Source organism: Drosophila erecta, unplaced genomic scaffold, assembly GCF_003286155.1.
Source record: "Drosophila erecta strain 14021-0224.00,06,07 unplaced genomic scaffold, DereRS2 tig00000356-arrow-arrow-pilon, whole genome shotgun sequence".
Lineage (NCBI taxonomy): Eukaryota > Metazoa > Arthropoda > Insecta > Diptera > Drosophilidae > Drosophila > Drosophila erecta.
This window is the reverse complement of record NW_020825228.1, coordinates 308071-596428: the sequence shown is the minus strand read 5'-3', so window position 1 is coordinate 596428 and position 288358 is coordinate 308071. Positions and strand designations below refer to the sequence as shown.

The following is a 288358-nucleotide window of genomic DNA, read 5'->3' as shown; positions in this document are numbered from 1 at the left end:
GCTTATCCTTTACCTCATATAGACGGCATCTTAATCCGGTTACCACCAGCTAAATTCATAATTGGTATCGACATGAAGCATGCATATCGGCAGATACCGCTCGACGAAAATTCTAAGCAATACACTGCGTTTACAATACCGAATAGACCGCTATATCAGTATAAAATGATGCCCTTTGTGGTCTCTGTAACGCGGCCCAAACTCTTTCTTTATGGATCGAGTCATTCCAGCTCATCTTAGGAATAGAGTATTTGTTTATCTTGACGACTTATTAGTTTTGTCTGAGGATTTTGAATCCCATATGCTTTTACTACAGGAGATAGCATTATGCTTATATAAAGCAAATCTCACAATCAATGTCAGCAAATCTAAATTTTGTATGAAGGAGATCATATATCTCGGTTTTATAATTGGGAATGGACAAATAAGAACCAATCCAGATAAGGTTAAAGCGATAGCAGAATTTCAACAGCCAACTATTAGTTTTCCTTTGACGGAACTTCTTAAAAAGAAGAATACGCTTGAATGGAAACAAGAGGCTCAAACCACTTTTGAAAACTTGAAATCATGTCTTATTCAGTTTCCGAATTAGAATGTCTTGCCGTTATAAAAGGAATTAAAAAATTATATTGTATATTGTATTGTATAAGTGTATTGTATATTGTAAGTATATTGAAGGCCAGGATTTCCTAGTCATAACAGACCATGCAGCAATTCAATGGCTGAAGCGGCAGAAGGATTTATCAGGAAGGTTAGCTCGATGGTCAATGAAGTTGAGAGCGTTTACATTCACTATAAAACATCGTAGCGGTTCTCAGAACGTCGTTGCAGACACCTTATCCAGACAGAACTATCCAGACATCGATGAATTTTGTCAAAATGGACCCATAGTTGACGTAGATTCCCCACATTTCAAATCCACGGAATACTTTGACTTAATAAAGACAATATCTAACAATCAATCAAGATTTCCCGATCCACAAATCAGGGATGGATATATGAGGTTGTCAAATATCTCCCTTCCGCCATTTTGATTTTCGCTATGTACAAAGCGCTACAGAGCTCGTATCTGGCAATAATTTGAAAGGTCTTGACATAACCTACAAAACGACGATATGCATGATTAGTTTGGATAATGCGTTCAACAGTTATAGACGTGTAAACATGGAGTTCACTAACGCCGAAATTCGCGCTATTTTAAAGTTTTCCTTCGTTAAAGGCAAATCCGCCAGAGAAACATTCCGTGAGATTAATGGTGTTTTGGGGGATGGTACTCTATCACTTCGAACCGCGTAGGAATGGTTTCGACGATTCAGAGCCGGTGAAAACGACACCATGGATAAGCCAGCCGTCGGAAGACCTGTGACGACAAATACCGATCAAATCATGGAATACATCGAGTTAGACCGGCATGTGGCATCTCGTGACATCGCCCAGGAGATGGGAGTTAGTCACCAAACCATTTTAAACCATCTGCAGAAGGCTGGATACAAAAAAAAGCTTCATGTTTGGGTGCCGCATGATTTGACGCAAAAAAACCTTCTGGACCGAATCAACGCCTGTGATATGCTGCTGAAACGGAACGAACTCGACCCATTCTTGAAGCGGATGGTGACTGGCGACGAAAAATGGATCACATACGACAATATCAAGCGAAAACGGTCGTGGTCGAAGGCAGGTGAATCGTCCCAAACAGTGGCCAAGCCGGGATTGACGGCCAGGAAGGTTTTGCTGTGTGTTTGGTGGGATTGAAAGGGAATCATCCACTATAAGCTGCCCCCATATGGCCAGACGCTTAATTCTACCATCTACTGCGAGCAACTGGACCGCTTGAAGCAGGCGATCGACCAGAAGCGTCCAGAATTGGCCAACAGGAAGGGTGTAGTATTCCACCAGGACAACGCCAGACCACACACTTCGTTGATGACTCGTCAGAAGCTACGGGAGCTCGGATGGGAGGTTTTATCGCATCCAATATATAGCCCGGACATAGCACCAAGTGATTACCACCTGTTCCTGTCCATGGCGAATGCCCTTGGTGGTGTAAAGTTGAACTCAAAAGAGGCTTGTGAAAAGTGGCTGTCCGAGTTCTTCGCAAATAAGGAGGGGGGCTTCTACGAGGGAGGTATTATGAAGTTGCCGTCTAGATGGAAACAGATTATCGAACAAAACGGCGCATATTTTAACTAAATCCAATCACTGTAAAACTTTTTATAAAGCATTGAATAAAGAGCAAAAAAGGGAGGAAAAAGGGGGAAGGGAGATATTTGACAACCTATTATTTACAAAAGAACTACTTTTGTATCAGACGATATAAAGCAAGAAAATCCATTGATACTATGATACCTTCGGCTTTAGTACCCGATATATAGTTGGAGGTCATGATCCACCAAGTTGATCTCATTGTATCATGAGTAAAACTGTAGAAAAACTAAAAAGATATTTGTTTTGGCCTTGTATGGTTACTCAAATACGCAACTATATATCCAATTGTGTAAATTGTCGTACCACGAAAAGTCCAAACAGGGTTCTAAAACCGTTAATGGGTAAACCGTTAACCTCAGACAGGCCATTCCAAAAATTATATATATCTTAGGCTCATACCCTCGCACAAAAATAGGTCACATTGGTTTGCTGATCGTCGTTGACGATAACACCCGTTTCCACTTTTTGTTACCTCTTAAGAAGTTCACCGCTCCTAAAATCTGTGATTACCTAAAGAGGGCTATATTCTATACGTTTGGCGTCCCAGAAGTAATACTTTCTGATAATGGCAGTCAGTTTAAGTCAAGCTATTTCCAAGCTTTCCTTACTAGTTTTGGCGTACAGCAAAAACTTACAGCCATATATTCTCCACAGGCAAACGCGAGTGAAAGACTTATCAGATCGGTGTTAGCCGCTGTAAGAACTTATATAGGGAAAGATCACACAAATTGGGATGACAACTTAGACGCTATTAGCGGATCTTTAAGAACGTCGTTACATAGAAGCACAGGTTCGTCACCTTACTTTCTGACATTTGGACAAAATATGATCCTTAACGGCAAGGACTATAACCTCCTGCGTACTTTAAATATGTTAGCGGACGACACTCGGTTATCTAAACCGGAGGCTTTAGAACAACCGAACCCAGAAGGAAAACGCGAATAGATAGAACCTACGCACTCGGCAGATAGAATTTAAAAACGGCGATTTCGTTGAAATAGTCTCGTTACCCTTATCTGTGGTGTAGTGACCAACTTAACTTCACACTGTAATAACTCTTCAAGACACCCTCGCCCTAAATTATAGCAGCTTTTGTGTAAAATAAAAAGCGAGAGAATTGTCTTAGACCAATCGGGACAGAATATGATCGTACGATTGTACAGTTAGGGAAAGAAAAGCTATAACAGCGATCACCAGCATGCAGCTCCCCAGAGCTTGATTCATTATCGGATAAAACCTCGTGGCTTACAATTTTTGACGCTGCTCAATTAAACTTCACATACACGTGGAGATATAATTTATATGTATCCAATCCAATAAAAACAAGAGTGGGATATTTCAATAAATTTCCGTGTGCGATTTGTCTGAAAGTGGCAAAGAGATTCGACTCCTAGGCGTAAGGAAGGCCAAGGCCTATAAAAGGGCATTTGTTTGCTCAACAGCCAACTACAAGCAGAAAGCACAAAGAAGTCACAGTGATTGTTTTCCCAAGACGTTGTCGGAAAGATCTGTGAAATTGATGCAAGACCAAGGAGAGCTGCAGAACAAAATACTGCAAGCCATCAAGGAAAAGGCATCTATACCAGCAATATAAGCATTGGTAGTCTGATTTACTACTAACAACAATGCGCTGGTAAAATTGGAAGTTGGCGATCATCAATATTTTAATGATAAGATATTTATTAAAACTATGGATGCTGTCAAGGCCTACAAGGAGTTGCAATTAAAGGTAGAAACACTTGAAGAAATAAATATACCAAAGTGGACCTTCCAACGTTCAATGGAAATGCGAAGGAATGGCCAACATTTTACGAGCATATTCATCATAAAGCAAAAAGGAAAAATAGGAAGCTCTGCTGACGCAATTTTAGCAGAAATTGTGCTGCGGAAATTTTCGCCAGAAGCCTTGCAGCTGTATGAACAGCATGTAAAAAAGGCAAGAGCTATACAGTCCTTACAAGATGTACTGGAGTTTATTGAGCAACAATACAACTCAGTAAATGCCATTACCAAAAAAAACGCTCAGCTTGCTACAAGAAAAGTGCAAGTTAGATCGTGTGCTTTTTGCTCTAAGGATGGCCACGATATGATAAAGTGATAAAGTGTCTCATAAAGTGTCAAATTCAGAGCACAATCAATCGAAAAAAGAAAAGAATTCGTTCAAAAGAACAGCATGTGCTTTAGATGCTTTGGAAAGCTTAATGCTATCGACTGCAGAAAGGAAATTACATGCAATCGATGCTCCAAAAGACACAACAGCCTTTTGCATGAAGACACAAAACGCAGTATCAACAGCAAGAGCCTTAAGCAAGGCCAAGACACACTATTGGCTACAGCTGTTGTTTTAGTGAAAAACAAAGCTGGAGGTTACAACGAGTTGAGGGCGCTTATTGACGGTGGATCCCAGAAGACGCTGAATTCAGAGGAAGCAGCACAAATATTAAGGATTCCCAGAGTAAGGAGTACTATAGAGGTCGAAGGTATCTCCCAGACTACTCAATTATCAAAAAATTGTGTCCACCTGACGATCAAACCAAAAATTCCAAGCAGCTTCAAAGCATCAACGGAAGCATTGGTTTTACCAACACTCCATAGAGCCCTTCCAGCAAAAAGTTTGATATTGATATCAACAAAGAGTGGAAGAGCTACAAGCTAGCAGATCCACGATTTAACGAGCCAAGCAGAATTGACATGGTGATAGGTGTGGATCTATTTCCCCTGATTATGATGGAGAACTCCAGCAGCAAAGCAAAAAATTATAAGTGCCACTACAACAATAAATCTAAAGGACCTGGAACGCTTTTGGGAATTGAATAGATGGAAGCTTATTCAACGCATCAGAGGTGATTTTTGGAAGAAATGGAAAGAGGAGTATCTGGTGTCATTGCAACAGCGAACCAAATGGCGCCAAGAAAAGCCAAATCTGAAGGAGGGACAGCTGGTTCTTATAAAACATGAGAACACTCACCCTGCAAGATGGCCAATGGGAAGAATCATTAGTACGACTACGGTTAAAACTACGGTCACGGTTAAAACAAACGAGGGGGAAGTAAAAAGATCGCTAAACAAGAATTGTCAACTTCCTGTTAGCGAAGCAAAACCAGCTGGAGCTGCAACGCATAAATGAGAGACGACTACTGGCCGTACATTTTTCCTTCCCGGAGAATGTCTAAACATGTGTTTAGACATGATAAGTAGACAAACTATAAATATGTTCTATTTAAGGGCTGCAATAAACATGTCACGGGACAGCATAAGTGGCAACTACAGATAAGTACGATTGCACTGATCTATTGCCGAAGTGTCAAGAGATATGATATCGCGGTCATAGGCCACAAACATAGATTTAAGATAAATCTCAGCTGCATTGACCAACGCAGACTGCAGCGTCTTACAAGCGCTGCAATATATAATTAGATGATAAGAACCTATGTAAGAATGAATAAAAGGCGAAGCCCTCGCAGTAGCGAGTCAGTTAGATTCAAACACCCGAATTGAACTCATTAAGTGTAACTCATTAGTTTATAGTGTGAACAGTATCCATTCTTGGCACTGAGTGGGTTTACTTCTATATTACTGGATTGGACCATGGTGATAAAGGGTAAAGGGTATCACACAAATAAGTAATATGGGAAGTATGGCATAGCTTAACTCTCTTCGGGTTGTCTGGAATTATCGTATTTACTATTATTAATTTTCTTCTGCTCTTTGAATTTTGACTTTTATCATCCATGATTTTATTTGTTTGGGCGCCAGAGGTAATGGGAAATTTGTGATTGCATTTGTTTTATTTGGATTAGGTTTTATGCCGTCTATTGTGACGATGTGACCCAGGAATTTAGTTTCTTTTTTCATGAATTCACATTTGTCTAGCTGCAGTTTCAAATTGGCGTCTCTCAATTTCTCAAAGACTTTCTTTAGAGATAAAATGTGTTCCTCCAATGAAGTGGAGTAAATAATTATATCATCCAAATAAACTAAAGAATCCTTGTAGATCAAGTCTTCCAAGAGATTATTCATACAACTTTGAAATGTTGCGGGGGCATTTTTCAACCAAAAGGGCATACGTGTGTATTCATATAGCCCATGTTTAGTAGAAAAAGCTATTTTTGCAATAGACTTCTCGTCCATTTGAATTTGATGGAATCCTTTAGCTAAGTCAATGGTCGTAAAGTATTGGCATCTTCCTGGTTTATCCAATATTTCATCCATTCGAGGAATGGGAAATTTGTCATTAACAACTATCTCATTGAGATTGCTGTAATCGACTACCAACCTAAACTTTTTCATCCCAGAGGCGTCTGCCTTCTTGGGGACCACCCATACAGGAGAACAATAGGGAGATTTTGATTTTCGTACAATCCCTTGCTCTATCATTTCTTTAATTTGGAAGTTGACTTTAACGCTTTGGGGGTAATTATAGGGTTACCGTAAACCATATAATCTGGATCCTCATGCTGAGTCTGTATGACATGTTTAATGGTACTTGTGAATGTCTCTATAATCGTATAGGACCTTCTTTAAACACTCAACTTCCTCTGCATCATTATCCACTGTGTCATTAACAACTTTTGAACTGAGGCATTTTTGAAATGCGGTCTCTTTTTTTTTGTTGTTTAACTTGAAGTATTGGATTAAGGCACTTAGGTGCCTTTTGCTTCTTTGATTTCATCCACTGGAGAAAAATCAATTTTTGGTTTTGGGTCGAGTAATTTTAATGCGGTATCGCCCTCCTTCTCTTCATAGAAAAACCTAAAGGCTTTTGAACCTAGGGTTACTGTCTCGTTTTCGTAATCTATTTTTGCTTTAGTATCTTCTAGATACTTTCGACCTAACAGGAAATCATAATTGTCGGAAAATTTTGGATATAGAATTTTTGAACGGACGGACATACTGTGGTAGGCATTATCATTATAATTTTCTTTAGTTTTGTTATTTAATAGTATATACTGTTAGATCTTCTTCTTGTTCTTCTATATTTTCAAAATTTTCTCTTATGATATTGATTGAAGATCCTGTCATTATCATTGTCATTGATCCTGATCATTCCTTTATAAATTTTGTTATGGTACCCTATTCGCACATGGGGACTGGTTCGTCCTCTTGTGGTATTTGAGTCTCCGAGGCAATTTGATGAAAATTTACATGCATTCTACTTTGCCCGCTCTCTCTCTCGCGTTGTCTCTTAATAGGTCCCTGATTATTTGAAATCGAAGGTTGAGAATTTAAGAGATTACTAAGAGGATTATTCTGTTGACCTTGTGCTAGATCTCTTCTAAATGTATAATAGTTTTCCCTTCGGCTGTTTGGTATCGGAAGGGGGACATACTGATTTTGGTTCATGCTAGGCTGGTTTGGATTAGTGAGTCGTGTATTATACTGATATGTTCCAGAATAATATTTGTTGAAATTATGAGTTTTGTCATTGTGATAGTTATGATATCTTTAATTGTTATTATGGCTATGATTTCCCCTTATTTCCTTCTGATTTGTTAGAACGTTTATTTTCTGGACATCGTAGAGTCCTAGATTCATTGTGACTTGTTTTAGTTTACGTATAGTGTCAATATCTTCGCGTGCCAGTGACATATAAATTCTATCCGGCAAATTTCGACTTATTACTGTTTTAACAGTTCTTCTTAATATTTCGGTATAATTAATTTTGTCAATGGGGTCACTTTCTAATTCTAACTTATCATACATAATCCAATATTGTACTTCGAGTTTCTCGATGAACTTACTGATGCTTCCAGGGTATGTTGTATCTTCAAGTTGTCTTATCAGTGATATGTAGGGTCTGTGGTTCTTGAATGTCATTCTGCTTTCATTTCCATCCATGTATTTGCTCGTTCCTGGATGACGACTTCTTGCGCTGCGTCCACCAATAGGCGTTTTATGGATCCGTAGATGACATGAATTTGTCGAGCATCTTGTGCAGGGTATAAACTGAGTAGCTGCTGGATTTGGTTGACAAACCCAGATAGTTTGCCAGGTGTACCATCGTAGAAGTTTAGTTTTTCTATTTAATGAAAGAATTGATTCAAATGAATCTCGGAGAGTTGTGCAGGATTTGCCATTTTTAGTTTTCACAGAGTTCTTGTTGCACTAAATTTTAATTGTAGTTTTTAGGTCTTGATAAAACTGCGGAATTACAAAATTTTAAGTTAAATCTTATTTCCGACTGCCCGGGTTTTTGTTTTAATACAGATTGTTTCTGACCACTCGGGTTTTTATTTTTAGAATGCTACTTGCACGTAGATTCTTTTGCGGATCACAATTAGTTTTTGAATCACTATTTTAATTCGCCAGGCTAGGATAGCTAGTTGTATAGCTTATCCTTTCAATTGCCCAGTACCTTATTAAAGGACTCTTTTTAACTATTGCATCCTACCGACTTGACCGAAATATTACAAAGGTTTTATTGAAGAACACTGACCGATTAGTATTTGGTCTCAAACTGAACTCAACTTATTGATCTAGTTTGATTGACGTTCAAGCCTCGGGTTCGAGCTTTTCGAATATGGACTTTGGATTCTAGGATTTTAGAAAGAGCCTTGGAGTTATCTACATTTCGACTTCATTGTCGTAAGCTTGGGGGTATTTATAAGGATTCCCATAGATTGGGTCTTCATGTTTAGTTTTGATGAAATGCTTTACAGTACGCGTGAATGGCCAATTTTTAGCTTCTCTGTATAGTATGTCTCTAATTTCGTGAAGAATTTTAGTAACGGCATTGGACTCTTCTTTATTTTGATGGTCGAACCTGAATTCATTTGAATCCCTTATTTCATTTCCTATTGCATAATTTGTGGCTTCAAACCACTCAAACAGTCGAGGTTGTCTTTTAGGCTACCTTCTCGTTCTGGTATTCCATTAAGAAATTGTTGTTAAATCTACTTTTTCTTTCGCCAAAATTTATTTGAGCGTTGGCGGCTTCTAGGAAGCCTGCACCTGATATCATATCATATTTTTCAGAAAAATTATGAATATAATAACATGTTTAGTGTGGCAAAGCTTACTTGGTTTGAAAATTATGATTTATTTTATGGTGTTTGCACCGTTAATAGTGTGAACCTGTAAACTAGTGGTTTTAACTGTGATTTTTTCGCCAAAATTTATTTGGGCGTTGCCGTCTTCTAGGAAGCCTGCACCTAATATCATATCCCAACCGACAAATAAACCAACAGCAAATACACAAACATTAATCAAAATTCAAAGCCAACAAACCACAATGGCAGTAGCAGCGCCAACACAAATAGAACTGTCTGACTCGAATATGATTCAAGTCGAAAGACAAATACACGCAATCGAGGTTTTCAACGGAGATCCTAACACCTTGTACACTTTCATCAGTCGCATCGACTTCATCTTGGCTCTTTATCAGACTACAGATGAAAGGCAGAAGTTAATAATCTTTGGACACATCGAACGGAACATCAGTGGCGATGTTATCCGCGCCCTCTGAGTGACCAACCTCAGCAACTGGAGTGAACTCAGGACTCAACTTATACTTAACTACAAGCCCCAAGCACCGAACCACCAACTTCTAGAGGAATTCAGGAACACACAATATCGAGGTAACATTCGTCATTTCCTTGAAGAAGCCGAAAGAAAACGGCAGATACTTATAAGTAAATTAGAACTAGAAAACAATATTACTGAAACCACTCTATATACTAGATTAATACAAACCAGCATCGAAAATCTAATTCAAAAACTTCCAAGCCACATTTATCTCAGAATAATTAACTGTAATATTCCAAACCTGAGATCATTAATAAACATATTACAAGAAAAAGGTCTTTACGAGGCACCAACCTCAAGTAAAGATAATATAAAGCCAACTTCAATTCCAAACAAAGTAACAAACACTCCCCAAAACAGGCAAATGAGCAATCAAACCAGACCCCTTGCACCCTTCCAACCATTCTATAACAACGTCTATCAACGTCTATTCTCATGTACCCAGGTTTAACACAAATCCGATACCTCAATATCAAAATAGACCTATCTACCCACAACCTAACATACCTCTGACACAAGCACCCAGACCAAACACAGCTTTTAACCGACAAAATATTTTTGACCAAAATCGCTTTGGACCTAGCCACACTCACATGCCTACAACATATCCACAAACCGGAAACGTACGGACTAATAACCCAATAAAAAGACAGAGACCATCAGACAGCGGACAGTCTAAAATGAGCACAGAAGAGATAAGATACCAAGAAGTATCGTCTAATCAACCCGAATATCCTTATAACTATAATTACTATTATCCCTACTATCCAGAATATTTTCAACCTCAGCCTTATCCCTATCAATCGAACTATACCCCAGAATTAATTCAATGTCTCCCTGAACAGAACTATGACAATTCAGAAACAACAGAAAATGAGACACCGACAACAAATGACAACGAACCAGACGACCCCGAACAAGCAGAAAATTTTCGGCTAGTAGCCCCGGATCAAGCCAATATATAACGATCAAACATAATAATACCGAATTGAAATGTCTAATTGATACAGGATCTACGATAAATATGCTCACGCGAAATATTTTTCAAACACCAACACAAGAAACCAATTACCTAATCCACACCAGTAATGGCCCGTTAATAATTAATGAACTTACGAATATACCACCTAACAACTACTTCCCTATTGCCCAAGAGTTCTTGATCCACCAGTTCTCAGATCATTATGACATGCTGATTGGACGCAAATTGTTGTCCGAAGCCAAAGCAATAATCGACTATAAAAAGAAAACTGCCACTCTATTTAACAAAATATACAAGATAAAAGACGGTAACAACATTACAGAACAGAACCATATTCAAATGGACACTTCATTTCCACAAGACCCCACTTACTTAGAAACCTCCACACTTCAGGAGAACTTGTTCCGATTAGAACACCTTAACGTAGAAGAAAAACTGAAACTAACCAATCTACTGACAAAATACCAAGACATCCAATTTCGCGAAGGTGACAAGCTCACGTTCACAAACCAAGAAAAACATATTATTAACACCACACACAATATCCCCGTCTACTCTAAAGTTTATAGTTACCAACAGACATATGAAAAGGAAGTAGAAAAACAGATCCAGGATATGTTAGAACAGGACATTATCCGAGAAAGTAATTCACCATACTGTAGCCCCATTTGGGTCGTACCTAAAAAACTAGATGCTTCTGGACAGCAGAAGCTTCGTATCGTAATAGATTATAGGAAATTGAACGAAATAACAATAAACGACAGATACCCCATACCAAACATAGATTAAATATTAGGGAAACTAGGGAAGTCAAATTATTTCACAACAATAGATCTTGCAAAGGGCTTTCATCAAATAGAAATGGACTCAGAGTCAATAGCCAAAACTGCCTTCTCTACAAAATATGGACACTACGAGTACACACGAATGCCATTTGGGCTTAAAAATGCCCCCGCTACATTTCAAAGATGCATGAACAATTTACTCCGTCCACTTTTAAATAAATGCTGTCTAGTATACCTAGACGACATCATAGTTTTCTCCACATCTTTAGAAGAACATCTTCAAGCCTTACAAGCTGTTTTCGAAAAATTATCACAGGCAAACTTAAAATTACAACTAGATAAATGCGAGTTCTTAAAACAAGAGACAACTTTCTTAGGACATGTTATTACTAAAGACGGGATTAAACCAAACCCGGATAAAATCAAAGCTATAGTTAAATATCCGTTACCAAGAAAAACTAAAGAAATTAAAGCCTTTTTAGGACTTACAGGATATTATAGGAAATTTATACCTAACTTTTCAGACATTGCCAAACCCGTGACCAAGTGCCTAAAGAAAGGAGCAACAATAGATATAAACAGTTTAGAATACTTAGAAGCATTCCAAAAGTTAAAATTATTAATCTCTGAAGATCCGATCCTAAAAATACCGAATTTCGAGAGGAAATTTACATTGACAACAGATGCCAGCAATGTAGCTTTAGGAGCTGTTTTATCACAAGACGGACACCCTATTAGTTACATCAGCAGAACACTAAATGAACATGAAATCAATTACAGCGCTATAGAAAAGGAATTATTAGCAATAGTTTGGGCAACCAAAACTTTCAGACATTATCTATTAGGGCGACACTTCGAAGTAGCTTCTGACCATCAACCATTGTGCTGGCTACACAAACTAAAAGAGCCTAACTCCAAGTTGACTAGATGGAAGATTAGACTATCGGAGTACGACTTCGACATAAGGTACATCAAAGGGAAAGAAAACCATGTCGCGGACGCACTGTCTAGAACCAAAATAGAACAGACATTTTTCGGAGAATCCACGCAACATAGCGCGGAAGAAGATAGTAGCGGACTAATAGGCCTATCTGAAAAAGCAATAAACTACCATAAAAGACAAATCATTTTTTCGAAAGGTCCCAATAATAATACAGAATATGAAACCTATTTCAAGAAACAAATAGTACGTATTTCCTAGGCAGAAATGACCTTCGAAACAGCCAAACAATACTTACTCAACCACTTTTGTTTGAAGAATAGAGCCCTTTACATCGAAAGCGATGCAGACTTTGAAGTGATTCAAAGCGCGTACACAGAAACCATGAATCCAAAGTGTACAAAGATTTTCCGAAGTCTCGTCTTATTAAAAAACATTCCTACTTATGCAAAATTCAAAGAATTAATCCTAAACACACACGAAAAGTTATTACACCCAGGAATTCAAAAAACTGTAAAACTCTTTAGCGAAACTTACTACTTTCCTAATAGCCAACTCCTTATTCAAAATATAATCAATGAATGTCAAGTTTGTAACTTAGCCAAGACAGAACACCGCAATACAAAAATGCCAATGAAAATTACCCCTAAACCCGAACATTGCCGCGATAAGTTTGTAATAGATATCTATTCTTCTGAAGGGAATCACTATTTGAGCTGTATCGATGTTTACTCCAAATTCGCCACTCTCGAACAGATAAAGACAAAGGACTGGATAGAATGTAAAAACGCCTTAATGCGTATATTTAATCAGTTGGGGAAACCTAGACTTCTTAAAGCAGACAGAGACGGCGCATTCTCCAGCCTAGCCCTTAAACGTTGGCTCGAAACCGAAGACGTAGAATTACAACTTAACACTACGAAAACAGGTGTCGCTGACATAGAGAGGCTACACAAGACTATAAATGAAAAAATTCGCATCATAAAAAATTCTGACGACAACGAGACCAAGTTAAGTAAAATAGAAACAATCTTTTACATCTACAATCACAAGACCAAACACGACACTACTGGACAAACCCCCGCTCACATATTCATTTATGCCGGACAACCAATTCTAGATACACAACACGATAAGGAAGTTAGAATTAACGAAATAAACAAAAACAGAACCGAATACAATGTTGACACTAGATACAGAAAGGGACCATTACAAAAAGGAAAATTAGAAAACCCTTTTAAATTAACAAAAAACGTCGAACAAACTTACGAAGACCATTATAAAATCACCAATAGGAATAGAGAGACACATTACTACAAAACTCAATTTAAAAAACAGAAAAAAATTAATGAACTTCCCATTCTGCAGGCCCCTGGTTCATCATAATACTCCTCCTCACGTCTACAAAATTATGCCAAACCCAACAACTTCAAATTAACAACATTGACACTAACCACGGATACCTTCTATTTTCCGATAAATCGATTCAAATCCCTTCAGAATACGAACATCATTGTCTTCGCGTAAACCTTTCCGATATAGATAACCTAACCCACTATTTTAACAATAAGATAACTAACTACACTAATATTCCCCAAATTGACCTTTTGTACAATAAAATGCGAAGAGAACTTAGCGGAATAACTTTACACCAGACAAATAGACAGAAACGAGGACTAATCAACATAGTAGGATCAGCGTTTAAATATTTATTTGGAACATTAGATAACAATGACCGAACAAAGATTGAAAAACAATTAGAATCAGTAGCAACAAGTTCAATAAATCTACATGAAATAAATGACATAATTCAACTCATTAACAGAAACATACAAAGAACAAAAGAATTCTTAGACGAACATAGTAACAGAGAACAGTTAATATACGAACTTATCCAATTTACCGAGTATATAGAAGACATTGCAATGGGAATGCAACTTTCACGACTAGGACTATTTAATCCCAAATTACTCAATTACGACAGACTAGAGAACGTTGACAACAGTAACATCTTACAAATTAAAACATCAACCTGGATTAGTACTAACCAAATACTTATCATAGCACATATCCCCATTAAGCAAAAAACTGTCCACACAATTAACATAATACCTTACCCAGATAATAACGGGTACCAACTCGATCACAACGAAAAAGATACTTATTTTGAAGAACATGGCAAAATTTATAATCAAAATAGTAAAGAAGTAACGAATGTATTAAGAACATTATAAAAAGAACTAAACCAATTTGCAATTTTGTCCCCACAACAGTTAACCAGATAATTAAATACGTTGAACCAAACAATATCCTTACTTGGAACATAAAGAATACTATTATAGAACAAGATTGCCAAGAAATAAATAAAAATGTAACAATTAACGGCAATAAAATAATAACAATAAAACAATGTAAAATTAAAATAGGAAAGATAACATTAAACGAAAACCAGCTAAATCCCGAAATAATAAAATAATCCCCATTGTACACACCCATTGAACTAATAAAAATAAAACCAATAGAACATAAGGACATTGTAAAACTAATATCAAATAATAATATTACAGTCTCTATTATTGTATCACTCATTAGCCTCACATTTTGTATAGTTTTTATCTATTTAAAACTAAAAACAACAAAAACAATTATGGAAACAGGATACAAACCCAACTGCATTACCAAGATTATATGCGTCAACCCCAATAGAAGCATAAGCTTCCTTTTAAGGGGAGGGAAGTAGCATAATATGCTTCTCATATTACGCTTACATAAACTTAAACCTAACAAAAACAACGCGCATACAATCTTGCGCGTGCATAAATACACAACATAACGTAACGAAACTTGAATCCACAAAAAAGTAAAGCGCATGATTGTTGTATAACTTCATCATTCTTTTTGCATGCACTTAAACACAAATAAATAAAAATGCTGACAAACACATTTCCGTTTCTCGCGACTCACTTCGAGCCGATCAAAACTCTGTACATTCAGTCTTAAGCTGACAGTTTTAAAATAAAGACGCTCACCGAAATCGTTCGTGTTTTAATTTATACTTGGCTTCAGCGTTGATCTTTGTCTTCGTTACAGACGGATCATTTATTTGACTCAAGAAAATAGTAACTACGTAAGTATATAAATATAACTGATATATAAAAAAAACATATATGTTATCAAAATACATAGACAAAAGTTATAGAGAAGATCACAAAAAACAATACAGTATACAAAAAACGGCATTAGCCGATATAAAAACATTGGACTTCACTGCAAATGTAAATAATAATGTAGAATCAACACACATATGTAGATTTACAGTTTACAAATATATTCTTAATAATAAATATTAATAGTTTTTTGTCAAATTTATAAAAATTAAAAAAAAATATAAAAAATAAAAAAATTTTACAATATTATTTAAGTGTGACCGTGACAGTTTTTTGCGGTTTGTGGGCCCATTGGTTAGAGTCGGCGTTCAGACATTTGGAAACAATCTTGCGCTGCGTATATGTCTCTGGAAGCGTGTAGTGTACGTAGTTCGATCGATTTTTAACTAGTGGGTCTTTTAATAGTGGGTGATAATTACTAATAAAGAGGACCTTGTACTTCCTTCGCTAGGGATGCGCACTCTTGCTATGCTCGGGTCTAGCTCGCCGTAGGTCGGGGTTCTTTTAGCTTAGGATAGTACGAACGCTACTACATTTTAATAAGTGCGTCTTACTCATAAACAATATTCAAAACTGGATTATCGATTAACAAAAAGAAATGGCTTTATATTGATACTAATGATACACGCCGACACGTGTGAAGATAAGCTACAGATTCTGATAAGTATTGGGAATTTTGGATGTTAATGATTCCCTAAGTCTTTACCCTCCCTACCATGACAATGCTACTTAAAATATTTACATTGTCCCTTGGTCAAGTTCATAATAACTCTACCACATATTTAAGAAAGTGTTCAACATAAGTACTCGACAAACCATTAAATCTATTTATTCACAATTCATTATTTTTCAATATATCTTCAATCATAATTCCATTTATATAGATTCAGTTTAGTAAACGGTTTCATTAAATCTCTTTTACAAACTAACAATATTTTTATCTACGCATAATTATCCTAGTCATTCTTTAACTCTTCATTTTTGTTTATATTGTTTATATTTTGTTTATATATAAAATAAAGTATATAAAAGTAAAGTATAAAGTAAATATATATATATAAGTAATTGAATATAAAATTAGCAAATATAGTTACATAATCTTTAGTCAAATGCAGATCCTATTTTATTTAGACGTTCGAGTGGCATTTTGTTAGAATTTTAATATAGGTAATTCATAATAAGGTATTTATCATTGTTGTTGTAGTACTCACGACCTTAAATATCCACTCCATGATGTGCGTAAAGTTGGGCCCAAGTTCACGTTGACATTGTCGAGCTGTAGGTCAAACTTTAAAGGTTCTAAGTTAAATTCCTATTCAAATGCCAAAAGTTCCGTCAATCTGCGAGTATTTAATTCATTATAAATCGCAATACAAAAGAAAATCAGAATCAAAACAAAACACGGAATATAACTGCAGTATTGCAGCGATAAGACCTTAGGAAACCGCTGGCTGCTACGCTGCGTTGCGATAAGACGAAATCACAAAGTTGGACCTCCGTTGGTCATAGGAGATGATCTTCACTGCGTGACGATGATGATGTTCAAATGTAATTAAATCTGCTCCGGTCGTCTAAACTTCTGCATAGTTGAATAATCTGGACGAGCTCTAGCCTTCCAATACATTTGGTTATCATTCGGCAGGTGGCTGGTTGCGTAACTTGTTGCTGAAGGTTATGTCGCCTCGTGGCCTCTTCTTGGAGCGACGGGGTTTAAACCATGAGCTGATGCGGGGGTCGACGAGACGGGGGGTAGTCGGCTGTAGAGCAATCAAATGCTCTTATATATAGGCCTGGTCTTCCTTACGCCTTGGGGTCGAATCTCGTTGCCACTTTCACACACAAATCGAACACGGAAATTTATTGAAATATACCAACTCTTGTTTTATGAGATTGGATATATATAACTAAATTATATTTCCACGTGTATGAAGTTTAAACGGGCAGCGTCAAAAATGTATGAGCGTTCGCCACGAAGATTTATCCGATAATGATCTAAGCTCTGGGGAAGCTGCATGCTGGTGGTCGCTGTTATAGCTTTTGTTTCCCTAACTGTATAATCGTACGATCATATTCTGTTCTGATTGGCCTAAGACAATTCTTTCGCTTTTTGTTTTGCACCAAAGCTGCTATAATTTAGGGCGAGGGTGTCTTGAAGAGTTTTTGCAGTGTAAAGTTAAGTTGGTCCCTACACCACAGATAAGGGTAACGAGACTATTTCAAGGAGGCCTTATCTGAAGAAACTCCTTGTTTTCTAGCTTGTATATCCTTCAAATGGAATACTCCTAATTTCTTTCCTCTCTCATCCTCTAATTCATAGTAGTACGAGCTACGTTTCTTATAAACTTTAGCTGGTATAAATACGGGTGCCAATTTACTACTGAATTTCTTTACTGCATTACTTTGTATAAGGGTATAAAAGAAAAATGAATATCAGGCTGACCCAAAGGTTTTATCTCCTGAAATTCACGGGCTTCAGTGGTTGATTTTGACTTAGCAACTTCTGAATCTATGGATGTATCTTGTTGCTCAGAGAAACATCCTTTTGTCGGTTTCCCGAATTACAGTTTGGACAAGTCGGTTTGTATTTTTCTTTAAGTCCGCAACCGTAACAAAATATAATTCTTTTAGCCATACAATCATCAAATCTGTGGCCTTGTTTGTCACAATTCCAACAAGTTGTGGTGTTCCGACGTTGAATTTGGTTTACTTCTTCACCTACTCTTACTAAACCTGTTTCCTCTTCTTCGGTGGTTAATTCTGCCACGCAGGAGCGATAAGGTTTCGGCTTAAACGTCCTGAGATTGTTATAAAACTGTTCATGCCTGCGCTATTCTTGGCTGCCATAATATTGTTGTTAAGATATGTTGTAATTATTTGGTTTGTCTTTCTTTATGTCGATCACTTCTATCAGAATCTTAGTTGTATCTCTATTTGTTAGTGGATTGTAGCTGGTCTATTGCCTCATGCTTTTATCGGACAATATACAGACTTATTGAAGTGTAAGTATAATGTATTCCAGAAAAATCAAATTGTAAATAAAGTTGAGTAAAGAAACGTATGGTGATGAGCTCCTGTGGATTCGAAACAGTTCCACTTGGTCGATCAATTCTCTTTCAAATTGAATCGCATGTTCCTAAGTTTTACTATCCCTTCCAAATAGATACTCTCAATCCAATATGTTAATTTATTGGAATTAGTTATATTGTGTTTTAACTGTGGATGGATTACTTTAGAGCTTAGTGTGCTATAACAAGTTACGGACTTTTCGAGCTTCACATCTGAGCCAAAAATGTATAGTACTTGTCGAGCTCCACTCGTTGGGCTTCAAAAAAAATGTGTAGTGTATTTTCTCGAGCCCCACGTTGGGCGCCAAAAATGTGTAGTGTACGTAGTTCGATCGATTTTTAACTAGTGGGTCTTTTAATAGTGGGTGATAATTACTAATAAAGAGGACCTTGTACTTCCTTCGCTAGGGATGCGCACTCTTGCTATGCTCGGGTCTAGCTCGCCGTAGGTCGGGGTTCTTTTAGCTTAGGATAGTACGAACGCTACTACATTTTAATAAGTGCGTCTTACTCATAAACAATATTCAAAACTGGATTATCGATTAACAAAAAGAAATGGCTTTATATTGATACTAATGATACACGCCGACACGTGTGAAGATAAGCTACAGATTCTGATAAGTATTGGGAATTTTGGATGTTAATGATTCCCTAAGTCTTTACCCTCCCTACCATGACAATGCTACTTAAAATATTTACATTGTCCCTTGGTCAAGTTCATAATAACTCTACCACATATTTAAGAAAGTGTTCAACATAAGTACTCGACAAACCATTAAATCTATTTATTCACAATTCATTATTTTTCAATATATCTTCAATCATAATTCCATTTATATAGATTCAGTTTAGTAAACGGTTTCATTAAATCTCTTTTACAAACTAACAATATTTTTATCTACGCATAATTATCCTAGTCATTCTCTAACTCTTCATTTTTGTTTATATTGTTTATATTTTGTTTATATATAAAATAAAGTATATAAAAGTAAAGTATAAAGTAAATATATATATAAGTAATTGAATATAAAATTAGCAAATATAGTTACATAATCTTTAGTCAAATGCAGATCCTATTTTATTTAGACGTTCGAGTGGCATTTTGTTAGAATTTTAATATAGGTAATTCATAATAAGGTATTTATCATTGTTGTTGTAGTACTCACGACCTTAAATATCCACTCCATGATGTGCGTAAAGTTGGGCCCAAGTTCACGTTGACATTGTCGAGCTGTAGGTCAAACTTTAAAGGTTCTAAGTTAAATTCCTATTCAAATGCCAAAAGTTCCGTCAATCTGCGAGTATTTAATTCATTATAAATCGCAATACAAAAGAAAATCAGAATCAAAACAAAACACGGAATATAACTGCAGTATTGCAGCGATAAGACCTTAGGAAACCGCTGGCTGCTACGCTGCGTTGCGATAAGACGAAATCACAAAGTTGGACCTCCGTTGGTCATAGGAGATGATCTTCACTGCGTGACGATGATGATGTTCAAATGTAATTAAATCTGCTCCGGTCGTCTAAACTTCTGCATAGTTGAATAATCTGGACGAGCTCTAGCCTTCCAATACATTTGGTTATCATTCGGCAGGTGGCTGGTTGCGTAACTTGTTGCTGAAGGTTATGTCGCCTCGTGGCCTCTTCTTGGAGCGACGGGGTTTAAACCATGAGCTGATGCGGGGGTCGACGAGACGGGGGGTAGTCGGCTGTAGAGCAATCAAATGCTCTTATATATAGGCCTGGTCTTCCTTACGCCTTGGGGTCGAATCTCGTTGCCACTTTCACACACAAATCGAACACGGAAATTTATTGAAATATACCAACTCTTGTTTTATGAGATTGGATATATATAACTAAATTATATTTCCACGTGTATGAAGTTTAAACGGGCAGCGTCAAAAATGTATGAGCGTTCGCCACGAAGATTTATCCGATAATGATCTAAGCTCTGGGGAAGCTGCATGCTGGTGGTCGCTGTTATAGCTTTTGTTTCCCTAACTGTATAATCGTACGATCATATTCTGTTCTGATTGGCCTAAGACAATTCTTTCGCTTTTTGTTTTTCACCAAAGCTGCTATAATTTAGGGCGAGGGTGTCTTGAAGAGTTTTTGCAGTGTAAAGTTAAGTTGGTCCCTACAAGCGGCATGCTTAATCTCAACAATCTAGCTTTTGTAGTTCCTGATTGAGTCAGTTTCGCACGTTTATAAGCTTGAATGAATTTGAAGGAATTCTACAGGTTCGATACACCGACAAGCCCTCTTTTCCAATGTTCAAAACAAGAAAAAAAATAAAGTGTTGTCAATATTACCTTACGTTACTATTAAAGAAATCACTAATATAATAGGTTGGAAAATATCTCCCTTCCGCTTTTTTGCTCTTTATTCAATGCCTTATAAAAAGTGTTACAGTGATCGGATTTAGTTCAAATATGCGCCGTTTTGTTCGATAATCTGTTTCCATCTAGATGGCAACTTCATAATACCTCCTTCGTAGAAGCCCCCCTCCTTAAGAACTCGGACAGCCACTTTTCACAAGCCTCTTTTGAGTTCAACTTTACACCACCAAGGGCATTCGCCATGGACAGGTAATCACTTGGCGCTATGTCCGGGCTATATGGTGGATGCGAGCTCCCATCCGAGCTCCCTTAGCTTCTGACGAGTCATCAACGAAGTGTGTGGTCTGGCGTTGTCCTGGTGGAACACTACACCCTTCCTGTTGGCCAATTCTGGACGCTTCTGGTCGATCGCCTGCTTCAAGCGGTCCAGTTGTTCGCAGTAGATGGTAAAATTAAGCGTCTGGCCATATGGGAGCAGCTCATAGTGGATGATTCCCTTCCAATCCCACCAAACACACAGCAAAACCTTCCTGGCCGTCAATCCCGGCTTGGCCACTGTTTGGGACGATTCACCGGCCTTTTCGCTTGATATTGTCGTATGTGATCCATTTTTCGTCGCCAGTCACCATCCGCTTCAAGAATGGGTCGAGTTCGTTCCGTTTCAGCAGCATATCGCAGGAGTCACCATCAGAGTGGGAGTCCTCTTGGTTCAGTCAATCGTGGCCCAGGTGACGTCGATGATGTATCGCTTCTCTAGTCAAATTTCCATTTGTGTTCTTCAGTAAATACAGCACTTTATTTCGTTTGTGATATTTATATTTTTAAGTATACAAAATATGTCTGGACAGTACACGTCCGTTCGTTAGCAACGTTGAATAAAGAGTAAATTGAGATTGAATTCTGAAAAATGTCTTTGCCTTATATATATCTTAGCTAGCTCAGTTTGTTTACATTATAATTTTGCAGCCGGCCAACTGTCCAATGCTTGACATACTATTCTTGCTGATGTAGCTTCTAAGCGGATGTGTCTGCAGTTGCGACATTCGCTTATTAGCTACAATGTTTCCCGGTTCAATAACATTGTTAGTGAATTTGGAACGATCGAGGGGGTTTCGGTGGAGAGTGTAGGCGTGGTACCGATGGGTCGGTAACTCCTCCCCCCCCAGATTGAAGCGATGGCCATAGTGACGGTATGTCCAGCGCGACCATGGGTACATGATGTTCTGGACTTGGTGTAAAGATTGTGACAGGCCTTCTTGCTTTCCAGACAATGATTGTTGCTATGGATAGTACTGCCACTATCATATAAAGGATGGACGTGTGCTGTGTTGTTGTGTTACTTGCGATGATTACCCTCTTATGTATGTCTATTGCTTCTAGATGTAATCTTTGCAGTGTCAGTGTTTCCACCGTGTTGTTTCTTGAAATCCCTCTTGTAGGTGGCATAATTATCTCTGGATGTTCTAATATACTTTCTATAGTGTTGTCATAGTCCAGTCCATTTACTTCTACTGTAGCATTTCCATAAGTTATTATCGCCGATCCGTTTATACAGGTCTCATTGCCTTCTGGTGTTTTTACTTTAGTTTCCTTCGCATTAAAGATGAAGATGTATCCCTTTTCTGGTTCAAATATATCTGTGACCATGCCAGTATTCTGCATGTCACAATTACTGTGATTATTCTTTAGTAAATTCTGGATACATAATTCGTTTGTTGGTCGTGTTTCAATGTTTTCTATATCGCAAATGGATTTGTTGGCAGTTTGTTGGCATTTGTTCGAAAGGTGTACAATTTTATAATCATTATATGCTATAAACTTAGGCGCTATTATAAAAAATGTTTTGTTGAGCGGTAATGGTATAATTCTAGCAATTTTATAATTTTGTTTTTTGAATATAGGTATCATAATTTCAAATATTATTTTATCTTGTGTATTATATGTATTTAATTTAATTAATTTGTATATCTCTTGTTTTGATTTGATAGTAATATTTTGTTTTCTTATGATCTCTTCAATTTTTGTGATCTCTTTTGGATCTAGTATTAGCTTAGGTATTATTTTTATTTTAGCCATTATTATACTTTCTGATAGATCATTTAAATGATTTACAAGCCGATCTATATTATATATTATTCTATTAATGTATTGTAATTTATTAATTTGGTCCTGTTCTTTCGATAGTTCTTTAAAAATTTTATTTTGAGATGTTTCTAAAAATCGACTTATCATAGCTTGCTCTTGGTTAATGCTTTTTGCTACATCTTGGAATCTTATTTGTATCTCATTGTTAAATGCTTCTTGATCTAGTAGCGCATTTGTTAAGTTTCTTTCTTTTTCTTTTAATGTGTCTATTTTTTCTTCTATCTCTTGGCCATCATTGGCGTCCATATTACCGGTTATTGATTTTACGATACTTCCTAATCCGTTCACTAAACCCCGTTTTTGTTTTCCCGAGGGTGTTAGTATTTCTATCTTTTCCCGCAATTGGGCTATCTTACCCTCTAGGATATAAGCTGCATCAATGAGCGTTTCATCTTGCTGTATCAAATTTAATTGTTCTACACAGCTTTCATATTCCTGTAGATCTATTATATGTTTAATATTTTTATAAGTTTGGATTATTAAGCATTCTCCTAGTTCTATTTTGGCGATGGGATTAGTGGACTCATTAATATCTTGGATCGATATGAATTGTGCCGAAACTAGCACGAATCTAAAAAAAAGAGAAAAGGCCGAGACATTTAGTTATCTTCTTGTTTCTTTGTAGTCTTTCTGATTTTAGACTTGTGTATCTTTTGGCCTCTGCTTGTTTTAAATGTAGGTCCATGTACCCTTAACACTTTATGGATTGTGAAACGAGGTGTAATCTTATTTCTTCTATTTTCTTTTCTAAAGATCTTGTCTCCTTCCTCTATTTCTATTTCATCCGTTCTATTCTCATTTAATTTCATAGTTCTCTTGTATACTATCTCTTCTAACTTACGTTTTACTTTTGGGTATAACTTTTCTCGAAATATATTTAACTGATTTAAATAATCATGCTCTCCATTAAATTTCACTGAGTTACTAAAAGTGTGGGTTTTACCATGGAAAAGTTCATAGGGTGTCAACTTGGTACTAGAGTGTATAGCGTTATTATATGTTATCATGGTTTCTGATAGTACTTCTTCATGTTCACATGGTAATTGTTCTGCTTTTCTGCTATCAGTGATTATTCTATAAATTTCTGTGAGTGTTGAATGTAATCTCTCTACAGGTGAGTTACTAGACGACTGTTGAAACGAGGTGACATGTAATTGGATATTGTATTGGCAACAAAACTTTTTGAATACTTCCCCCGCAAATTGCGGACCTTGGTCATATACCAGTTTTTTTTTGGAATTCCAAATAATTCCACAAAATTTTTAAAAGCTTTTATAATGCATATCGAATTTCTATTAGTTACTACATAGGCCCAAGCAAATTTTGAAAATTTATCTATTAGCGTTAAGTTATACTTCCCACTGATTGTATATATGTTTGATGTAGTATTATTTATAATTATAATGTCAAGATTTGCATCAGTCGTAAACAGTTTACGTTTACTTAGATCAATTTTTGCCTCTAACTGTGATAATATGTCCATACCAAAAAGACCATTAAAGAATGGGTGAAATTTAAATAATAGTAAGTTTATAATCCCTGTCCTGTTAAATTCTTGCGGCATCTTCCATGCCGTTCTTTCTGTTATTGTATGTTTGTCTAAGGCCGTTTTTATAGTAATTGGTGAACTTAGAGCCTGTATGTTTTTAGGTTGGACAAGTAACGGATCAACAAAAGAATTAGTAGAACCTGTATCCAACAAAAATCTTAATGGGGTGTGGTCATTTGTATGTAATAGTATGAAAGGTAAACCCGCCCCATGTGTTTGACCATTTATGAACCCGGTTGGTTTGGGGAGGCTCTTGCCTGAAAATTTGTCGTTGTCTGATTTCCTACCTCGCTTTGTTCCGTTTCTATATTATTCAAACTAGCTGAGGGAACGTTGCTGCTCTTAAAAGGGTTATTCCTCTGTTCAAAATTTTTGCCATTATTATTATATTGTTTCTGTCCGCTACTGAATCTATTGTTAATCTGTCTCTGATTTTGATTATTGTACGGATTCGTACGACTACCTTGATTGCCTCGCTCTGCATAACTTCTATCTCTCTTTCCTTGGTAATAAAAGGTTTGTTCTACCTGACAACATTCTGACTACTCGCTCTAGTAGTTGGGCCTGCGGATTTACTTGAGCCTAGTCCCTGTCTAGTTTTTTCTACAATCTTCTTTGACATCTAGACGCAAGCTATTTCCAAGTCGAATCCTAATATTCTCTTTTCTTTCAAATATTGTGTTCTTAGAATATTTATATAAGATAGATGTGCGTTACAAATTGTGTGCAATATTTTGTGTTGTTTTTAACAATGTTATATGTGTAATAATAATAATTTTTTGTTTATACTGTATATGTTAGTGAGTGTTTGTGGTGTTCTCTCTGTAATGTAAGATACTTTAGTATATGTTTGTTTATAGATATATGTATCTTTTGCTGTGCAGCAGTTTTTTGTAAATTAAAAGAAACTTTCTTAGTTTTGAATTTATGAGTATAGCTCTGTATGTCAGCGATCGTGCCACATTAACTTTGAATGCATGTATGTATGTATACTTCTATTGCGATCGAATCAGCATTCTTTGTAGTCTAATATCAGCGATAGATATTGCTACTTTTGAATACATAATACGTACTTGCCAATAGTTTATATATTTATTCTTGCCGTGCTATGTGACAACAACAGTAGTCTCAGCGTTTGATACCCTGTTGTCGTGAGTTTGTAAGTAAGTATCAGCGTTTGATCATTACTACACTTCACTCTTTCACTACGGCACTAATGTGTTTAAAATTGTGTGGTATTCTTTTGTGCAGCTATTTTACAACAACAGTGACATCATCGTTTGATGTCTTGTTGAAGCGAATGTATAAGTATAGCAATATCAGCGATTGATCTTTGCTATCCTCCACTCGACTATAGCAACTGAATTTTTCTTTGTCAGTACTTTTTTTTTTTTTTTTTTTTTTTTTTTTTTTGTTGCCATTAAATACATACAATGTAGTTTCGTCGTCAGCGTTTGACTTCGCCACCACGTCACTGTTTATATTTGCTACATGTTTCTTTTAATTTATTTTCCACTGCACTCTACTCACTGCATAATCTTAAATATAATCTTGTGTAAGTTCATTCCGTTTTCCGGCTGCGCCAGTCACCATCAGAGTGGGAGTCCTCTTGGTTCAGTCAATCGTGGCCCAGGTGACGTCGATGATGTATCGCTTCTCTAGTCAAATTTCCATTTGTGTTCAGTAAATACAGCACTTTATTTCGTTTGTGATATTTATATTTTTAAGTATACAAAATATGTCTGGACAGTACACGTCCGTTCGTTAGCAACGTTGAATAAAGAGTAAATTGAGATTGAATTCTGAAAAATGTCTTTGCCTTATATATATCTTAGCTAGCTCAGTTTGTTTACATTATAATTTTGCAGCCGGCCAACTGTCCAATGCTTGACATAGTATTCTTGCTGATGTAGCTTCTAAGCGGATGTGTCTGCAGTTGCGACATTCGCTTATTAGCTACAATGTTTCCCGGTTCAATAACATTGTTAGTGAATTTGGAACGATCGAGGGGGTTTCGGTGGAGAGTGTAGGCGTGGTACCGATGGGTCGGTAACTCAGGCGTTGATTCGGTCCAGAAGGTTTTTTTGCGGCATGCGGCACCCAAACATCAAGCTTTTTTTTGTATCCAGCCTTCTGCAGATGGTTTAAAATGGTTTGGTGACTAACTCCCATCTCCTGGGCGATGTCACGAGATGCCACATGCCGGTCTAACTCGATGTATTCCATGATTTGATCGGTATTTGTCGTCACAGGTCTTCCGACGGCTGGCTTATCCATGGTGTCGTTTTCACCGGCTCTGAATCGTCGAAACCATTCCTCCGCGGTTCGAAGTGATAGAGTACCAACACCATTCATCTCACGGAACGTTTCTCTGGAGGATTTGCCTTTAACGAAGGAAAACTTTAAAATAGCGCTAATTTCGGCGTTAGTGAACTCCATGTTTACACGTCTATGTTGAACGCAATATCCAAACTAATCATGCATAGCGTCGTTTTGTATGTTATGTCAAGACAAATTATGTATAGTATTGCCAGATACGAGCTCTGTAGCGCTTTGTACATAGCCGCGAAATTCAAAAGACAAAAAGGCGGAAGGGAGATATTTGCCAAACTAATATATAATATATATTGAAACGACTGTTTTCCTAAGTTCTGCTCGCTACGAATTGCAACAGCTAGCTCAGAGAGTTTGTTTGTTCGTCCCACCAAATTTATGATTTGTGTGATTGCCCGAGCAAAGAGAAGACAGAGTTTTAGTTTAGAACAGCTTTATTTGCAGACTTATTCAATGATAGATTTCTACTAGTTCACCGCTTGCCCGTTTGGGCTCAAATGGGGCTTAGGATGTTACGGTGGGGAGGTGTATCGCCGGTTAGGTCCAGCTGACGCTCTTCCCCGGACCACTGACTCCACTGACCTTTTTCTCACCGTGCCCAGTTTTCCACTTGAAGGGACCGACCTCCTGCGCCGATTGCGTACTCACACTGTCTGGCTTGCGGTAGGGCTCCTCGCGTATTCTCAATGACTGTCTGGCCTGAGGTAGGGCTCCTCGCGTAATCTCACGTATTCTCACTGACTGTCGGACCTGGGATATGGCTCCTCGCGTACTGCGCCCGTACTCTGCCCAATTATCCTCTTGCACGCATGACTTACGCATGTTTAGCTGACTGTCTCTCCCGGGGTACGGCTCTTCGCGTGTTTAGCTGACTGTCGGACCTGGGGTATGGCTGCTCGCGTATTCACTAACTGTCTGTCCCGCGGCCGCGTCGGGACTATATGTATGACTTACGCGTGTCTGACTATCCGTCTGGATACGAAGAATCGGAAATCAAGTTACACAGCGAGGAACAAGATCGGATAAAAGCCTTTATCCTTACGGGCCTTTCATAACCTGCTGGCCTAGAGATAAAATTAAGTATATATAAATAAATATTAATGTCAAGTAGAGTAGGGTATAGTAGAGTAGAGTTGCCTGGAGCTTATGAGGATGCATCTTAATGCTTTCTCTTGAAATCATATAGTTATAATCCAGACATCAACGCTAGTTATAGATACGGCAGGCTAATACAACATACCCGATTTTTTTAATTGTAATTTTCAGATGATATGTATAAATAAAAAAAATAAAAAATCACTAAAGATAAACAGACATGCCAGTAGTTAATATCCCTTAAAAAACTTCCTCTAAAGGTACTATGGAAATGCGGTACTATTAAAAGGAAAATGGCGCCTTTTTCAATGGATATAGAGAAAACCAATCCGTGTTATTATTTAGGGTGCAGGCACGTCGTTCACCAGTCCGGTCGCAACAATTGCCTCCGCCGACCGTGCCAGTTCAGCGTTGAGTAACTACTAAGAATTTAGCCCAAGCTAAATGAAGAAGCTTAACATACCGGAACCAGTCCCTTTAAACACAAGCGGTGCTCCTTCTTCTGTGTTGGATGATATTCAGAGTACCGAACCCCGTCAGGGTACTTCCAATAGGTAGGCACCGTTCAGGTAGACCAGCCAGAACCATTGACACGCGTCGAACTCAAAGAGTGGATTATAATAAAAATCAGGATATGATAGAGCAAACCATTACCAGGGTTATATCGTCTTTATCAATACAGAATCTTCCACCACCAAGCAATCTTCAAAGGCCTGACATAGATCGGATGCAAGACTCTTTCAGTTCGTCGTCAATACGTTCTCGGCAGACTGTTGATATCATGCATAAATGAGGCATACATGGATCTACTGACGGGTTAGGAGTTGAAGAATTTATTTATAAAATAAAAGCGCTCATATATGAAACCTTAGGGAGTGTCTTTTCATGCATGTATTGTTTCCCGGTAAAGTTAGATCCTGGCATTGGAGATACAAAAAACAAGTAAATGGAATAGGTTGGTCAAACATTTGTGCGCCACTCCGTCAGACTTTATCAGTACTATCGATCAGACTTTATGAGCATGGAGTTGATAAGAGCACGAAAGCAAAAACACGGTTTTTGATATTCCGTTTTCTTTAAGGAAGTGGCTTCCAATTGATAAGCCATCTATAAAAATTGAAGGAGGGTTTTTTTGAAATATTAAAGAACAATCTGCAACCCGACACTAGACAAAAGTTACTGTATAAGTCCGTGTATTCTGTGGGACAATTAAGTCAGCTAGTTCAGATGAGTAAAAACGTATCCCATAAAATCAGTTGCAGGACAGAACAAGTTAAGACAAATTCGATACCAAATCGACAGTTTTATGCTTTAGAAGACCATAGCTCGGATGCAGATCTGCAAAAAAGTTAATGTGCTGGAACTACGAAAAAATAGGTCATATCTAGAAGAACTGCTTAGCTGACCGTCGAGTTTTATGCCACGGCTATGATAGGCCAGACACCACAATGTCAAAACTGCTTTCAAAAGTAATCGGAAAACCGACGTACAGGTGCATTTACCAAGAACCGAATGACCCTAAAAATGTAACTCAAAAGACCACATCAAATAAGCCAACGACGGCTAACTTCAGTCCTATGCAAATACGAAGAACGGGTGAATAACAATGCTGAAGTAAGAAATCGTCTATTTCAGGATATAAAGCCGCCACGCCATAGGCGCACGAGAAATAAACAATTACAATTTTCCACTATTTTTAACAAGACAAGTGATTTGCGAAGCTATGCTGAAGTATCGTTCTGGAGGTGTACAGAACTTGGTCTGTTGGATACAGAAGCGAACATTAGTTGTATTGGTTTTAGTTGTATTTTTCAAATCTTTCTCTATATAAACCTATAAAATCGCGAGCAAAGACAGCAAGCGGGAAGAACCAAGACATAAACGAGTTACTGGACAGTTTTCCAAAGTCATCGATAAGCAGTAGTAAAGCAAGTAAAGTAGTATTAAAGTAGTAAGTAGTTAAACATAGGTTCTATCCAGTCAAATCCGCAGTAGAGAGATTACTTTATGCAGAAATAGATCGTGTGCTGCAATTAGATGTTATTCAGCCTTCCGAAAGCCCATGGAGTTCTCCAATGCGTCTGCTCGCCAACCCTAATAAAATAAGGGGATTTCTTAGAGTTTATGGTTGCCCAATCACATGCCCAATTACAGATGTGCGCTTCCAAAAAATTTAAAATTTGTTTGGCCTCCAGAAGCTCAGGTAGCGATGGATAGGCTACAAATCATTTTCGCATTAAAAACGAAAATATCATGTTGTTCCTGACGCCCTATCTAGACTATCTGAAAACGAAATAAATGCATTAGTTATGGTAGACCTTAACTCCGGAGCTTTTCACGAGGACACATACGTGTACACTATAAAGGTGTAATTTTCACTTAAAGAAATCGTGAATTACTAAACCTGTATTTATCCTGAATTGACATGGCAACTTTAAGAATCTTCGGATGCTAACGTTTAGTCTGGCCGCAGTCATTAAAATTTATCTGTTTTAATTTTCTGATTAATTTTTTTCAGTTCTTTTTCCTTTAGTACTGTATTTACAAGCGTAGTAACTTATTATTTTCAGCATTTGTGTGTGATGCATTACATTTATGGCTAAAGTCCGAAAATGTGAGCATTAACGTCACAACAAGTAAAAATGAATTTCAGACATTGAGAGATTTCATAAAATTGTCATCGATAATTTAAGAATTATAAATACTGAGTACTGAGAAAACCCTACTTTATGTTTATATCAATAAAATTAAACATAATTAATTAATTAAATGAAAATAGACATAGTTATGAAGTAGACACTAGATATAGACAAGCACCATTAGTAAAATCTAAGACAGCAAACCCATATAAAAATACAGCAGAAATTACCCAGATAGATGAATAACATTACGAAGAGAAAAACAGAGGCAGGAAAATAACCCATTATAAATCAAAATTTAAAAAGAAAAAGAAAATTAATGAAACTAAATATACCGATAATTCCAGCACAACCCCAAACGACCAAGGCAATCCAACATAATTACACATTTTTGAAGATCCTTTACTATTTTCTATTATGTTTTATCCAACATGTCCAAGGACAAAATTTGAAGTTAACCCAATTCAAGTCAAAAATGGCTACCTTATATTTAATACTGGATCAATAAGTTTACCAATCAATTACGAGTATCACTACTTATCTGTAAATATTACAAAAATAGAACAAACATATGATAACTTAATAAAACAATCAAAAGAATATGAAACTATATTCCAAGTTCAATATTTAGTAGAGAAATTAAAAAGAGAAATGAATGGCTTTAGATGACAGAGCGCAGCAAACGCGGCTTAGCTAATTTTATGGGCACAATTTATAAATACCTTTTTGGATCCTTAGATCAAGCAGATAAAGAGAGCTAGAATATAAGATTCATAATTTGTCCGAAATTAGCGTCCGTAATAATATTAAGTTTTTATTTTTATATATTTATAATTAATTAATTATTATTATTATTTTTTTTTGTTTATATTAATAATTGTAATATATATGAAATATGTATATTGGCATTTAAATATGAATTAACAAAGACACAAAAAAAATATATTTATTGGAATTTTATTTAAAATTTAAAAGTTTTTTATTTTAATGATTTTATTAGTTTTTATTTTTTGTTGGCCAACCAAACCAAATATATTAAAATATATTATAAGGAAATATATTATAAATATATATAAGGAATATATTATAAGGAATTAAAAATCTTTACCCTATCTTGGTGGCCTATCTATTTTTATTTTTATTTCCTACAATTGTAATGTTGTCATTATCTCCTATTTCTGAAACTAAATATGATCCTAAATAATTATTGACAAGTTCATAACCTGTTTCGTTTTTAAGTAATATTTTATCTCCTATTTTTAATTCAACATACTAACATTTCTATCATATTTTGTTTTTCTGTCGGCTTTTGCCTTTTCTAACATATTTTTAGCTCTTCTATATGCTGTTTCTAATCTTAGCTTAACTTCTTTTGAATAGTCATCCATGTTGTAAATAGGATCTATTCTGCCTATCCTGTTAAAATCTATGAACTGTCTTGGTAATCTTCCAAATACTAATTCATATGGACAATATTCATGACCTACTGATGGTGTTGTGTTGAAACAAAAATCAAAATATTATATCCATATGATATAAATATTATAGACACATATGTATGAGCGAACATTCTCGTTGAATGTTCTGTGACTTCGTTCTATTGTTCCCAATGTCTGATGATGGTGTGCCGCTGAAGTAATGTTTTTTATCTTCATATATTTGCACAGGTCGTCTATAATTTAATTTTTATATTCCATTCCCATGTCCGTGATGATTGTTTTCATGGGACCGTACTTGAGAATAAAATTTTCAAATATAGCCAGATCCTATAGATCAGATGCTATCTGATCTTGCACTTTTATTTGGTATGGGTACCGTTACCAAATATTTTGTTAAATCGCAAATGATAGTAACAGCATACTCATTTCCGTTTTCTGATCTTGGAGGTGGACCAATGGTATCTATCAAAACTATATCAAATGCTGGCCTTTCTGTTATTGTCAACGGTGTTTTGGTATGTTTTAATGTCGTCGCTTGTTGGCATTTTAAATATGTTTTAACATATCTACTTGTTGCCTTTGTCATTTGTGGCCAATAATAATAGTTTTTTTATTTTCTTCAGGGTTCTAGAAAATTCTGAATGGGCTCCTTCTGACGAAACGTCATGATATTTAGACAGTATTGCTTTTATTTGAACCTTATCATTTTTATCTATCTAAGTCACCTTGTTGAATACCGTTATTTTTAAATTTTATCATATTTTATTGCCCTTTTCTTTAAAATTCTTGGCGAACTCGAAGATTTGTTCACTTGGTGACAATTTATTATAAATAATTAAAATAATTATAACAAATAAATTATTTATTCTTGCTTCTTACTTAAGCCTTTCAAAGAATTGATGTAAATCGATTATTTCATTAGAATACAAATTAGTCATACAAAAAGAGTTTTTTATATTTTTTCCTCTTTTTAACAAGCACTTATGTTTGTCTATTTTGAGTATTACATATTTTTTGGCATCAATGTTATTGATTACCTGATAGATATTGGGCATTTTTATATTTTTTTCTTTCTTATTTGGTTCATGCAATTTTTCATCTGCGTAGGTATATTTTTGTCTTGTTGTGACCTTTAGTCATATTAAAACGAGTTATAATATTTTTTCCTCTTTACAACAAGCACATATGTTTGTCTATTTTGAGTATAACATATTTTTGGCATCACTGTTATTGATTACCCGATAGATATTGGGCATTTTTATATTTTCTTCCTTTCTACTGAAATCTGTGCACTGAAGAAGTGTTGGTTTCATTAATTCCCTTTTGAGTTATTCGAATGCTTCATTGCATTCGCTTGTAAATTCAAAAGGAACTTTCTTTTTACAAAGCCTCGTTAAGTGGCGTGATTTCTCAGAGAAGTTCTTAATAAATCTTCTGTAATAATTGCAAAATTCGACGAATCTTCTAGCTTCGTCTGCACTTACTGGTTGGGGGTAATTTTTTATCACCTCATATTTAGAGTCATCTGGCAATACACCTTTGTCAGTACACTTGTGACCTAAATAATGTAGTGTACGTAGTTCGACAGTTTTTTAACTTGTTGGTCTTTTAATAGTGGGTGGTAATTACTAATAAAGAGGACCTTGCACTTCCTTCGCTAGGGATGCGCACTCTTGCTATGCTCGGGTCTAGCTCGCCGTAGGTCGGGGTTCTTTTAGCTTAGGATAGTACGAAACGCTACTACATTTTAATAAGTGCGTCTTACTCAAAACAATATTCAAAACTTGACTATCGATTAATAAAAGAAATGGCTTTATATTGATACTACTGATACACGCCGACACGTGTGAAGATAAGCTACAGATTCTGATAAGTATTGGGAATTTTGGATGTTAATGATTCCCTAAGTCTTTACCCTCCCTACCATGACAATGCTACTTAAAATATTTACATTGTCCCTTGGCTAAGTTCAAAATAACTCTACCACATATTTAAGAAAGTGTTCAACATAAGTACTCGACAAACCATTAAATCTATTTATTCACAATTCATTCTTTCATCATAATTCTATTTATATAAATTCAGTTTAATAAGCGGTTCCATTAAATCTCTTTTACAAACTAACAATTTTTAATCTACGCATAATTATCCTAGTCATTCTCTAACTCTTCATTTTTGTTTATATTCAGTGGTTAAAATAAAGTATATAAAAGTAAAGTATAAAGCAAATATATATAAGTAATTGGATACAAAATTAGCAAATATAATTACATAATCCTTAGTCAAATGCAGATATTATTTTAATTAGACGTTCGAGTGGCATTTTGTTAGAATGTAATTATAGGTTTGTCATAATAATGTTTTTATCATTGTTGTTGTAGTACTCACGACCTTAAATATCCACTTCATGATGTGCGTAAAGTTGGGCCCAAGTTCACGTTGACATTGTCGAGCTGTAGGTCAAACTTTAAAGGTTCTAAGTTAAATTCCTATTCAAATGCCAAAAGTTCCGTTAATCTGCGAGTATTTAATTCATTATTAATCGCAATACAAAAGAAAATCAAGAATCAAAACGAAACACGAAATATAACTGCAGCACTGCAGCGATAAGACCTTAGGAAACCGCTGGTTGCTACACTGCGCTGCTATAAGATGTAGTGTACGTAGCTCGATAGATTTTTAACTAGTCGGTCTTTTAATAGTGGGTGGTAATTACTACTAAAGAGGACCTTGTACTTCCTTTGCTAGGGATGCGCACTCTTGCTATGCTCGGGTCTAGCTCGCCGTAGGTCGGGGTTCTTTTAGCTTAGGATAGTACGAAACGCTACTACATTTTAATAAGTGCGTCTTACTCAAAACAATATTCAAAACTTGACTATCGATTAATAAAAGAAATGGCTTTATATTGATACTACTGATACACGCCGACACGTGTGAAGATAAGCTACAGATTCTGATAAGTATTGGGAATTTTGGATGTTAATGATTCCCTAAGTCTTTACCCTCCCTACCATGACAATGCTACTTAAAATATTTACATTGTCCCTTGGCTAAGTTCAAAATAACTCTACCACATATTTAAGAAAGTGTTCAACATAAGTACTCGACAAACCATTAAATCTATTTATTCACAATTCATTCTTTCATCATAATTCTATTTATATAAATTCAGTTTAATAAGCGGTTCCATTAAATCTCTTTTACAAACTAACAATTTTTAATCTACGCATAATTATCCTAGTCATTCTCTAACTCTTCATTTTTGTTTATATTCAGTGGTTAAAATAAAGTATATAAAAGTAAAGTATAAAGCAAATATATATAAGTAATTGGATACAAAATTAGCAAATATAATTACATAATCCTTAGTCAAATGCAGATATTATTTTAATTAGACGTTCGAGTGGCATTTTGTTAGAATGTAATTATAGGTTTGTCATAATAATGTTTTTATCATTGTTGTTGTAGTACTCACGACCTTAAATATCCACTTCATGATGTGCGTAAAGTTGGGCCCAAGTTCACGTTGACATTGTCGAGCTGTAGGTCAAACTTTAAAGGTTCTAAGTTAAATTCCTATTCAAATGCCAAAAGTTCCGTTAATCTGCGAGTATTTAATTCATTATTAATCGCAATACAAAAGAAAATCAAGAATCAAAACGAAACACGAAATATAACTGCAGCACTGCAGCGATAAGACCTTAGGAAACCGCTGGTTGCTACACTGCGCTGCTATAAGATGTAGTGTACGTAGCTCGATAGATTTTTAACTAGTCGGTCTTTTAATAGTGGGTGGTAATTACTACTAAAGAGGACCTTGTACTTCCTTTGCTAGGGATGCGCACTCTTGCTATGCTCGGGTCTAGCTCGCCGTAGGTCGGGGTTCTTTTAGCTTAGGATAGTACGAAACGCTACTACATTTTAATTAGTGCGTCTTACTCATAAACAATATTCAAAACTGGACTACCGATTAATAAAAGAAATGGCTTTATATTGATACTAATGATACACGCCGACACGTGTGAAGATAAGCTATAGATTCTGATAAGTATTGGGAATTTTGGATGTTAATGATTCCCTAAGTCTTTACCCTCCCTACCATGACAATGCTACTTAAAATATTTACATTGTCCCTTGGCCAAGTTCAAAATAACTCTACCACATATTTAAGAAAGTGTTCAACATAAGTACTCGACAAACCATTAAATCTATTTATTCACAATTCATTATTTTTCAATATATCTTCAATCGTAATTCCATTTATATAAATTCAGTTTAATAAGCGGTTTCATTAAATCTCTTTTACAACTTAACAATATTTAATCTACGCATAATTATCCTAGTCATTCTCTAACTCTTCATTTTTGTTTAGATTCAATGGGTAAAATAAAGTATATAAAAGTAAAGTATAAAGCAAATATATATAAGTAATTGAATATAAAATTAGCAAATATAGTTACATAATCTTTAGTCAAATGCAGATATTATTTTATTTAGACGTTCGACTGGCATTTTGTTAGAATTTTAATATAGGTAATTCACAATAAGATTTATATCATTGTTGTTGTAGTACTCACGACCTTAAATATCCACTCCATGATGTGCGTAAAGTTGGGCCCAAGTTCACGTTGACATTGTCGAGCTGTAGGTCAAACTTTAAAGGTTCTAAGTTAAATTCCTATTCAAATGCCAAAATTTCCGTCAATCTGCGAGTATTTAATTCATTATAAATCGCAATACAAAAGAAAATCAAGAATCAAAACAAAACACGAAATATAACTGCAGTACTGCAGCGATAAGACCTTAGGAAACCGCTGGCTGCTACGCTGCGTTGCTATAAGACGAAATCACAAAGTTAGACCTCCGTTGGTCATAGGAGATGATCTTCACTGCGTGACGATGATGATGATTAATTAAATCTGCTCCGGTCGTCTAAACTCTTGCATAGCTGAATAATCTGGATTTTTCTTTTTTTTTGATTTTTTTTTTTTTTTTGTAGATTGTTTCTTGTTAATAATATATTTTTTGAATAGTGCCTGTCTATCTTATGTTTCTTCCACTGTTTTCTTAACTGTTTTCCTAATTTTTTGTTTGTGTAACTTTTGACCTTTAGTTGTTAGGAAAGTGATGCCTTTGTCTCTATCTACTTTGTGTAGTGAAAATCTCGGTGCTATCTTGTTTCTACGGCTTTATTTTCTAAATATTTTATCATTAGGCTCGACTTGGATTGGTGTCTCTGTCCTTTCGTGTATGGGTGATTCCTGTATGTTGGGCTGTCGCGTCGTCGGTTTTCTTGGTGTTTGTTCAGGCTTCTAGAGAAGTTTAATTCAATCTGTCCGTACTCGTATGCTTTCTCGATTGTCTCTGGCCTTTGATACCTAATGGCTGACCTAAGTGGGTCCTTTAATCCAACTAAAAATGCATTTAGGCAGAATCTGTCGTATTGGTCACGTTTGGCCGCGAGAGACTGTCCACAAGGGTCTGCTTCTCTGGCGAGTGACATTAGTTCGCTTCTTATTTTTGCGGTTGAGTAATATAATTTCCCCATAGTGAGTCCGTCCGGAAAATTGTGTAGCTCTCTAACAAGCATTTCTTCTGTTTTCTTGCTAGAGTATAGTCGCTTGAGGTTTGCTTTGATGTCATCCCAACTAAGGAGTACATCGCAGACATTCAGCGCTTCGTCTGCCCTACCTTTAATTTTGTCGCGGATAGTTCCAAGTAAGTTCTGTCCGCATGTTGCTTGGTCCACTGATGAGGCTAACAAAAGGAGCTGATCTACTCTGTCTATAAATCTATCAAGATTGTCAGGTGGGCCTTCGTAAGTTGGTAGTTGATGTACAAGGGTTAGTAGTTGTTGTAGATTAAGGTTTGTGTTTATTAAAGAATGGGACTTAGTGGCCCTGATGCGTTACCGGAATCCATAGCGTTGGTGGGATTATTGTTTTGGGATGGAACCGACTGGTCTTTCTCTTTTGTTCCTGTCGCTTCCCTTATCTCAGATAGACCTGATCCGCTCCTTAGCCCTAATCTGCCCCTAACTGTGTTACCGGTGTTGGCTTTTTTCCTTAACATTTACGTGTATTGTATTTTTGTTTGCAAGTAATGTGCATGTGTATATAAAATAGTAATAATATGTGAGGTGTAAATAGGTATATTAATAATATGTATGTGTTTTTTGTTCTCTCTTTTTTTTGTATAGGAAAAATTTTGGGTGTTTGCCGCGACGGCACTGCGCCAGTACTCTGCCCGATTATCCTCTTGCACGTATGACACACGCGTGTCTGACTATCCGTCTGGATACGAAGAATCGGAAATCAAGTTACACATCGAGGAACAAGATCGGATAAAAACCTTTATCCTTACGGGCCTTTCATAACCTGCTGGCCTAGAGATAAAAATAAATAGAGTAGAGTAGAGTAGAGTAGAGTAGAGTAGAGCTTGTGCTCTTTATTGTATACAACTTTAAAACGAAATGAACATAATATTCGTGCTTAAAGCTAACAAAAGTTGGGGACTCATAGCGTTTACGGGCTATGCAGGAGCATCCAGACCAATTCTGTATCTGCAATTTGGCTTTTGCTTCGGGTCATCATCTGGTGTCTGGTTGACACTAGATAACTACCCCACTAGATAACATTTCAACGATGGTTCAATATCGCAGTACATTACGTCGACATTTGGACAGGTATTCGTTTTTAAATCCTCCGCAGTTTTTGAGGGTACGTACTGTACGTTGGCGAATTTTGAGAACTTGTCAATGCAAGTTAGGAAATATTTTGTATCTCTGGAAAAAATGTCGATGTGTACCTTTTTTCCCACATGAGAGAATATTGGCGTCTCCCTGATCTCTTGTTTTTTAGGATGTCTTTCATATTTGGCTTTCACGCATGTCCTGCAATTCGTACCTGTAAATGTTTAATGTTTTCTTGGTCCGACCTGTGAGTCTTGTGAGTCTTGTGCTCGGCCGTGAGAATCTTCCTTAGTTCCTCAACAACAGATTCGTCTTTTTTTGCAGTGCCAGAATTTTGCAGCCGGGAAACTTTGAACTACTTCGTCCTGTATCATGGCTAGTGTAAGTCACAATGAAATGCATTTCTATGTCTGAGAAGCCGATTATATGCCATTTTTTATTTCAGCGGCCAAATTCTGTTTGTCAGTTTTATAGAAAACACGTGCACCGACTTCACACAGCAAAGGTCAGAGGCTGCTGGTCGGTAAAAATGTCTTTAACCGCATATAGGTAGTGCCGTAGTTTTGCCAATGCCCATACAATAGCTATTAGTTCCCGTTCATTCCCTGTCCTTGAATGACATTGAGATCAATGTAATCGGATGTTCTTCTTGGGAAAGCGTAAGCTGAGCCTTCCTTAGTTAGATCGAATGATTTTTTAAAGTTGGGATACCTGAGCAAAACGTCTTCAGACGCTAATATGTTCTGCAGTTTCTGGAAAGCAAGTCGGTGGTCCCCTCTAGCACATCATGGATCCCCATTTTATCGCTGTAAGGCCTTTTAACGTTGGAAGTGTACACATGAGAGTCCATAAAAGTAAATTAAAAAGTAAATAATTAAATTGCGTATTGTCGTAGCTTAGTCTACACATTCTTTCTCCTTAGATTAAACCAAATTATAAAGATTATTATAAGGGGTTTAATGAATGATTCCGTAGGAATCCTACGAATTAAAGTATGTGTGAATAGTTATGGGCCGAAAGTGCTAAAGCTCTAAGGAAAAGTAAAGAAGAGTAAGATCCCGAATCACCAGTGCTTAGGTACCGCGAGTGTCGAGAACTTCTCATTCCTAGTCAACTATGTGGGGCCAGCCACCCCAAGGCTGAACAGCGTTCAGTGGTATTTAGCGAATTTCCCAAAGACACTGAAGTGCAGGAGTAGTTAGACCTGCATGATCTTACTATCGCATTTCATTCATTCAAACTAAGCAATGAATTTAGAATAACATCAGCTATCCGGAAATCTAGTGTCCCTCACTATTAATGCTCTTTTGTTTGTAGCAGTTTGTTGCAGGGTACCTGTCGCTCTTGTGCAAGCGAAAAGAACGAGCAATTAGAGAATATTGATAATTTGACTCTGATCGGATATCAATACTAAATAATGGCAAATCCTCTGATACCTATGTGAATTGCGAGTTGCCCGTGGATTAGTATCTATTGCCTGCTTGTGTTTGGTTAGCATGGTTAACAGTGAAGTCTTATTTTTCGATTCACAGAAAAGATATTAAAGTAGTGGCTAGAAACTGTTCACCAGTCCGATCGCAACAATTGCCTCCGCCGACCGTGCCAGTTCAGCGTTGAGTAACTACCAAGAATTGAGCCGAAGCTAAATGAAGAAGCTTATAAAGATACCGGAACCAGTCCTTTTAAACACAAGTGGTGTTCCTTCTTCTGTGTTGGATGATAGTCAGAGTACCGAACCCCGCCAGGGTACTTCCAATAGACCCCTCGTGGTAAGCCCTGTTCAGGTAGACCAGCCAGAACCATTGACACGCGTCGAACTCAAAGAGTGGATTATAATACAATTCAGGATATGGTAGAGCAAACCATTACCAGGGCTATATCGCCTTTATCAATACGGAATCTTACACCACCAAGCAATCTTCAAAGGCCTGACATAGATCGGGAGCAAGACTCTTTCAGTTCGTCGTCAATATGTTCTCGGCAGACTGTTGATATCATGCAAAAATTGGGCGTACATTTTGATAGATCTACTGACGGGTTAGGAGTTGAAGAATTTATTTATAAAATAAAAGTGCTCACATACGAAACCTTAGGGAGTGACTTTTCATGCATGTATTGTTCGCCGGTAAAGTTAGATCCTGGTATTGGAGATACAACAAACAAGTAAATGGAATAGGTTGGTCAAAGATTTGTGCGTCACTCCGTCAACATTATAAGGACTATCGATCAGACTTTATGAGCATGGAGTTGATAAGAGCACGAAAGCAAAAACACGGATTTTGATATTCCGCTTTCTATAAGGCAGTGACTTCCTAATTGATAAGGCTTCTATAAAGATTGAAGAGGAGGGTTTTTTTGAAATATTAAAGAACAATCTGCAACCCGACACTAGACAAAAGTTGCTGTATCTGTGGGACACTTATGTCGGCTAGTTAAGATGAGTGAAAACGTATCCCATTAAATCAGTTGCAGGACAGAACAAGTTAAGACGAATTCGATACTAAATCGCCGACAGTTTTATGCTTCAGAAGACCATAGCTCGGATGCAGATCTGCAAAAAAGTTAATGTGCTGGAACTACGAAGAAATAGGTCACATCTAGAAGAACTGCTTAGCTGACCGTCGAGTTTTATGCCACGGCTGCGATAGGCCAGACAACACAATGTCAAAACTGCTTTCAAAAGCTACCGAAAAACCGACGTACAGGTGTATTTACCAAGAACCTAATTACCCGGAAAATGTAACTCAAAAGACCACATTAAATAAGCCAACGACGGCTAACTTCATTCTTATGCAATTACGCCCATATGAAGAACGCGAGCAAAGACAGCAAGCGGGAAGAACCAAGACATAACCGGGTTTCTGGACAGTTTCCCAAAGTCATCGATAAGCAGTAGTAAAGCAAGCAAAGTAGTATTAAAGTAGTAAGTAGTTAAACATAGGTTCTATCCAGTTAAATCCGCAGTAGAGAGATTACTTTATGCAGAAATAGATCGTATGCTGCAATTAGATGTTATTCAGCCTTCCGAAAGCCCATGGAGTTCTCCAATGCGTCTGCTCGCCAACCCTTATAAAATTCGACTTTTGGGTACCAAAAAGGATGCCTCAGGATCATATCCAAGGTCGATATGATTTAAAGGATTCCCTTTGGCAAATACAGCTTCGTACTGAACGTAAACCTTTAACTCCATTCACGGTGCCTTGGCCGACCGTTAACCAGTTTAATGTTATTCCGTTTGGACTATGTAATGCGCCGTCTACGATGTGTCGTTTAATGAATCAGATCATACCAAGAGATCTGCGTAATTGTGTCTTTGGATTTTGAGTACGTCATTGGTTACGTCATTTATACGGACCCAGGAAAAGTATCGTGTATAGTACAAATCTGAATCTCCCAAAAATCTGAAGCAAGTAAGGGGATTTCTTAGAGTTTATGGTTGGTACCGGTGGTTCATACCCAACATCGTGGATCTCACATGCCCAATTACAGATGTGCCTCCCTTAGCTCCGGAGCTTTTCAAGAGGACACATACGTGTATACTATAAAGGTGTAATTTAAACTCGAATAAATCATGAATTACTAAACCTGTATTTATCCTGAATTGACATGGCAACTTCAATAAGATCGGATGCTAACGTTTAGTCTGGCCGCAGTCTTTAAAATTTATCTGTTTAAATTTTCTGATTAATTTTTTTTCAGTTCTTTTTCCTTTAGTACTGAATTTACAAGCGTAGTAACTTATTAGTTTCCGTAGGACTCCTAAATGTTAAAGTATGTGTGAACAGTTATAGAAGGCAATCACACACCACCCAAAAGCCGAAAGAGCTAAAGGTCTTAGAAAGAGTAAAAAAGAGTGAGCATTTCAGAGGTAGAAGCGCGATCCATAATAAGGCCTACGACGTTGCTATTCGGACGCAGATATCAAACCAAGCAGTGAATTTAGCATAACATCAGCTATCCGGAAATCTAGTGTCCCTGACTATTAATGCTCTTTTGTTTGTGTCTTTACTTAGAATTTTTAATGAAATGGGAAAACCGTCCGAAATAAAAGCCTATTAAGATGTGTGATGGCTTAAGTCCGAAAATTTGAACATTAATGTCACAACAAATAAAAATCCAATTTCTGACATTGAGAGATTTCATAAAACTGTCATCAATAATTTAAGAATTATAAATACTGAGTACTGAGTAATCCCTACTTTATGTTTATAACAATAAAATTAAACATAATTAATTAATTAAATGAAAATAGACATAGTTATGAAGTAGACACTAGATATAGACAAGCACCATTAGTAAAATCTAACAACAAACCCATATAAAAACACAGGAGAAATTACCCAGATAGATAAAAAACATTAGGAAGAGAAAAACAGAGGCAGGAAAATAATCCATTATAAATCAAAATATATAGAGAAAATTAATGAAGCTTAATATAACGATAATTCCAGCACAACCCACAACGACCAAAGAAATTAAAAAAAAAAAAAAAACGTGAAAACGCCCGAACACTAATCCGATCCGGCTACCGATCCGAACACCAATCCAATCCGGCTAGAAGGAGTTACCCTGAATCAGCCGCTGCAAGCAACATATCTAGGTATCACCCTGGATAAACGCCTCACCTTTGGCCACATCTCAAAAACGCAGTAAAGAAATGTGGTCACAGATCATAACAGCTGAGATGGCTCATGAATAGAAGGAGCACTCTTTCGCTGAGGTGCAAAAGAGCTGTGTATGCGCACTGTATCGTACCGATGTGGTTATACGGGATCCAGACTTGGGGAATTGCAGCCAAATCTAATTATAAACGTATCCAGGTGATGCAAAATCGCACACTACGATAAATAACCAACTGTTCCTGGTATGTACGTAACTCCACACTCCATAAAGACCTCAATCTTGACACAGTTGAGGCACAAATTAGGAGACACACAAGTCGATACAGTGACAGATTTCTGAGTCATAGCTGTCTTCTTGCAAGACGTCTTATCCCCGGCTTTGCTAAGACAATTTTACAGTAACAACTTTTCACTTATGTTCCTACTTCACTTATTTTGATATAGTATTCGGTAATTCTTAAGAATATTTGTATGAGAATTATGTATTGAGAATGATGTACAGATTCTTCAATTAATAAATATATATATAAAAATAAAGTACAGCCCAAACTAAAACAACACCTCAGATAATCAAAAACTGCTATGCAGCTTGATGTTGAGTTTTCTTTTTTAAATCAGGTGTTATTTGGGTGGGTTAAGGATTTACTAATATATAATAAGTAAATAATAATAAGTTTGCGAATGTGGGGGGGTTTTGGGGGTAGATTCGTTGAGAAACAAAAAAGATCCTGGATTCCCTGCGGTACTACCGCGAAGCTATGCTTCGCAGGGCCAGGGTGCGTTCTGCGTTACTCAGCTGGTCCATTTGGTCACTTCCGGAATTATTCTATGGGTCCATCGCCCCTTTGTCGACTGCTGCCACCGTCTCTGCCACCTTTCCAAGCTATTAGTTCTGGCGTTGGCTTTTATGGCTCGCCTCTGAGCAGTGCTGCACTCTCCTCCGATCTGTTTTTTCCAGACCCCTAGTGTATGACCGCTTGCTGGTAGCTTCGGCCCATATGGGGGCTGCGTAAAGTGCTGTCGCCCTGCAGACAGCCTGTAGCAGCAGCCTGCGTCCCTGCCTTGGACCCATACAGTTGAACATTATTCGTGGTAGAGCCCTAGCGATGCTCGCCAGATCTAGACCGAACGATGAGAGCCACTCTAAATAGGTGCAAATAGATGCATTACCAAGGCCCTCGGCTTTTCGAACGGTTTCGAACGGTCCGCGAATATCACCTTGGTTCTTCTTGGCAGTGGTAACCTCAGCACCCCGTCGTACATTGCATTCCACAGCAGTGGCCCGTGTATCACTACTAGACAGTACTCCTTGCTGCCTCCTTGCCACCTGGTCCCTTGCACTGCCTTCGAGGCGATCTCCTTCACCGTAGCGATTGCGTCCACGGTAGATCTCGCCTTCCTAAGGCCAAACTTCATTGGCGAGAGGTCCTCTGCAGCGGAGATGTCTACGTGCAGTCTATTGCTAAGGCATCGCTCGAAAGCCTTGCCCAAGTGGTCAATCAGGCATATCGGCCTGTATGAGGATGGACTCTCGGGAGGCTTGCTTGGCTTGGGAAGCAGTACCAGCGATTCGGGAACAGGCCTTCCGTGAGGCACTGGTTAAAAACATTTGCGAATGCTTCCGGGTGCTCGTTCATGCATGCCCAGCTTAATGACGATGTCTGGGATTCCATCTGGCCCTGGTGCTTTTTCCGATAGCATATCACTGGCTACCTTGCGAATTTCATCCGGTGTGAATATCAATTATGATGCGTCTGCTAGAGCCGCGTTCGCATCTTGCGGAGCCAAGGTCACTACTGGGAACAGATGTTCCACGATGGCCGTCATCTGGGCGGCGTCTCCGGCTTTCAGGGCTCCAGCTCTGCTGAAGGTGTGTCCCGATCCCGTATTTAGGAGAGCTACTTCCAGCGACGCGAAAGCTTCCTGGAGGGTTCGTCCTCTTGCATTCGTGTGGACTGAGACCCATTCTTGTGCCCAGACTTTAAAGTGCCAAGCAATGACCACGTTCCGCTCTCCTCTTGCGTCGTTAGCCAGCTCGTGTAGGATTGCTGAAAACTCCTAAAGGTTAAGGCGTGGTGCTAGGTAACAACTGTACAGGCACAGGTCGCCAGCCACTCCCCGAACAAAGAATGAGCCGAAGCGCAGGTTCCTTGGTCGGCATACCCCGTTGGTCAGGATCGCAGCGCTCCTTTTCTCGTCCAGTATGTAATCCATCCCCGGGGTTTTCTTATACGGCTCGCAAATAAGCGCAACGTCAGCTTGAGTGTCGCGCATGGTTTGACTCAACAGATGGTGCGCAGCTTCGCAGTGGTTGAGATTAATTTGAATAATCTTCACTTTCTCTGTGTCTTGGTGCTCATAGGACATATTCTACTGCCCGCAATGTGCTTAGAGTCGGTTTCTTGGCACTGATGCATAGGAAGCATTTGGCCTCCAGTGTGCAGCTATCTTATGCCCGGTTTGTCCGCACTTGAGACAGCAGTCGCTGCGATTTGCAGGGCTCTTGCATCGCACCGCAATGTGGCCGAACTCCAGGCACTTGAAGCACCTAGGTCTATATTCGCTCTCTTTAACTCTGCAGACTGTCCATCCCACCTTCAGCTTTCCCTTGGCCAGGACCGCTTGCGCCTCCTACACGGCAGGCCTATTGTTGCCGTTTGGGTATCCCTAAAGGAACGTTGAAGGCTTCCCAGCTTTATTGAGCTTGGGTCAACATTGAACTGATCCACCAACACCTTTGAAAGGTTCTCTGCAACGATAGGAGCTGCATCCTCGAGTCCTTTGACAGTGCTTGCACAGAAGCAACCTCTTCATTAGCGATGCACTTCTGTCGCCATCCCTGTTGAGCTCGAGCAATAGGTTGCCACTCACTGTGCAGCGAACCTTGCAAACGCTCTTTCCCAGCCGCTGCTCGTCCATGTGTCTGGCTTGCCACAGCTCTGGATTTCAGTTTGCTCCGCTGTCTTCGCCTGCCGCTTTGGAGGGCTCGCTCGCTTCTCCCTCGGCTTCTTCCTCCGTGGAACTTGGACTGCCCCTGGGTAGTGCTTCGGGGCATTCGAGGGAAAGGGAACGTCCGTTTGTGCGAAGCTGTCTGTTTTTGGGCTGGGGTTGGTGTGTTGCAGTTTGTCCACGGTTTTTGCTTTTTTACCCCCGCACTTAGGGCATCCCGGGAGGGCATTTGTTGTTGCGTTGCCTTGTTCGTCCTCCATTTCCAGCTTCCTGCTGGCGTCCTCCTGGAGGGCCTTCATCTTGGCGAACATCGCTTTCATCTGGACGTTAATGTGACGAACCTGCTTGACATTGGTCAGGAGTATGAGCTGGTCCAGAACCATTTCAATGTCCGCCAGCCTATCGGCACACAATAGCTGCCTATCGACCTTCGTCGTTTTTGCGGGTGTTTTGCGGCTCGAGCCGGAGGAGCTGCTCGGGGTCCGTGCCCGCTTTGGCGTGTCCTGCCCATTTACCGTCTCGGCAAGGTTGGACCCGCCAGTCTGTAGTGAAGCAGGTGTCCTTGGCAAGATCGGCGAACGCAAGATTTTCCTGCTACTTAGGAAAGCCCCCGCCTTGTCCATTCCTTCCTCTAGTTGGCTTGTTGCTTTCACTGTCGAGGCGGCCAAGCTTGCCACCACCTCGCCAGGCTGGCTTAGAATGGGATTTGGGGCCTCCAGAATCCATACCCCTGCCGTGGAGTTTTCCACGGCCACGATTTTGTGTGTGTGTGTGGTCAACTGGTACTGTGGTGCATATATACAAAGTTTCTGTGTGTGTATGTATTTGTCAAGTGGTTCAATGCCACTATATATTATATATTATTTAATTTGGAAAAATAGTAGAAAACGATGAGCTCTATGTATTTGTCAGCTTTAAGCAAACGGATTATAATAATAAATAACGGCATATAACAAAAACATTCAACAAAATAATATTTGCATTTCAAATACTGAAAATTGGTCATTAACATAAGTATACATATTTGTACATACGCGTATTTGTACTAATAAATATACTAAATAGTTAAAAAACTTCATAAGCAGGCTGTTTATTGCAAAATTGAATTTTTGAGGCAGGACCAGCGCGCACCTAAGAATCACTAACATAATTTTTTTCCACGGCGCAAGCTGAATACTCTATCGACAAAGGTTCTAGTATAAAGTAATTTATGAAATTAATTAGGTATTAATTATGTAATTATTATATTATTATATTATGTAAATTTATTCACCCAAAACTATTATGATGATGTATTTAAATAATTATCATGCTAATTCAATTCAAATTTTACATGGTGGCAATCGATTACAAATAATAAAGATCGAAAGTCCATAAACTTCTGAAGTGAAGTACATATTATGTTAAATTTACAATACATGAGCATTCGTGCATCGACTGTATGCGTACAGAGAGCTGCTGGCTCCAGAGCGCTCTCTCTCTCTCTGGCTCTTGAACAAAAATTCGAGAGAGCCTGGAGCCAGCACAAAAAAACGTGTGCAAAAAAATCGTATGGCGTTACGCATCTTATTTGCGTATATCTGCAACGTAATTGCCAAAAAATATTTTTTTATGAAATATGCAACGGCAAGGGCAACCAGGTCGAACGGGAAATAATGGTCCTTGGACCCGAGCAAAGCGGAGAGACCGTGAACTAACGGTACCGCGCTGGACCTTGGACTCAAGCCGGCCAAGGGCACAGAGGTCGAACGGTAACGGTGCGGACTTTGGACAAGCACAAAGAGGTCGCACCGTGAACTAACGGGACCTGGGTTGGACCTTGCACCCGAGCGGGCCGTGCGCAAAAGGGGGAAATAACAGGATCCCAGCGGCCTATAAAAGGGACTGCGCAGGAGATACCAGTGTGCAAGGTACACCGGGTGTAGAAGAGGTTGCCCAAAAATATATCCAAGAAGAATCTCCAGAATAAAACTAATACTAATTCAAACTAAGCAATGAATTTAGAATAACATCAGCTATCCGGAAATCTAGTGTCCCTCACTATTAATGCTCTTTTGTTTGTAGCAGTTTGTTGCAGGGTACCTGTCGCTCTTGAAAAGAACGAGCAATTAGAGAATATTGATAATTTGACTCTGATCGGATATCAATACTAAATAATGGCAAATCCTCTGATAGCTATGTGAATTGCGAGTTGCCCGTGGATTAGTATCTATTAAAGAACGAGCAATTAGAGAATATTGATAATTTGACTCTGATCGGATATCAATACTAAATAATGGCAAATCCTCTGATAACTATGTGAATTGCGAGTTGCCCGTGGATTAGTATCTATTGCCTGCTTGTGTTTGGTTAGCATGGTTAACAGTGAAGTCTTATTTTTCGATTCACAGAAAAGATATTGAAGTAGTGGCTAGAAACTGTTCACCAGTCCGATCGCAACAATTGCCTCCGCCGACCGTGCCAGTTCAGCGTTGAGTAACTACCAAGAATTGAGCCGAAGCTAAATGAAGAAGCTTATAAAGATACCGGAACCAGTCCTTTTAAACACAAGTGGTGTTCCTTCTTCTGTGTTGGATGATAGTCAGAGTACCGAACCCAATAGAATACTTCCAATAGACCCCTCGTGGTAAGCCCTGTTCAGGTAGACCAGCCAGAACCATTGACACGCGTCGAACTCAAAGAGTGGATTATAATACAATTCAGGATATGGTAGAGCAAACCATTACCAGGGCTATATCGCCTTTATCAATACGGAATCTTACACCACCAAGCAATCTTCAAAGGCCTGACATAGATCGGGAGCAAGACTCTTTCAGTTCGTCGTCAATATATTCTCGGCAGACTGTTGATATCATGCAAAAATTGGGCGTACATTTTGATAGATCTACTGACGGGTTAGGAGTTGAAGAATTTATTTATAAAATAAAAGTGCTCACATACGAAACCTTAGGGAGTGACTTTTCATGCATGTATTGTTCGCCGGTAAAGTTAGATCCTGGTATTGGAGATACAACAAACAAGTAAATGGAATAGGTTGGTCAAAGATTTGTGCGTCACTCCGTCAACATTATAAGGACTATCGATCAGACTTTATGAGCATGGAGTTGATAAGAGCACGAAAGCAAAAACACGGATTTTGATATTCCGCTTTCTATAAGGCAGTGACTTCCTAATTGATAAGGCTTCTATAAAGATTGAAGAGGAGGGTTTTTTTGAAATATTAAAGAACAATCTGCAACCCGACACTAGACAAAAGTTGCTGTATCTGTGGGACACTTATGTCGGCTAGTTAAGATGAGTGAAAACGTATCCCATTAAATCAGTTGCAGGACAGAACAAGTTAAGACGAATTCGATACTAAATCGCCGACAGTTTTATGCTTCAGAAGACCATAGCTCGGATGCAGATCTGCAAAAAAGTTAATGTGCTGGAACTACGAAGAAATAGGTCACATCTAGAAGAACTGCTTAGCTGACCGTCGAGTTTTATGCCACGGCTGCGATAGGCCAGACAACACAATGTCAAAACTGCTTTCAAAAGCTACCGAAAAACCGACGTACAGGTGTATTTACCAAGAACCTAATTACCCGGAAAATGTAACTCAAAAGTCCACATTAAATAAGCCAACGACGGCTAACTTCATTCTTATGCAATTACGCCCATATGAAGAACGCGAGCAAAGACAGCAAGCGGGAAGAACCAAGACATAACCGGGTTTCTGGACAGTTTCCCAAAGTCATCGATAAGCAGTAGTAAAGCAAGCAAAGTAGTATTAAAGTAGTAAGTAGTTAAACATAGGTTCTATCCAGTTAAATCCGCAGTAGAGAGATTACTTTATGCAGAAATAGATCGTATGCTGCAATTAGATGTTATTCAGCCTTCCGAAAGCCCATGGAGTTCTCCAATGCGTCTGCTCGCCAACCCTTATAAAATTCGACTTTTGGGTACCAAAAAGGATGCCTCAGGATCATATCCAAGGTCGATATGATTTAAAGGATTCCCTTTGGCAAATACAGCTTCGTACTGAACGTAAACCTTTAACTGCATTCACGGTGCCTTGGCCGACCGTTAACCAGTTTAATGTTATTCCGTTTGGACTATGTAATGCGCCGTCTTCGATGTGTCGTTTAATGAATCAGATCATACCAAGAGATCTGCGTAATTGTGTCTTTGGATTTTGAGTACGTCATTGGTTACGTCATTTATACGGACCCAGGAAAAGTATCGTGTATAGTACAAATCTGAATCTCCCAAAAATCTGAAGCAAGTAAGGGGATTTCTTAGAGTTTATGGTTGTTACCGCTGGTTCATACCCAACATCGTAGATCTCACATGCCCAATTACAGATGTGCCTCCCTTAGCTCCGGAGCTTTTCAAGAGGACACATACGTGTACACTATAAAGGTGTAATTTAAACTCGAATAAATCATGAATTACTAAACCTGTATTTATCCTGAATTGACATGGCAACTTCAATAAGATCGGATGCTAACGTTTAGTCTGGCCGCAGTCTTTAAAATTTATCTGTTTAAATTTTCTGATTACTTTTTTTTCAGTTCTTTTTCCTTTAGTACTGAATTTACAAGCGTAGTAACTTATTAGTTTCCGTAGGACTCCTAAATATTAAAGTATGTGTGAACAGTTATAGAAGGCAATCACACACCACCCAAAAGCCGAAAGAGCTAAAGGTCTTAGAAAGAGTAAAAAAGAGTGAGCATTTCAGAGGTAGAAGCGCGATCCATAATAAGGCCTACGACGTTGCTATTCGGACGCAGATATCAAACCAAGCAGTGAATTTAGCATAACATCAGCTATCCGGAAATCTAGTGTCCCTGACTATTAATGCTCTTTTGTTTGTGTCTTTACTTAGAATTTTTAATGAAATGGGAAAACCGTCCGAAATAAAAGCCTATTAAGATGTGTGATGGCTAAAGTCCGAAAATTTGAACATTAATGTCACAACAAATAAAAATGCAATTTCTGACATTGAGAGATTTCATAAAACTGTCATCAATAATTTAAGAATTATAAATACTGAGTACTGAGTAATCCCTACTTTATGTTTATAACAATAAAATTAAACATAATTAATTAATTAAATGAAAATAGACATAGTTATGAAGTAGACACTAGATATAGACAAGCACCATTAGTAAAATCTAACAACAAACCCATATAAAAAGACAGGAGAAATTACCCAGATAGATAAAAAACATTAGGAAGAGAAAAACAGAGGCAGGAAAATAATCCATTATAAATCAAAATATATAAAGAAAATTAATGAAGCTAAATATAACGATAATTCCAGCACAACCCACAACGACCAAAGAAATTAAAAAAAAAAAAAAAACTTGAAAACGCCCGAACACTAATCCGATCCGGCTACCGATCCGAACACCAATCCAATCCGGCTAGAAGGAGTTACCCTGAATCAGCCGCTGCAAGCAACATATCTAGGTATCACCCTGGATAAACGCCTCACCTTTGGCCACATCTCAAAAACGCAGTAAAGAAATGTGGTCACAGATCATAACAGCTGAGATGGCTCATGAATAGAAGGAGCACTCTTTCGCTGAGGTGCAAAAGAGCTGTGTATGCGCACTGTATCGTACCGATGTGGTTATACGGGATCCAGACTTGGGGAATTGCAGCCAAATCTAATTATAAACGTATCCAGGTGATGCAAAATCGCACACTACGATAAATAACCAACTGTTCCTGGTATGTACGTAACTCCACACTCCATAAAGACCTCAATCTTGACACAGTTGAGGCACAAATTAGGAGACACACAAGTCGATACAGTGACAGATTTCTGAGTCATAGCTGTCTTCTTGCAAGACGTCTTATCCCCGGCTTTGCTAAGACAATTTTACAGTAACAACTTTTCACTTATGTTCCTACTTCACTTATTTTGATATAGTATTCGGTAATTCTTAAGAATATTTGTATGAGAATTATGTACTCAGAATGATGTACAGATTCTTCAATTAATAAATATATATAAAAATAAAGTACAGCCCAAACTAAAACAACACCTCAGATAATCAAAAACTGCTATGCAGCTTGATGTTGAGTTTTCTTTTTTAAATCAGGTGTTATTTGGGTGGGTTAAGGATTTACTAATATATAATAAGTAAATAATAATAAGTTTGCGAATGTGAGGGGGTTTTGGGGGTAGATTCGTTGAGAAACAAAAAAGATCCTGGATTCCCTGCGGTACTACCGCGAAGCTATGCTTCGCAGGGCCAGGGTGCGTTCTGCGTTACTCAGCTGGTCCATTTGGTCACTTCCGGAATTATTCTATGGGTCCATCGCCCCTTTGTCGACTGCTGCCACCGTCTCTGCCACCTTTCCAAGCTATTAGTTTTGGCGTTGGCTTTTATGGCTCGCCTCTGAGCAGTGCTGCACTCTCCTCCGATCTGTTTTTTCCAGACCCCTAGTGTATGACCGCTTGCTGGTAGCTTCGGCCCATATGGGGGCTGCGTAAAGTGCTGTCGCCCTGCAGACAGCCTGTAGCAGCAGCCTGCGTCCCTGCCTTGGACCCATACAGTTGAACATTATTCGTGGTAGAGCCCTAGCGATGCTCGCCAGATCTAGACCGAACGATGAGAGCCACTCTAAATAGGTGCAAATAGATGCATTACCAAGGCCCTCGGCTTTTCGAACGGTCCGCGAATATCACCTTGGTTCTTTTTGGCAGTGGTAGCCTCAGCACCCCGTCGTACATTGCATTCCACAGCAGTGGCCCGTGTATCACTACTAGACAGTACTCCTTGCTGCCTCCTTGCCACCTGGTCCCTTGCACTGCCTTCGAGGCGATCTCCTTCACCGTAGCGATTGCGTCCACGGTAGATCTCGCCTTCCTAAGGCCAAACTTCATTGGCGAGAGGTCCTCTGCAGCGGAGATGTCTACGTGCAGTCTATTGCTAAGCCATCGCTCGAAAGCCTTGCCCAAGTGGTCAATCAGGCATATCGGCCTGTATGAGGATGGACTCTCGGGAGGCTTGCTTGGCTTGGGAAGCAGTACCAGCGATTCGGGAACAGGCCTTCCGTGAGGCACTGGTTAAAAACATTTGCGAATGCTTCCGGGTGCTCGTTCATGCATGCCCAGCTTAATGACGATGTCTGGGATTCCATCTGACACCATCTGGATGCGCACTCTTGCTATGCTCGGGTCTAGCTCGCCGTAGGTCGGGGTTCTTTTAGCTTAGGATAGTACGAAACGCTACTACATTTTAATAAGTGCGTCTTACTCATAAACAATATTCAAAAGTGGACTACCGGTTAATAAAAGAAATGGCCTTATATTGATACTAATGATACACGCCGACACGTGTGAAGATAAGCTACAGATTCTGATAAGTATTGGGAATTTTGGATGTTAATGATTCCCTAAGTCTTTACCCTCCCTACCATGACAATGCTACTTAAAATATTTACATTGTCCCTTGGCCAAGTTCAAAATAACTCTACCACATATTTAAGAAAGTGTTCAACATAAGTACTCGACAAACCATTAAATCTATTTATTCACAATTCATTATCTTTCAATATATCTTCAATCATAATTCCATTTATATAAATTCAGTTTAATAAACGTTTCCATGAAATCTCTTTTACAAACTAACAATTTGTAATCTACGCATAATTATCCTAGTCATTCTCTAACTCTTCATTTTTGTTTATATTCAATGGGTAAAATAAAGTATATAAAAGTAAAGTATAAAGCAAATATATATAAGTAATTGAATATAAAATTAACAAATATAACTATATAATCCTTAGTCAAATGCAGATATTATTTTAATTAGACGTTCGAGTGGCATTTTGTTAGAATTTTAATATAGATAATTCATAATAAGGGGTTTAATCATTGTTGTTTTGTAGTACTCACGACCTTAAATATCCACTCCATGATGTGCGTAAAGTTGGGCCCAAGTTCACGTTGACATTGTCGAGCTGTAGGTCAAACTTTAAAGGTTCTAAGTTAAATTCCTATTCAAATGCCAAAAGTTCCGTCAATCTGCGAGTATTTAATTCATTATTAATCGCAATACAAAAGAAAATCAAGAATCAAAACAAAACACGAAATATAACTGCAGTGCTGCAGCGATAAGACCTTAGAAAACCGCTGGCTGCTACGCTGCGTTGCGATAAGACGAAATCACAAAGTTGGACCTCCGTTGGTCATAGGAGATGATCTTCACTGCGTGACGATGATGATGTTCAAATATAATTAAATCTGCTCCGGTCGTCTAAACTCTTGCATAGCTGAATAAACTGGATGAACTCTAGCCTTCCTACATATTTGCCCAGTTATTATTCGGCAGGTGGCCGGTTGCGTAACTTGTTGCTGAAGGTTATGTCGCCTCGTGGCCTCTTCTTGGAGCGAACGGGGTTTAACCCATTGGCTGATGCGGGGGTCGACGAAACGGGGGGTAGTCGGCTGTAGAGCAACCAAATGCTCTTATATAGGCCTGGCCTTCCTTCGCCTTGGGGTCGAATCTCGTTGCCACTTTCACACAAATCGCACACGGAAATTTATTGCAATATCCCAACTCTTGTTTTATGAGATTGGATATATATATAACTAAATTATATTTCCACGTGTATGTGAAGTTTAAATGGGCAGCGTCAAAAATTGTGAGCGTTCGCCACGAAGTTTTATCCGATAATGATCTAAGCTCTGGGAAGCTGCATGCTGGTGGTCGCTGTTATAGCTTTTCTTTCCCTAACTGTATAATCGTACGATCATATTCTGTCCTGATTGGTCTAAGACAATTCTCTCGCTTTTTGTTTTATACAAAAGCTGCTATAATTTAGGGCGAGGGTGTCTTGAAGAGTTATTGCAGTGTAAAATTAAGTTGGTCACTACAGGACTGAGACCCATTCTTGTGCCCAGACTTTAAAGTGCCAAGCAATGACCACGTTCCGCTCTCCTCTTGCGTCGTTAGCCAGCTCGTGTAGGATTGCTGAAAACTCCTAAAGGTTAAGGCGTGGTGCTAGGTAACAACTGTACAGGCACAGGTCGCCAGCCACTCCCCGAACAAAGAATGAGCCGATGCGCAGGTTCCTTGGTCGGCATACCCCGTTGGTCAGGATCGCGGCGCTCCTTTTCTCGTCCAGTATGTAATCCATCCCCGGGGTTTTCTTATACGGCTCGCAAATAAGCGCAACGTCAGCTTGAGTGTCGCGCATGGTTTGACTCAACAGATGGTGCGCAGCTTCGCAGTGGTTGAGATTAATTTGAATAATCTTCACTTTCTCTGTGGCTTGGTGCTCATAGGACATATTCTACTGCCCGCAATGTGCTTAGCGTCGGTTTCTTGGCACTGATGCATAGGAAGCATTTGGCCTCCAGTGTGCAGCTAGCTATCTTATGCCCGGTTTGTCCGCACTTGAGACAGCAGTCGCTGCGATTTGCAGGGCTCTTGCATCGCACCGCAATGTGGCCGAACTCCAGGCACTTGAAGCACCTAGGTCTATATTCGCTCTCTTTAACTCTGCAGACTGTCCATCCCACCTTCAGCTTTCCCTTGGCCAGGACCGCTTGCGCCTCCTACACGGCAGGCCTATTGTTGCCGTTTGGGTATCCCTAAAGGAACGTTGAAGGCTTCCCAGCTTTATTGAGCTTGGGTCAACATTGAACTGATCCACCAACACCTTTGAAAGGTTCTCTGCAACGATAGGAGCTGCATCCTCGAGTCCTTTGACAGTGCTTGCACAGAAGCAACCTCTTCATTAGCGATGCACTTCTGTCGCCATCCCTGTTGAGCTCGAGCAATAGGTTGCCACTCACTGTGCAGCGAACCTTGCAAACGCTCTTTCCCAGCCGCTGCTCGTCCATGTGTCTGGCTTGCCACAGCTCTGGATTTCAGTTTGCTCCGCTGTCTTCGCGTGCCGCTTTGGAGGGCTCGCTCGCTTCTCCCTCGGCTTCTTCCTCCGTGGAACTTGGACTGCCCCTGGGTAGTGCTTCGGGGCATTCGAGGGAAAGGGAACGTCCGTTTGTGCGAAGCTGTCTGTTTTTGGGCTGGGGTTGGTGTGTTGCAGTTTGTCCACGGTTTTTGCTTTTTTACCCCCGCACTTAGGGCATCCCGGGAGGGCATTTGTTGTTGCGTTGCCTTGTTCGTCCTCCATTTCCAGCTTCCTGCTGGCGTCCTCCTGGAGGGCCTTCATCTTGGCGAACATCGCTTTCATTAGGACGTTAATGTGACGAACCTGCTTGACATTGGTCAGGAGTATGAGCTGGTCCAGAGCCATTTCAATGTCCGCCAGCCTATCGGCACACAATAGCTGCCTATCGACCTTCGTCGTTTTTGCGGGTGTTTTGCGGCTCGAGCCGGAGGAGCTGCTCGGGGTCCGTGCCCGCTTTGCCGTGTCCTGCCCATCTACCGTCTCGGCAAGGTTGGACCCGCCAGTCTGTAGTGAAGCAGGTGTCCTTGGCAAGATCGGCGAACGCAAGATTTTCCTGCTACTTAGGAAAGCCCCCCGCCTTGTCCATTCCTTCCTCTAGTTGGCTTGTTGCTTTCACTGTCGAGGCGGCCAAGCTTGCCACCACCTCGCCAGGTTGGCTTAGAATGGGATTTGGGGCCTCCAGAATCCATACCCCTGCCGTGGAGTTTTCCACGGCCACGATTTTGTGTGTGTGTGTGGTCAACTGGTACTGTGGTGCATATATACAAAGTTTCTGTGTGTGTATGTATTTGTCAAGTGGTTCAATGCCACTATATATTATATATTATTCAATTTGGAAAAATAGTAGAAAACGATGAGCTCTATGTATTTGTCAGCTTTAAGCAAACGGATTATAATAATAAATAACGGAATATAACAAAAACATTCAACAAAATAATATTTGCATTTCAAATACTGAAAATTGGTCATTAACATAAGTATACATATTTGTACATACGCGTATTTGTACTAATAAATATACTAAATAGTTAAAAAACTTCATATGCAGGCTGTTTATTGCAAAATTGAATTCTTGAGGCAGGACCAGCGCGCACCTAAGAATCACTAACATAATTTTTTTCCACGGCGCAAGCTGAATACTCTATCGACAAAGGTTCTAGTATAAAGTAATTTATGAAATTAATTAGGTATTAATTATGTAATTATTATATTATTATATTATGTAAATTTATTCACCCAAAACTATTATGATGATGTATTTAAATAATTATCATGCTAATTCAATTCAAATTTTACATGGTGGCAATCGATTACAAATAATAAAGATCGAAAGTCCATAAACTTCTGAAGTGAAGTACATATTATGCCAAATTTACAATACATGAGCATTCGTGCATCGACTGTATGCGTACAGAGAGCTGCTGGCTCCAGAGCGCTCTCTCTCTCTGGCTCTTGAACAAAAATTCGAGAGAGCCTGGAGCCAGCACAAAAAAACGTGTGCAAAAAAATCGTATGGCGTTACGCATCTTATTTGCGTATATCTGCAACGTAATTGCCAAAAAATATTTTTTTATGAAATATGCAACGGCAAGGGCAACCAGGTCGAACGGGAAATAATGGTCCTTGGACCCGAGCAAAGCGGAGAGACCGTGAACTAACGGTACCGCGCTGGACCTTGGACTCAAGCCGGCCAAGGGCACAGAGGTCGAACGGTAACGGTGCGGACTTTGGACAAGCACAAAGAGGTCGCACCGTGAACTAACGGGACCTGGGTTGGACCTTGCACCCGAGCGGGCCGTGCGCAAAAGGGGGAAATAACAGGATCCCAGCGGCCTATAAAAGGGACTGCGCAGGAGATACCAGTGTGCAAGGTACACCGGGTGTAGAAGAGGTTGCCCAAAAATATATCCAAGAAGAATCTCCAGAATAAAACCAATCTCAGTTTTTTGTCGTCCAAAATGCAACTAACTGTCCTTTTATTTTCCAGACTTAAGCTAAGCTAAATGTTTACAAAAGATTTCTAGTGTTCGTTGGCAACATGTATATATCGAAGTGCTGGTGCGGCGGATCTTGTTTCTTAACCGAGAATTGTCGCAATCACATCCTGTCGAAGTGCTGTGTCTTGCATTTGTAGCAGTTTCGAATCAGCTTATAGGGGCAATGACTGTTTTGGCGGCTTGGCGGGTGGTACCGAATCGTGTATACTCTGAACTGCGATATCAGTAACTCCTCCCCTCCTGGAATTAAGTGACGGCCACATCGATGGAATGCCGAATCGTAATTTAACGGAATTTCCACAGGGGTGATAATGGTGCTTCTTCTTTTCAACATCAGGGTCAATATTGTGCATATGGTCAGGAATACGAATAATATATAAATTGTGAAGAGTTGACTTGTAGCCGAAGTCTTCATGGTGATGATGTCATCTTGGCTTGATAAGGCTTGTAAATGGAGTTTGTGTCTTCGTCTTTTTTATATTCATCTGCTCGAATGATTTTACGGAGATTTTTGTTTCTTGGTCGAATTCCATGACTGTATCGTCATATGTTAAGCCGTTGACCTTCACCGTGCAATTGTTGCATGTTAGTATTGCTGACCCATTGATTGTGAAGGGTTCCTGGCATGAGGACGTGATATGACGTGACGTTGTTCTATTTCCTTGATCATCTCTTGCTGACCAACGTCAACGACATCGCATGTTGCTGTTTGGTTTCGGAGTATGCCTTCGAGGCAGTTGATTAGCTTGGTCTGTGTCCGCGCACCTTCGCATATATATGTTCGATGAATTTTAGGGCATTTGTCCTCTACATATAAAATTAGCTTATCCTATGCTTATCGTATCGTATGCTTCAGTGACCTCTTCGAAGCGATTTGTGTTGCGTCCAGCATGTCGAAACAATGCTTGGCTCGCACAGCGGATTGGTTCGCGTCCAGCATGTCGATGGATCCGTTGCAGTTGGTTGTGTGCCAACCGTTGGCGTCGCTGCTTTTCGTATGCTACACTGAACATGTTGTTGCGAGCAGAAGGTTGCAGCGAACCTGTTGCTCGGTAGCAACAAACTTTTAGCGAAGCGTGGGTGTATGGCCTGATGCTAGATTGGCATGAACTGTACTTGTATATAATTTCCTATTGTATATATTTTCCTTTGTATTAATATTTTTTTTTTTATTTATTTATTTTTTTTTTCTTTTTTATATATTTGGAATTTTGTACCATATTAGCGTTAATATATTAATTTTATAAAAACCGGGGAGTTATTGCATTGAAAAAGTTTCGTCATTTTTTTTTTTTTTATTCCTTCTCATTCTTACACAACTTTCACATCACTATCACATCACTATTTGACTTAATAATTACTTACAATACTAGTATAATGATAAAATTCATCCTGAAGTCCTTGGGGTTGTAGAATTCTTAATCCGACTGCGCCAGATACCAGTGTGCAAGGTACACCGGGTGTAGAAGAGGTTGCCCAAAAATATATCCAAGAAGAATCTCCAGAATAAAACCAATCTCAGTTTTTTGTCGTCCAAGCTTAAGAACGGGACGACGGTCGAGGACACCGCAGGACAACGAAGGGCGACGGCAGCGCACAGGAACCTAGCACGGTCAGAACTGACCCTTCTGACATTGGAGTCATTGGTCGGTCAAGGTGGTCCGTACTCACGGACGAAAAAACTTCCACACCATAACATCCTTAGCCCCATTCGAGCCGACACGGTCGTGAAGCACAGGAAGGACAACGGGAGAGCGACATCGCACAGAAGAACGGCGAGAACCAGGAATCTGTCATTAAGGAAATCTGCTATAAAGCTGTTACAATCTAAACTCTGTCTTCTCTTTGGTCGGACAATCATACAAATAATAAATTTGGTGGGACGAACACACAAACTCTCTGAGCTAGCCGTTGTAACTCGTAGTGAGCAAAACTGAAGGGAAACAGTTCGTTACATCTGGCGCCCAACCGTGATTTTCCTGGCCAAAAGAACAGAGAATAAGATGGGGAAGTCGTGGCTTTACAGACTGGAAAAGGATGATTTTTCCGCCATAACGAGCGCTCTAGGGATCAAGCTGGAGGGCTTGGTCGTTGGTTGAGAACCTGGTGAGGAGACTCGATTTCACCAGCAAGATGGAGGCCAGCGGAGGCAGATCCGAAAGGCCGTTCGAGGAGAGAGAGTCGGGAGTCCAACCGGGATCGTCGGGTTACCACAAAAGCAGCCCCCCAAGATTACGCAAAGGTGGCGAAACAGGAGCGAGAGTGGAGTTTCCAGTACGATGGGCACGAAAAGCCGTTGGAATTCCTGGAGCAGGTGGAGTGGTCAGCAATGACGTATGGGCTGGACATCAACCAGATCCCACGAGCTACATGGTGGACATGCAGACTCTCATGTGACCCTTGGGGTTGTCGCAGAGAGAGACACTGGAGCGGGTAAAGGAAAACAGAACCCCAGCGGAATCCCGGAACCTGGACACCCTGATGACCCTGGCCGACGAGTTCGAGGAGGGAACGGTTCCGAAGGGAACGGTTCGAGTTGGAGCGGACTCACAGGGCTCGCAACCAGCGGGATTTCCCAAGAAGGCAGCAGAACGCGGTGTGCAGGAGGTGCCAAGAGGACACTACGGGTCCGTCGAGGTACGACACCAATGGGCGGGGGCCGGACTCGGTGCGGCGGGGGTTTGTATTAAACCCGGCGCAAGCCTGCCATAGGTGCGGGAGCCAAGATCACTGGACGCGGGAGGATCGGCCCGAGGACCGTGGAGTGCTGTCCGAGATCGGGAAACGCCATTCGAACCCAGCCTCAGAGGGGCAACCAGGGCTCGCAAGGTGACGCCCCTCGAAATGAATGGCCAAACTGAAAGCGGAGGAAAGGCAACTGTCTGCCATAGTGCTCATAGATGGAGTGGAAGTTAAGGCCACGATAGACACCGGAGCCACGGCTAGTTTCGTCAGCGAAGAGCTGGCAGACAGGTTGCGGGCGGCGGGAGAGGTCGTACCCACGAGGAGAGAAGTGCGGATGGCGGATGGACTGTATGAGGAGGTCACACCGCTGATCGAGGTGGATATAGGACTCGGAAAGAGAACCGTACGGATGCAGTTGCTGATCCTCCACAACATAATCGACGCTCCAATGCTGGGATGGGATTTCCTAACAAGAGTGGGAGCAAGGATGGAGTGCGCGGGACTGAGCGTCACGATACCAGCGGGTCCGGCGGTTAAAAGCAGGCCGCACGAGAGACTGTCAGTAGCGGTCGTGGAGAGGGTGGCGAAATTCGCGGAGAAGGATGTCGACGACTTCCTGAGGTCGGAGTTGGCCAGTTTAGCAGGAGTACAAAGGATATCAACGGTAGCGGTGCATAAATTAACAATGAAAGACGATCAACCGGTCAAGCAGCGGTACTACCCGAAGATGAGGTGGAAGAGGTGGAAATCAACGCCAAGGTCGAGGAATTGTTGCAAGAAGGATGCATCGAGCCGTCGCGGAGCCCATACAGCTGACAAATAGTGATGGTGAAAACAAAGACGGGTCAATGGAGGTTGTGTGTGGATTTTCGCCAGATAAACGCAAGGTCCGTGAAGGACGCGTACCCAATGCCAATGATACTGGACCAATTAAGGGAGGCGAAGTTCATAAGCAGCCTGGATTTGGAAGACGGGTACTGGCAGATTCCGTTGACAGAAGGGGTGAGATATCTGGGGCACTGGATGGGATGGATGGGCACTGGAACTTCAACAGTATGACTTCGAAATCTCGTATAGGAAGAGCCAGTCGAACGTCGTCGCGGACGCCCTGTCAAGACAACCGCTACAGGAAGCGTGCCGCATGCTAAGAAGGGAGGACGAAGGACACCCAAACGCGCAGCATGGATGCAGGTGGACGGAAGAGATGCGGAGGAAAGTGCAGCCGGCTGTACCGCCACATTCCGCATCGGGCAGGGAATGAGGACATGGCCTCATGGAAGCTGTGTGTACCGTCCCAGGAGAGGCAGCGCGTCATGGCCGAGAACCACGACATGCCAACGGCAGGACACCTGGGGAGTCGGAAGCCGATTGCGAGGGTGGCACGCCGTTACCACTGGCCAGGAATGCACCGGGACACACGGAAATATGTGCGGAGCTGCGAAAGCTGCATGAAGTATAAGCCGAACCAACTACAGGCAGCCGGGAAAATACAGACCTAGGTGCCGGAGGAGCCATGGGCCACCGTGTGTGCGGATTTCGTGGGACCATTGCCACGGACGAATTCGATGCTGCTGGTCCTGGTGGACAAGTTCTCCAAATGGACCGAAATCGTCCCGATGAGGAGAGCAACCCCCGAAACGTTACGAAAGGCTGTTCGCGAGCGAGTAGTGTCCAGATACGGGGTGCCCAAGGTCATGCTAACGGATAATGGAGTGCAGTTCACCAGGAGAGCATTCAAGAGGTTTCTGGAGGAGCTGGGGGTGCGACACCAGCTCACGGCTACATATACCCCGCAAGAAAGCCCCACGGAAAGGGCTAACGGGACCTTTAAAACAATGATCGCGCAGTTCACGGGGGCCGATCAAAGGAGATGGGTCGAGAGCTAGCCGGAGCTGCAGCTGGCAGTGAACATGAGTGCGGCGGAGTCCACCGGATACTCGCCAGCGTTTATCACATAGGGAAGGGAACCAAGGCTGCTGAACGTGTTGTTTGACGAGCATACGACTGGACAGGCCGGTGTACGCAGACGCCTGCAGAAAACGCGGAAAAGCTGAAGGAGATTTTCGAGTTGGTATGGAGGAATATGGAGAAGGCGGCGCAGGATCGGGCGCGCCACTATAATCTCCGGAGACGGCCGTGGAAACCCAAGGTGGGGGACAAAGTGTGGGCCATGGAACACCTTCTTTCGAAGGCAGGAATACGCGGCAACCAAGAAGGTGAAAACGGCACACATAAGCGACTTGAAGCCGGGAAGCGCTGGCGCCGGCGGGCCAAAGGACACCGAGTGCTAATGTAGCGGAACAGTAGCGGAACCCCTTTGGTGATGATGGGGGGAAGACGATACGGGGTATCGAAAAGCACCTATGAAAGTCACTCTACACATACACAGGCTGCAGGAGGAAAAGGAAGCGCTGTGGATACCACTAGCACCGCCGCCCCAGCCGCAGGCACCGCCACCACCGACGCAGCCACCGTCGCCGCCGACACGCACGCCCACACCGCCACCCCGGACGCCAACGACCCAGGCTGAGGAAGGGCCACGGTGCGAGCGCCAGCAGTACGTACTTGGAGGTGGACCATGCGCTGCAACACCGAAAACGCATGTTAAGGAAATCGTGATGGGGGCACTGCGATAGCGGCGGGCGATCGATAGTGAGATCGATAGGGAACAAAAATACTGGATACACATAGATTTTCGACACGCGGCCACACTATTGGCAACAATCGGCACAACATGGCAACCCCCGGAATATCGACGTAAACAGGAAGTGGCAACACGCCGGCCACCAATATCGATAACTCAATAATCGATCGCGGTGAGGTTCGGTGGAGTTGCCGGATACGAAGGGGTGTGGAATTCAAAAGCAGGCGGGAAGTTTTAATACAGAGCTGGTGACGAGGAGCAGACGGCGACAGAGGAAGGAAGCTGGAGAAGGGCGCGAGGATCAAGATGCCCAGTCAAGACGCTGAATGACGGGGTCTACTAGGCTGAGACTGCCGGGCTGAGATCAAGGAAGCGCAGGTCGACGAGAGGAGCCAGTAGCTATGTGGAGAATCAATATGCCACGTCAAGACGGTAAACGACAGGTCTACTAGGCTGAGACTGCCAGGCTGAGAACAAAAGGCGCAGGGTCGACGAGATGAGAGACGAGGAAACTGCCTATGCGAGGAGACACCGAAGCGGAGGACTGCCGGAGGCTCCATATTTTCAAAACTTGCGTAGGAAGTCTCTTCTTATTTTTCTTATTATTTCTCTTTCTTATTTCTTATTATTTAAAGCATATTTTAAAGACAATTTTTGGGCAAGCGCACGGAAATAAAAAAATAAATTTTTTTATGGTCTGGCTAATTTTTTCTCGAAATTTTTAAAATTTTTAGATCTTTAAATGTTATTTTTTATTGTATGCAACATCAAAACGAACTGAGCATAATATTCTTTATCGAAGCTAACATAAGTTGGGGACTCATACCCTTATACAAATCGACTATAGTATTATAAAATGCATTGCCTGGAAGACGATAACAATAAAATATCTTCTATACCTAATACTCTTTGGCTAACATTATTATTAGAAAAATATGTTGATCGTAAAAAGAAATGATGTTGGTAAGACCGATCGTCCGCTGACCAGCACCGGCCAAGCTGCTGACACAGCGTCTGGCCGGAAGCTCGTTCATAGCTGGCAAGTGCAGCATTTTGGCAGACGCTTCGGCCTATGGAATCGGTGCAGTATTGTCCCAAGAAGGGTTACCGATAGTCTGGGCGCTAACCAAGTTGCGCCTTTATCTTTACGCGGTCAAGGAAAAAATATCTTCGCGGACCATTAGGAATCCAATCGGATATCGGAATCCAATCCAAACGCAAAGGTCAAGAGATGGAAGGCACGCATTAATGAGTCCAGCGCTCGAATTTTTTACAAGCCTCGTTTCAGATTCCCTGTCAAGAAAAGAACTCTATGTACGCAGCCACACAGTGTAGTGTACGTAGTTCGATAGATTTTTAACTAGTGGGTCTTTTAATAGTGGGTGATAATTACTAATAAAGAGGACCTTGTACTTCCTTCGCTAGGGATGCGCACTCTTGCTATGCTCGGGTCTAGCTCGCCGTAGGTCGGGGTTCTTTTAGCTTAGGATAGTACGAACGCTACTACATTTTAATAAGTGCGTCTTACTCATAAACAATATTCAAAACTGGATTATCGATTAACAAAAGAAATGGCTTTATAATGATACTAATGATACACGCCGACACGTGTGAAGATAAGCTACAGATTCTGATAAGTATTGGGAATTTCGGATGTTAATGATTCCCTAAGTCTTTACCCTCCCTACCATGACAATGCTACTTAAAATATTTACATTGTCCCTTGGCCAAGTTCAAAATAACTCTACCACATATTCAAGAAAGTGTTCAACATAAGTACTCGACAAACCATTAAATCTATTTATTCACAATTCATTATTTTTCAATATATCTTCAATCATAATTCCATTTATATAAATTCAGTTTAATAAACGGTTTCATTAAATCTCTTTTACAAACTAACAATATTTTTATCTACGCATAATTACCCTAGTCATTCTCTAACTCTTCATTTTCGTTTATATTCAGTGGGTAAAATAAAGTATATAAAAGTAAAGTATAAAGCAAATATATATAAGTAATTGAATATAAAATTAACAAATATAATTATATAATCTTTAGTCAAATGCAGATATTATTTTAATTAGACGTTCGAGTGGCATTTTGTTAGAATTTTAATATAGGTAATTCATAATAAGGTATTTATCATTGTTGTTGTAGTACTCACGACCTTAAATATCCACTCCATGATGTGCGTAAAGTTGGGCCCAAGTTCACGTTGACATTGTCGAGCTGTAGGTCAAACTTTAAAGGTTCTAATTTAAATTCCTATTCAAATGCCAAAAGTTCCGTCAATCTGCGAGTATTTAATTCATTATAAATCGCAATACAAAAGAAAATCAAGAATCAAAACAAAACACGAAATATAACTGCAGTATTGCAGCGATAAGACCTTAGGAAACCGCTGGCTGCTACGCTGCGCTGCGATAAGACGAAATCACAAAGTTGGACCTCCGTTGGTCATAGGAGATGATCTTCACTGCGGGACGATGATGATGTTCAAATGTAATTAAATCTGCTCCGGTCGTCTAAACTTCTGCATAGTTGGATAATCTGGATGAGCTCTAGCCTTCCAATATATTTGGCTGGTTATCCTTCGGCAGGTGGCTGGTTGCGTAATTTGTTGCTGAAGGTTATGTCGCCTCGTGGCCTCTTCTTGGAGCGACGGGGTTTAAACCATGAGCTGATGCGGGGGTCGACGAGACGGGGGGGGTAGTCGGCTGTAGAGCAATCACATGCTCTTATATATAGGCCTGGTCTTCCTTACGCCTTGGGGTCGAATCTCGTTGCCACTTTCACACACAAATCGAACACGGAAATTTATTGAAATATACCAACTCTTGTTTTATGAGATTGGATATATATAACTAAATTATATTTCCACGTGTATGAAGTTTAAACGGGCAGCGTCAAAAATTGTGAGCGTTCGCCACGAAGATTTATCCGATAATGATCTAAGCTCTGGGGAAGCTGCATACTGGTGGTCGCTGTTACAGCTTTTGTTTCCCTAACTGTATAATCGTACGATCATATTCTGTTCTGATTGGTCTAAGACAATTCTCTCGCTTTTTGTTTTACACAAAAGCTGCTATAATTTAGGGCGAGGGTGTCTTGAAGAGTTTTTGCAGTGTAAAGTTAAGTTGGTCCCTACACCACAGATAAGGGTAACGAGACTATTTCAGGGAAGCCTTATCTGAAGAAACTCCTTGTTTTCTAGCTTGTATATCCTTCAAATGGAATACTCCTAATTTCTTTCCTCTCTCATCCTCTAATTCATAGTAGTACGAGCTACGTTTCTTAAAAACTTTAGCTGGGATAAATACGGGTGCCAATTTACAACTGAATTTCTTTACGGCATTACTTTGTGTAAAGTTTCTGGCATAAACGAAATCGCCGTTTTTAAATTCTATCTGCCGTGTGCGTAGGTTGTATCTATTCGCGTTTTCTTCATGTGATCGGTTTAGGTTCAGCTAATTTTAAATTCTTATGTGTATGGGTATAAAAGAAAAATGAATATCAGGCTGACCTAAAGGTTCTATCTCCTGAAATTCACGGGCTTCAGTGGTTGACTTTGACTTAGCAACTTCTGAATCTACGGATGTATCTTGTTGCTCAGAGAAACATCCTTTTGTCGGTTTCCCGGATTACAGTTTGGACAAGTCGGTTTGTATTTTTCTTTAAGTCCGCAATCGTAACAAAATATAATTCTTTTAGCCATACAATCATCGAATCTGTGGCCTTGTTTGTCACAATTCCAACAAGTTGTGGTGTTCCGACGTTGAATTTGGTTTACTTCTTCACCTACTCTTACTAAACCTGTTTCCTCTTCTTCGGTGGTTAATTCTGCCACGCAGGAGCGATAAGGTTTCGGCTTAAACGTCCTGTGATTGTTATAAAACTGTTCATGCCTGCGCACTTCGTATCGGAGTTGTGTTCTGTTTGGGATTTTAAGATGCAACAACTCATGATGTAAGCTAGGCTTCGAATTTCTAACCAATAACTCAACTAATTGTGTTTCGGAAACTCCATTTTGCAGTCTGTCAATCAACCGTTCCATGGTTTCCTGGAAATCTTCAAATGCTTCATTTTCTCCTTGCTTGCGTTTTCGGATTCCCTCCCAAATATCATAATCTGTCTCTATATCTTCGAATCTCTTCCTAAATTCGCCACAAAATGTGTTCCAATCGAAATTTGGATTGTTCCGATGAAACTTCCAATACCAATCGCTTGCTTTTCCGGCAAACAGAAGGTACAAATGGTCGCATAAAAGTCTATAATCATTACCTAGATTTTGTTTGGTGAGTGAGCATATCCTGTAAATGAATTCATCTATCCTGATGCTTGTTTTGCTACCGTCGAACTTTAATCCCCATTTTTGAATGATTCCTGATACTTTTTCCGGGCTAACATATGAGCTTGCATTGCTCCTGGTTCCGCCTCTTTCTTCTACATTATTGTCTAAATTCTGAGAATACCGATTTTGATTGGAATTGTTCCTGCTCAAATCTGTATTTGGTTGGACACTGTCAGGTGTGGAATTTGTATGTGTGGGCTGAGATAATTGTAAGTTGTCTAAATGACTTTTAATAGATGTCTCTATAGTCTTCCCTAAATAAGATGTAAGGTTATCCATGAGTTGAGCCTGTTGTTGGCTAACAGTAAACTGTATAAAGTTCATCAACTCTGGTTGAGTACTAAGAGCCATACTGGAATTCGTTGGAGGTTCTGTTAAGATCCTATCCAAATTTCCTCTGTAAGTATTTCTGGTAGACACTCCTCGTCTAGGAGGTGTACCTCGGATCCTGCCTGATCTGGTATTTCTCCTTAATGGGAAAATATCATTATTATCTTGACATTCGCTTACGCCGGATGTGCCAGCTGTTGCAGCATCTAATTCAGCGAACAAGGTGTTATTAGAGTAAGATAAATTCGATTCGTTGCAATCTGCATTGCAAATTGGACATGTTTTTGTACTTTTTAAGTGATTTATAATGCACTTTTTATGAAATGTGTGCTTGCACGATGTTGTTGCTGACAAAACGGTTGGTGCTAAGATTTCTTTACATATGGCACAGCTATTTTCAACGCCTTGTGAAACTTCAACTGCATTACCTGCACTGCCTGCACTATTCTTGGCTGCCATAATATTGTTGTTTAGGTATGTTGTAATTATTTGGTTTGTCTTTCTTTATGTCGATCACTTCTATCAGAATCTTAGTTGTATCTCTATTTGTTAGTGGATTGTAGCTGGTCTATTGCCTCATGCTTTTATTTACTTGAAAATCGGACAATATACAGACTTATTGAAGTGTAAGTATAATGTATTCCAGAAAAATCAAATTGTAAATAAAGTTGAGTAAAGAAACGTATGGTGATGAGCTTCTGTGGATTCGAAACAGTTCCACTTGGTCGATCAATTCTCTTTCAAATTGAATCGCATGTTCCTAAGTTTTACTATCCCTTCCAAATAGATACTCTCAATCCAATATGTTAATTTATTGGAATTAGTTATATTGTGTTTTAACTGTGGATGGATTACTTTAGAGCTTAGTGTGCTATAACAAGTTACGGACTTTTCGAGCTTCACGTCTGAGCCAAAAATGTGTAGTACTTGTCGTGCTCCACTCGTTGGGCTTCAAAAATGTGTAGTGTATTTTCTCGAGCCCCACGTTGGGCGCCAAAAATGTGTAGTGTACGTAGTTCGATAGATTTTTAACTAGTGGGTCTTTTAATAGTGGGTGATAATTACTAATAAAGAGGACCTTGTACTTCCTTCGCTAGGGATGCGCACTCTTGCTATGCTCGGGTCTAGCTCGCCGTAGGTCGGGGTTCTTTTAGCTTAGGATAGTACGAACGCTACTACATTTTAATTAGTGCGTCTTACTCATAAACAATATTCAAAACTGGATTATCGATTAACAAAAGAAATGGCTTTATAATGATACTAATGATACACGCCGACACGTGTGAAGATAAGCTACAGATTCTGATAAGTATTGGGAATTTCGGATGTTAATGATTCCCTAAGTCTTTACCCTCCCTACCATGACAATGCTACTTAAAATATTTACATTGTCCCTTGGCCAAGTTCAAAATAACTCTACCACATATTCAAGAAAGTGTTCAACATAAGTACTCGACAAACCATTAAATCTATTTATTCACAATTCATTATTTTTCAATATATCTTCAATCATAATTCCATTTATATAAATTCAGTTTAATAAACGGTTTCATTAAATCTCTTTTACAAACTAACAATATTTTTATCTACGCATAATTACCCTAGTCATTCTCTAACTCTTCATTTTCGTTTATATTCAGTGGGTAAAATAAAGTATATAAAAGTAAAGTATAAAGCAAATATATATAAGTAATTGAATATAAAATTAACAAATATAATTATATAATCTTTAGTCAAATGCAGATATTATTTTAATTAGACGTTCGAGTGGCATTTTGTTAGAATTTTAATATAGGTAATTCATAATAAGGTATTTATCATTGTTGTTGTAGTACTCACGACCTTAAATATCCACTCCATGATGTGCGTAAAGTTGGGCCCAAGTTCACGTTGACATTGTCGAGCTGTAGGTCAAACTTTAAAGGTTCTAATTTAAATTCCTATTCAAATGCCAAAAGTTCCGTCAATCTGCGAGTATTTAATTCATTATAAATCGCAATACAAAAGAAAATCAAGAATCAAAACAAAACACGAAATATAACTGCAGTATTGCAGCGATAAGACCTTAGGAAACCGCTGGCTGCTACGCTGCGCTGCGATAAGACGAAATCACAAAGTTGGACCTCCGTTGGTCATAGGAGATGATCTTCACTGCGGGACGATGATGATGTTCAAATGTAATTAAATCTGCTCCGGTCGTCTAAACTTCTGCATAGTTGGATAATCTGGATGAGCTCTAGCCTTCCAATATATTTGGCTGGGCTGGTTATCATTCGGCAGGTGGCTGGTTGCGTAATTTGTTGCTGAAGGTTATGTCGCCTCGTGGCCTCTTCTTGGAGCGACGGGGTTTAAACCATGAGCTGATGCGGGGGTCGACGAGACGGGGGGGGGGGGGGGGGGTAGTCGGCTGTAGAGCAATCACATGCTCTTATATATAGGCCTGGTCTTCCTTACGCCTTGGGGTCGAATCTCGTTGCCACTTTCACACACAAATCGAACACGGAAATTTATTGAAATATACCAACTCTTGTTTTATGAGATTGGATATATATAACTAAATTATATTTCCACGTGTATGAAGTTTAAACGGGCAGCGTCAAAAATTGTGAGCGTTCGCCACGAAGATTTATCCGATAATGATCTAAGCTCTGGGGAAGCTGCATACTGGTGGTCGCTGTTACAGCTTTTGTTTCCCTAACTGTATAATCGTACGATCATATTCTGTTCTGATTGGTCTAAGACAATTCTCTCGCTTTTTGTTTTACACAAAAGCTGCTATAATTTAGGGCGAGGGTGTCTTGAAGAGTTTTTGCAGTGTAAAGTTAAGTTGGTCCCTACAACAGCGAGCTTTCGTTCATGCACACTATCGACTCCACGGACAAAAAATGAAAAATGACCCGAAATCACCCACAGGTTACTCATCGGCGTTTTTGACACAAGGCCGCGAGCAAAGTGACCAACTTAACTTTACACTGCAATTACTTTTCAAGACACCCTCGCCATAAATTATAGCAGCTTTTGTGTAACCCAAAAAGTGAGAGAATTGTCATAGACCAATCAGGACAGAATATGATCGTACGATTGTACAGTTAGGAAAAGAAAAGCTATAGCAGTGACCACTGGCATGCAGCTTCCCAGAGCTTAATTCATTATCGGATTAAACCTCGTGGCGAACGCTCACAATTTTGGACACTGTCCAATTAAACTTCACATACACGTGGAAATATAATTTAATTATATATATCCAATCCAATAAAAACAAGAATGAGATATTTCAATAAATTTCCGTGTGCGATTTGTGTGAAAGTGGCAAAGAGATTCGACCCCAAGGCGTAAGGAAGGCCAAGGCCAGTGCTGCAGTTACATTTCGTGTTTTTTTTTTATTCTTGATTTTCTTTTGTATTTAATGAATTAAATATTCGCAGATCGACGGAACTTTTGGCATTTGAATAGGAATTTAAATTAGAACTTTTAAAATTTGACCAACAGCTCGACAATGTCAACGTGAACTTGGGACCAACTTTACGCACATCATGGAGTGAATATTTAAGGTCGTGAGTACTACATAACAACAATGATAAAAAACCTTATTATGAAATACCTGTATTAAAATTCTACCAAAATGCCACTCGAACGTCTAAATAAAATAAGATCTGCCTTTGGCTAAAGATTATATAACTATATTTGCTAATTTTATAATCAATTACTTATGACTATTTGCTTTATACTTTACTTTTATATACTTTATTTTACTTACTAAATATAAACGAAAATGAAGAGTTAGAGAATGACTAGGATAATTATGCGTAGGTTAAAATTTGTTAGTTTGTAAAAGAGATTTAATGGAATTGAATTAAATTTAATGGATTTAAACTGAATTTATATAAATGGAATTATGATTGAAGATATTTTGAAAAATAAGGAATTGTGAATAAATAGATTTAATGGTTTGTCGAGTACTTATGTTGAACACTTTCTTAAATATGTGGTAGAGTTATTTTGAACTTGGCCAAGGGACAATGTAAATATTTTAAGTAGCATTGTCATGGTAGGGAGGGTAAAGACTTAGGGAATTATTAACATCCAAAATCCCCAATACTTATCAGAATTTATTTATTATCTTCACACGTGTCGGCTTGTATCAGTAGTACCAATATAAAGCCATTTCTTTTATTAATCGATAGTCCAGTTTTGAATATTGTTTTTGAGTAAGACGCACTTTTTAAATGTAGTAGCGTTTTATACTATCCCAAGCTAAAAGAACACCGACCTCTTTATTAGTAATTACCACCCACTATTAAAAGACCAGCTAGTTAAAATCTGTCGAACTATGTACACTACACTATACGCGCTATAAAACTCAGAAACGCTAGGTAAAGGGTGGCAGACAGAATCTCCAAAAGGAAATGCCGAGAAGGTGTAGGAGATTTTCGAAATAGTACGTAGAAACCTGGAGAAAGTTTCCCAGGACAAGGAAAGGCATTACAATCTGTGGAGAAGGCAAGAAAGCCAAGGATAAGTGACTTGGTTTGGGCCAAAGAGCACCATTTATCGCGGTACACATCAGCGGTGGAGGATTGCGATAACGGGGATGCGGATCTGATGGGAGGAAACAGGGGGAATATGCAGTAGAAAACCAACAGTACCCGTGAATGGACGTAGCCAGTCTACTGTTTCGTAGCCACGGACGTAGGGGGACAAACGGGAATTCTGTTTCTTCCAAAAAGACATCGGAATCCCTGAGAAACTAAAAGAGAGGAACGACGTCGAAGAAGAATGGTTTAAGGAGGCCTATATAAGCATATAAGAGGACAGTCATGGAGAACGAGAATGCGAAGCAACGGAATTAGCAAGGAAACTACAGCCGTGAAAGTCAACAAGAAGCAAGTTCGAAACGATGCAAGTCTCTGAATGAAGACACAGGCAGCTAAGGTTCATTAGGACAAAGCACGGATAGGTTGAGACTCCTTGCTACACCGCGAATCGAGACCAGGTACTGGCGTTGGCCCGGAGTTTCCGCCAGCGTTTGAGTAGGCAGGCCCAATCCTGGCAAAGAGTGGTGAGGACCCGGTATACTGTGTCGGAAATTACGTATGTAAACCAGGCGGTTGCCTGGAGCATTCGTAAGAACCAAGCACAGCCTTTAGCTACCGTGACTCCGCATACAACAACAATCCCCAGCCCCAGCCAGAGCAGACCCTTTCGGGTCCGTCCGTCCTTTCACTAGGCGTTTTTTTTCACTTCAGGGTCTGCGGAGTATTGCACGGAGCGTTTGTAGGAACTGGACAGGCGTCTGGCGGGAGCGGCCGTGACAGAGAGCCTTGAAAGCCCAGCACCTGTTCACCCTAGTCTGGGCGACAACCGATCAGCACACTCTCTAACCTATCAGTTTAAAGGAAAATAACTCCTTACTCTGAATATGTTTCATGCGTATTTTATTTTTCCTATTATTCTGTATCATTTTGGCTCATTCTAAGTATAACTGTGAGCTTTGGAAGTGTACCGTTATATTGCTTTGCTTTTTTCTTTGAAGTGCGACAAAAATGCATGCATGTTTTTTGCGACAGCCGATTAGCACAGTTTCGATTTTTTCATGTAAGCAATAAAAGAAAGTTATAATGGGCAAAGGAAAAGCGTTGGACGAGTCTGAAAAAGGCAAAAGAAAGGCTTAAAGGGAGTGCGGGCACTCTATTCTTCAAATATCAAAAAATATTAGGCGCAGCCGTAAAGTTATTACCGCATATTTAAGCAATGAGGGTACATATGGGAAAAACATGAAAGATCGGCCATCATCAGTAGTAACACCAGCTGACAAGCGAATCATACTACGACCCGCAGCTAATTCCCACGACTCCGCCGCCAAAATAAAGGAAAAAACTGATGTTAAAGCGTGCGTTCGGACTGTGCAAAGAGTTATTTCGAATGCTGAACATATAAAGCATCTAAAATTAAAAAAAAAAAAACCACCTGTAAACCAACTTAGAAAGATGCAGCGACTCAATTTCTGTCGATCAAATATGACCTGGACCAAGGAGCGTGTAGTCTTTTCAGGTGAAAAAAGTTTAATTTGAAGGATCCTGACGGCTATGCCTCTCAAATAGTAGTACAAGTAGCTTTCAGAAAGGAAGAGCATACTTTAGATCGATTGCACAGCCGTGCGGGTGGTCTCATGGTGTGGGGAGCTATAACATACTTTGACACTATAGTACTGCAGTTTCTTACCAGCCGTATCAATGTCATTGCGTACAAAGGTGTACTGAATACGGATTTCCCTGCAATCAAGGATATTTTTGGACCCTTGAAATGCAGTTCCAGCAGGACAACGCACCTATCCACACAGCCAGGATTGTAAAGTCCTGGATTGATGGTTAAAGCGTGGAATTTCTGACATGGCCGCCATACTCTCCCTACCTAAACATTATAGAAAATGTTTGGGGACGGCTGGCACGAAAGATCCGGCAGGCTGTATTCAACTGAAGCAGAACTCATTGAAGGAATAAAAAGGTCCTGGGAGGCTGTTTCACTCAATTATATAAAAAAATTATTTGACTCCTTACCTCAGCGGATGTACGAAGTCATACTTAACCGTAGAAGCTCAACACGTTATTAATTTGTTTTCAAAATAGGTTAAAAATGTTTAAACTAATATTAAAAAATAATTAAAATGAAGTTTGAACCCATTTTCTTTTGTCGCAAAAATAATAGTGAACTTTGTATGTTATGTTTGTTTACATTAATTTAAAATGTTATTAATAAAGTTAGTATCCTATCTTCTATTAATTTTCGTGGGAAATTATATATTCTTTTAAGGGAACAAAAATTTATTTGAAAAGCTTTTTTAGTTTTCCTTATATTAAGTTTCTAGAACGAGCAGCATAGGGTGTGCAGTGTATTTCGTTTCAATGCATTTAATAAAAATAAGTTCGTTACAACCTTAAGAACAAATGTATAAGTCACAGCAAATTTAACTAAAACTAGCTTTAACAAGTTAAAAACTATCTAAAATACAGCAAAAAACAATAAATTTATAAAAAGTGCAACGAAAAATTAAACACCATAACAGCAGTCAAGCATGTACATTAAAAAAAACCTACATTGTACTATACTATATAAGAAAAAAAAGCTTAAACAGAAATAAAAGTTAACGAGCGGCTGGGGTCGATCTTTTCAATGTATTTTGTTATCCCTAGTTTTATTGGAATGCGAAAATCGTAACCGCTTATTTAAATGTTAATAAACCAAGGTTTTTTCAGAATATGTAGGAACATTAATACAAACCATATAAGTAAACAATTAAAATAAAAAGCATGTACAGAAAAAATTACCTTAACTGGGAATATATAATTTACGAAATTAAATCTTAAAAGAAAGTAACTCACTAAGATCTTACAATTTTATACCTATTGTTTTACCTTTTTCTTATGGAGTAAAACGGTATACTAGTATGTAACAGGCAGAACGAAACGTTTCGGACCATATAATGTATATATATTCTTAATCAGAATCAATAACCGTGTCATCTGGCCGTCATCTGGCCGTGTCCGTCTGTCTGTCAGTAACAAAAAAACCTACAAGGTCTGTTGAGATTAAGCAGGCTGTAGTATACACATATATAAAAATAATACAAATTATAAAATTACACATATACAACATAATAATAAGACAATTAATAAGTAAACTTAAGTCCACCCTGGAATCTTAAGTCCACCAAAGCTTAATATGCAAATTCAGCATGTACGCCTTTAGGGGTTGCGCTTTACTCCCATTGGTTATCGAGAAGTACGTTCATACATACATATTGCTGTTTTTGCTAGTCTCAGCACTTTGCTGTCACGAGCGATCGACATGCAGGCCGCGGTAAGCTTCAGTACATTAAGCGAAGAAAAGAGAGAAACTTTTGACCGTGAGCACAAATAAAGACAAAATTAGAGTCAGTGATCACCATACACCGATAAAAAATAAAATGAATAAGGGGACAAGTCTACATGGTGAACATGGAGAAGTTCACAAGGCAGCGATATATTTTTTTTATATATTTTGGAAATTTCTATAGATTTGACAAACAACATTTTTGCCACGTCCAATATTACGCCCACAAACAGTTACGCCCGCACTTTTGAAAAATGTTTTGAATTGTTTTAATTTTTTTTGTTCGTTTTGTAAATTTTTAACAATTTCATAAAAAACTTTATGAACCGCCCAAAACGGGCACGCCCTTTCTTATACAACATTTTTAATTTATTTCTCATTTTATTTTTTTTTCCCAATTTCTACCGATATCTCAGATAATAGTGAAATTTCTCGTTTGCAATTCCACTAGCTGAGTAAAGGGTATCTGATAGTCCGAGGAACTCGACTGTAGCATACTCCCTTGTTCTCATTATGAATTGTAATCTATAATATTACAATAATTTTTAACAAAAACTTCATACTAAAGATATGTGCTCAATTTATGGAGAACCGTAAAGAAACGGCATCCGGAATCAGTTGCTTTTAACCTTACCTTGGTAGTTCTCAATGCGTTCATGAAGGGTTTCCATTTCTTGAGCCATTTCATCCCTCTCTTTTTCTGCTTTGGATTTAAGAATGTAAGCTTCATCTAATTTTACATTTAGTTTGTTCATATCTAAGTTTAAGGAACTTATCATATTCGCCTTTAACATCATATCATGCTTTAAATCCGCCATGGTGTTATTTAATTTAATAATATCACTTCTAAGGCTATCACGTTCACGTTGCAATGTCTCTTTGATACGACGAATATCATCCGTTCGTCCATTTGCATTCAAGACATCCTTCTCCAGAGAATTAATGTTGTTTCTAGGAAACGAAATATTTGTATTTATGAATAGTCATAATATTTAAAGTAATATACTTAAGCCTTAATATTTCACTATTTAATATCATCACTTTTCTATTTAGTTTATACATTCTTGTTGTTGCATTATTTTGATCTTCAATCGATTTTTTAAGCCTGCTGGTTAATTGGGAAACGGCATTTGATTTTTCTTTTTCAATCAATCTTAACTGCTTTATCATTTCCTCATTATTTTTTTGATTTTTAGTTAGGTCGGCAATGTCATCTTCATTTTTGTGCATTGCCTTATTTAATGCGTTAACTTCACTTCTATATTTATCTAAATGGACCCTTTGTCTGTCATAGTCCGAAATTTTTTGACTGAGTTTACGAGTTGTCTCTGATAATTCTCTATTCGCAATATCTAGTTTCATCATAGTTTTTCCATGCGCCTCCTTTTGTTCTTCCATTGTCTTCATCAAGGCTCTTAGTTTAGATTCTACGTTTAGGCGTTCGCCCTCTGCAAATTTAGCTCGAGAAGCCATTTTGCTCATAGCATCTTCATTGTTTCTAATTATATATTCCAAGTTTTCCGAATAATATCGATTTGTGGTTAATCGTTTTTCTAAGTCCACAACTTCTCCAGCTAACCGATCCCGTTCCCTTAGTATTATATTCTTATACTTGGCCAGATGGCCAAATCTTAAAAAAATATATATTGCATAGTTTCAATTAGTACTTTCTAAGTGCACTCAAATAAAATAAAAAATAAAATGATGTAATAAATAAATTATGTAAGAATCATGTAAGGACAACAATACGCCACCCTTAGGGTTATAATTAATAGGAACATATTTCTTATTTTTAGATATAAACATCCGGAAACCCCAAATTTCCAATAAATCTGACCTAAAGTAGCTTTGGTAGAGGAATGGGCTAAAATAACCCCATAACTCTCCCAAAAATTAGTGGATTCGAGCCGAAAAGGCTTATAATGGTTGTTAACAAGGGAGGTCACACAAAACTAAAAAAAAATTGTTGTATTTTTAAGCATAGGAAAAAATTCCAATTTTACAAAATGGTTGAAATAAGCTTTTGCATTGATTTGAGGTACATTTTCATTATTAATTCTTAAAAAAATACTACAAAAATTATTAAAAATAAAATAAGTTGGTAAATAATATCTTAAAACATACAAGAAATATGTTGCGTTTAAATTTTTTTGATACAATTTTTAGTTCTGCTTTTACAGAAGTTGAAGTTGAAATAAGCTGTGAGCCACTGTATATGTATGCTCTGTTTTATTCGGAGATGGACACTGAAAGCTTGCATTTTGAAAGCTTAGCTTCAAAACATTAGCCTAATTATGTTTTATATAAAAATATATAAAAATATAAAACATAAGTTTATAAAGTAGTTTAGCTGAAAAGAAAGAAGGGTGAAAAGAGATAGAAGCGCTGCATTTACTGTGGAACACCTGTGCGTGCATGACTAGGCGCTGGCGATCTGCTCCGAGCATACTGCCTCCGTTGGAAGAGGTACGATTCCAACTACATCCGAATCGATGGGCAGCAGGGCTAGTTTGGCGACGGCTTTTCTGTATTAGATCCGTAGCTAGCTGTACGAAGAATAGCTACTCTGATGACGCCGTCCCCGCCGGATATGACTTCCTGGATGCGACCGAGCTGCCTTCTCAACGGTGGAATGTTGTCCTTCTTCAGCAAAACTTGGTTTCCAACCTTCTAAGATGTATCGACTCATCAAATTCTCCTTCGATTGCAAAGATGGAATCACCGACAACTCTGTAGAAGTAAAATTTAGCCGACTTAACAGCAGGCTCGGCAAGCTCGCTCTTTGCACCGACAAAGTTTACCTCGGAGGCTGATGAATCTTCTCAGTGCTGCGATTAAAGCATACGTCGTGAGATCCTGGACAACTTCCAAATGAGGTGCCTTAGTGGAAAAGCAAACGAAGACGGCGATATAGCACTTATGGGGAGCCTTGTTTCTGGTCTATGCCTTATGATAGAATAATAATCCGCTAATTCATACTAATGAAGTGCTGGATTAGGCTGCACTCGATTTGCTGGCAGGCTTCCCATTACGTGCTCCGAAGTCACAGGCTTCATACTAAAACATCGAACGCATTTATTGATGACACTATCAACGAACTTGCGGCCTTCATTCAGCCAGAACCTTTGTCCTAATGTAGCAAGATACGCCTACGGTCCAGCATGGAAATATTTCTCATGATAATAAGCTAAGATTGCCTTGGTGACTGGATGGTCCTTTGGTAAAAGTATCGGATGCCTCGTATCGTAGTCCAAGTTTGCGTTCTGAAGCCTTCCACCCATCGGAACCGAGTAAACCCCTAAGCGAAATTAGCTTCCTTTTCTGTGAAAACAGCTTGCCCTGGCTAAGAAATCCACTCTTTCTTAGATGCTCCTTAGAAGAAGTACAGTTCCCGAATTAATCTCGTCCACTGAAAGACGTCCTTTCAATGGCATAGATTTGGCTCTGCAATAGAAATAAAATAATGAATGTATGCAAATATGCGCTGCAACTTATTGAAAGAAGAGGAATTTGAAGTTCGATTAATTATCAATGCAAACGGATTAGAACTGAAGAGCGGCGCTCTGGCAAATCCTTTACTGTATCTAACAGGGACGGCCAATTCGACGAGCATTCCGAAATGGAAGGAGGCCCGTTAGTCCAAAGGGAATACTCAATTCCCTCGGGGTACATCCTCGCGACATGACGTCTGTCGGGTTAAAGTTCGTCGGAACGTGATGCCATGTCATGTCTTTCATCATCTCCTGAATTTTATCGATTCTGTTTGATACGAATAAGTTTAACTCCCTCGGAGGTTGCCGAATGCACGCCAACGCAATAGACGAGTCTAACCAGCAATGAAAGGCGGAATTGAAATCTATGGATTCCTTGACGCTTACGATTAATAATCCATAAGGTAATATGCTAGCATCGCAGAATACATGAATTTGGATATTGTTGACAATGCAATTCACTTGGTGGGTCGATGATTGGACGGTGTTTTAAAAAATTAAAAAGAAGTTGATTTGAAGCTGGATCCCAATGCTTTTGCGATATCCGATCCATCGTGAAATTTGATCAAGGTGCAATTAATCAGATGGATCGGATCGCAATCACACTATCCTTCCAGGGCTGCTGATTCATTGGAACACCATTTATTGATTGGAAAGTTACCTCACCTTCACCTGACGACGAATTTCTATCACCTCCTCAACTGAGCCCCCTCCTCTGGAATTCATTCCTTCTTATAATAGGAGAGCTGATGCATGGCTCTTATAGCGAAGAAGGCAGCTGGCTTGGTTCCGTAAGTCATAGCGTTCAATTTAAAGATACTGCAAAAAGTCATCCGGGTACAAATTGCAAAATTTAAAATACAAATACAAAATACAAATTTAAAAATCGAAAGCGAAACAGAATATTACGAATTTTTGGCCCTGTAAGAAGTAAGTTGTTTAGAGAGCTACCTGAAGTCGTTTTAGCAGATGCATCTAGTTTAGCTTCCAAACTCCTAAAACGACGACGAGACAGGCAATAAAGACCAGAGTATTGACCATTCCCAAGTCGAGTGCAATTATTGTTGCAACCAGATGATATCAAACCAAGTTTGGTGTTTGAAGAGTTGACAACGTCTGTCCAAATGAATTCGTCCCAGATAAATTATTTTGAAAAAACAGTTGTGCAACAATTATAAGGGTGATTCCTTGTGATTGATTTAAATAAGGATCAGCTAAAGAAATGTTTTGTGGTATCATGAATGATTTTATTGAAATGGGGTTGATACTCCGTGATACTGTGAGTCACAACAGCTGCGAATGAAGCACAATAGCTTGCCTCCCGTGATTACCCAACAATATCGACTGCCTTATCAGAAATCATGGAAGATTCTCCGATCCCAGAAATCGAGGTTATGAATCGGGTATGAATCGAGGTTAGCTAATCGAGAAGTTATAAAGTTTAGCTGAGAGACTGAATCTAAAATTGCTCGGCAAGACATAAGTGCTCCAATTCTATTTCTTACTTAGATAATATTTGAAGTTTTTGGTGGAGAGCTTGCTAACTGATGATCAGGTTGTGAAGAAAAATAAAAACATGATGCTAATGTTGATGAAGTAGATTGCAATGGCTGAGAGCTGAGGTTTGGGACACATGACGGAGTTGAAAATGAGGTGGGTCATGATTCATATGCAATAATGAGTGATGCTTCATGTGAATATATCTGCAGTGATTCTACATCTCAGATTCAGACTCAAATTTAAAAATCGAAAGCCCCTTAACTTATAAGCTAAATTATATTATAATCCCTTGCATAGCAAAATAAACATAACGGTTTATTTGATTTAATAGCAGAAGAAATAAGTGCGGTTTGTTATATTTGTTCAAGTTTTTTCCCACCTGCTGGCCTGGTGTTTGATTAATCAAGAGATGCAACGAAACTTTGTTGTTGCTATTGTTCTTGCCGGCAAATTGCCTGCCTAGCAACAGGTTGTTTCTATATGTACATATACTCGTATATGTATATATATACTATATATATACAACTTCGCGGTTTGTTGGTTTATAAAAAAAATATTTTTATTAATCAAAAACTTAAGCGAAAGTCGGAAACAAATTCACGTCTTACACAATTGAAGTATGAATAAAATCTAAATGAGCTTATTTACTTCTTCATATTGAGCGTACATAGGCTCTCATTTATGTTTACGTTAATTAGGCGCTCTCTTGAGTGGATTGCGCATGGATACAGATCAGCCGAGTTTGAGCTACGTGGAAAGTTTTGGCCCTTTAAGCTGTGTAAGCAGTTTTCACCCTTCTAGTGGGAATAACGAATAAGACTGCGGATGTTTGTGTTAAATTGTTTACATCGGCAAAATTTGTTATTGTCACCAAGAATTTGGGTTTTTTTGTGCTAAGGCATTCTTGGTTCTATGTTCTATTGTTGCTAGGTAAGAGAATATATAAAGTGGCTGGTATATGTTTTAGATATATGTTATGTGGTTGAGCATAGTATATAACACTTAGTACCATAGTATAACACTTTGTCACACACACACCACACACACACCACACACACACAGTACATATGTACCACTTGATCACACCCACCCAATCCATTTGCCCAGGAACACACTTAAACTTACAAACCCCAACACAAAAGTCAGATCCCAAGCTTGTGGCGACAATAACAATTTCGGCCGCGTTAACATAAACAATTAATTCATAGACATAAACATCCGCCGATGCCGAAATTCGTTATTTCCACTAAGCAACCAAATAGCTTACGCAGCACAAATCCTGGTAATTTTCTATGCGCAACTCTCTTAAAGAGCGCAACCCATTTGAATAAAGAGGAGAGCCTTCAAGTTCATATAAACAAAGTCGACCAAGGGTTTGCTAAGCGTTCAACTCACACTCTAGATTTTGTTCTAATTCATCCACTATACCATTAAGACGTGAATTGACTTCGATTCAAAGTTGTATTATTATCTTGAAATAAAAACATATATTTTTTTCAAAACTTGCAACCGTGAAATATGTATATTGGCATTCAAAATGAATTAACAAAGAAACATTAAAAAAAATATATTTATTTATTTGTACTTAAATTTAAAAATTTTTGTATTCTAATGGTTTAATTCGTTTTTATTTGTGGGATGGCCAACCAAAAAAAATATATTAGGAATTAAAAATGTTTAACCTATCTTTATGGACTATCTGTTTTTTATTTTTATTTCCTACAATTGTAATGTTATCATTATCTCATATTTCTGAAACTAAATGTGGTCCTAAATAATTATTGTCAAGTTCATAACCTGTTTCGTTTTTAAGTAATATTTTATCTCCATACATACTAACATTTCTATCATATTTTGTTTTTCTATCGGCTTTTGCCTTTTCTAACATATTTTTAGCTCTTCTATATGCTGTTTCTAATCTTAGCTTAACTTCTTTTGAATAGTCATCCATGTTGTAAATAGGATCTATTCTGCCTATCCTGTTAAAATCTATGAACTGTCTTGGTAATCTTCCAAATACTAATTCATATGGACAATATTCATGACCTACTGATGGTGTTGTGTTGAAACAAAAATCAAAATATTATATCCATATGATATAAATATTATAGACACATATGTATGAGCGAACATTCTCGTTGAATGTTCTGTGACTTCGTTCTATTGTTCCCAATGTCTGATGATGGTGTGCCGCTGAAGTAATGTTTTTTATCTTCATATATTTGCACAGGTCGTCTATAATTTTATTTTTATATTCCGATTCCATGTCCATGATGATTGTTTTCATTGGACCGTACTTAAGAATAAAATTTTCAAAAAAAGCCTTAGCAACTTTTATTTGGTATGGGTACCGTTACCAAATATTTTGTTAAATCGCAAATGATATCAGCATACTTCTGATCTTGGAAGTGGACCAATGGTATATCTATCAAAACTATTTCAAATGCTGTTGCTGGCGTTTCTGTTATTGTCAACGGTGCTTTGGTGCTTTGTTTTAATGTATTCGCTTGTTGGCATTTTAAACATGTTTTAACATTTTTCTGGATGTAGCTTTAAATTATGTTGCCTACATAAAGTGAACACATAGGTTAAATTTTTAAGCATGTGCTTTTCAGAACATCCGATGACCACTAAATCATCCATAATCAGAAATGCTTGCAAAGGCGCCAAGCCTGCAAATGCAAGAGTCATCATGCCAAATGGTAATCGCGTGTAGCGGTGTGCTCCTGTTGAAGTCGAAAATGATGTTATATTTCTTGACCTTTCATCTAATTCTATTTGATGAAATGCTGATATCAGGTCTAGCCACGAGAAATATTTTACTCGACCTAATTGATCAAGAATATCTTCTATTCTTCGAAGTGGGAATTTATCTGCTATGGTTTCTGTTTCGAGACCAAAAATATCGCTATATTCGGTGAATAATTTGGTTAAATCGTTTGTAAATAACAATGGAAATTTAAGAAGTTTTAATACTTCTGAAGTTTTTTGTGCACTATGTTCTATATTTGCATTGTAAACATCATAATTATTATTATGCCAGGTTGCAATTCCGGGTTGGGGATGAATCTTTCGAATCAATTCTGATCTAGCTGGCAAAATTATTTGGTTATCTAGTGAATGTATGATAATCTTCTTGGTCGTGAAATTCTAAAATACAATTGTATTTCTTAATGAAATCCAAGCCAATTATACCATCCCCTGGTATAGGAAAATTATCAGGTACGATATGGAATTCATATGGTATTGCTGCATTAGCAATACACATTTCTAAATGTAGTGTACCTAGAGACTTAATTGTCCCTTTGTATTTAAATTGTTTAGATTATTGTTTCTGCATTTAAGCAGGGAAATTTCTGCACCTGTATCTATTAAAAGAGTTACCCATGAATTGGTACCCATATTCTTTAATTGTATAAAAATGATTAAACTAAGATTAATTTTGTACAGTTTTACTGCTGAGTGTTGCTTAAGGGGTTCGTTTTCCGTTTGAATGTTTCGGACAGTTTTTATAATTTGCGTTGTTATTATTGTATTGGTTACCTCATGAGTAACCTCCACCTCTATTATTACTTTGGTTACCTCTTAAGTAACCTCGGCCTCTCTAATTGTTATTATAGAATTATCTCTATTTTGCTAATTTCCCCGGTAATTATTTCCTCGATGTCTTCTATTATTATATAAAGTAAATGAACTTTATAAATTGTTACTTCTCCTAAAAAGATATTATCTTCTATTACCTGTGTTATTTTCACATATGGTACGATTGATAATACCATTGCCTTTTCTATTGTGGAACAATATATGAAATTTACTTAAGATCTGTATAGATCTTAGAATGAATAAGGGTTCCCTCATTAGAGTCTCTTCAATGACTTTTTCCATTCTTTTGTTTTATTTTTTGTTTTTTTTTTTTTGTTTTATCTTTTTTTTTAATGATTTTAATTCTAAATATATCTTGTTTGTATTGTCTGTTTAATTCTTTGTCTATTTTTTTTATGTTCATAAATATACCTTTATTTGTGTTTCCTTATTTATTCAATATATATTTCTTTATTCTTTTACAAAATTAATTTTTTTTTTGTTTCTTAAATTTTATATAAATTATTCGCTCTGCTTATATAACGCTTCTTTATTTTGCATTATTTTATCTTATTAATCTTATCTTATTTTTTTTGTTATATATATATTTCTATTTAGGTTTTCCGAACCTCGTATGTCTGCCTTATTATTTCCGATTTTTATGTGATTTACATTTTCCTACCTAGTAGTTCTGTGGACTATACAGGTCCACAAGCTTAACGGGCAGTGAATGTACCGCTCATTATTACAATTTTTGTGTATTATATTATTATATCTTAAATATAGTATTAAAAAAAATATCTGCTTGATTTTGATCTTTTTGTTGTCCTGTGTCATCGCCGGTGCTGGCACGCTGTGTAGGGACCAACTTAACTTTACACTGCAAAAACTCTTCAAGACACCCTCGCCCTAAATTATAGCAGCTTTGGTGCAAAACAAAAAGCGAGAGAATTGTCTTAGGCCAATCAGAACAGAATATGATCGTACGATTATACAGTTAGGGAAAGAAAAGCTGTAACAGCGACCACCAGCATGCAGCTTCCCCAGAGCTTAGAGCATTATCGGATAAATCTTCGTGGCGAACGCTCACAATTTTTGACGCTGCCCGTTTAAACTTCATACACGTGGAAATATAATTTAGTTATATATATCCAATCTCATAAAACAAGAGTTGGGATATCGCAATAAATTTCCGTGTGCGATTCGTGTGAAAGTGGCAAAGAGATTCGACCCCAAGGCGTAAGGAAGACCAGGCCTATATATAAGAGCATTTGATTGCTCTACAGCCGACTACCCCCCGTCTCGTCGACCCCCGCATCAGCTCATGGTTTAAACCCCGTCGCTCCAAGAAGAGGCCACGAGGCGACATAACCTTCAGCAACAAGTTACGCAACCAGCCACCTGCCGAATGATAACCAGCCAAATATATTGTAAGGCTAGAGTTCATCCAGATATTCAGCTATGCAGAAGTTTAGACGACCGGAGCAGATTTAATTACGTTTGAACATCATCATCGTCACGCAGTGAAGATCATCTCCTATGACCAACGGAGGTCCAACTTTGTGATTTCGTCTTATCGCAGCGCAGCGTAGCAGCCAGCGGTTTCCTAAGGTCTTATCGCTGCAGTGCTGCAGTTATATTTCGTGTTTTGTTTTGATTCTTGATTTTCTTTTGTATTGCGACTTATAATGAATTAAATACTCGCAGATTGACGGAACTTTTGGCATTTGAATAGGAATTTAACTTAGAACCTTTAAAGTTTGACCTACAGCTCGACAATGTCAACGTGAACTTGGGCCCAACTTTACGCACATCATGGAGTGGATATTTAAGGTCGTGAGTACTACAACAACAATGATATAAATCTTATTATGAATTACCTATAATTAAATTCTAACAAAATGCCACTCGAACGTCTAATTAAAATAATATCTGCATTTGACTAAAGATTATGTAACTATATTTGCTAATTTTATATTCAATTACTTATATATATTTGCTTTATACTTTACTTTTATATACTTTATTTTACTTACGGAATATAAACAAAAATGAAGAGCTAGAGAACGACTAGGATAATTATGCGTAGATAAAAATATTGTTAGTTTGTAAAAGAGATTTAATGAAACCGTTTATTAAACTAAATTTGTATAAATGGACTTATGATTGAAGATATATTGGAAAAATAATGAATTGTGAATAAATAGATTTAATGGTTTGTCGAGTACTTATGTTGAACACTATCTTAAATATGTGGTAGAGTTATTATGAACTTGGCCAAGGGACAATGTAAATATTTTAAGTAGCATTGTCATGGTAGGGAGGGTAAAGACTTAGGGAATCATTAACATCCAAAATTCCCAATACTTATCAGAATCTGTAGCTTATCTTCACACGTGTCGGCGTGTATCATTAGTATCAATATAAAGCCATTTCTTTTGTTAATCGATAATCCAGTTTTGAATATTGTTTATGAGTAAGACGCACTTATTAAAATGTAGTAGCGTTTCGTACTATCCTAAGCTAAAAGAACCCCGACCTACGGCGAGCTAGACCCGAGCATAGCAAGAGTGCGCATCCCTAGCGAAGGAAGTACAAGGTCCTCTTTATTAGTAATTATCACCCACTATTAAAAGACCCACTAGTTAAAAATCTATCGAACTACGTACACTACACATTTTTGGCGCCCAACGTGGGGCACGACAAGTACTACACATTTTTGGCTCAGATGTGAAGCTCGAAAAGTTCTTAACTTGTTATAGCACACTAAGCTCTAAAGTAATCCATCCACAGTTAAAACACAATATAACTAATTCCAATAAATTAACATATTGGATTGAGAGTATCTATTTGGAAGGGATAGTAAAACTTAGGAACATGCGATTCAATTTGAAAGAGAATTGATCGACCAAGTGGAACTGTTTCGAATCCACAGGAGCTCATCACCATACGTTTCTTTACTCAACTTTATTTACAATTTGATTTTTCTGGAATACATTATACTTACACTTTAATAAGTCCGTATATTGTCCGATTTTCAAGTAAATAAAAGCATGAGGCAATAGACCAGCTACAATCCACTAACAAATAGAGATACAACTAAGATTCTGATAGAAGTGATCGACATAAAGAAAGACAAACCAAATAATTATCATATCTTAACAACAATATTATGGCAGCGAAGAATAGTGCAGGTAATGCAGTTGAAGTTTCACAAGGCGTTGAAAATAGCTGTGCTATATGTAAAGAAATCTTAGCACCAACCCTTTTGTCAGCAACAACATCGTGCAGGCATACATTTCATAAAAAGTGCATTATAAACCACTTAAAAAGTACACAAACATGTCCAATTTGCAATGCAGATTGCAACGAATCGAATTTATCTCACTCTAATAACACTCTGTTCGCTGAATTAGATGCTGCAACAGCTGGCACATCCGGCGTAAGCGAATGTCAAGATAATAATGATATTTTCCCATTAAGGAGAAATACCAGATCAGGCAGGATCCGAGGTACACCTCCTAGACGAGGAGTGTCTACCAGAAATACTTACAGAGGAAATTTGGATAGGATCTTAACAGAACCTCCAACGAATTCCAGTATGGCTCTTAGTACTCAACCAGAGTTGATGAACTTTATACAGTTTACTGTTAGCCAACAACAGGCTCAACTCATGGATAACCTTACCTCTTATTTAGGGAAGACTATAGAGACATCTATTAAAAGTCATTTAGACAACTTACAATTATCTCAGCCCACACAGACAAATTACACACCTGACAGTGTCCAACCAAATACAGATTTGAGCAGGAACAATTCCAATCAAAATCGGTATTCTCAGAATTTAGACAATAATGTAGAAGAAAGAGGCGGAAACAGGAGCAATGCAAGCTCATATGTTAGCCCGGAAAAAGTATCAGGAATCATTCAAAAATGGGGATTAAAGTTCGACGGTAGCAAAACAAGCATCAGGATAGATGAATTCATTTACAGGATATGTTCACTCACCAAACAAAATCTAGGTAATGATTATGGACTTTTATGCGACCATCTGTACCTTCTGTTTGCCGGAAAAGCAAGCGATTGGTATTGGAAGTTTCATCGAAACAATCCAAATTTCGATTGGAACACATTTTGTGGCGAATTTAGGAAGAGATTCGAAGATATAGAGACAGATTATGATATTTGGGAGGGAATCCGAAAACGCAAGCAAGGAGAAAATGAAGCATTTGAAGATTTCCAGGAAACCATGGAACGGTTGATTGACAGACTGCAAAATGGAGTTTCCGAAACACAATTAGTTGAGTTATTGGTTAGAAATTCGAAGCCTAGCTTACATCATGAGTTGTTGCATCTTAAAATCCCAAACAGAACACAACTCCGATACGAAGTGCGCAGGCATGAACAGTTTTATAACAATCTCAGGACGTTTAAGCCGAAACCTTATCGCTCCTGCGTGGCAGAATTAACCACCGAAGAAGAGGAAACAGGTTTAGTAAGAGTAGGTGAAGAAGTAAACCAAATTCAACGACGAAATACCACAACTTGTTGGAATTGTGACAAACAAGGTCACAGATTTGATGATTGTATGGCTAAAAGAATTATATTTTGTTACGGTTGCGGACTTAAAGAAAAATACAAACCGACTTGTCCAAACTGTAATCCGGGAAACCGACCAAAGGATGTTTCTCTGAGCAACAAGATACATCCGTAGATTCAGAAGTTGCTAAGTCAAAGTCAACCACTGAAGCCCGTGAATTTCAGGAGATAGAACCTTTGGATCAGCCTGATATTCATTTTTCTTTTATACCCTTACACATAAGAATTCAAAATTACAATAATAAGCGTAGAGAAATATTTAGTAAAGTAGATAGTATAGGAATTCATTTAAAACCCAGACGATCTACTATCCGATTGAGAGAATTTTGGAAGAAGGTTCGTCGTGACCGACAGAAACTTATTTCCGCTATAGTACTTAGCTCTGACCAAAGACTCTATACGGATATCAATATAGAGGGTCAGACTTACAAGGCTTTATTAGATTCTGGAGCAACAATAAGTTGTGTAGGCGGATTAGCTGCACAGAACTTCCTTAAACACAACAACGTAAAAAAATGTTCTGGCGAAATTCGCGCTGCGAACGGAACAAAAAGCAAAGTAGTGTCAAAACTTATAACTTCCATTAAGTATGGAGAGACGATAGATAATCTTGAATTATTTATAATACCGGAACTTCAACAGGATGTATATTTAGGCATTGATTTTTGGCAAAAGTTCGGATTATTAAATAAAATTACGAGCAATCCGACCATTGCTGAATTAGACATCGGTACTTTGGATGATGATGAAGATTCTCCAAAATATCATGAGCTGAACGAAAGAGAAAGACTTCGGCTGGAGACAGTAATAAAAACATTTCCATCCTTTGCTTCCGAAGGTTTAGGTCGTACTACCTTGTCCACACATAGCATTGATGTAGGAAATGCGAGTCCTGTTAAACAACGGCATTGGCCAGTTTCACCTGCCATTGAAAAGCTGATGTTCGCTGAAGTGGATAACATGCTAGCCTTAGATGTTATCGAAGAGTCAACTAGCGCTTGGAGCAGTAATTGCGTGTTAGTAAAGAAAGGAGACAAGTACCGTCTATGTCTTGATTCTAGAGAGGTAAACAAGGTTACTCAGCGAGACGCATATCCTCTACCTCATATAGACGGCATCTTAAGCCGGTTACCACCAGCTAAATTCATAAGTGGTATCGACATGAAGCATGCATATTGGCAGATACCGCTCGACGAAAATTCTAAGCAATACACTGCGTTTACAATACCGAATAGACCTCTATATCAGTATAAAATGATGCCCTTTGGTCTATGTAACGCGGCCCAAACTCTTTGTCGTCTTATGGATCGAGTCATTCCAGCTCATCTTAGGAATAGAGTATTTGTTTATCTTGACGACTTATTAGTTTTGTCTGAGGATTTTGAATCCCATATGCTTTTACTACAGGAGATAGCTTTATGCTTACGTAAAGCAAATCTCACTATCAATGTCAGCAAATCCAAATTTTGTATGAAGGAGATCATATATCTCGGTTTTATAATTGGGAATGGACAAATAAGAACCAATCCAGATAAAGTTAAGGCGATAGTAGAATTTCCACAACCAACTTCGATTAAGCAGTTACGAAGATTTCTAGGACTAGCAGGATGGTACCGACGGTTCGTAGAAAACTTTGCCACTATTAGTTTTCCTTTAACGGAACTTCTTAAAAAGAAGAATACGCTTGACTGGAACGAAGAGGCTCAAACCGCTTTTGAAAACTTGAAATCATGTCTTACTGCTTCACCAATTCTCATAACACCAGATTTTTCTAAGCAATTCATTTTGTTGTGTGACGCCAGCTCTTTTGGTGTTGGTTGCGTACTAGCTCAGGAACGAGATGGAGTAGAACTTCCGATTTCGTATATGTCCGAAAAATTGTCCAAAGCACAACGTAACTATTCAGTTTCCGAATTAGAATGTCTTGCCGTTATAAAAGGAATTAAAAAATTCCGCGCATATATTGAAGGACAGGATTTCTTAGTCATAACAGACCATGCAGCCCTTCAATGGCTAATGCGGCAGAAGGATTTATCAGGAAGGTTAGCTCGATGGTCAATGAAGTTGAGAGCGTTTACGTTCACTATAAAACATCGTAGCGGTTCTCAGAACGTCGTTGCAGACACCTTATCCAGACAGAACGACCCAGCCATCGATGAATTTTGTCAGAATGGACCCATAGTTGACGTAGATTCCCCACATTTCAAATCCACTGAATACTTGGACTTAATTAAGACAATAGCTAACAATCAATCAAGATTTCCCGATCTACAAATCAGGGATGGATATATTTACAAAAGAACTACTTTTGTATCAGATGATATAAAGCAAGAAAATCCATGGAAACTATGGATACCTTCAGCTTTAGTACCCGATATATTGTTTCAGGCTCATGATGCACCAAGTTCATCTCATTGTGGCATGAGTAAAACTGTAGAAAAACTAAAAAGATATTTGTTTTGGCCTTGCATGGTTACGCAAATACGCAACTATATATCTAATTGTGTAATTTGTCGTACCACGAAAAGTCCAAACACGGTTCTAAAACCGCCAATGGGTAAACCGTTAACCTCAGACAGGCCATTCCAAAAATTATATATTGACCTCTTAGGCCCATACCCTCGCACAAAAAAAGGTCACATAGGTTTGTTGATTGTCGTTGACCATAACACCCGTTTCCACTTTTTGTTACCTCTTAAGAAGTTCACCGCTCCTAAAATCTGTGACTACTTAAAGGGGGCTATATTCTATACGTTTGGCGTTCCAGAAGTAATACTTTCTGATAATGGCAGTCAGTTTAAGTCTAGCTATTTCCAAGCTTTCCTTACTAGTTTTGGCGTACAGCAAAAACTTACAGCCATATATTCTCCACAGGCGAATGCGAGTGAAAGACTTAACAGATCGGTATTAGCAGCTGTAAGAGCTTATATAGGGAAAGATCACACAAATTGGGATGACAACTTAGACGCTATTAGCGGATCTTTGAGAGCATCGTTGCATAGAAGCACAGGTTCGTCACCTTACTTTCTGACATTTGGACAAAATATGATCCTTAACGGCAAGGACTATAGTCTCCTGCGTACTCTAAATATGTTAGCGGACGACACTCGGTTATCTAAACCGGAGGCTTTAGAACTGCAGAGACGGCAAGCTAAACTGAACCTAAACCGATCACATGAAGAAAACGCGAATAGATACAACCTACGTACACGGCAGATAGAATTTAAAAACGGCGATTTCGTTTATGCTAGAAACTTTACACAAAGTAATGCAGTAAAGAAATTCAGTAGTAAATTGGCACCCGTATTTATACCAGCTAAAGTTTATAAGAAACGTAGCTCGTACTACTATGAATTAGAGGATGAGAGAGGAAAGAAATTAGGAGTATTCCATTTGAAGGATATACAAGCTAGAAAACAAGGAGTTTCTTCAGATAAGGCCTCCTTGAAATAGTCTCGTTACCCTTATCTGTGGTGTAGGGACCAACTTAACTTTACACTGCAAAAACTCTTCAAGACACCCTCGCCCTAAATTATAGCAGCTTTGGTGCAAAACAAAAAGCGAGAGAATTGTCTTAGGCCAATCAGAACAGAATATGATCGTACGATTATACAGTTAGGGAAAGAAAAGCTGTAACAGCGACCACCAGCATGCAGCTTCCCCAGAGCTTAGAGCATTATCGGATAAATCTTCGTGGCGAACACTCACAATTTTTGACGCTGCCCGTTTAAACTTCATACACGTGGAAATATAATTTAGTTATATATATCCAATCTCATAAAACAAGAGTTGGGATATCGCAATAAATTTCCGTGTGCGATTCGTGTGAAAGTGGCAAAGAGATTCGACCCCAAGGCGTAAGGAAGACCAGGCCTATATATAAGAGCATTTGATTGCTCTACAGCCGACTACCCCCCGTCTCGTCGACCCCCGCATCAGCTCATGGTTTAAACCCCGTCGCTCCAAGAAGAGGCCACGAGGCGACATAACCTTCAGCAACAAGTTACGCAACCAGCCACCTGCCGAATGATAACCAGCCAAATATATTGTAAGGCTAGAGTTCATCCAGATATTCAGCTATGCAGAAGTTTAGACGACCGGAGCAGATTTAATTACGTTTGAACATCATCATCGTCACGCAGTGAAGATCATCTCCTATGACCAACGGAGGTCCAACTTTGTGATTTCGTCTTATCGCAGCGCAGCGTAGCAGCCAGCGGTTTCCTAAGGTCTTATCGCTGCAGTGCTGCAGTTATATTTCGTGTTTTGTTTTGATTCTTGATTTTCTTTTGTATTGCGACTTATAATGAATTAAATACTCGCAGATTGACGGAACTTTTGGCATTTGAATAGGAATTTAACTTAGAACCTTTAAAGTTTGACCTACAGCTCGACAATGTCAACGTGACCTTGGGCCCAACTTTACGCACATCATGGAGTGGATATTTAAGGTCGTGAGCACTACAACAACAATGATATAAATCTTATTATGAATTACCTATAATTAAATTCTAACAAAATGCCACTCGAACGTCTAATTAAAATAATATCTGCATTTGACTAAAGATTATGTAACTATATTTGCTAATTTTATATTCAATTACTTATATATATTTGCTTTATACTTTACTTTTATATACTTTATTTTACTTACGGAATATAAACAAAAATGAAGAGCTAGAGAACGACTAGGATAATTATGCGTAGATAAAAATATTGTTAGTTTGTAAAAGAGATTTAATGAAACCGTTTATTAAACTAAATTTGTATAAATGGACTTATGATTGAAGATATATTGGAAAAATAATGAATTGTGAATAAATAGATTTAATGGTTTGTCGAGTACTTATGTTGAACACTTTCTTAAATATGTGGTAGAGTTATTATGAACTTGGCCAAGGGACAATGTAAATATTTTAAGTAGCATTGTCATGGTAGGGAGGGTAAAGACTTAGGGAATCATTAACATCCAAAATTCCCAATACTTATCAGAATCTGTAGCTTATCTTCACACGTGTCGGCGTGTATCATTAGTATCAATATAAAGCCATTTCTTTTGTTAATCGATAATCCAGTTTTGAATATTGTTTATGAGTAAGACGCACTTATTAAAATGTAGTAGCGTTTCGTACTATCCTAAGCTAAAAGAACCCCGACCTACGGCGAGCTAGACCCGAGCATAGCAAGAGTGCGCATCCCTAGCGAAGGAAGTACAAGGTCCTCTTTATTAGTAATTATCACCCACTATTAAAAGACCCACTAGTTAAAAATCTATCGAACTACGTACACTACAGCTGACACTCCCTCGAAGACAATTCGCTGCTACTGCTGTCCGGGGCCTATGGGCTCAGGCGGTATCGGTGCTGGTCATTGCACAGGTTCCTTGACAGAAAGGCCTTAAAATTCCCTCGCAGTCTGCTGGGCACGTCTTCTTCTTTGTGTGTGTGTGATCAAGTGGTACTGTGGTACATGTGTACTGTGTAAAATATTATTATGTCAACTAAACCTAATAAAATAATAAATGTAAATATTTGAAATTTATTATTTGCTTTAATTATTTTCAAAAATATCTTCAGCATGTATATAAGAAAGAGCTTCTAATTTAGTGATATTGTTGTTGACATAAATCGTTTGTGTGTAATTTAACATAGTATTTGATGTTGAGATGTCTTCGACTTGTATGGAACAGTTAAAAACTTTTATTATGTTGTCTCAGTCAGTTTATTATTAAATTAAGTATGCCCGTAAGGCATTTGTTTATTATTAAAGTTTTTGAAGGTGTCAAATAAGTTTGACTATTTTGAACATAAAATTTATTTTGTACATTTTCTATTAAAATGTTTTGCTTACTATCTGGATATGGAATTATTGTAAAGATTAAGGTTTTAATTATTTCTTTTAGAATATGGGAAATTATTAGAATTTCGTTTGTATCCGTTTTCAGCCAAGTGGAAGTTTTAATATGTAAAAGTTTTTCTGAATTTTGATGTTAGATGATCATGTTTTAGTAATTTATGATTAAAAATATTAAGTGTGAACTTCTCCAGTTTGAACATGTAGACTTGTCCTCTTATATATTTTTATTTATTAAATGGAAGTGGTATATTTGGTGTATTTGCTGACACTATGAACGTCCTTCTCTATAACCAATGGGAGTCAAGCGCAACCCATAAAGGCGTATATCCTTAATTTGCATATTTAGCTTTGGGTGGACTTAAGATTCTACTTATTAACTTATTAATTATTACTTATTAATTTTCTTATTATGTTGTATATGTGTAATTTTATAATTTGTATTATTTATATATATGTGTATACTACAGCCTGCTTAATCTCAACAGACCTTGTAGGTTTTTTTGTTACTGACAGACAGACGGACACGGCCAGATGACGGCCAGATGACACGGTTATTGATTCTGATCAAGAATAAATATACATTATATGGTCCGAAACGTTTCGTTCTGCCTGTTACATACTAGTATACCCTTTTACTCCATAAGAAAAAGGTAAAACAATAGGTATAAAATTGTAAGATCTTAGTGAGTTACTTTCTTTTAAGATTTAATTTCGTAAATTATATATTCCCAGTTAAGGTAATTTTTTCTGTACATGCTTTTTATTTTAATTGTTTACTTATATGGTTTGTATTAATGTTCCTACATATTCTGAAAAAACCTTGGTTTATTAATATTTAAATAAGCGGTTACGATTTTCGCATTCCAATAAAACTAGGGATAACAAAATACATTGAAAAGATCGACCCCAGCCCCTCGTTAACTTTTATTTCTGTTTAAGCTTTTTTTTCTTATATAGTATAGTACAAAGTAGGTTTTTTTTAATGTACATGCTTGACTGCTGTTATGGTGTTTAATTTTTCGTTGCACTTTTTATAAATTTATTGTTTTTTACTGTATTTTAGATAGTTTTTAACTTGTTAAAGCTAGTTTTAGTTAAATTTGCTGTGACATACATTTGTTCTTAAGGTTGTAACGAACTTATTTTTATTAAATGCATTGAAACGAAATACACTGCACACCCTATGCTGCTCGTTCTAGAAACTTAATATAAGGAAAACTAAAAAAGCTTTTCAAATAAATTTTTGTTCCCTTAAAAGAATATATAATTTCCCACGAAAATTAATAGAAGATAGGATACTAACTTTATTAATAACATTTTAAATTAATGTAAACAAACATAACATACAAAGTTCACTATTATTTTTGCGACAAAAGAAAATGGGTTCAAACTTCATTTTAATTATTTTTTAATATTAGTTTAAACATTTTTAACCTATTTTGAAAACAAATTAATAACGTGTTGAGCTTCTACGGTTAAGTATGACTTCGTACATCCGCTGAGGTAAGGAGTCAAATAATTTTTTTATATTAGTTTGGCAAATATCTCTCTTCCGCCTTTTTGTCTTTTGAATTTCGCGGCTATGTACAAAGCGCTACAGAGCTCGTATCTGGCAATACTATACATAATTTAAAAGGTCTTGACATAACCTACACAACGACGCCGTTTTTGACGACGGTACTCTATCACTTCGAACCGCGGAGGAATGGTTTCGACGATTCAGAGCCGGTGAAAACGACACAATGGATAAGGCAGCCGGCGGAAGACCTGTGACGACAAATACCGATCAAATCATGGAATACATCGAGTTAGACCGGCATGTGGCATCTCGTGACATCGCCCAGGAGATGGGAGTTAGTCACCAAACCATTTTAAACCATCTGCAGAAGGCTGGATACAAAAAAAAAGCTTGATGTTTGGGTGCCGCATGATTTGACGCAAAAAAACCTTCTGGACCGAATCAACGCCTGTGATATGCTGCTGAAACGGAACGAACTCGACCCATTCTTGAAGCGGATGGTGACTGGCGACGAAAAATGGATCACATACGACAATATCAAGCGAAAACGGTCGTGGTCAAAGGCAGGTGAATCGTCCCAAACAGTGGCCAAGCCGGGATTGACGGCCAGGAAGGTTTTGCTGTGTGTTTGGTGGGATTGAAAGGGAATCATCCACTATAAGCTGCCCCCATATGGCCAGACGCTTAATTCTACCATCTACTGCGAACAACTGGACCGCTTGAAGCAGGCGATCGACCAGAAGCGTCCAGAATTGGCCAACAGGAAGGGTGTAGTATTCCACCAGGACAACGCCAGACCACACACTTCGTTGATGACTCGTCAGAAGCTACGGGAGCTCGGATGGGAGGTTTTATCGCATCCACCATATAGCCCGGGCATAGCGCCAAGTGATTACCACCTGTTCCTGTCCATGGCGAATGCCCTTGGTGGTGTAAAGTTGAACTCAAAAGAGGCTTGTGAAAAGTGGCTGTCCGAGTTCTTCGCAAATAAGAAGGGGGGCTTCTACGAGGGAGGTATTATGAAGTTGCCGTCTAGATGGAAACAGATTATCGAACAAAACGGCGCATATTTGAACTAAATCCGATCACTGTAACACTTTTTATAAAGCATTGAATAAAGATAAAAAAAGCGGAAGGGAGATATTTGCCAACCTATTATAATTGAGTGAAACAGCCTCCCAGGACCTTTTTATTCCTTCAATGAGTTCTGCTTCAGTTGAATACAGCCTGCCGGACCTTTCGTGCCAGCCGTCCCCAAACATTTTCTATAATGTTTAGGTAGGGAGAGTATGGCGGCCATGTCAGAAATTCCACGCTTTAACCATCAATCCAGGACTTTACAATCCTGGCTGTGTGGATAGGTGCGTTGTCCTGCTGGAACTGGCATTTCAAGGGTCCAAAAATATCCTTGATTGCAGGGAAATCCGTATTCAGTACACCTTTGTACGCAATGACATTGATACGGCTGGTAAGAAACTGCAGTACTATAGTGTCAAAGTATGTTATAGCTCCCCACACCATGAGACCACCCGCACGGCTGTGCAATCGATCTAAAGTATGCTCTTCCTTTCTGAAAGCTACTTGTACTACTACTTGAGAGGCATAGCCGTCAGGATCCTTCAAATTAAACTTTTTTCACCTGAAAAGACTACACGCTCCTTGGTCCAGGTCATATTTGATCGACAGAAATTGAGTCGCTGCATCTTTCTAAGTTGGTTTACAGGTGGTTTTTTTTTTTTAATTTTAGATTTTTTATATGTTCAGCATTCGAAATAACTCTTTGCACAGTCCGAACGCACGCTTTAACATCAGTTTTTTCCTTTATTTTGGCGGCTGAGTCGTGGGAATTAGCTGCGGGTCGTAGTATGATTCGCTTGTCAGCTGGTGTTACTACTGATGATGGCCGATCTTTCATGTTTTTCCCATATGTACCCTCATTGCTTAAATATGCGGTAATAACTTTACGGCTGCACCTAATATTTTTTGATATTTGAAGAATAGAGTGCCCGCACTCCCTTTAAGCCTTTCTTTTGCCTTTTTCAGACTCGTCCAACGCTTTTCCTTTGCCCATTATTACTTTCTTTTATTGCTTACATGAAAAAATCGAAACTGTGCTAATCGGCTGTCGCAAAAAACATGCATGCATTTTTGTCGCACTTCAAAGAAAAAAGCAAAGGAATATAACGGTACACTTCCAGAGCTCACAGTTATACTTAGAATGAGCCAAAATGATACAGAATAATAGGAAAAATAAAATACGCATGAAACATATTCAGAGTAAGGAGTTATTTTCCTTTAAACTGATAGGTTAGAGAGTGTGCTGATCGGTTGTCGCCCAGACTAGGGTGAACAGGTGCTGGGCTCTCAAGGCTCTCTGTCACGGCCGCTCCCGCCAGACGCCTGTCCAGTTCCTACAAACGCTCCGTGCAATACTCCGCAGACCCTGAAGTGAGAAAAAACGCCTAGTGAAAGGACGGACGGACCCGAAAGGGAAATAATAAGTATTTAATTTGCATCTGATTTTAACCAAGTAGAAGTTTTTATATTTAACAATTTTTCGGAATTTACAAGTCATAATGGGTCATGTTTTAATAATTTGGGATTAAAAATACCAAGTCTTGTTAATTGCACACCAAGTTCTATATCTTCAATGTATTCTGTAAAGTGTTATAAATTAAATATTAAAAGTTCTAATCTTCTGTCACCTTCACTTATTGCGCTTATAAATGGTTGATTACTTCAATGCCTCTATTGACTACTTCTATTACTTCATTCAATTCATTAATTTGAATACTATGTTGAGAAAGATCGTTTATTTTTTGTTCTAATTCTTCTTTGTCATTTTGATCTAAAGTGCCAAAAAGGTATGTATATGCGGGACCTATAATATTAGTTAAAAGACGTTTATTGCGTTTTCTTATTCTTATTCCATTGGGCTTTATTTGGGCTATAGTACCATATTCTTCAGCTTGTTTAATTAAATTTGCAAAAGTTTGTTCGGTTTTTGTTAAGTTTACGGACAAATAGTGATATTTATAGTTTATAGGTATATAAATTGATCCTGTTTTAAACATAAGATATCCATTTTAAGCTTGTATTGGGTTCACCTCTAGGCTTTGACCACGGACGGCACGGACGAAACATATTATAAATGTTATTATGAATAACTGTTTAATCAGACTCCTCTTGATTTTCGGGAGTTAAGCTGGAATTGTATTTACTGTTATTAATTTTCTTTTGTTTTTTAAATTTAGATTTATAATGTTCAACTTTTCTTCCTCTATTTGTTTCTTCGTAAAGTTTCTCATCTATTTGTTCTATACGTCCTGTTTTCTTAAATGGGTTAGTTGTTTTACTTTTTACCAATGGTGCTTGTTTATATCTGGTATCTACTTCTTAGTCTATATTTATTCAACTTATCTATTTTTGATTGTTTCTCCTTTTGGGTTTCATATGCAGGTGATCCTGCATAAATGAAAATATCAGCTGGTATTCTACCAGTTGTATTGTTTTTGGTTATTGCCCTATAAGTTAGTGTCCCACATCTTATATTTCAACAACATTTCTGGGTAAACACAGCCCAAATGCTGACCAAAGGTCTGCATTCCTTCCGCTGTCAACGACCAGCTAAAAGTGCGATCATCTGCACTTCTCCGCCGCGTGGCAGCTGACGACCACTGCTTCGCTGACGACGCCTGCTGCGACGCTGCCGACGCCCACACTTGATTGCTAGGGACTTAGGGAAATATTTTGTATCTTGGTTTCAGTTCCAAATGAATAATCACAATAAACGGTCGCTTGCGATCTAGAAAATAAAAATCAATAAATCGTAATTCTTTACTGGCGCCCGAACAGGGTCCAGCGAGTAACGCGTACGACAGACAAAATTCTAATTCTAATTCAGAGCAAAATAAAAATTTTGCAAAAAAAAAATTCGTTGGTTAAATTAGTGCCGATAAAAACTCCCGTGAGTTAATAAAAAATTCGCAGTCGGCATTTATAAAAAAAAAAAAGTGTTGAAAAACTGTTGTATTCCGGAAGAGGAAAATATTCAACGGCAGAATATTGCCCATCGGTGGATCACATCTTTTGTCCCGCCAGCCCGCAGAAGACCTTCTTTGGAGTGCAGTGGAGTGAAGTGGATCCCCAGTAGCACAAGGCAAAAAGGGTGACCTTCACCCAGCCAGGAGGAGTGACCACAGCAATTTTATTGTAAGACAACAAGAAAGAAATATTTTTTTTATTTTAATTATTTTAAGATTTAAAAAATTTAATACACTTGTACTTTAACATTTTATCGACCCCAGAACGGGTTCGACAGTGCATTTAAAAACAACATTTTTTCCTTTTAATTTAATTGCGGTTGTGAAAAATATAATTCAAGCTCGAATAGTTCGATTGATTTAAATCGCCAAGACCATAACACTCGTGCCTTTTTTGTTTTGTTTAAGTTCGTTTGTGTAAGTGTTGTCCGAGCTAAAAGCCAACATGGCAAACCCCAATAATCTAATAAGACCACCGGTTCTCAGTTCAAATGAGAGACCGGTACCAGTAGAAAGACCCGTCCTGCCAGAACGGCAGCGCGTAGATATGAATGTTGAACAGTTGACAGGGTTAATTGGCCAAACGGTAGGCCAAATTTTACCTGTACTGATAAAACAAATGAATAATGACAGACTTGACTTTACTGACGTGAGTGTTCAGGTCGTCGAACCTCAATACAGAAACATTTTAGGGGACTTTGACAGGGTACCAAATATCGTAAAATCGATCAGGTAATTCTCTGGGGACCCAGCAGAATTAGGCTCTTGGAAAAAGAGCGTTGATAGAATCATGGAGACTTATACCCCATTTGTGGGTACTCCAAAATATTATGGTATACTCCATACTATAAGAAATATAATGGTCGGAAGTGCCGACGTGGCACTCGAGTCCTACAGCATTCTGCTGGATTGGAATGCTATGTCAAGATGTCTCACTCTGCATTACGCAGACAAACGAGACATAACTACATTAGAATATCAAATGTCAATTTTGGTCCAAGGTCACCAACAGTCGGTGGAAGACTTCCACCCAGACGTGCATGCAAATGACCCGAGAATCCGAGCATTTCATTACAAAAATGTACAGAGATAAAGCTCTGGACACTTTTATTAGAGGCCTTCGAGGAGACTTACCTCGCCTCTTGGCTATAAAGGAGCCAGCCGATCTTCCTCCAGCTTTGCATTATTGCTTAAAACTTGAAAACCAAACATACAGATCAAACCATGCGGCAAATAAAGGGCAACAGTCGAGCTTCAGGGTAAACGAAAAATCCATACCGACACCCCGCAATCTTCAGCCGTTGAATGCCTTTAGTCATCGACAGCCTCCACCGGTCCCTCCACGAAACCTCATGACTCATGAGGGGACCACCACAACACTTAGGCCAGCCATTCGCTGCGCCAAGACAACACATGCTCAATTTCGGTAATGCACCGTTCGCCGCACCCCCACAAAATTATCAACAACAATGGCAACAATATAATGCCCCACCCCGCCCCTCCGCGACCAAACCGCAGCCAAGACCAGAACCAATAGACGTGGACCGCAGTATACAGACGAGAAATGTCAATTATATGAACAGACCACATTTTGACGCCGGCAAACGACCGAGCGGTCAGATTACAGACATAAACAAAAGACAAAGAAATTATAATATCCAAACAATGGGCATGGGACAGCCAAGTGTCAAAATAGCTGGGCCCAGTTCAAGCATGACAGACTATCAACGGTCGATGCAAGAATATGAAACCCAGAACGACATAAATGGCACCATGGACGAATATTGCAACGGACTGACGGACCGCTCAAATGACGACGAACAACAACAAGTGTTGCATTTTTTAGATTATAAGACTCCTCACTGCCATACTTCGAATGTAGAGTAAGGAGTGGAAAGGTTCTAAAAGTGTTGATCGACACGGGCTCCAACAAAAACTATATTCAGCCCAAACTGGTATCGAATGCAATACCAAATAACAAGTCTTTCATAGCTGCCACTCCGGGTGGCGATATAAAAATAACACACTACAAGAGAGCAGAAATACAATTTTTCCTATTAACATCTCTTACGACATTCGACGCAATTCTTGGCAAAGACACCCTGAAAGAAATGGGAGCACAGATACATTTAGGAAATTTGACCATGACACTGGGAAATGGGAAGAGAATTGCTATCAAGGAACGAAGGTTCGAGGCTGTTAATACAATCAGCCCCAAAATAGATCATTTGGGACAAGAACAAAAAGAAAATGAACCAGATAATTAATAATTATCCAGGTCTCTTCGCAGACCCAAACCAAAAACTGACCTTCACAACAAATGTAAAGGCAGCAATTCGAACCACATCGGATACACCTTTGTATTCGAAGTATTATCAGTACCCCATGTCCCTAAAAGATGAAGTCCAAAAACAAATAGCGGAGCTCTTGCGTGTCGAAATAATTCGACCATCAAGGTCACCCTACAATTCACCAAAAAAACTCGACTCCACTGGTAAAAAGAAATACAGAGTCGTGATTGATTACAGAATACTCAATATGGTAACAGTGGCAGTTAGGTACCCTATCCCCGATATTAACGAGGTTTTAGCCCAACTTGGTGACAACAAAGTTTTCTCGGTGCTCGACCTTAAAAGTGGGTTTCACCAGATCCCACTAAAAGACTCCGATATCGAAAATACCGCCTTCTCCATAAATCATGGAAAATACGAGTTCACTCGACTCCCATTCGGTCTGAAAAACGCACCATCAATATTCCAATGCGCACTCGACGGTATCCTTCATGAGCATATTGGCAAAATATGTTTCATCTATATCGACGATATCATCATCTTTAGCAAAGATAATGAAACCCATTACAAAAACCTGGACATAATTTTTAGTGACCAACTTAATTTTACACTGCAATAACTCTTCAAGACACCCTCGCCCTAAATTATAGCAGCTTTTGTGTAAAACAAAAAGCGAGAGAATTGTCTTATACCAATCAGGACAGAATATGATCGTACGATTATACAGTTAGGAAAAGAAAAGCTATAACAGCGACCACCAGCATGCAGCTTCCCAGAGCTTGATTCATTATCGGATTAAACTTCGTGGCGAACGCTCACAATTTTTGACGCTGCCCATTTAAACTTCACATACACGTGGAAATATAATTTAGTTATATATATCCAATCTCATAAAAACAAGAGTTGGGATATTTCAATAAATTTCCGTGTTCGATTCGTGTGAAAGTGGCAACGAGATTTGACCCCAAGGCGTAAGGAAGGCCAGGCCTATATAAGAGCATTTGGTTGCTCTACAGCCGACTACCCCCCCGTCTCGTCGACCCCCGCATCAGCTCATGGTTTAAACCCCGTTCGCTCCAAGAAGAGGCCACGAGGCGACATAACCTTCAGCCAACAAGTTACGCAACCGGCCACCTGCCGAATGATAACTGGCCAAATATTTTGGAAGGCTAGAGCTCATCCAGATTATTCAGCTATGCAGAAGTTTAGACGACCGGAGCAGATTTAATTATATTTGAACATCATCATCGTCACGCAGTGAAGATCATCTCCTATGACCAACGGAGGTCTAACTTTGTGATTTCGTCTTATCGCAACGCAGCGTAGCAGCCAGCGGTTTCCTAAGGTCTTATCGCTGCAGCATTGCAGTTATATTTCGTGTTTTGTTTTGATTCTTGATTTTCTTTTGTATTGCGATTTATAATGAATTAAATACTCGCAGATTGACGGAACTTTTGGCATTTGAATAGGAATTTAACTTAGAACCTTTAAAGTTTGACCTACAGCTCGACAATGTCAACGTGAACTTGGGCCCAACTTTACGCACATCATGGAGTGGATATTTAAGGTCGTGAGTACTACAACAACAATGATAAAAACATTATTATGAATTCTAATTCTAACAAAATGCCACTCGAACGTCTAAATGAAATAATATCTGCATTTGACTAAAGATTGTGTAACTATATTTGCTAATTTTATATTCAATTTCTTATATATATATCTGCTCTATACTTTACTTTTATAAATTTTATTTTACCCATTGAATATAAACGAAAATGAAGAGTTAGAGAATGACTAGGATAATTATGCGTAGATAAAAATATTGTTAGTTTGTAAAAGAGATTTAATGAAACCGCTTATTAAACTGAATTTATATAAATGGAATTATGATTGAAGATATATTGAAAAATAATGAATTGTGAATAAATAGATTTAATGGTTTGTCGAGTACTTATGTTGAACACTTTCTTAAATATGTGGTAGAGTTATTTTGAACTTGGCCAAGGGACAATGTAAATATTTTAAGTAGCATTGTCATGGTAGGGAGTTTAAAGACTTAGGGAATTATTAACATCCAAAATTCCCAATACTTATCAGAATCTGTAGCTTATCTTCACACGTGTCGGCGTGTATCATTAGTATCAATATAAAGCCATTTCTTTTATTAATCGGTAGTTCACTTTTGAATATTGTTTATGAGTAAGACGCACTTATTAAAATGTAGTAGCGTTTCGTACTATCCTAAGCTAAAAGAACCCCGACCTACGGCGAGCTAGACCCGAGCATAGCAAGAGTCCGCATCCCTAGCGAAGGAAGTACAAGGTCCTCTTTATTAGTAATTACCACCCACTATTAAAAGACCAACTAGTTAAAAATCTATCGAACTACGTACACTACACATTTTTGGCGCCCAACGTGGGGCGCGAGAAAATACACTACACATTTTTGAAGCCCAAGGAGTGGAGCACGACAAGTACTACACATTTTTGGCTCAGACGTGAAGCTCGAAAAGTCATTAACTTGTTATAGCACACCAAGCTCTAAAGTAATCCATCCACAGTTAAAACACAATATACCTAATTCCAATAAATTAACATATTGGATTGAGAGCATCTATTTGGAAGGGATAGTAAAACTTAGGAACATGCGATTCAATTTGAAAGATTGCGATTTCAATTTGTTTCGAATCCACAGAAGCTCATCACCATACGTTTCTTTACTCAACTTTATTTACAATTTGATTCTTTGGAATACATTATACTTACACTTCAATAAGTCCGTATATTGTCCGATTTTCAAGTAAATAAAAGCATGAGGCAATAGACCAGATACAATCCACTAACAAATAGAGATACAACTAAGATTCTGATAGAAGTGATCGACATAAAGAAAGACAAACCAAATAATTACAACATATCTTAACAACAATATTATGGCAGCGAAGAATAGTGCAGGTAATGCAGTTGAAGTTTCACAAGGCGTTGAAAATAGCTGTGTCATATGTAAAGAAATCTTAGCACCAACCGTTTTGTCAGCAACAACATCGTGCAGGCATACATTTCATAAAAAGTGCATTATAAACCACTTAAAAAGCACACAAACATGTCCAATTTGCAATGCAGATTGGAACGAATCGAATTTATCTCACTCTAATAACACTCTGTTCGCTGAATTAGATGCTGCAACAGCTGGCACATCCGGCGTAAGCGAATGTCAAGATAATAATGATATTTTCCCATTAAGGAGAAATACCAGATCAGGCAGGATCCGAGGTACACCTCCTAGACGAGGAGTGTCTACCAGAAATACTTACAGAGGAAATTTGGATAGGATCTTAACAGAACCTCCAACGAATTCCAGTATGGCTCTTAGTACTCAACCAGAGTTGATGAACTTTATACAGTTTACTGTTAGCCAACAACAGGCTCAACTCATGGATAACATCTATTAAAAGTCATTTAGACAACTTACAATTATCTCAGCCCACACATACAAATTCCACACCTGACAATGTCCAACCAAATACAGATTTGAGCAGGAACAATTCCAATCAAAATCGGTATTCTCAGAATTTAGACAATAATGTAGAAGAAAGAGGCGGAAACAGGAGCAATGCAAGCTCATATGTTAGCCCGGAAAAAGTATCAGGAATCATTCAAAAATGGGGATTAAAGTTCGACGGTAGCAAAACAAGCATCAGGATAGATGAATTCATTTACAGGATAGGCTCACTCACCAAACAAAATCTAGGTAATGATTATAGACTTTTATGTGACCATTTGTACCTTCTGTTTGCAGGAAAAGCAAGCGATTGGTATTGGAAGTTTCATCGAAACAATCCAAATTTCGATTGGAACACATTTTGTGGCGAATTCATGAAGAGATTCGAAGATATAGAGACAGATTATGATATTTGGGAGGGAATCCGAAAACGCAAGCAAGGAGAAAATGAAGCATTTGAAGATTTCCAGGAAACCATGGAACGGTTGATTGACAGACTGCAAAATGGAGTTTCCGAAACACAATTAGTTGAGTTATTGGTTCGAAGCCTAGCTTACATCATGAGTTGTTGCATCTTAAAATCCCAAACAGAACACAACTCCGATACGAAGTGCGCAGGCATGAACAGTTTTATAACAGTCTCAGGACGTTTAAGCCGAAACCTTATCGCTCCTGCGTGGCAGAATTAACCACCGAAGAAGAGGAAACAGGTTTAGTAAGAGTAGGTGAAGAAGTAAACCAAATTCAACGTCGAAATACCACAACTTGTTGGAATTGTGACAAACAAGGCCACAGATTCGATGATTGTATGGCTAAAAGAATTATATTTTGTTACGGTTACGGACTTAAAGAAAAGTACAAGCCGACTTGTCCAAACTGTAATCCGGGAAACCGACAAAAGGATGTTTCTCTGAGCAACAAGATACATCCGTAGATTCAGAAGTTGCTAAGTCAAAGTCAACCACAGAAGCCCGTGAATTTCAGGAGATAGAACCTTTAAGTCAGCCTGATATTCATTTTTCTCTTATACCCTTACATATAAGAATTCAAAATTACAATAATAAGCGTAGAGAAATATTTAGTAAAGTAGATAGTATAGGGACTCATTTAAAACCCCGGCGATCTACTAGCCTATTGAGAGCATTTTGGAAGAAGGTTCGTCGTGACCGACAGAAACTTATTTCCGCTATAGTACTTAGCTCTGACCAAAGACTCTATACAGATATCATTATAGAGGGTCAAACTTACAAGGCTTTATTAGATTCTGGAGCAACAATAAGTTGTGTAGGCGGATAAGCTGCTCAGAACTTCCTTAAACACAACAACGTAAAAAAAGCAAAGTAGTGTCAAAACTTATAACTTCCATTAAGTATGGAGTTACGATAGACAATCTTGAATTATTTATAATACCAGAACTTCAACAGGATGTATATTTAGGCATTGATTTTTGGCAAAAGTTTGGATTATTAAATAAAATTACGAGCAATCCGACCATTGCTGAATTAGACATCGGTACTTTGGATGATGATGAAGATTCTCCAAAATATCATGAGCTGAACGAAAGAGAAAGACTTCGGTTGGAGACAGTAATAAAAATATTTCCATCCTTTGCTTCCGAAGGTTTAGGTCGTACTACCTTGTCCACACATAGCATTGATGTAGGAATTGCGAGTCCTGTTAAACAACGGCATTGGCCAGTTTCACCTGCCATTGAAAAGCTGATGTTCGCTGAAGTGGATAACATGCTAGCCTTAGATGTTATCGAAGAGTCAACTAGCGCTTGGAGCAGTAATTGCGTGTTAGTAAAGAAAGGAGACAAGAACCGTCTATGTCTTGATTCTAGAGAGGTAAACAAGGTTACTCAGCGGGACGCTTATCCTTTACCTCATATAGACGGCATCTTAATCCGGTTACCACCAGCTAAATTCATAAGTGGTATCGACATGAAGCATGCATATCGGCAGATACCGCTCGACGAAAATTCTAAGCAATACACTGCGTTTACAATACCGAATAGACCGCTATATCAGTATAAAATGATGCCCTTTGTGGTCTCTGTAACGCGGCCCAAACTCTTTGTCGTCTTATGGATCGAGTCATTCCAGCTCATCTTAGGAATAGAGTATTTGTTTATCTTGACGACTTATTAGTTTTGTCTTAGGATTTTGAATCCCATATGCTTTTACTACAGGAGATAGCTTTATGCTTACGTAAAGCAAATCTCACTATCAACGTCAGCAAATCCAAATTTTGTATGAAGGAGATCATATATCTCGGTTTTATAATTGGGAATGGACAAATAAGAACCAATCCAGATAAAGTTAAAGCGATAGTAGAATTTCCACAACCAACTTCGATTAAGCAGTTACGAAGATTTCTAGGATTAGCGGGATGGTACCGACGGTTCGTAGAAAACTTTGCCACTATTAGTTTCCCTTTTACGGAACTTCTTAAAAAGAAGAATACGCTTGAATGGAACGAAGAGGCTCAAACCGCTTTTGAAAACTTGAAATCATGTCTTACGCCTCGCCAATTCTCATAACACCAGATTTTTCCAAGCAATTAACTTTGTTGTGTGACGCCAGCTCTTTTGGTGTTGGTTGCGTACTAGCTCAGGAACGAAATGGAGTAGAACTTCCGATTTCGTATATGTCCGAAAAATTGTCCAAAGCGCAACGTAACTATTCAGTTTCCGAATTAGAATGTCTTGCCGTTATAAAAGGAATTAAAAAATTCCGCGCATAAATTGAAGGCCAGGATTTCCTAGTCATAACAGACCATGCAGCCCTTCAATGGCTAATGCGGCAGAAGGATTTATCAGGAAGGTTAGCTCGATGGTCAATGAAGTTGAGAGCGTTTACGTTCACTATAAAACATCGTAGCGGTTCTCAGAACGTCGTTGCAGACACCTTATCCAGACAGAACGACCCAGCCATCGATGAATTTTGTCAAAATGGACCCATAGTTGACGTAGATTCCCCACATTTCAAATCCACTGAATACTTGGACTTAATAAAGACAATATCTAACAATCAATCTTTCCCGATCTACAAATCAGGGATGGATATATTTACAAAAGAACTACTTTTGTATCAGATGATATAAAGCAAGAAAATCCATGGAAACTATGGATACCTTCAGCTTTAGTACCCGATATATTGTTTCAGGCTCATGATGCACCAAGTTCATCTCATTGTGGCATGAGTAAAACTGTAGAAAAACTAAAAAGATATTTGTTTTGGCCTTGCATGGTTACGCAAATACGCAACTATATATCTAATTGTGTAATTTGTCGTACCACGAAAAGTCCAAACACGGTTCTAAAACCGCCAATGGGTAAACCGTTAACCTCAGACAGGCCATTCCAAAAATTATATATTGACCTCTTAGGCCCATACCCTCGCACAAAAAAAGGTCACATAGGTTTGTTGATTGTCGTTGACCATAACACCCGTTTCCACTTTTTGTTACCTCTTAAGAAGTTCACCGCTCCTAAAATCTGTGACTACTTAAAGGGGGCTATATTCTATACGTTTGGCGTTCCAGAAGTAATACTTTCTGATAATGGCAGTCAGTTTAAGTCTAGCTATTTCCAAGCTTTCCTTACTAGTTTTGGCGTACAGCAAAAACTTACAGCCATATATTCTCCACAGGCGAATGCGAGTGAAAGACTTAACAGATCGGTATTAGCAGCTGTAAGAGCTTATATAGGGAAAGATCACACAAATTGGGATGACAACTTAGACGCTATTAGCGGATCTTTGAGAGCATCGTTGCATAGAAGCACAGGTTCGTCACCTTACTTTCTGACATTTGGACAAAATATGATCCTTAACGGCAAGGACTATAGTCTCCTGCGTACTCTAAATATGTTAGCGGACGACACTCGGTTATCTAAACCGGAGGCTTTAGAACTGCAGAGACGGCAAGCTAAACTCAACCTAAACCGATCCCATGAAGAAAACGCGAATAGATACAACCTACGCACTCGGCAGATAGAATTTAAAAACGGCGATTTCGTTTATGCTAGACACTTTACACAAAGTAATGCCGTAAAGAAATTCAGTAGTAAATTGGCACCCGTATTTATACCAGCTAAAGTTTATAAGAAACGTAGCTCGTACTACTATGAATTAGAGGATGAGAGAGGAAGGAAATTAGGAGTATTCCATTTGAAGGATATACAAGTTAGAAAACAAGGAGTTTTTTCAGATAAGGCTTCCTTGAAATAGTCTCGTTACCCTTATCTGTGGTGTAGTGACCAACTTAATTTTACACTGCAATAACTCTTCAAGACACCCTCGCCCTAAATTATAGCAGCTTTTGTGTAAAACAAAAAGCGAGAGAATTGTCTTATACCAATCAGGACAGAATATGATCGTACGATTATACAGTTAGGAAAAGAAAAGCTATAACAGCGACCACCAGCATGCAGCTTCCCAGAGCTTGATTCATTATCGGATTAAACTTCGTGGCGAACGCTCACAATTTTTGACGCTGCCCATTTAAACTTCACATACACGTGGAAATATAATTTAGTTATATATATCCAATCTCATAAAAACAAGAGTTGGGATATTTCAATAAATTTCCGTGTTCGATTCGTGTGAAAGTGGCAACGAGATTTGACCCCAAGGCGTAAGGAAGGCCAGGCCTATATAAGAGCATTTGGTTGCTCTACAGCCGACTACCCCCCCGTCTCGTCGACCCCCGCATCAGCTCATGGTTTAAACCCCGTTCGCAACCGGCCACCTGCCGAATGATAACTGGCCAAATATATTGGAAGGCTAGAGCTCATCCAGATTATTCAGCTATGCAGAAGTTTAGACGACCGGAGCAGATTTAATTATATTTGAACATCATCATCGTCACGCAGTGAAGATCATCTCCTATGACCAACGGAGGTCTAACTTTGTGATTTCGTCTTATCGCAACGCAGCGTAGCAGCCAGCGGTTTCCTAAGGTCTTATCGCTGCAGTACTGCAGTTATATTTCGTGTTTTGTTTTGATTCTTGATTTTCTTTTGTATTGCGATTTATAATGAATTAAATACTCGCAGATTGACGGAACTTTTGGCATTTGAATAGGAATTTAACTTAGAACCTTAAAAGTTTGACCTACAGCTCGACAATGTCAACGTGAACTTGGGCCCAACTTTACGCACATCATGGAGTGGATATTTAAGGTCGTGAGTACTACAACAACAATGATAAAAACATTATTATGAATTCTAATTCTAACAAAATGCCACTCGAACGTCTAAATAAAATAATATCTGCATTTGACTAAAGATTATGTAACTATATTTGCTAATTTTATATTCAATTACTTATATATATATCTGCTCTATACTTTACTATTATATACTTTATTTTACCCATTGAATATAAACGAAAATGAAGAGTTAGAGAATGACTAGGATAATTATGAGTAGATAAAAATATTGTTAGTTTGTAAAAGAGATTTAATGAAACCGCTTATTAAACTGAATTTATATTAATGGAATTATGATTGAAGATATATTGAAAAATAATGAATTGTGAATAAATAGATTTAATGGTTTGTCGAGTACTTATGTTGAAAACTTTCTTAAATATGTGGTAGAGTTATTTTGAACTTGGCCAAGGGACAATGTAAATATTTTAAGTAGCATTGTCATGGTAGGGAGTGTAAAGACTTAGGGAATTATTAACATCCAAAATTCCCAATACTTATCAGAATCTGTAGCTTATCTTCACACGTGTCGGCGTGTATCATTAGTATCAATATAAAGCCATTTCTTTTATTAATCGGTAGTTCACTTTTGAATATTGTTTATGAGTAAGACGCACTTATTAAAATGTAGTAGCGTTTCGTACTATCCTAAGCTAAAAGAACCCCGACCTGCGGCGAGCTAGACCCGAGCATAGCAAGAGTGCGCATCCCTAGCGAAGGAAGTACAAGGTCCTCTTTATTAGTAATTACCACCCACTATTAAAAGACCAACTAGTTAAAAATCTATCGAACTACGTACACTACAAATTTTCAAGACCTTGCAACAAGCCAACATGAAATGTCAGTTGGACAAATGCGAGTTTATGAAGAGGAAGGTAGAATTCCTGGGATTCGTCGTGTCCGACAAGGGCATAGAAACCAATACAATCAAAGTACAGGATATTACAGGAGATTTATTCCCAACTACGCTAAGTTGGCAAAACCACTTAGCTCACTTTTGAGAGGGGAGGATGGACGAATTTCCAAGATCGTCAAAAAAATCCGTCTCCCTTAATAACGAAGTAATGAAAGCCTTCAAGAAATTGATGTTTGATTTCCCCAGACGTGATACTCCACTACCCAGATTTAAAAAAAAGAATTTCACCTAACAACGGACGCTTCCAATTTCGCAGTGGGTGCTGTTCTTTCACAGGAAAACAGACCCATTTCATTCTTATTAAGAACACTCTCGAAGGCGGAGGAAAACTACGCCACAAATGAGAAAGAAATGCTGGCCATTATCTGGGCTCTAAAAAAGCTCAAAATTTACCTTTACGGTAAAGCAAAGGTGAAAATCTTTACTGACCATCAGCCTCTGACCCATTCCCTCAAAGATGAAAGGAATACGACTATGAAATTCTCTATAAACCAGGTAAAGAAACCTCAACAATTCACAGCTCTGACAGTTCGAGCCATGGTTGATACCTAGCGCCCCTGAAGCCCCAATAAATGCATTCAAAAATCAAATTTTCTTCCTGAAATCCGAGTCAGAGAATTACTCATTTAGCATTCCATTCCCGACATTCCATAGGCATTTAGTGGATCGTAAATTGTTCACACCTGATAGCCTCTTGTCAGATTTGATGAAATATCTTAACCCATCCGTGATTAACGGAATTTTCACATCCAAGGATGTAATGGGGAAAATACAAATCCTCTACCCCATCCACTTTAAGGGTTTCAAGACTAGATTCACTCAGACTGAAGTTAAAGACCTTGTTACCGAAGCCAAACAGGAAGAAGAAATACTTAGGACACACAACAGAGCACACAGAATCGCTGTGAAAAATAAAGCTCAGTTGTCTGAAAGAGTGTATTTTCCTAAAATGAGGAAAAAAGTTTCGGCTATCGTGAGTCAGTGTTTGGTGTGCAAGACCTCTAAATATGACAGACATCCCGCACATCCGGAAATCAAAGAAAAGGGAGAATACCCCCCAGAATACCCCGGACAAATTATTCATGTCGACATCTACTCGACAGAACGACATCTGGTGCTCACAGCAATCGACAAATTCTCTAAGCTAACTCTGGGAAGAGTCATTAAATCGAAAGCTGTAGAGGACATTAGAAAACCCTTAAGAGATATCGTATTATATTATGGAGTGCCCAAACTAATAGTAATGGACAACGAAATGTCACTCAACTCAGCCTCTATAAAATTCATGTTGACAGACCAGCTGGGCATTGAGCTCTATAAAGCTCCTCCGTACAGGAGTACGGTAAAAGGAGATGGATGCTTCGAAGAACTTCTCGATAGAGCTATCTATGAATACAACTTCACTGTCCATTCGGTCACAAGGAAACGACCCCTAGAGTTGTTCTTCGGTACGGTAACTACCGCGCCACCGGAACAGTACGAACAAGCTAGACTGGACAATGTAGACTTAGAAAGAAACAGGAAACTGACATTAAAAATTACAACCGGACAAGAAAGCCCATAAGACTTACATCAAGGGCCAAGAAATTTTCGTTAGGGTTAATACAAGACTAGGATCTAAGCTATCAAACAGATTTAGGAAAGAAATAGTTAAGCAAGATAGGAATACTACAATACTGACAGAGTCCGGAAAAATAGTGCACAAAAGTAACATCAGATCATGATTTCTTTCAGGATACTTACTGTGGTCGCATTGACAAACGGACTCATTGAAATAACTAACTACACCGACGCACAGACTGTGACGATTTACAACGGGATAGGACAGATACAGATAGGAACAACGAGAATTGTTCATATCATTGACTTGGACCACGTACAACTGACCATGGGAAAACTAACAGACAGGACAGGAATCGAACAGGACTTCAACGACGACATTGACTTGGACCACGTACAACTGACCATGGGAAAACTAACAGACAGGACAGGAATCGAACAGGACTTCAACGACGACAAGTCATATCACTTACTGAACTACGAACTGACACAGACGAAGAACCTGCTTGACACTGTGATCCTGGCAAAGACAAGGAAAACTAGATCGATAGATCTCATAGGGACGGCCTGGAAATATGTTGCCGATAATCTGGCCGACGGGACGGATAACAACAATAGACAGGTAATAATCAACAGACAGCTAGAAAATAGAATGAACCTATTAACTGATGTGACCACAAAAATACAAAACTCAATCAGAAAAGATTCTACCTTAAAGGATGAGTTGGCCATAAGGCTACAGAACCAGATTAGGCTCATAAAAGAAGAGATAGTCAACATCAAATTTGCCATTCAATGGGCAAGGCTGGGTGTTATGAACACATTCCTGCTAAACGAGTTCGAGTTGAAAGAGATCGACAGCCTACTCAAAATCAATTATAGTCCGACTTCTGCCTTAACGGTCGAAGAAATGTTAAAACTCTCAGACGTTTCCGTTTTGCATAACGGAACTACAATTTTGTATGTTATCAAAATCCCAATTTTAAAATTTGTACTGTATGTCACTAAACTGGTATAAGACACTGGTGAGGGCTTTCCTCTCTTCATCGTTTAGATGATCAAGTCGAAATTCATTTGTTTCATTGAGTTCGTTGTCAATTACATAATTGACATACTCAATATCTGGAGAATCTAATAGGTTTTCTCTTAAAATCTCTTTAGGTGTTTCTTCTTCTTCATTAATGTCTTCATGTCGCAATTTAAATGTGTATTTATTTAAAGTAACTGTATTGGATGCATATAGTTGCTTTGGAATCTTCCAAATATTCCCTGCCTAACAAAATATCGTCTTTTTCTGAGAATTTATTTAAATAAAATGTTTGCTTTGTCGGACATAGTTTATTAGGTTTTAATGCAATTTTTGATTTTAAAATAATTAGACCGTTTATTGTGTGGACATCCAATGGAGCTTTTGAGTTAATCGGACAATTGAAAAAATTATTACTCATCAAATTTATTGATGAACCTGTGTCAATCAAACATTTGAACTATGAACGATATAGTTATTTGTATGAATGGGTAGGTTCTTCTTCTTCTACTTCTGATTCCGATCCAGAGGCAAGTTGATGAAAATTTTCACTGGTGTCCATTTTAGACTGACCAATGGAACTGCCTTTTTTGGGGTTGGTTAGTAGTAGAATAAGATGTGGGTTTTTGATAATTTAGAGCGTTTTGCGCTCTACCTTGGTCTAACTTTTGTTTGAACTCACTGTATGTCGCTTGGTTATTTTCAACCCTTTTTGAATTATTACTTGCATAATTATTTTGATTTTGATTTTGCTGTGTTTGAATGTAATAAGGTTTTGTACCTTGGTCATTATTATTTCCTTAATAATGTTGTTGTTGTAATGTCGTATCTTGCTAAAGTCATGAACATTCTGTCTGGATTTATTTTATAAATTACATCTTTTATAGTATTAGCCATTGCGGCGGTATAAAGAGTTGTATTTGTATAATTATTTTCTAGTGATAATTTACTACCACTCCAGTACGTGTTGTAAAGTCTTAGCAGATCTTCGTATGGGATTTGGGTTTTGAATTCATCAATCGAGGACTGATCACAGTTCAGCCCAAGTGTTGCACCGTTGTAGCTGGGACACTTCTTGTGCGTGTCGGGACAGCTGCATCTCGATGGCACTGTAGAGTACACTATGTTGCCTCTTGTCTGTTGTCGGGTATAGGGACATCACGAAGTCCACACGTCTCACAAATGATGCTAGTTCTCTTGTGGCACCGTCAAATGTTGGGATGTGGCAAATCTGGCCCAAAGTCTGATTCAAATGTAACTCGGATAGAATCATAATTTGTTCACTGGGTTGTGCCATGTTGTTTGCTTTTGTTGATTTTTCCTTTAACTCACTCGGTAGATTGATACCGGGGTTTTATTACTTTTTTAATCTGCTTTGTATAAGCTGAAGCACAAACGAAACTTTCTTCGCCACGAGCTGCGCTTTATTAATCTCAAACTAATCTATTAGCTCTAAGAGGATATTTTCACACGCGGATCCTACCGGCTGCGCCAATTACAACTTTGCGGTTTGTTGGTTTATAAAAAAAATATTTTTATTAATCAAAAACTTAAGCGAACGTCGGAGATAAATTCACGTCTTACACAATTGAAGTATGAATAAAATCTAAATGATCAGCCTACGTGGAAAGATTTGACCCTTTAAGCTGTGTTAGAAGTTTTCACCCTTCTTCTCAAGCATACCCAATACTACCCTATACCTCACAATTGTAAATCAGCATACCCCATATTACCCTTTATGCACTCAGCCCCTAGATAAGAATGAACTCGTCAGCAGAATCCCAGAACCAAAGCCAAGCGGAAAAACCACCCATTGGTAGACTAAACATTCTTTGCCTAATTGTCAAGATCCCACGTTCAAAGTTCGGACTCGCAAACTCGAAAACAAAAGTTTTAAATTTCAAATAAACAAAATCTTAAGAATCTAATCCAAGAGCGAACTCCAAAGCTCTCTCCCTAATACTAAAAATCCAAAGTCCATATTTGAAAAGCTCGAACCCGTGGCTTGAACGTTAATCAATCTAGATCAAATAAGAGAGTTCAGTTTGAGACTTAAATTAAGAAGGTCGGTGTTCTCCAAAAATAAAGTGTTGTAATTATTCAGTTAAATAAAAAACTATATTTTTTTGACTTATGGAAATTACCAACATATAATTGGCGCAGTCGGTAGGATCATCATTAAATACGAAGTCCTTTAGTACGGTACTGGTCATTTACAGGATATGCTATACAACTAGCTAACCTGACCAGCGAATTAAAACAGTAATTTCAAAATTAAATGGATCCGCAAAAGAATCAACGTGCGTGTAGATTTCATAATAAAAAAATCCCGTGTGGTCAGATAAACTCTGCAAACTAATCAAAAATCCCGTGCGGTCAGAAACAAAATTCTATAAAAATTTTTCTGTGGGTTTAAATAAACCAAATCACAAAAATTCTGTGCATCAAAAAAATCAACAAACAAATTACAATATGGCAGTTTCACAACTCTCCGAAAACCACATGAATCAACTATTGGGCCAGATCGAAGAACTATACTACTACGATGGGACACCTGGAAAATTATCTGGATTTGTTAACCAGGTCGAGCAACTACTAAACCTATATCCCACCCAAGATGCCAAGCAGGCACACGTAATATATGGAGCAGTAAAACGCCTGATCACGGATTCAGCACTGGAAGTCGTAATTCAAGCAAGAGCAACAACATGGATGGAGATCAAAACAACACTGGCAACATCATTCAAGAACCTTTAGGTACGAAGAAGAAAAAGTCGAAACCGCACCCGCAAAATGCCTTAAACCCAAGCTTAAGCCCAAGTTTAAACCCAAGCTTAAACCCAAGCTTAAACAAAAGGAGACCGCATCAACAAAATGCATCGCTCCAAAAGTAAACATTGACACAATGGACAATGATGAAAGACACTTTGATCCCAAGTCAGTTGACGAAGATATACTCAACTTCGCGATAAATAACGAATTACGCGAATGTAACGAATACAGACTCGAACATTTAAATGTAGAAAAAATAAACGTTTAAAGAAGGTCCTATATGAATATAGAGACATTCAGTACAAAGAAGTAGAAAATTTGACCTTCACAAGTACCATTAAACATGTTATCCAAACTCAACACGAAGATCCAGTTTATCGAAAACCTTTTAAATACCCCCAAAGTGTTGACCAAGAAGTCAACAAACAAATTAGTGAAATGATAGAACAAGGTATAATTCGCAAATCGAAGTCGCCTTATTGTTCTCCCATTTGGGTGGTCCCTAAGAAGGCAGATGCCTCTGGGAAACAGAAATTCAGGTTAGTAGTGGTGTTCACACTATAAACTAATGCGTACACATAATGAGTTCAATTCGGGTGTTTGAATCTAACTGACTCGCTACTGCGAGGGCATCGCCTTTTATTCATTCTTACATAGGTTCTTATCATCTAATTATATAATGCAGCGCTTGTAAGACGCTGCAGTCTGCGTTGGTCATGCAGCTGAGGTTTATCTTAAATCTATGTTTGAAGCCTATGACCGCGCTAGTCACCTCCCGCGTGATCATATCTCTTGACACTTCGGCAATAGACCACTGCAATCTGTAGGGACCAACTTAACTTTACACTGCAAAAACTCTTCAAGACACCCTCGCCCTAAATTATAGCAGCTTTTGTGTAAAAGAAAAAGCGAGAGAATTGTCTTAGACCAATCAGAACAGAATATGATCGTACGATTATACAGTTAGGGAAAGAAAAGCTGTAACAGCGACCACCAGCATGCAGCTTCCCCAGAGCTTAGGGATTATCGGATAAATCTTCGTGGCGAACGCTCATACATTTTTGACGCTGCCCATTTAACTTCACATACACGTGGAAATATAATTTAGTTATATATATATATCCAATCTCATAAAAACAAGAGTTGGTATATTTCAATAAATTTCCGTGTTCGATTCGTGTGAAAGTGGCAACGAGATTCGACCCCAAGGCGTAAGGAAGACCAGGTCTATATATAAGAGCATGTGATTGCTCTACAGCCGACTACCCCCCCGTCTCGTCGACCCCCGCATCAGCTTATGGTTTAAACCCCGTCGCTCCAAGAAGAGGCCACGAGGCGACATAACCTTCAGCAACAAGTTACGCAACCAGCCACCTGCCGAATGATAACCAGCCAAATATATTGGAAGGCTAGAGTTCATCCAGATATTCAGCTATGCAGAAGTTTAGACGACCGGAGCAGATTTAATTACATTTGTACATCATCATCGTCCCGCAGTGAAGATCATCGCCTATGACCAACGGAGGTCCAACTTTGTGATTTCGTCTTATCGCAGCGCAGCGTAGCAGCCAGCGGTTTCCTAAGGTCTTATCGCTGCAATACTGCAGTTATATTTCGTGTTTTGTTTTGATTCTTGATTTTCTTTTGTATTGCGATTTATAATGAATTAAATACTCGCAGATTGACAGAACTTTTGGCATTTGAATAGGAATTTAACTTAGAACCTTTAAAGTTTGACCTACAGCTCGACAATGTCAACGTGAACTTGGGCCCAACTTTACGCACATCATGGAGTGGATATTTAAGGTCGTGAGTACTACAACAACGATGATATAAATCTTATTATGAATTACCTATATTAAAATTCTAACAAAATGCCACTCGAACGTCTAATTAAAATAATATCTGCATTTGACTAAAGATTATGTAACTATATTTGCTAATTTTATATTCAATTACTTATATATATTTGCTTTATACTTTACTTTTATATACTTTATTTTGCTCATTGAATATAAACAAAAATGAAGAGTTAGAGAACGACTAGGATAATTATGCGTAGATAAAAATATTGTTAGTTTGTAAAAGAGATTTAATGAAACCGTTTACTAAACTGAACCTATATAAATGGAATTATGATTGAAGATATATTGAAAAATAATGAATTGTGAATAAATAGATTTAATGGTTTGTCGAGTACTTATGTTGAACACTTTCTTAAATATGTGGTAGAGTTATTTTGAACTTGGCCAAGGGACAATGTAAATATTTTAAGTAGCATTGTCATGGTAGGGAGGGTAAAGACTTAGGGAATCATTAACATCCAAAATTCCCAATACTTATCAGAATCTGTAGCTTATCTTCACACGTGTCGGCGTGTATCATTAGTATCAATATAAAGCCATTTCTTTTGTTAATCGATAATCCAGTTTTGAATATTGTTTATGAGTAAGACGCACTTATTAAAATGTAGTAGCGTTCGTACTATCCTAAGCTAAAAGAACCCCGACCTACGGCGAGCTAGACCCGAGCATAGCAAGAGTGCGCATCCCTAGCGAAGGAAGTACAAGGTCCTCTTTATTAGTAATTATCACCCACTATTAAAAGACCCACTAGTTAAAAATCTATCGAACTACGTACACTACACATTTTTGGCGCCCCAACGTGGGGCCGAGAAAATACACTACACATTTTTTGAAGCCCAACGAGTGGAGCACGACAAGTACTATACATTTTCGGCTCAGATGTGAAGCTCGAAAAGTTCTTAACTTGTCATAGCACACTAAGCTCTAAAGTAATCCATCCACAGTTAAAACACAATATAACTAATTCCAATAAATTAACATATTGGATTGAGAGTATCTATTTGGAAGGGATAGTAAAACTTAGGAACATGCGATTCAATTTGAAAGAGAATTGATCGACCAAGTGGAACTGTTTCGAATCCACAGGAGCTCATCACCATACGTTTCTTTACTCAACTTTATTTACAATTTGATTTTTCTGGAATACATTATACTTACACTTCAATAAGTCCGTATATTGTCCGATTTTCAAGTAAATAAAAGCATGAGGCAATAGACCAGCTACAATCCACTAACAAATAGAGATACAACTAAGATTCTGATAGAAGTGATCGACATAAAGAAAGACAAACCAAATAATTACAACATATCTTAACAACAATAATATGGCAGCGAAGAATAGTGCAGGTAATGCAGTTGAAGTTTCACAAGCCGTTGAAAATAGCTGTGCCATATGTAAAGAAATCTTAGCACCAACCCTTTTGTCAGCAACAACATCGTGCAGGCACACATTTCATAAAAAGTGCATTATAAACCACTTAAAAAGTACACAAACATGTCCAATTTGCAATGCAGATTGCAACGAATCGAATTTATCTCACTATCAATGTCAGCAAATCCAAATTTTGTATGAAGGAGATCATATATCTCGGTTTTATAATTGGGAATGGACAAATAAGAACCAATCCAGATAAAGTTAAAGCGATAGTAAAATTTCCACAACCAACTTCGATTAAGCAGTTACGAAGATTTCTAGGATTAGCGGGATGGTACCGACGGTTCGTAGAAAACTTTGCCGCTATTAGTTTTCCTTTAACGGAACTTCTTAAAAAGAAGAATACGCTTGACTGGAACGAAGGGGCTCAAACCGCTTTTGAAAACTTGAAATCATGTCTTACTGCTTCACCAATTCTCATAACACCAGATTTTTCTAAGCAATTCATTTTGTTGTGTGACGCCAGCTCTTTTGGTGTTGGTTGCGTACTAGCTCAGGAACGAGATGGAGTAGAACTTCCGATTTCGTATATGTCCGAAAAATTGTCCAAAGCACAACGTAACTATTCAGTTTCCGAATTAGAATGTCTTGCCGTTATAAAAGGAATTAAAAAATTCCGCGCATATATTGAAGGACAGGATTTCTTAGTCATAACAGACCATGCAGCCCTTCAATGGCTAACGCGGCAGAAGGATTTATCAGGAAGGTTAGCTCGATGGTCAATGAAGTTGAGAGCGTTTACGTTCACTATAAAACATCGTAGCGGTTCTCAGAACGTCGTTGCAGACACCTTATCCAGACAGAACGACCCAGCCATCGATGAATTTTGTCAGAATGGACCCATAGTTGACGTAGATTCCACACATTTCAAATCCACTGAATACTTGGACTTAATTAAGACAATATCTAACAATCAATCAAGATTTCCCGATCTACAAATCAGGGATGGATATATTTACAAAAGAACTACTTTTGTATCAGATGATATAAAACAAGAAAATCCATGGAAACTATGGATACCTTCAGCTTTAGTACCCGATATATTGTTTCAGGCTCATGATGCACCAAGTTCATCTCATTGTGGCATGAGTAAAACTGTAGAAAAACTAAAAAGATATTTGTTTTGGCCTTGCATGGTTACGCAAATACGCAACTATATATCTAATTGTGTAATTTGTCGTACCACGAAAAGTCCAAACACGGTTCTAAAACCGCCAATGGGTAAACCGTTAACCTCAGACAGGCCATTCCAAAAATTATATATTGACCTCTTAGGCCCATACCCTCGCACAAAAAAAGGTCACATAGGTTTGTTGATTGTCGTTGACCATAACACCCGTTTCCACTTTTTGTTACCTCTTAAGAAGTTCACCGCTCCTAAAATCTGTGACTACTTAAAGGGGGCTATATTCTATACGTTTGGCGTTCCAGAAGTAATACTTTCTGATAATGGAAGTCAGTTTAAGTCAAGCTATTTCCAAGCTTTCCTTACTAGTTTTGGCGTACAGCAAAAACTTACAGCCATATATTCTCCACAGGCGAACGCGAGTGAAAGACTTAACAGATCGGTATTAGCCGCTGTAAGAGCTTATATAGGGAAAGATCACACAAATTGGGATGACAACTTAGACGCTATTAGCGGATCTTTAAGAGCATCGTTGCATAGAAGCACAGGTTCGTCACCTTACTTTCTGACATTTGGACAAAATATGATCCTTAACGGCAAGGACTATAGTCTCCTGCGTACTCTAAATATGTTAGCGGACGACACTCGGTTATCTAAACCGGAGGCTTTAGAACTGCAGAGACGGCAAGCTAAACTGAACCTAAACCGATCCCATGAAGAAAACGCGAATAGATACAACCTACGCACACGGCAGATAGAATTTAAAAACGGCGATTTCGTTTATGCTAGAAACTTTACACAAAGTAATGCAGTAAAGAAATTCAGTAGTAAATTGGCACCCGTATTTATACCAGCTAAAGTTTATAAGAAACGTAGCTCGTACTACTATGAATCAGAGGATGAGAGAGGAAAGAAATTAGGAGTATTCCATTTGAAGGATATACAAGCTAGAAAACAAGGAGTTTCTTCAGATAAGGCTTCCTTGAAATAGTCTCGTTACCCTTATCTGTGGTGTAGGGACCAACTTAACTTTACACTGCAAAAACTCTTCAAGACACCCTCGCCCTAAATTATAGCAGCTTTTGTGTAAAAGAAAAAGCGAGAGAATTGTCTTAGACCAATCAGAACAGAATATGATCGTACGATTATACAGTTAGGGAAAGAAAAGCTGTAACAGCGACCACCAGCATGCAGCTTCCCCAGAGCTTAGGGATTATCGGATAAATCTTCGTGGCGAACGCTCATACATTTTTGACGCTGCCCATTTAACTTCACATACACGTGGAAATATAATTTAGTTATATATATATATCCAATCTCATAAAAACAAGAGTTGGTATATTTCAATAAATTTCCGTGTTCGATTCGTGTGAAAGTGGCAACGAGATTCGACCCCAAGGCGTAAGGAAGACCAGGTCTATATATAAGAGCATGTGATTGCTCTACAGCCGACTACCCCCCCGTCTCGTCGACCCCCGCATCAGCTTATGGTTTAAACCCCGTCGCTCCAAGAAGAGGCCACGAGGCGACATAACCTTCAGCAACAAGTTACGCAACCAGCCACCTGCCGAATGATAACCAGCCAAATATATTGGAAGGCTAGAGTTCATCCAGATATTCAGCTATGCAGAAGTTTAGACGACCGGAGCAGATTTAATTACATTTGTACATCATCATCGTCCCGCAGTGAAGATCATCGCCTATGACCAACGGAGGTCCAACTTTGTGATTTCGTCTTATCGCAGCGCAGCGTAGCAGCCAGCGGTTTCCTAAGGTCTTATCGCTGCAATACTGCAGTTATATTTCGTGTTTTGTTTTGATTCTTGATTTTCTTTTGTATTGCGATTTATAATGAATTAAATACTCGCAGATTGACAGAACTTTTGGCATTTGAATAGGAATTTAACTTAGAACCTTTAAAGTTTGACCTACAGCTCGACAATGTCAACGTGAACTTGGGGCCAACTTTACGCACATCATGGAGTGGATATTTAAGGTCGTGAGTACTACAACAACGATGATATAAATCTTATTATGAATTACCTATATTAAAATTCTAACAAAATGCCATTCGAACGTCTAATTAAAATAATATCTGCATTTGACTAAAGATTATGTAACTATATTTGCTAATTTTATATTCAATTACTTATATATATTTGCTTTATACTTTACTTTTATATACTTTATTTTGCTCATTGAATATAAACAAAAATGAAGAGTTAGAGAACGACTAGGATAATTATGCGTAGATAAAAATATTGTTAGTTTGTAAAAGAGATTTAATGAAACCGTTTACTAAACTGAATCTATATAAATGGAATTATGATTGAAGATATATTGAAAAATAATGAATTGTGAATAAATAGATTTAATGGTTTGTCGAGTACTTATGTTGAACACTTTCTTAAATATGTGGTAGAGTTATTTTGAACTTGGCCAAGGGACAATGTAAATATTTTAAGTAGCATTGTCATGGTAGGGAGGGTAAAGACTTAGGGAATCATTAACATCCAAAATTCCCAATACTTATCAGAATCTGTAGCTTATCTTCACACGTGTCGGCGTGTATCATTAGTATCAATATAAAGCCATTTCTTTTGTTAATCGATAATCCAGTTTTGAATATTGTTTATGAGTAAGACGCACTTATTAAAATGTAGTAGCGTTCGTACTATCCTAAGCTAAAAGAACCCCGACCTACGGCGAGCTAGACCCGAGCATAGCAAGAGTGCGCATCCCTAGCGAAGGAAGTACAAGGTCCTCTTTATTAGTAATTATCACCCACTATTAAAAGACCCACTAGTTAAAAATCTATCGAACTACGTACACTACAAATCGTACTTATCTGTAGTTTCCACTTATGCTGTCCCGTGACATGTTTATTGCAGCCCTTAAATAGAACATATTTATAGATTGTCTACTTATCATGTCTAAACACATGTTTAGACATTCTCCGGGGGGGAGAAATGTACGGCCAGTAGTTGTCTCTCATTTATGTGTTGCCTCCGGATATAAATGGCCATTATAATTATAATAATCGTTGTCAACGCTAGGGCCGAGTGTCCGCTTGCCGTGTGGAAAATCAAGTGATCAATGTGTACTTTGTTATTTTTCAGAGTCTTGATGCGCATTTGAAGATTTTGCAGTTCATTAGTGTTGTTGACAATCAAGTGCTTCAGCGGGACCACGTTCCATGTCTCCTTGTCATCTATAATTCGTAAACTGGGGAAGATAGACATTTCAGACGCTGTCGAAATTACTTTTTGAGGAGTAATTATTGTTGTATCAAACATTGTTATCATTGAGATCGCTGTTGCTTGTAGGCTTTCTGCCTCTTCAATCCAGTTTCGCACTTGATTTCATAACATAAGGAATTTAATTGACTCCTTATATACCATAAAGTGCTCCTTCATGGTTTCTGCAATAATATTGACTTGTTGGGTCAGTTTTCCCAAATTCCGGTTTGCTTCTATCGTAGTTGCTCTTACTAATTCTTCCGTGGCATTGATGACCGAGGTCTGATTGTCAACATATTCCATTAGATGTTTTTCGTTTTTTATGATCGTTTGCATATTTTCCTGTATTCTATTTGCATTTCCGATATCAAAGAACAGTATAAACCTTTTCTCTCGGTTGGTACGGTGCCGTAGTATTTTGTCTTTTTCTTTTATATTGTTAATTTTTGTCCGTATTGTCGTGCCGAAGAAATCGCAGTAGTCCTTGAAGTCTCCCATTTTTTTTCAAACCAAGCGGGATTTTTCCAGGAAGTCCTCTGATTGTTTTATGACATCAAAATAGGCTTGCATGTCATAATAAAACAATAATTGCCAACTGGATGTAGCGACTTCAATTTTACCAATTTTGTTCACCATAACTGCAGCTTTTGCGTCGATGTCGTAAATTTTCCCAAGTTCTTTGGCCTGTTTTTGAGGTTCCGATTTTTCTGTCGCAGTTGTAGCTTGCAATATCAATAAACAGCATAGCACAGTAGCTATGCTTCCAGTGCCATTCCTTTTGTCTTTTGGAACTCGCTTCCTAAGCTTCTTGTCCTTGCGTAGCTGCATTGACTCCGTTATAGATGGCGTTGCAGTTCCAGCTGGTTTTTCTTCGCTAACAGGAAGTTGACAGATCTTATTTAGCGATCTTTTTACTTCCCCCTCGTTTGTTTTGACCGTGACTAACCGGACTTTATCATCTTGTCCTTTAGTCGTACTAATGATTCTTCCCATTGGCCATCTTGCAGGGTGAGTATTCTCATGTTTTATAAGAACCAGCTGTCCCTCCTTCAGATTTGGCTTTACTTGCCGCCATTTGGTTCGCTGTTGCAATGACACCAGATACTCCTCTTTCCATTTCTTCCAAAAATCACCTCTGATGCGTTGAATAAGCTTCCATCTATCCAAAGAGCTGATTGTCTTACTTTCGTCAAAATGTTCAGGAGCTCCAATTAGAGGTCTTCCCACCAGAAAATGACCCGGCGTTAATATGTCCTCACCATCGTTTTCGCTCCTTACAGTGACTAAAGGGCCCGAGTTTAGCACTGCTTCGATTTGACATGGCAGCGATGCAAATTCTTTATATGTAAAGCTGTTTTCACCAATAACTCGTTTAAGGTGATGCTTCACTGATTTTACACCGGCTTCCCATAAACCTCCCATGTGGGGGCTTCCCGGGGGAATAAAGAGCCACCTTCTTTTTCTAGTGTAGGTGCTAACTCATTATTGTTTTTAATGGCAGCTACAAATTCTTTGTCCAACACTCTTGAAGCTGCTACGAAGTTTGTTCCATTATCTGAGTATATGTTCTCACTCTTGCCTCGTCTTGCAAAGAACCGTCGAAGAGCCTCCAGGAACTTGTCTGATGAAAAGTCGCTAACAGCTTCCAGATGTATCGCTTTTGTTGCCATACAAACAAATACACAAATGTATCCTTTATACGTTTTTGGACCTCTTCCCTTTAAGCAGCGAATCTGGAACGGTCCGGCGTAGTCGATTCCAGTATTTTGAAACGAGTAATCAGCCGTTACTCGATAAACTGGTAAATTTCCCATTAGTTGACTGGACATCTCTTGCTTGTATCGTAGGCATACAATACATTCCCTTAAATATTTCTTTAAGGAATTTTGTATGCCAAATATCCAGAACTCCCTCTGAATATAAGTTCTCATAATGTTAATTCCGCCATGCAGCGTTTCTTTATGAGAATCCTTTACAATTAACCAAGTCAAATGTGACTTTTCCAGTATAATTGGATGTTTTACATTATACGGTATTATTCCGTTTTGTAGTCGTCCACCAACTCGAAGTACGCCATCACTATCCAAAAAAGGATTTAGCGGCTGTAACTTACTCTTTGGGTCCAATGGTCTTTTGTTTTTGAGTAGTCTGACTTCGTGTCCAAAATCTAGCTGTTATTGTATCTTTACCACAGCAATCTTCGCTAGCTTTAATTCCTCCACCTTGACGTGACGGCTGTTGCGATTTTCCTCTCAGTTTTGTTATGAAGCGTAATACATACGCCATTACTCTAAGAAGTTTGTCGATCGATGAATACTTCGATAAAAGATGATTTTGAAGATATTCGGATTTTATCAATTTGGATACCACAACAATTTCCGATTCCTTTTGAGTGGGCCAGTGTTGTGCATCTATAGCTAGCCAATTCGGCCCTCTCCACCAAATTTCACAGATTTTAAGAGCTTGCGGTGATATCCCTCTTGAAGCCACGTCTGCTGGATTTCCTTCCGATTTAACGTAATTCCATTTGAAATTGGGAATTAGTTTATTGATTTCTTCCACTCTAGTTCTGACGAACTTATCTTTGCTGCACTTGTTCTGTATCCAAGCAATAGTAATTTGCGAATCACTCCACGCATGCGTTGTAATCTTGTTGCTCCATATAGTCTGCACTTTCGCTAATAACTTAGCTAGTAAATGCGCAGCACATAATTCCAACTTTGGAATTGTTTTCCTGTTTTTTATAGGATTAACTTTGCTTTTTGCTGCTAGCAAGGTAACTCTGCCGACTACTTTTGTATACACAGCCGCTGCATATGCTTTCTCTGATGCATCGCAGAATCCATGTAGCTCCATAATACCTTTAGAGCATCCAGTCCAGCGTGAAATACTAATTTCTTCTAAATCTGATAGACCTTTAGCATATTCCATCCACCAGTTTGCTAAGTTGGATTCCAATTCAACGTCCCAATTCATCGGTAACTTCCACAGTTCCTGAATGAAACATTTGCCTTGAATCGTTACAGGTGCCAACCATCCAAGTGGGTCAAAAATTCTGGACAACTTTGATAACACTAACCGCTTTGTTATGCGTGTTAGCATTGGGTTTTCTGCCGAAAACGTAAATGTATCCTTCTTCGGATCCCATTGGAGTCCTAAGGTTTTGATCGATCTATTTTCCTCACTGCAGATTTTCTCCGTAGCACCGTCGTCCTGAATGTCGGCTAAAATACGTTCGTTATTTGCAACCCATTTTCGCAGATGCATGCCGGCCTTCTCCATTACTTATCTCAATTTCCTTTGAAGTTCATAGCACTCGTTGACTGTGTCTCCACCAGTTATGAGGTCATCCATATAAAAGTCGTCTCTTATTGTTTCTGCTAAGACGCTATCCTCTTGGCAAAAGCGATCTGCCAACTCTCGTAGACATCGGAGTGCTAAGAAAGGTGCTGCCGAGGTGCCATAAGTTACGGTTGTTAACTTAAACTCACTGATCGGCAATTTTGGATCATCTCTCCATAGGATATATTTGTATTCTTGGTCTTTCTCAGCAACCTTTATTTGGCGATACATTTTTTCAATGTCAGCTACTGTAACATATTGCCACTTGCGCCATTTAATTAGAATATCGAATATATCCTTATGAATCTTAGGGCCAGCTATAATAACGTCATTTAGGCTTAGTCCATTTGTCGTCTTTGCGGATGCGTCAAAAACTACTCGTAACTTCGTAGTTAAGCTTCCAGGCCTGATGATTGCTTGATGGGGTAAATAGTATTTACCTTGACCCGTTGTCATTACAGATTCCATATGTCCCATCTTAGGATATTCTTTCATGAATTCGTTGTATGCAGCCCAGTTCTTTGGGTTTCTTTGAAACTTCTTTTCCATTTGCATAAGCCTTGCCATTGCCTGTTTGCGAGAGTCCCCAAGCTTTGCCACTTGTTGGAATGGAATTGAAACCACAAATCTGCCTTCCTCGTTGATGACAGTTGTTTCTTGGAATTTTCTTTCGCATTCTGCATTGTCTGTAATCGTCATCGGTTTCATCTTCCAATTCCCAAAAGCGTTCCAGGTCCTTTAGATTTATTGTTGTAGTGGCACTTATAATTTTTTGCTTTGCTGCTCGAGTTATATTTCCGGACACAATCCATCCAAATTTGGTTTTTTGTCCCAAGATTCCATTTACGGTTTTTATTTTCTCCATCATAATCAGGGGAAATAGATCCACACCTATCCCTATGTCAATTCTGCTTGGCTCGTTGAATCGTGGATCTGCTAGCCTGTAGCCCTTCCACTCTTTGTTGATATCAATATCAAACTTTTTGCTGGGAAGGGCTCTATGGAGTGTTGGTAAAACCAATGCTTCCGTTGATGCTTTGAAGCTGCTTGGAATTTTTGGTTTGATCGTCAGGTGGACACTATTTTTTTGATAATTGAGTAGCCTGGGAGATACCTTCGACCTCTATAGTATTTCTTACTCTGGGAATCCTTAATATTTGTGCTGCTTCCTCTGAAATCAGCGTCTTCTGGGATCCACCGTCAATAAGCGCCCTCAACTCGTTGTAACCTCCAGCTTTGTTTTTCACTAAAACAACAGCTGTAGCCAATAGTGTGTCTTGGCCTTGCTTAAGGCTCTTGCTGTTGATACTGCGTTTTGTGTCTTCATGCAAAAGGCTGTTGTGTCTTTTGGAGCATCGATTGCATGTAATTTCCTTTCTGCAGTCGATAGCATTATGCTTTCCAAAGCATCTAAAGCACATGCTGTTCTTTTGAACGAATTCTTTTCTTTTTTCGATTGATTGTGCTCTGAATTTGAGACACTTTATCATATCGTGTCCATCCTTAGAGCAAAAGGCACACGATCTAACTTGCACTTTTCTTGTAGCAAGCTGAGCGGTATTTTTGGTAATGGCGTTTACTGAGTTGTATTGTTGCTCAATAAACTCCAGTACATCTTGTAAGGACTGTATAGCTCTTGCCTTTTTTACATGCTGTTCATACAGCTGCAAGGCTTCTGGCGAAAATTTCCGCAGCAGAATTTCTGCTAAAATTACGTCAGCAGAGCTTCCTATTTTTCCTTTTTGCTTTATGATGAATATGCTCTCGGTCGCAGTATCCAAAAACTTCCCTAAATTTTTCTCATCATGGGGCAGCAAGCACTCCAGTTCCAAGGAACTTTGGCATTTGAATAGGAATTTAAATTAGAACCTTTAAAGTTTGACCTACAGCTCGACAATGTCAACGTGAACTTGGGCCCAACTTTACGCACATCATGGAGTGGATATTTAAGGTCGTGAGTACTACAACAACAATGATAAATACCTTATTATGAATTACCTATATTAAAATTCTAACAAAATGCCACTCGAACGTCTAAATAAAATAAGATCTGCATTTGACTAAAGATTATATAATTATATTTGCTAATTTTATATTCAATTACTTATATATATTTGCTTTATACTTTACTTTTATATACTTTATTTTACCCACTGAATATAAACAAAAATGAAGAGTTAGAGAATGACTAGGATAATTATGCGTAGATTAAAAATTGTTAGTTTGTAAAAGAGAGTTAATGGAAACGTTTACTAAACTGAATTTATATAAATGGAATTATGATTGAAGATATATTGAAAAATAATGAATTGTGAATAAATAGATTTAATGGTTTGTCGAGTACTTATGTTGAACACTTTCTTAAATATGTGGTAGAGTTATTTTGAACTTGGCCAAGGGACAATGTAAATATTTTAAGTAGCGTTGTCATGGTAGGGAGGGTAAAGACTTAGGGAATTATTAACATCCAAAATTCCCAATACTTATCAGAATCTGTAGCTTATCTTCACACGTGTCGGCGTGTATCATTAGTATCAATATAAAGCCATTTCTTTTGTTAATCGATAATCCAGTTTTGAATATTGTTTATGAGTAAGAGTAAGTAAGTAAGTAGTAGCGTTCGTACTATAATGAGTTCACTTAATGAGTTCAATTCGGGTGTTTGAATCTAACTGACTCGCTACTGCGAGGGCATCGCCTTTTATTCATTCTTACATAGGTTCTTATCATCTAATTATATAATGCAGCGCTTGTAAGACGCTGCAGTCTGCGTTGGTCATGCAGCTGAGGTTTATCTTAAATCTATGTTTGAAGCCTATGCCCGCGCTAGTCACCTCCCGCGTGATCATATCTCTTGACACTTCGGCAATAGACCACTGCAATCGTACTTATCTGTAGTTGCCACTTATGCTGTCCCGTGACATGTTTATTGCAGCCCTTAAATAGAACATATTTATAGATTGTCTACTTATCATGTCTAAACACATGTTTAGACATTCTCCGGGGGGGAGAAATGTACGGCCAGTAGTTGTCTCTCATTTATGTGTTGCCTCCGGATATAAATGACCATTATAATTATAATAATCGTTGTCAACGCTAGGGCCGAGTGTCCGCTTGCCGTGTGGAAAATCAAGTGATCAGTTCATTAGTGTTGTTGACAATCAAGTGCTTCAGCGGGACCACGTTCCATGTCTTCCATGTCTTGGGGAAGATAGACATTTCAGACGCTGTCGAAATTACTTTTTGAGGAGTAATTATTGTTGTATCAAACATTGTTATCATTGAGATCGCTGTTGCTTGTAGGCTTTCTGCCTCTTCAATCCAGTTTCGCACTTGATTTCATAACATAAGGAATTTAATTGACTCCTTATATACCATAAAGTGCTCCTTCATGGTTTCTGCAATAATATTGACTTGTTGGGTCAGTTTTCCCAAATTCCGGTTTGCTTCTATCGTAGTTGCTCTTACTAATTCTTCCGTGGCATTGATGACCGAGGTCTGATTGTCAACATATTCCATTAGATGTTTTTCGTTTTTTATGATCGTTTGCATATTTTCCTGTATTCTATTTGCATTTCCGATATCAAAGAACAGTATAAACCTTTTCTCTCGATTGGTACGGTGCCGTAGTATTTTGTCTTTTTCTTTTATATTGTTAATTTTTGTCCGTATTGTCGTGCCGAAGAAATCGCAGTAGTCCTTGAAGTCTCCCATTTTTTTTCAAACCAAGCGGGATTTTTCCAGGAAGTCCTCTGATTGTTTTATGACATCAAAATAGGCTTGCATGTCATAATAAAACAATAATTTCCAACTGGATGTAGCGACTTCAATTTTACCAATTTTGTTCACCATAACTGCAGCTTTTGCGTCGATGTCGTAAATTTTCCCAAGTTCTTTGGCCTGTTTTTGAGGTTCCGATTTTTCTGTCGCAGTTGTAGCTTGCAATATCAATAAACAGCATAGCACAGTAGCTATGCTTCCAGTGCCATTCCTTTTGTCTTTTGGAACTCGCTTCCTAAGCTTCTTGTCCTTGCGTAGCTGCATTGACTCCGTTATAGATGGCGTTGCAGTTCCAGCTGGTTTTGCTTCGCTAACAGGAAGTTGACAGATCTTATTTAGCGATCTTTTTACTTCCCCCTCGTTTGTTTTGACCGTGACTAACCGGACTTTATCATCTTGTCCTTTAGTCGTACTAATGATTCTTCCCATTGGCCATCTTGCAGGGTGAGTATTCTCATGTTTTATAAGAACCAGCTGTCCCTCCTTCAGATTTGGCTTTACTTGCCGCCATTTGGTTCGCTGTTGCAATGACACCAGATACTCCTCTTTCCATTTCTTCCAAAAATCACCTCTGATGCGTTGAATAAGCTTCCATCTATCCAAAGAGCTGATTGTCTTACTTTCGTCAAAATGTTCAGGAGCTCCAATTAAAGGTATTCCCACCAGAAAATGACCCGGCGTTAATATGTCCTCACCATCGTTTTCGCTCCTTACAGTGACTAAAGGGCCCGAGTTTAGCACTGCTTCGATTTGACATAGCAGCGATGCAAATTCTTCATATGTAAAGCTGTTTTCACCAATAACTCGTTTAAGGTGATGCTTCACTGATTTTACACCGGCTTCCCATAAACCTCCCATGTGGGGGCTTCCCGGGGGAATAAAGAGCCACCTTCTTTTTCTAGTGTAGGTGCTAACTCATTATTGTTTTTAATGGCAGCTACAAATTCTTTGTCCAACACTCTTGAAGCTGCTACGAAGTTTGTTCCATTATCTGAGTATATGTTCTCACTCTTGCCTCGTCTTGCAAAGAACCGTCGAAGAGCCTCCAGGAACTTGTCTAATGCAATCACAAATTTTCCATTACCTAAGACACCAAAACAAATAAAATTATTTTTGGGATTATGTGGGTTCTATCGCAAGTTCATCCCTAACTTTGCCAAGGTAGTTAAACCTATGACCCTTAAGCTAAAGAAAGGTGCAGTAATCGACACTAAAAATAAAGACTACATTGAATCGTTCGAAAGGCTAAAAGTTCTAATAACTTCAGACCCCATACTGATATCCAGATTTCTCGAAACCATTCTCGCTGACAACCGATGCAAGTAATTTAGCTATTGGTGCTGTGCTATCTCAGAATCATAAACTCATCTGTTATGCCAGTAGAACACTAAATGAGCATGAGATTAATTACACTACAATCGAGAAAGAACTGTTAGCTATCGTCTGGGCAACGAAATATTTCAAGTCATATTTATTCGGTAGACCATTTGAAATATTAAGTGATCATAAGTATGATCATTTAGTATGGCTTATAATATAAAAGAGCCAAACATGAAGTTACAAAGACGGAAAATAAAATTGAACGAATTCGATTACAAAATAAAATATCTTCCGGGCAAAGAAAATCATGTAGCCGACGCCCTTTCCCGCACAAAAATCGAAGAAGCCATGCTAGGTAAAGTCGCAGATAGCGCAAACGCAACAGTCCACAGCGCGAGTGGAGATAATTTAAATTTTTTTTTTTTTTTTAGACAGTTAAAACTAGAAAAAGGAAATAACGACACGACCAACGTAAGCCATTATTTTCAAAAGTTAAAAATGAAAATAATCTATAAAGGAATGACAGTTGAACTCGCCAAAAACATCAGTAAGGAATATTTGTGCATTAAGAACAGCGCTATGTACTTCCCTAATAACGAAGATTTTCTGATTTTCTAGAGGGCATACACTGAAATCATAAGCCCTAACAGTTTTACTAAATTACTAAGATGTACCAAAAAACTAATAGATATCTTAACCTACGCCGAATTTAAAGATTTAATATTGAAAAGACATAAAGAAGTTCTACACCCAGGAAAAGAAAAAACCACTAACTGGTTTAAAGAAGAATACTATTTCCAAGATAGCCAAAAATTAATCCAGAATATCATTAACGAATTCGAAATCTGTAATATAGCGAAAACAGAACACAGAAATACGGAATTGACATTTGAAACAACTCCAGAAATATTCAACGTAATAGAAAAATACGGAAAACAAATATTTCTATCATGCATAGACATCTATTCGAAATTTGCATCACTCATTGAGGTAAAAAGTAGAGATTGGTTAGAAGCAAAGAGGGCTATAACGAAAATATTTAATGACATGGGAAAACCACAGGAAATAAAAGCGGACAAAGACTCAGCATTCATGTGCATAGCTCTGCAGAATTGGTTAAGATCTGAAGGCGTAAACATATCCATCACTATAAGTAAAAACGGAGTATCCGAAATAGAGAGGTTCTATAAAACACTAAACGAGAAACTAAGAATCATTGGCAGCGAACAAAACATAGAGGATAGATGTACAAAATTTGAAACAATCCTATTTGTTTACAATCATAAAACTAAACATAACACTACCAAAAGAACTCCTGCAGATATATTTTTGTATGCAGGAAGCCCAGACTTTAATGTCCAGCAAAATAAAATCGACAAAATTAATAAACTTAATGAAAACTTAATTAAACTTCGTGTTGCAATCAACACGAGATATAGACAAACCCCACTTGTAAAAAGCAAGGTAACCAACCCATTCAAGAAAACAGGACAAATCGAACAATTAGACGAAAAACATTCCGAAGAGACAAATCGCGGTAGGAAAATCGTACACTATAAGTCAAAATTCAAAAAGCAGAAAAAAATTAATAATAGTAAATATGATAATTCCAGACAACCCGAAGAGAGTTAAGCGATGCCATATACTTCCCATTTTACTTATTTGTATGATACTGTCTAAACATATGTTTAGACATGATAAGTATACAAACTATAAATATGTTCTATTTAAGGGCTGCAATAAACATGTCACGGGACAGCATAAGTGGCAACTACAGATAAGTACGATTGCAGTGGTCTATTGCCAAAGTGTCAAGAGATATGATCACGCGGGAGGTGACTAGGCCACAAACATAGATTTAAGATAAATCTCAGCTGCACTGACCAACGCAGACTGCAGCGTCTTACAAGCGCTGCATTATATAATTAGATGATAAGAACCTATGTAAGAATGAATAAAAAGCGATGCCATCGCAGTAGCGAGTCAGTTAGATTCAAACACCCGAATTGAACTCATTAAGTGTACGCATTAGTTTATAGTGTGAACATTTTGTTCCTTCGAGAAATTCTGTTGTTTTCCCCCACCAGTGGTAAGAAATACAGAAGAAAAAACCAGCGCTTCAAAGTAAAAAGAGCAAGGTTATTCGAGTGATTCTGTTGTTTCTCCCACCAGTGGTAAGAAACACCAGTGGTAAAAGACCACGCCTTAAAGTACTAGGACTATAAGGTGAAACATTGTGTTCTTGCTTTTCCTTGGCTGATCAATCAGCTGTGAGTCGAGGAACAGCTAGGTCAACTGGGCGACCAATCAAACAATCCTCCAACGGATCGCGCCAAAGAATACAAGCAGAAAGCACAAAAAAGTCACAGTGATTGTTTTCCCAAGATGTTGTCGGAAAGATCTGTGAAATTGATGCAAGACCAAGGATAGCTGCAGAAAAAAATACTGCAAGCAATCAAGGAAAAGGCATCTATACCAGCAATAGAAGCATTGGTAGTTCGATTTACTACTAACAACAATGATAAAATTGGGAGTTGGCGATCATCAATATTTTAATGATAAAATATTTATTAAAACTATGGATGCTGTCAAGGCCTACAAGGAGTCGCAATTAAAGGTAGAAACACTTGCAGAAATAAATATACCAAGTGGATCAAAATTATCTGATACCGCATCAGCTCGGAGCTCCAGTCCAGTTGATAATTGTAGTGTACGTAGTTCGGCAGATTTTTAACTAGTTGCTCTTTTAATAGTGGGCGGTAATTACTAATAAAGAGGACCTTGAACTTCCTTCGCTAGGGATGCGCACTCTTGCTATGCTCGGGTCTAGCTCGCCGTAGGTCGGGGTTCTTTTAGCTTAGGATAGTACGAAACACCAAAGACTCTATACAGATATCAATATAGAGGGTCAAACTTACAAGGCTTTATTAGATTCTGGAGCAACAATAAGTTGTGTAGGCGGATTAGCAGTTTAGAACTTCATTAAAAACAAAAAAACGTAAAAAAAATGTTATGGCGAAATTCGCGCTGCGAACGGAACAAAAAGCAAAGTAGTGTCAAAACTTATAACTTCCATTAAGTATGGAGTTACGATAGGCAATCTTGAATTATTTATAATACCAGAACTTCAACAGGATGTATATTTAGGCATTGATTTTTGGCAAAAGTTTGGATTACTAAATAAAATTACTAGCAATTCGACCATTGCTGAATTAGACATCGGTACTTTGGATGATGATGAAGATTCTCCAAAATATCATGAGCTGAACGAAGGAGAAAGACTTCGGCTGGAGACAGTAATAAAAATATTTCCATGTTTTGCTTCCGAAGGTTTAGGTCGTACTGCCTTGTCCACACATAGCATTGATGTAGGAAATGCGAGTCCTGTTATACAACGGCATTGGCCAGTTTCACCTGCCATTGAAATGTTTGCTGAAGTGGATAACTAGCGCTTGGAGCAGTAATTGCGTATTAGTAAAGAAAGGAGACAAGAACCGTCTATGTCTTGATTCTATAGATGCCCTAAATGCTCTAAATGATGCCCTTTGGTCTATGTAACGCGGCCCAAACTCTTTGTCGTCTTATGGATCGAGTCATTCCAGCTTATCTTAGGAATAGAGTATTTGTTTATCTTGACGACTTATTAGTTTTGTCCGAGGATTTTGAATCCCATATGCTTTTACTACAGGAGATAGCTTTATGCTTACGTAAAGCAGATCTCACTATCAATGTCAGCAAATCTAAATTTTGTATGAAGGAGATCATATATCTCGGTTTTATAATTGGGAATGGACAAATAAGAATCAACCCAGATAAGGTTAAAGCGATAGTAGAATTTCAACAACCAACTTCGATTAAGCAGTTACGATGATTTCTAGGATTACCGGGATGGTACCGACGGTTTGTAGAAAACTTTGTCACTATTAGTTTTCCTTTGACGGAACTTCTTAAAAAGAAGAATACGCTTGAATGGAACGAAGAGGCTCAAACCGCTTTTGAAAACTTGAAATCATGTCATACTGCCTCGCCAATTCTCATAACAACAGATTCATTTTGTTCAGGAGCGAGATGGAGTAGAACTTCCGATTTCGTATATGTCCGAAAAATTATCCAAAGCACAACGTAACTATTCCGGAGGAAGGAATCAAAAAATTCCGCGCATATATTGAAGGCCAGGATTTCTTAGTCATAACAGACCATGCAGCCCTTCAATGGCTGATGCGGCAGAAGGATTTATCAGGAAGGTAAGCTCGATGGTCAATGAAGTTGAGAGCGTTTACGTTCACACATCGTAGCGGTTCTCAGAACGACCCAGTAATCGATGAATTTTGTCAAAATGGATCCATAGTTGGCGTAGATTCCCCACATTTCAAATCCACGGAATATTTGGACTTAATAAAGACAATATCTAACAATCAATCAAGATTTCCCGATCTACAAGTCAGGGATGGATATATTTATAAAAGAACTACTTTTGTATCAGACGATATAAAGCAAGAAAATCCATGGAAACTATGGATACCTTCGGCTTTAGTACCCGATATATTGTTTCAGGCTCATGATACTAAGTTCATCTCATTGTGGCATGAGTAAAACTGTAGAAAAAATAAAAAGATATTTGTTTTGGCCTTGTATGGTTACGCAAATACGCAACTATATATCTAATTGTGTAATTTGTCGTACCACGAAAAGTCCAAACACGGTTCTAAAACCGCCAATGGGTAAACCGTTAACCTCAGACAGGCCATTCCAAAAATTTTATATTGACCTCTTAGGCCCATACCCTCGCACAAAAAAAGGTCACATTGTTTTGTTGATTGTCGTTGACCATAACACCCGTTTCCACTTTTTGTTACCTCTTAAGAAGTTCACCGCTCCTAAAATCTGTGATTACTTAAAGGGGGCTATATTCTATACGTTTCGCGTTCCAGAAGTAATACTTTCTGATAATGGCAGTCAGTTTAAGTCAAGCTAAAACTTACAGCCATATATTCTCCACAGGCGAACGGAAGTGAAAGACTTAACAGATCGGTGTAAGCCACTGTAAGAGCTTATATAGGGAAAGATCACACAAATTGGGATGACAACTTAGACGCTATTAGCGGATCTTTAAGAGCGTCGTTACATAGAAGCACAGGTTCGTCACCTTACTTTCTGACATTTGGACAAAATATGATCCTTAACGGCAAGGACTATGGTCTCCTGCGTTAGCGGACGACACTCGGTTATCTAAACCGGAGACTTTAGAACTGCAGAGACGGCAAGCTAAACTGAACCTAAACCTAAACCGATCCCATGAAGAAAACGCGAATAGATACAACCTACGCACTCGGCAGATAGAATTTAAAAACGGCGATTTCGTTTACGCTAGAAACTTTACACAAAGTAATGCCGTAAAGAAATTCAGTAGTAAATTGGCACCCGTATTTATCCCAGCTAAAGTTTATAAGAAACGTAGCTTTTACTACTATGAATTAGAAGATGAGAGAGAAAAGAAATTAGGAGTATTCCATTTGAAGGATATACAAGCTAGAAAACAAGGAGTTTCTTCAGATAAGGCTTCCTTGAAATAGTCTCGTTACCCTTATCTGTGGGTGTAGTGACCAACTTATCTTTACACTGCAATAACTCTTTAAGACACCCTCGCCCTAAATTATAGCAGCTTTTGTGTAACCCAAAAAGTGAGAGAATTGTCTTACACCAATCAGGACAGAATATGATCGTACGATTGTACAGTTAGGAGAAGAAAAAGCTATAGCAGCGACCACCAGCATGCAGCTTCCCAGAGCTTAATTCATTATCGGATTAAACCTCGTGGCGAACGCTCACAATTTTTGACGCTGCCCAATTAAACTTCACATACACGTGGAAATATAATTTAATTATATATATAATATATCCAATCTCATAAAAATAAGAGTGGGATATTTCAATAAATTTCCGTGTGCGATTTGTGTGAAAGTGTCAAAGAGATTCGACCCCAAGGCGTAAGGAAGGCCAGGCCTATATAAGAGCATTAGGTTGCTCTACAGCCGACTACCCCCCCGCATCAGCTCATGGTTTAAACTCAGTTCGCTCCAAGGAGAGGCCACGAGGCGACATAACCTTCAGCCAACAAGTTACGCAACCGGCCACCTGCCGAATGATAACTGGCCAAATATAATATATTGAAAGGCTAGCCCTTACGCAAGGAAGATCATCTCCTATGACCAACGGATGTCTAACTTTGTGATTCCGTCTTATCGCAGCGCAGCGTTGCAGCCAGCGGTTTCCTAAGGTCTTATCGGTGCAGTACTGCAGTTACATTTCGTGTTTTGTTTTGATTCTTGATTTTCTTTTGTATTGCAATTAATAATGAATTAAATACTCGCAGATTGACGGAACTTTTGGCATTTGAATAGGAATTTAGATAGAACCTTTAAAATTTGACCAACAGCTCGACAATGTCAACGTGAACTTGGGCCCAACTTTACGCACATCATGGAGTGTATATTTAAGGTCGTGAGTACTACAAAACAACAATGATAAAAAACATTATTATGAAATACCTGTATTAAAATTCTACCAAAATGCCACTCGAACGTCTAAATAAAATAAGATCTGCCTTTGGCTAAAGATTATATAACTATATTTGCTAATTTTATATTCAATTACTTATATATATTTGCTTTATACTTTACTTTTATATACTTTATTTTACTTACTAAATATAAACGAAAATGAAGAGTTGGAGAATGACTAGGATAATTATGCGTAGGTTAAAATTTGTTAGTTTGTAAAAGAGATTTAATGGAATTGAATTAAATTTAATGGATTTAAACTGAATTTACATAAATGGAATTATAATTGAAGATATATTGACAAAGAATGTATTGCGAATAAATAGATTTAATGGTTTGTCGAGTACTTATGTTGAACACTTTCTTAAATATGTGGTAGAGTTATTTTGAACTTGGCCAAGGGACAATGTAAATAATAGGTTGGCAAATATCACCCTTCCGCTTTTTTTGCTCTTTATTCAATGCTTTATAAAAAGTGTTACAAAGATCGGATTTAGTTCAAATATGCGCCGTTTTGTTCGATAATCTGTTTCCATCTAGACGGCAACTTCATAATACCTCCCTCGTAGAAGCCCTCTCCTTATTTGCGAAGAACTCGGACAGTCACTTTTCACAAGCCTCTTTTGAGTTCAACTTTACACCACCAAGAGCATTCGCCATGGACAGGAACAGGTGGTAATCACTTGGCGCTATGTCCGGGCTATATGGTGGATGCGATAAAACCTCCCATCCGAGCTCCCGTAGCTTCTGACGAGTCATCAACAAAGTGTGTGGTCTGGCGTTGTCCTACACTACACTGTGAACACTACACCCTTCCTGTTGGCCAATTCTGGACGCTTCTGGTCGATCGCCTGCTTCAAGCGGTTCAGTTGTTCGCAGTAGATGGTAGAATTAAGCGTCTGGCCATATGGGAGCAGCTCATAGTGGATGATTCCCTTCCAATCCCACCAAACACACAGCAAAACCTACCTGGCCGTCAACCCCGGCTTGGCCACTGTTTGGGAGGATTCACCGGCCTTCGACCACGACCGTTTTCGCTTGATATTGTCGTATGTGATCCATTTTTCGTCGCCAGTCACCATCCGCTTCAAAAATGGGTCGAGTTCGTTCCGTTTTAGCAGCATATCGCAGGTTTTGATTCGGTCCAGAAGGTTTTTTTGCGTCAAATCATGCGGCACCCAAAACATCTACCTTTTTTTTGTATCCAGCCTTCTGCAGATGGTTTAAAATGGTTTGGTGACTAACTCCCATCTCCTGGGCGATGTCACGTGATGCCACATGCCGGTCTAACTCGATGTATTCCATGATTTGATCGGTATTTGTCGTCACAGGTCTTCCGCCGGCTGGCTTATCCATGGTGTCGTTTTCACCGGCTCTGAATCGTCGAAACCATTCCTCCGCGGTTCGAAGTGATAGAGTACCATCCCCCAAAACACCATTAATCTCACGGAACGTTTCTCTAGCGGATTTGCCTTTAACGAAGGAAAACTTTAAAATAGCGCGAATTTCGGCGTTAGTGAACTCCATGTTTACACGTCTATAACTGTTGAACGCAATATCCAAACTAATCATGCATAGCGTCGTTTTGTAGGTTATGTGAAGACCTTTCAAATTATGTATAGTATTGCCAGATACGAGCTCTGTAGCGCTTTGTACATTCAAAAGACAAAAAGGCGGAAGGGAGATATTTGCCAAACTAATATTTTAAGTAGCATTGTCATGTTAGGGAGGGTAAAGACTTAGGGAATTGTTAACATCCAAATTCCCAATACTTATCAGAATCTGTAGTTTATCTTCACACGTGTCGGCGTGTATCAGTAGTATCAATATAAAGCCATTTCTTTTATTAATCGATAGTCCAGTTTTGAATATTGTTTTTGAATAAGACGCACTTATTAAAATGTAGTAGCGTTTCTTACTATCCTGAGCTAAAAGAACCCCGACCTACGGCGAGCTAGACCCGAGCATAGCAAGAGAGCGCATGCCTAGCGAAGGAAATACAAGGTCCTCTTTATTAGTAATTACCACCCACTATTAAAAGACCAACTAGTTAAAATCTGTCGAACTACGTACACTGCAAACGGATAAAAGTTTACAAAACTAAAAGAATAAATTTCAAAACATTTTTCAAAATGTGGGCGTGTCATCTTTGGGCGGCTTGTGAGCGTGGTAAAAAGGTATTTGGCAAATCAGTAGAACTTTACAAAACTAATAAAAGAATGAGAAAATATCAAATTATTTTGCGAAAGTGTGGACGTGGCAGACTTGTGAGGTTTGTGGGTGGCAAAGTTTGTTTTCATATCGATAGAAAATTACAGGACTAACGCCCATTTTGGCACCCACTAACCACTAACTAATCTTTTTCCTCTTCGTCCTCTTTGCACTGGTTCTCTACCGTGGGTTTGGTTGAAGACAAATTTATTCTCCTAGGCGATTATGTCTAGTGCCTTCGACCACCAGTGCCGCCTCGTTGGACACCGTTCTGAAGGCGGTGCAGATGCGTAGTGCTACAGTCTGTGCGTAGCGGTCAGAACTTGCGCGTAGCTATCTACCTCGAGTGCTTTTGCCCACACCGGGGCGGCGTAGAGCATAGTCGCAAGGGTAACGCTCGTCAGCAGTCGTCTGCTCACCTGTTTTGGACCTCTAGTGTTAAGCATTATTGCGGCTAGCGACCGGTTCACTCCTGCTGCTTTTGTGCTAGCGTAGGCTAGGTGCTCTCGGAACAAATGCCTGGGGTCTATCATGACTCCTAGGTACTTTATAGCTCTTGAGGAGGCCACCGAGGTACTGTCTCCGACTTTTCCGGTGCCAGATTAAGCGCCATTGAACCTAGCCACTGCTCGATGATCATAATGTTACGGTTGCAGGCTACCTCTGCCTGGCCGAGTTGCTTATCAACAACCAGCAGTGCCACGTCGTCCGCGAAGCCTATGATCTCGCTCCTACCCCCCAGCGGGAGGCGAAGTATCCCGTCATACGGTACTTTATTGTGCTCTTATTTTTGAGTTGATTTCGCTCTTGTTATTTGCGGTACATAGCGATATTTGAAGTGGTCACGTGTTTGAGCTAGAAAAAATAATAGAAACAAGCTACGTTTCTGCGATTAGTTTGAGTTTTTCCCTCGTAACTTTGTAAGTAAATCAATATATTAATACTTTCAGGTATTTTTAGCTCATAATAAGTGATTTTGTAAAAAAAAAAATGGTTAATTTCGGCTTTTATATTCAGAATGGGGCGCGGAGTGCACTGTTAACCTGTAGAACGAGATATTATAAAAAAACTAAAAAACGAAGGAAAAAAAATAAGGGAAATTCCTGAAAAAATGCACTGCTCTGCAAAAAAAAATTTTTCCGTGATTCATTATAAAGATCGAAGGAGAAACGGGGCAGGAAGCGAGCAACATCCCAAAAGTTCGACGACCTTTTGATTCGTACATCCAAAAAAAATCCTTTTATGTCGTCGACGGACCTGAAAAATACTTTCCAGACATCTGTGTCAAGTCGAAGAATAAGAAATAGACTAATTGGAAAGAATTTGAATTCACACACGGCTAGGAAAGTTCCACTGCTTAGTAAAAAAATATCACTAAAAGACTGTCTTTTGCAAGGCGACACCTAGACCGTAAAAACTGGAATAATGTTCTATGGTCTGATGAAATTAAAATTAATTTGTTCGGAACTGATGGCAAAATACTTCCAGACGTCCAAAAAATAGCGCATTTGATCCAAAACACACAAAAAAAAAAACAGTAAAACATGATGGAGGTAACATCATGATATGGGGATAGTTTTCCACGTCTGGAGTTGGTCCGATATTCCGGATAAAAGATAGGATCTGTGCTCCCGACTACTTTAACATATTGGAGAATGTTATGAAACCATATGCTGAGGAGGAAATGCCCATAATGATCCGATCATGATCATGCAGCATAATGATCCGAAACATTCGTCAACCCTTGCTAAGAAATGGACCAAAAAAATTAATGTTATGGAGTGGCCTGCCCAATTCCCGGACTTAAAACCCATAGATCATTTATGGGGAATATTAAAAAGAGGAAATGGAGGTTTTAAATAAAAAAATAAGGAAGAGCTGTGGGAAAAAGTTAAGTCAGAGTGGAAATTTGCGCCAATTTAGTGAATTCAATGCTCTGTCGATGCTCATCAGTTATAAAAAATAAAGGAAATACCACTAAATTTTAATATTACAACTATTTTTATAAGATAATTCATAAAAATGAAGTTTTTCATAGTTTTAAGAGTTTTGTTTCTATTATTTTTCCCAAGCGCCAAAAATGAAGTTAATTATTTTTAGTTAATATACGGTTGTCAAATATCTCCCTTCCTTTTTCTTTTGAATTTCGCGGCTATGTACAAAGCGTACATATCGTATCTGGCAATACTATAAGTAATTTGAAAGGTCTTCACATAACCTACAAAACGACGCTATGCATGATTAGTTTGGATATTGCGTTCAACAGTTATAGACGTGTAAACATGGAGTTCACTAACGCCGAAATTCGCGCTATTTTAAAGTTTTCCTTCGTTAAAGGCAAATCCGCTAGAGAAACGTTCCGTGAGATTAATGGTGTTTTGGGGGATGGTACTCTATCACTTCGAACCGCGGAGGAATGTTTTCGACGATTCAGAGCCGGTGAAAACGACACCATGGATAAGCCAGCCGGCGGAAGACCTGTGACGACAAATACCGATCAAATCATGGAATACATCGAGTTAGACCGGCATCTCGTGACATCGCCCAGGAGATGGGAGTTAGTCACCAAACCATTTTAAACCATCTGCAGAAGGCTGGATACAAAAAAAAAGCTTGATTTTTGGGTGCCGCATGATTTGACGCAAAAAAACCTTCTGGACCGAATCAACGCCTGCGATATGCTGCTGAAACGGAACGAACTCGACCCATTCTTGAAGCGGATGGTGACTGGCGACGAAAAATGGATCACATACGACAATATCAAGCGAAAACGGTCGTGGTCGAAGGCCGGTGAATCGTCCCAAACAGTGGCCAAGCCGGGATTGACGGCCAGGAAGGGTTTGCTGTGTGTTTGGTGGGATTGGAAGGGAATCATCCACTATGAGCTGCCCCCATATGGCCAGACGCTTAATTCTACCATCTACTGGGAAAAACTGGACCGCTTGAAGCAGGCGATCGACCAGTAGCGTCCAGAACTGGCCAACAGGAAGGGTGTAGTGTTCCACCAGGACAACACCAGACCACACACTTCGTTGATAACTCGTCAGAAGCTACGGGAGCTCGGATGGGAGGTTTTATCGCATCCACCATATAGCCCGGACATAGCGCCAAGTGATTACCACTGTTCCTGTCCATGGCGAATGCCCTTGGTGGTGTAAAGTTGAACTCAAAAGAGGCTTGTGAAAAGTGGCTGTCCGAGTTCTTCGCAAATAAGGAGAGGGCTTCTACGAGGGAGGTATTATGAAGTTGCCGTCTAGATGGAAACAGATTATCGAACAAAACGGCGCATATTTGAACTAAATCCGATCACTGTAACACTTTTTATAAAAATAAGAATAAAAAATAAGAACTTATATATAGTAACATATCCATTATTACACCCACAACTCCCCATAAGATAATTATAAGCAACATACACTAGTATAAGCTCATATACACACATTAATGTATAAACACAAAATATCTAAGCACAAAATGTAATCAAAGAACGAGGGCCCTTCGATTAACCTTGGACACAGCGTCATGTTCCAAAGCCACCCTTTCTCACAGATCGCAAATCATAAACATAGACACTTGTCGCCTTATCATAAACATAGACACTTGCATCCTTTATAAACACAGACTCTCGTCCCCTAATCATTTGCATTCGACCACTGAATGCCAACTGAAATAATAAACTTTCGCGATCGGCGCCTACGCCTACGCACTTGTCCCAGGATTCTCCAATTACCCCTATTCTGCAGCAGACTCTCTTCCAACAGGAAAATAGAGGTTTACAACCCAACTCCCATAAACTTCGCTTTTTGGCTTCCCCGAATTGCCTATAAAACAGCAAGAATACCTCCATGCAGCAGTTCAGTACTGAGTACGTTATCAACCGCGATAACACCGCTTAAGCCAATTTAACTTTCCAATTTCGTGATAATCAAATGGCTCTAGTTCTTTCCATAAATGGAATTAATAAAAAGGTTTAATAAAATATAAAACTCAATCGTGTGTTTTTTTTATCAAACCCTCGGTCTGAATTCGTAAATGGCGCAGTCGGTAGGATAAAAAGAAATAGTTGTACGACTCGTTTACAAATATCAATCTAGTGACAAAAGATCCTTGTACGACCAAGCGTATCTTCTAATGATTGAACCCCGCGAATCGGCGCTAAGTGAACGTAAATCGTAATACAATAAACTCTATTTATCCGCAAAAGAACTACGTATAATCGGTGGTTGTCACACAATAGTCAACCTACTGCATACGATTAAAAAAAAAGTGTAAAAACAAAAAACCAAAAGACTCTACAGAAACAAAAATCAACCATGGCAACCGAACAAATCCAACTATTATCAGAATCCAACTAGAATCAAGCCTTAAATCAAATTAGGCAAATACCTTCATTCAGTGGAGACACCCAAGAGCTCAGTGCCTTTATACGAAGGATAGAGTTCATACTCCAACTGTATCCAACAACGGACCCCAGACAAAAACATGTATTCTTCAACGCAATAGAAATGCAGCTTGCAGGAGATGCCCAACGAGTGTCACAATTATCCGGAGCAACAACCTGGCTCACTCTAATGAACGCACTCATCAGCGTATATAAAACACAAACACCATGTGAAGAATTACTCCGTCGCCTCTACAATACACCCTTCAACGGAAGTATCCGTAAGTTCGTCGAAGAATTAGAAACCAAATCATTCACAATATCAAATAAGCTTATGTTAGAAAATAACGTTAACAACACCTTATTATACACAAATGCATTAAACAACACAGTTAAAGATGTGATCATGAGAAAATTGCCGGATAGGTTATTTATGACCCTTGCTAGACATGACATAACGACAGTATCTAAGCTCAAACAAATAGCACAACAAGAAGGTGTATACGAAATAACCTTCAATGACCGAACGAAATAATTTAATAAAATATAAAACTCAATCGTGTGTTTTTTTTATCAAACCCTCGGTCTGAATTCGTAAATGGCGCAGTCGGTAGGATAAAAAGAAATAGTTGTACGACTCGTTTACAAATATCAATCTAGTGACAAAAGATCCTTGTACGACCAAGCGTATCTTTTAATGATTGAACCCCGCGAATCGGCGCTAAGTGAACGTAAATCGTAATACAATAAACTCTATTTATCCGCAAAAGAACTACGTATAATCGGTGGTTGTCACACAATAGTCAACCTACTGCACACGATTAAAAAAAAAGTGTAAAAACAAAAAACCAAAAGACTCTACAGAAACAAAAATCAACCATGGCAACCGAACAAATCCAACTATTATCAGAATCCCACTAGAATCAAGCCTTAAATCAAATTAGGCAAATACCTTCATTCAGTGGAGACACCCAAGAGCTCAGTGCCTTTATACGAAGGATAGAGTTCATACTCCAACTGTATCCAACAACGGACCCCAGACAAAAACATGTATTCTTCAACGCAATAGAAATGCAGCTTGCAGGAGATGCCCAACGAGTGTCACAATTATCCGGAGCAACAACCTGGCTCACTCTAATGAACGCACTCATCAGCGTATATAAAACACAAACACCATGTGAAGAATTACTCCGTCGCCTCTACAATACACCCTTCAACGGAAGTATCCGTAAGTTCGTCGAAGAATTAGAAACCAAATCATTCACAATATCAAATAAGCTTATGTTAGAAAATAACGTTAACAACACCTTATTATACACAAATGCATTAAACAACACAGTTAAAGATGTGATCATGAGAAAATTGCCGGATAGGTTATTTATGACCCTTGCTAGACATGACATAACGACAGTATCTAAGCTCAAACAAATAGCACAACAAGAAGGTGTATACGAAATAACCTTCAATGACCGAACGAAACACCAAAACAACTCCAATCCTAACACAAATCCACCCCAAACTTCTAAGAATAAAGGAAATTATCAAAATTTCCCGAATAATGTTATGCACAACACAAATAAATCAAATCCCAACAATAATTCAAAATCTATTGTATCAAACCAGCAGGTTATGCATGAATTTAAGCAATAGCTAAATCAGGGTAGAGCCCAGAACCCTTTAAATTACCCATAACAAAATAGTAAGGCACCAAACCCTCCCGTCAAACGGCACAGAGAAAGTGCTAGTGACCAATACAAAATGGACACAAGCGAAAATTTTCTCCAACCTGCTTCGGAATCAGAAAGCGATCCAGAGGAGTAGGAAATCCATTCCTAAAAATTAAACTAAATAATATTACTCTCAAATGCCTAGTAGACACTTGTTCGTCTATCAATATTATGAAACAAAATTTCTTTAATTTCCCAATAAAATTCTCTAAAATGAAAGTCCACACTATAAATGGCCAGGAGATGGGAGTTAGTCACCAAACCATTTTAAACCATCTGCAGAAGGCTGGATACAAAAAAAAGCTTGATGTTTGGGTGCCGCAGGATTTGACGCAAAAAAACCTTCTGGACCGAATCAACGCCTGCGATATGCTGCTGAAACGGAACGAACTCGACCCATTCTTGAAGCGGATGGTGACTGGCGACGAAAAATGGATCACATAAGACAATACCAAGCGAAAACGGTCGTGGTCGAAGGCCGGTGAATCGTCCCAAACAGTGGCCAAGCCGGGATTGACGGCCAGGAAGGTTTTGCTGTGTTTGGTGGGATTGGAAGGGAATCATCCACTATGAGCTGCCCCCATATGGCCAGACGCTTAATTCTACCATCTACTGGGAAAAACTGGACCGCTTGAAGCAGGCGATCGACCAGTAGCGTCCAGAATTGGCCAACAGGAAGGGTGTAGTGTTCCACCAGGACAACACCAGACCACACACTTCGATGATAACTCGTCAGAAGCTACGGGAGCTCGGATGGGAGGTTTTATCGCATCCACCATATAGCCCGGACATAGCGCCAAGTGATTACCACCTGTTCCTCTCCATGGCGAATGCCCTTGGTGGTGTAAAGTTGAACTCAAAAGAGGCTTGTGAAAAGTGGCTGTCCGAGTTCTTCGCAAATAAGGAGAGGGCTTCTACGAGGGAGGTATTATGAAGTTGCCGTCTAGATGGAAACAGATTATCGAACAAAACGGGGCATATTTGAACTAAATCCGATCACTGTAACACTTTTTATAAAGCATTCAATAATAACTTATATATAGTAACATATCCATTATTACACCCACAACTCCCCATAAGATAATTATAAGCAACATACACTAGTATAAGCTCATATACACACATTAATGTATAAACACAAAATATCTAAGTACAAAATGTAATCAAAGAACGAGGGCCCTTCGATTAACCTTGGACACAGCGTCATGTTCCAAAGCCACCATTTCTCACAGATCGCAAATCATAAACATAGACACTTGTCGCCTTATCATAAACATAGACACTTGCATCCTTTTTAAACACAGACTCTCGTCCCCTAATCATTTGCATTCGACCACTTGGCGAGCCAACTGAAATAATAAACTTTCGCGATCGGAGCCTACGCCTACGCACTTGTCCCAGGATTCTCCAATTTCCCCTATTCTGCAGCAGACTCTCTTCCAACAGGAAAATAGAGGTTTACAACCCAACTCCCTTAAACTTCGCTTTTTGGCTTCCCCGAATTGCCTATAAAACAGCAATAATACCTCCATGCAGCAGTTCAGTACTGAGTACGTTATCAACCGCGATAACACCGCTTAAGCCAATTTAACTTTCCAATTTCGTGATAATCAAATGGCTCTAGTTCTTTCCATAAATGGAATTAATAAAAAGGTTTAATAAAATATAAAACTCAATCGTGTGTTTTTTTTATCAAACCCTCGGTCTGAATTCGTAAATGGCGCAGTCGGTAGGATAAAAAGAAATAGTTGTACGACTCGTTTACAAATATCAATCTAGTGACAAAAGATCCTTGTACGACCAAGCGTATCTTTTAATGATTGAACCCCGCGAATCGGCGCTAAGTGAACGTAAATCGTAATACAATAAACTCTATTTATCCGCAAAAGAACTACGTATAATCGGTGGTTGTCACACAATAGTCAACCTACTGCATACGATTAAAAAAAAAGTGTAAAAACAAAAAACCAAAAGACTCTACAGAAACAAAAATCAACCATGGCAACCGAACAAATCCAACTATTATCAGAATGCCACTTGAATCAAGCCTTAAATCAAATTAGGCAAATACCTTCATTCAGTGGAGACACCCAAGAGCTCAGTGCCTTTATACGAAGGATAGAGTTCATACTCCAACTGTATCCAACAACGGACCCCAGACAAAAACATGTATTCTTCAACGCAATAGAAATGCAGCTTGCAGGAGATGCCCAACGAGTGTCACAATTATCCGGAGCAACAACCTGGCCCACTCTAATGAACGCACTCATCAGCGTATATAAAACACAAACACCATGTGAAGAATTACTCCGTCGCCTCTACAATACACCCTTCAACGGAAGTATCCGTAAGTTCGTCGAAGAATTAGAAACCAAATCATTCACAATATCAAATAAGCTTATGTTAGAAAATAACGTTAACAACACCTTATTATACACAAATGCATTAAACAACACAGTTAAAGATGTGATCATGAGAAAATTGCCGGATAGGTTATTTATGACCCTTGCTAGACATGACATAACGACAGTATCTAAGCTCAAACAAATAGCACAACAAGAAGGTGTATACGAAATAACCTTCAATGACCGAACGAAACACCAAAACAACTCCAATCCTAACACAAATCCACCCCAAACTTCTAAGAATAAAGGAAATTATCAAAATTTCGCGAATAATGTTATGCACAACACAAATAAATCAAATCCCAACAATAATTCAAAATCTATTGTATCAAACCAGCAGGTTATGCATGAATTTAAGCAAAAGCTAAATCAGGGTAGAGCCCAGAACCCTTTAAATTACCCATAACAAAATAGTAAGGCACCAAACCCTCCCGTCAAACGGCACAGAGAAAGTGCTAGTGACCAATACAAAATGGACACAAGCGAAAATTTTCTTCAACCTGCTTCGGAATCAGAAAGCGATCCAGAGGAGTAGGTAATCCATTCCTAAAAATTAAACTAAATAATATTACTCTCAAATGCCTAGTAGACACTTGTTCGTCTATCAATATTATGAAACAAAATTTCTTTAATTTCCCAATAAAATTCTCTAAAATGAAAGTCCACACTATAAATGGCACTATAGTATTGAACCAAAGCGTTTCATTGCATTCAAGCAAACTTTGTCCGACTAAATAAACATTCTTTATTCACAATTTCTCAGAAAAATATGATCTACTATTAGGCAGAAACTATTTAGAGTCAACAAACACTCAAATTAACTATTCAACACAGTCAACATAAAAGGCTACCCATTTAAAATGTGGTACGATCAGATCGAATCAGATGAGTCAAAGGTTACCAATGAGTACCCCAAGTCATCTAAACCAGAGGAAACCCCTCTACATACCCCAAAAAAGGAGAAAACCCTCAGTAAAATTAAGCGGAAACCCCACTTAAAACCAGATGAGCCAAAGCCATCTAATCCAGAAGAATACAAGACTACCAATGAGTGTCTCAAATATTCTGAATCTGAGGAAAACCCTCTTATTACCCCTTACATAGAAGAACTACGCCTTAAACGACGAGTTAAGAGAATCCAACGTATTCAGATTAGAACATCTAAATACAGAAGAAAGGGAACCACTTTCACACGTTTTGCTCGAATACAGTGATATTCAGTACAAAGAAGGTGATAATTTGACCTTCACAAGTACGATTAAACACTCTATTCATACAAAGCACAAAGACCCTATCTATAAAAAACCATATAAATACCCCCAAGCATTTGACCAAGAAGTTAATAAACTAATCAACGAAATGATAGAACAAAAAATAATTAGGAAATCGAAATCCCCCTATTGTTCTCCAATTTGGATTGTCCCAAAGAAAAGCAATGCTTCTGGCAAACCAAAAATTTCGATTAGTCATAGACTATGTAACATCAATGAAATAACCATTGACGACAAATTCCCTATTCCTGTAATGGACGAAATATTAGACACTTAGACACCATCAAATTCAAATGGACCAACAGTCAATACCCAAAACCGCATTCTCAAAAAAACATGGACATTACGAATATACTCGTATGCCTTTCGGTTTGAAAAATGCACCAGCAACTTTTCAACGTTGCATGAACAAACTTCTAGAAGATTTAATATATAAGGATTGTTTAATCTACTTAGATGATATTATCGTTTACTCCACTTCACTAGAGGAACACATAATGTCATTGAAAAGGGTATTCGATAAACTACGATCAGCAAATCTAAAATTGCAACTTGATAAATGTGAATTTCTGAAAAAAGAAAAAGAATTTCTCATTCACATTATCACGACAGACGATATAAAACCAAACCCTAACAAAATAAATGCAATTGTTAACTTTCCTATCCCAAAAACTACAAAAGGAATAAAATCTTTCCTTGGACTCTGCGGATTCTACCGTAAGTTCATTCCCAATTTTGCAAAAATAGCAAAACCCATGACACTTAAATTGAAAAAAGGAGCAATAATTAACACAAAAGATAATGACTACATGTCCGATCCAATCCTAATATACCCTAACTTCCAAAACAAATTCTCATTAACGACAGACGCAAGTAATATAGCTATAGGCGCTGTATTATCCCAAGAACACAAACCTATTTGTTATGCAAGCAGAACTCTAAATGAACACGAACTTAACTATTCAGCAATAGAAAAAGAACTATTAGCTATATACAAATATTTTAGATCTTACCTATTCGGTAGAAAATTTGACATATTAAGCGATCATAGGCCACTTGTATGGCTAAACAATATAAAAGACCCTAACATGAAGTTACAGAGATTGAAGAGAAAACTTAACGGTAAAGAAAATCATGTCGCGGATGCTCTATCCAGAATTCAAATTCAAGAAAACTTCCTAGGAGAAGATGATCCAATCTCCCTTACCACGGCAGCTACTATACATAGTGCATCAGAAGATAACCAAAATCCCATTCCAATAACAGAAAGGCCCCTAATTATTATAACAGACAATTCGAATTCATAAAAGACAATTTTGACGACGTCCAGATAATAAAATATTTCCACAAAACTAGAATAAAAATCAGTTATAAAGAAATGAACGACACCCTTGCTAAAGACTTAATTAACGAATACTTCTGTAATAAAAAAAGTGTTATGCAAAAATAGCAAAACCCATGACACTTAAATTGAAAAATTTTGACGACGTCCAGATAATAAAATATTTCCACAAAACTAGAATAAATATCAGTTATATAGAAATGACCGCCACCTTTGCTAAAGTTTTAATAAATTAATACTTCTGTAATCTACTTCCCTAATGAAATCGACTTTCAGATATTTCAAAATGCTTATACTCAAATCATAGGTCCCGACAATTTCACTAAAACCATGAAAACCAGTAACACTAATATACATTCAAACATATGCTCATTTCAAAGAAATCATTCTTAAAACACATAAAGAATATTTACACCCGGGCATAGAAAAACTAACACTTCAGTTCAAAGAACTTTATTATTACCCCGATTACCAAAAGCTTATCCAAAACATCATAAATGAATGTAAAATCTGTAACATCGCTAAAACCGAACACAGAAACACAAAATTAACTATCGAAACAACACCAGAAACCTTTAACCCCAGAGACAAATATGTCATGGATTTCTACTTAATAAACAATTCCTATCATGTATTGACATTTATTCTAAATACGCCTCCCTGATAGAAGTAAATAGTAGAGACTGGCTTGAAGCTAAAATAGCTATTTTACGTATATTCAACGACATGGGTAAACCCATAGAAATAAAAGCCGACAAAGACAGACTCCGCTTTAATGTGCATCGCACTTATACTCTGGTTAGATTCAGAAGGAGTAACCTTAAATATAACGACAAGTAAAAATGGAATTTCTGACATCGAGAGATTTCATAAAACCGTTAATGAAAAATTAAGAATAATATCAAGCGAAAATAAACCCGAAAACCAATTCACAAAATTCGAGAAAAAACTTTACGTATACAATCACAAAACAAAACACAACACAACTGGTCGAACACCAGCAGACATTTTTATTTTTGCAGGAACCCCTTCCTATAACACACAAGAATATAAAGTAAACAAAATTAACAAACTCAATGAAACTAGACAAGACTTTAGTATAGACACCAATTTCAGAGAATCCCCTCTAGTTAGATCAAAAACGACTAACCCATTAAAAAAAAAAAAGGAAATTTAAGACAAATAGACGAAAAACATTTTGAAGAAACAAATAGAGGTAGAAAAATAATACACTATAAATTTAAAAAGAAAAAGAAAATTAATAAAAGTAAATATAATAACGATAATTTCAGGCCTACTCCCGAGCATGATACTCATGTTAAGCCTCCTATCGACAATTAACACACAATACTTAGAAGTAACACCTATCCAGGCCAAAAACGGTTACCTAATCTTTCAAACCGGATCATTAGATTTACCAATAAACTATGAATATCACTACTTATCTGTTAATTTACCTAAAACCGAAAACACTTATGAAGAACTTATCAAGCAAGCTCAAATCTTTGAAACTCTACCACAAATTCAGTATCTAACAGAAAAACTTAACAGAGAAATGACCGGTGTAAGAATTGCAAAACATAGTAAACGCGGTCTCGCTAATTTTATAGGAACAATGTACAAATACTTATTCGGCACTTTAAGTCAAGAAGATAAAGAAGAATTACAACAACAAATAGGTGACATCTCTAAAAATAATGTACAAGTTAGCGAACTCAACCACGTAATAGAAGCCATTAATAAAGGAATTGAATTGACCAATCAAGAAGATAAAGAAGAATTACAACAACAAATAGGTGACATCCTTAAAAATAATGTACAAGTAAGCGAACTCAATTACGTAATAGAAGCCATTAATAAAGGAATTGAATTGACCAATCATCTAAATAGTAACTTTGAAGAATAACAAATGTTAGCCTTAGTAATTTTCAAGCTACAACAATTCACTGAATACATAGAAGACATAGAACTTGGTTTATAACTGACACGCTTAGGTATCTTTAACCCAAAACTTTTGAAACACGATTCATTAACTCACGTCAAATTTGAAAAAATTCGTAATATAAAAACTTATGCATGGCTTAAATCTGATACGAACGAAATTCTGATAATATCCCACATTCCGAGAGAAATAATTAAAACACCAGTTTTTGAAATAATACCATACCAAGACGAAAACAGTAACATACTGACTGAAACAATACATGATAAATATTTTTTACACAATAATCAAACTTACACAGCAAGTTCCCAAAGCTTGCTCATAAATAAACAGGCATACTAATCCAACTCTCAACACAATGTAGATACACCAAAATTGTATTAATAGAGAAATTATAATAGAAGATAACAACATGATAAAAACAATTAACTGTTCCGTTCAATTAGAAGATATATTAATTAGCAACACAATGTTAGATTACACTCAAACTATCTATATAAACAATAACGTAACAAAACTTGAGCCACTAGAATACATTCACACAAAAGAAATAATCGAACAACACAATCAGAAGAATAATATCTTTCAAATAATAACACTTACAGCATTAATCATACTAGATATAATTGTTGCATTGTACTTTATTTATAAATATAAAACTATATCCCAAAAATGTATTGTAAAATTCAAAAATCCAACCCCAGAAAACGAAACTATTATACACCCTGAAACAGAAAACGTTGTACCCCACGTAAATACCCCTGTATTGTACCCTAAAATAAGCGCCTGAGGACAGGCTTTTTTCTTAAGGATGGGGAAGTAACATATCCATTATTACACCCACAACTCCCCATAAGATAATTATAAGCAACATACACTAGTATAAGCTCATATACACACATTAATGTATAAACACAAAATATCTAAGTCTAAGCACAAAATGTAATCAAAGAACGAGAGCCCTTCGATTAACCTTGGACACAACGTCATGTTCCAAAGCCACCCTTTCTCACAGATCGCAAATCATAAACATAGACACTTGTCGCCTTATGATAAACATTGAAACTTGCCGCCTTTATAAACACAGACTCTCGTCCCCTAATCATTTGCATTCGACCACTTGGCGAGCCAACTGAAATAATAAATTCGCGATCGGCGCCTACGCCTACGCACTTGTCCCAGGATTCTCCAATTACTCCTATTCTTCAGAAGACTCTCTTCCAACAGGAAAACCAACTCTCTTAAACTTCGCTCTTTGGCTTCCCCAAATTGCCTATAAAACAGCAAGCATGCCTCCATGCAGCAGTTCAGTACTGAGTACATTATCAACCGCGATAACACCGCTTAAGCCAATTTAACTTTCCGATTTCGTGATAATCAAATGGCTCTAGTTCTTTCCATAAATGGAATTAATAAAAAGGTTTAATAAAATATAAAACTCAATCGTGTGTTTTTTTTTTCATCAAACGCTCGGTCTGAATTCGTAAATATATGAATTAAAAAAAATAAAGATTAAAAAATATTACTTTCGTTCCGAGCACAAAATTTAAAATCAATGATTCAACCAACGTGTTTCTATTATTTTTTCCACCACTGTAGCTGCGCATTATTAGAGTTTGGTAGGCTGGTACCCCGAAGTCGTTAGTACGTCTAGGATCCGGTCCCTTCGCGCAGTGTTGAAGGCGTTCCTGATGTCCAGGGTGACCATAAGGCAGTACCCCCTTTCCATTTGGCGTCTTCGATTGCCTGGGCCGCAACTTCGACCACTCTGTTGACAGCATCAATCGTGGGCCGCGCTTTGCTAAATCCGAACTGGGACTGTAAGAGGTTACCCGCGTCTGAGATGGCCCTCTCTAGTCGTACGCACACAATTTTTTCCAAGAGTTTTCCAGTTCCGTCGATGAGGCATCTAGGCCGGAAGAAAGACGGCTCCTCGGGTGGCTTTCCTGGTTTTGGGAGGAGCAGCAGCTTTTGAATCACCCACCGGCTCGAGAAGACGCATTCAGTCAGGCACTTGGTAAACACCTTCCCAAAAGCGGCTGGTTGGAGAAAGAGAGATAGCCGAAGCGCCCTGTTAAGAATGCCGTCGGGCCCGGGGGCCTTGCCGTCCTTCAGTAGCTTCGCCAACTCCAAGATCTTCCGCTGCTGAGCCAAGGGTCAGCTTCGCCGTGTCCATCTGCGGACTGTCCATCCTTGGGAACAGATGTTCCACAACGTTGCGGAGCTTCCCTGGGTCCATGGCCGTGAGAGTCCTCGTGTATATCTTAGATCGAGGAAGCATTTCCGCTAGCTCACCCGTATTGTGGTAACACTTTAAAGTTTTAAATTACAAAAAAATTTGAATTTGAAACGGAAACTAACTATTTATATGAACCAGCAACATCCCGCCCACCGTAAAATTAGTCCGCAGCTTTACCTAGAACTTCTAAAACTGCCAATTTTGATACTAGACGCTTAAGAATCCCAGTGGATGTTTCAATTTATGCTATTAATAATGACTCCCTTTTTCCAACTTCCTCCCGGTTGATTATCCTCACAAATTATGACTAAATCTCCATTGGCGATTGACTTAGTCATTGTATGCCATTTGGTTCGTCTAATTAATTCGGCAAGTACCGTTTGATCCATCGACTCCAAAAGTAATCTTTTAATTGCTGTGCAATGCGGTATTGTTTACGATGGGAAATATTGCTCCTGACGTTTGAGTAGAATTGGTCGTTCCCAGCAAGAAATGATTAGGCGTTAAAGGCTCCGGGTCATCTATGTTAACTGGAAGGTGAGTGAGAAGTCGACTATTTATTATATTTTCAGCCTCAATAAGTAAGCTTCTTAGCGTTTCAACATGTGGTGATTTCTCCTTGAGCGTTACGCTCAGAACCCTTTTGGTTGACCTTACCAAGCGTTCCCAGCATCCACCTGAACTGGGATTAGAAGGGCAATTGAACTGTCGATTCCTTTATGGAACGTTTCTGATTTAATGTAATTCCAGTCAAAAAGATCTTTAACATGTTTTAATTCGTTGTCTGCTCCGACGAAATTCGTTCATGGAACAAAACTGGATCAAAGTAGTCTAGTCCTGTATAGGTAAAAGGTCGTTGATACGGTGTTACTCTCTCCTTGGGTAATTGACCCATTAAAGGAACGATTGGCTTGGCATTACGATTTTTGCAATATTGACAAATTGATTTTGCTCGAGCAACAGCTTTTCGTATGATCCAAAACTTGCGACTTTTTTCATTTACAATGGTTTCGTTGTTAGATTTCATGAAACCATTTCACAATAAGTTCAGTTAAGCTATGTCGGGCTGGTAATATTATTGGTTGACGTTGTGTTTCTGGTATAGCGATGGCATAATCAATTCTTCCCGCCAAAACTAATACTCCACATGCATTTAGTTTTGGAAAAAGCTTGTAAATCGAACTGCTCTTAGAAACTGATATTAATCATTGTAAGTCAGCCACCTCATTCGCGTATACTTGCTTTTGAACCATTCTATACAATTTTGATTCAGCCAGAATTAACTCATGTGCAGACAATTCTCCTTTACCTCTGTGTTGAATCACCTTCCAATTGTCACAAATCTTAAAACCCATCCCATCACACGATTCAATCTTAGATAGCTCGAGAATCTACTGATATCTACACATTGGTTCGTTTTTACAGTCATTGTGATTTTACGCCTCTCAATACTGTCATCTGCGATTGAACTGTACTACATTTTCGGCCAAGTATCCTTTTTAGCAAGTACAAACTTGGGACCGCTAATCCATTCATTTTCGAAAGAATACTTTGGACGGGCGCTTGACTTTGTTGCTCTGTCTGCTGTGTTTAAATGAGTTGGCACCCATCGCCAATTATTTTCAGCTGACCCGATGTGTAACAACTGAAACAGGCTTAAAAAGGAAATCACAAAAGAAATCACAGTTCGCGACTCCGACCATAGTGTAGTTTCATACACAGTCACGTCATGGTTTTCTAAAATGGTATTTTGCATACGTGTTCCTAAGACCGATAACATCTTTACATCTGGCATATAGCATCTATCCAATCGAAAATGTTTTGCTTGCCTTAACAAAATTACCCAATTTTTAAATTTTAAAAATACATTTTTTGATAGTAGATCAATCCAATGGATTCCAGTTCTCCTAACATCTTGGATCAAGATGTCATTAGGTCCGATAACATTCCAAAGGGGTCAAATACGGACATGACAAGACTTAATAGTTGGCGCTTAGTGGGGCATTTCTCTCCTTTTACAATTTTTTTGTAAACACGGTTCAATTTGAGATCGAAAACAAAATTGTCAGACTTACTATCCCAATACATTCCCAAAATGTTCTGTGGAATCGCAACTCATGTGAACGGTTTGTTCCACCGCGCTGTTTTCATTACGATTTGAGCATTACGACTGCCATGTCTCCAAAGGAATCTTAATGAATCCTGATCTTCTTTTTGAACTTGTACCTGCAAAAAAATTTCTTTTATATCAGCACATACGGCAAATTTCCCTTGGCGAAATTTAAAAGAATCGACGTCAATGGCGGGTTTTCATCAGGTCCTTTTAACAGCATGGCGTTGTCATATTTAATCGCATCATTCTTCCAAAGTAGACCAGTCTCATAATTCTGTTCTAATTTTTTTGTTGTATTTTTCAATATATCCCTAGCTCTGGAAATATCCTCAGATTCCAATGGCTCTTTCGGTATCATTACTCCAAAGTTCTCCGTTGTGAAGTATTCTTCAATCATTTTTTTAATATCTTGATCTGAGTTATCTTCTTTTGGACACGTATGTAGGACCACTGATAATCGAGATAAATCCTCCTGTTTGTCTCCGTTCGAGCCATACACAAGCCAACCCAATGGCGTTTTGGCTGCAACTAGATTTGTATATAAACCTATACTTTTGATATTTGCTATCAAATGACAATTATTAATTCGAATTAGAATTTTGGGATCAGAATTTATTGGACCTGTAACTGTGGCCCTTGCTATACTTCTAGCCATATTACTTAACCAACGGCTGAAATCGTCCAAATTGGGATATGGTAGTATCTGTGATGAATATTCAATCCATTGAATACGATTGCTAAGTGGCATCTTGCTACAAGTACAGATACTTGTCCAGCAGATCCGAAACCATGTCTTCCTTCAGTAGCGCCAAGACAATCTCCGCCTTTTGTAGCGCCATAATTAAATGCGCCTCCAGCAACGCCATTACCATATGCGCCAGTAGCGCTGTTACCATGTGCGTTTTCTGTAGCGCCAGGACTAACTCCACCCAAAGCGCCTCTTCCCGTTGCGTTTCCAATAGCACCAAGGTAACATAAGCCTCGTCGGGCCAAGATTATGAGTGCCCCCAATGGTATCGAGTCCAGGTCCAGATGTGCCTCCAATGGCACCAGGGTGATCTGCGCCTCCAGTAGCGCGAAGATCTTGAGTGCCCCCAATGGCACAAGGGATGTGTGTGCCTTTAATGGCACCAGGTTTGTGGGCGCGCCTCCAGTTGCAGCAGGGATGTATGTGCCTCCAATAGCATCGAGTCTCCAATAGCACTAGAGTGATCTGCGCGTCCAGTCGCGCCGAGATCTTGAGTGCCCCCAATGACACCGAGTCCAAGCCTGCCATCAATGGCAGCAGGGTTGTACGTGCTAATTACTCCGGCAACAGCCGGACTGTGTCTCTAGGCCAGCAGTTAAGAAGGGTAGTCCCCCTTCCAACATAATCTTCCTAATCTAACATAGGAACTACAGCCAGCCGGCTAGACGATCTTAGTGATCTCCAACTAGAGCGAGGAACGACCACCCGCTACCTGTGGACTACGCTCATAGGCCAACCGGCGAAAGTACAGTGACTGCAGCGGGGACCGTCGCCTAATCCACTACTTATAAATTAATTAGCACCCAACAATAATTACGAACCTAGACTAGGATAGTTAAGAAGAGGATAGTTAACAGGATAGTTAAGAAGAGAAACCATGTAAGTTTTATTAGTGAATTCTATTCGGCAGCCTTCAAGAATTGTCTTAGTTATCCCATTGTACACTTTTACAAACAGTAAATTCTACAGCATACCCCAAGTTACTGTAAGCTATTGCTGCCCAAAGGAATAAATAATAAATAGTAAATAAAATTATTCCTTTGCGCAAGCCTTTTCTTTTGAAAGAGTTTTCGTCGATTTCTATTTCTGGCGCACGTAAATAGTGCTGCCTCGAGAAAACCGAAACTGTGCTCGGAGAAAATATATGTGCAAAGTGCCAACCATCAGTAAATGAGTTGGGCGGGCGAATACAGAAAAGTGAAGGTATAACACGATAGTGACGACGGGTGGGATTCTGAAGAACAAGGTTTTCGCCCGACGACTAACAATAGTACAGATATGGACGCTGCTCAGTTGCAGGCAATCGTAGAAGGAGCCGTTAACCAGGCCCTAGCTCAGCATGAAACTAGGCTGATACAATCATTTCAGACCCAACTAGATCAGTTAGGCAACAAATGCAGAACTGACGTGTGGAAGCACCGAAGCATATAAGAGAATTGAATTTAAGCCTCACGTTAAATGTAACTTAAAACTCGACATAGTAAAGTCCATTCCCGAGTTTGAGGGGGACCAAGATGATTATGTGGCGTGGCGGCAGTCAGCCATGGACGCCTATGAAATTTTCAGGTCGTACAATGAGAGCGAGGCGCACTACCAGGCTGTCACAATTATCAGGAATAAAATCAGGGGGTAGCGAGAGCGCTACTGGTGTCCCATAACACAGTACTAAATTTCGATGCCATCATGGCTCGACTAGACTGCACATACGCGGACAAAACGTCGCTGCGTGTCCTTAGGCAGGGTCTTGAAACGGTTAGGCAAGGCGAGCTTACCTTGATGCAATACTATGACGAGGTAGAAAAGCGACTAACACTAGTGACGAACAAAATCGTTATGACACATGAATCGGATAGCGCCGCTCTATTCAATAATGAGGTTAGAAATGATGCCATCCACTCGTTAATTTCGGGGCTCAGGAAACCCTTGAGAGCCATGTTGCCAGCTCAACCCAAAGATTTACCCTCAGCCTTGGCTTTGGCTAGGGAATCCGAGGCGAGCATGGAACGCACCTCCTTCGCGGCCACGTATGCAAGGGCGGTGGAAGAAAAGTCATTCACCTGGGCAGCGAAAGAACCAAAACCGTTCGCAGGAACGGAAAAAGTCAAGGAAAAAGTAGCAGGGCCGAGGATGGCCAAGGAAGAAACCCCCATTACTATAAAAAAAAGTTCCCGCAAAATAATGCGGCCCATAACACAATTTTTTAGGGAACGCTCCCGACTGCCGTTCATTGAACGCCAGTTACATGGGAGGAAATTAAAAATCTTAATAGATACAGGGGCGGCGAAAAACTACATCAAGCCCGTAAAGGAGCTAAAAAATGTAGTGCCGGTCAAATCCCCTTTCAGCGTTAGTTCCATCCACGGTGCTAACAGAGTTGAACAGAAATGTTTATTGAACGTTTTCGGGAAAACAGCGGATTTTTTCCTTTTGGACGCCTTAACGCTTTTGATGGCATTATTGGTTTTGATTTCCTAGCTCAAGTTGGAGCAAAGCTAGACACAAGGCACAATCAACTATGGTTCTGTGGTTGAAGAGCTGCAGCATCATAGGTGTGACGACGTAAATTTCACTAACGTGAATGACATTACGGTTCCGGAATATGTAAAAACCGAGTTTAGAAACATGATCGCAAACAGATCTAAGGTATTTTCAGCCTCTAACGAGGCACTGCCGTTTAACACTTACGTTGTTGCCACAATTCGCACTAGCGATGATAAGCCGGTATATTCCAAATTATGTATTATGTATCTGAGTTTGTTAAGCGAGAAATCGCAGACTTACTGCAGAAAGGTATTATTGGAACCTCAAGGTCACCGTACAACAATCCAACATGGATTGTAGACAAAAAAGGCCATGATGAACTGGGGAACAAAAATAAGCGTTTGGTTATATCCTTTAGGAAACGTAACGAAAAAACCATCGCTGATAAGTATCCAATGCCAAACATCCCAATGATACTGACAAACTTAGGAAAAGCCAAATACTTCACAACGTTAGATTTGAAGTCCGGCTACCACCAGATATACTTGACCGAACACGACCGTGAAAGGACCTCCTTTTCGGTGAACTGCGGAAAGTATGAATTTTGTCGATTACCGTTCGGGTTGAAGAATGCGGGAAGCATCTTCCAAAGAGCGATCGACGACTTCTTACTGGAGCAGATTGGCAAATCGTGCTATGTTTACGTAGATGACGTCATTATTTTTTCTGAAAATGAAAAAGCCTGTGTGATGCCAACATGAAGGTATTGTAGTGTACGTAGTTCGATAGATTTTTAACTAGTTGGTCTTTTAATAGTGGGTGGTAATTACTAATAAAGAGGACCTTGTACTTCCTTCGCTAGGGATGCGCACTCTCGCTATGCTCGGGTCTAGCTCGCCGTAGGTCGGGGTTCTTTTAGCTTAGGATAGTACGAAACGCTACTACATTTTAATAAGTGCGTCTTACTCATAAACAATATTCAAAACTGGATTATCGATTAACAAAAGAAATGGCTTTATATTGATACTAATCATACACGCCGACACGTGTGAAGATAAGCTACAGATTCTGATAAGTATTGGGAATTTTGGATGTTAATGATGTCGGCTGTAGAGCAACCAAATGCTCTTATATGGGCCTGGCCTTCCTTACGCCTTGGGGTCGAATCTCTTTGCCACTTTCACACGAATCGCACGCGGAAATTTATTGAAATATCCCAACTCTTGTTTTTATGAGATTGGATATATATAACTAATTATATTTCCACGTGTATGTGAAGTTTAAATGGGCAGCGTCAAAAATTGTGAGCGTTCGCCACGAAGTTTTATCCGATAATGATTTAAGCTCTGGGAAGCTGCATGCTGGTGGTCGCTGTTATAGCTTTTCTTTTCCTAACTGTATAATCGTACGATCATATTCTGTCCTGATTGGTCTAAGACAATTCTCTCGCTTTTTGTTTTATACAAAAGCTGCTATAATTTAGGGCGAGGGTGTCTTGAAGAGTTATTGCAGTGTAAAGTTAAGTTGGTCACTACAGTATCCAACGAGAAGACGCACTTTTTTAAGCAAAGCGTTGAATATCTGGGATTTATTGTCACCAATGGAGGTGCAAAAACCGACCCAGAAAAGGTAAAGGCCATAAAGGAATACCCAGAACCTACTAATTTGTATTTGCATTTGCATTTGCATTTTTGGGTATAGCTAGTTATTACCGTTGCTTCATTAATTTGCTTCATTCATTTGACAGGCTTGATGAAAGGAAAAAACGACTCTGTCAAGCACATGTCCAAGAAGACTCCTATCGAGATGCATTCGAGAGGCTGAGAAATATCTTGGCTTCTGAGGATGTAATTCTCAGTTACCCAGATTTTAGAAATCCATTCGATTTAACGAAGGATGCTTCCGCGAACGGTATCGGTGCGGTTCTATCACAAGATAAAAGACCCATCACTATGATCTCTAGGACCCTCAAAGAGAGTGAGTCACACTACACGAATGAAAGAGAATTGTTGGCCATAGTGTGGGCTTTAGGCAAGTTACAACACTACCTATACGGCACACGCGATATTAACATTTATACGGACCATCAACCGTTGACATTCGCGGTGTGCGATCGGAATCCAAATCCGAAAATTAAAAGGTGGAAAGCGTATATTGATGATCATAGCGCAAAAATCCACTACAAACCGGGTAAAGACAACCATGTGGCTGATGCTCTTTCCAGGCAGAACAAAGTGAGCCTCCGTCAGACGCTGCGACTGTTCACAGCGAACTGTCAATGACCTACACGGTCAAAGCGTAAACTGCTTCAGAAATCAAATTGTTATAGAAGAAGCACGTTTCCGACTAAAGCGAAGCTTGGTATTGTTTCGTAGTAAAACTCGCCACTTAATCAATTTCGCCAACAAAAGCACCATTTTGGAAATGCTAAAGGAGGTCGTGAACCCCGATGTCGTAAATGCGATATACTGCGACCTACCCACTCTGGCAAGTTTTCAACACGACTTAATCGCTCATTTCCCGGCTACGCAGTTTCAATACTGTAAGAATATTGTAATAGACGTTACCAATCCAAATGAGCAGTTGGAAATTATCACGACAGAACACAATCGTGCACACAGGGCGGATCAGGAGAATACCAAGCAAGTCCTCCGCGATTATTATTTCCCCAAAATTATTAGCCTAGCAAAGGAAGTGGTTGCAAATTGCAAAATATGCACCAAGGCCAAATATGACAGGCACACTAAGAAACAGGAGCTCCGGGAAACACCCATTCCTAGCTATACCGGCGAAATGTAGCACATTGGTGTCTTCTCAACCGATAAGAAGCAATTCTTAACATGCGTTGACAAATTCTCAAAGTTTGCAATAGTGCAACCAGTGCTGTCCAGAACAATAGTCGACGTCACAGGGCCTCTGCTTCAATTCGTAAATTTGTTTGGGTGCCGCATGATTTGACGCAAAAAAAACCTTCTGGACCGAATCAACGCCTGCGGTATGCTGCTGAAACGGAACGAGCTCGACCCATTCTTGAAGCGGATGGTGACTGGCGACGAAAAATGGATCACATACGACCATATCAAGCGAAAACGGTCGTGGTCGAAGGCCGGTGAATCGTCCCAAACAGAAATCGCCAGGTGTCTTAAAGTAGACATAAAAATCAGCGATACGACAAAGTTAATCTTGAATATAATAAGACCCTTCATTTTGTCACTCAGGAGAAGCCGGTCGAGATCCTCCTTGATTCCGATAATCGCTGCCTAGGCATTAGAGACAAGTTGATGAAGGCCCAGATGAACAACATCGAAAGGTGCAACCCAGCTAGGCAAAACCGTGTTTTTGAGGTAGGAGACGAGGTTTTTGTCAAAAAGAATAAAAGGCTAGCAAACAAGCTAACACCATTGTGCACAGAACAAACAGTACAGGCAGACCTGGGAACGTCTGTTCTTACTAAGGGGAGGGTCGTCCATAAGGACAATTATGCTGTAAGGCATATTTTTTTAATAGTAAGCCAGATTTAAGTTAATACACTGTGGTCTCACTCTACGTTTGAATTGCAGGTTCGTCCTCACAACGCTCATCACCCTAGCGGGGACAAATGCTCGGATTACCGACTTTTCTCACGCCAACTACATTCCCGTCATAGATGGAGATGTGCTGGTGTTTGAACGACGTGATTACTTGAGGCATTCGAGCAACCTTTCAGATTATATCAGTATGGTAGATGAGACAGAGAAATTGTCCGAGTCCTTTCCACAGTCGCATATGCGCAAACTACTAGACGTCGATATAGACCATTTGAGAACCTTGTTGTCCGTTGTAAAAACACACCATAGAATCGCGAGAAGTTTAGATTTCTTGGGAACAGCTCTTAAAGTAGTTGCGGGAACTACGATGCCTCAGATTTCTTAAAAATCAGAATGACAGAAGCCCAGTTAGTAGACTCAAACACTAGGCAGTATAACATAAACTCAGAAACAGATAAACAAACTGACCGACACCATTAACAAAATTATTAAAGCCCGAAGTAATGATTTGGTTGACACCCCGCATCTGTACGAGGCACTACTAGCGAGAAATAGAATGCTGACAACAGAGGTACAAAATTTAATTCTCACTGTAACATTGGCGAAAGCTAACATAATAAATCCCACTATCCTTGATCATGCCGATCTGAAATCACTAATTGAACAAGACACCCCAGTAGTTAGTTTATTAGAAGCCTCTTAAATTAGGGTCCCTCAGTCCGATAACATAATCCATATACTAATAGCCTATCCTAGAGTCAAGGTCAGATGTAAAAAAGTCCTCATGTACCCAGTATCACATTATCAAGTAATCCCACGACTCGACGAAGACACATTGGCAGAATGTGAAGAAGACACCTTTTCGGTCACCGAGTGCATGGAGACCACGCACAATACCTTCTGCGAGCGATCTCGACAGGAAACCTGCGCTCGCTCGCTCCAGGCGGGAAACACAGCTCAGTGCCAGTGGCGGCCCAGAGGTGCTCGTCAAAGGAACACATCTGGTGACCTTCGAACGATCAGCTACCATCAACGGAACGGAGTTCGTAAATTTCCGAAAAACAATAGACAAGCAGCCTGGCGTAGTAAGATCACCACTACTTAACATCGACACGACACGGTACTGAGCATGCCCTTGCTACACCGCATGAACAACGACAACCTGCGCTTTATACAAGGGTTCAAGGACGAGGTTGACGCCGCGGGTTCCCCTAAACTTTGGTTCGTGGCTGGAGTAATCCTGAACGTTGGTCTGATTGGTTCACTCCTCCTTTTTTTGGCATTAACAGCAAGATACAACAAACCATCGATAAGCTTAATATAACCGAGGACGGTCATAATTTGAGGGGGGAATAGTTAACAACTGACAGAGCGACCGAAATAAAAGCAGCTACATAGTTCACGTTTATAATGCCCTAGCAACTAAGTAGCTTCATATAAAAAATGCTGATGCGCCCAAACTGAGTTCAGCGCTCCACGCTAAGAACGGTCAGCAGCCGCAATCAAACACCCATGCGCTGCATAAATGCTGAGTCCGCTTGCCGACCATGAGCTTATGGCGTGATGCATTGGAGCTAGGGTAAATTCATATTTTCCATATTCTTTGTATTTAGTTCTAAGCTTTATTTGCAGACTTCTTCAATGACAGATTCCTATGGTCCTCGCCGTCGGCTGCGCGGTGTCGACCGTGTTGGGTCGAATGGGGCTTAGGATGTTATGGTGGGGATTTGTATCGCCCGTTAGGTCAAGCTGAGGCTCTTCCCCGGACCGCCTTGAACGACCAATGACTCCACTGACTCTTCTGACCGTGCTAGGTTCCTGTGCGCTGCCGATGCCCTTCGTTGTCCTGCGGCGTCCTCGACCGTGGTCCCGTGTTTAGGCTTGGGGCTTAGGATGTTATATTGGGAAGGTGTATCGCCCGTGAGTCCGGACCACCTTGACCGACCCTTCTGATCGCGCCTTGTTTTCCACTCTCAGGGACCGTCCTCCTGCGCCGAGCGCAGTCCCTGTTATAGGCCGCGGGGATCCCGTTATTTCCCCCTTTTGCGCACGGCCCGCTTGGGTACAAGGTCCATCCCAGGTTCCCTTAGTTCACGATGCGTCCCCTTCGTGCTTGTCCAAAGTCCGCACCATTACCGTTCGACCTCTGTGCCCTTGTCCGGCTTGAGTCCAAGGTCCAGCGCGGTACCGTTATTTCACGCTCTCTCGGCTTTGCTCGGGTCCAAGGCCCATTATTTTCCGTTTGACCTGGTTGCCCTTGACTCCTTCTACATTCCAGCCTTCATCGCTGTTGCCAGGCAGCTTTAAGACTCCTTACAACTCTATGCACTCCTCACAACTCTATACACTCCTATATACTCCTATACACTCCTATATACTCCTGTATACACTCTATATATACTCATATATACACTCAACATATATATAGTGACATATCCATAAATCCCTTAGACTTAAGTACATGCCTACTTATTTACACACACAACAAGCATACCCAATACTACCCTACACCTCACAATTGTAAATCAGCAATACCCCTTTATGTACTTAGACCATAGATAAGAATAAACCGGTAACCAAATCCCAGAACCAAGGCCAAGCGGAAAAACCCTAAGTAATACGAATACAGGATGTTATTTAGACAAAGCACTTACTGGTAGACTAAACATTCTTTGCCTAATTGTCACGTTCCCACGTTCAAAGTTCGGACTCGCAAACTCGAAAACAAAAGTTTCAAATAAATCCAAGAGAAATGCAGATAACTCCAAAGCTCTCTCTCTAATCCTAGAATCCAAAGTCCATATTTGAAAAGATCGAACCCGAGGCTTGAACGTCAATCAATCTAGATCAATAAGTTGAGTTCAGTTTGAGATCTAATCGGTCGGTGTTGTTCAATAAAACCATTGTAATATTTCGGTCTAATAAAAATATATTTTTTTGACGTACGGATAATATGAACGTGTAATTGGCGCAGTCGGTAGGATGCAATAGTTAAAAAGAGTCCTTTAATACGGTACTGGGCAATTGAAAGGATACGCTATACAACTAGCTATCCTAGTCTGGCGAATTAACACAGTGATTCAAAAACTAATTGTGATCCGCAAAAGAATCTACGTGCAAGTAGCATTCTTAAAACAAAATCCCGTGTGTATTAAAACAAAGAAAACCCGTGCGGTCGGAAATAAGATTTAATTTAAAATTTTGTAATTCCGTAGGTTTATCAAAACCTAAAAACTACAATTAAAATTGAGTGCAACAAGAATTCTGTGAAAACTAAAAATGCCAAATCCTGCACAACTCTCCAAAATTCATTTGAATCAATTCTTGCATCAAATCGAAAAACTAACTTTCTACGATGGTACACCTGGCAAACTATCTGGGTTTGTCAATCAAATCGAGTAGCTACTCAGGGTGCAAGGGTACAAGGTGCATTCAAGGATCACAGATCCTACAATTCACTGATAAGACAACTGGAAGATACAACATACCCTGGAAGCATTAGTAAGTTCATCGAGAAATTCGAAGAAATTAGTTTATGTATGATAAGTTAGAATTAGAAAGTGACCCCATTGACAAAATAATCTATACCGAAATGTTAAGAACTGTTACAACCGTAATAAGTCAAAATTTGGCGGATAGAATTTATGTCACTGGCACGCAAAGATATTGATATTATACGTAAACTAAAACAAGTCACAATGAATCTAGGATTCTATGATGCTAGTCCAGAAAATAGACGTTCTAACAAATCAAAAGGAAACAGACATAGGAACAGGGGAAATCATAATTTCAACACACATTTTCTTGGAACATACCAGAATAATACACAACTCACTAATCCAAACCAGCCTAGCATGAATCATAATCAGTATGCCCCCTTCCGATACCAAGCAGCCAAAGGGGAAACTATTATACATTTAGAAGAGATTTAGCACAAGGTCAACAGAATAATCCTCTTAATAATCTCTTAAATTCTCAACCTTCGATATTAAATAATCAGGGACCTATAAAGAGGCAACGCGACAGTCAGAGTGGGCAAAGTAGAATGGATGTAAATTTTCATCAAATTGCCTCGGAGACTCAAATACCACAGGATGCCGAACCAGTCCCCATGTGCGAATAGGGTATCATAACAAAATTTATAAAGGAATGATCGACACAGGATCTTCAATCAATATCGTAAGAGAAAATTTTGAAAATATAGAAGAACAAGAAGAATATCTAACAGTATATACCATTAAAGGGGCAATAAAACTAAAGAAAAGTATAATGAAAAAGCCTACCTCAGTATGTCCGTCCGTTCAAAAATTATATCATATCTAGTATCTAGAAGATAGTAAAGCAAAAATAGATTACGAAAACGAGACAGTAACCCTAGGTTCAAAATTCTTTAGGTTTTTCTATGAAGAGAAGAAGGGCGAGACCGCACTAAAATGCCTCGACCCAAAACCAAAAATTGATTTTTCTCCAGTGGATAAAATCAATTCAAAGAAGCAAAAGGTTAAGACCGCACCTAAGTGACATAAACCAATACTTCAAGTTTAACAACAAAAGGACGGCATTTCAAAAATGCTTCAGTTCAAAAGTTGTTAATGACACAGTGGATAATGATGTAACACATCTCAACTCCATGTCCGTTGACAACGATATAGTCAACTTCGCGATGAACAACGAATTACGTGAATGCAATGAAAATAGATTAGAACATCTAAATGTAGAGGAAGTTGAGTGTTTAAAGAAGGTCCTATACGATTATAGAGACATTCAGTACAAAGAGGACGAAAATTTGACCTTCACATGTCACCATTAAACATGTCATCCAGCCTCAGCATAAGGATCCAGTATACCGTAAACCCTATAAATACCCCTAAAGCGTTGACCGAGAAGTCAACAAACAAATTAAAGAAATGATAGAGTAAGGGATTGTACGAAAATCAAAATTTCCATATTGTTCTCCTGTATGGGTGGTCCCCAAGAAGGCAGTCGCCTCTGGGATGAAAAGTTTAGGTTGGTAGTCGATTACAGAAATTTCAATGAGATAACTGCTAATGACAAATTTCCCATTCCTCGAATGGACGAAATATTGACCATTGACTTAGCTAAAGGATTCCATCAAATTCAAATGGACGAGAAGTCTATTGCAAAAACAGCTTTTTCTACTAAACATGGGCATTATGAATACACACGTATGCCCTTTGGGTTGAAAAATGCCCTCGCAACATTTCAAAGATGTATGAATAATCTCTTGGAAGACTCTTGGAAGATCTACAAGGATTGTTTAGTTTATTTGGATGATATAATTATTTACTCCACTTCGTTGGAGGAACACATTTTATCTCTAAGGAAAGTCTTTGAGAAGTTGAGAGACGCCAATGTGAATTGATGAAATGTGAATTGATGAAAAAAGAAACTAAATTCCATCGTCACATCGTCACAACAGATGGCATAAAACCTAATCCAAATAAAACAAATGCAATCACAAATTTCCCATTACCTAAGACGCCCAAACAAATAAAATCATTTCTGGGATTATGTGGATTCTATCGCAAATTTATTCCTAACTTTGCCAAGGTAGTTAAACCCATGACCCTTAAGTTGAAAAAGGGCGCTGTAATTGACACCAAATGCAGAGACTATGTCGAATCATTTGAAAGATAACCTCAGGTCCGATTTTAGTCTACCCGGATTTCTCAAAACCCTTTTCTCTGACAACTGACGCGAGTAATATTGCTATCGGTGCAGTGTTATCTCAGAACCATAAGCCCGTTTGTTATGCCAGCAGAACGCTGAACGAACACGAAATAAACTACGCTACTATTGAGAAAGAATTGTTAGCCATAGTTTGGGCAACAAAATATTTCAAGTCATACCTATTTGGCAGACCATTCAAAATAATAATTGACCACAAACCATTGGTGTGGTTCAATAATATAAAAGAGCCGAATATGAAATTACAACGGTGGAAAATTAAATTAAACGAATTCGACTATAAAATAAAATACCTTCCAGGCAAAGAAAACTATGTCGCGGACGCTCTCTCCCGCACGAAGATAGAAGAAGTTAAAGCGCAAGCAGCGCTGACGCGACAATACATAGTGCCAATGAAGATAATTTAAGCTATATATCCATAACAGAAAGACCAATAAAGTTCTTCTCTAGATAAATAGAGATAGAAAAAGGTGACAGTGACACAACAAGTGTAAATCACTTCTTCCAAAAAATAAAGATTAAAATAATCTATAAAGAATTGACACTTCAACTCGCCGAGACTATCATCAAGGAATATGTGTGCACAAAGAAAAGCGCAATTTATTTCCCTAATGATGAAGATTTTCTGATTTTCCAAAGGACATTTACTGAAATCATAAGCACAATTTCACTAAACTGTTGAGATGTACGAGGAAATTAATTGATATATGACCATACGCCGAATTTAAAAACTTAATCCTAAAGAAACATAAGGAATTATTATATCCTGGTATAGAAAAAACCATTAATTGGTTTAAAGAAGACTACTATTACCCGGATAGTCAAAAGCTAATCCAAAATATTATCAACGAATGTGAAATTTGGAACATAGCGAAAACAGAACACACAAAGCTGACATATGAAACAACACCGGAAATCTTCCTATCTTGCATTGATATCTATTCGAAATTTGCATCATTAGTTAAAGTAAAGAGTAGAGATTGGCTAGAAGCAAAAAGAGGTATAATGAAGATATTTAACGACATGGGAAAACCCCAAGAGATAAAGGCAGACAATGATTCAGCTTTTATGTGCATAGCTTTGCACAATTGGTTGACATCTGAAGGTGTAAAAATTTTCCTGTATCTGACATAGAAAGATTTCACAACACTGTAAATGAAAAGTTGAGAATCATTGGTAGCGAAGAAAATATAGAAGACAGATGTACGAAATTCGAAACAATCCTATTTGTCTACAGCCACAAAACTAAACATACTACCAAAAGAACTCCGGCAGACATCTTTCTATATGCAGGCAGCCCAGACTTCAATGTACAACAAAACAAAATTGACAAAATCGAACAACTTAAGAAAAAAAGACATGACTTCAAAGTTGATACAAATTATAGGCAAACTCCACTGACAGGAAGGATTGAACAGGTGGATGATAAACATTTTGAGGAAACTAACCGCGGCAGGAAAATCGTGCATTATAAATCTAAATTCAAGAAACAAAAGATGATTAATAAGAGCAAATACGATAATTTCAGACAACCCGAAGAGAGTTAAGCCACATATTTCCCACATTACTTATCTGTATGATACCCCTTATCACCATGGCCCAATCCAGTAATATAGAAGTAAACCCACTCAGTGCCAAGGAATAGTAGAAGAGGCAAAAGTTTTTCAAAATGTGCCCCAAATTCAATATCTATTAATATTCAATTTACAACAATTCAAAGAATATATAGAGGATATCGAATTAGGAATGCAGTTAACTAGGCAATGAATCTTTAAACCGAAACTATTAAAACATGATTACTTGAAACAATTAAACTCAGAAAAAATGTTAAAGATAAAAACATCAACTTGGCTTAAAACAGATACAAACGAGATTTTAATTATTTCCCACGTTCCAAACGAAGTCACAAAAGTTCCAATCTTTCAAGTAGTCCCGTACCCAGATGAACATAATAATATTCTAACTCAGCAAATATTCGATAAGTTCTATATTTTCAATAATCAAGTATACCATAAGGATACAGAGTTAATAATATATGACAAATGTATAGTTGGATTAACAAACAAGAAGAAACTCAGTGTAAATACACTAAGACTCATAAAAATTTTCAGATCAATTACATAGAACCGAATATACTAATTACATGGAATCTACCAGAAACAACTATCAATCAAGATTGCACTAACAACAAAATTGTAGTATCAGGAAATAATATTATAAAGACTAAAAATTGTACAATCCAAATTAATGAATTCATAATTTCAAACAATCTAGCAGATCTTACACAAACAATTTACATTACTAATAATGTTACAATATTAGAACCCATAGAGTATTTACAAACCAAGGAAATAATAATTATATTAATTATATTAAGGAAATAATTATAAGCCTAATTTTGTACTCGACATATAAGTTTAAAAATATACTTAAGAAATTAAAGGTAAAATATTGTAAACCAAAAGAAAGACATCCGCACCCAGTAACTAATGATAATATTTAATCAGAAAACAATTTAATTCAATCCCATAATAATTTTTTATACCCAAATTGTCCAAATTTAGCGCCCTGATGACAGGCCAAAAACAAAGGTTGGGGGAGTGACATATCCATAAGTCCCGTAGACTTAAGTCCCTACTTATTTACACACACAACAAGCATACCCAATACTACCCTACACCTCACATTTGTAAATCAGCATACCCCATACTACCCTTTATGTACTTAGACTAAACATTCTTTGACTAACTTTCACGTTCCAACGTTCAAAGTCCGGACTCGCAAACTCGAAAACAAAAGTTTTAAGTTTCAAATAAACAATATCTTAAAAAATCTAAGAGCACTTGTATCCTAGAGCGAATGCACTTGAATCCAAGAGAAATGCAGATAACTCAAAAGCTCTCTCTAAAATCCTAGAATCCAAAGTCCATATTTGAAAAGATCGAACATACGTGTATACGTTTGATATATGTGTATATATATTCATATTATGAACGTGTAATTATATATATTATATATACACTCTATATATACTCTTTCGCTACTCTCTCTTTTTCTTACTTTCTGTATACTTTCTATATAGTCTCTATATACTTTCTATACTTTCTATACTTTTTATACTCTTTATACTCTCTACTGTCTGTGTCCACTCCGTGTGGCATATGGAAAACAACACCAAATAGAATCATCTCAACACTCTATTAGTAATACATTTATTTATTGAATATAAACAAAATTTGCAACAATTAGCAAGATGATATCAGAAAGGAACGATTTATTAAATTGTGTTGTCGTGCCGCGATTCTTTTCCAAAACTGTTTTTCTAGTGATGGGCGTCGCAGCATTTTTTAGATCTGTGTTCGTTGGAAGTATCGATAGGAGGCTAGTAATATTATTGGTGGGATTATGGTAACACTTTAAAGTTTAAAATTACAAATTTGAATTTGAAACGGAAACTAACTATTTTTACGAACCAGCAACATACCGCCCACCGTAAAACTAGTCCGGAGTTTTACCTAGAACATCTAAAATTTTGATACTGGACGCTTAAGAATCCCAGTGGATGTTTCAACTTCTGCTATTCTTGTATGGCCATCCTTAGCTGGAATCGTGTTGACTATGACTCCCTTTTTCCAACATCCCCTCTGTTGATTATCCTCACAAATTATGACTACATATCCATTGGCGATTGGCTTAGTCATTGTATGCCATTTGGTTCGTCTAGTTACAGTCGGCAAGTATTCCAAAATCCATCGACTCCAAAAAGTAATCTTTTAATTGCTGTGCAATGCGGTATTGTTTACGATGGGAAATATTGTTAGCATCTCCTGACGTTTGAGTAGAATTGGTCGTTCCCAGCAAGAAATGATTAGGCGTTAAAGGCTCCGGGTCATCTATGTTAACTGGAAGGTGAGTGAGAAGTCGACTATTTATTATATTTTCAGCCTCAATAAGTAAGCTTCTTAGCGTTTCAACATGTGGTGATTTCTCCTTGAGCGTTACGCTCAGAACTCTTTTGGTTAACCTTACCAAGCGTTCCCAGCATCCACCTGAACTGGGATTAGAAGGGCAATTGAACTGCCAGTCGATTCCTTTATTGGACATATCTGATTTAATGTAATTCCAGTCAAAAAGATCTTTAAGACGCTATAATTCGTTGTCTGCTCCGACGAAATTCGTTCCCATATCTGATCGTATGGATACGGGAATACATCTTCTGTTCATCTGTTGACGGCAGCTAGGTCTAAGTGCACTCCCGGGATTACAATGTCTTAACTTATAATTCCAATACACTACGCAACTTATACAACGCATACACTTTTAGTCTAAATTTTGCCTCTTTGTTTACATTAATTTTCTTAATTAATTTTATTTATCTACATTTTTTTTGATCTTGCATCCAATTATCCGAGATAATTGAAACCCGTCGATGTCTTGTAATAAAAATATAAGCATTGTAATAAGTTTCATTTATTTGGCATCTTTCTACCTTTTGCCTAGGTTTTTCTAAATTTGTTCTAATTTCATCTTCGTCTTCTGATTCTCCTCTAATTTTTGGGCAGCTGGCTCAGGGAAAATGGGCGGGCGTTTTGTGTTAAGATGAACAAGAGGTTCACAGCTATAATACAGTAGACAGAGATGCGATAGCTGCAAATACGATAACCAAACGGTTAAGAATCAGACAAGAAAGTGTACATATTGAAGACGAGGACAAGATGTTTTGGCCTCGTTCTATACCCACCCTACCTGAAAACACATTCGGACTCCACCCTTTTACAACCGCTGCTTTACATACCCTATGGTGTAAAAAAAATACAAAGATAAAATAATATATATTATCAAAGATAATATTACAACTTAAAATGACTCACTCGCTGGAGCAGGTTTGGCAGAGAAAAAGATAAAAATATGTTTTTACGACGTTTAGTGGGAGTAGAAATTCACGGGCTGCCGCTCTTTATTCTGGTAAGTATAAATTCAAACTGAAACTTAAAATGACTCTTAAAGCTTACAAAGACTCGCAGCGGCCACGCAAATATACTGTGTTTGCCGGCTGCGCACGGATTTCCGGCCCAATGCTGGGTCAGCACATCGATATTATGTTTCATGCACGGAGCCAACTGTTCTAGTTCGTTGGCTCGTGTTAACTACCCCCCTTCCAGATTATGGCAGTCCTCGGCTGGTCCTAATTAGGCGATCAACCCGATTAATTGGATTGCAGATCTTCGCGCTCCGATGAATGGTAGACAGGTGATGCCGATACAATTCAATGCACAACAAATCGCTGCTGCGATATTATGCGTTGTGAATGATTAGTATCAATTTCTCTCCTGAACTCCTTGATGTTCCGTCACTCAGCTGGTGAAGATAAGGGAGACTCAGAATATCTCTGTTGGCGGTGATATTCAATGATGGGGAACTCGCTACCCCTGGAGCTCGTATTTGGGCGTTGTCGTGATTTATAAAGGTGGTGTCTTTTATCACGACGCGATCCTTGAAGGTGATGAGGTGTGTGCCACGTAGGTAGACTTCCGTTCCGATGTCCACCGTGACCCTGGTTGGCCGGTCATTGATGATGATGATGCGTGTAGTTCCGCATGAGCTTTCCGTTGGCAAAAGGTAGCCCCCGGTGTTGGGGTTTAATTTTTGATTGTATGGACTTCTTCTCCACACTTTGCTACCATATTGTCGGTTATTCGCAGCATAACTCCTTTGCAAGTGACTGGGAAAAGATAATTTTATTTTGGGGAATTTGATAATAAAGTGTACCATGTTAGAGGATTGTAGTATTTTTACAGACGATGCGGACATAAGATCCCCTATGGGGGTATCTGTGGGTTCTTTCAGACAAACCTATGGGGGTATCTGTGGGTTCTTTCAGACAAACTGATTAAGTCTGCGTGATCTAGGATATTTGTACTGACAATATTGTTTTTCGCCAATGTTACAGCCAACAATAAATTCTGTAACTCCATCATTAGTATTCTATTCATAGCCAGCAGTGTCTCATATAAATGGCCAGTGTCGATTTGGGTATTTTTATGTGTTTGCAATATTTGATTTACTGTTGTTGTTAATTGGTTGATTCGACTTTGTATTCTAGTATTAATTTTGATTTACCTATTGACTGTGTCAACTGCCACTCTGTGAACCTAACTCTTTCCAGATCTCCGGCATCCGGCGTCCCCGCTTTTACCTTTAGCATTGAGCCCAGGTGATCTAAACTCTTTGCGATTCTGTGGTGGAGGTGCGAGGTATCCACTTCTAGCAACTTACTCATGCTGCTTGTTTCTTCTATTACGCGCATGTATTCCGAAAAATTCGCCGAGTGGGTCACATACGCGAGCTCCTCCCACAATGACAGTGAGAGGAGGATGAAAATTCTGCACCTGTGGAAATGTATTTTTTAGTCGCTTTTTCTTGTTCACTGAGGTCTTTTCCATCACAAATTAATTTTAACCTAAAACTAAAGCATCATGCCTTTGGCAACGGACTTAATGTCTACTAAATAGAGTTTGCCAAACGGCTGATGATAGGTAGTAATAATAAAAAGTTTAAAACTAAGCGAGTGAGTCATTTTAAGTTGTCCTTGTCGACCACCCTCCCTTCAATGAGGACCGTGGTCCCCAGGTTTGATTGTATGGCCTTTTCCTCAAACAGGGCAGTGAGTTTATTGCCAAGCCGTCTATTAGTTGTTTCCAAAACATTTTCGCACACTTCGAAGACTCTGTTTTGTCGAGATCCATTCTCTCTAGACCTTAGCGCGTCTTGGGCACTCTTAATTTTGTCTGCAATCCGTTCTTGTGTGTCGTCCGTGCATTCTTGTATTGCGTCGACTGATTAATTTTTTAAATCTCGTAGTAGCTAATAAGATTTTCTCCACAGTATCACCCATGCCACAGTATCAAATTCATGACCTGCAGCAAGGCGGGTTTTAAATACTCATTTGTTTTTGACGGCACGTGCAGTACGACGGCGAATTTCGAAAACTTGTCAATGCAAGTGAGAAAATATTTTTTATCCGTTGAGAAAATGTCTATGTGTAGCATTTCTCCTATATGAGACGGTATCGGTGATTCGCCAATCTCTTTTTTCTTTGGATGCCTGTCCTGTTTGGCTTTCGCGCATGTTTAGCAGTTCTGGACAATTTCATTGGCCATTTTTGGGATGAGTATTCTGTGAGAACCTGCTTCCCTATTGTGTTCGGCTAATATGACTTCCCTCCTTTACTCGACCCCAAAAATATCTGTAACACAGTTCTTGCAGTGCCAGAATTTTGTAGCCGGGAATCTTCGGATTGTAGTCGTCCTGCACCGTTCCTAGCGTGTGCAAATCGTAATGGAGGGCGTTTACGCCCTTGGCTTAATGACTCTTTGTCGGTGAAGTTGATCGCGTGTCGTTTCTTATTTTTAAAGAGAACGAAAGAGCGTTTTAGGTTCTAGAACCAGTTGGTTTTGGAAGCAATTTAGGGGCTTATGCGTTGTTTCTATGGTGTAAGTGAGGGAAATCTCACTGTGAATGGTCGCAACGCATGATTCAGCGTCCTGTTCTCCTATGGCATTAATTTGCTACCTAGAGGGCATCAGCAACCAAATTTTCTTTTCCCGTTTTATTGACCATCTTCGCACTTTTATGGCTGATGGTCGGTGAAGATAGTTATATCTTTCACCGCATATAAATAGTGTCGCAGTTTGGCCAGCGCCCAAACTATGGCTAATAATTCCCTTTTATTTGGCATTGGGTATTTGTCCGGGATAGTTCTTTCGTTTAGCTTACGAAAGTCCATGAGTAATCGTCTATTTTGATTGTCGGCCTCGTCGGTTCCTTTTTTGTCAACCACCCATATTGGGTTGTTAACAGGAGACACCGACATCTGAATTATACCATTTTTAAGCAGGTCTTGGATCTCGTAGACGAAATATGTTGCCTCCATGGGGTATGGATATAATTTGGCGTAAATAGGCTCTTCGCTAGTCGTTCTAATCGTGGCCACTATCGATGTTTTATATGGTAGGGCCTCGTTTGGACCCGCGAAGGCGTTTTTTCGCCTTTTTATCGTCCCCAGAAATGCCTTCTTTATCAAAGGTGGTGCATCTGCGCACTCCACGTTAGTGTAGTTGACGTCATTGCATTTATGGAATTAAATCTTCTCAACATCCTTACCCCTCACTCATGCCCCTGTCGTTTTTTAGTCACCTGGCGAGCTCTAGTAGAGTGCTTAATTAAAGATGTTTCGCACCGTCTGGCGATGTTGTCATAAATTAGGTTTTTCTGGCGAGGTGAAGGGCTTCCTTCACCGGCTGCTCCGGGGGTCCGGGGAGCAAGAAAAGATTATTTTTTATGTTGAGAGGAACTTTCCTCTTCTAACTACCAGCTTTGTGGTCTGGCAGAGAAAAAGATAAAAATATGTTTTTACGACGTTTAGTCGGAGTAGAAATTTTCGAACTGCCGCTGTTTATTCTGGTAAGTTGTAGTGTACGTAGTTCGATAGATTTTTAACTAGTGGGTCTTTTAATAGTGGGTGATAATTACTAATAAAGAGGACCTTGTACTTCCTTCGCTAGGGATGCGCACTCTTGCTATGCTCGGGTCTAGCTCGCCGTAGGTCGGGGTTCTTTTAGCTTAGGATAGTACGAACGCTACTACATTTTAATAAGTGCGTCTTACTCATAAACAATATTCAAAAGTGGACTACCGGTTAATAAAAGAAATGGCTTTATATTGATACTAATGATACACGCCGACACGTGTGAAGATAAGCTACAGATTCTGATAAGTATTGGGAATTTTGGATGTTAATGATTCCCTAAGTCTTTACCCTCCCTACCATGACAATGCTACTTAAAATATTTACATTGTCCCTTGGCCAAGTTCAAAATAACTCTACCACATATTCAAGAAAGTGTTCAACATAAGTACTCGACAAACCATTAAATCTATTTATTCACAATTCATAATTTTTCAATATATCTTCAATCATAATTCCATTTATATAAATTCAGTTTAGTAAACGGTTCCATTAAATCTCTTTTACAAACTAGCAATATTTTTATCTACGCATAATTATCCTAGTCATTCTCTAACTCTTCATTTTTGCTTATATTCAGTGGGTAAAATAAAGTATATAAAAGTAAAGTATAAAGCAAATATATATAAGTAATTGAATATAAAATTAGCAAATATAGTTACATAATCTTTAGTCAAATGCAGATCTTATTTTATTTAGACGTTCGAGTGGCATTTTGTTAGAATTTTAATATAGGTAATTCATAATAAGGTATTTATCATTGTTGTTGTAGTACTCACGACCTTAAATATCCACTCCATGATGTGCGTAAAGTTGGGCCCAAGTTCACGTTGACATTGTCGAGCTGTAGGTCAAACTTTAAAGGTTCTAAGTTAAATTCCTATTCAAATGCCAACAGTTCCGTCAATCTGCGAGTATTTAATTCATTACAAGTCGCAATACAAAAGAAAATCAAGAATCAAAACAAAACACGAAATATAACTGCAGTATTGCAGCGATAAGACCTTAGTAAACCGCTGGCTGCTACGCTGCGCTGCGATAAGACGAAATCACAAAGTTGGACCTCCGTTGGTCATAGGAGATGATCTTCACTGCGTGACGATGATGATGTTCCAATGTAATTAAATCTGCTCCGGTCGTCTAAACTTCTGCATAGTTGAATAATCTGGACGAGCTCTAGCCTTCCAATACATTTGGTTATCATTCGGCAGGTGGCCGGTTGCGTAATTTGATGCTGAAGGTTATGTCGCCTCGTGGCCTCTTCTTGGAGCGACGGGGTTTAAACCATGAGTTGATGCGGGGGTCGACGAGACGGGGGGGGGTAGTCGGCTGTAGAGCAATCACATGCTCTTATATATAGGCCTGGTCTTCCTTACGCCTTGTGGTCGAATCTCGTTGCCACTTCCACACGAATCGAACACGGAAATTTATTGAAATATACCAACTCTTGTTTTTATGAGATTGGATATATATATAACTAAATTATATTTCCACGTGTATGTGAGGTTAAATGGGCAGCGTCAAAAATGTATGAGCGTTCGCCACGAAGATTTATCCGATAATGCTCTAAGCTCTGGGGAAGCTGCATGCTGGTGGTCGCTGTTACAGCTTTTCTTTCCCTAACTGTATAATCGTACGATCATATTCTGTTCTGATTGGTCTAAGACAATTCTCTCGCTTTTTCTTTTACACAAAAGCTGCTATAATTTAGGGCGAGGGTGTCTTGAAGAGTTATTGCAGTGTAAAGTTAAGTTGGTCACTACACCACAGATAAGGGTAACGAGACTATTTCAAGGAAGCCTTATCTGAAGAAACTCCTTGTTTTCTAGCTTGTATATCCTTCAAATGGAATACTCCTAATTTCCTTCCTCTCTCATCCTCTAATTCATAGTAGTACGAGCTACGTTTCTTATAAACTTTAGCTGGTATAAATACGGGTGCCAATTTACTACTGAATTTCTTTACGGCATTACTTTGTGTAAAGTTTCTAGCATAAACGAAATCGCCGTTTTTAAATTCTATCTGCCGTGTACGTAGGTTGTATCTATTCGCGTTTTCTTCATGTGATCGGTTTAGGTTCAGTTTAGCTTGCCGTCTCTGCAGTTCTAAAGCCTCCGGTTTAGATAACCGAGTGTCGTCCGGTAACATATTTAGTTTACACAGGAGACTATAGTCCTTGCCGTTAAGGATCATATTTTCTCCAAATGTCAGAAAGTAAGGTTATCCATGAGTTGAGCCTGTTGTTGGCTAACAGTAAACTGTATAAAGTTCATCAACTCTGGTTGAGTACTAAGAGCCATACTGGAATTCGTTGGAGGTTCTGTTAAGATCCTATCCAAATTTCCTCTGTAAGTATTTCTGGTAGACACTCCTCGTCTAGGAGGTGTACCTCGGATCCTGCCTGATCTGGTATTTCTCCTTAATGGGAAAATATCATTATTATCTTGACATTCGCTTACGCCGGATGTGCCAGCTGTTGCAGCATCTAATTCAGCGAACAGAGTGTTATTAGAGTGAGATAAATTCGATTCGTTGCAATCTGCATTGCAAATTGGACATGTTTGTGTACTTTTTAGGTGGTTTATAATGCACTTTTTATGAAATGTGTGCCTGCACGATGTTGTTGCTGACAAAAGGGTTGGTGCTAAGATTTCCTTACATATGGCACAGCTATTTTCAACGCCTTGTGAAACTTCAACTGCATTACCTGCACTATTCTTGGCTGCCATAATATTGTTGTTAAGATATGTTGTAATTATTTGGTTTGTCTTTCTTTATGTCGATCACTTCTATCAGAATCTTAGTTGTATCTCTATTTGTTAGTGGATTGTAGCTGGTCTATTGCCTCATGCTTTTATTCACTTGAAAATCGGACAATATACAGACTTATTGAAGTGTAAGTATAATGTATTCCAGAAAAAATCAAATTGTAAATAAAGTTGAGTAAAGAAACGTATGGTGATGAGCTCCTGTGGATTCGAAACAGTTCCACTTGGTCGATCAATTCTCTTTCAAATTGAATCGCATGTTCCTAAGTTTTACTATCCCTTCCAAATAGATACTCTCAATCCAATATGTTAATTTATTGGAATTAGTTATATTGTGTTTTAACTGTGGATGGATTACTTTAGAGCTTAGTGTGCTATAACAAGTTACGGACTTTTCGAGCTTCACGTCTGAGCCGAAAATGTATAGTACTTGTCGAGCTCCACTCGTTGGGCTTCAAAAATGTGTAGTGTATTTTCTCGGGCCCCACGTTGGGCGCCAAAAATGTGTAGTGTACGTAGTTCGATAGATTTTTAACTAGTGGGTCTTTTAATAGTGGGTGATAATTACTAATAAAGAGGACCTTGTACTTCCTTCGCTAGGGATGCGCACTCTTGCTATGCTCGGGTCTAGCTCGCCGTAGGTCGGGGTTCTTTTAGCTTAGGATAGTACGAACGCTACTACATTTTAATAAGTGCGTCTTACTCATAAACAATATTCAAAAGTGGACTACCGGTTAATAAAAGAAATGGCTTTATATTGATACTAATGATACACGCCGACACGTGTGAAGATAAGCTACAGATTCTGATAAGTATTGGGAATTTTGGATGTTAATGATTCCCTAAGTCTTTACCCTCCCTACCATGACAATGCTACTTAAAATATTTACATTGTCCCTTGGCCAAGTTCAAAATAACTCTACCACATATTCAAGAAAGTGTTCAACATAAGTACTCGACAAACCATTAAATCTATTTATTCACAATTCATCATTTTTCAATATATCTTCAATCATAATTCCATTTATATAAATTCAGTTTAATAAACGGTTTCATTAAATCTCTTTTACAAACTAGCAATATTTTTATCTACGCATAATTATCCTAGTCATTCTCTAACTCTTCATTTTTGCTTATATTCAGTGGGTAAAATAAAGTATATAAAAGTAAAGTATAAAGCAAATATATATAAGTAATTGAATATAAAATTAGCAAATATAGTTACATAATCTTTAGTCAAATGCAGATCTTATTTTATTTAGACGTTCGAGTGGCATTTTGTTAGAATTTTAATATAGGTAATTCATAATAAGGTATTTATCATTGTTGTTGTAGTACTCACGACCTTAAATATCCACTCCATGATGTGCGTAAAGTTGGGCCCAAGTTCACGTTGACATTGTCGAGCTGTAGGTCAAACTTTAAAGGTTCTAAGTTAAATTCCTATTCAAATGCCAAAAGTTCCGTCAATCTGCGAGTATTTAATTCATTATAAATCGCAATACAAAAGAAAATCAGAATCAAAACAAAACACGGAATATAACTGCAGTATTGCAGCGATAAGACCTTAGGAAACCGCTGGCTGCTACGCTGCGCTGCGATAAGACGAAATCACAAAGTTGGACCTCCGTTGGTCATAGGAGATGATCTTCACTGCGTGACGATGATGATGTTCCAATGTAATTAAATCTGCTCCGGTCGTCTAAACTTCTGCATAGTTGAATAATCTGGACGAGCTCTAGCCTTCCAATACATTTGGTTATCATTCGGCAGGTGGCCGGTTGCGTAATTTGATGCTGAAGGTTATGTCGCCTCGTGGCCTCTTCTTGGAGCGACGGGGTTTAAACCATGAGTTGATGCGGGGGTCGACGAGACGGGGGGGGGTAGTCGGCTGTAGAGCAATCACATGCTCTTATATATAGGCCTGGTCTTCCTTACGCCTTGTGGTCGAATCTCGTTGCCACTTCCACACGAATCGAACACGGAAATTTATTGAAATATACCAACTCTTGTTTTTATGAGATTGGATATATATATAACTAAATTATATTTCCACGTGTATGTGAGGTTAAATGGGCAGCGTCAAAAATGTATGAGCGTTCGCCACGAAGATTTATCCGATAATGCTCTAAGCTCTGGGGAAGCTGCATGCTGGTGGTCGCTGTTACAGCTTTTCTTTCCCTAACTGTATAATCGTACGATCATATTCTGTTCTGATTGGTCTAAGACAATTCTCTCGCTTTTTCTTTTACACAAAAGCTGCTATAATTTAGGGCGAGGGTGTCTTGAAGAGTTATTGCAGTGTAAAGTTAAGTTGGTCACTACAAAGTATAAATTCAAACTGAAAAACTTAAAATGACTCTTAAAGCTTACAAAGACTCGCAGCGGCCACGCAAAAATGCTGTGTCTGCCGTCTGCGCACGGGTTTCCGGCCCAATGCTGGGTCAAGCACATCGATATTATGTTTCATGCACCGATCCAACTGTTCTAGGATTGTTAACTTATAACTTATAACATCTTAAAAGTAAAGTATGTTTCTTTTTCGTAGTCAATTTTTGCTTTTATTTCTTCGAGATATTTTCGACCTAACAGGAAATCATAACTATCGGAAAAGTTATGGACATAGAATTTTTGTACGGACGGACATACTGGAGTGGGTTTCATCATAATGCTTCTTTTTAATTTTATTGGCCCTTTATGGTATATACTATCAAATCTTCTTCTTCCTCTAGGTTTGCAAAATGCAGTCTGATGAAAATTTACGTCCATCTTGCTTTGCCCACTCTGACTTTCTCGTTGTCTTTTTATCGGCCTATTATTATTCACGTTTGAAGTTGAAGGTTGAAAATTGAGAGGATTGTTTTGTCTGCCTTGATTTAAATCCCTTCTAAAAGTATAATAATTTCCCCTCTGATCGGGAGGTATAGGACGAGTCATGTATTGATTTTGATTGGTCATAAATTGACTTGGGGTTTGCATGTTTATATTTTGATTCGTTACATGGTAGTGAGTGCCATAATTATTATGTCTGCTGTTAAAGTATCTTTGATTCATATTTCCTCTGTTCTTTTGCTTATGCCTGTCTAATTTATTAAAGTATTGATTTTCGGGGTTAATGGTATCAATGTCCTTTCGCGCTAATGACATGTACATTCTATCTGGCAATTTTCGATCTATTGTGGTTTTAATTGCTCTCTTTAATATTTCAGTGTAGTTTAGCTTATCTAATTCTAGTCGTTTTCTAATTATAGTTTGTCAAAAATATTCCAAAATTGTAATTCTAATTTTTCTATAAACATACTTATGCTACCGGGGTATGTTATTTCTTCCAGTTGTCTCACTAGGGTTACCTATGGTCTATGGTCCTTGAATGATGTTGCCAGTGTTGTTTTAATTTCCATCCATGTCGTTGTTCTTGCTTGAATTACAACTTCCAGGGCTGAATCCGTGATCAGTCGTTTTACTGCTCCATATATTACGTGTGCCTGCCTGGCATCTTGGGTGGGGTATAGGTTCAGTAATTGTTCGACCTGGTTGACGAATCCGAATAATTTGCCAGGTGTGCCATCGTAGAAGTGTAATTCTTTAATCTTACCCAGCAGTTGATTCAGGTGGTTCTCAGAAAGTTGTGCAACTGCCATATTGTTTTCTTAGTTAATTTCTTCATGCACAGAGTTTTCTGTTGTTTGGTTTATTTCAACCCATAGAATACAAAAATTTTTATAGAATTTTGTTTCTGACCTCACGGGATTTTTATTAGTTTGCAGAATTTATCTGACCACACGGTATTTTTTTATTATTTAGTTTGCAGAATTTATCTGACCACACCGGATTTTTGATTATGAAATCTACACGCACATAGATTCTTTTGCGGATCCATTTAATTTAGAAATCACTGTTTTAATTCGCTGGTCAGGTTGTATAGTTGTATAGCATATCCTGTAAATGACCAGTACCGTACTAAAAGGACTTCGTATTTAATGATGATCCTACCTACTAATTTCCATAAGTCAAAAAAATATAATTTTTATTAACTGAAAAATTACAACACTTTATTTTTGGAGAACACCGACCTTCTTATTTTAAGTCTCAAACTGAAGTCATCTTATTGATCTAGATTGATTAACGTTGAAGCCTCGTGTTCGAGCTTTTCAAATATGGACTTTGGATTTTAGGACTAGGGAGAGAGAGCTTTGGAGTTATCGGCATTTCTCTTGTATTCAGGTGCATTCGCTCTTGGATACAAGTGCTCTTAGATTCTTAAGATTTTTTTTTTTTGAAATTTAAAACTTTTGTTTTCGAGTTTGCGAGTCCGAACTTTGAACGTATGAACGTGACAATTAGGCAAAGAATGCTTAGTCTACCAATGGGTGATTTGTTTAAATAACATCCTGTACTCGTATTACTTGGGGTTTTTCCGCTTGGCCTTGGTTCTGGGACTCTGGTGACAGTTTTATTCTTATCTAGGTGCTGAGTACATAAAGGGTAATATTCGTTGTGAGGACGAACCTGCAATTCAAACGTAGAGTGAGACAACGGTGTATTAACTTAAATCTGGCTTACTATTAAAAAAATATGCCTTACAGCATAATTGTCCTTATGGACGACCCTCCCCTTAATAAGAACAGACGTTCCCAGGTCTGCCTGCACTGTTTGTTCTGTGCACAATGGTGTTAGCTTGTTTCCTAGCCTTTTATTCTTTTTGACAAAAACCTCGTCTCCTACCTCAAAAACACGGTTTTGCCTAGCTGGCATTCGCGACGCTGGACCTCCTCGCTAGACGACGCTACCAACGCTCCAGCGGCTTGGAGTCATTTGCTGAGTACAGAATCAGTAGAAAAACACTTAAAAAAGCCATACGGGTGAGCTAGCGGAAATGCTTCCTCGATCTAAGATATACACGAGGACTCTCACGGCCATGGACCCAGAGAAGCTCCGCAACGTAGTGGAACATCTGTTCCCAAGGATGGACAGTCCGCAGATGGACACGGCGAAGCTGACCCTGGGTCAGCAGCGGAAGATCTTGGAGTTGGCGAAGCTACTGAAGGACGGCAAGGCCCCCGGGCCCGACGGCATTCTTAACAGGGCGCTTCGGCTATCTCTCTTCCTCCAACCAGCCGCTTTTGCGAAGGTGTTTACCAAGTGCCTCACTGAATGCGTCTTCTCGAGTCGGTGGGTGATTCAAAAGCTGCTGCTCCTCCCAAAACCAGGAAAGCCACCCGAGGAGCCGTCTGGAAAACTCTTGGAAAAAATTGTGGGCGTACGACTAGAGAGGGCCATCTCAGACGCGGGTAACCTCTTACAGTCCCAGTTCGGATTTAGCAAAGCGCGGCCCACTATTGATGCTGTCAACAGAGTGATCGAAGTTGCGGCCCAGGCAATCGAAGACGCCAGATGGAAAGGGGGTACTGCCTTATGGTCACCCTGGACATCAGGAACGCCTTCAACACTGCGCGAAGGAACCGGATCCTAAACGTACTAACGACTTCGGGGTACCAGCCTACCTAACTCTAACAATGCGCAGCTACAGTGGTGGAAAAAATAATAGAAACACGTTGGTTGAATCATTGATTTTAAATTTTGTGCTCGGAACGAAAGTAATATTTTTTAATCTTTATTTTTTTTAATTCATATATTTACGAATTCAGACCGAGGGTTTGATGAAAAAAAAAAAACACACGATTGAGTTTTATATTTTATTAAACCTTTTTGTCGGGAGCAGAACTAGCGATCTATTTAATTTCTCTAAAACATTTATACTTTTGCCAATTTAAACTTTAACGTAAATCACATTTTTCAAATAATCTTTCTTGCCCACTGTAATCGGTCACTTCTTGTACATATTAGCTTTCAATTATCTCACTATTTTATTATCGCTTTCTTCTTCAACGAGCTTTTGCGCATGCTCAGCTTCTTACGCTTTTGCTTTGGACTTTTCAAGTCAGTCGTAAGTCGTTCTTCGTTTGTTCTAATCTGTCTCTCGCGACACTTACATTCTAAGCGCACTTAACTAATGTATGTATAATAAACAAAATCGTTAATAAATTAAATAAGAATTATACAATATCGTTTGTACTAATTTGATATTAAAGATTAAAAAGGGCTGTCAAACCAGTCAGTCCTCGTAACATTGGTGACCCCGACGTGATTCACCACTAATTTTCGGTTCGGTTAATTATTAAAATATCGTTTTTAATAATTATTAAAAAACGCTTTGTACATATTCGGTGTAAAGGATCTAAACACGTGTTTCAAAAGTTAAGTAAAAAATTTTGAGAAGTGCATAGTGGATCACATATGCTTGGTTTACATACCATACAGCTAGTTTCAAGTGCCGCGCTTTCGGTATATATATAACATACATACATACATATATATACATACATATATATTCATACATATATACATACATATATATACATACAAACACATACATTTTCGTTCTTTTCTATCGCGTGATATTTCGAAGTGACCAAATAACTGTTTCAAAGGTTCACTAACCTTTAAGAGTATATACATTCGGACCTTATATACATTTTGTACAGTTTTTAGACTTTTCGAAAAATTATAAAAATGAATTCGGAGATTACGGGATCTCCTAACCCTACTGTGGCATCAAGGGACATTGATTTTTATAAGGCTAAATCGTCTTCAATATTTCGGCAAATCGTGGCTTTAAACAACTTTTTAACTCAAGAAGAGCTAAATAATTTTTATGAGTCGGATCTTGAGGTGCGCATTGAAATTTCTGCTCGAATGCAATCAGACTTTGACGCATCTCAGACCACTCTAGAGAAGCTCGACTTATTGGACTTGACTTCTGACGCGCTAACCGAATTTAACCAAGTCTATTGCAGTGTCAGATCAAAATTAAATCGTGAACTCAATCGCTTACAAAAATCCTTAATTGCTAATTCCACGGTAATTCGAAATGTGATCGAGGATCAAAGTACTTTTCGGTGTTCAGCTAGCAGCTTTCGACTCCCTGAATTCAAGTTACCGCGTTTCTCCGGTTCTTACATGGATTGAGAGAGGTTCTGCAAGCAGTCTACGTGAATTGAGCGACAAAATTAATTCACATTTACGGGCTTTGAGCACAATAGCATCATCGCAGGAAATTGCTGATGGAATGCTGATTCATCTCATCGCTTCAAAATGGGATCCAGCTACACGCGAAAAATGGGAAGAGTCTTTGCCAACGTACAAGCTTCCGAAATGGACCGAGACGTCAACGTTTTTAGAGAAGAGATGCCGAATGATGGAAAATTTGGAAAACGCTGTGGTAACCCAAACATCCAGCGCTCAGGTGGGAAAATTAAAACCGTATCGAAATGCCCTCATCTCTTCGTCTGGCCCCTCTTGCCCATTGTGCAACGCCAAAGACCATAATTTGTTTAAGTGCCCTAAATTCTTGAATTTGATTCCAACGATGCGTTACAAGGAGGCAAAGCGTCTTCATCTTTGCCTAAACTGCCTTCATAAAGGGCACAGCTTACAACAGTGAAAGTCTGGGCATTGCAAGCATTGCCAATCCAAACACCACTCATTGCTTCACATGGATTTGAGCACCAGCACTGTCGTTAGGCAATCTCCTCTTGATTCTCAGCCCAATTCATCTTCTATTCTTGTATCTAAATCTACATCGATCGCATCACCTAAGCCCAAAAATGAAAATCAGACCGAATACGTGATGCTAGCCACAGCTGTAGTTTATCTCAAAAATCGCTCTGGAGTTTTTGTTCCTTGTCGAGCTCTATTAGATAATGCAGCTCAACTAAATTTAATCACCACTCGCCTCGCCAACCAACTTCGGCTGAAATCCCATCGAACTGGCATACGGATTTCGGGAGTTGAAGAAACTTCTCTCTCATCAAATAGATCAATCGACGTTGAGCTTAAATCTCGTGATTCATCGTATCACACATCGCTTACTGCTGCCGTACAAAACACAATCACCGGCTATCATCCGCATTTTGACATTAAATCTTCTGATTGGAATATTCCTCTGAACATTCATCTTGCGGATCCACTTTTTTATAAAAGCCAACGAATATACCTTTTAATTGGAGGTGGTCTATATTATGGATTACTTTGCGCGGGCCAAATTAAAATTGCAGAAAATTTTTCCTATCTTCAAAAGACACGACTCGGTTGGATCATAGGTGGAATTGTTGCTCCCTCATCAAGAAGCCTTTCAGCATTGGCTTTATCAAACTTAGAAGCATCCCATTCTCCAGAAGTTGAAGATTTACCTAACATTTTGAAAAGATTTTGGGAGATAGATCATTGCGTTGGATCTGCATCTTCCATATCGGACGATGATTTGCTGTGTGAGCAGCTATTTCAAAAGGGATATTCTCGACTCAGCTCTGAACAATATTCAGTTCGTTTGCCAGCTAAATTTCCTATGAGCTCTCTTGGAGACTCTTATGAGCGTGCATTACGCCGTCTTAAGTCTCTCGAAAACAAATTTGCTAAAGACTTGGATTTAAAGTTGCAATACTCAGCCTTTCTTAAGGAATTCCTCGATTTGAAACACATGTCGCTTTCTAACAAGCAGTCTACTTTGCCTCAATTCTATTTGCCACATCACTGCGTTCGCAAAACGGATAGTACAACAACAAAATTGCGTGTTGTATTTGATGGGTCAGCAAAATCAACCACAAACCAATCATTGAATGATCTTCTTTTGGCTGGACCATCAATTCAACCCATGCTATTCACCACGTTACTTCGATTCCGATTTTTCAGGATTGCCTTGTGTGGCGATATTTGCAAGATGTACCGTTGTGTCCGCATGACACATCCTGATCAATATCTGCAGTGCATTTTGTGGCGCGACAATCCTGATGACGAGGTCAAGGTATACACTTTGGATACGGTGACCTACGGAACTAAGCCGGCTGCTTTCTTAGCAATTCGAGCTATGCAGCAATTAGCTCAGGACGAGGAGGCTGATCTACCACTTGCAGCAAATATCATTCGCCGAGACTTTTATGTAGATGACTTAATTTCGGGAGGCGATTCTGTTGAAGAAGTAACGCAAATTCGGATGCAGGTCAAAGAGCTGTTACGACGTGGTCACTTCCCAATAAGAAAATGGTATTCCAATGAAGCTGCCGCTCTCGAAGGCGAATCTGAAGAGGATTTAGAAAAGCTGCTTCAGTTTCACGACGGAACTGACATTACAAAAACTCTTGGTCTTGTTTGGGACCCAAGTCGCGATCATTTGATCTTTAATTTCTCAACAGATCTCGCTGTCGAAAAAGCAACAAAAAGATCCATCCTGTCAACCATCGCTAAATTTTATGATCCTCTTGGATTAATATCTCCCATAGTTACAAAACTCAAAATATTCATGCAGATGTTGCATAAAGACAAGCTCGATTGGGATGAAAGCTTGCCTTTAAATCTTCATACATCATGGTTGGAGCATAAATCGCAATTCTCAACTGCCAGATATCTCAAATTTCCTCGTTTCGTCTTGCTTCCTTCTGCGTCTTTGGAAATACATGGATTCTGCGATGCCAGCATATCCGCTTATGGTGCCTGTATATATGTTCGCTCAGAAAGTCAAGGATCTATTACTTCGCATTTACTTTGTGCTAAATCAAGAGTTGCTCCTTTAAAAACACTCACAATCCCCAAATTGGAATTGGCTGCAGCACACCTACTTTCTGACCTCATATACAACATCTCTAAAATCGTTCCATTTTCTTGCAGCTTTTATTGTTGGTCGGATTCAACTATAGCGCTCTCCTGGATTCGTGAAGCCCCATCCAATTTCAACATATTTGTTTCTAACAGGGTGGCTCAAATACAAGATAATACCAAAAACATGACATGGAGACATGTGCCAACGCAGATGAACCCAGCCGACATATTATCTCGTGGATGTTCCGCCTCTTGAGCTAGTCACATCGAGCCAATGGTGTGAAGGGCCTGCCTTTCTACGCTCAGAGTCAAACAATTGGCCTGCAATCGTGCCACCTATAGCAGAGCTTCCCGAACGTCGTCGTCAAGTTTTAGTTGCAGCTCATCAACTTGATATATCGTTTAGCTGCAAATATCAGAACTCATTTGGCAAACTGCAGCGAGTCCGCTTACATTCAGCGCTTTTTGGAACTTCGATTCAAAGATCGCCCTCGCTCAAAGGGTGAACTTACGGTTCAAGACATTCGAAGTGGCACTTATTTACTCATCAAAGGCATACAATTGATTCATTTTGCTGACGAGTTTAAGGCTTTGCACTCGAAAAAGGAACTCTCATCCAAAAGCGATTTACTTTCCTTGCATCCATTTATCGACGAGACTGGATTAATACGAGTTGACGGTCGACTGCAAAATTAACTTTTGGACTTCAACGCGCGACATCCCATACTGCTTCCAAAACGACATGCCGTGACTTCATCAATGATTTTGTTCTACCATCACAAGTTCCTACACGCTGGACCACAAAGTCTTCTTGCTACGATTCGGCAAAGATTTTGGCAAATCGGTGGACGAAAAACAGTTGCAGCCATTGTCAGCAAGTGCGTACGATGTTTTCGTCTGAAGCCAAAGTTGTGCGAGCATATCATGGCTCCATTGCCAGCCGATCGTGTGCAGCCAAATCGCCCATTTCTCATCACAGGAGTCGATTTTTGTGGCCCATTTTATTGCAAATCTGAAGTGAGAAACAGGCCTGCATCCAAATGCTACATCTCAATTTTTGTTTGCTTCACCACTAAGGCAACACATTTGGAAGTGGTTGAAGACCTCTCTACGTCATCATTCATCGCTGCTCTTAAACGATTCGTTAGTATCACAGGAAAACCAAATACAATTTGGTCAGACAACGCAAAAAACTTTGTTGGTGCAAAGAATGAGCTCAAGGAACTTCGTCAACTCTTCCTCAGTGATCCGCAAACCAAGGATTTCAACAACGCCCTTTCCTCAATCGGTGTAAAATGGCATTTTATCCCACCTCGCTCTCCTCACTTTGGTGGATTATGGGAGGCGGCTGTAAAATCGGCCAAATTTCATTTTTATCGAGTTGTTGGAAAAACGATCCTGACCTTTCATGAACTGCGCACTCTTGTTTGTGAAATCTCTGCTATGCTAAACTCACGACCTCTCTGTCCAATTACAGAAAATCCTAGCGACTTAGATGTTTTGACTCCTGGTCACTTTTTGATTGGGTCAACCTTTGCTACCTTCGATGAGCCTGACGTCACGCATTTGGACCTTAATCGTCTTGGTCGATGGCAACGCGTCTGCCAAATTCAGCAAAACTTTTGGCGAAAGTGGTGCTCCAATTACCTCTCTCTTCTTCAAGAGCGTGGCAAGTGGTGCAAGGCCGTTCGAAATCTGGAGCCAAACAACATTGTCGTCATCAAAGAAGACAACCTTCCTCCACTTCAATGGCGATTGGGAAGAATTGAAGAAACCATTCCTGGCGAAGATGGAAGCGTGCGTGTTGCCATAATACGCACTTCTACTGGACTAATCAAGAGAGCCGTCAACAAGATTGCTGTTCTGCCCGTCGATACCACTTCAGTTGAAAGGATGCCTCTTCCAACGGGGGGAGCATGTCGGGAGCAGAACTAGCGATCTATTTAATTGCTCTAAAACATTTATACTTTTGCCAATTTAAACTTTAACGTAAATCACATTTTTCAAATAATCTTTCTTGCCAACTGTAATCGGTCACTTCTCGCACATATTAGCTTTCAATTATCTCACTATTTTATTATCGCTTTCTTCTTTAACGAGCTTTTGCGCATGCTCAGCTTCTTACGCTTTTGCTTTGGACTCTTCAAGTCAGTCGTAAGTCGTTCTTCGTTTGTTCTAATCTGTCTCTCGCGACACTTACATTCTAAGCGCACTTAACTTATGCTGTATGTATAATAAACAAAATCGTTAATAAATTAAATAAGAATTATACAATATCGTTTGTACTAATTTTATATTAATTATTAAAAAGGGCTGTCAAACCAGTCAGTCCTCGTAACAGTGATGCTTCACTGATTTTACACCGGCTTCCCATAAACCTCCCATGTGGGGGCTTCCCGGGGGAATAAAGTGCCACTTGATGCCTTCTTTTTCTAGTGTAGGTGCTAACTCATTATTGTTTTTAATGGCAGCTACAAATTCTTTGTCCAATACTCTTGAAGCTCCTACGAAGTTTGTTCCATTATCTGAGTATATGTTCTCACTCTTGCCTCGTCTTGCAAAGAACCGTCGAAGAGCCTCCAGGAACTTGTCTGATGAAAAGTCGCTAACAGCTTCCAGATATATCGCTTTTGTTGCCATACAAACAAATACACAAATGTATCCTTTATACGTTTTTGGACCTCTTCCCTTTAAGCAGCGAATCTGGAACGGTCCGGCGTAGTCGATTCCAGTATTTTGAAACGAGTAATCAGCCGTTACTCGATAAACTGGTAAATTTCCCATCAGTTGATTGGACATCTGTTGCTTGTATCGTATGCACACAATACATTCCCGTAAATATTTCTTTAAGGATTTTTGGATGCCAAATATCCAGAACTCTCTCTGAATATAAGTTCTTATAATGTTAATTCCGCCATGCAGAGTTTCTTTATGAGAATCCTTTACAATTAACCAAGTCAAATGTGACTTTTCCAGTATAATTGGATGTTTTACATTATACGGTATTATTCCGTTTTGTAGTCGTCCACCAACTCGAAGTACGCCATCACTATCCAAAAAAGGATTTAGCGGCTGTAACTTACTCTTTGGGTCCAATGGTCTTTTGTTTTTGAGTAGTCTGACTTCGTGTCCAAAATCTAGCTGTTATTGTATCTTTACCACAGCAATCTTCGCTAGCTTTAATTCCTCCACCTTGACGTGACGGCTGTTGCGATTTTCCTCTCAGTTTTGTTATGAAGCGTAATACATACGCCATTACTCTAAGAAGTTTGTCGATCGATGAATACTTCGATAAAAGATGATTTTGAAGATATTCGGATTTTATCAATTTGGATACCACAACAATTTCCGATTCCTTTTGAGTGGGCCAGTGTTGTGCATCTATAGATAGCCAATTCGGCCCTCTCCACCAAATTTCACAGATTTTAAGAGCTTGCGGTGATATCCCTCTTGAAGCCACGTCTGCTGGATTTCCTTCCGATTTAACGTAATTCCATTTGAAATTGGGAATTAGTTTATTGATTTCTTCCACTCTAGTTCTGACGAACTTATCTTTGCTGCACTTGTTCTGTATCCAAGCAATAGTAATAGTCCACGCATGCGTTGTAATCTTGTTGCTCCATATAGTCTGCACTTTCGCTAATAACTTAGCTAGCACATAATTCCAACTTTGGAATTGTTTTCCTGTTTTTTATAGGATTAACTTTGCTTTTTGCTGCTAGCAAGGTAACTCTGCCGACTACTTTTGTATACACAGCCGCTGCATATGCTTTCTCTGATGCATCGCAGAATCCATGTAGCTCCATAATACCTTTGGAGCATCCAGTCCAGCGTGAAATACTAATTTCTTATAAATCTGATAGACCTTTAGCATATTCCATCCACCAGTTTGCTAAGTTGGATTCCAATTCAACGTCCCAAGTCATCGGCAACTTCCACAGTTCCTGAATGAAACATTTGCCTTGAATCGTTACAGGTGCCAACCATCCAAGTGGGTCGAAAATTCTGGACAACTTTGATAACACTAACCGCTTTGTTATGCGTGTTAGCATTGGGTTTTCTGCCGAAAACGTAAATGTATCCTTCTTCGGATCCCATTGGAGTCCTAAGGTTTTGATCGATTTATTTTCCTCACTGCAGATTTTCTCCGTAGCACCGTCGTCCTGAATGTCGGCTAAAATACGTTCGTTATTTGCAACCCATTTTCGCAGATGCATGCCGGCCTTCTCCATTACTTATCTCAATTTCCTTTGAAGTTCATAGCACTCGTTGACTGTGTCTCCACCAGTTATGAGGTCATCCATATAAAAGTCGTCTCTTATTGTTTCTGCTAAGACGCTATCCTCTTGGCAAAAGCGATCTGCCAACTCTCGTAGACATCGGACTGCTAAGAAAGGTGCTGCCGAGGTGCCATAAGTTACGGTTGTTAACTTAAACTCACTGATCGGCAATTTTGGATCATCTCTCCATAGGATATATTTGTATTCTTGGTCTTTCTCAGCAACCTTTATTTGGCGATACATTTTTTCAATGTCAGCTACTGTAACATGTTGCCACTTGCGCCATTTAATTAGAATATCGAATATATCCTTATGAATCTTAGGGCCAGCTATAATAACGTCATTTAGGCTTAGTCCATTTGTCGTCTTTGCGGATGCGTCAAAAACTACTCGTAACTTCGTAGTTAAGCTTACAGGCCTGATGATTGCTTGATGGGGTAAATAGTATTTACCTTAACCCGTTGTCATTACAGATTCCATATGTCCCATCTTAGGATATTCTTTCATGAATTCGTTGTATGCAGCCCAGTTCTTTGGGTTTCTTTGAAACTTCTTTTCCATTTGCATAAGCCTTGCCATTGCCTGTTTGCGAGAGTCCCCAAGCTTTGCCACTTGGTGGAATGGAATTGAAACCACAAATCTGCATTCCTCGTTGATGACAGTTGTTTCTTGGAATTTTCTTTCGCATTCTGCATTGTCTGTAATCGTCATCGGTTTCATCTTCCAATTCCCAAAAGCGTTCCAGGTCCTTTAGATTTATTGTTGTAGTGGCACTTATAATTTTTTGCTTTGCTGCTCGAATTATATTTCCGGACACAATCCATCCAAATTTGGTTTTTTGTCCCAAGATTCCATTTACGGTTTTTATTTTCTCCATCATAATCAGGGGAAATAGATCCACACCTATCACTATGTCAATTCTGCTTGGCTCGTTGAATCGTGGATCTGCTAGCCTGTAGCCCTTCCACTCTTTGTTGATATCAATATCAAACTTTTTGCTGGGAAGGGCTCTATGGAGTGTTGGTAAAACCAATGCTTCCGTTGATGCTTTGAAGCTGCTTGGAATTTTTGGTTTGATCGTCAGGTGGACACTATTTTTTGATAATTGAGTAGTCTGGGAGATACCTTCGACCTCTATAGTATTTCTTACTCTGGGAATCCTTAATATTTGTGCTGCTTCCTCTGAAATCAGCGTCTTCTGGGATCCACCGTCAATAAGCGCCCTCAACTCGTTGTAACCTCCAGCTTTGTTTTTCACTAAAACAACAGCTGTAGCCAATAGTGTGTCTTGGCCTTGCTTAAGGCTCTTGCTGTTGATACTGCGTTTTGTGTCTTCATGCAAAAGGCTGTTGTGTCTTTTGGAGCATCGATTGCATGTAATTTCCTTTCTGCAGTCGATAGCATTATGCTTTCCAAAGCATCTAAAGCACATGTTGTTCTTTTGAACGAATTCTTTTCTTTTTTCAATTGATTGTGCTCTGAATTTGAGACACTTTATCATATCGTGGCCATCCTTAGAGCAAAAGGCACACGATCTAACTTGCACTTTTCTTGTAGCAAGCTGAGCGGTATTTTTGGTAATGGCGTTTACTGAGTTGTATTGTTGCTCAATAAACTCCAGTACATCTTGTAAGGACTGTATAGCTCTTGCCTTTTTTACATGCTGTTCATACAGCTGCAAGGCTTCTGGCGAAAATTTCCGCAGCAGAATTTCTGCTAAAATTACGTCAGCAGAGCTTCCTATTTTTCCTTTTTGCTTTATGATGAATATGCTCTCGGTCGCAGTATCCAAAAACTTCCCTAAATTTTTCTCATCATGGGGCAGCAAGCACTCCAGTTCCATTAATTTGTTGAAGTGTTGGGAGAATATTTTTCTGCTATTCTCATAGCGTTTGCAGATAAGCTCCCACGCTGCTGCATAGCTAGCTGCTGATCCCGTTATCAAATGGCTAACCACCATTTGAGCTTCTCCTTTTAAGCAGGCTCTTAAATATCCCAGCTTCCTTGTGTTGCTGAAATCTTTCTTGCTGTCTATTAGTTCAGAGAACAGCTCGAAAAATGTTGGCCATTCCTTCGCATTTCCATTGAACGTTGGAAGGTCCACTTTTGGGAGTTCTGGCACGTCGCAGTTGGAACTTTTGAACTGTTCCAACTTCATTTGAAGTACCATCTCTAGACAGTTCTTTCATACTTGTTTTCAAGCAGTTTCAGTGTGTCCGTCACGTTGGACCAATGACTTTTCATCATTGCCAGCTGCTTGACTAGTTCAATCTCACTTGAACTATCCAGGGTTTCGTAGGCTCATCTGTTGCCTCACCCTGTCCGCTCTTCTATCCACCAGTTGAACCAGATTATCAACTGCACTGGAGCTCCGAGCTGATGCGGTATCAGATAATTTTGATCCACTTGGTATATTTATTTCTTCAAGTGTTTCTACCTTTAATTGCGACTCCTTGTAGGCCTTGACAGCATCCATAGTTTTAATAAATATTTGATCATTAAAATATTGATGATCGCCAACTCCCAATTTTATCAGCGCATTGTTGTTAGTAGTAAATCGAACTACCAATGCTTCTATTGCTGGTATAGATGCATTTTCCTTGATTGCTTGCAGTATTTTGTTCTGCAGCTCTCCTTGGTCTTGCATCAATTTCACAGATCTTTCCGACAACATCTTGGGAAAACAATCACTGTGACTTTTTTGTGCTTTCTGCTTGTATTCTTTGGCGTGATCTGTTGGAGGATTTTTTGATTGGTCGCCCAGTTGACCTAGCTGTGCCTCGACTCACAGCTGATTGATCAGCCAAGGAAAAGCAAGAACACAATGTTTCACCTTATAGTCCTAGTACTTTAAGGCGTGGTCTTTTATTCTGTGTTTCTTACCACTGGTGGGGGAAAACAACAGAATTTCTCGAAGAACCAAAATGTTTACACTATAAACTAATGCGTACACTTAATGAGTTCAATTCGGGTGTTTGAATCTAACTGACTCGCTACTGCGAGGGCATCGCCTTTTATTCATTCTTACATAGGTTCTTATCATCTAATTATATAATGCAGCGCTTGTAAGACGCTGCAGTCTGCGTTGGTCATGCAGCTGAGGTTTATCTTAAATCTATGTTTGAAGCCTATGACCGCGCTAGTCACCTCCCGCGTGATCATATCTCTTGACACTTCGGCAATAGACCACTGCAATCGTACTTATCTGTAGTTGCCACTTATGCTGTCCCGTGACATGTTTATTGCAGCCCTTAAATAGAACATATTTATAGATTGTCTACTTATCATGTCTAAACACATGTTTAGACATTCTCCGGGGGGGAGAAATGTACGGCCAGTAGTTGTCTCTCATTTATGTGTTGCCTCCGGATATAAATGACCATTATAATTATAATAATCGTTGTCAACGCTAGGGCCGAGTGTCCGCTTGCCGTGTGGAAAATCAAGTGATCAATGTGTACTTTGTTATTTTTCAGAGTCTTGATGCGCATTTGAAGATTTTGCAGTTCATTAGTGTTGTTGACAATCAAGTGCTTCAGCGGGACCACGTTCCATGTCTCCTTGTCATCTATAATTCGTAAACTGGGGAAGATAGACATTTCAGACGCTGTCGAAATTACTTTTTGAGGAGTAATTATTGTTGTATCAAACATTGTTATCATTGAGATCGCTGTTGCTTGTAGGCCTTCTGCCTCTTCAATTAAGTTTCGCACTTGATTTCATAACATAAGGAATTTAATTGACTCCTTATATACCATAAAGTGCTCCTTCATGGTTTCTGCAATAATATTGACTTGTTGGGTCAGTTTTCCCAAATTCCGGTTTGCTTCTATCGTAGTTGCTCTTACTAATTCTTCCGTGGCATTGATGACCGAGGTCTGATTGTCAACATATTCCATTAGATGTTTTTCGTTTTTTATGATCGTTTGCATATTTTCCTGTATTCTATTTGCATTTCCGATATCAAAGAACAGTATAAACCTTTTCTTTCGGTTGGTACGGTGCCGTAGTATTTTGTCTTTTTCTTTTATAGACAAGCACAGACACAAAATCCTTTAAATTATTCCAACAACTATCAACAAAATCCAGTTTCTTCATCCGCTCCGAATCCGGCAACAAAAGGGCAAAGACCTAGTACCAGCGGCCATTCAAAAATGGATACGTCCGAAAATTTTCATCTACATGGCTCGGACGAAGAAGAAGGCACAATTCCTTCATAAATATACCAACAATATACCGCTCCGATGTGTTATAGACACTGGGTCTACAATAAAAATCATAAGAGCAAACATTTTTAATTTCCCAGTTAAAACTACTAATTTACAAACACACACTATTAACGGTACAATAACCCTAAAGAAAATCATAATTCTAAAACCAAGTAAGCTTTGCCCTACTAAACAAGTTTTTTATATTCATAATTTTTCCGAAAATTATGATATGATATTAGGTACAGGGTTCCTAGAAGACGCCAACGCCCAAATAAACTTTGGCAAAAGAAGTGTAGTTTTAAACAACAACAGTTTCTTAATGGACTACCTACCAGAACGAGAAGGTAGCCTAGAAGACAACCCCGACTATTTGAATGTTTTACAGCCATCATGATGATGAAGCCACAAATTATGCAATAGGAAACGAGATAAGGGAATCAAATGAATTCAGGCTTGACCATCTAAATAAAGAAGAGTCAAATGCCCTTACTAAAATTCTTCAAGAATTTAGGGACATACAATACAGAGAAGGTGAAAATTAGACCTTCACAAGTACTGTAAAGCATGTCATCAAAACTAAACATGAAGACCCAATCTATAGGAAACCTTACAAATACCCCCAGGCTTACGACAAAGAAGTCGAGGTACAAGTCAAAGAAGTGATTCAACAAGGCATTGTTCGAAAATCGAACTCACCCTACTGTTCTCCTATCTGGATAATACCGAAAAAAAGCGATGCTTCTGGTAAAACAAAGTTCAGTTTAGTAATCGATTATCGCAAACTAAACAAAATTACAAGAAGCTAATCTAAAGTTACAACTTGACAAATGTGAATTTATGAAAAGAGAAACAGAGTTCTTAGGACACATTGTAACTACTGAAGGCATAAAGCCCAACCCAAATAAAATTGAAGGCATACAGAAATTCCCATTACCTAAAACTAATAAAGAAATAAAATCATTTTTAGGACTTTGCGGTTTCTACCGTAAATTTATCCCTAACTTTGCAAAAATTGCTAAACCCATAACACAAAAACTAAAAAAAGTTTCCGTTATAAATTCTAAAGATACCGAGTATATATCTGCCTTCGAAAAATTAAAATTTTTAATTATGTCCGAACCAATATTAATTTACCCAAATTTCGAAAAAACATTCTCATTAACCACAGATGCAAGCAATGCCGCTCTAGGTCCTGTATTATCACAGGATCGTAAACCCGTTTGTTACGCTAGCCGCACTCTCAATGAACATGAACTTAATTATTCAGCAATAGAAAAAGAACTCTTAGCTATTGTCTGGGCCACTAAATACTTCAGGTCCTATCTTTTTGGTCGTAAATTTCAGATCCTTAGTGATCATCAACCTTTAGTTTGGCTCGATAATATCAAGGAACCAAACATGAAACTCCAAAGATGGAAAATCAGACTAAATGAGTTTGATTACTATATAAAATATGTACCAGGAAAAGAAAACCATGTCGCCGACGCACTTTCACGTGTAAAAAAAGAAAACATCTACGGCGAATCTCCCACTTCAGCTGCTACCGTACATAGTAGCCAAGAAGATAACCAAAATTACATTTCCTTTACGGAAAGACCAATAAACTACAATAATAGACAAATAGAATTTGTCAAAGACGACAATAACAATACAGAAATAAGAAAATATTTTCATAAAACAAAACTAAAAATCCATTATAAAGAAATGACAAGCACATATGCAAAAGAATTAATAAAAGAATATTTGTGTACAAATAATAGCGTAATTTATTTTCATAATGAAATAGATTTCCTTACTTTTCAAAACGCCTTCTTAGAAATTGTCAGTCCGAACAACATAACTAAAGTTATGAGAGCAACCAGTAAATTAATAGATATTGAAACATATTCAGAATTTAAAGAAGTAATAATAAAAACCCAGAGAACTCTTACATCCAGGTATAGAAAAACAAACCAAAATTTTTAAAGAAAAATATTACTACCCAGACTATCAAAAGTTAATACAGAACATTATCAACGAATGTGAAGTATGTAACATGTGCAAAACAGAACATAGAGACACTAAATTAAATTACGAGTTAACGCCAGAAATTTTCAATCCTAGAGAAAAATATGTTATCGATTTTTATTTAATCTATAATAAAACATTCCTGTCATGTATTGACGTTTATTCCAAATATGCCGCCTTAATTGAAGTCAGCTCTAGGGATTGGCTCGAAGCAAAAAGAGCTCTACTCACATTAACGTCACAACAAGTAAAAATGGAATTTCTGACATTGAGAGATTTCATAAAACTGTCAACGAAAAGTTAAGAATTATAAGCACTGAGTCCGACCCAGAGAATAAAATAAAAAAATTTGAAACCCTACTCTATGTTTATAACCATAAAATTAAACATAATACAACAGGTAAAACACCAGCAGATATTTTTATATATGCAGGAACACCTGCACATGACACCCAGCAAGAGAAAATTAATAAAATAAATAAATTAAACGAAAATAGACATAGTTATGAAGTAGATACCAGATATAGACAAGCACCATTAGTAAAATCAAAGACAACAAACCCATATAAAAAGACAGCAGAAATTACACAGATTGACGAAAAACATTATGAAGAGAAAAACAGAGGCAGGAAAATAACCCACTATAAATCAAAATATAAAAAGAAAAAGAAAATTAATGAAACTAAATATAACAATAATTCCATATCCAGATAGTAATCAAAACATTTTAATAGAAAATGTACAAAATAAATTTTATGTTCAAAATAATCAAACTTATTTGGCATCTTCAAAAACTTTAATAATAAAAAAATGCTTAACGGGCATACTTAACCAATTTAATACAGAATGCAGATATGTAAAAACTCAAAGAATTTGAAATCAATTATGTCGAACCTAATATAATATTAACTTGGAACTTACCAAAAACCATACTTAACCAAAATTGCATAAATAGAGATATAATAATAGAGGGAGACAACATAATAAAAGCTTTTAACTTAACCAATTAAGTACATACTTAAGTGCATACTTAACCAATTTAATACAGAATGCAGATATGTAAAAACTCAAAGAATTTGAAATCAATTATGTCGAACCTAATATAATATTAACTTGGAACTTACCAAAAACCATACTTAACCAAAATTGCATAAATAGAGATATAATAATAGAGGGAGACAACATAATAAAAGCTTTTAACTGTTCCATACAAATCGAAGACATCTCAATATCAAACACTATGTTAGATTACACACAAAAGATTTATGTTAACAACAATCTCACTAAATTAAAAGCCCTTTCTTATATACAAGCTAAAGATATTTTTGAAATCCATAATAAAGCAAATAATAAATTTCAAATAATTACATTTACTATTTTAATAGTTTTAGTTGTCATAATAATATTCTATTATATCTACAAATATAAGAATATACCTAAGAAAATTATAATCAAATTCAAAAGACAAGTACCCACTCCTATTGAATCAAATATTATAAACAATGATGTAACAGAAATAGAAAATAATGTAAATCCTGTCTTGTATCCTAAATTATCCGCCTGAGAACAGGCTAATTTCTTAAGGATGGGGAAGTAGAATATGTACCATAGTATAACACTTTGTCACACACACACACCACACACACACAGTACATATGTACCACTTGATCACACCAACCCAATCCATTTGCCCCAACACATAAGTCAGATTTCAAGCTCTTGGCGACAATAACAATTTCGGCCGCGTTAACATAAACAATTGATTCATAGACATAAACATCCGCCGATGCCGAAATTTGCTATTCCCACTAAGCAACCATAGCTTACGCAGCACAAATCCTGGTAATTTTCCATGCGCAACTCTCTTAAAGAGCGCAACCCATTTGAATAAAGAGGAGAGCCTTCAAGTTCATATAAACAAAGTGAACCAAGGGTTTGCTAAGCGTTCAACTCATACTCCAGATTTAGTTCTAATTCATCCGCTATACCAAGACGTGAATTGACTCCGATTCAAAGTTGTATTATTATCTTGAAATAAAAACTTATATATTTTTCAAAACTTGCAACCGCGAACTCGTTATTATATATCCCTTCGGAATCGAACATCGCAAGAGTACTCTGCTCTCAAAGATAAATTCGTGTCTCTAAAATTACCTGATTTTTCCCAGTTGTACTGACGTTTTACCAGACGATTGTTGTAAATTGCTTGTACCTGAGTCGCTGCGTTAAAACGTAGTAATCAACCCACATCTGCTCATTGTGGAATGGCTAAATGTTTAGAGTGCATTAGACGGCGTTTCTAGTGGCCAAACATGGTTATTAACGTTCGTGATTAAATATCCAAACCATTCTTTAAAAACACCTATGGGAGCTCAAGTGCAAAGCGATCGAATTTTCCAAAGCTTTAATCTTGATTTTATCGGCCACTTCCTCAATCCAAATCCGGCAACATTGGTGTATTGAATATTCTGGATTAGTTTTTTAAAATCTATGAAAAGCTTCAACATTAAACTGATCATCAATATATTGCGGGATGAAATATTCTCATGCTTTGGTATTCCCGAAACAGTTGTGAGTGACAACGGAACTCAATATAAAAGCCGTGATCTCTCTGACTTTCTTTCGAAATATGGCATTCGTCATATGTTTACTGGTGAGATGAGAGAGTTAGCCGTTCTATTAATGCTGCTTTAAGAGCTTACATTCAGAAGCATTAACTGTTCCCTACGAAACTCGATTCACCAATCCATTGATGTTTCGCCTTATCATGTTGTTTTCGGTAAACAAATACGCAGAAGGTGACGTAAAATTGTCAAGGACTGACGAATTATAAAGAATTCGATCCAACATTACCAAACATTTGAATAAGGCTTATGAGACAAACCAGAAGTCATACAATCTTCGAGCAAGACCCCGTTCATATCAGGTTGGCCAAGAAGTTGTTAAATGGAATTTCGTACTAAGTAATGCAGCGAATAATATTAACGCGAAACTCGCTCCTGTCGGTTTTAAGGCCCGAGTCAAAGAAAGGACAACATTTCCAACATTTCCAATTCCGCGGAACAGGCCAATGTTTCAGAAGGTCGCAGTACCAATGAAGTATCGGCAATCAGCTCGAGGGAACATCAAAAAGAAATGAGGCGAAAGAAATGAGGCGAAAAAAATGAGTTTGATTTAAAAAGCGTGTCTATCAACTAAATGATTTGGTAGCAATCCAATACGGAGTCAGGAAAAAACTTAAGGGAAAGTTCTTAAACCCTTATAAAATAATTGCTGTTAAGGATCATGGGCGCTACGAAGTAGAACGCGTAGGTGATACAGAGGGTCAATTTAAAGCATCTATTGTTGCTAAGTATATGAAGACGTTTAATCTATATGGCAACCCTTAGTACGAAATCAATTTTGATCTATAATTATCTTTTGAAATGTCTAGCACTATTATTAATGGCACTTAAATTCTTGTACTTCACTGAAATTTGAAAAATATATAATATAATCACTCATTTTTTCGACTCACTCTGCCAACTTTCTCGAAGAAACAATAATGGTTGGCTTAAATGGATTTTATAGTTTGTCTTTCTGTAGTGAGTCTTTACTGTATATCGTGTCGACTTATTTTTGTTTTGTTGGGTGTCTAATATGGGTTGACCAGCATAGAGAAATATGTGTGCAGGGGTCTGTCCAGTGGTATCGTGTTTGGTCGTGTGATTGTATATGTTAAGTATGTTTCTATTTTGCTTAATTTGATTTCGTCGTCGTCGGATGTTTTGATTATGTGAATTTTTTCATTAATCTTTGTTGTGTTAAGCTGCAATTCGATTTCCTCACTCTCCAGCCGTCGTTTGAGGGCCAAACTGGAAAAAGCGTATATCTGTCTGCTTTTAGTATTTTTGGCTTGCCCAGCTGGTTGAATATACGCATAAGTGCATTTTTGCATTCCAACCAGTCCTTTGTTTTTATTTCTTGTAATGTGGCAAATTTTGAATAAATGTCCATGCAACTAACGTAATGTTTGCCTTCCGAAGAGTAAATGTCTATCATGAATTTTTCGCGGCAATGTTCTGGTCTGGGTGTGGTTTTCATTGGCATATCTGTGTCACGGTGCTCTGTCTTTGCTAAATTGCAGATATTGCTTTCATTTATTATGTTTTGGATAAGTAGTTGGCTATTGGGGAAAGAGTCCGTTTCACCGAAAAGCTTTGTAGTTTTCTGTATTCCAGGGTATATAAGTTTTTCGTGAGCGCTTAAGATTAATTCTTTAAATTCTGCGTAAGTGGTTATGGGTTTCAGTAAAATCATGATGCGCAAGATTCTGGTATATTTAGTGTTTATAGTCTGTTTATTTGCGGCTTGAATGATCCCGAAATCTGCGTCACTGTCCATATACAACGCACTCTTTTCACCACAAAAATGGTCAATCAAATATTGTTCGTCTTTTTCCCTGGTCATATTGTCGTAATAAATCTGAGTTGTTTTTTTAAATACTTGGTTATTTTAATGTCTGGTGGTCCCTTCAAAAATATAATCTGTCTGTTGAATGTGTTTAATGTATTATCTTCTTCTGGTATGTCTCCTCGACTTTTATTCTGGATAGTTCGTCCGCCACGCTCTTTTTTTTCCTTTTATATACTTTATGTCAAAATCAAATTCGGATAATTTTTTTCTCCATCGGGTTAGTTTTGAATTTGGACATTTTTTCACTGGACATTCCAAAATGTCGTCCAAGTAGTGTCGGATAGTCTTTGTCGCCCATACAATTGCCAAGAGTTCTTTCTCAATTGCGGTGTAATTGACCTCGTGTTCGTTAAGTGTTCGGCTTATGTAACTAAGTGGGTGTCCCTCTTGTGAGAGTACTGCTCCCAAAGCGACATCACTTGCGTCTGTGGTTTAAATAAATATCTTTGTAAAGTCGGGTATCTTAAGAATTGGGTCTTCTGATATTAGATACTTGAAATTAAAATTTTTAAATGCTGAGTCTTATTCTGGGTCATGTTTATGTTCTTTTTTAAACATTTAGTTTCTTTTATTCCGTCTGGTGTTATAACATGTCCTAAAAATGTGGTTTCATGCTTGAGAAACTCACACTTGTCAAGCTGTAAATTTAAGGTTGGCCTTTGCTAGTTTTTCGAAAACTAGTCTGAGTGATTATATGTGCTCATCAAGGGATGTCGAGAATACAATTATGTCGTCAAAGTACACAAGGCAGCGAGAGAGGTCGTAAAATGTCATGCATGCACCGTGGAAAGGTGGCTTTTTAATTCGATTGACATGTGCAAATATTCATAATGACCGTGCTTGGTGGCAAAGGCAATCTTTGAAACTGATTCTGGGTCCATCTCGATCTGATGAAAACCCTTTGCCAGGGATATAGTTGTGAAATAATTACATCCGCCTAGCTTTTCTAAAATTTCGTCCGTGTTTGGGATTGGGTGACTGTCTCGTAATGTTATTTCGTTTAATTTTCGGTAGTCTATTACAATTCTAAATTTCTGTTTGCCTGATGCAACTTTTTTTTTTTGGAACCACCCAGATAGGACTATTGTAAGGTGAGTTACTGGTACGTATAATACCCTGATTTAGCATATCTTGTATTTGGCTTTCGACCTCTTGTTCATAAGCCTGTATAATTTAGAATAAATGGGTAGATTATGCTTTGTATTTATGGTATGTTTGGTTTGATTAGTAAATGTCAACTTGTCACCTTCATGGTACTGTATGTCATGGTATTGCTGCAATAGTGCACACAATCTTTGTTTTTCTTCGTTATTTACATGTTCCAATCTGTATGGGTCTGATTCTAATAGGGATGGAATTTTTTCTGGTGTCAGGTATCATATTTACATTTTGAAAATGAAAATTTTTTGAAAATCCGTTGCTGAATAAAAATATTAGTATTCTGGATTGGTAGGTCAAATATGTTTTTGGATATCATGTTAACTGTTGATCCGGTATCAATAAAGCATTTCAAATTATTTTCTTTGTATTTAATAGTTATAAATTGGTGTTTTCCAAGGCTTGTGGTTGAAAATTTTCTTCCTGTTCAACATTGCGTTCTTGGTTGTCATTGCTGGTCATTGCTCTTGTGTTGTTTCTGAATTTTGGTTGTTTTCAGTTTGATGCTGATATTCTAGATAATATTCCGAATGGTCGTACGTTGGATATTAAAAATAGCCATATGTCTTGGTAGAATGATTCGTCAATACTCATCCCAGTCTCTCCACTATCAGCTGGTCTTAATAGCTTTATTGGTTGATTGAGTAGATAGTAACTTGAGTTTTGTGTTGATTGGTGATTTTGATATTGGTGTTGTTGTCTGAACCTATTCTGATGGAATGCATTATTTCGATGGGTATTAGAAATTGGTCGAGGTGTAAAGTTTACAGTTTTATGAGTTGGTGGTGTTTGATAACTTTGTGGAGCTTGATATGGCACTGGTGAATTATAATGTAGGTATTATATCTTCTGGTATTATTGTTAGTCTGATTAATATTGCGATTATAGGATTTTTTTGGCTTATCAGAAGAATTTTGTTTTTGAATAGAAGAGCTTGTAAGACTCGCTTGCTCATACATTCCTTTTTCTTGTAAAATGTTTATAAGTGATCGCAAATCTGGTATATTATGGTTATTTATTCTTAAATCATTTTTAAGTAATAGGTAATAGTAATTAATAGTAATTTTTGAATGAGGGATTTAATACTGGATGTCATTAATCTTAATTATAAAGTTTTTATTCAGCATTTTGTTTTAATTCAAGCTTACTGGTAAGGGTTTTTTCTGCGGTTTTCTGCTTCCTCCAGGAATGCCCGTACACTGCCTCTGAATGGGGTCCTCCGAAACTCCTCCAAAAGAATGGGGTTAGGGGTCTGGGTCTGGGTCTTATAGTTGAGTACCAGTTGTCGTCTTAGCGTGGCCCAGGTGTTGATGTCGTTGGCTCCAATGCTGCGGATGACGTCTCCGCTGATGCCGAATAGGACATGTTGGCATTCGTCTCCGGTAACATAAAGGGCTAGTATGTAGTCAATTCGGTTTACAAAGGTGTATAGGGTGCCCGGATCACCGTTGAACTTCTCCACATTGCCAATCTGGTAGGCAACCTGGGTCTTATTTGCTATCTGATAGGGGTGGAACGACTCTGGGTTCTGTCATTTTGTTGTTGTTCTTGTTGTTGTTTTCAAGTTAATTTAATATTGCTATTTTTTGTTTTATTTAATTTATTTTTATTTGTTGTTTTACGGATCTTAGTTTGTATGTATCTTATTTGATTTTTCTGTTTTGACTTTTTACTAATTTATTTATTATTCTTATTTTTAGTTTTTGCTCTTAAGATAGATTTTGATTTTCACATGGGTTGCACTATTGCTTTTTCGTGGGGTTTTGAGGTAACCAATTGGATATACAGCCTCTCACAAATTCAATAGCGTCTTCATGATATTAAATTCAGGTTTGTTTTTGACACTCAGTTACACGGTTTCGCGCTACACAACCGTTACACGTTATTCGATTAAAGTATCGAGACCGATTTTTGGTCTTAATTGTTTGATGCTCAGCTTAAGATTGAAAATTAAATGTAAGTGAAATTGAGAAGAAGCCTCTGTGCTTAATAGATATGTTAGTGTATTTTGCTCTTGGATTCTTAAGTTGAGGAGAAGACTCAGAGAGAGAGCAGGCAAAACTGTTTAGGTTAGGCTTTGGGATTTGTTTACATGAATGGCGTGACGTTGTTTATCGTTGCCAAAGAATTTGTTTATCAAAAGTTGGTACCACTATTTTACCAATAGTTGTGCAAATTAAACAAAGATATTAAAAGCTTCAACTATAATTCGCTGTTACTGCTAAGTGATTTGTGAATAAACAATATTTGTCTACAATAATTGCACATTAAAGCCAAATAACCTAAGCTTTGCTGATTCTTCTTTGCGCTCATCTTCCCGCTTTTACCGAATTTGTTGTTGCCATGGCTGCTAAAAATTCTGGAAACATTACCGCTGATGCAAACTGGGTGACATTTTTGAGTCGCAAGGCGACAGCCATATGTAACAGAGTGGAACGATTAGCAGATTTGTTATCAAGTTCTGCGTTAACTTCATTTGACGATTCCGTTCTGCATGTGAGATTGGAGCTGATCGATGAGCTGCAATAAACGTTTCGGAAAATTCTGAGCGAACTTGAAGAGCTTAGTTTGGTTCAAATTGAAATTTTGGGTGAGAAATTTGATGATGTTCTCATAACTCTTAAATCCTCAGTTCGTGGGGAGATTTTAAATCGCGCCTTACAAATCCACGCCCACTCAACCTATTCTGACGGCGTTTCTCCGTGCGATTGTGGCCATCAGAAACTTTCACTCCGGAATAGGCACCGTCGCTGCCCCCTCTAGAGCTACCAAAATTCGCTGGAGGCTATGCTAAATGGCTCGATTTTTATTCTATGTTTACGACGACTATATGGCTATATATTACCATAATGACCTCACAAATATAGAAAGCCTGCAGAATTTACGATCCTGTTTAAGGGACACGGCGTTAGAAATTGTTCGCTAACTGGAAATTTCGGAGGGCAACTATGCTATAGCTTTGGAGTTGTTACAAAACAGATTTGCTAATCGACGTTTAGTTTTTCAGGCGCATGTCACTGAGATTCTAGGGCTAGGGCAGTGCAGAGTGGATCCGTTTCAATGCTTCGTGAACTGTCGGATAAATTTATCGGGCATATTATTCATATACAGCTCTAAACGGATTGGGTACAAGTCAGGCCAAATGGGATGAGCATTTTGAGGACCCCGCTTTACGGAACTTAATTCCAACGTGAGAATGCATGGCATTATTTCTGGAGCAGCGATGCTGGACTCTGGAGACTATGGATTTCGTCATGGCAAGCTATGCGCCAGGCAGCCAGGTGGGAGCTAATCGTACATCTTATATGCGTAGGTCAGCCTTTCTTGCCACAAATCTTACTCAATCTTACTTACTTGCCACGCACTCAATTTACTCAATTGTCTTAGTTTTAAGAACCTAAATCCAGCAAGTCGATTTCAAGAAGCAAAAAGGCTGACTCTTTGTATAAATTGCCTTAAGAGGGACGTTACACCAAGCCATTGCCGCTCCTGCGGATCTGTGCACCACACTCTGCTTTACTTGGGGACCTTAGCCTCGTTTTCGTCACACGAAAGACATCAGCTTACTGAAACGATGGCCTCAGATTTAATCATTTAATCATGCGTCAGAACCCTCTGCATTACCTGACCCATTTTCAGCTCTTATTGCGCACGATTTAGGCAAAGATGTGGTACTCTTAGCCACTGCCACTGTGTTAGTAAAAAACCGTTCAGGAACCTTTGTTCCTTGCCGTGCTGTACTTGACTCTGGATCCGAGCTGCACTTAAAATCGGTGATTTGTAAACTTGCTTCAGCTTAGAAAAACAAAGTCGTTCCCTTGTGTCACCAGAATAAGTTACTCTAGTTTCAAGACAGATGGTTTGTCAGTCAACTTAACAATACGATCTCGAACCTCCGAGTACTTGACTTTTATCACTGTTGTCATTACTTCCAATATAACCGCATCAGCACAACTTTCACATCGACGTCTGTGACTGGAACTGTCAAGGTCAAGTCAAACTTCTGCCGGTATTGGAGTGGAGAGTTGCGACGAGCCCATTGTCCGGGCTACGTGGGAAGAGCTTGACTGAGAAGTGCATTTCGTTAAACACTTTGCTTGCTTGTCGACTGGGGATTATTCTGTTCGATTTCCAGCCCCGTTCAGTTTAGATCTGTTGGACATATGTCAGAAGTTCCGATAGAAGAATCCAATTTTATAGGTATTTCTTGCCTCATCATTGTGTCATAAAAAGAATAGCGCCACCACCAACCTTAGAGTCCTTTTTGATGGATCAGCGTAAACTTCTTCAGGATACTCCTTAAACGATGTTCTGATGGCTGATCCAGTGATTCAGCCAAAACTATTCCAGATTCTTCTTCGTTTTCGCTCGCATCCAGTTGCAATCACAGGAGACATTTGTAAAAAGAAAGAATTTGGCAAAAGATTCAGAATAAGAAGATATAATATATGCCGTCGGCATGCCTCATTCCCACGATTGTACCGGTCAATGGGATGGCGCTACAATCCGGCAAATATTCTTAGCGAGGTGGTCTTCCCAATGAGCTTAACGAGTCCCCTCTGTGGGCCCATGGACCGCCCTTTCTGAGTAGCCCCATAACTGAATGGCCACAAACAGTAGTAACGGAGAAGCCTGTAAAATCTCAGTACACTGATATTCTTGCATGCTCTAAATATGCGAATTCATTTGATGATCTGCAACGTTCGTTTGGATACATCCGTAAGTTTTGCAAGCGTATTCGACATCCTGGGCTTACTATCCCTGACGTTTAAAGTGGGACTTCTCTGTTGCTGCGTCTGGTTCAGCGTGCTCATTTATGGAAGGACATTAAATCCTTGCAAACCGAAGGGTTTACCGCTTAGTTCCCGTTTAGTTCACTTGCGTCGCTTCATTAAGCAAGTTGGGCTTATTAGAGTAGATGGTTGGTTGAAAAATTGTTTGCTGGATTTCAATGGCAGCCAAACAATCATTCTACCAAAGGATCACACAGCTACTATGGCCATTATAAATCACGCTCAAGAGCGCAACCTAGTAGAGAATATCGAGTGGCGTTTCATTCCACCTCGATCGCCTCCCTTTGGTGGTCTTTGGGAAGCTGCAGTGAAGACAGCTAAGCATCACTTCTACCGGCACTTCTAGAGGGTCGGCTTGTGGGGTTTAGAGGAGGCGTGGCGAAAATTTTGAAAGCATCAATGAAATTTGGAAATAATAAAATGGAAATATTATAATATAAATGAAATGAAATAATAAAATAGAAATTTTAACATATTTTTAAAACTTTGGGCGTGGCAGTTTTAGGCGGTTTTTGGGCGTTAGAGTGGGCGCTGGAGCTTAGGTCAACAAATTTTCTGCGTCTATGTCTCTGAAAACTGCAAGCCTAATCTCTTTTACAGTTCATAAGATCTCGACATTCAATCGGACGGACAGACGGTGTGACAGACGGACATGGCCACTTCGACCAGCTATTGATCCTGATTAAGGATATAATTATATACTTTATATGGTCGAAATCGCTTACTTCTGCCTGTTACTTTTCAAATAATCTAGTCTAATAATACATATTTATAATATAAATGTAGTACAAGGGAGAACGCTATAGTCGAGTTCTTTGACTATAGTATACGAGATACTCAGCTAGTGGGAGTGCGAACGACAAAGTTAAAGTTAAAGTTAAATTGGTAAAGGGCGTGATTGTTTTACGCTGTAAAAATTTGAAAAACAAAAAGGTAAAAGAAAAAATTTCAAAAGTTAAACCGGTCGTCTATGCCTCTGGAATCTACATGCTTAATCTAAACTTTGAACCTTATTTAGTTTCTGGGATCTCGCCATTTATACGAACGGACATACAGACGGACATGAGCGGATTGACTCGGATATTGATCCTGATCTAGAATATTTTTTTATTGCAAATCTATAGAAGTTTACAACATGAAAAAAATGGTTGAAAACGCTTCCTTCTAGCTGTTATATACTTTTCAACGAATCTAGTAACCCTTTTAGTCTCGAGTAACGGATATCAAAGGTAACGGGAATGATCGACAGAAAATAAACAAGGGAACATGAATATTGTTTCTCTCTTTTAGGTCAAAGGAACTTTAATTAATAGGCTGAAGCCTTTTTCAGTGTAAAGACCAATATTTATGTGAGTTATCTTTTTTGTCATATTTTTATATGCACACAAACACTAAGCAAGCTGATTGCGCACTGACTGATTGACCATAAACAACCCCTAGAAAAGTTACATACAATTTAGTCTATAATTTAAACTTTAGAAAGACGTAAAAACAACGAATTTAATATGATTACTTTTCGCTGCTAGCTATTTTTATAATGTTAATAATAAATGCAATCATAAATGCATATATACTACTTATCAAATGCCTATTAAAGAACTATGGTAGATTATCCCGGAACAAACAAAAATAAAGGAAAGAACAAGCCGCCAACAAATTTACATTTACTGCAAATTGTATCTCTTTTTATCAAAAGAATTTAAAAATTAAATTTTTCTCGTAAATTTTAATAAATATCTATGCACACAGCTGATTTTCTTAAAGCTAATGAAATAGACTTACTCAGCTGTGTCATCAGTTGTCCCGCTATTTCGGTCTGCAAGGCCTTCACACTTTATTAGAACTTCATGCAATTTTTCCTGCACTAACTGTTCTCGTAAAGCTGATGCGTCAGATTCCTTCCAGGCATCCCCTAACGAATCTTTGAGTTTTTGCATAGCTTCTTCTGATGTTGCCGTCAATTCAAGAGCAAGTCGTAACTTGTTTTCCGATGACAATATTTGAGGACGTAATACTTCATTATCATTAACTTCATCCACATACCGACGATGAAGATTAAAAATAATGTCACTATATCGCTTAATGCGCGATGCTTCAAAATGTCTTTTAGCTTCCATTAGAAACTGTACCACCTAATAAGTTGAGGCTTGTAAGATAACTATTTCATAATGCATGTAGTTCTATTACCCGGTTTGCTTCATTAAAAAAGTCATCATTGATGTCCGAATATAAGTTAAGATCCAAAACATCAGTTTCATCTATTTCCTCTGGAAATAAAAGTTGAGCCTCAGAAATTTCGTCAATGTTGGTCGACTTTTTGTTTTTTTTTCTGTCCTTATTAGAAGCCATTTCGCACAGCGTAAGAGAAGTTAGTTTCAAAACTTTAAAGGTTCAGATAAATTCAAACTGACTGACATATTTCTCATAGCTTTCTTTCAGGATACAAAATATTCATTTGGTTTTGCTAATAATATCGGTAATTAAAATCGGTAAAAAAAATCCTATGTCATGCCTCAAACCACCACTATACACACAAGCACATTATATGAATACGGAGACAAACACACATTATGAATAAAACATTAAGAATATCATAAAGGAATTCGAATCGAGTTGGTAACGGAAAATTACCATGTTAACAATGAGAGCTAGCAACCACCGCACTTACACCACACTTCAGAAGATTTAGATTTGGGGACTGCAGACATAAACAAGAGAGAATGCTTTAGTCGAGTTGCCCGGCTATCAGATACCCGTTACTCAGATAGTGTAAGTTCGAACGAGCAATTTCAAAATTTTCTGTAATATCGGTAGAAATTGGGTAAAAAAAATAATCAACTTGTTGAGCGCCATTTGGAGCGCTGTTAAAACAGGGTTAGATATTCTTCACGCCAACGAGTCCAAAACATCTGGTGAAGATGTGTTACTTTCTGCCATTCATCTAAACGATTGTAGTTCAGAGCAGACAAGAAAGTGTGCGGGAGTCAAAACATCAAGATCGCCAGGGTTTTCTGAAATCGAAACTAAAGGCCGAGAATTAACGATTGCAGAAATTTGATGATGCTTTGCCGTGCTGCTTACCACAATCCCCCAAAATGTGGTGATCGGGGGAACGGTGCGCCAATCGATATTGTCACCCAGACAAAAGTTCTGCAAACGTAAATTTTCCATTAGTGCTCGTGGGCCTGCGCGTAACTGTCGTTCTTGAAAACTGGGTAATATTATTGGGTGTTTAGCATCGTATAAAAGTGGTGAATTTTCCAAACGGCAGCCAACGCGTAAAGTGTCATTCTCATCCAGAAAGGGCAGTAGCGACACGCATTAGATCTTGAGATTCTGACCATCTCCTTAGAGTGCAACTCCTTAATTTCGTCCCATATATTTACATAGTAGCATTTACATTGTTTAATAACAGAAGAGGCCGGCCAGTATTTTGAACCGTGTGTAAGAAAGGGCGGACTATAAAACCGAAGCTTAGATGGCATCACTTGATTCTGAAAGAATATCATCAGGTTTCAGGTTATCGCCAAGGGTCTTGGTTATGTCGCTCCTGTCATCAAACTTCAGAAACTGCTCCGTGTCCTCTTCAGCAACGGCTTTGAGAACAGATGAATGACTAGAAGTTGCATAAGGTTGCATTTTGTTTAAAACCTCAGAAATTGAGTTTCCACCTGAAATTAAATCATCTACGAAGAAATCCTCTAGCAAAGTAGCCGATCCAATGGTATGTAGGGCCTTCATCTTGAGCGAGCTGGTGCATTGCCCGCACTGAGAAGAAAGCTGCCTTAAACACACTGAACTCCTCCTTAGGAGAGTCTCTCCACAAGATACATTGGTAATAATTATCTGGAGCCATCATATGGACACACCGATTCATTTTGCATATGTCTGCTGCGTATGATTGAAATTTCATTAAAATGTCAAACAGCTTAGGTTGAATGACAGGTCCTGCTAGGAGTGCCTCATAAAGAGATTAGCCAGACGAAGGTATAGCCGATTCAACAAACTCCACGCGAAGCTTAGTCGTCCTTCTTCAAAATGCAGAAACATAGCAACACAAAACAAAACGGCAGGAAATATAAAATATAACACGATATATTCGCAGAGTTAACCAGAGACATGTGATTAACCTGTAGGTAATCAAGTGTAGGTGTCAACAAAATGCCTCTCGCAATCAAGCCCTCCCTTGGTCTTAGCGCAAACTGAGTCATTGCAGCTCTCTAACTTCCAGAACCGGCGAACAACCTCATCCACACTATCATCACTTTGATTATGCAAGACAGAATTGGCAGTCAACGTATAAGTATTAAAATGTCCCTAAATTAAATTGTCCTCCACCAGAAACCACCCAAACAAGCCGAGTTTTTTAAGGAAGTGAGGAAGTTCAGGAACGAGCTTGATCTGTTCGACGCACAACAATTCGTAGAACATGCTTGCTCCAATCAGTAAGTCTATATGCTGAGGCTTGTTGATTGAAGGATCCGAATATTGGCTGGAATATTCGAGTCTTCTATGTTTAAGACGGTGCTGGGTTGATGGTTAACAGACCAACGTGGAGCAAAGTGGAATATCAAATAATTTCAGCATGGGAGATAAATTTCCAAACGTATTGAACGGGATGGTTCACCCTCCTGGTACCCTCCTTTGCCGAGGGTATTTTATACATACTCCTCCACATGTATCCTCCGGAGAACGAAGACAACTTTAGCTCTGTAACGCGGGAACGTGTAGCCGGGATGTAAGCTGTAGAGTCATTGTGACGCCAGAGGCTGTTGAATATGACCACGCAAACATTTCATCAAATTCATCTCGGCGTTGGCTGCCGATTTCATTAAAATTTTATTCATTCAATTAAAATTTAATTTCATTAAAATTGCATGCAAAATAACGGAATCGCCCGAACGTCGGCAAACGTTTATTCTGTAGGCTATAAACACTGACAAGTTGTTATTATTGCACGTTAGGCCAGAAAGTTCCTCTATTTTGTTATGCTTTTGTTTAAATCTACTGCACAACAATATCACGTCGGGGTCTCCGATATTTTACCTATTACCGATAATTCACCTAATTCACCTAATTTCCAATTCAAAATTCAGCCTTAATTTGGGAAACGCTATAAAAACGCCGACAGCAATGCTTAGCGATCAAGAAACGAAGAGTGAGTGACAAAAAAAAAACGACCCCCGCTGCCGGCTGATATGCATTGCATAGAAAAACCGAAAGAGAGCTGTTAATGCTGCAGCTGCTGCGCATCCCTAGCGAAGGAAGTACAAGGTCCTCTTTTTCGAATCCACAGAAGCTCATCACCATACGTTGCTTCTAGCTCGCCGTAGGTCGGGGCTCTTTTAGCTTAGGATAGTACGAAACGCTACTACATTTAATAAGTGAGTCTTTAACAAAAACAATAAAAAGTGTGAAGATAAGCTACAGATTCTGATAGGTATTGGGAATTTTGGATGTTAATAATTGCCTAAGTCTTTACCCTCTTACAATGACAATGCTACTTAAAATATATACATTGTCCCTTGGTCAAGTTCAAAATAACTCTACCACATATTTAAGAAAGTGTTCAACATAAGTACTCGACAAACCATTATATCTATTTATTCACAATTCATTCTATTTCAATATATCTTCAATTATAATTCCTTTTATATAAATTTAGTTTAGTAAGCGGTTCCATTAAATCTCTTTTACAAACTAACAAATTTTAACCTACGCATAATTATCCTAGTTATTCTCTAACTCTTCATTTTCGTTTATATTTAGTGAGTAAAATAAAGTATATAAAGTAAAATATAAAGCAAATAGATATAAGTAATTGAATATAAAATTAGCAAATATAGTTATACAATCTTAAGCCAAATACAGATCTTATTTTATTTAGACGTTCGAGTGGCATTTTGTAGAATTTTAATATAGGTAATTGATAAAAATGTTTTTTTTATTATTGTTGTTGTCGGGAGCAGAACTAGCGATCTATTTAATTTCTCTAAAACATTTATACTTTTGCCAATTTAAACTTTAACGTAATCACATTTTCAAATAATCTTTCTTGCCCACTGTAATCGATCACTTCTTGCACATATTAGCTTTCAATTATCTCACTATGTTATTATCGCTTTCTTCTTTAACGAGCTTTTGCGCATGCTCAGCTTCTTACGCTTTTGCTTTGGACTCTTCAAGTCAGTCGTAAGTCGCTCTTCGTTTTGTTCTAATCGGTCTCTCTCGACAATTACATACTAAGCGCACTTAACCAACGCTGTATGTATAATAAACCAAATCGTTAATAAATTAAATAAGAATTATACAATATCGTTTGTACTAATTTGATATTAAAGATTAAAAAGGGCTGTCAAACCAGTCAGTCCTCGTAACATTGGTGACCCCGACGTGATACACCACTAATTTTCCACTAATTTTAAAAAACGCTTTGTGCATATTCGGTGTAAAGGCTCTAAACGAACAAAAAGCTCAAACATTTTTAAAAAATTCTTTTGTACACGTGTTTCAAAAGTTAAATACAAAATTTTGAGAAGTGCATAGTGGATAACATATGCTTGGTTTGCATACCATACAGCTAGTTTCAAGTGCCGCGCTTTCGGTATATATATAACATACATACATACATATATATACATACAAACACATACATTTTCATTCTTTTCTATCGCGTGATATTTCGAAGTGACCAAATAGCTGTTTCAAAGGTTCACTAACCTTTAAGAGTATATACATTCGGACCTTATATACATTTTGTGCAGTTTTTAGACTTTTCGAAAAATTATAAAAATGAATTCGGAGATTACGGGATCTCCTAACCCTACTGTGGCATCAAGGGACATTGATTTTTATAAGGCTAAATCGTCTTCAATATTTCGGCAAATCGTGGCTTTAAACAACTTTTTAACTCAAGAAGAGCTAAATAATTTTGATGAGTCGGATCTTGAGGTGCGCATTGAAATTTCTGCTCGAATGCAATCAGACTTTGACGCATCTCAGACCGCTCTAGAGAAGCTCGACTTATTGGAGTTGACTTCTGACGCGCGAACCGAATTTAACCAAGTGTATTGCAGTGTCAGATCAAAATTAAATCGTGAACTCAATCGCTTACAAAAATCCGTAATTGCTAATTCCACGGTAATTCGAAATGTGATCGAGGATCAAAGTACTTTTCGGTGTTCAGCTAGCAGCTCTCGACTCCCTGAATTCAAATTACCGCGTTTCTCCGGTTCTTACATGGATTGGCCAGATTTTTACTCCATGTTCAAGAACGCAGTTGGAAACCTCGAGGATCTGAGCAAAGTGGAGAAATTTCAGCATCTAAGATCTTGCTTAGATGGCGCTGCGTTGGACACTATACGATCCCTGGAGCTGACAAGTGAAAATTATGATATCGCATTGGATTTATTATTGAAACGTTTTGATAACAAATTATTACACTTTCAGGCACACGTACGGTCAATTTTTGGGTTCAAAGGTGTTGAGAGAGGTTCTGCAAGCAGTCTACGTGAATTGAGCGACAAAATTAATTCACATTTACGGGCTTTGAGCACAATAGCATCATCGCGGGAAATTGCTGATGGAATGCTCATTCATCTCAACGCTTCAAAATTGGATCCAGCTACACGCGAAAAATGGGAAGAGTCTTTGCCAACGTACAAGCTTCCGAAATGGACCGAGACGTCAACGTTTTTAGAGAAGAGATGCCGAATGATGGAAAATTTGGAAAACGCTGTGGTAACCCAAACATCCAGCGCTCAGGTGGGAAAATTAAAACCGTATCGAAATGCCCTCATCTCTTCGTCTGGCCCCTCTTGCCCATTGTGCAACGCCAAAGACCATAATTTGTTTAAGTGCCCTAAATTCTTGAATTTGATTCCAACGATGCGTTACAAGGAGGCAAAGCGTCTTCATCTTTGCCTAAACTGCCTTCATAAAGGGCACAGCTTACAACAGTGCAAGTCTGGGCATTGCAAGCATTGCCAATCCAAACACCACTCATTGCTTCACATGGATTTGAGCACCAGCACTGTCGTTAGGCAATCTCCTCTTGATTCTCAGCCCAATTCATCTTCTATTCTTGTATCTAAATCTACATCGATTGCATCACCTAAGCCCAAAAATGAAAATCAGACCGAATACGTGATGCTAGCCACAGCTGTAGTTTATCTCAAAAATCGCTCTGGAGTTTTTGTTCCTTGTCGAGCTCTATTAGATAATGCAGCTCAATTCAATTTAATCACCACTCGCCTCGCCAACCAACTTCGGCTGAAATCGCATCGAACTGGCATACGGATTTCGGGAGTTGGAGAAACTTCTCTCTCATCAAATAGTTCAATCGACGTTGAGCTTAAATCTCGTGATTCATCGTATCAGACATCGCTTACTGCTGCCGTACAAAACACAATCACCGGCTATCATCCGCATTTTGACATTAAATCTTCTGATTGGAATATTCCTCTGAACATTCATCTTGCGGATCCACTTTTTAATAAAAGCCAACGAATAGACCTTTTAATTGGAGGTGGTCTATATTATGGATTACTTTGCGCGGGCCAAATTAAAATTGCAGAAAATTTGCCCTATCTTCAAAAGACACGACTCGGTTGGATCGTAGGTGGAATTGTTGCTCCCTCATCAAGAAGCCTTTCAGCATTGGCTGTATCAAACTTAGAAGCATCCCATTCTCCAGAAGTTGAAGATTTACCTAACATTTTGAAAAGATTTTGGAAGATAGATCATTGCGTTGGATCTGCATCTTCCATATCGGACGATGATTTGCTGTGTGAGCAGCTATTTCAAAAGGGATATTCTCGACTCAGCTCTGGACAATATTCAGTTCGTTTGCCAGCTAAATTTCCTTTGAGCTCTCTTGGAGACTCCTATGAGCGTGCATTACGCCGTCTTAAGTCTCTCGAAAACAAATTTGCTAAAGACTTGGATTCAAAGTTGCAATACTCAGCCTTTCTTAAGGAATACCTCGATTTGAAACACATGTCGCTTTCTAACAAGCAGTCTACTTTGCCTCAATTCTATTTGCCACATCACTGCGTTCGCAAAACGGATAGTACAACAACAAAATTGCGTGTTGTATTTGATGGGTCAGCAAAATCAACCACAAACCAATCATTGAATGATCTTCTTTTGGCTGGACCATCAATTCAACCCATGCTATTCACCACGTTACTTCGATTCCGATTTTTCAGGATTGCCTTGTGTGGCGATATTTGCAAGATGTACCGTTGTGTCCGCATGACACATCCTGATCAATATCTGCAGTGCATTTTGTGGCGCGACAATCCTGATGACGAGGTCAAGGTATACACTTTGGATACGGTGACCTACGGAACTAAGCCGGCTGCTTTCTTAGCAATTCGAGCTATGCAGCAATTAGCTCAGGACGAGGAGGCTGATCTACCACTTGCAGCAAATATCATTCGCCGAGACTTTTATGTAGATGACTTAATTTCGGGAGGCGATTCTGTTGAAGAAGTAACGCAAATTCGGATGCAGGTCAAAGAGCTGTTACGACGTGGTCACTTCCCAATAAGAAAATGGTATTCCAATGAAGCTGCCGCTCTCGAAGGCGAATCTGAAGAGGATTTAGAAAAGCTGCTTCAGTTTCACGACGGAACTGACATTACAAAAACTCTTGGTCTTGTTTGGGACCCAAGTCGCGATCATTTGATCTTTAATTTCTCAACAGATCTCGCTGTCGAAAAAGCAACAAAAAGATCCATCCTGTCAACCATCGCTAAATTTTATGATCCTCTTGGATTACAAAACTCAAAATATTCATGCAGTTGTTGCATAAAGACAAGCTCGATTGGGAGGAAAGCTTGCCTTTAAATCTTCATACATCATGGTTGGAGCATAAATCGCAATTCTCAACTGCCAGATATCTCAAATTTCCTCGTTTCGTCTTGCTTCCTTCTGCGTCTTTGGAAATACATGGATTCTGCGATGCCAGCATATCCGCTTCTGGTGCCTGTATATATGTTCGCTCAGAAAGTCAAGGATCTATTACTTTGCATTTACTTTGTGCTAAATCAAGAGTTGCTCCTTTAAAAACACTCACAATCCCCAAACTGGAATTGGCTGCAGCACACCTACTTTCTGACCTCATATACAACATCTCTAAAATCGCTCCAGTTTCTTGCAGCTTTTATTGTTGGTCGGATTCAACTATAGCGCTCTCCTGGATTCGTGAAGCCCCATCCAATTTCAACATATTTGTTTCTAACAGGGTGGCTCAAATACAAGATAATACCAAAAACAGATCTCGCTGTCGAAAAAGCAACAAAAAGATCCATCCTGTCAACCATCGCTAAATTTTATGATCCTCTTGGATTACAAAACTCAAAATATTCATGCAGTTGTTGCATAAAGACAAGCTCGATTGGGATGAAAGCTTGCCTTTAAATCTTCATACATCATGGTTGGAGCATAAATCGCAATTCTCAACTGCCAGATATCTCAAATTTCCTCGTTTCGTCTTGCTTCCTTCTGCGTCTTTGGAAATACATGGATTCTGCGATGCCAGCATATCCGCTTATGGTGCCTGTATATATGTTCGCTCAGAAAGTCAAGGATCTATTACTTCGCATTTACTTTGTGCTAAATCAAGAGTTGCTCCTTTAAAAACACTCACAATCCCCAAATTGGAATTGGCTGCAGCACACCTACTTTCTGACCTCATATACAACATCTCTAAAATCGTTCCATTTTCTTGCAGCTTTTATTGTTGGTCGGATTCAACTATAGCGCTCTCCTGGATTCGTGAAGCCCCATCCAATTTCAACATATTTGTTTCTAACAGGGTGGCTCAAATACAAGATAATACCAAAAACATGACATGGAGACATGTGCCAACGCTGATGAACCCAGCCGACATATTATCTCGTGGATGTTCGCCTCTTGAGCTAGTCACATCGAGCCAGTGGTGTGAAGGGCCTGCCTTTCTACGCTGAGTCAAACAATTGGCCTGCAATCGTGCCACCTATAGCAGAGCTTCCCGAACGTCGTCGTCAAGTTTTAGTTGCAGCTCATTAACTTGATATATCGTTTAGCTGCAAATATCAAAACTCATTTGGCAAACTGCAGCGAGTCTTCGCTTACATTCATCGCTTTTTGGAACTTCGATTCAAAGATCGCCCTCGCTCAAAGGGTGAACTTACGGTTCAAGACATTCGAAGTGGCACTTATTTACTCATCAAAGGCATACAATTGATTCATTTTGCTGACGAGTTTAAGGCTTTGCACTCGAAAAAGGAACTCTCATCCAAAAGCGATCTACTTTCCTTGCATCCATTTATCGACGAGACTGGATTAATACGAGTTGGCGGTCGACTGCAAAATTCACTTTTGGACTTCAACGCGCGACATCCCATACTGCTTCCAAAACGACATGCCGTGACTTCATCAATGATTTTGTTCTACCATCACAAGTTCCTACACGCTGGACCACAAAGTCTTCTTGCTACGATTCGGCAAAGATTTCGGTGGACGAAAAACAGTTGCAGCCATTGTCAGCAAGTGCGTACGATGTTTTCGTCTGAAGCCAAAGTTGTGCGAGCATATCATGGCTCCATGGCCAGCCGATCGTGTGCAGCCAAATCGCCCATTTCTCATCACAGGAGTCGATTTTTGTGGCCCATTTTATTGCAAATCTGAAGTGAGAAACAGGCCTGCATCCAAATGCTACATCTCAATTTTTGTTTGCTTCACCACTAAGGCAACACATTTGGAAGTGGTTGAAGACCTCTCTACGTCATCATTCATCGCTGCTCTTAAACGATTCGTTAGTATCAGAGGAAAACCAAATACAATTTGGTCAGACAACGCAACAAACTTTGTTGGTGCAAAGAATGAGCTCAAGGAACTTCGTCAACTCTTCCTCAGTGATCCGCAAACCAAGGATTTCAACAACGCCCTTTCCTCAATCGGTGTAAAATGGCATTTTATCCCACCTCGCTCTCCTCACTTTGGTGGATTATGGGAGGCGGCTGTAAAATCGGCCAAATTTCATTTTTATCGAGTTGTTGGAAAAACGATCCTGACCTTTCATGAACTGCGCACTCTTGTTTGTGAAATCTCTGCTATGCTAAACTCACGACCTCTCTGTCCAATTACAGAAAATCCTAGCGACTTAGATGTTTTGACTCCTGGTCACTTTTTGATTGGGTCAACCTTTGCTACCTTCGATGAGCCTGACGTCACGCATTTGGACCTTAATCGTCTTGGTCGATGGCAACGCGTCTGCCAAATTCAGCAAAACTTTTGGCGAAAGTGGTGCTCCAATTACCTCTCTCTTCTTCAAGAGCGTGGCAAGTGGTGCAAGGCCGTTCGAAATCTGGAGCCAAACAACATTGTCGTCATCAAAGAAGACAACCTTCCTCCACTTCAATGGCGATTGGGAAGATTCGCCATTCCTGGCGAAGATGGAAGCGTGCGTGTTGTCATAATACGCACTTCTTCTGGACTAATCAAGAGAGCCGTCAACAAGATTGCTGTTCTGCCCGTCGATACCACTTCGGTTGAAAGGATGCCTCTTCCAACGGGGGGAGCATGTCGGGAGCAGAACTAGCGATCTATTTAATTTCTCTAAAACATTTATACTTTTGCCAATTTAAACTTTAACGTAATCACATTTTCAAATAATCTTTCTTGCCCACTGTAATCGGTCACTTCTTAGCTTTCAATTATCTCACTATGTTATTATCGCTTTCTTCTTTAACGAGCTTTTGCGCATGCTCAGCTTCTTACGCTTTTGCTTTGGACTCTTCAAGTCAGTCGTAAGTCGCTTTTCGTTTTGTTCTAATCGGTCTCTCGCGACAATTACATACTAAGCGCACTTAACCAACGCTGTATGTATAATAAACCAAATCGTTAATAAATTAAATAAGAATTATACAATATCGTTTGTACTAATTTAATATTAAAGATTAAAAAGGGCTGTCAAACCAGTCAGTCCTCGTAACAGTTGTTTTGTTGTTATTATTGTTGTTAGTACTCACGACCTTAAATATCCACTCCATGATGTGCGCAAAGTTGGGCCCAAGTTCACGTTGACATTGTCGAGCTGTAGGTCAAATTTTAAAGCTTCTAATTTAAATTCCTATTCAAATGCCAAAAGTTCCGTCAATCTGCGAGTATTTAATTCATTAATTCATTATTAATTGCAATACAAAAGAAAATCAAGAATCAAAACAAAACACCGAAATGTAACTGCAGCACTGCAGCGATAAGACCTTAGGAAACCGCTGGCTGCTACACTGCACTGTGATAAGACGGAATCACGAAGTTAGGATCCGCTGGTCATAGGAGGTGATCCTCCCTGCGTAACGTCCAAATGTCCAAATTATAGGTTGTCAAATACCGCTCTTTTGCTCTTTATTCAAAGCTTTATAAAAAGTGTTACAGTGATCGGATTTAGTATCGGGTTTAGTTCAAATATGCGCCGTTTTGTTCGATAATCTGTTTCCATCTAGACGGCAACTTCATAATACCTCCCTCGTAGAAGCCCTCTCCTTATTTGCGAAGAACTCGGACAGTCACTTTTCACAAGCCTCTTTTGAGTTCAACTTTACACCACCAAGGGCATTCGCCATGGACAGGAACATGTGCTATGTCCGGGCTATATGGTGGATGCGGTAAAACCTCCCATCCGAGCTCCCGTAGCTTCTGACGAGTTATCAACGAAGTGTGTGGTCTGGCGTTGTCCTGGTGGAACACTACACCCTTCCTGTTGACCAATTCTGGACGCTTCTGGTCGATCGCCTGCTTCAAGCGGTCCAGTTGTTCGCAGTAGATGGTAGAATTAAGCGTCTGGCCATATGGGAGCAGCTCATAGTGGATGATTCCCTTTTAATCCCACCAAACACACAGCAAAACCTTCCTAACCGTCAATCCCGGCTTGGCCACTGTTTGGGACGATTCACCGGCCTTCGACCACGACCGTTTTCGCTTGATATTGTCGTATGTGATCCATTTTTCGTCGCCAGTCACCATCCGCTTCAAGAATGGATCGAGTTCGTTCCGTTTCAGCAGCATATCGCAGGCGTTGATTCGGTCCAGAAGGTTTTTTTGCGTCAAATCATGCGGCACCCAAACATCAAGCTTTTTTTTGTATCCAGCCTTCTGCAGATGGTTTAAAATGGTTTGGTGACTAACTCCCATCTCCTGGGCGATGTCACGAGATGCCACATGCCGGTCTAACTCGATATATTCCATGATTTGATCGGTATTTGTCGTCACAGGTCTTCCACCGGCTGGCTTATCCATGGTGTCGTCTTCACCGGCTCTGAATCGTCGAAACCATTCCTCCGCGGTTCGAAGTGATAGAGTACCATCCCCCAAAACACCATTAATCTCACGGAACGTTTCTCTAGCGGATTTACCTTTAACGAAGGAAAACTTTAAAATAACGCGAATTTCGGCGTTAGTGAACTCCATGTTTACACGTCTATAACTGTTGAACGCAATATCCTAATCATGCATAGCGTTGTTTTGTAGGTTATGTCAAGACCTTTCAAATTATGTATAGTATTGCAGCTCTGTAGCGCTTTGTACATAGCTGCGAAATTCAAAAGACAAAAACCCGGAAGGGAGATATTTGCCAAACTAATATATAATATATAAACTATTTACACAAATAACAAAAATTCGGGTGGCACCTATTACTGGGAAGTGGAGGTAGACGTAAGGTTATTCGGAAAATTGACTATTCCATTGCCTAATCAAGTTTTATCCACTAAATTAAGATTCCTTTGAGGACTTAATTCGTTCAGGGCCCTACGTTGGGCGCCAATTAGTATGTAACGAACACGACTATTTATTTACGCCCGACAGTCTTCTCTGTCTATCTAAGTTGCCGGCTAGGTTCAGGGTGGGTTGTTTTGACTCTCGAATCGCAGTCGTCACATTACCAATAATGTAGACCGAGGCGATATGATAAGCGTAAATTATAGATGCAATTGGAAAAAAAAGTAACTCAGCTAGCAGTGGAAGATTTAAATGGTGGTTTCTTCAGGTCTATACCCGCCCTTCTGGAAATATGTTCAAATCAGTCAAAATTTCCCCTTTGTTGCAAACAGTTGCTCCCTCAGGCGACCTTCAGTAGGTTTACTCAATAATATTATTCTTCATCGTGATGATCTCCATTTAATTATTATTCATTGAATATATTCTGGTAACTTCACGATACGTCTGGAATATTTATATTTTGGGCTATTAATTGTTTTTCATTGAAATTCAAAATTTAATTTTTTTAATTACCAAGAATACACTACCAAGTACAAAAATTACTCCAATATTTGACACTTATCGCTAATTTATATTCACTATTTACACGTCAACATTCGAATCTACGTGCTTCTTTGTCGGACGCGAGCTTCTGGAAAACACATACATAACTGTTTAATAATTGCGGCTATGCCGGATTTTCCCACAAAGTCAGCAAGCCTGATGGCGTCGGATTTCATACGTTTCCTTACTCAACTTACTTACACTTCAATAAGTCCCTATATTGTCCGATTTTCAAGTAGATAAAATCATGAGGCAATAGAAAAGCTACAATCCACTAACAAATATATATACAACTAAGATTCTGATAGAAGTGATCGACATAAAGAAAGACAAACCAAATAATTACAACATATCTTAATAACAATAATATGGCAGCCAAGCATAGTGCAGGCATTGCAGTTGAAGTTTCACAAGGCCTTAAAAATAGCTGTGCCATATGTAAAGAAATCTTAGCACCAACCGTTTTGTTAGCAACAACATCGTGCAGGCATACATTTCATAAAAAGTGCATTATAAATCACTTAAAAAGTACACAAACATGTCCAATTTGCAATGCAGATTGCAACGAATCAAATTTATCTCACTCTAATAACACTCTGTTAGCTGAATTAGATGCTACAACAGCTGGTACATCCGGCGTAAGCGAATGTCAGGATAATAATGATATTTTACCATTAAGGTGAAATACCAGATAAGGCAGGATCCGAGGTACACCTCCTAGACGAGGAGTGTCTACAAGAACTACTTACAGAGGAAATTTGGATAGGATCTTAACCAAACCTCCAACGAATTCCAGTATGGCTCTTAGTACTCACCCAGAGTTAATAAACATTATACAGTTTACTGTTAGCCAACAACAGGCTCAACTTATGGATAACCTTACCTCTTATTTAGGGAAGACTATAGAGACATCTATTAAAAGTCATTTGGACAATTTGCAATTACCTCAGTCCACACATACAAATTCCACACTTGACAATATCCAACCAAATACAGATTTGAGCAGGAACGATTCCAATCAAAATCGGTATTCTCAGAATTTAGACAAAATGTAGAAGAAAGAGGCGGAAACAGGAGCAATGCAAGCTCATATGTTAGCCCGGAAAAAGTATCAGGAATTATTCAAAAATGGGGATTAAAGTTCGATGGTAGCAAAACAAGCATCAGAATAGATAAATTCATTTACAGGATATGCTAGGTAATGATTATGGACTTCTATGTGACCATTTGTACCTTCTGTTTGCATGAAAAGCAAGCGATTGGTATTGGAAGTTTCATCGAAACAATCCAAATTTCGATTGGAACACATTTTGTGGCGAATTTAGGAAGAGATTCGAAGATATAGAGACAGATTATGATATTTGGGAGGGAATCCGAAAACGCAAGCAAGGAGAAAATGAAGCATTTGAAGATTTCCAGGAAACCATGGAACGGAGTTTCCGAAACACAATTAGTTAAGTTATTGGTTAGAAATTCGAAGCCTAGCTTACATCATGAGTTACTACATCCTAAAATCCCAAACAGAACACAACTCCGATACGAAGCGCGCAAGTTACAATCCTGTGGCCGGGGGAGGGAAAGCTTTCAAAAAAACAACTGTGTAGTTCGGGGTATGAAACGAGAGTGAGTCTCTTTATTACAAAAAGTTGTATGCTTAGGCAAAATGTCTCTTCGGCCGAGTTCGTTTTGGCGATCTTCGTTAAAACTCCTCGGCTCTGGATTTGTTGCCGGGTCGGTGTTGTTTCCCTGTGGCCGGGGAGAGGGGCATGTTAACTCGCAGGCATGAACAGTTTTATACCAATCTCAGGACGTTTAAGCCAAAACCCTATCGCTCCTGCGTGGCAGAATTAACCACCGAAGAAGAGGAAACAGGTTTAGTAAGAGTAGGTAAAGAGGTAAACCAAATTCAACGTCGAAATACCACAACTTGTTGGAATTGTGACAAACAAGGCCACAGATTCGATGATTGTATGGCTAAAAGAATTATATTTTGTTACGGTTGCGGACTTAAAGAAAAATACAAGCCGACTTGTCCAAACTGTAATCCGGGAAACCGACAAAAGGATGTTTCTCTGAGCAACAAGATACATCCGTAGATTCAGAAATTGCTAAGTCAAAATCAACCACTGAAGCCTGTGAATTTCAGGAGATAAAACCTTTAGGTCAGCCTGATATTCATTTTTCCTTTATACCCTTACACATAAGAATACAAAATTACAATAATAAGCGTAGAGAAATATTTGGTAAAGTAGATAGTATAGGGACCCATTTAAAACCCAGACGATCCACTAGCCGATTGAGAGAATTTTGGAAGAAGGTTCGTCGTGACCGACAGAAACTTATTTCTGCTATAGTACTTAGCTCTGACCAAAGACTCTGTACGGATATCAATATAAAGGGGCAAACTTACACGGCTTTATTAGATTCTGGAGCAACAATAAGTTGTGTAGGCGGATTAGCTTCTCAGAACGTCGTTGCAGACACCTTATCCAGACAGAACGACCCAGCCATCGATGAATTTAGTCAAAATGGACCCATAGTTGACGTAGATTCCCAACATTTCAAATCCACGGAACTTAATAAAAACAATATCTAAAAATCAATCAAGATTTCCCGATCTACAAATCAGGGATGGATATATTTACAAAAGAACTACTTTTGTATCAGACGATATAAAGCAAGAAAATCCATGAAAACTATGGATACCTTCGGCTTTAGTACCCGATATATTGTTACAGGCTCATGATGCACCAAGTTCATCTCATTGTGGCATGGGTAAAACTGTAGAAAAACTAAAAACATATTTGTTTTGGCCTTGTATGGTTGTACGCAACTATATATCTAATTTGTCGTACCACGATAAGTCCAAACACGGTTCTAAACCCGCCAATGGGTAAACCGTTAACCTCAGACAGGCCCATACCTTCGCACAAAAAAAGGGTCACATAGGTTTGCTGATTGTCGTTAACCATAACACCCGTTTCCGCTTTTCGTTCACCGCTTCTAAAATCTGTGATTACTTAAAGGGGGCTACATTCTATACGTTTGGCGTTCCTGAAGTAATACTTTTTGATAATGGAAGTCAGTTTAAGTCAAGCTATTTCCAAGCTTTCCTTACTAGTTTTGGCGTACAGCAAAAACTTACAGCCATATATTCTCCACAGCGGATCTTTAAGAGCGTCGTTACATAGAAGGACAGGTTCGTCACCTGTAGTGTACGTAGTTCGACAGATTTTTAACTAGTTGGTCTTTTAATAGTGGGTGGTAATTACTAATAAAGAGGACCTTGTACTTCCTTCGCTAGGGATGCGCACTCTAGCTATGCTCGGGTCTAGCTCGCCGTAGGTCGGGGTTCTTTTAGCTCAGGATAGTACGAAACGCTACTACATTTTAATAAGTGCGTCTTACTCAAAAACAATATTCAAAACTGGACTATCCATTAATAAAATAAATGGCTTTATATTGATACTACTGATACACGCCGACACGTGTGAAGATAAGCTACAGATTCTGATAAGTATTGGGAATTTTGGATGTTAATAATTCCCTAAGTCTTTACCCTCCCTACCATGACAATGCTACTTAAAATATTTACATTGTCCCTTGTCCAAGTTCAAAATAACTCTACCACATATTTAAGAAAGTGTTCAACATAAGTACTCACAATTCATTCTTTTTCAATATATCTTCAATTATAATTCCATTTAAATAAATTCAGTTTAGTAAACGGTTCCATTAAATCTCTACAAACTAAACAAATTTTAACCTACGCACAATTATCCTAGTCATTTTCTAACTCTTCATTTTCGTTTATATTTAGTGAGTAAAATAAAGTATATAAAAGTAAAGTATAAAGCAAATAGTCATATAAGTAATTGAGTATAAAATTAGTCAATATAGTTATATAATCTTCAGTCAAATACAGATCTTATTTCATTTAGACGTTCGAGTGGCATTTTGTAGAATTTTAGTATTGGTAATTCATAATAAGGTTATTTATCATTGTTGTTTGGTAGTACTCACGACCTTAAATATCCACTCCATGATGTGCGTAAAGTTGGGCCCAAGTTCACGTTGACATTGTCGAGCTGTAGGTCAAATTTTAAAGGTTCTAATTTAAATTCCTATTCAAATGCCAAAAGTTCCGTCAATCTGCGAGTATTTAATTCATTATTAATGGCAATACAAAAGAAAATCAAGAATCAAAACAAAACACGAAATATAACTGCAGCACTGCAGCGATAAGACCTTAGGAAACCGCGGGCTGCTACACTGCTCTGCGATAAGACGGAATCACAAAGTTAGACCTCCGTTGGTCATAGGAGATGATCTTCCTTGCGTAACGTTGATGATGTCCAAATATAATTAAATCTGATCCGGTCGTCTAAACTTCTGCACAGCTGAATAATCTGGATGAGCTCTAGCTTTCCAATATATTTGGCCAGTTATCATTCGGCAGGTGGCCGGTTGCGTAACTTGTTGGCTGAAGGTTATGTCGCCTCGTGGCCTCTTCTTGGAGCGAATTGGGTTTAAACCATGAGCTGATGCAGGGGTCGACGAGACGGGGGGGTAGTCGGCTGTAGAGCAACCAAATACTCTCTTATATAGGCCTGGCCTTCCTTACGCCTTGGGGTCGAATCTCTTTGCCACTTTCACACAAATCGCACACGGAAATTTATTGAAATATCCCACTCTTGTTTTTATGAGATTGGATATATAAAACTAAATTATATTTCCACGTGTATGTGCAGTTTAAATGGGCAGCGTCAAAAATTGTGAGCGTTCGCCACGAGGTTTAATCCGATCATGAATTAAGCTCTGGGAAGCTGCATGCTGTTGGTCGCTGCTATAGCTTTTCTTTTCCTAACTGTACGTAATCGTTCTAACTGTTCCTAATCGTACGATCATATTCTGTCCTGATTGGTCTAAGACAATTCTCTCACTTTTTGGGTTACACAAAAGCTGCTATAATTTAGGGCGAGGGTGTCTTGGAACTTTTGGCATTTGAATAGGAATTTAAATTAGAACATTTAAAATTTGACCTACAGCTCGACAATGTCAACGTGAACTTGGGCCCAAGTTTGCGCACATCATGGAGTGGATATTTAAGGTCGTGAGTACTAACAACAATAATAACAACAAAACAACAATGATAAAAAAACATTATTATGAATGACCTATATTAAAATTCTACAAAGTGGCACTCGAACGTCTAAATAAAATAAGATCTGCATTTGGCTTAAGATTGTATAACTATATTTGCTAATTTTATATTCAATTACTTATATCTATTTGCTTATATATTTTACTTTATATACTTTATTTTACTTACTAAATATAAACGAAAATGAAGAGTTAGAAAATAACTAGGATAATTTGTTACAATTTACAATTTGTTAGTTTGTAAAAGAGATTTAATGGAACCGCTTACTAAACTAAATTTATATAAATGGAATTATAATTGAAGAAATATTGAAATAGAATGAATTGCGACTAAGTAGATATAATGGTTTGTCGAGTACTTATGTTGAACACTTTCTTAAATATGTTGTAGAGTTATTTTGAACTTGGCCAAGGGACAATGTAAATATTTTAAGTAGCATTGTCATGGTAGGGAGGGTAAAGATTTAGGCAATTATTAACATCCAAAACTCCCAATACTTATCAGAATCTGTAGCTTATCTTCACACGTGTCGGCGGTTATCCGTAGTATCAATATAAAGCCATTTCTTTTATTAATCGATAGTCCAGTTTTGAATATTGTTTTTGAGTAAGACGCACTTATTAAATGTAGTAGCGTTTCGTACTATCCTAAGCTAAAAGAACCCCGACCTACGACGAGCTAGTCCCGAGCATAGCAAGAGTGCGCATCCCTAGCGAAGGAAGTATAAGGTCCTCTTTATTAGTAATTACCACCCACTATTAAAAGACCAGCAAGTTAAAATCTGTCGAACTACGTACACTACACATCGCTAAATCCGAACATAGAAACATAAGAAGTCTTCAACCTCAGAGATAAATATTTCACGGATTTCTACTGAATAAACAATAAACAATTCTTATCATGTATTGACATTTATTCTTAATCGATAGATTTCATAAAACCGTCAGTGAAAAATTAAGAATAATATCAAGCGAAAATAAACCCGAAAACCAATTCACAAAATTCGAGAAAATACAATACAATCACAAAACAAAACACAACACAACTGGTCGAAACCAGCAGACATTTTGATTTTTGCAGGAAACCCTTCCTATAACACACAACAAAATAAAGTGAACAAAACTAACAAACTCAATGAAACTAGACAAGACTTTAGTATAGACACCAATTTTTTACCAGAATCCCCACTAGTTATATTAAAAACGACTAACCCATTCAAAAAGACAGGAAATTTAAGACAAATAGGCGAAAAACATTTTGAAGAAACAAATAGAGGTAGAAAAATAATAAACTATAAATCTAAGTTTAAAAAGAAAAAGAAAATGAATAAAAGTAAATATTATATAATAACGATAATTCCAGGCCCACACCCGAGCAGGATACTCATGTTATGCCTCCTATCGACGATTAGGCCACAATACTTAGAATTAACCCCTAAACAAACCCAAAAACAGTTACCTAATCTTTCAAACCGGATCAATAGATTTACTAATAAACTATAAATATCACTACTTATCTGTTAATTTAACTAAAACCGAAAATACTTATGAAGAACTTATCAAACAAGTTTTGAAACTCTCTTACAAATTCAGTATCTAACAAAAAAAACTTAACAGAGAATGAAGAATTGCAAAACGTAGTAAACGCGGTCTAGCTAATTTTATAGGAACAATGTACAAATACTTATTCGGCACTTTAAATCAAGAAGATAAAGAAGAAGTACAACAACAAATAGGTGAAATCTCTAAAAATAATGTACAAGTAAGCGAACTCAACCACGTAATAGAAGCCATTAATAAAGGAATCGAATTGACCAATTATCTAAATAGTAATTTTGAAGGAGAACAAATGTTAGCCTTAGTAATTTTCAACCTACAAAAATTGCTCGAATACATAGAAGACATAGAACTTGGTTTGCAAGTAAAAAGCTTAGGTATCTTTAACCCAAAACTTTTAAAACGTCAATTCTGAAAAAAATTCTTAATATCAAAACTTCTGTTTGGCTTAAATCTAATACGAACGAAATTCTGATAATATCCCACATTTCGAGAGAAATAATTAAACCACCAGTTTTTTAAATAATACCATACCCAGACGAAAATAGTAACATACTGACTGAAACAATACATGACAAAAATTTTTTACACAATAATCAAACTTACACAGCAAGTTCCCAAAGCTTCGTCATAAATAAATGTATAACAGGCATACTAAACCAACTCTCAACGCAATGTAGATACGGTAAAACACATTCTGATTTTGAAATAAAATATGTAGAACCTAATATAATTACAACTGGAACCTTCCCAAGTCTATTTTAAACCAAAATTGTATTTATAGAGAAATTATAAAAGAAGGTAAAAACATGATAAAAACATTTAATTGTTCCGTTCAATTAGAAGATATATTAATTACCAACACATTGTTAGATTACACTCAAACTATCTATGTAAACAATAACGTAACAAAACTTGAACCACTAGAATACATTCACACAAAAGAAATAATCGAACAACACAATCAGACGAATAATATCTTTCATATAATAACACTTACAGCATTAATCATATTAGTTATAATTGTTGCATTGTACTTTATTTATAATTATAAAACTATACCCCAAAAATTAATTGTAAAATTCAAAAATCAAACCCCAGAAAACGAAACTATTATACACCCTGAAACTGAAAGCGTTGTACCCCAAAAATGCACATTAACAAAATATTAAAGTCTTAGCACAAAATGTAATCAAGGAACGAGAGCCCTTCGATTAGCCTTTGGGCACAGCGTCGTGTTCCAAAGCCACCCTTTCTCGCGTAACAATTTGCATTCGACCACTTGGCGAGCCAACTGAAATAATAAACTTACGCGATCGGCGCCCCAATTACCCCTATTTCTCAGAAATCTACCTTCCAACAGGAAAATAGATGTTTACAACCCAACTCTCTTAAACTTCGCTCTTTGGCTTCCCCAAATTGCATATAAAACAGGAAGCATGTCTCCATGCAGCAGTTCAATACTGAGTAAGCTATCAACAGCGATAACTCCGCTAAAGCCAATTTAAACTTCCAACTTAGTGATAATAAAAAGGCTCTAGTTCTTTCCTTAAATGGAATAAATAAAAGGTTTAATAAAACATAAAACTCAATCATGTGTATTTTTTATTAAACCCTCGGTCTGAATTCGTAAATATATAATAACGAGTTCGCGGTTGCAAGTTTTGAAAAAAATAGAATTTTTATTTCAAGACCATAATACAACTTTGAATCGGAGGAAATTCACGTCTTAATGGTATAGTGGATGAATTGGATCTAAATCTGGAGTGTGAGTTGAACGCTTAGCAAACCCTTGGTCGACTTTGTTTGTATGAGCTTGAGTGGCTCTCTTCTTTGTTCAAATGGGTTGCGCTCTTTATGTGAGTTGCGCATGGAATCATCAATATCTTCTACATACTCAGTAAACTGTTGTAAATTAAATAATAAAATGTTTAATCTTTGATCGCTTTCATGTAATGCACTTAATAAATTTATTAATTGTATGCCTTCATTAACTGTTTTTATAACTTCGTTAAGTTCATTAGCTTGGACGCTGTTTTCGGACAAATTATGAATCTTATATTCTAGCTCTCTTTATCTGCTGGATCTAAGGTTCCAAAAGGGTATTTATAAATTGTGCCCATAAAATAAGCTAAGCCGCGTTTGCTGCTCTTTGCTACTTTAATGCCATTCATTTCTCTTTTTAATTTCTCTACTAAATATTGAACTTGGGATAAAGTTTCATATTCTTCTGATTGTTTTATTAAGTTATCATATGTTTACTCTATTTTTCTAATATTTACAGATAAGTAGTGATACTCGTAATTGATTGGTAAACTTATTGATCCAGTATAAAATATACGGTAGCCATTTTTGGCTTGAATTGGGTTAACTTCAAGAATTTGTCCTTGGACTTGTTAGATAAAACATAATAGAAAATAGTAAAGGATCATCAAAAATGTGTAATTATGTTGGATTGCCTTGGTCGTTTTGGGTTGTGCTGGAATTATCGTTGTATTTAGTTTCATTAATTTTCTTTTTTTTTTTCTTTTTCTTTCTTTTTTTATATCCTTGCCTCTGTTTTTCTCTTGGTAATGTTCTAGGTCCATCTGGGTAATTTATCCTGTCTTTTTATATGGGTTTGTTGTCTTAGATTTTACTAACGGTGCTTGGGTATACCTAGTGTCTACTTCATAACTATTTTCATTTAATTTATTAATTTTATTAATTTTCTCTTGCTGGGTGTCATGTGCAGGTATTCCTGCATATATAAAAATATCTGCTGGTGTTTTACCTGTTGTATTATGTTTAATTTTATGGTTATAAACATAGAGTAGGGTTTCAAATTTTGTTAATTTATTCTCTGGGTCGGACTCAGTATTTATAATTCTTAACGTTTCGTTGACAGTTTTATGAAATCTCTCAATGTCAGAAATTCCATTCTTACTTGTTGGGACGTTAATGTTCACATTTTCGGACTTTAGCCATAAATGTAATGCAGCACACATAAATGTAAAATCCTTATAGGCTTTTATTTCAGACGGTTTTCCCATCGATAAAAATAAAATAAAACAGATAAATAAAAAAGATAAAAATCGATAACATATTTTTCTCTAGGATTTCTGGCGTTAACTCGTAATTTAATTTAATGTCTCAATGTTTCTTTTTGCACATGTTACATACTTCACATTCGTTGATAATGTTCTCTATTAACTTTTGATAGTCTGGGTAGTAATATTTTTCTTTAAAAATTTTAGTTTGTTTTTCTATACCTATACCTTTTCTATACCTTTTATTATTAATTCTTTAAATTCCGAATATGTTTCAATATCTATTAATTTACTGGTCGTTCTCATAACTTTAGTTCTAATATTTACAGATAAGTAGTGATACTCGTAATTGATTGGTAAACTTATTGATCCAGTATAAAATATACGGTAGCCATTTTTGGCTTGAATTGGGTTAACTTCAAGAATTTGTCCTTGGACTTGTTAGATAAAACATAATAGAAAATAGTAAAGGATCATCAAAAATGTGTAATTATGTTGGATTGCCTTGGTCGTTTTGGGTTGTGCTGGAATTATCGTTGTATTTAGTTTCATTAATTTTCTTTTTTTTTTTCTTTTTCTTTCTTTTTTTATATCCTTGCCTCTGTTTTTCTCTTGGTAATGTTCTAGGTCCATCTGGGTAATTTATCCTGTCTTTTTATATGGGTTTGTTGTCTTAGATTTTACTAACGGTGCTTGGGTATACCTAGTGTCTACTTCATAACTATTTTCATTTAATTTATTAATTTTATTAATTTTCTCTTGCTGGGTGTCATGTGCAGGTATTCCTGCATATATAAAAATATCTGCTGGTGTTTTACCTGTTGTATTATGTTTAATTTTATGGTTATAAACATAGAGTAGGGTTTCAAATTTTGTTAATTTATTCTCTGGGTCGGACTCAGTATTTATAATTCTTAACGTTTCGTTGACAGTTTTATGAAATCTCTCAATGTCAGAAATTCCATTCTTACTTGTTGGGACGTTAATGTTCACATTTTCGGACTTTAGCCATAAATGTAATGCAGCACACATAAATGTAAAATCCTTATAGGCTTTTATTTCAGACGGTTTTCCCATCGATAAAAATAAAATAAAACAGATAAATAAAAAAGATAAAAATCGATAACATATTTTTCTCTAGGATTTCTGGCGTTAACTCGTAATTTAATTTAATGTCTCAATGTTTCTTTTTGCACATGTTACATACTTCACATTCGTTGATAATGTTCTCTATTAACTTTTGATAGTCTGGGTAGTAATATTTTTCTTTAAAAATTTTAGTTTGTTTTTCTATACCTATACCTTTTCTATACCTTTTATTATTAATTCTTTAAATTCCGAATATGTTTCAATATCTATTAATTTACTGGTCGTTCTCATAACTTTAGTTATGTTGTTCGTGACAATTTCGGCGTTTTGAAATGTCAGGAAATCTACTTCATTATGAAAATAAATTACGCTATTTTGTAGCGTACGCGTGTTTTGAGTGTACTCGTAATGCCCATTTTTTGTGGAAAAAGCTGTTTTTTGAATCGAGCTTTCAACCATCTGATGAAAACCTTTTGCGAAATCTATGGTAGTGAAATATTGAGATCTACCTAGCTTATCTAGTATTTCATCCATGACAAGAATTGTGTACTTTTAGTCGATAGGCGATAGTCGATTACTAACCTAAACTTTGTTTACCAGAAGCATCGCTTTTTTTGGGTGGTATCCAGACAGAAGAACAGTAGGGTCAGTTCGTTTTTCGAACAATGCATTGTTGAATCATTTCTTTGATTTGTACCTCGACTTCCTTGTCGTAGGCCTGTGGATATTTATAAGGTTTCATGTTTAGTTTTGATGATATGCTTTACAGTACTTGTGAAGGTCAAATTTTCACCTTCTCTGTATTGTATGTCCCTAAATTCGTGAAGAATTTTAGTAAGGGCATTTGAATCTTCTTTATTTAGATGGTCAAGCCTGAATTCATTTGATTCTCTTATCTCGTGTCCTATTGCATAATTTGTGGCTTCATCATCAGTGGATAAATGATGGCTGTAAATCATTGAAACAGTCGAGGTGGTCTTCTAGGCTATCTTCTCATTCTGGTATGTAGTCCATTAAGAAACTGTTGTTGTTTAAATCTACGCTTTTTTTGCCAAAATTAATTTGGGCGTTGGCGTGTTCTAGGAAGCCTGTACCTAATATCATATCATAATTTTCAGAAAAATTATGAATATACAAAACTTGTTTAGTAGGGCAAAGCTTACTTGTTTTGAGAATTATGATTTTTTTTAGGGTTATTGGTGTGGATTTGTAAATTAGTCTATCTGGGAGTTTTTTAATAATTACATTTTTTACTGTATTGTTCATTGCGTTTGTATAAATATGATTATGTAGATCATTATTTTCTAAAGCTAGCTTATTTGTTATTACAAAGCATTTTGCTTCAAGCTCTTCTATGAACTTACGAACTGATCCATTGAATTGTGTGTTATATAGTCGCCTCAAAAGCTCTTCAAATGGTGTCTGGGTCTTGAACTCGGCGATTAGGGCTTTCTTCAATTCCGGCCATGTATTAGCTGCACTGAGCTGGGATACTCGTTGGGCGTCGCCTCCAATTTGCATTTCAGTGTCAGTGTCAGTTCCAGTGTCGTACCGGTAAATGTTGGTAACTGTCGAATCTGACCAAGAGCCTGGTTTAGATGATTCTCGGAGAGTAGTTGCACTTGTTGTTGTGGTAGTGCCATTGTTGTTTTATTCTTGTTTTTGTTGTTGTTGATTTTATTCTATTATATTTTTCACTCCTCGTAGCGGTCACGCTTTTTGTTTTGCGGGCTACACACTGTCTTTGGTTAATATGCAAAACCTGGGGCTTCAGTTACCCTTTAGTGGTCTTGTCTTTGCAACTCTTATGTATGGTATGTAATGGTATGGCTCTCTTCTTTGTTCAAATGGGTTGCGCCCTTTAAGTGAGTTGCGCATGGAATTTTACCAGGATTTGTGCTGTGTTAGCTATTTGGTTGCTTAGCGGGAATAACGAACTCGGCATCGGCGGATGTTTATATCTATGAATCAATTGTTTATGTTAAATCGGCCGAAATTGTTATTGTCATCAAGAGCTTGGGATCTGTCTTATGTGTTAGGGTTGTAAGTTTAAGTGTGTTGCTGGGCAAATCGATTGAGTGGGATCACTCAGATCACTCTTCTTTTAAACAGGCAATATTGTCACTAACATTAAGAGTAGATTTAGTGTACAAATTATGTAATTCCTTGTGGTCTAGATGTACTCAAGTTAAGTGGCTCTGGCAGATAAGAAGTACGTTGATCGGTTGGTCTCCCTAGTCCAGGTTTATCCAGGTGGGGTGACTTAAAAGAAGTGAAGTGCTTAGAAGTGAATATAGAGAAACGGGAAAGTATGAATATACCCTAGCTTGTTCGGCAAGCCAACTCAGCATTTATGCAGCGCAATGCGGTAGCCCGGATAAAGGGGTTACCGATTTCCGCTGCTGTCCGTTCTTAGCGGAGTGCTGAACTTTATTTGGGCGCATCAGCATTCTATACAAGTCTACTAAGTTGCTATGGCAAACATATTTCTATTTGTTAACTACCCCCTTCTAGGTTCTATGACCGTCCTCGGCCGTACCAATCTTTCCAATCGCTCACTGTATTTCAGCTGAGGCTCGCCTTGACCGCTTGCAAACGATGTTGTGCGTGGATCCCGTGTCTGCCCAGATGTCCGCTTCGTACTCTGCAAAGGTGTCTTCGTCGAGCCATAAGATTTCCTGATGATGCCATACCGGGTAGACGGAGATTTTCTTACACCTGATTCTAGCTCTGGGATAAGCTATTAAGTCATGAACTATTTCATCGGACTGAAGAACCTTAATTTTTGCGGCTTCTAGTAAACTTACTACTGGAATATCTTATTCAAATCGGCATGGTCCAGAATTGTAGGATTTATTATGCTGGCTTTCACCAAAGTTGCAGTGAGGATTAAATTTTGAATCTCTGTCGTCAACATTCAATTTTTTGCTAGAAATGTCTCATACCAATACCCATACCCAATCGTTCTTGCGGGCTTTGACAATTTTATTTATAGTGTACTCTATTTATTTGATTTGCCTTAAATTCGATTATACCAGCTGGGCTTCTGTCATCCTAATTTTCAAAAAGTCTGAGGCGCACTTTGATAACGGACAATAATTTTTTCATATGCCCTATGTAATTTAATTCGGACACCTTCCCTGTCTCTTCTATCATGTGTCGGAAAGATTCCTCGAGTGCCTCAAACAGTTGCGTTGTTCGAGCACCAGCACATCTCCGTCTACGACGTCTGTAGCTGGCGTGGGAAAAGTCGGTAATCCGTGCATTTGCCACTGCTTAGGTGATGAGTGCTATGATCCAAATGTAGAGTGAGGCGTCTTAATTTCACGTTTCTCTGGCTTACTATCTAATTATGATTGGGGAAACCTATTTGAGGTTGTCCAAATGGACCACCCTCCCCTTTATAAGAACAGACGATCCTAGGTCTGCTTGCACTTATTGTCCCGTGCATAGTGGGGTTAACTTATTCCCTAAGCGTTTATTGCTCTTGACAAATACTTCTTCTCCTACCTCAAAAACGTCGTCTAGCCGGGTTACATATTATTTTCGATATTCGATATTATTTTGTTGAAGCCTTTATTTACTCTTGCTTAATGTACAGGCAGCGTTCGTCGGTCTTCGCGTGAAGAACCTCAATCGGCTTCTCCCGGGTGACCGAGAGTAGGGTCTTGTTGTACTCCACCGTTGCCCATCTACAACCACATCTTTCGTTAAGCTGCTCATTTTCGTGAAGTCGCGGAGATTTTGCTTGACGTTTTCCTGAGCTGCCCTATGTGCCCTATTGTGTTCTGTTCAGGGCTCACGACCTTTTTAAGCATTTTTAGAATATTGCTCTTGTCGGCGGAACTGATCATGTAGCGGGTTTTGCTATATAGCTTTTTTATAGCTTTTACTTTTTCTGGGTCGCATTGGCACCATTGGTTACAATAAATCCACGATATTCCAAAACTTGCTTAAAAAATGGTTCCAATTTGTTCTTGTTGGACATCGTCGATCACTCTTTGGAAGATACTTCCAGCGTTCTTCAAACGGAAGGGTAGTCGACAAAACTCATAATTTCTGCCATTCACCGACAAGGCGGTTTTTTCGCGGTCATGCTCGGCCAAGTAGATCTGGTGGTAGCCAGACTTTAAATCTAGCGTTGTAAAATACGTGTCTTTACATAAATTCGCCAATATCATGGGGATGTTCGGCATTGGGTATTTGTCAGCGAGGGGTTTTTCGTTAAGTTTCCTAAAGTCTGGAACCAAGTGTTTATTCTTATTCCCGAGATGATCGTGACCCTTTTTGTCAACATCCCAGGTTACTGTAAGGCGATTTTTACAGATACCGGTATGTTGTCATTCACGTTAGTGTAATTTACATTGTCGCTGCAGCTCTTGAACAACAGGGAATTGATGTAGTTTTTCACCGCTCCTGTGTATATACAAATTTTTAATTGCCTACCATACCGTTAGCGTTCCCTAAAAATGTATATGACCATTATCGTCGGATTTGTTATCTATTTCGGCGACGGCCGCTACGGCCGTCCTATCATATCCGCTGTCGCCTTCGTCGTTGGCGTGTTGCATGGTGTTTTGCACTCTTTGACGTCTTTGATCCGTCACGCGTGCAGATCTATGCCTCTTCTGGCCTCGATTATTTTCGCCCCTGGCATGGGCAGACTAACAGCTTCCGAAGGCGGTGAGCTGCCTGAGATGTGCCTTAGTGGAGCCTAACTCCATTCGCTTATTCGCTCCATCATTTATGTTGTGGGCCGCATTATATTGATTATTTTGTGGAAACCTATTTTGCCTTTTGTAAAAATGGGGTTTCTTTTCTTGCTTTTTTTCTTCCCTTATTTTCCTGCGAACGGTTTTGGTTCTTTCGCTGCCCGAAAGATAATGCCTTTTCTTCCACAGTCTTCAAATACGTGACCGCAAAGGCAGTGCGCTCCACGCTCGCCTTGGATTCCCCACCCAAAGCAAAGGCTGAGGACAAATCCCTGGGTTGATTTGTCAACACTATCGCTCTCAACTTCTGAATAGATTTTGTCCTGAAATTCGTGGAGCTCATTTATTTAACACAGTTTAACACAAGATTTGCTGTGGGGTGAAATATGAAGTTCTTGCGTTAATCGGCGTTATTATATCAATTGAGGCAGATTGTGTCTTGAGTTTTAATTTCTCGATATCTATCTATGCTTTGTTTCGTAAGAAAGTCTATACCAAGAAGCCCGTTGAAGTAAGGGTGGAATTTGAAGAGTAGGAGATTTATGTATATCGCCCTGCTCCCCAAATTTCCTTGGTATAGGCAGAGTCCTTGCTGTTTCCAATGTGTAGCCGTCCATGACAGTGGTTCTATTCTTCTAATGTCTTGATCCAGGGTCCGGGTTAGTTCTTGTGGGATAATATCTGGGTCGATGAAGGAGTATCTGAAACCGGTGTCGATGAGAAATTTCAGAGGCTTAGAAGGGTCAATTAAGGTCAATGTTAAGGGCGGAGCCATGTGTTTTTTACTTTGGAAGCCGACTTGTCGGTCGAGGCTCCTGGTTGAAAATTTGGGATGTCGTCGATGTTATTGAAATTGGCCGGGGTCCTTTGGGGGGGTCCGTTACGCCGGTCTGGGTTATTCTGTCTCAGGTCAGGTGGTTCTCCCCTGAAATTATCACGGGTTCTGGTGCCGTTATTACGGAATTCTTCTTGTCGGAATGGATTATTTTTCTGTTACGAGTTCCCTTGGTATAAATTCACTTGGTTCGAAAATCTCCGGTTGTGTTGAATAGACACCTACGTGTCTAACATGTTAAGAGTTTCGTCTGCCTTCCCTATTATTTTGTTTCTTAGAGTACCTAGCAATAATAGGCCGTATGGCGTTTGGTAGGTTTTTCTAATTCGCATAATCACCTTTTCTACGCTTACTATAAACTTTTGAAGCGTTCCCGGGGCCCCCTCGAAGGTTGGCAATTAATTAAGGAATGCCAATATGTCTTGAGGATTCAGTGTAGTTTTTATTGAGGTGTTCAGGAGATGTTCCTAGTAGTCCTTGAACCACCTCTTCCCTTATCTTGGGTAGACTGTACTGTCTCTAAGGCCTAGCCTGAACTTCGTCTCAAAATTTGTAGGTTTTTTTTAGGCTTTTTTTTCCTTTTTGAGATTTCTAAGTTTTATAAGATATAGGGATTTATCCACAATTTATGCGGTCGATAATATATGTATATAGTAACATATCCATTATTACACCCACATCTCCCCATAAGATAATTGTAAGCAACATACACTAGTATAAGCTCATATACACACATTAATGTATAAACACAAAATATCTATGTCCAAGCGGAAAATGTAATCAAAGAACGAGAGCCCTTCGATTAACCTTGGACACAGCGTCATGTTCCAAAGCCACCCTAAATACAGACACTTGTGGCCTTATCATAAACATAGACACTTGTCGCCTTTATAAACATAGACTCAAGTCGCCTAATCATTTGCATTCGACCCCTTGGCGAGCCAACTGAAACAATAAACTATCGCGATCGGCGCCCCAATTACCCCTATTTCTCAGAGGACTCTCTTCCAACAGGAAAATAGAGGTTTACTACCCAAGTCTCTTAAACTTCGCTCTTTAGGTTCCCCAAATTGCCTATAAAATAGCAAGCATGCCTCCATGTAGCAGTTCAGTACTGAGTACGTTATCAACTGCGATAACTCCGATAAAGCTGATTTAAACTTTCAACTCAGTGATAATCAAATATATTCTTTCCTTAAATGGAATAAATAAAAGGTTTAATAAGACATAGAACTCAATCGTGTGTTTTTTTATTATACCCTCGGTCTGAATTCGTAAATGGCGCAGTCGGGAGGATAAAAAGAAAAAGTTGTACGACTCGTTTACAAATATCAATCTAGTGACAAAAGATCCTTGTACGACCAAGCGTATTGTTTAATGATTGAACCACGCGAATCGGCGCTCTATTTATCTCTATTCTCTATTTATCCGCAAAAGAACTACGTATAATCGGTGGTTGTCACACAATAGTCAACCTACTGCATACGACTAATAAAAGTGTAAAAACAAAAAACCAAAAGACTCAGAACCAAAAAACCAGAAACAAAATCAACTATGACAACCGAACAAATCCAACGATTATCAGAATCCCACTTGAATCTAGCCTTAAGTCAAATTAGGCAAATACCTTCATTCAGTGGAGACACCCAAGAACTCAGTGCCTTTATACGAAGGATAGAGGTCATACTCCAACTGTATCCAACAACGGACCCCAGACAAAAACATGTATTCTTCAGCGCAATAGAGATGCAGCTCGCAGGAGATGCCCAACGAGTGTCACAATAATTGGAGCAACAACCTGACCAACTCTAATGAACGCACTCATCAGCGAATATAAAACTCAAATACCATGTGAAGAATTACTCCGTCGCCTCTACAATATACCCTTCAACGGAAGTATCCGTAAGTTCGTCGAAGAATTAGAAACTAGATCATTCACAATATTAAAAAAGCTTATGCTAGAAAATAACGTTAACAACACATTATTATACACAAATGCATTAAACAACACAGTTAAAGATGTGATCATGACCCTTGCTAGACATTACATAACGACAATATCTAAACTTAAACAAATAGCACAACAAGAAGGTATATACAAAATAACCTTCAATGACCGAACGAAACACCAAAATAACTCCAATTCTAACACAAATCCACCACAAACGAAATAGTATTGAACCAAACCGTTTCATTGCATTCAAGCAAACTTTGTCCGACTAAACAAACATTCTTTATTCACACTTTCTCAAAAAAATATGACCTATTATTAGGCAGAAACTATTTAGGGTCAACCAACACTCAAATTAACTATTCAACACAAATAGTCAACATAAATGGCTGGATGAGTCAAATTAACTATTCAACACAAATAGTCAACATAAATGGCTGGATGAGTACCCCAAGTCATCTAACCTAGAGGAAACCCCTCTTAATACCCCAAAAAAGGAGAAAATCCTCCTTAAAATTAAAACTAGATGTGTCATATAAATATCCCCAAGCATTTGACCAAGAAGTTAATAAACAAATCAATGAAATGACAGAACAAAAAATAATTAGGAAATCTAAATCCCCCTATTGTTCTCCAATTTGGATTGTCCCAAAGAAAAGCAATGCTTCTGGTAAACCAAAATTTCGATTAGTTATAGACTATCGTAACATCAATGAACTAACCATTGACGACAAATTCCCTATTCCCGTAATGGATGAAATATTAGACAAGCTTGGACGCTGTCAATACTTCACAACTATTGATCTAGCTCAAGGTTTCCATCAAATTCAAATGGACCAACAGTCAATACCCAAAACCGCATTCTCAACAAAACATGGACATTACGAATACACTCGTATGCCTTTCGTAGGCACCAGCAAATTTTCAACGTTGCATGAAGATTTAATCTATAAGGATTGTTTAGTCTACTTAGATGATATTATCGTTTACTCCACTTCACTGGAGGAACACATAATGTCATTGAAAAGGGTATTTGAAAAGCTACGATCAGCGAGTCTAAAATTGCAACTTGATAAATGTGAATTTCTGAAGAAAGAAACAGAATTTCTCGGTCACATTATCACGACAGACGGTATAAACAAAAGAAATGATATTGTTAATTTTCCTATCCCAAAAACTACAAAAGAAATAAAATCTTTCCTTGCAAAAATAGCAAAACCCATGACACTTAAATTGAAAAAAGTAGCAATAAGTAACACAAAAGATAATGACTGCATGTCTGCCTTCGAGAATCTAAAAGTACTCATTACGTCCGATCCAATCCTAATATACCCTAACTTCGAAAAGAAATTCTCGTTGACGACAGACGCAAGCAATATAGCTATAGGCGCTGTATTATCCCAAGAATATAAACCTATTTGTTATGCAAGCAGAACTTTAAACGAACACGAACTTAACTATTCAGCAATAGAAAAAGAACTATTAGCTATATAAAAATATTTTAGATCTTACCTATTCGGTAGAAAATTCGACATATTAAGCGATCATAGGCCACTTGTATGGCTAAATAATATAATAGACCCTAACATGAAGTTAAAGAGATGGAAGATAAAATTCTATCGAGAATTCAAATTCAAGAAAACTTCCTAGGAGAAGATGATCCAATCTCCCTTCCCACAGCAGCTACTATACATAGTGCATCAGAAGACAACCAAAATCACAGTCCAAAAACAGAAAGGCCCCCTTAATTATTATAACAGACAATTCAAATTCATAAAAGATAATTTTGACGACGTCCAGATAATAAAATATTTCCACAAAACTAGAATAAAAATCAGTTATAAAGAAATGACAGCTTGTATGATTGTATGATTTATTTTATAGTGTAATATGCAAAATTATTTTTTATTGTGGCGCATACTAGCGTATCATTCCTATTTAAAGGCTCAATGCACTGGCAGCGGTCAGCGATTGATGGCCACTTAAAAATGTTTGTATGATTTTTCTTTTGTCAAATGCAAAATTATTTTTTATTGTGGCGCATATTAGCGTATCATTCATATTTAAATGCTCGATGCACAGACAGCGATCAGCGATTGACGGACGCTTAAATATGTTTGTATGATTTTTTTTAGCGGCGATCAGTGATTGATAGCTGCTTAAATATGTTTCGTATGGCAATACTAAATTTGGGGATTATTTTCCTCCTTTTCATTTCAATATTTAATATTATTCAATATTTAGCGTTTACATATTTTAATGCGTTTAATTCACTAATTGTTTTTAGATTAGTATGTTTAATGCATTAATTAGTGCATTTAATGAATTAATGTTTAATTAATTTGTTAATGATGATTTTGATTGGTAGCAAAGATTTTTGGTCCACAATTCAATTTATTTTACTTCCGCACACCATTTTATTTGTCGTTTTTATTATTTTTCTTGTATTTATGTGTTTTTTTTTTTTTTATTTTCCATTTTGCACTCACTTATTAAAGTTACTTGGACGGCTGCTTACATTCATTACAGTATAATTATAAGTGTTCCTTTGGTATCCATTTCTCTTTGATACCTTGGTGTCCTTTTCTCCAACTTCCCTTTACCGGCTGCGCCAGTTACGGTGTGCGAGTTGAGTGTGATTTGGTAATAAATTCAGAAGGATTTTTCTGGGCCGATCTGGTGTCTTTAGTGGCTCAAATTCAAGTGTCCTTTTATTTCTCAAAAACTTTACAGCTCAGTTAAGTGTACAAGATGTTGTTGCTGCGAAAACATGGCGTCGGAAGTTTACCCCTCCAGTGCTTTGTAGACTTCTGTGGAATCCTCTGGCTGGCGATCTGATGATTCCGCTAGTTTGGTCTTCGGTGTCCGGGTGCGCAGTATCTATGTCGCTGTTCTGATGGGTTTCTGGGCATAACTGTGCCGTCACCCCCTGATTTTATTTCTAATAATTTTGACAGCTTGGTAATGTGCCTCGCTGCCTTGGTATGGATTAAAAATTTCGTAGGCGTCCACAGCTGACTGCCGCCATGCCAAATAATCGTTTTGGTCCCCCTCAAACTCGGGAATAGACTTTACTATGTTAAGTTAGTAATTCTTTAATATGCTTCTACTTGCGGTGTTTCCACCTGGAAGTTTTGGATTTGTTGCCTAACCTCATTAAGTTGAGTCTGAAATGATTCCATCAGCCTAGCCCCCTGCTGAGTTAGTGCCTGGTTAACGGCTCCTCTTAACAATTATGTTTCTATTTATTCTTTTGGGCAGTTTTTTTTTTTATTCATTTATCTTAAACTCGCTAGGAATCGTTCAGTTCCTTCTGAACTTAACCTATGGATATGTGGATTATGGATATCAGGCGGATAATTTAGGATACAAAATAGGATTTGCACTATTTTCTATTTCTGTTACATCATTGTTTACAATTGTGTACTTGTCTTTTGAATTGGATTATAATTTTCTTAGGTATATTCTTATATTTATAGATAAATTAAATAATAAATAATAAATTAAAAAAATAATTAAATAAATTAAAATATTATTATGGCAACTAAAAATATTAAAATAGTAAATGTTATTATTTGAAATATATTATTTGCTTTATTATGGATTTAACTATTTTTAGCTTTTATATAAGAAAGGGCTTCTAATTTAGTAATATTGTTGTTGACATAAATCGTTTGTGTGTAATCTAACATAGTATTTGATATTGAGATGTCTTCGTTTTGTATAGAACAGTTAAAAAATTGTATTATGTTGTCCTCCTTTATTATTATATCTCTATTTATGCAATTTTAGTTAAGTATGGCTTATGGTAAGTTCCAAGTAAATATTATATAGTCACGTATTTGCGCCACCCTAACCGGCCAATTTGATTAATTCCATGAACAATAAAGCACTTAATTGGTACCCGTACTGTATGCCCTCTGCTCAGTATGCGTTTTGATAAACAAATCCTTTGGCAACGATAAACAAATTCTTTGGCAGCGGCACTTAGCCATTCATGTAAACAAATCCCAAAGCCTAACCTAAACAGTTTTGCCTGCTCTCTCTAAGGCTTCTACTCAACTTAAGAATCCAAGAGTAATGCTCTCAAGCATCCAAGAGCAATGCTCTCCCAAATTACACTAACCTATTTCTTAAGCACAGAGGCTTCTCCCCAATTTCACTTACATTTAATTTTCTGTCTTAATTGGAACACTGCAGAATAAAGAACTTAATCCAACCCGCTTTGTAATTTCTTTTATTTGACAAAACTTCGCTTACAGCGTTGGTCTTAGTTTAATAGACTCAAAAGTAAATAATAACGTAACTGGCGCGGTTGGATAATAAAAAATTTGTGAAGAGACAAAAAAAAAAAATCAAATAAGATACATACAAACTAAGATCCTTAAAACAACAAATAAAAATAAAAAGAAATTAAATAAATAAAATAAAATAAAACAAAAAATAACAATATTAAATTAACTTGAGAACAACAACAAAATGACAGAACCCAGAGTCGTGCCACTCCTATCATACAGCAACCTGAACCAGGTTGCCTACCAGATTGGCAATGTGGAGAATATACACTTATACACCTTTGTAAGCTAAATTGACTACATACTGGCCCTTTATGTTACCGGAGACGAACGCCAACAGCAGATCCTATTTCGGAATGTCGAGCGCAGCATCAGCGGAGACGACATCAACACCTGGCCCACTCTAAGACGACAACTGGTTCTCAACTATAAACCCCAGACCCATAACCACCTTCTTTTAGAGGAGTTTCGGAGGACCCCATTCAGAGGCAGACGAACATTCCTGGAGGAAGCAGAAAACCGCAGACAAACACTTACCAGTAAGCTTGAATTAGAACAAAATGCTGAATAAAAACGTCATATTTAAGATTAATAACATCCAGTATTGAATCCCTTATTGGAAAATTACCTACACACATTTATTTAAGAATAAATAACCACAATATACCAGATTCACTCATAAACATTTTACAAGAAAAAGGAATGTATGAACAAGTGAGTCATACAAGCTCTTCTACTCAAAAACAAAATTCTTCTGATAAGCCACAAAAATCCTATAATCACAATATTAATAAGACTAATACCAATAATACCAGAGAGATATCCAACACCTTTCCTACATTATAATTCACCAGTGCCATGTCAAACTTCACAAAGTTATCAAACACCACCAACTCATAATCCACCTTATCGTCATCCGATACCCTACCACCCTAATCCGAACAATGTATTTCAATCAAGCCAACATGCATACAAGGCTTTTCAACCAAACCAACGTATAAACTTTACATCTCGATCAATTTCTAATACCCATCGAAACAATGCATTCGATCAGAATAGGTTCAGACAACAACAACGATATTAAAATCACCATTCAACACAAAACTCAAGTTCCTATCTACTCAATCAACCAATAAAGCGATTAAGACCAGCTGATAGTGGACAGACTGGGATGAGTATTGACGAATCATTGCACCAAGAGGACGCTTTCTAACAGCAGTGTGTCCCATATGACAATTTTTACTATCCAACTTACGAAGATTCGGAATATTATCCAGAGTATCAGCATCAAATTGAAAACAACCAAAACAACACAACAGCCACAGCAGATTAATATAGACGAGACAAGCAATGACAACCAAGAACCCAATGTTGAACAGGTTCAGCCACAAGCCTTTGAAAACTCCAATATATAACTATTAAATACAAAGAAAATAATTTTAAATGCTTTATTGATACCGGATCAACAGTTAACATGATATCCAAAAACATATTTGACCTACCAATCCACAATACTAATATTCTTATTAGTACCAGCAACGGACCGCTTCATTTTCAAAATGTAAATATGATACCTGACACCATGCTCAGACAACCAAAAAAAATTTCACCCATATAAGAATCAGACGTGTACAGATTGGAACATTTAAATAACGAAGAAAAACAAAGATTGTGTGCACTCCTGCAGCAATACCATGACATACAGTACCATGAAGGTGACAAGTTGACATTTACTAATCAAACCAAACATACCATCAATACAAAGCATAATCTACCCATTTATTCTAAATTATACAGGCTTATGAACAAGAGGTCGAAAGCCAAATACAAGATATGCTAAATCAGGGTATTTATACGTACCAGTAACTCACCTTACAATAGTCCCATCTGGGCGGTTCCAAAAAAAAAAATTCATCAGGCAAACAGAAATTTAGAATTGTAATAGAATACCGAAAATTAAACGAAATAACAGAAGGAGACAAACACCCAATCCCAAACATGGACGAAATTTTAGGAAAGCTAGGCAGTTGTTTATTTATTTCACAACTATATCCCTGGCAAATGGTTTTATAAACACTGTCAATCGCTCAGACTAGTTTTCGAAAAACTAGCAAAGGCCAACCTTAAATTACAGATTGACAAGTGAGTTTCTCAAGCATGAAACCACATTTTTAGGACATGTTCTAACACTTGAAAAGATTAAAGCCATTCAGAAATATCCAATTCCACTAAACCAAAAGAAATAAAAGCTTTTCTTGGACTTACACGATGGAGTGTAAAATTATCCGAATTAGATTTTGACATCAAGTACATAAATGGAAAAGAGAATTGCGTGGCGGACGCACTATCCAGAATAAAACTCGAGGAGCTAACCGACCCAACATAGCGCAGAAGAAGATAATAGTTACTTGATCTTTTTTACAGAAAGACCTTTAAACACATTCAACAGACAGATGATATTTTTGAAGGGACCATCTGACATTAAAATAACCAAGTATTTAAAAAAAACACAACTCAGATTTATTAAGACAACAATATTGGAACAATATTGGATTGACCATTTTTGCGGTGAAAAGAGTGCGTTGTATATTGACAGTGACGCAGATTTCAGGATCATTCAAGCTGCACATAAACAGACTATAACCACTAAATAATAATAATAATAAATAAAAAACAACCACTTATGAAGAATTTCAAGAATTTATCTTAAGCACTCACGAAAAACTACACCCTAGAATACAGAAAACAACAAAGCTTTTCGGTGAAACGTACTATTTCCCTAATAGCCAACTACTTATCCAAAACATAATAAATGAATGCAATATCTGCAATCTAGCAAAGACAGAGTACCGTAACACAGATATGCCAATGAAAACCAGAAACCCAGACCAGAACATTGCCGCTAAAAATTCATGATTACCATTTACTCATCTGAAGGCAAACATTACTTTAGTTGCATGGACATTTATTCGAAATTTGCCACATTAGAAGAAATAAAAGCAAAGGACTGGTTGGATGCAAAAATGCACTTATGCGTATATTCAACCAGCTGGGCAAGCCAAAAATACTAAAAGCAGACAGAGATGGCGCGTTTTCAAGTTTGGACCTCAAACGATGGCTGGAGAGTGAGGAAATCGAACTGCAGCTTAACACAACAAAGACCGGTGTGGCGGACATCGAAAGACTACATAAAACAATTAATGAAAAAATTCGCATAATCAAAACATCCGACGACGACGAAATCAAATTAAGCAAAATAGAAACAATACTTAGCATTTACAAGATACCACTGGACAGACCCCTGCACACATATTTCTCTACGCTGGTCAACCCATATTAGACACCCAACAAAACAAAGACAACAAAATAAACTTAATAAACAGTGACAGAATGGTATACGAAGTCGATACGATATACAGAAAAGGCATGGATACGAAAGCGAGAGTGAGTGTATTACATTGCGAACAGCATAACTCAACGACAAATATGCAGGATAGAGTACAAGAGAGTGATCTGCAGCTAATCCGAATTGATAAATCTGATGTGCCGTGGACTAATTTCTTTCTCCTATGTTGACAACAACTGGACATAAATTAAGGTGCTGCTGGTAACTGGGAAAACCGACAATTATATTTTTCAAATTTCAGTGAAGTACAAGAATTTAAGTGCCATTAATAATTGTGCTAGACATTTCTAAAGATAATTATAGATCAAAAGTACTAAGGGTTGACATATATTTAACGTCTTCATATACTTAGCAACAATAGATGCTATAAATTGACCCTCTGTATCACCTACGCGTTCTACTTCGAAGCGCCCATGATCCTTAACAGCAATTATCTTATAAGGGTTTAAAAACTTTCCATTAAGTTTTTGTCCGACGCAATTGGATTGCTACCAAATCATTTAAACTCATTTTTTTCGCCTCATTTATTTTTGATGTTCCCTCGAGCTGATTGCCGATACTTCATTGGTACTGCGATCTTCTGAAACCTTGGCCTTTTCCCCGTGGTACAATTGGAAATGTTGGATATTATTTAATTTTCAATACTCTTTGAACGCCAAGGATGTAAAAGCAAAGCAAACACCATATAATCAAAGATAATATTTTGAAACATTTTCCTAAAACTAATCCTTCAATCTAAAGGAGTGTAAAATTATCCGAATTTGATTTTGACATAAAGTACATAACAGGAAAAGAGAATTGCGTGGTGGACGCACTATCCAGAATAAAACTCGAGGAGACATACCTGAGCTGACCGACCCAACAAAGCGCAGAAGAAGATAATAGTGACTTGATCTTTTTTACAGAAAGACCTTTAAACACATTCAACAGACGGAAGATATTTTTGAAGGGACCATCTGACATTAAAATAACCAAGTATTTAAAAAAACACAATTCAGATTTATTAAGACAATATGACCAGGCAAACAATATGCCGAACAATATTGGATTGACCATTTTTGCTGTGAAAAGAGTGCGTTGTATATTGACAGTGACGCAGATTTCAGGATCATTCAAGCCGCACATAAACAGACTATAAACACTAAATAATAATAATAATAAATAAAAAACAATCACTTATGCAGAATTTAAAGAATTTATCTTAAGCACTCACGAAAAACTACACCCTAGAATACAGAAAACTACAACAACTAAAACAACAACTCTTCAAGACACCCTCGCCCTAAATTATAGCAGCTTTTGTATAAAACAAAAAGCGAGAGAATTGTCTTAGACCAATCAGGACAGAATATGATCGTACGATTATACAGTTAGGAAAAGAAAAGCTATAACAGCGACCACCAGCATGCAACTTCCCAGAGCTCGATTCATTATCGGATTAAACTTCGTGGCGAACGCTCACAATTTTTGACGCTGCCCATTTAAACTTCACATACACGTGGAAATATAATTAGTTATATATATATATCCAATCTCATAAAACAAGAGTTGGGATATTTCAATAAATTTCCGTGTTCAATTCGTGTGAAAGTGGCAACGAGATTCGACCCCAAGGCGTAAGGAAGGCCCGGCCTATATAAGAGCATTTGGTTGCTCTAAAGTCGACTACCCCCCCGTCTCGTTGACCACCACAGCTCATGGTTTAAACCCCGTCGCTCCATCAAGAGGCCACGAGGCGACATAACCTTCAGCCAACAAGTTACGCAACCAGCCACCTGCCGAATGATAACCAGCGAAATATATTGGAAGGCTAGAGCTCATCCAGATTATTCAGCTATGCAGAAGTTTAGACGACCGGAGCAGATTTAATTATATTTAAACATCATCATCGTCACGCAGTGAAGATCATCTGCTATGACTATGAATTAAATACTCGCAGATTGACGGAACTTTTGGCATTTGAATAGGAATTTAACTTAGAACCTTTAAAGTTTGACCTACAGCTCGACAATGTCAACGTGAACTTGGGCCCAACTTTACGCACATCATGGAGTGGATATTTAAGGTCGTGAGTACTACAACAACAATGATAAAAACATTATTATGAATTACCTATATTAAAATTCTAACAAAATGCCACTCGAACGTCTAAATAAAATAATATCTGCATTTGACTAAGGATTATGTAATTATATTTGTTAATTTTATATTCAAGTACTTATATATATTTGCTTTATACTTTACTTTTATATACTTTATTTTACCCACTGAATATAAACAAAAATGAAGAGTTAGAGAATGACTAGGATAATTATGCGTAGATTAAAATATTGTTAGTTTGTAAAAGAGATTTAATGGAACCGTTTACTAAACTGAATTTATATAAATGGAATTATGATTGAAGATGTATTGAAAAATAATGAATTGTGAATAAATAGATTTAATGGTTTGTCGAGTACTTATGTTGAACACTTTCTTAAATATGTGGTAGAGTTATTTCGAACTTGGCCAAGGGACAATGTAGATATTTTAAGTAGCATTGTCATGGTAGGGAGGGTAAAGACTTAGGGAATCATTAACATCCAAAATTCCCAATACTTATCAGAATCTATAGCTTATCCTCACACGTGTCGGCGTGTATCATTAGTATCAATATAAAGCCATTTCTTTTTTTTCTAATCGACAATCCAGTTTTGAATATTGTTTATGAGTAAGACGCACTTATTAAAATGTAGTAGCGTTTCGTACTATCCTAAGCTAAAAGAACCCCGACCTACGGCGAGCTAGACCCGAGCATAGCAAGAGTGCGCATCCCTAGCGAAGGAAGTACAAGGTCCTCTTTATTAGTAATTACCTCCCACTATTAAAAGACCAACTAGTTAAAAATCTATCGAACTACGGTACACTACACATTTTTGGCGCCCCAACGTGTGGGGCCCGAGAAAATACACTACACATTTTTGAAGCCCAACGAGTGGAGCACGACAAGTACTATACATTTTTGGCTCAGACGTGAAGCTCGAAAGGTCCTTAACTTGTTATAGCACACTAAGCTCTAAAGTAATCCATCCACAGTTAAAACACAATATAACAAATTTCATAAGTTAACATATTGGATTGAGAGCATCGATTTGGAAGGGATAGTAAAACTTAGGAACATGCGATTTAATTTGAAAGAGAATTGATCGACCAAGTGGAACTGTTTCGAATCCACAGAAGCTCATCACCATACGTTTCTTTACTCAACTTTATTTACAATTTGATTTTTCTGGAATACATTATACTTACACTTCAATAAGTCTGTATATTGTCCGATTTTCAAGTGAATAAAAGCATGAGGCAATAGACCAGCTACAATCCACTAACAAATAGAGATACAACTAAGATTCTGATAGAAGTGATCGACATAAAGAAAGACAAACCAAATAATTACAACATATCTTAACAACAATAATATGGCAGCGAAGGATAGTGCAGGTAATGCAGTTGAAGTTTCACAAGGCGTTGAAAATAGCTGTGCCATATGTAAAGAAATCTTAGCACCAACCGTTTTGTCAGCAACAACATCGTGCAGGCACACATTTCATAAAAAGTGCATTATAAACCACTTAAAAAGTACACAAACATGTCCAATTTGCAATGCAGATTGCAACGAATCGAATTTATCTCACTCTAATAACACTCTGTTCGCTGAATTAGATGCTGCAACAGCTGGCACATCCGGCGTAAGCGAATGTCAAGATAATAATGATATTTTCCCATTAAGGAGAAATACCAGATCAGGCAGGATCCGAGGTACACCTCCTAGACGAGGAGTGTCTACCAGAAATACTTACAGAGGAAATTTGGATAGGATCTTAACAGAACCTCCAACGAATTCCAGTATGGCTCTTAGTACTCAACCAGAGTTGATGAACTTTATACAGTTTACTGTTAGCCAACAACTGGCTCAACTCATGGATAACCTTACCTCTTATATAGGGAAAGATCACACAAATTGGGATGACAACTTAGACGCTATTAGCGGATCTTTAAGAGCATCGTTACATAGAAGCACAGGTTCGTCACCTTACTTTCTGACATTTGGACAAAATACGATCCTTAACGGCAAGGACTATAGTCTCCTGCGTACTCTAAATATGTTAGCGGACGACACTCGGTTATCTAAACCGATCCCATGAAGAAAACGCGAATAGATACAACCTACGCACACGGCAGATAGAATTTAAAAACGGCAATTTCGTTTATGCTAGAAACTTTACACAAAGTAATGCCGTAAAGAAATTCAGTAGTAAATTGGCACCCGTATTTATACCAGCTAAAGTTTATAAGAAACGTAGCTCGTACTACTATGAATTAGAGGATGAGAGAGGAAAGAAGTTAGGAGTATTCCATTTGAAGGATATACAAGCTAGAAAACAAGGAGTTTCTTCAGATAAGGCTTCCTTGAAATAGTCTCGTTACTTTTATCTGTGGTGTAGTGACTAACTTAACTTTACACTGCAACAACTCTTCAAGACACCCTCGCCCTAAATTATAGCAGCTTTTGTATAAAACAAAAAGCGAGAGAATTGTCTTAGACCAATCAGGACAGAATATGATCGTACGATTATACAGTTAGGAAAAGAAAAGCTATAACAGCGACCACCAGCATGCAGCTTCCCAGAGCTCGATTTATTATCGGATTAAACTTCGTGGCGAACGCTCACAATTTTTGACGCTGCCCATTTAAACTTCACATACACGTGGAAATATAATTAGTTATATATATATATCCAATCTCATAAAACAAGAGTTGGGATATTTCAATAAATTTCCGTGTTCAATTCGTGTGAAAGTGGCAACGAGATTCGACCCCAAGGCGTAAGGAAGGCCCGGCCTATATAAGAGCATTTGGTTGCTCTACAGCCGACTACCCCCCCGTCTCGTCAACCCCCTCATCAGCTCATGGTTTAAACCCCGTCGCTCCCACAAGAGGCCACGAGGCGACATAACCTTCAGCCAACAAGTTACGCAACCAGCCACCTGCCGAATGATAACCAGCGAAATATATTGGAAGGCTAGAGCTCATCCAGATTATTCAGCTATGCAGAAGTTTAGACGACCGGAGCAGATTTAATTATATTTGAACATCATCATCGTCACGCAGTGAAGATCATCTCCTATGACCAACGGAGGTCTAACTTTGTGATTTCGCCTTATCGCAACGCAGCGTAGCAGCCAGCGGTTTCCTAAGGTCTTATCGCTGCAGTACTGCAGTTATATTTCGTGTTTTGTTTTGATTCTTGATTTTCTTTTGTATTGCGATTAATAATGAATTAAATACTCGTAGATTGACGGAACTTTTGGCATTTGAATAGGAATTTAACTTAGAACCTTTAAAGTTTGACCTACAGCTCGACAATGTCAACGTGAACTTGGGCCCAACTTTACGCACATCATGGAGTGGATATTTAAGGTCGTGAGTACTACAACAACAATGATAAAAACATTATTATGAATTACCTATATTAAAATTCTAACAAAATGCCACTCGAACGTCTAAATAAAATAATATCTGCATTTGACTAAGGATTATGTAATTATATTTGTTAATTTTATATTCAAGTACTTATATATATTTGCTTTATACTTTACTTTTATATACTTTATTTTACCCACTGAATATAAACAAAAATGAAGAGTTAGAGAATGACTAGGATAATTATGCGTAGATTAAAATATTGTTAGTTTGTAAAAGAGATTTAATGGAACCGTTTACTAAACTGAATTTATATAAATGGAATTATGATTGAAGATGTATTGAAAAATAATGAATTGTGAATAAATAGATTTAATGGTTTGTCGAGTACTTATGTTGAACACTTTCTTAAATATGTGGTAGAGTTATTTTGAACTTGGCCAAGGGACAATGTAGATATTTTAAGTAGCATTGTCATGGTAGGGAGGGTAAAGACTTAGGGAATCATTAACATCCAAAATTCCCAATACTTATCAGAATCTATAGCTTATCTTCACACGTGTCGGCGTGTATCATTAGTATCAATATAAAGCCATTTCTTTTTTTCTAATCGACAATCCAGTTTTGAATATTGTTTATGAGTAAGACGCACTTATTAAAATGTAGTAGCGTTTCGTACTATCCTAAGCTAAAAGAACCCCGACCTACGGCGAGCTAGACCCGAGCATAGCAAGAGTGCGCATCCCTAGCGAAGGAAGTACAAGGTCCGCTTTATTAGTAATTACCACCCACTATTAAAAGACCAACTAGTTAAAAATCTATCGAACTACGGTACACTACAACATTGCCGCTAAAAATTCATGATAGACATTTACTCATCTGAAGGCAAACATTACTTTAGTTGCATGGACATTTATTCGAAATTTGCCACATTAGAAGAAATAAAAACAAAGGACTGGTTGGATGCAAAAATGCACTTATGCGTATATTCAACCAGCAGGGCAAGCCAAAAATATTAAAAGCAGACAGAGATGGCGCGTTTTCAAGTTTGTACCTCAAACGATGGCTGGAGAGTGAGGAAATTGAACTGCAGCTTAACACAACAAAGACCGGTGTGGCGGACATCGAAAGAATACATAAAACAATTAATGAAAAAATTCATCCGACGACGACGAAATCAAATTAAGCAAAATAGAAACAATACTTAGCATTTACAAGATACCACTGGACAGACCCCTGCACACATATTTCTCTACGCTGGTCAACCCATATTAGACACCCAACAAAACAAAGACAACAAAATAAACATAATAAACAGTGACAGAATGGTATACGAAGTCGATACGATATACAGAAAAGGCATGGATACGAAAACGAGAGTGAGTGTATTACATTGCGAACAGCATAACTCAACGACAAATATGCAGGATAGAGTACAAGAGAGTGATCTGCAGCTAATCCGAATTGATAAATCTGATGTGCCGTGGACTAATTTCTTTCTCCTATGCTGACAACAACTGGACATAAATTAAGGTGCTGCTGGTAACTGGGAAAACCGACAATTATATTTTTCAAATTTCAGTGAAGTACAAGAATTTAAGTGCCATTAATAATTGTGCTAGACATTTCTAAAGATAATTATAGATCAAAAGTACTAAGGGTTGACATATATTTAACGTCTTCATATACTTAGCAACAATAGATGCTATAAATTGACCCTCTGTATCACCTACGCGTTCTACTTCGAAGCGCCCTTGATCCTTAACAGCAATTATCTTATAAGGGTTTAAAAACTTTCCATTAAGTTTTTGTCCGACGCAATTGGATTGCTACCAAATCATTTAAACTCATTTTTTTCGCCTCATTAATTTTTGATGTTCCCTCGAGCTGATTGCCGATACTTCATTGGTACTGCGATCTTCTGAAACCTTGGCCTTTTCCCCGTGGTACAATTGGAAATGTTGGATATTATTTAATTTTCAATACTCTTTGAACGCCAAGGATGTAAAAGCAAAGCAAACACCATATAATCAAAGATAATATTTTGAAACATTTTCCTAAAACAAATCCTTCAATCTAAAGGTTTAGGTATTTACGTTAAGAAAGCCCTTATTGAGTAATTTTGTTTATTTACAGCAAACAAAAAGAAAAATGATTAAGATAGGAATGCAGATATTCTGAGTTTACCTTACATTACGTGTATAAATATGTGTTTAGACATGATAAGTAGGCAAACTATAAATATGTTCTATTTATGGGCTGCAATAAACATGTCACTAGACAGCATAAGTGCCAACTACAGATAAGTACGATTGCAGCGGCCTATTGCCCAAGTGTCAAGAGATATGACCACGCGGGAGGTGATTAGGCCTCAAACATAGATTTAAGAATAAAACTCAGCTGCATTTACAAACGCAGACTGCGGCGTCTTACAAGCGCTGCATTAATTAAGTTGATAATTAGATGATAAGAACCTATGTAAGTATGAATAAAAGGCGAAGCCCTCGCAGTAGCTAGTCAGTTAGATTCAAACACCCGAATTGAACTCATTAAGTGTACGCACAAGTTAATAGTGTGAACATTTTGGTACTTCGAGAAATTCTTTTGTTTTCTCTTACCATTGGTAAGAAACCCAGAAGAAAAAAAAACAGCGCTTCAAAGTAAAAAGAGCAAGGTTATTCGAGTGATTCTGTTGTTTCCCCCACCAGTGGTAAGAAACACAGAATAAATTAGCACGCCTTAAAGTACTAGGACTATAAGGTGAAACATTGTGTTCTTGCTTTTCCTTGGCTGATCTTGATCTACAGGAAGACCTTTAAACACATTCAACAGACAGATGATATTTTTGAAGGGACCATCGGACATTAAAATAACCAAGTATTTAAAAAAACACAACTCAGATTTTTAAGACAATATGACCAGGCAAACAATATGCCGAACAATATTGGATTGACCATTCTTGCGGCTTCAAAGTAAAAAGAGTAAGGTTATTCGAGTGATTCTGTTGTTTCCCCCACCAGTGGTAAGAAACACAGAATAAAAGACCACACCTTAAAGTACTAGGACTATAAGGTGAAACATTGTGTTCTTGCTTTTCCTTGGCTGATCAATCAGCTGTGAGTCGAGGAACAGCTAGGTCAACTATCACGACCAATCAAAAAATCCTCCAACGGATCACGCCAAAGAATACAAGCAGAAAGCACAAAAAAGTCACAGTGATTGTTTTCCCAAGATGTTGTCGGAAAGATCTGTGAAATTGATGCAAGACCAAGGAGAGCTGCAGAACAAAATACTGCAAGCAATCAAGGAAAGGAAAAGAATACCAGCAATAGAAGCATTGGTAGTTGGATTTACTACTAACAACAATGCGCTGGTAAAATTGGGAGTTGGCGATCATCAATATTTTAATGATAAAATATTTATTAAAACTCTGGATGCTTTTAAGGCCTACAAGGAGTCACAATTAAAGACCCGCAATATATTGATGATCACTTTAGTGTTGAACCTTTTCACAGCTTTAAAAAAACTAAATTTGGAAAAGTTAACTAGAATAATCAATACACCAATGTTGCCGGATTTGGATTGAGGAAGTGGCCGATAAAATCAAGATGAAAGCTTTGGAAAATTCTATCGCTTTGCACTTGTGCTCCCATTGGTGTTTTTAAAGAATGGTTTAGATATTTAGTGGTCTGGCACGTCCAGCAATTTCGAATGTAATCACGAACGTTTATAACCATGTTTGGCCAATAGAAACGCCGTCTTATGCACTCTAAACATTTAGCCATTCCACAATGAGCAGATGTGGGTTGATCATGAGCCGAACTTATTACGGTTTAACGCAGCGACTCAGGTACAAGCAATTTAAACGGTAAAACGTCAGTACAACTGGGAAATGTTGCACGAAGATAAATATAATATAATCGTCAATGACTTGAAAATCAGGTAATTTTAGAGACACGAATTTATCTTTATTTATAGATCAATTCCGGGACTGATTTCAAGGTCTATAGCAGCAATATCGTCAATCTCCTTGAACGATCGATACAGAGCATCGGCAACCACATTTTCGGTTCCCCTGCGATGTTCGATTCCGAATATATATATAATTACAACTTCGCGGTTTGTTGGTTAATAAAAAAAATATTTTTTTATTCAATCAAAAACTTAAGCGAACGTCGGAGACAAATTCACGTCTTATACAATTGAAGTATGAATAAAATCTAAATCTAATTTGCAAAGCGAACGCTTAGCAAACCCTTGGCTGAGCTTATTTACTTCTTCATATTGAGCGTACATAGGCTCTCATTTATGTTAACGTTAATTAGGCGCTCTCTTGAGTGAATTGCGCATGGATACAGATCAGCCGAGTTTGAGCTACGTGGAAAGTTTTGACCCTTTAAGCTGTGTAAGCAGTTTTCACCCTTCTAGTGGGAATAACGAATAAGACTGCGGATGTTTATGTTAAATTGTTTACATCGGCCGAATTTGTTATTGTCACCAAGAAGTTGGGGTTCTTATGTGCTAAGGCATTCTTGGTTCTATGTTCTATTGTTGCTAAGTAAGAGAATATAATATATAAAGTGGCTGGTATACCCCACTACCCCACCCTTAAAATTTAGCCTGTCCTCAGGCGGATATTCTAGGATACAATACAGGATTAGTATCAAGTACTGTATTTATATTTTCTGTTGTTATACTATTTTGTTGTTTTATTTGTTCTGAATTCTCTTTTTTATACTTAACAATTAATTTTTTTGGAATGCCTTTATATTTATAAATAAAATATAGTATAAGTGCAAGTATTATAATAGCAAGTATAGTTAATGTAACAATTTGTAATGTGTTGTATGTATTAGTGTGTTCCTTAATTATTTCTTTAGCGTGTAGATATGATAATGGTTCTAACTTTGTTACATTGTTATTGATATAGACTAGACCGTTTGTGTGTAGTCTAGTGTTGTGCTTGTGATTAATATGTTTTCTATTTGAACAGAACAATTAAAAGCTTTTATTATATTGTCTCCTTCTATTATAATTTCTCTATTAGTTATACAGTTTTGATTTAATACAACTTTTGATAATTTCCAAGTTAAAATTATGTTTGGTTCTACATAAGTTATTCCAATATTGTTATGTGTTTTTGAATATCTACATTCTGTTGGTATTTGATTTAATATTCCTGTAATACATTTGTTTATTATTGGTTTTCTTGAGTTTTGTTTATAAACTTGATTATCTTGAATATAATATTTATCATTTACATTTTCTATAAGTATATTATTATCTTCGTCTGGATATGGTACGATGTTAAAAAGTGCAGTTTTTATAATGTCTCTAGGAATATGGGAAATAATAAGTATTTCATTTGCATCTGATTTTAACCACGTAGAAGTTTTTATATTTAGCAATTTTTCGGAATTTACATGTGATAATGGATCATGTTTTAGTAATTTGGGATTAAAAATACCAAGTCTTGTTAACTGCATACCAAGTTCTATATCTTCAATGTATTCGGTAAAGTGTTGTAAATTAAATATTAAAAGTTCTAATCTTCTGTCACCCTCACTTATTGCGCTTAAATGGTTGATTACTTCAATGCCTCTATTGACTACTTCTATTACTTCATTCAATTCATTAATTTGAATATTATGTTGAGAAAGATCGTTTATTTTTTGTTCTAATTCTTCTTTGTCATTTTGATCTAAAGTGCCAAAAAGGTATTTATATGCGGTACCTATAATATTAATTAAACCACGTTTATTACGTTTTATTATTCTTATTCCATTCATCTCTCTGTCTAATTTTTCAGTTAAATATTGGATTTGGGCTATAGTACCATATTCTTCAGCTTGTTTAATTAAATTCGCAAAAGTTTGTTCGGTTTTTGTTAAGTTTACGGACAAATAGTGATATTCATAGTTTATAGGTATATTAATTGATCCTGTTTTAAATATAAGATATCCATTTTTAGCTTGCATTGGGTTCACCTCTAGGCTTTGACCACGGACGGTACGGACGAAACATATTATAAATGTTATTATGAATAACTGTTTAATCGGACTCCTCTTGATTTTTGAGAGTTGAGCTGGAATGGTATTTACTGTTATTAATTTTCTTTTGTTTTTTAAATTTAGATTTATAATGTTCAACTTTTCTTCCTCTATTTGTTTCTTCGTAATGTTTCTCATCTATTTGTTCTATACGCCCTGTTTTCTTAAATGGGTTAGTTGTTTTACTTTTTACCAATGGTGCTTGTTTATATCTGGTATCTACTTCATAGCTATGTCTATCTTTATTCAACTTATCTATTTTTGATTGTTTCTCCTTTTGGGTGTCATATGCAGGTGTTCCTGCATAAATGAAAATATCAGCTGGTATTCTACCAGTTGTATTATGTTTGGTTTTATGATTATATACATAGAGAATAGTTTCAAATTGTGTTATCTTATTTTCTGGGTCGGACTCACTATTAATGATTCTTAACTTTTCATTGACTGTTTTATGGAATCTTTCAATGTCGGAAATTCCATTTTTACTTGTTGTGATATTTATATTCACATTTTCGGACCTAAGCCATAAGTGTAACGCGGAACATATAAAAGCTGAATCTTTATCGGCCTTTATTTCGGACGGTTTTCCCATTTCATTGAAAATTTTAAGGAGAGCTCTTTTCGCTTCCAGCCAGTCTCTACTGCTAACTTCAATCAAGGCGGCATATTTGGAATAAATGTCAATGCATGACAGGAATGTTTTATTATTGATTAAATAAAAATCGATAACATATTTGTCTCTGGGATTAAAAGTTTCTGGTGTTAACTCATAGTTTAGTTTAGTATCTCTATGTTCTGTTTTGGATATGTTACATACTTCGCATTCATTAATAATGTTCTGTATTAACTTTTGGTAGTCTGGGTAATAATATTTTTCTTTGAAAAGGTTAGTTTGTTTCTCTATTCCTGGGTGTAAAAGTTCTCTGTGGCTTTTTATAATTATTTCTTTAAATTCTGAATATGTTTCAATATCTTTTAATTTGATGTTTGATTTCATAACTTTAGTTATGTTATTCGGACTGACAATTTCTATGTAAGCGTTTTGAAATGTAAGGAAGTCTGCTTCGTTATGAAAGAAAATTACGCTTCTTTTAGTACAAAAATATTCTTTAATTAATTCTTTGGCATGGACATTTGTCATTTCTATGTAATGAATTTTAATTTTTGTTTTATGAAAATATCCTTTAGTTTCTACGGTATTATTATCGTCTTTTATAAATTCTATCTGCCTGTTGTAGTAATTAATTGGCCTCTCCGTTAAGGAAATATAAGATTGGTTATCTTCTTGAGCACTGTGAATAGTAGCTTGTGTTGGTAACGAAATATTACTGGAGGTTTCTCCTAGGAAGTTTTCTTCAATTTTTACTCTTGATAGAGCATCTGCTACATGGTTTTCTTTACCAGGGAGATATTTGATATGGTAATCAAATTCATTTAATTTGATTTTCCATCTCTGAAGTTTCATGTTTGGCTCTTTAATTGAATCAAGCCAAACCAATGGCCTGTGATCACTGTAGATCTCGAATTTTCTACCAAATAAATAGGACCTGAAATATTTAGTGGCCCAAACAATAGCAAGGAGTTCCTTTTCTATTGCGGAATAATTAATTTCATGTTCGTTCAGAGTTCTGCTCGCGTAACATATAGGTTTATGCTCTTGCTATAATACCGCGCCTATAGCAAAATTGCTGGCATCAGTAGTTAGTGAAAAAGACTTTTTAAAATCTGGGTGTATTAATATGGGATCGGACGTTATTAACACTTTTAGTTTTTCAAAAGCTAAGTAATAGTCTGAGTCTTTGATATTTATTATTGAGCCCTTTTTTAGTCGTAATGTCATTGGTTTTGCTATTTTAGCGAAGTTTGGAATAAATTTGCGGTAAAAACCGCAAAGACCAAGAAATGATTTTATTTCCTTAGTGGACTTTGGTATAGGGAAATTCACTACGGCTTTAATTTTTGTGGGATTTGGTTTAATACCATCTGTTGTAATTATATGCCCTAGGAATTCAGTTTCTTTTTTAAGGAATTCGCATTTGTCTAGCTGTAATTTTAAATTTGCTTCCCTGAGCTTTAAGAATACCTTTCGCAAAGACATTATGTGCTCTTCCAATGAAGTGGAATACACAATTATGTCATCCATATATACGAGACAGTTTTTGTATATTAAATCTGCTAAGAGATTATTCATGCAACGTTGAAAAGTTGCGGGTGCATTTTTTAAACCAAATGGCATTCGAGTATATTCAAAATGACCATTTTTGGTGGAAAAAGCTGTCTTCGCAATGGAATTTTCATCCATTTGTATTTGATGAAAACCTTTTGCGAGGTCAATGGTTGTAAAGTATTGGCAATTTCCAAGCTTGTCCAATATTTCATCCATTACCGGTATTGGGTATTTGTCATCAACGGTTATTTCGTTGAGGTTGCGATAGTCAATGACTATGCGAAATTTTGATTTTCCCGATGCATCTGGCTTTTTGGGTACTACCCAAACCGGAGAGCAATACGGAGAATTCGATTTTCTTATGATGCCTTGTTGCATCATGTCTTTCATTTGGTTTTCGACTTCTTCGTCGAGGCTTTGTGGGTATTTGTATGGACGTCTGTAAATTGGGTCTTCGTGTTTAGTTGTTATGACATGTTTAGTTGTACTTGTCAAGGTCAAATTTTCACCTTCTTTGTACTGTATGTCACTAAACTCGTATAAGACACTGGTGAGGGCTTTCCTCTCTTCATCGTTTAGATGATCAAGTCGAAATTCATTTGTTTCATTGAGTTCGTTGTCAATTACATAATTGACATACTCAATATTTAGAGAATCTAATAGGTTTTCTTTTAAACTCTCTTTAGGTGTTTCTTCTTCTTCATTAATATCTTCAAGTCGCAATTTAAATGTGTATTTATTTAAAGTGACTGTATTGGATGTATAGCATATAATTGCTTTGGAATCTTCCAAATATTCCCTGCCTAACAAAATGTCGTATTTTTCTGAGAATTTATGTAAATAAAATGTTTGCTTTGTCGGACATAGTTTACTAGGTTTTAATGAAATTTTTGATTTTAAAATAATTTGACCGTTTATTGTGTGTACATCCAATGGAGCTTTTGAGTTAATCGGACAATTGAAAAAATTTTTACTCATCAAATTTATTGATGAACCTGTGTCAATCAAACATTTGAGTTTGATATCGTTCATAGTTATTTGTATGAATGGGTAGGTTCTTCTTCTTCTACTTCTGATTCCGATCCCGAGGCAAGTTGATGAAAATTTTCACTGGTGTCCATTTTAGACTGACCACTGGAACTTTCACGCTGCCTTTTTTGGGGTTGGTTAGTAGTAAAATAAGATATGGGTTTTTGATAATTTAGAGTGTTTTGCGCTCTACCCTGGTCTAACTTTTGTTTGAACTCGCTGTATGTTGCTTGGTTATTTTCAACCCTTTTTGAATTATTACTTGCATAATTATTTTGATTTTGATTTTGCTGTGTTTGAATATAATAAGGTTTTGTACCTTGGTCATTATTATTTCCCTTGTTCTTTTGAGATTCATTATATCTACTACTGCTTTGTGATGTAGATGGACTGTTTGATTTAGTTTTAACTTTTTCTGTATTTGATACAATTGTATCGTAAAGGCCTTCCCTTTGCGCTACTTGTCTTAATAATGTTGTTGTTGTAATATCGTATCTTGCTAAGGTCATGAACATTCTGTCTGGAATTCTTTTATAAATTACATCTTTTATAGTATTAGCCATTGCGGCGGTATAAAGAGTTGTATTTGTATAATTATTTTCTAGTGATAATTTACTTGAAATTTCGAACATCTTATTTTCTAGTTCTTCTACAAACTTACGAATACTACCACTCCAGTATGTGTTGTAAAGTCTTCTTAGCAGCTCTTCGTATGGGATTTGGGTTTTGAATTCATCAATGAGGACTGATCGCAGTTCAGCCCAGGTGTTGCACTGTTGTAGCTGGGACACTTCTTGTGCGTGTCGGGACAGCTGCATCTCGATGGCACTGTAGAGTACACTATGTTGCCTCTTGTCTGTTGTCGGGTATAGGGACATCACGAAGTCCACACGTCTCACAAATGATGCCAGTTCTCTTGTGGAACCGTCAAATGTTGGGATGTGGCGAATCTGGCCCAAAGCCTGATTCAAATGTAGCTCGGATAGAATCATAATTTGTTCACTGGGTTGTGCCATGTTGTTGGCTATTGTTGATTTTTGCTTTTGAATCACTTGGTAGGTTAATACCGGGGTTTTTATTTTATTTTTTTTTTTTTTTTTTTTAATTTTAAGATTCACACACCTTCGTAGCGGTCCAATCAATGTTAGATGGGCTACACTGACCTGGTAACAGTCACACCTTTTATTTGTTTTGGTGGGTCACGCTTTAATGGTCACTTGCAGTTTTTAATTTGTATTAATAGTATCCAACATCGAGAGTTAGATAACTATTCACAAATATTTTGTTACATAGATTCTTTTGCGGATCTGCTTTGTATAAACTGAAGCACAAACGAAACTTTGTTCGCCACGAGCTGCGCTTTATTAATCTCGAACTAATTTATTAGCTCTAAGAGATTATGTTCACACGCGGATCCTACCGGCTGCGCCAATTACAACTTCGCGGTTTGTTGGTTAATAAAAAAAATATTTTTTTATTCAATCAAAAACTTAAGCGAACGTCGGAGACAAATTCACGTCTTATACAATTGAAGTATGAATAAAATCTAAATCTAATTTGCAAAGCGAACGCTTAGCAAACCCTTGGCTGAGCTTATTTACTTCTTCATATTGAGCGTACATAGGCTCTCATTTATGTTAACGTTAATTAGGCGCTCTCTTGAGTGAATTGCGCATGGATACAGATCAGCCGAGTTTGAGCTACGTGGAAAGTTTTGACCCTTTAAGCTGTGTAAGCAGTTTTCACCCTTCTAGTGGGAATAATGAATAAGACTGCGGATGTTTATGTTAAATTGTTTACATCGGCCGAATTTGTTATTGTCACCAAGAAGTTGGGGTTCTTATGTGCTAAGGCATTCTTGGTTCTATGTTCTATTGTTGCTAAGTAAGAGAATATAATATATAAAGTGGCTGGTATATGTTGTAGATATATGTTGTGTGGTTGAGCATTACATATGTCACTATATATATTTATAGCCCATCTTGCCAATCTACCGCTTAGATCTTATTGGTTCATTAGCCATCGAAGGCTTGAGTGGTCGGTGACTACCTTGAAACTTGAAACCGTCAATGTACATTCTTAACTTCTTAATTGCCAGAAGCTGTATTCGGAAGCTGTATAGTTACGTTGGGCTTTGTTCAGATTCTTATACATGAAAGATAGAGGACGTCCACAACCAGAATTATCGCTTTGCGCTAGAACTGCACCCACTCCATGTAGTGAAGCATCAAACCGCACAATAAATGGTTTCTCATAATTGCGGTGAATGAGAAAAGGGGCAGAGCATAACTTGCCTTCGATATTATCAAAAGCTTCTTGAGCCTGATTTGGTTTAAGGTTTTAAGATTTTGCCACGCAATAACTCTGTAAGATGGAAAATGACTGTGAAATAATTAGATATGAATCGCTGGAACCAACCAGTCATACCAAGAAATCTTACATTACATCATACATTAATTAATTTACGCAATTGGGTGGCTACTTCGGACAAATGCAAAAGATGATCTTCGAAATTGTTTGACAAAACAAGCAAGTCGTCGAGGTAGACTAATACATGCGATTTTTATTGAAATGGTTTAACCCGGTCCATCAAACGGTACATGGTTTGTGTAGCGTTTGACAATCAAAAGGCATTCTTTTGAATTGATAAAGTGGCCGATTTGGAACGGTGAAAGCTGTCTTTGCACGGGATTCTTGATCTAAACAGATCTGCCAAAAGGCATCTTAGACATCAATTTTGGAAATGGAAGACGATTAAGCAGTCCATCCATAATAGGAATTGGGTATGCGTCCTTTACAGTACCTGCATTTAATTTCCTAGCATCGAGACAAAATCGTACCTTGCCTTTTCAGATGCCTCTTCAATGAGATCCATCTTAATCATGCGATTGATTTCTAAACACAAAAGTTTTTCTTTAGCTGGCGAAAGTGGATAAAATCGTTGTTTGATTGGAGTTTGATTTGAAATTTTTTCATTTTTGTATTAGTCTTGTAAATTTTCTATCGATTTGCAAAATATCTTTTTATCACGTCCAGTTTAACGACCACAAACCGCCCAAAACTGTCACGGACACACATTTGACAAACTTTAATATTTTTTAATTTTTGAATATATATTTTAATGTCTACAGATTTGTTTATAATTTTTTTCCACGCCCACTCAACGCCCAAAACTGACACGACCTTTTGACAGTTTTGACGACTTTTGAAATATGTGATATTTTTTCACTTTTTTATATTATTATATATCGTAGAATTTTCTATAGATTTGCCTAAAAACTCTTTGCCACGCCAACTCCTACGCTTACAAACCGACCAAAACTATCACGCCCACACGTCTGAAAAATTGTGATATGTTTTACTTTTTAATATATCTTAGAAATTTCTACAGATTTGCCTAAAAACTTTTTGTTACACCCACTGCAACGCCCACAAACCGCCCAAAACTGTCAAGCCCACAATTCTGAAATATGTGATATTTTTTCACTTTTTTATATATCTTAGAAATTTCTATAGATTTGCATAAAAACTTTTTGACACGCCCACTGTAACGGCCTTAAACCGCCCAAAACTGTCACGCTCACACTTTTTAAAAATGTGATATTTATTTACTTTTAAATATATTTAAGAAATTTCCATAAATTGCCACACCCACTGCAACGCCCACAAACCTCCCAAAACTGTCACGCCCACACATCTTCCAAATGTGATATTTTTTCGCTTTTTAATATATCTTAGAAATTTCTATAGATTCAACACTTGTGAAACATGTGATATTTTTTCGCTCAAAAATATCTATAGATTTGACAAAAACTTTTCGTCACGCCCACTCAACGCCCAAAACTGTCACGCTCACACTTCTGAAAAATGTTTTGATAATTTTTCACTTTTTAATATATCTTAGAAATTTTTATAGATTTGCCAAAAAACTTTGCCAAAAAACTTTGACACACCCACTGCAACACCCACAAACCGCAAAAAACTGTCACGGCTACGCTTTCTAAAAATGTGATAATTTTTCACTGTTTTAATATACAATCTTAGAAATTTTTATAGATTTCCCTAAAAACTTTTTGCCACGCCCACTGCAACGCCCACAAACCGCCCATACTGTCACGACCACATTTTTTAAAAATGTTAGGATATTTTTTCACTTCTTAGCAATTTATATAGATTTGCTTTAAACCTTTTTGCCACGCCAACTGCAACGCCCACTGCACTGACCAAAACTGTCACGCACACACATCTTGGAGAAATGTGCTATTATTTCACTTTTTTATATATAATATCTTAAAAATTTCTATAGATTTGCATAAAACCTTTTTGCCACGCCCACTGCAACACCTTTCTTTTTTATTATTTAATACGGTCACCGGATTTAGTAGAGGTACTCTTAGGGATTGTAATATTTTATTGCCCATTTTATTAAAAGATTCTGTTGAGATGGTATCAAAAATCTTTTGCTTTTGAAAGATCTGACCTAAGTCGAGAATTCCATTGGTAACTTTATTTCCATATTTAAGTAGACATAGTGAGTCCGTTACTCACTGGTAGTGAATTTCAGGATGAAATTATTAGTATTGATGTTTTTTAGATCAAATATCGTTATTCGTGATAGTGCACTTTTAATAATATAATAATAAGCGTGAATTATCGGACAATTTTTTTATAAATCGTCGGTAATAATGACGCTGTGTGCGTCCGTTGGGTAAAATATATATAAAAAATGTTTTCTGGTAAAATACCTTTGTCAGTATACTTGTGTCCTAAAAAGGTATCTTCTGCAATTTAAAATTTCTTTTTCTACGTAAGTCAAAAACGTTTGTTAGGTTTTTGATCATATTTGTTTGTGAACATCCGATGACAATTAGGTCATCCATATACAGGAAGTATGAGAACGTTCGATACTTGAAAATTAAAAGAGTTTGGCGCTATTTTTAAACCGTATGTTTAATCGCGTGGTAATGGTGTGAAACGATAAGAGCCATTGCTCGTTCTAAAAATTTTCTTCGAGTTCTATTTGGTAAAAACCTGACATTAAATCTAAACAAGAGAATTATTCCACTCTTCCTAATTGGTCAAGAATATCATGTATCCTTGGTAATGGAAATTTCTCGGATAAGATTTTTTGTGGATTTGGCGATAGTCAATTACTAACAGCCATCTCTTATCAGTACAATCGTGTAAAGCCTTTTTACTATATGTAATGTACTGTAATATTCAGAGTCTTATCTTTTATTAATTTGTTTGCGTCTTTTTCTATATTTTTAAATATGTGGGATTGGGTAAGATAATTATAAGATAATTATAAGCAACATACACTAGTATAACCTCATATACACACATTAATGTATAAACACAAAATATCTAAGTCTAAGCACAAAATGTAATCAAAGTACGAGAGCCCTTCGATTAATCGTCATGTTCCAAAGCCACCCTTTCTCGCAGATCGCAAATCATAAACATACACATTTGTCGCCTTATCATAAACATAGACACTTGCCGCTTTTATAAACACAGACTCTCGTCCCCTAATCATTTGTATTCGACCACTTGGCGAGCCAACTGAAATAATAAACTTTCGCGATAGGCGCCGATCGCACTACGCACTTGTCCCAGGATTCTCCAATTACCCCTATTCTTCAGAAGACTCTCTTCCAACAGGAAGAGGTTTACAGCCCAACTCTCTTTAACTTCGCTTTTTGGCTTCCCCAAATTGCCTATAAAACAGCAAGCATGCCTCCATGTAGCAGTTCAGTACTGAGTACGTTATCAACCGCGATAACACCGCTTAAGCCAATTTAACTTTCCAAATTCGTGATAATCAAATGGCTCTAGTTCTTTCCATAAATGGAATTAATAAAAAGGTTTAATAAAATATAAAACTCAATCGTGTGTTTTTTTATACAAACCCTCGGTCTGAATTCTAAATGGCGCAGTCGGTAGGATAAAAAGAAAAAGTTGTACGACTCGTTTACAAATATCAATCTAGTGACAAAAGATCCTTGTACGACCAAGCGTATCTTTTAATGATTGAACCACGCGAATCGGCGCTAAGTGAACGTAAATCGTAATACAATAAACTCTATTTATCCGCAAAAAAACTACGTATAATCGGTGGTTGTCACACAATAGTCAACCTACTGCATACGATTAATAAAAGTGTAAAAACAAAAAGCCAAAAGACCCTACAGAAACAAAAATCAACCATGGCAACCGAACAAATCCAACTATTATCAGAATCCCACTTGAATCAAGCTTTAAATCAAATTAGGCAAATACCTTCATTCAGTGGAGACACCCAAGAGCTCAGTGCCCTTATACGAAGGATAGAGTTCATACTCCAACTGTATCCAACAACGGACCTCAGACAAAAACATGTATTCTTCAGCGCAATGGAGATGCAGCTAGCAAGAGATGCCCAACGAGTGTCACAATTATCTGGAGCAACAACCTGGCCCACTCTAATGAACGCACTCATCAGCGAATATAAAATGCAAACACCATGTGAAGAATTACTCCGTCGCCTCTACAATACACCCTTCAACGGAAATATCCGTAAGTTCGTCGAAGAATTAGAAACCAAATCATTCACAATATCAAATAAGCTTATGTAAGAAAATAACGTTAACAACACCTTATTATACACAAATGCATTGAACAAATTGCCCGATAGGTTATTTATGACCCTTGCTAGACATGACATAACGACAGTATCTAAACTCAAACAAATAGCACAACAAGTAGGTGTATACGAAATAACCTTCAATGACCGAACGAAACACCAAAATAACTCCAATCCTAACACAAATCCACCCCAAACTTCTAAGAATAAAGGAAATTGTAAAAATTTCGCGAATAATGTTATGCACAACACAAATAAATCAAATCCCAACAATAATTCGAAACCTTTTGTATCAAACCAGCAGGTTATGCATGAATTTAAGCAATAGCTAAATCAGGGTAGAGCCCAGAACCCTTTAAATTACCCATAACAAAATAGTAAGGCACCAAACCCTCCCGTCAAACGGCACAGAGAAAGTGCTAGTGACCAATACAAAATGGACACAAGCGAAAATTTTCTCCAACCTGCTTCGGAATCAGAAAGCGATCCAGAGGAGTAGGAAATCCATTCCTAAAAATTAAACTAAATAATATTACTCTCAAATGCCTAGTAGACACTTGTTCGTCTATCAATATTATGAAACAAAATTTCTTTAATTTCCCAATAAAATTCTCTAAAATGAAAGTCCACACTATAAATGGCCAGGAGATGGGAGTTAGTCACCAAACCATTTTAAACCATCTGCAGAAGGCTGGATACAAAAAAAAGCTTGATGTTTGGGTGCCGCATGATTTGACGCAAAAAAACCTTCTGGACCGAATCAACGCCTGCGATATGCTGCTGAAACGGAACGAACTCGACCCATTCTTGAAGCGGATGGTGACTGGCGACGAAAAATGGATCACATAAGACAATACCAAGCGAAAACGGTCGTGGTCGAAGGCCGGTGAATCGTCCCAAACAGTGGCCAAGCCGGGATTGACGGCCAGGAAGGTTTTGCTGTGTTTGGTGGGATTGGAAGGGAATCATCCACTATGAGCTGCCCCCATATGGCCAGACGCTTAATTCTACCATCTACTGGGAAAAACTGGACCGCTTGAAGCAGGCGATCGACCAGTAGCGTCCAGAATTGGCCAACAGGAAGGGTGTAGTGTTCCACCAGGACAACACCAGACCACACACTTCGATGATAACTCGTCAGAAGCTACGGGAGCTCGGATGGGAGGTTTTATCGCATCCACCATATAGCCCGGACATAGCGCCAAGTGATTACCACCTGTTCCTGTCCATGGCGAATGCCCTTGGTGGTGTAAAGTTGAACTCAAAAGAGGCTTGTGAAAAGTGGCTGTCCGAGTTCTTCGCAAATAAGGAGAGGGCTTCTACGAGGGAGGTATTATGAAGTTGCCGTCTAGATGAAAACAGATTATCGAACAAAACGGGGCATATTTGAACTAAATCCGATCACTGTAACACTTTTTATAAAGCATGCAATAATAACTTATATATAGTAACATATCCATTATTACAACCACAACTCCCCATAAGATAATTATAAGCAACATACACTAGTATAAGCTCATATACACACATTAATGTATAAACACAAAATATCTAAGTACAAAATGTAATCAAAGAACGAGGGCCCTTCGATTAACCTTGGACACAGCGTCATGTTCCAAAGCCACCATTTCTCACAGATCGCAAATCATAAACATAGACACTTGTCGCCTTATCATAAACATAGACACTTGCATCCTTTTTAAACACAGACTCTCGTCCCCTAATCATTTGCATTCGACCACTTGGCGAGCCAACTGAAATAATAAACTTTCGCGATCGGAGCCTACGCCTACGCACTTGTCCCAGGATTCTCCAATTTCCCCTATTCTGCAGCAGACTCTCTTCCAACAGGAAAATAGAGGTTTACAACCCAACTCTCTTTAACTCCGCTTTTTGGCTTCCCCAAATTGCCTATAAAACAGCAAGCATGCCTCCATGTAGCAGTTCAGTACTGAGTACGTTATCAACCGCGATAACACCGCTTAAGCCAATTTAACTTTCCAAATTCGTGATAATCAAATGGCTCTAGTTCTTTCCATAAATGGAATTAATAAAAAGGTTTAATAAAATATAAAACTCAATCGTGTGTTTTTTTATACAAACCCTCGGTCTGAATTCTAAATGGCGCAGTCGGTAGGATAAAAAGAAAAAGTTGTACGACTCGTTTACAAATATCAATCTAGTGACAAAAGATCATTGTACGACCAAGCGTATCTTTTAATGCGAATCGGCGCTAAGTGAACGTAAATCGTAATACAATAAACTCTATTTATCCGCAAAAGAACTACGTATAATCGGTGGTTGTCACACAATAGTCAACCTACTGCATACGATTAATAAAAGTGTAAAAACAAAAAGCCAAAAGACCCTACAGAAACAAAAATCAACCATGGCAACCGAACAAATCCAACTATTATCAGAATCCCACTTGAATCAAGCTTTAAATCAAATTAGGCAAATACCTTCATTCAGTGGAGACACCCAAGAGCTCAGTGCCCTTATACGAAGGATTGAACTCTACTCCAACTGTATCCAACAACGGACCTCAGACAAAAACATGTATTCTTCAGCGCAATGGAGATGCAGCTCGCAAGAGATGCCCAACGAGTGTCACAATTATCTGGAGCAACAACCTGGCCCACTCTAATGAACGCACTCATCAGCGAATATAAAATGCAAACACCATGTGAAGAATTACTCCGTCGCCTCTACAATACACCCTTCAACGGAAATATCCGTAAGTTCGTCGAAGAATTAGAAACCAAATCATTCACAATATCAAATAAGCTTATGTAAGAAAATAACGTTAACAACACCTTATTATACACAAATGCATTGAACAAATTGCCCGATAGGTTATTTATGACCCTTGCTAGACATGACATAACGACAGTATCTAAACTCAAACAAATAGCACAACAAGTAGGTGTATACGAAATAACCTTCAATGACCGAACGAAACACCAAAATAACTCCAATCCTAACACAAATCCACCCCAAACTTCTAAGAATAAAGGAAATTGTAAAAATTACGCGAATAATGTTATGCACAACACAAATAAATCAAATCCCAACAATAATTCGAAACCTTTTGTATCAAACCAGCAGGTAATGCATGAACTTAAGCAAAAGCTAAATCAGGGTAGAGCCCAGAACCTTTTAAATTACCAACAACAAAGTAGTAAGGCACCAAACCGTCCCGTCAAACGGCAGAGAGAAAGTGCTAGTGACGAATACAAAATGGACACAAGCTAAAATTTTCTTCCACCAGCCTCGGAATCAGAAAGCGATCCAGAGGAGTAGGTAATCCATTCCTAAAAATTAAACTAAATAATATTGCTCTCAAATGCCTTTTAGACACTGGTTCGTCTATCAATATTATGAAACAAAATTTCTTTAATTTCCCAATAAAATTCACTAAAATGAAAGTCCGCACTATAAATGGCACTATAGTATTTAACCAAAAGCGTTTCATTGCATTCAAGCAAACTTTGTCCGACTAAACAAACATTCTTTATTCACAATTTCTCAGAAAAATATGATCTACTATTAGGCAGAAACTATTTAGAGTCAACCAACATTCAAATTAACTATTCAACACAAACAGTCAACAGTCAGTACCCATTTAAAATGTGGTACGATCAAATCCAAACAGATGAGTCAAAGGTTACCAATGAGTACCCCAAGTCATCTAACCCAGAGGAAACCCCTCTACATACCCCAAAAAGGAGAAAATCCCCCGTAAAATTAAGCGGAAACCCCACTTAAAACCAGATGAGTCAAAGGTTAACAATGAGTACCCCAAGTCATCTAACCTAGAGGAAACCGCTCTAAACCCCCAAAAAAGGAGAATACCCTCCGTAAAATTAAGCGGAAACCCCACTTAAAACCAGATGAGCCAAAGCCATCTAATCCAGAAGAATCCAAGACTACCAATGAGTGTCCCAAATCTTCTGAATCTGAGGAAAACCCTCTTATTACCCCTTACATAGAAGAAGCCCTTCTAGTAACATCCTCTAACTACGCCTTAAACGACGAGTTAAGGGAACCCAACGTATTCAGATTAGAACATCTAAATACGGAAGAAAGGGAACAATTTTCACACGTTTTGCTCGAATACAGTGATATTCAGTACAAAGAAGGTGAAAATTTGACCTTCACAAGTACGAGTAAACACTCTATTCATACAAAGCACGAAGACCCTATCTACAAAAAAACCATATAAATACCCCCAAGCATTTTACCAAGAAGTTAATAAACAAATCAATGAAATGAACAAAAAATAATTAGGAAATCTAAATCCCCCTATTGTTCACCAATTTGGATTGTCCCAAAGAAAAGCGATGCTTCTGGCAAACCAAAATTTCGATTAGTCATAGACTATCGTAACCTCAATGAAATAACCATTGACGACAAATTCCCTATTCACATAATGGACGAAATATTAGACAAGCTTGGACGCTGTCAATACTTCACAACTAGCTAAAGGTTTCCATCAAATTCAAAGGAACCAACAGTCAATACCCAAAACCGCATTCTCAACAAAACACGGACATTACGAATATACTCGTATGCCCTTCGGTTTGAAAAATGCACCAGCAATGTTGCATGAACAACCTTCTAGAAGATTTAATCTATAAGGATTGTTTAGTCTACTTAGATTATATTATCGGTTACTCCACTTCACTAGAGGAACACATAATGTCATTGAAAAGGGTATTTGATAAGCTACGATCAGCGAATCTAAAATTGCAACTTGATAAATGTGAATTTCTGAAGAAAGAAACAGAATTTCTCGGTCGCATTATCACGACATACAGTATAAAACCAAAGCCTAACAAAATAAATGCAATTGTTAATTTTATTATCCCGAAAACAACAAAGGGAATAAAATCTTTCCTTGGACTCTGCGGATTCTACCGTAAGCTCATTCCCAATTTTGCAAAAATAGCAAATCCCATGACACTTAAATTAAAAAAAAGTAGCAATAATTAACTCAAAAATTAACACTGCAGGTCTGTACTCACTACGTCCGATCCAATCCTAATATACCCTAACTTCGAAAAGAAATTCTCGTTAACGACAGACGCAAGTAATATAGCTATAGGCGCTGTATTATCCCAAGAACACAAACCTATTTGTTATGCAAGCAGAACTCTAAACGAACACGATCTTAACTGTTCAGCAATAGAAAAAGAACTATTAGCTATAGTATGGGCAACAAAATATTTTAGATCTTACCTATTCGGTAGAAAATTCGACATAATATGGCTAATTAATATAAAAGACCCTAACATGAAGTAACAGAGATGGAAGATAAAACTTAACGAATTACAATATTCAATACCTACCTGGTAAAGAAAATCATGACGCGAATGCTCTATCCAGAATTCAAATTCAAGAAAACTACCTAGGAGAAGATGATCCAATCTCCCTTCCCACAGCAGCTACTATACATAGTGCATCAGAAGACAACCAAAATCACATTCAAATAACAGAAAGGCCCCTTAATTATTATAACAGACAATTCGAATTCATAAAAGACAATTTTGACCACGTCCAGATAATAAAATATTTCCAAAAAATTAGAATAAAAATCAGTTATAAAGAAATGACCGTCACCTTTGTTTATAGACTTAATTAAAGAATACTTCTGTAATAAAAAAAGTGTTATGTACTTTCCTGATGAAATCGACTTCCAGATATTTTAAAATGCTTATACTCAAATCATAAGTCCCGACAATTTCACTAAAACCATGAAAACCAGTAACAAACCAAGAATAAGAATGGCTGGCCCTGGACCCGAGCGCCCCGGAGGCCCACTTGCGGTAGCAAGAGCCTCCCTTCGTTCTCGCGCCTGCGGCAGCCTCGCGTCGTCTTGCCGGCCCGTGTGCCTGGCCCCGCGTCACCTGCACTTTTTGTTTTTGTGTAGTGCAGTGCCACCCTTACCCTCCCCTGACCCAATCAATACAAATTGATTATCGTGTATTCGCCTTATTCGGCCCTCAGGACCTTCGTTTCCCCTCTCCTCCGCACCTTGAGGCGGTAGCGCTGGCCGTCGTGGAAGAACAGCTTGGCCCAGCGGTCCTTCCTCCCTCGCGCCGTCTGTCTCCTGGCCTCCTCGGCCACTTGGGGCGGTCACTCCTATCTCGGTAACTCCCTCCACTCCTGTGCTGTCAGCGACACCTGCCTGCGGTGGCAAAGTCGCCGCGGTGGTGGGCCGCGGCACAATTCCTGCCGTGACAGCTGCGGCGGAGGCGGCGCCTCCTGCGGTGCGGGCTACACCCACGGTCCCTTCTCCGGACTATGGAGGTAGGAATCGGAATCCCTACTCCAAAGCACTCCAGGCTGTTCCACGATGCCGGTCTTCCGCATCTCCCGGTTGGTTTCGTCGCCACGTGCTGCCATCTCTAATGTTTGATTTCGAAGAGACAGACTCGAGCCGCCTTCTCCGCAAAGAAACCTCGGTTCTCCCATCTCCCTTGTGCCGTTATTCCGCGGGGCCTATACCGGTAACGGGATCTATTCTCCGTGTACCTGCCTCCCACGGAATTTGCAGCTATGTGCGTTTACCGCTAACGGTGCTTGCAGCTGCATATCCTCCCTGCCCCGCTCTCGCGCTCCAACGGGCCTGTGCCCCCAGAACAGCAACCTATATACAGAACAATCAACCCGGAGGCAGAACGACCAACTAGCAGAGTCATCAACCAGCAGCGGATCGTCTAGTGGAGTCAGGATTCCGAAGAACCGAACCGTAGTACTGGAGGGGGCATCCGGGCATAACCGCTGACGCAGGGGTTTCGTGACAGGAACGAATTGTACACCAGGCTAAGCAAGAAGTATTCTGGAAAATAAAAATCATTCTTATTCAAGCAACAGAAAGATTCATATATCCAAAAGGCCTACTCGGATTTATTTCAAATTATTACATTCAATTATACATTCAACACTCGCACGACTTAACTGGCGCAGCCAGAAAAGGAACCTAAAGGAGATCCAGAGCATTCCAAAAGACTATTAATAATTATTATACTGTAATGCGGCCAAGTGACTTCAATAAGTGAGTGCAAATGTAAAATAAAAAAGATTCGACATTTAAAATAATGCAGTGCACCCCGACGAGTTGTAAATTCCGTGCGCTTAAAAGAAAAAAAAAACGACTCCAAAACATACATAAATACCTTTATACACAAGAACAAATATGCAAAATCAACAAATAACGGTGTGCGGAAGCAAAATAAACGGCATTAACAATTGTGCATTACATACGCAAATCCAAAAGCATTTAGTAATATATATTAAAACGCCCATCAATCGCTGATGACCGTTAATTCATCGCGCATTAAAATATATAGATATACGGTGGAACAAAGAAAACAAAAATTAGGGAAAAAACTGCATACCATAAAAAAAAATATATATATAATTACAACTTCGCGGTTTGTTGGTTTATAAAAAAAAATATTTTTATTAATCAAAAACTTAAGCGAACGTTGGAGACAAATTCACGTCTTACACAATTGAAGTATGAATAAAATCTAAATCTAATTTGCAAAGCGAACGCTTAGCAAACCTTTGGCTGAGCTTACTTACTTCTTCATATTGGGCGTACATAGGCTCTCATTTATGTTTAAGTTAATTAAGCGCTCTCTTGAGTGGATTGCGCATGGATACAGATCAGCCGAGTTTGAGCTACGTGGAAAGTTTTGACCCTTTAAGCTGTGTAAGCAGTTTTCTCCCTTCTAGTGGGAATAACGAATAAGACTGCGGATGTTTATGTTGAATTGTTTATATCGGCCGAATTTGTTATTGTCACCAAGAAGTTGGGGTTCTTATGTGCTAAGACATTCTTGGTTCTATGTTCTATTGTTGCTAAATAAGATAATATATAAAGTGTTGTAGATATATGTTATGTGGTTGAGCATTACATATGTCACTACCCCACCCTTAAAATGTAGCCTTTCCTCAGGCGGATATTCTAGGATACAATACAGGATTAGTATCAAGTACTGTATTTATATTTTCTGTTGTTATACTATTTAATTGTTCTATTTGTTGTGAATTCTCTTTTTTATATTGAACAATTCATTTTTTTGGAATGTGTTTATATTTATAAATAAAATATAGTATAAGTGCAAGTATTCTAATAGCAAGTATAGTTAATGTAAAAATTTGTAATGTTTTGTATGTTGTAGTGTACGTAGTTCGATAGATTTTTAACTAGTTGGTCTTTTAATAGTGGGTGGTAATTACTAATAAAGAGGACCTTGTACTTCCTTCGCTAGGGATGCGCACTCTTGCTATGCTCGGGTCTAGCTCGCCGTAGGTCGGGGTTCTTTTAGCTTAGGATAGTACGAAACGCTACTACATTTTAATAAGTGCGTCTTACTCATAAACAATATTCAAAAGTGGACTACCGATTAATAAAAGAAATGGCTTTATATTGATACTAATGATACACGCCGACACGTGTGAAGATAAGCTACAGATTCTGATAAGTATTGGGAATTTTGGATGTTAATGATTCCCTAAGTCTTTACCCTCCCTACCATAACAATGCTACTTAAAATATTTACATTGTCCCTTGGCCAAGTTCAAAATAACTCTACCACATATTTAAGAAAGTGTTCAACATAAGTACTCGTCAAACCATTAAATCTATTTATTCACAATTCATTATTTTTCAATATATCTTCAATCATAATTCCATTTATATAAATTCAGTTCAGTAAACGGTTCCATTAAATCTCTTTTACAAACTAATAATATAATATATAAATAATATAAGAATATAAAATTAGCAAATATAATTATATAATCTTTAGTCAAATGCAGATCTTTTTTTATTTAGACGTTCGAGTGGCATTTTGTTAGAATTTTAATATAGGTAATTCATAATAATGTTTATATCATTGTTGTTGTAGTACTCACGACCTTAAATATCCACTCCATGATGTGCGTAAAGTTGGGCCCAAGTTCACGTTGACATTGTCGAGCTGTAGATCAAACTTTAAAGGTTCTAAGTTAAATTCCTATTCAAATGCCGAAAGTTCCGTCAATCTGCGAGTATTTAATTCATTATAAATCACAATACAAAAGAAAATCAAGAATCAAAACAAAACACGAAATATAACTGCAGTACTGCAGCGATAAGACCTTAGGAAACCGCTGGCTGCTACGCTGCGCTGCGATAAGACGAAATCACAAAGTTGGACCTCCGTTGGTCATAGGAGATGATCTTCACTGCGTGACGATGATGTTCAAATATAATTAAAACTGCTCCGGTCGTCTAAACTTCTGCATAGCTGGATAATCGGGATGAGCTCTAGCCTTCCAATATATTTGGCCAGTTATCATTCGGCAGGTGGCCGGTTGCGTAACTTGTTGCTGAAGGTTATGTCGCCTCGTGGCCTCTTCTTGGAGCGACGGGATTTAATCCATGAGCTGATGCGGGGGTCGACGAGACGGGGGGTAGTCGGCTGTAGAGCAACCAAATGCTCTTATATAGGCCGGGCCTTCTTTACGCCTTGGGGTCGAATCTCGTTGCCACTTTCACACAAATCGCACACGGAAATTTATTGAAATATCCCTCTCTTGTTTTATGAGATTGGATATATATAACTAAATTATATTTCCACGTGTATGTGGAGTTTAAATGGGCTGCGTCAAAAATTGTGAGCGTTCGCCACGAAGTTTTATCCGATAATCATTTAAGCTCTGGGAAGCTGCTATAGCTTTTCTTTTCCTAACTGTATAATCGTACGATCATATTCTGTTCTGATTGGTCTAAGACTATTCTCTCGCTTTTTGTTTTACACAAAAGCTGGTATAATTTAGGGCGAGGGTGTCTTGAAGAGTTGTTGCAGTGTAAAGTTAAGTTGGTCACTACAATGTATTAGTGTGTTCTTGAATTATTTCAATTATGATAATGGTTCTAACTTTGTTACATTGTTATTTATATAGACCGTTTGTGTGTAGTCTAGTGTTGTGCTTGTGATTAATATGTTTTCTATTTGAACAGAAGAATTAAAAGCTTTTATTATATTGTCTCCTTCTATTGTAATTTCTCTATTAGTTATACAATTTTGATTTAATACAATTTTTGATAATTTCCAAGTTAAAATTATGTTTGGTTCTACATAAGTTATTCCAATATTGTTATGTGTTTTTGAATATCTACATTCTGTTGGTATTTGATTTAATATTTCTGTAATACATTTGTTTATTATTGGTTTTCTTGAATTTTTTTTTATAAACTTGATTATCTTGAATATAATATTTATCAATTACATTTTCTATAAGTATATTATTATCTTTGTCTGGATATGGTACGATGTTAAAAAGTGCAGTTTTTATAATGTCTCTAGGAATATGGGAAATAATAAGTATTTCATTTGAATCTGATTTTAGCCACGTAGAAGTATTTATATTTAACAATTTTTCGGAATTTACATGTGATAAAGGATCATGTTTTAATAATTTGGGATTAAAAATACCATGTGTTTAATAATTGCATACCAAGTTCTATATCTTCAATGTATTCGGTAGTGTTGTAAATTAAATATTAAAAGTTCTAATGTTTCTCATCTATTTGTTCTATACGTCCTGTTTTCTAAAATGGGTTAGTTGTTTTACTTTTTACCAATGGTGCTTGTTTATATCTGGTATCTACTTCATAGCTATTGACATATTTTTTTTTTAATTATTGATTAAATAAAAATCAATAACATATTTTGCCCTGGGATTAAAAGTTTCTGGTGTTGACTCATAGTTTAGTTTAGTATCTCTATGTTCTGTTTTTGGATATGTTACATACTTCGCATTCATTAATAATGTTCTGTATTAACTTTTGGAAGTCTGGGTAATAATATTTTTCTTTGAAAAGCTTAGTTTGTTTCTCTATTCCTGGGCGTAAAAGAT

At 38.1% G+C, this 288358-nt stretch overlaps 1 protein-coding gene across 1 annotated transcript; it reads right to left on the bottom strand.

The window, feature by feature from the left end:
• Positions 1 to 76884: 76884 nt before the first annotated feature.
• On the bottom strand, positions 76885 to 217109 carry LOC26526488 (centromere-associated protein E). The gene is made up of 4 exons (XM_026983571.1): positions 216948 to 217109; positions 216543 to 216892; positions 77277 to 77900; positions 76885 to 77221 (listed from the first exon to the last, which is right to left on the bottom strand). The coding sequence occupies exons 1-4, from the start codon at positions 217107 to 217109 to the stop codon at positions 76885 to 76887; spliced, it is 1473 nt and encodes a 490-aa protein (XP_026839372.1).
• Between the last annotated feature and the right edge of the window lie 71249 nt (positions 217110 to 288358).

Coding starts and splice junctions, on each gene's coding strand:
- LOC26526488 (XM_026983571.1), bottom strand. CDS start 217,109: ATGGCTTCTAATAAGGACAGAAAAAAAAACAAAAAGTCGACCAACATT. Junction 216,893..216,947: donor TTTTTAATGAAGCAAACCGG/GTAATAGAACTA, acceptor TCAACTTATTAG/GTGGTACAGTTTCTAATGGA. Junction 77,901..216,542: donor ACAACTGATGACACAGCTGA/GTAAGTCTATTT, acceptor TATTTTTTTAAG/ATTTGGCCATCTGGCCAAGT.